The sequence below is a fragment of the Marmota monax genome, unplaced genomic scaffold (assembly GCF_021218885.2).
Source record: "Marmota monax isolate L192 unplaced genomic scaffold, Marmota_monax_Labrador192_F-V1.1 WCK01_AAM20220418_F8-fsc00005, whole genome shotgun sequence".
Lineage (NCBI taxonomy): Eukaryota > Metazoa > Chordata > Mammalia > Rodentia > Sciuridae > Marmota > Marmota monax.
The window spans coordinates 6,744,742-6,959,496 of record NW_026692254.1 but is presented as its reverse complement, the minus strand read 5'-3'; the positions used below and the strand labels follow the sequence as shown (position 1 = coordinate 6,959,496).

The 214,755-nt window shown below is 38.3% G+C and overlaps 2 protein-coding genes across 2 annotated transcripts; one reads left to right on the top strand and one right to left on the bottom strand.

Moving 5' to 3' along the window:
* Positions 1–49,933: 49,933 nt before the first annotated feature.
* Kiz (kizuna centrosomal protein) lies at positions 49,934–176,841 on the bottom strand. The gene is made up of 13 exons (XM_046435098.2): positions 176,652–176,841; positions 171,384–171,446; positions 168,497–168,659; positions 159,703–159,795; positions 145,251–145,896; positions 144,447–144,747; positions 96,213–96,297; positions 86,654–86,819; positions 85,614–85,679; positions 70,488–70,592; positions 68,245–68,341; positions 51,184–51,227; positions 49,934–50,096 (listed from the first exon to the last, which is right to left on the bottom strand). Exons 1-13 carry the CDS (start codon positions 176,738–176,740, stop codon positions 49,993–49,995), a joined length of 2,022 nt encoding a protein of 673 aa, XP_046291054.1. The 5' UTR covers positions 176,741–176,841; the 3' UTR covers positions 49,934–49,992.
* A 9,161-nt stretch (positions 176,842–186,002) lies between these two features.
* LOC124089214 (uncharacterized) lies at positions 186,003–195,655 on the top strand. The gene is made up of 5 exons (XM_046439218.1): positions 186,003–186,083; positions 192,194–192,220; positions 192,566–192,674; positions 193,826–193,885; positions 195,167–195,655. The coding sequence occupies exons 1-5, from the start codon at positions 186,003–186,005 to the stop codon at positions 195,646–195,648; spliced, it is 759 nt and encodes a 252-aa protein (XP_046295174.1). The 3' UTR covers positions 195,649–195,655.
* Positions 195,656–214,755: the final 19,100 nt, after the last annotated feature.

The following is a 214,755-nucleotide window of genomic DNA, read 5'->3' as shown; positions in this document are numbered from 1 at the left end:
TAGAAAAAGGGAGGGTAAAAGTTGGAGAGGAGAAGAAACCTAAAAGGTGGCAGGAGTATATGGACCAAGTATTGTGACATCTTCCTCAGCCCGTGTTTCCTGTAAAAGTCTGTCAGATTCAGGCTTGGTATAGGTTTTTTTCTTATTATAGAAATTAAAGAAGGGAGAAAACCTGCTATCAGGTCCCCTCTTGCACTGTAAGAGTTCTTGTTTCTATTCTTCAATAAATCCTACTCTTACACTCAAAAAGGAAGAAATTGAAGAAGAGACTGTCTAATGTTGAGGTCACTGTGGTCTAGAATCACAGGGCTAGCCAACAAACAATTCAAGAAGCAGAAGAGGAGAGAATGTGTGTTGAGAATTAGTAGTAATATTGAACTTCTGCAGCTTAAGAACTCAGAGGTTTTGAAACGTTTTTGCCTAGACTTAAAGGAGGTAGAAGAAGGCTCCAGCTGACATCAGATTTATATTAATGTGAAGAATAATATGAAAAATGTATAATATATATAGAAAACAATGTTCATAAACATCCATAAATTAACATTTAGGCATTATTAACATTATGTAATGCTACTATAATAGAAAGGAATTTTTGAAATTTTCTTGCCTATTGTTGTCCTCTGGATTATCAAATGCCTCTTTTCCCTCCTGATCCTCACAAAATTCATATAACCTGATGTATTTCATGGGTCAACTTGACTAAATCATGGAGTACTCAGATATTGGGTCAAGTATTCTGAGTATTTATGGAAAGGCATTTTAAAAATAAGATTAAAATTTTTAATCAGTAAAGTAGATGATTTCCATAATGTGGATGGACCTCTTGAAATAAGTGAAAGATCCGAATAGACAAAAGTAATAGCTCCCAAGCAAAAAAGATTTGTCCAAACAGTTGCTCCCAGATTTCATCTATCCATTGGCTTTCCTGAGTCTCAAATCTTGTTAGCTAACAATGAAGAACTGGATTTTCCAGTCTTTTATATCATGTGTGCCGAGTCCTTATAATTAATATCTAGGTAACTTTCTCTCTGCCAGACTCTGATAAAATAGTTTTATTCATTTGAAAGTTGTCATGTATGTTTTATTATTTCATGTGAGATAAGCCTCCAGTTAACTTTCTTCCCATTCTAGATCAGATTTTTTTTTAACTGAAAAAAGAGGTTTTCCTTTTCTCTTGAAGTTTTATTTTTAATCCAAATTAAACAAGCTTAGGGCCTAGAAATTAATATAGTTTATTTGTGCAAAGATGCTATCTAAATTAGGAAACAAGATTTATTAAGTTATAATAATCAAGACAGAGTATTGGTGCAGGAATAGACAAAAGAGTCAATGGGAAACAAGCCCCAAAATAGACCCACATGTGTATGTGAGCACTTGAAAAATGACAGATGTAGCACTGGGAAGGGATACTTTTTAATAATTTCTTATCTAAATGGAAAAAATGAAATTGGATGTCCTACCTAAAAGTTTTTTTAAAACAACCTCCAATGGGATTACAGTACTAAATAAAAGGCAAAATTATAAAGCATTTAAAAGACAATAGACTGTCTAGATGGAGGAGGTATAAAAATCACTAACCATTCAGGAAACACTGGTAAAGTGGATATACTATAATAAGAATTCTGTTCCACAAAAGCATGGTAAAGACAATAAAAAGACCAGCCACTGAGTTATAAAAACTGTTTGAATACACTCAACTGACAAAGGACTAATATCCAAAATATTTAAGAACTCTTAGAAATTAATTTGATAGAAAACCCAAATGAAGAATAGGCTAAAAATATCAACAAAAGCTTCACCAAAGAGGAAATAAAAATGGCCAATACATGTGCAAAAATTCTCAAGCAATAAGAATTTCAAAGGAAAGTCACAATGTACACTCCAGTAGATTGGCGAATCTAGAAAGTCCACCTATACCAAATGAAGGCAAAGATATGAAGCAACAGGAATTTTCATTTACTGCTGGCGGGAATGTAAATTGGACTCTGAAAAAGTTAAATGTGATCTGCTAAAGTTAAAGATACACTTACTTTAGTGCCCAGCAATTTACTGCCAAAGAAGCATAAAAAAACTATTCATAGCACTTTTGTTGTGGCTAAGCTAAAACAAAATCACCCCACTATTTAACAGTAGAACAGATAAATGAACCAAAATTCTAAATGAAAATACCACAATGAACTGAAGTACACACAAAATGTGGATTCTAATTCTCCACACAGGTTCAGGCAGACAGGGCAGGCTCTACATGTTGTCTTTTGAATTTTTCTCAGCACATAAACTGCTGCTACTCAGTTATTACTTGATGAACGTTGTTGAGTATCCACCATGGGTGGGCCACTGGAAAGGCAAAAGTAATTTTTTTTTAAATAAGGAGGGGAGGGGGTTCCACCTCCCATAATGCCTTTCCATACCTTCACCACCACGTTCCGGCCCATGCCTGGCATCATTCTTAGCTTTTCCATCTCTCCACCCTACCTCTAAAGAGATTATTGACTAATATTTATAGATTATTTGGCCTTACCTCTTTGTTCTACAATGTATTGATGACTTTTCATTCTTTTGAATAAAGACCTATCAATTTTAAAAGTTGCCCTTTTTGAGTCATACTATGAAAAGCCTAATGTCATTCTCTTACAATGTGTTAGTAAAATTTTCATCTCCTAGAAAATGTTTTAATAAAGAAAAAAGTTCTGTTTCCAATTTACCAGTTTATACCTCTTTGGTATACTGCTGAAGTGACTATAGTCACATAATTTTCTCACTTTCAACTTCTTAGTGATAGTATTTTGTCTTCATGATGAATTGCCGCAGTCCGGCTGGCTGCAAAATAATCAGGGGGGTGACGAAGAACTTGTGTAGATTGATACAGCAGGAGTAGGAGCCGTTTATTGCAGGACAGGAGCAGTATTTATACATTCCACACAGCTTATCTAATTAGCATAAACTAGATACATAAGTCAACCAATAAGAAATCTCCACACTTAATGGCTTGCTTTTGTTACTTCTCAAACCATTCCCTCTGGCATTTTGCCAGGGATCATCCAGACTTGTTTACGAACTCTAACATTTGCCAGGCGGCATCCTGACTTGTTTACAGACTCTAACAATGAATATATTAAAAAAAAACATTTTTCACACTTTGTCTAGAGTGGGGAGCAGAACTCTATTCGTTATGGCTTTGCCTTTTTTTGAAGTTGAGGAATTTGCCAACATAATCTAGATTTAAATATATAATGAGGTTTGTCTGTTAGGGAGTTTCTCTCAGCTTTAGAATTAGAGAAATGCAGGGTCTAGTCCTGGGGTCTTGAATGTGATACTTAATTTTATATGTCAACTTGACTGGGTCGCAGTGCCCAGGTGGTATATATCATTCCATATATTTCTGTGGAAGTGGTTTTTTAAAAAATGAAATTAACATTTAAATAAATTACTCTCCATAATGTGGGAAGGCCTTATCAAGTCACAGGCCTTAGTGGACAAATACTGACAGCAGATTGCCCTTGAACTTGTGACAGCAACTATTCCCTTGGTCCCCAGGGAAGGGAGACATTAGACTTGGGACTTACCAACCCTACACAACCATGTGAGCCAATTTCTTAAAATGAATCTTTCTTACATGACGTTGGTTCTGTTTCTCTTCAGAACCCTAATACATTGGCAAGATGTTTAACCATTCTAATTCTCAGTTTCTTCAACTGTAAAATGAGGATTAGAGACACCATAAAATTTCTGTGACACTTCAGTGATACAGTGCTTGGGGAATAGTCCCAAACATGGTAAGACCAAAGTGTTAGCCATTTTGTGCTTACCTCTTCTGCATTATTTGCCTTGAAGAAATTTCATAATTTAATTAGTATGTTCCACTTTTAAAGATTCTGAACAATTTAATAATCTAGCAGAACCTCATTTTTCCAGCTATCATATGTGGCTGGAAATGTTCTAATGTCAAGCCTGACTTCATACTCTCTCCTGTATTTCCTACTCATTCCCACCTTACTGAATGTGCCCTGCTAGTGTTCCCACCACCTTTTTGCCAATTTTAATACTATTCATTCTCTCTTCCCTTCTCCTAGCATATGAACCAAATTGGTTTCTGCCTACCTTCATCTTGCATATCACTTTAATTCTTCTACACATGATATTATGTCTTATGTTATTTTCTATTTCATTTATATACATTCTCTTCTCTTTACTAAAATATGTTAGGAAAAGGTACAATTTGTTGCATTAACAAATAATGGTTGAAATTTTCTGTGTGATGTCAGGCTCTAAGGTGTCCTCCACATGGTGACTCAGGGATCTTGTTATTTCATCTTTGTTTCTTCCAGCTTAACACATGACCATCACAGTCACTACCCAAAGGGAAACAGGGAATGAGAACTACACTGGTTCTTTTCAAGGGGGGAAGGCTTGGTGGTAGCTCAATCCCTGTCACATGGCCCCAGGCCAACCGCAGAAGAGATGGGGAAATATATTTTTCCTAACTGCTCAAGAGTAGGAAAAGAAAATAGAATTATACTCTCTGTGTCACATTCAATTAGTTGCAAAGCAAATTACTAAATATCAATTTGAGATCCATAGTCTTTGCTGCATATCTTGGGCACCATAAGGAAAAAATAAATTATTGCCCTCATCAGAAGCAAGAACAAGACATAACCACAGAATGAAATACCAATAGTTACATATCAGTTTGACCAACAGTAAAGAAAAAAAAAAAAAGTCTTCTACTACAGTATCTGGTTAAAATTTCAAATGAACCACATAAATAACAGACATTTAGGAAAAGTAGAGACTTTATCATTCAAAGGGATCATAAAATATGATAGGGAGGAGGAAAGATCACCAAGTCTTAGAATAGTATTAAGATTTAGTTGGGCTACAGTTATGGCTCAGTGTTAGAGCACTTGCCTAGCAGATATGAAGCACTGGGTTTGATCCTCAGCACCATATAAAAAAATAAGTTGGGCTGGGGATGTGGCTCAAATGGTAGCACACTCGCCTGGCATGTGTGGGGCACTGGGTTCGATCCTTAGCACCACATAAAAATAAAAGATGTTGTGTGTGTATATATATATATATATATATATTATACATATATATAATACATGTTAGGAAAAGATGTATATATATTTTTAAAAAAAAAAAAAAGATTTAGTCGAGGGCCAGGCACAGTGGCACATGCCTATAAACCCAGTGGCTTGGGAGGCTGAGGCAGTAGGATCAAAAGTTCAAAGCCAGGGGTTGGGGATGTGGCTCAAGCGGTAGCGCGCTCGCCTGGCGTGCGTGCGGCCCAGGTTCGATCCTCAGCACCACATACAAACAAAGATGTTGTGTCCGCCGAAAATTAAAAAATAAATATTAAAAAAATTCTCTCTCTCTCTCTAAAAAAAAAAAAGAGTGTATACCTCAAAACTCTTAAAAAAAAAAAAAAAAAAGTTCAAAGCCAGCCTCAGCAACTTCGCCAGGCTCTGAGCAACTTAGCAAGACCATGTCTCAAAATAAAAAAATAAAATGGGCTGAGGATGTGACTCAGTAGTAAGTGCCCCTGGGTTCAATTTTTGGCACACACAAAAAGATTTAATTGACAGAGTAGAGCAAGGGGGTTGAGGAGGGGGGCGAACAGGGAAAAGGAAGGAACTAGGAAATGAGATTGATCAAATTATGTGCATGAATGAATGTATGCATGAATGTGGCATAAGGAATCCCAGAATTGTATATATAATGCTCCAATGAAAATATCTTGTTGAAGGTGGGCATAGTGGCATATACTTATAATCCCAGCTCCTCAGGAGGATGAAGCAAGAAGATTGCAAGTTTGAGGCCAGCCTGTGAAATTTGTGTGGAAAGAAACTGTGAAGACTTTTGAGTCAGGGATATATCTTTTTATTTATCTTATAGTGGGCTTTTGGTATATTCTCAGTATTTTTACTGAATTGAATTCTTAGAGAAGTGGTACTCAAAGTATGTTCCAGACATTCTTTTGGGGGGCCCATGAGGTCAAAACTATTTTCATACAACTTTTAGGTTGTTACTTTCCCTTTTCACTCATTCTTCGAGAGAGTATGGTAAAATTTTTCAGAGGCTCTGTGACATTTGATATTGCAACAAGTTGAATTGGAAGCAGATGTGACAATCCAGTTGTGTTCTATCAAGCCAGATATGGACTAGCTTTCCAAAAATGTAAAACAACGTCAATCTTTTCGCTAATAATTTTTTTTCAGAAAGTGCAGTTATTTGCATAAAAATATCACTTATAATAATATGTTATGAATCTCTTATTGTTATTTGTCTGTGCTATTATTAAATGGACCAACAAATTAGTGGAGTTTTTTATTTGTGTTTTGTTTTGTGGTGGTAGCACTGGATGTTGAATCCATTCATGCATGCTAAGCACATGCTTTATCACTGAGCTACACCCCCAGCCCTTAAATTAGTATTTTTAAGTTTTCTCAGGTTTGATTTCTATAATGGTAAATATTAATAGTTTTAATCCACTAAATAAAAGCTCCTAGGAATCTTCAATAATTTTTAAGAGTATAAAGGAATTTTAAGACCAAAAAATTCAAGAGCCTATTTTAGAACATTAAGCTAGAAATAGAATCTATAAGTTTCTGTTCCTAGAACCCATCCAAAGCTAATTTTCAAATCTCTAGGATTTGATACATTGAGACCTCAAATGCTCCTTACTACCTGAAACCTTCTACAATAATTATCAGGAAATGTAATTCACAAATACAAATGAACATAGCATTGGTAAGCAAAAAGGCTTTATATTTAGCTCAAAAATGTAGATACAGAAATGCAGATAACTAAAAGACTTTGTTATACGATCCTGGGATCCAACCCAGAGCCTCACACATCCCCAGCCTTTAAAAATGCATTTTTTAAGGCATTAGTAAGTGTAAACTGATAATGTCAGAAATAGTATTTAATTCTAAAGTTTCTCAGTCTGTAGTCACATCTTAAATCTATCAAAAACATAACATTCTTTGCCCCCAAAACATAACAATGAGTATTGTACCCCAAAATGTTTGAGAATGAGATTTTGTGATCAAGTAACTTTAGGAATTCTGCTTTGAATTGAGCTAAGCAGACTGCATTTCTGTGACATCTTAGATCCTTTTTAGTTATTCCATCTCTAAATTTCTTAACCATGAGAATCCTTATTTTTTTTACAAAGTTGTAAGCCTCCTATCCATCAGATACTTTAAGAAGTAGCACTACAGATGTATTAAGAAATGATGCTGCACATGTAGAATGTCTACATGCTGCTACTGACATACTGCTGTATGTACGTACCTAAGTTTCAGAGAACAGGATGTGATGAAAAACACAGAACTAAATCTATATTTGTTATGACATGGACTTAGATCACAAATCCTATGCTCTAAACATAACCTCAAACAATCAAAGCCTCTAGAATATTTTTCACTGGTAAAACAGGTACAAGACATCCTATTCCAGGACTGTGAAAGGATCCCACTACATTTCATAACTTACTATGACATTTGAGGAAATTCTGGCAGATTTCCATTTAAGGCCACAGGTTGTATCGTCTCTTAAAAGAAAAGACAGAAATTTGACAGAAGCCGTATGTTTCAAAGAGTTGAAGAGTAATAATTCCCTCTGGGAGTATAAATGGAAGAAGCTGGATGGAAAAGACCTTGTTTAAAAGATCATAAAGTATAAAGCACTCTGTGAAGTGTTGAAGGTAAGACCTCAACCTTACAAGCTGATAAGCAGGCCCAGACTTTTATTTATAGTGACATGAATGACATTTATCTGCCTTCACTAGAACATCTAATCCACTTGTCAAGGTGTGTCTTAAACGGAGACCTGATTTCTGGTCAGAGTTGGCAGGCTTTGAATACAAATGTGACCGCCCTGGCTGAAATTCCTGATTGGAAAAAAAAAATTATTGAGATATGAAATCACCAGGTAACTAACTATATAACTCCATTTCAATTTGTCTCAGAGAGGACAATCCCTAAAGTGGGTCTTGACTTTATGATAGAAATTATGGTCTGTCAATTAAAGAAGGAGTGGAATGAATTACTGAGGGGTTCATAAGATTCAATATCTCCCTACCAAGTCTCTAAATAGAATCCTAATAGAATTATAGATGCATCATCCTTACCCAAAATTCATAACCCAGTCCAACTTCAGGAACTGAAAAGATGAATCAAGACTATCTACAAGATTGCCTAGCTGTAAAGGAAACTATGGGAACCCAGGGTCCAATACTTTCTTGAGGAACTTAGTCTTGATTGATAAAAGATAAACACATCTAAATTTATTAATTTGAATAGCAGTTCAGGCAGCAGAGGCCATAACTATTTATAAATAAACTGAATTTACTATAAGAATTCAAAGGAAGTAAAAGTTTAGTGTGGGTGGGGAGTCAAGCAAGCATTTGTGAAGGAACCAATGGCTTGAAACAGGACTTAATGTAAGAGAGAGACAAGACCTTCACTAAAATGATGGGTATAGTTGTCCCACTCCTCACCTCCTCTGTCTCTCTCTTTCCCCCCCTCCCTTCTGCTCCCCTTCTGTCTCTACTTCTTGTCTGTTTGCTTTTTTTGGCCACTTAATTTATTCTGCCATCTGTTCTTCATTTCAGGGCTCTGTGTCATCTCTCAGTCCCTTAGCCTCACCCTAGATCTTAGGGTGGAAAGTCTCTTCTGTTTTCTCCTCTTTACCTTGTGTATAGCTGAATCTCTCTTCACAGATTCATTCAACAAACATTTAATAAGCATCATTATGGTCCTTTAAAAAAATAAAACCAACTTTATTGAGATATAATTTGCATAGCTTAAAACCTATCCATTTTAACTGTAGGATTCAATAAGTTTTGACAAATGTATATACTTAAGAATCACCAGTACAATCAAAATATAGCCTAAAAGGGTCCCTTGGGCTCCTTTGTGGAAAAAGCTTTCTCCCTACCCATGTCTTTGAGCGATCATTGATCCTTCAGTTTTTTTTTCAAGAGTTTCATATAAGCAAAATCATACCATTTATAGTCTTTTGTCTGGCTTCTTTTACTTAGAAGAATTTTTTTTAAATGCATCTATGCTGTGTGAATCATTAGTTTTTTTGTTTTGTTTTGTTTTCTTCAGTGCTGGGGATCCAACTCAGGACCTCACCCAGTTTCTACTACTGAGATATATTCTCAACCCAGTTTTTTGTTTTAATTGCTTTATAGCATCTCATATGGATGTACCACAATTTCTTTACCCATTTACCTATTGATGCATATTTGGGCTCTTCCTCGTTTTTTGGAATAAAAGTGCTACAAACATTCACATATATGTCTTTTTGTGGTAACACATCTTCATTCTTTGAAGCAAATACCTAGGAATAAGGGTTGCATGATAGGTGGATATTTAACTTTGCAAGAAATCGCCAAATGGTTTTCCAAAGGGCTTGTATCATTTCACCTAAATATCATGCTCAATGATTATAGAAACATTGATTATAGAAACATGATTAAGAACATTTAATAGCCTCATCAAAAACTGTGGGAACTTTGGTGTGTGTGTGTGTGTGTGTGTGTGTGTGTGTGTTCCTGGTGATCAAACCAAGGTCCTTGAACATGCTAGAAAGTGTTCTACCACTGAGGTACACCTTGGGCCCTGATTTCTATAGCATGGAATTCACACTCCTAAAGTCTATCATCTCAGCTCTCCACCATCTGCCTTTATTTTCTTTTCAGATTGCACCTTACATGGTTTCTTTTATGTACTTACATCATGCATCATTAAATTACTTGCCCATCTACAACTGAGCCATATTTGAGTGGCAGTTCTTCCAGGACTGCAAATGGATTTACATTAACCATGAAGTTATCCATGTGGCTGATGAAACACACTTACCAACCAAGAGGGTCAGGAGTAGGGCTCAACAACCCTAGTTGGTTAGGCACCAATGTGGATGTTTGACATTATTATTATTATTAGAACTGGGGACTGAATCCAGAGGTGCTTTACTTCTAGAGCTGTATCCCCAGACCTTTGAATTTTTTTTTTTTGAGACAAGTTCTCACTAAGTTGCTGAGGCTGGCCTCAAACTTGTGATTCTCCTGCCTCAGCCTCCCAAATCACTGGGATTACAGACATTTGCTACTATGCCTGGCTCATTATTAATCTTGATGTTTAATTTGTCTTTAAGGAAAACCATACCAAACCTGTTTCTAGGATTTTAGAAATCCTGTTTTCAAGGGAGAAAAAACAGGGAGCATTCTCTCTTCACATATTCAGTTAACAAACATTTAATAAGCATCAATTATGAGCAAAGCTTTGCATAAGACACAAATATACAATGTGTCTGTAGGATGAGAGCCACTGAAGCCATCAAAAAGGGGGAACACTAGCGGATGGCTCTTAGAGAACGTGAAGTGACTAAGTGGACTGATGCAATTTTAACTGAAGCACAAATTAGAAAATTGGAATGTGTGGTTCATGACAATTACAAAAAGAAAAAATAAAGAAAAATGTAATCCATCCTGCCTCATTATTCATTCATTGCTTAAGCAAGTAAGTGTAAATCATCCATTTGATGATGCTGAATTTGAATTAAGTCTACAGGCTATTAGAAGCATTATCAGGCAAGATTTGGACCCATAATGTCTCCTGGGCTCAGCTTGTAGTTTCTTCAAGGTAATGCTAATCATAAAGATGAAAACAGAGACGGGAGAAGATGGGGATAGAAAAATTATGCATTTTAAAAGCTACTAGTGGCCAGTTTTTCTTAGTAATGTCAATTTGAAGGGAAAATACTTTACTAATTTAGTGTTTGAAGTGTGTAAACTCCATTTCTAATTTCTTCTATTTTTCAAACCTGATTTGCACTATTCTGCAAATCCCTATTTTTTTCCACCTGAACTATTGTGTTTCTTTGTCCTAACACAGGTTATTTAAATAGGATCATTCAAGAAACTTCAATAAAAACTAAAACACGGGGCTGGGGATGTAGCTCAGTGGTAAAGCACTACCATGCGAGGTGCCCTACGTTCAATTCCCAATACAAAAAAAAAAAAAGCACTGAAACAGAATTGGGCACATTCGTTACACAAAAATGAGTCATTATCTGACTTGTAGGTACACAATTTGGGAGCTACTCACACTCTAGAATTTAGTATAGCATAATAGGAGAATGTCTTAAATTAATTAGTGCTCTCAAAAATGAAACAAAAGAATCAGAGAACTACCTTTTACAGAAAGCACTTCAGCCTATGGTTTAAAAGTAGGGGATTCAATAATACCAAAAGACAAGGAATGTTTTCTATGTGGTTGATCCTATGACCAAAGGTAAACGAAATGATCCCAAATCCAAAGCAAATGCATTTCCCATCTGTCTAGTATAAGGAGAATCAGTAAAGCATGATCTTGACTTTGATGGTCCAATTCACAGAATCAGTCTCATTTCTGAAATCCCATCCATTCCTATCCAGCAGCACTGCCAAGCTGGGGATACAAGGGTGCCCTTCTCCAGTGGCATAAGAACTGAGAGCTCTATCTCATCTCCTTCAGATCCCACTGCCCTTACCTATAAAAGGAGGAGCTATCAGGGTGCAGTGGCAGGCCTGTAATTCCAGCTACTTGGGAGGCTGAAGTAGGAGAATCACAAGTTCAAGGGTAGCCTCAGCAATTTAGTAAGACCCTACTGTCTCAAAATAAAAAATGAAAAGGGCTGAGGATGTAGCTCAGTGGTAGAGAACCTGTGGGTTCAATCTTCTGTATCAGAAATAAAATAAATAAAAAGGAGGAGCTAAACCAGGTCTCTCTGAATATCCTTTGGCTTTAAAGTTTCAGGATTAGATGCTCTCCCCCTTGTCTGAGTGTGATACTTATGGTCTGCATTTAACACATGGATATGAACAGTCCAATTGCCTCTTGTTTTCAGATGTGTGGCTCTCCATTTCCCTTCTTGGAGTCATGCCATCCATTCGACAACACCTTACAAATACTGACTGAGCATCTGCCATGGACCAGACTCAGATGCAGGTGCACAGTATTCTGCACAAATAGTGGTTGTTTGGGGGTGGGAGTGGGGATGAAATAGAGACAGCACAAAGTGACCAAAACAATATGTAATGCTGTGATAGACTGTGATAAGTGCTACGAAGTAAAGCAAAACAGGACATAAGGAAGGGGAATAGCCATGGGGTGGGGACTCTAATTTAAAGTCACAGAAGGCCATTTTTCCACTTAAAAACAATATTGAGGCCAACAGTAAGCTGCACAGTTTGTAAGTGTTAAGATAATGAGGTTTTTTAAAAATTTATTTTGATCTCCTTTTTATTAATTTTTAAATATATGACAGTGGAATGCATTACAATTCATATTACACATATAGAGCACATATCTCTGGTTGTGTACAAAGTATATTCACACCAATTCATGTCTTCATACATGTACTTTGGATAATGATGTCCATCACATTCCACCATCATTTCTAACTCCATGCCCCCTCCCTTCTCCTCCAATCCCTCTGCCCTATCTAGAGTTCGTCTATTCCTCCCATGCTCCCTCTCCCTATCCCACTATGAATCAGCCTCCTTATATCACAGAAAACATTTGGCATTTGGGTTTGGGGATTGGCTAACTTCACTTAGCATTATCATCTCCAACTCCATCCATTTACCTGCAAATGCCATGATTTATTCTCTTTTATTGCTAAATAATATTCCATTGTGTATATATGCCACATTTTTTTTATCCATTCATCTACTGAAGGGCATTTAGGTTGTTTCCACAGCTTAGCTATTATGAGTTGTGCTGATATAAACATTGATGTGGCTGTGTCCTGTAGTATGCTGCTTTTAAGTCCTTTGGGTATAGACCAAGGAGAGGGATATAGGTCAAATGGTGGTTCCATTACTGCTTTCCAGACTGGCTGCACCAACTTACAGTCCCACCAGCAATGTGTAAATGTACCTTTTTCCCCACATCACTTATTGTTGTTTGTATTCTTAATAGCTGCCATTCTAACTGGAGTGAGATTAAATCTTAGAGTAGTTTTGATTTGCATTTCTCTAATTGCTACAGATGTTTAACATTTTTTCATATATTTGTTGATTGATTGTATATCATCTTCTGAGAAGTGTCTAATTCAGATCCTTAGCCTATTTATTGATTGGTTTTTTGGTTTTTAGCTTTTTTGAGTTCTTTATGTACCCTAGAGATTAGTGCTCTATCTGATGTGTGAGGGGTAAAAATTTGCTTCCAAGATGTAGACTCTCTATTCACCTCACAGATTTTTCTATTTTGCTGAGAAGAAACTTTTTAGTTTGAATCCATCCCATTTATTAATTCTTGATTTTAATTCTTGTGCTATAGGAGTTTTATTAAGGAAGTTGGGGCCAAATCCAAATATGATGGAGATTAGGGCCTACTTTTTCCACTTTGAGTTGATTTGAGTGCATGGTGAGAGATAGGGATTTAATTTTATTTTGTTGCATGTGGATTTCCAGTTTTCCCAGCACCATTTGTTGAAGAGGCTATCTTTTCTCCGAAGTATGTTTTTGGTGCCTTTGTCTAATATAAGATAATTGTAATTTTTTGGGTTAGTCTGTGTGTCCTCTATTCTGTACCATTGGTCTACCAGTCTGTTTTGCCAATACCATGATGTTTATTACTATTGCTCAGTACTATAGTTTAAGATCTGGTATAGTGATGCCACCTGCTTCACTCTTCCTGCTAAGGATTGCTTTAGCTATTCTGGGTCTCTTATTTTTCCAGATAAACTTCATGGATGCTTTTTCTATTTTTATGAGGAATGCTATTGGAATTTTGATTGGAATTGCATTAAATCTGTATATTGCTTTTGGTGGCATGGTCATTTTGACAATATTAATTCTGCCTACCTAAGAACAAGGGAAATCTTTCCATCTTTTAAGGTCTTCTTTAATTTCTTTCTTTAGCATTCAGTATTTCTCATTGTAGAGGTCTTTCACCTCTTTTGTTAAGTTGATTCCCAAGTATTTTATTTATTTATTTATTTATTTATTTTTGAGGCTATTGTAAATGGGGTAGTTTTCCTAGTTTCTCTTTCAGAGGATTTGTCACTGATATACAGAAATGCCTTTGATTTATGGGTGTGTATTTTATATCCTGCTACTTTGCTGAATTCATTTATTAGTTCTAGAAGTTTTCTGGTGGAACTTTTTGGGTCTTCTAGGTATAGAATCATATTGTCAGCAAATAGTGCTAATTTGAGTTCTTCTTTTCTTATGCGTGTCCCTTTAATTTCTTTAATCTAATTGCTCTGGCCAGTGTTTCAAGAACTATGTTAAACAGAAGTGGTGAAAGAGAGCATTTCTGTCTTGTTCCAGTTTTTAGAGGGAATGCTTTAAATTTTTCTCCATTTAGAATGATGTTGGCCTGGGGCTTAGTGTAGATAGCCTTTAGGATGTTGAGATATGTTCCTGTTTATTCCTAATTATTCTATTGCTTTAAACATGAAGGGGTACTGTATTTTGTCAAATGCTTTTTCTGTGTCTATTGAGATGATCATATTATTATTGTCTTTAAGTCTATTGATGTGATGAATTACATTTATTGATTTCCATATGATGAAGCAACCTTGCACCCTGGGATGAATCCCACTTGATCATGGTTCACTATCTTTTTGATATGTTTTATATTCAATTTGCCAGAATTTTATTGAGAATTTTTGCATCTATGTTCATTAGAGATATTGGTCTGAAGTTTTCTTTCTTTGGTGTATCTTTGCCTGGTTTTGGAATCAGGTTGATATTGGCCTCATAGAATGAGTTTGGAAGTGTTCCCCCTTTTTCTATTTCCCGAAATAAATTGGAGAGTATTGGTATTAGTTCTTCTTAAAGGTCTTGTAGAACTCGGCTGTGTATCCATCCATTCCTGGGCTTTTCTTGGTTGGTAGGCTTCTGATGGTGTCTTCTATCTCATTGCTTGATATTGGTCTGTTTAAATTGTTTATATCATCCTGATTCAATTTGGGCAAATCATATGACTTAAGAAATTTATTAATGCCTTTGATATTTTCTATTTTATTGGAGTACAAGTTTTCAAAACAATTTCTAATTATCCTTTGTATTTCTATAGTGTCTGTTGTGATATTACCTTTTTAATCATGTGGTTAGTAATTTGAGTTTTCTCTCTCCTTCTCTTCATTAACATGGCTAAGGGTTTGTCAATTTTATTTATTTTTTCAAAGAACCAATTTTTGTTTTGTCAATTTTTTCAATTGTTTCTTTTGTTTCAATTTCATTGATTTCATCTCTGATTTTAATTATTTCCTGTCTTCTGCTGCTTTTGATGTTGATTTGTTGTTCTTTTTCTAGGGCTTTGAGATGTAATGTTAAGTCATTTATTTGTTGACTTTTTCTTCTTTTAAGGAATGAACTCTATGCAATGAACTTTCCTCTTAGTACTGCCTTCATAATGTCCCAGAGATTTTGATACATTGTATCTGTGTTCTCATTTACCTCTAAGAATCTTTTAATCTTCTTCTTGATGTATTTTGCAGCCCACTTTTTATTCAGTAGCATATTATTTAGTCTGCAGGTGTTGGAGTAACTTTTATTTTTTATTTTATCATTGATTTATAATTGATTTTTTATTTTATCATTCCATTATGATCTGGTAGAATGCAGGGTAGAATCTCTACTTTTTTGTATTTGCTAAGAGTTGCTTTGTGACATAATATATGGTCTATTTTAGAGAAGGATCCATGTGCTGCTGAGAAGAAAGTGTATTTGCTTGTTGTCAATTTGCTTGTTGAGGATGAAATATTCTATATATGTCAGTTAAATCTAAGTTATTGATTGTATTATTGAGTTCTATAGTTTCTTTGTTCAGCTTTTGTTTGGATGATCTATTCAATGGTGAAAGAGGTATGTTAAAGTCACCCAGAATTACTGTATTGTTGTCTATTTGACTTTGAACTTGAGAAGAGTTTGCTTGATGAATGTAGATACTCCATTGTTTGGGGCATGTAAATTTATTATTGTTATGTCTTGTTGATGAATGGTTCCCTTAAGCAGTATGAAATGTCCTTCTTTATCCCTTTTGATTAACTTTGGCTTGAAGTCAACTTTATTTGATATGAGAATGGAAACCCTGCTTGCTTCTACAGTCCATGTGAGTGATATGGTTTTTCCCAACCTTTCACCTTCTGTCTATGGATGTCTTTTCTTATGAGATAAGTCTCTTGGAGGCAGTATATTGTTGGGTCTTTTTTTTTTTTTTTTTGTAATCCAATTTGCCAGTCTATGTCTTTTGATTGGTGAGTTTAAGCTATTAATATTCATTATTTAGACATGATTTGTATTCCCAGTCACATTTGTTTATTTTTATTATTTAACTTGACTTGGTTTCTCCTTTGATTAGTCTTTTCTTTAGTGTAATACCTCCTTTTGCTGATTTTCCTTGTTGTTTGTCAATCCCTCTTGATGGAATATTTTGCTGAGAATGTTCTGTAGTATAGGCTTTTGAGTTGTAAATTCTTTAACTTTTATTTATCGTGGAAGATTTTTATTTCATCATCAAATCTAAAGCTTAATTTTTCTGGATACAAGATTCTTGGTTGGCATCCATTTTCTTTCAGAGCTTGATATATGTTCCAGGGTCTTTTAGCTTTCAGGGTTTGGGTTGAAAAATCTGCACATAATCTAATTGGTTTCCCCCTATATGTAATCTGATTCCTTTCTCTCATGACTTTTAATATTCTCTCCTTATTCTGTATGTTAGGCATCATCATTACAATGTTGCCACAGTCTGGCTGGGCACAAATCACGAGCCACTCAAGCAGGAACAAACTTTATTTCTGAACTCCACCAGCACACTCCACACACGATCCCCGGGAACTCTCCTGACTGCCACACGGCTCCTCCAGGAACCACCCACCGGAAAATCTCTCCTCCGGCACTTCCCCAACCAATGCGAACTCTTCAGGAATCCCCATGAGAGCTCAACCAGAACTCAAAGGGAACTCCATGAGAACTCAAAAGTCATCATCTTAATGGCTCGCTGGCGTCACCTCTCAACCATTACTTCGGGCAAAAATGCCATGTGCATTCCGACTTGGCTGTGGCCCTCAACATAATGTGGTGTGGATTTATTGTAATTTTGTACACTTGGCATCCTGTAAGCCTCTTGAATTTGGTTTTCTAATTCATTCTTCATGTTTGGAAATTTTTCTGATATTATTTCATTGAATAGATTGCTCATTCATTTGGTTTAGAACTCTATTCCTTCCTCTCTCCCAATAACTCTTAAATTTGGTCTTTTTATGTTATTCCATATTTTTTGAATGTTTTGCTCATGGTTTCTTACCATTTTCACTGTGTTGTCTACATTCTTTTCAAGATTATATCTATTGGTGATGCTTTCAATTGAACTTTTAATTTTGTTTATTGGATTTTTTTCATTTTAAGGATTTCTGTTTTTTTTTAAGAACCTCTATCTCCCTATTGAAGTAATCTTTTGCTACTTGTATTTGTTTATGTAGCTCTTTGTCAAATGATCTTTTGCTGCCTATATTTGCTCTCTTATATCATCCTTTAATCCTCAGAACATTTTCATCATGAACATCCTGAACTCCTTCTCTGTAATTCCTCCTGCTGTGCTGGCCATGTATTTTAATACTGTGGTATCTTGATATGTTTGGGGGCACTTTTTTTCCTTGTCTTTTCATATTGCTTTTGTGTCTTCCCTTCTAGCTCTGTGCATCCAAGTCATTACCATTTTTACCCTGTAGGCTTATTGTGCCCCTGTAGAGATCCAGTACCACTTCTTTGAGATGAAGAACAATGTTACCAGATCCCAATTAAACAGTATACACCCTAAAAACAAATGTTTGCTATTAAGACTTTTACATTTTGGTCACAATGTAAAGAAATGGTGCATTTAATTGTTATCTACAAAATATTTAGTAGGTTTGTAAAAGGGACAAAGAAACCAGGGGTGAGATGTAGGATGATATGCTGAGGAGGTAGGAGGTGAGGATATAGAGTTGTTATATCTTAGGAAGTGTGAAAAAGAAATCTAAAGAGGAAGATTAGTAACAGGAGAAGAGAGAGGAAGTAATTTGGATAGACAAGTAAGTGGAGAGACAGTATGAGTACATAAAACAAACACAGATTTAAAAGAAAAATAAAAAATGTTAAGATAGTAAAAACTGGTGGGATAAAATTTTTTAAAAAAAGAATATACTACACAACTGTAATATACTCTTCAGTCATCCCAGTCCTCAAAATCCTAATTCATGCAAAATACTTGGTTTCACATATCTTGGGGATGTGAGGGTGGGAGAATAGAGAGGCAGAGGGGAAAAATTTTTTGAAGGAAGAAACAGTATTGTTTTGGTTAGAAATCCGTATCTTTCCTGCTTCCCTTCTCATCCAATAATTGGGGTCATCTATTGTTAGCTGGTATATCTGCCCTCAGGATGGTGAAGGTAACTAGGGTGTCACTGTGCCAGGGTAGCAGCCGCTGGGGAGAGGGGATAGTTAGAAACTGGGTACCTGGCCAGCCGGAGTTCCAAACTGGATGTTGCCCCCCACTGAAGATGGTGATGAAGGTGACCCAAGATGCAGGATGGATGCACCTGCTTTCAGTGGTGGGGTGTCCAGTCAGGTGGGGAGAGCCGAGTAATGTTATTGGATGATGAGTTCAGAAACGAGCTCTGTGGTGTGTAGTGTATGACTGTTGGCTGACTTCAGAGCCTGTGTGAAGTTCTCAGGTGCAGGCAGGCCACTGCATGCAGTATCTCCACTGCTGCTGAGTCCCAAGATGGTGGATACTGGGGGAGCCCCAATTTAGTAGATAGAGGTCCACAAGGGAGTGGCAGCTGGAATTCCTACTTGTGGGAAGCTACTAGGTGTCCTGTGTGAGAGCGGCATCCATGATTTCTGCTCTGGTGTTTGATTGAAAGTTTTGTGAGGGTGCTAATGCCAATGGGGTCATCTGTTGTTAGCTGGTGTCATTGCCCTGGTCATCCTGCATGGACGAGTAGTTGGAAGACCTACTCTGATGTTGAGACCTGGAGCCCTGGACAGGCAGGGGACTGTGATTCCTGCATGCAGGAGCAGGAATATTGCTCACAGAGAGGCAGTATTCTCACTACTTGAGTCCCAGGTCACAGAGGGACACAGAACGCTGCCTTCCGCTGGCCCGCCATCTTGGATCCTCTCCAATTGTTACATCTTTATGAAGTGACTATCTCTAGAAATGTTTTTATCATAAAAATTTATTTTGTGTAATGTTAAAATAATTAAATTATCTTTTAAAAAAATACTTTCTAGATGTATCATTTTCCATCCTTTCCTTTAACCAATTTCATATTCAGATGCTTATAATTCTTTCAAGTAGAAAAAAATGCATTATGAGCATTCCTTTTCCTCCTCCTCCTCTTTATCCTCCTTCTTCTTTTTTCCATACTAAATATTGAACCCAGGGTCACTCTACCACTAAGCCACATCCCCAGCCCTTTTTATATTTTATTTAGAGACAGAGTCTCATTAAGTTGCTTAGGGCCTTGCTAAATTTTTAAGACTGGCTTTGAACTCTTGATTCTCCTGCCTCAACCTCTTGAGCCACTGAGATTATAGGCATGTGCCACTGTGTCTGGCTGGAGGGTTTGATGTACATCAACAAAAACCTAGAAGTGAAAAATTTCTAATAGAATAGAGGAAATTACAAAACAGAATAGGTAACACCTAGACTGTATGTTATGTATTAAACAAGGGAAAGAGCTCCATGGGCATCTTGGTGCTCCTCAGAAAATTGAGAGAGAGACTGAGACTTTCAAGGGTTGAAGGAAAGTGGAGTTTAGGTGAAATTTGAATGAAGCAGTATTTTGTTAAACCCAAAGCCAAGCAAGTTTGCATATGAAGGAGGAAATATTAGGTCTTGACTGAGAAGAGGACCAGGGTCCTGTGTCCTTGGAAACTGGAAGTTAAAGTTGAAGGGTCAAGTAATACCAGGTGGAAATAGAGGCTGCTTCCCTGGGCCAAAGTGTCCCTCAAAGCTCAGACCCTCCATGCAAGAGGCAGATGCTGCCTTCACACTGATAGGGTTTCAAATGGCAAAAGTTTTAGTGTCTATAATTTGGAGAGTAGGGTTTCTCAGCATCTTGTCCTTTTTCGTTGATGGGCAAAGCAGTTTTATAGGGTCACCCCAGAGTTCTTTAGCAACCATTTGTTGGAATAGCCACAAGGAGGGGAGACCAAGTCTGGTCTAAACCCTCAATGGGGGCTGAAATGGGCTGTGCATGGGGAGACCCCCTTCCCTTGCATTCTAAAGCAGAATATACACTCCCATCCTAAAAGTTAAATCATCAAGCTTCCAAAATTGTCCGTTCCAGACATCCTTAGAGTATTTACCAAACTGACATATTGAACCTGGCACTACAAATTACAAAAGGCAATAATCTGCCAGCCTTATTTTTCTGACCTCAATGAAAATGACTTATTCCCTAATGGTAAACCTGACTAGATGTTCAACCTAAGTAAGGCAAATTAAGTAAAAATGATGCCAGGCTTTTCTCTATTATATTTGACAATAACTCTAATGGATGGTGAGTTATGGGGAAATGGGTAATTTTCATAAAACATGGAAGTAAAAATTAGTGCAGCCTTTTGAAGGTCAACTTGGCAGTTTCTATCAAACTGTACCAGCATTCTCATCTCAGTATCTAGAGAAATGTCCTTGTGTACAAGGAAGCAGGTATGGACATTTTCAAGGTAGAACCCTTTGTAATAGAAAGGAGAATGGTTAAGTCAAGCTGATATATTTGTATAAAGAAATACTCCTTAGCAACTTTATTTTTATTTTTGTTTTATTTATTAGTTTATTGATACTGGGGATTGAACCCAGCAGTGCTCTACCACTGAGCTATATACTCAGCCCTTTTTATTTTTTTATTATGAGACAGGGTCTAGGTTGCTGAGGCTGGTTTTAAACTTGTGGTCCTCCTGCTTCAGTCTTCTGAGGCACTAGGATTACAGGTGTGTGCCATTGCACCTGACTTGTAGAAATTTTAAAAGACCAAGGTAAAAATATAAGTAGTTATATTTTGTAATTTGTAGCACTTTCATAATCAAAATCATAAAAATTTGGATTTCTAAATGTATGTTTGTAAATACATAGTAAAACACCCCTAAGGATACTTAACTGTTTATTACTTCAGTATTATAGATGGAGAACTCATTCATGAATTACCTGGACATTAAAAACAAAATTTTGTAGAGAAATTAGAAGTGCATGAAGCCAAACATTTATAATACTTTCTTGGAAGGGTAAGACATTGATGTTCATCCCCTTGCAGTTTCTTATTCACATTAAGTACATTTTAAAAATAGGTATTATTGGGGGGGGAGACAATGTTGAAATAACAATAGAATTCAGAAGAGATACTTTCTCCCACCACACACACACACACACACACACACACACACACACACAATGTGCTCATGAAAGGATGCATGAAATTACACAGTGAGAATTCCTGAGCATCTTCAGGAATCTTCTTCCCATGGGGTCTAAACCTCCTAAGGGAGGACTGAATATAGCAGTGGGGTGAAGAAAGACTGAGAAACTTCTGGAATCTTTCTTTTTCAGAGACCCAAATTTGAAATAGAAGCCTATTATGACTAGGTAGTAGGGGTTATCTCTGTGGGCACAGTTATCTTGCTCTAGAGAGAAAACAGATTCCATAGACAAGCTTTGGGTGACTACTCTGCAATGCTCTTTGGCAACCCCACCACCAGTATCTTTGCTGAATGGAGTTGCATTCCCACCAACTGCCAGACACTACAATTTCCCTTCCTTCTCCCTCTGCCTCTACTCCTGCTGATCAGCAAACTGGAATGGGTCATTTGCAAGCAAAAGACTACCTGCCCCTGCCCAAGGATGTCTCTCTCCTTCCCTCCCATAGTGCTGATACTCTAAAACCCTAGTCTTGAGCAAGGACCACTCAGTTGGTCCTAACCACTAGCACTAATTTGGGGTTCAAGCCTTCCTATTCTCATTCCCATCTCTGATTTTCTCATCCTCTGGATTCTGTTGGTCCCGGTTGCATGTTAATTGACCAAGGATCCTGTATCCTGGCAGAGCTCAGAGGTCAGGTATGAAAACTGAGTGTGGTGTGTCTCTTGGAACTATAAACAAAACACAAAGTTGAACATTAACTTTTATTCGTTAGGACCTGGCTCCTAATCAGGCCAAAGACTGTGGGTGGGACCATGAAAAAGAAATTCTAAGAGATTAGAAAAGAGTTGGCAATCAAGACTAGAGAGCTTTAAGACAAGAAGGGCACAAATAATGCCCTAGGGAAAGACAAAGAAATTGCTTTGCCATCCAAATAAAATTCTTTGTACATTTACTCTATTTGGAAGTGAGGCAGTACTGACAGGACCTATGGGCACCAACAAGGATTCGTGTGTCCCACATTAGGAAATAAGAAAATTAACGATTTTAGAAGCTTGTTTTTTATTTATTTATTTTAGTTTTCAGCGGACACAACAACATCTTTGTATGTGGTGCTGAGGATCGAACCCGGGCCGCACGCATGCCAGGCGAGCGCGTTACCACTTGAGCCACATCCCCAACCCTTGTTTTATTTTTAAATATTTTTAAACTCTCAGAAAAAATTGCAAGAATAGTGCAAAGAGCCCCTGTATGATCTTTATTGAGAAGATTTCAGGAATTGTAAACATTTTGCCCTGTTTTTTTTTAAATCATTATTTTCTCTCTCTCTCTCTCTCTCTCTCTCTCTCTCTCTCTCTCTCTCTCTCTCTCATACACACACACACACACACACACACACAATTTTTAACCATTTGGGTAAAGTTATAAATACAATGCTCCTTTACCCATGAGTGCATTTTTTAAGAACAAAGGAACTCACTCTCACAACTTCTGTTCAATTATCAAGATTCAGAAAATTATCAGCACAATGTCATTACTAAACATTTCAGATTCAAATGTTGTCAGGTGTCCTAATAGCATATACTATAGCATTTTTTTTCCAGTCCAGGATCCACAAGGATCACATATTTGCACTGAGTTGCCATTACTCTAAGTTAGTCTCTATCAGTTAGCACTGTTTGTTTTGATTTTTTAAATCTTTCTTGACCTTACCATTTTTTGTTTTGTTTTTGGAACTAGGGATTGGACCCAGGGCCTCTTAACCATTGAGCCACATCCATAGCCTTTTTAAATATTTTCTTTTGAGATAGGATCTCACTGAGTTGCTTAAGGCATTGCTAAGTTGCTGGGGCTGGCTTTAAACTCACAATCCTCCTGCCTCAGCTTTCCAAATTGCTGGGATTATAGGTATGTGCCACTGCAATGGACTACCTTACCATTTTTAAAAAAGCACATGGCCACATGCCAGTTCTCTTATAAAGTGTCCCTCAGTATGGGTTTGTCTAATATTTATTCCTGATTCATTTTAGACCACACATTTTGGAAGCAATATCACAGATGCAATGCTCTTCTCTTCTTAGTATGTTCCATCAGTGACATCTATTGTAATGCCATACATTGCAAAATGGCTGCTTATTAAAAGAGAAGACTTTTAAGAAGCGTGATTACTAGAGACTGGAAGAGGTTCAGCAGGTGGAGATTGAAGGTGGAAGAAGAGTGGAGGGATATGAACCATGCATAATGTATACATGTGTGAAAATATCACAGTGAATCCTATTAATATTGTACAATCAATGTGTGTTAATTAAAAAATAAAGAAAATTTAAAAATGAAATAGATACATCCAGCAGATATAAAACCAGTAAAGACAGAGTTGAACTTATAACACCTGACTATAATTGGCATCTATAGATTAATTTATCTGAAAGAACAGAAAACGCATTCTTTTCAGGCTCACATGGAGCATTCACCAACATAGACCATACTGTGAACCCTAAACACATCTTAACCATTTTCAAAGAATTCAAATTATACTATGTCTGCTCTTGGGTTACAAATTTAACTACAAATCAATAACACAAAGAGAAATTGGAATATGCCAACCTTTTGGGGTGAAATAATCATAATAGCATGACTTTTAAAAACACTTTGGGTTTTTTCAAGATGGCAGAATAGAGGAGGTTGCATTCCTGGCTGTTCTGAGGCATGAAACCAAGAAAACAGACAGGCAGCTTCTCTGTGAGGTGGGTGAACAACAACAAAAAAAGTGTGGGGGGACTTTACTGAAATTTAAAACTGGACATTCAAAGCAGATCAGGGACTCAGAAGGTTGAATATAATAAAATAAGGAAAAAATCCCCAGTGGCACAGCCACTACCATGGTTAGGCCAGAAGCACCAGCCAGAGCAGTCCTTCCATGAGCATAGAAGAAGGATAAGGGAATTAAATTAACCCACAGTTTTGGGAGGTCTGAGTTGTGTCTGGATACAGAACATTTAGAGATCAAGGACATTGCCCAACACACCTGCACAATATCCCTGTGTGGGGAACGAAGCTGCCATCTCCCCGGGTGGTGTGCTGTGCGGAGGAGGACAAAGGAAGAAACCATTTTGCAGACTTGGTGTGGGGCCGGCAGCTGAGGAAGCCAATTCCTGGCAAACCCAGTGTTGACCTAACATACAGGCCCAGTGACACACACTGCACGACATACAGTGTGCTTGAGTGACCAAGAGAAAATCAAATGTGGAGAGAGATTTACACAGGGGACAACTGGTCATGGGAAACCTATCTGGCTCTACCCCATCCCCTCCAATCTGACTCATTGCAGGACTGGCTGGGAGAGATGCATCTAGCTGGGAATTAGGAAGAATGGGGGCAGGAGAGATTGAAGACTGAACCCAAGACTTATGAAACATGGGGTACACCGATGATGTAGGAGACTAAGAATTGGCTCCCCCACCATATGAGTGGAACCCAGGAGAGATACCTGGGGTACAGTCTTCCAGCATGGACCAGCAAGTACTGGGTGCTGGAGGTGTACTGATTTAAAATCTCCAGACCAATTGGCTTTCAGGGAAGAGTGTGGAGCCCATCTGAGCCTAAACCCTGCCTTCAGGAACTCCACCTATGGGACTACATCTCTCACTCCAGCATCACTCTCCAGATGACCCCACCTAAAACTGCTGAGAATATTTTGAACTGCAATGGAAGAATTTATTAACTTTTCATCAAGATTTTTTTGTTTTATTCTTTTTCTTTGTTTAATTGTGACTTTGATGGTACATGGATATTTATACATTTTTATATATTTTTTCTCATTTCTAGTATTTTTGAAGCCAGTTGTTTTTCATGGATTAGTTTTTTTTTTTTTTTTGTGAACTAGGATATTTGATTAGTATGTTTTAGTTTTGTTATGTATTTTATTTTTATTTTAAAATTTTAAAAAATTTTAAATTTATATATATATATATTTTTCCTTCTATTTCCTGTTTTTTCAAAATATACAATCTATTATTCTCTCTTTCTTTAATATTTTACTTCTGTCTTCTATCTTCCTTGCTCATAAATATCACATCCTATATCACTTCTTTTCTCTCCCTGTCCACCATTTGAAAATATAAATCCTTTTCAAACTTGCTCATTTTATTGTAGGAAATAACTGATCATATCATTTCTGTTTATTGTGATAATTAACATTGTAAATATCATAGTAAGAGCTATTTAGATTAATGTTGTATATTGTTTGCATTGGTTGTTTTTATTATTTATCTCCCCCTAAACAGTGAGATACTGGAAATCTTCAGGGACACTATAAATCCCCAAAGTAGAAACTCTGCCTCAGATTCATATTGTTAGATGGGTAGAAACACAAACAACATGAAAAAGCAAGGAAAAAAAATTGCCCCAAACAAACCAAGATACTCCAATAAAAGGATCCGTTGACACCACGGTGGAAGAAATGTCAGAGAAGGAGTTCAGAATGTACACAGTTAAACTGATCTGCAAAGTAAAAGATGTATAAGGAATGAAATCAGAGAGAACATACAGAAAGTGAAAGATCACTTCAATAAAGAGACAGAGATTCTGCATCAGAGCTGAAATCAATGAAATTGAAACAAAAGAAACAATTAAAAAATTGACAAAATGAAAAGTTGGTTCTTTGAAAAAATAAATAAAATTGATAAACCCTTCGGTGCACTAATGAAAAGAAAGAGAGAGAAAAATCAAATTACTAAAATTTGTGTTGAAAAAGGAAATATCACGATGGACACTATTGAAATACAGAAGATAATTAGAAACTGTTTTGAAAATTTATACTTAAACAAAATGGAAAATCTTGACAACATTGACAAATTTCTAGAGATGTATGATCCACCCAAACTGAATCAGATGAACATACACAATTTAAATAGATCAATTTCAACCAATGAAATAGAAGATGCCAATAGATGCCTACCAAAAAAAAAAAAAAAAAAGCCCACAACCAGACGGATTTGCAACTGAGTTCTACAAGACCTTCAAAGAAGAATTAACACCAATATTATTCAAATTATTCCATGAAATAGAAAAGGAGGGAATCCTTCCAAACTCATTCTATTGATAGACCCAACCTGATCTTTTATTAAAATTGGGAGCCATCTTGCCACAAAGCCATGAAAAGATAATTTCGGCTTTACTATAAATTACTGCAAATTCTGAACCTGCTTGGAATGTCTGCCCGTGCCTTGAACTCACCCATGCCTGGCTCTCTGACCAGATAGCAGCCCTCTCTGAAACTTTAGTGACACCTCATAAATATTGGCCTTCACTGGCCAGACAATGACCCTCTCTGAGGCTCTAATGGTCCTCATAAATTCTGATGTTGGGGCCAGCAAAAAAAAAAAATGTAAACTACCATTAGTGTGATGCTTGTCAGAGTTCTGTTATCTGTAACCCCCCTTTTGTGTAACTTTCTGGGCTATAAAGCTGGGCTGTAGGAAAGGTGGGGTGGCTGTCTTGTTCCCGCCGTTTTGGGAGGGAGAGGCAGCCTGGCCGGTCGAAATAATAAGCTTGCTTTAATTTGATTTTAGTTGGAGTCAGTGGTCTTTTCTTGAGTCCTGGTCTAACATTTTGGAGGCCCCAGCGAGATGACCCTGCCAGACCAGATCACAAGACCAGACTGCTGGAAATTCTGAAGCCGGCCTTCGCTCCAGGGCTCCGGGCTGGAGAGCCACTCTAGGGGGTGTGCAACTTGAGACGTTCCAAGGCCTCGAAGTGAGCCTTCGGTCCCGGAGCACTGCAGTGAACTGCCGCACTAAAACTATCAGCAAGCACCTGGTGGAGGAGGCCTCCATAGTAAGTGGCGCCTTTATAACATCTGGTATCCGGTTAAGGGAGATCTCTTCTGATGACAGAGAGGTGGCCTGGCGAGGCTCACATATACTCCTGTCCGGGACAGTAACGAGAAATCGTTCTGTCCTCTGTTCTGTTCTGTAGGGAATTCCTCTGGAAGGGTAGAGAGGTGCTGACGGGCACACACGCACTCCTACCCCAGAGCTTTAGCAAGACGTTGCATTGCTCCTCTGTTTTTCTGTTTCAGCGCTGGTGTTTTGTTCTGTGTTCTATATGTTTTTTGTTTGTTTGTTTTTGTGCATTTTTTGTGTGATTTCTGTGGTAAAAACTTAAGGATATTAGACGTGAAAATGGGTAATAAAGCAAGTAAACCTGACACCCCTTTGAACTGTGTTTTAAGGAACTGCGATGAACTTTACCCTCCTTTGTTAAGCAGGATGAGAGAAGCCCCTAGATGGCTGCCTGGAGCACACCCACTGCAGAGGGCAATGCCTGCTGGGGATCAAAGAACTGAGCATCTCCCAGGTTAACAAGTGAAACTCCTTTAAAACCCCTTGTCCCTCCAGATCAAGAGAGTCATAACCTTTGGGCAGAGTCCCCTGTGTTTCTCCTTTGTTAGCAAAGCAATAAACCTCCCTTTTCTTTTTCTCAAAACCCTGTCCTCATTATTAAATTGGCATTAATTGGCTTAAAGGTCAGGAACCGAACTTTAAGTTACAAATTTTGATACCCCGCCCCAGAACTTTTTGAGAGATGACTACTGAAATGTTAGGAGATGGAGGGTGCTTGGGGTGGAACCAAACCAGAGGAGCTAATCCTGTAAGTAAAAGGAGGGACTGAGGGACTCCCAGCAGCTGCCGAAGCCCTGTTGCTTCAGGGAATTCCCTCCTTCCTTCCCTGCACTGTAAGGATTATTCCACCTCTGTCTTCTTAAAAAAGAGAAAAAGAAAAAGGGGACACTAAATGCAGTAAAGTCACCATGGAGACCCTTGATTTTACATTTCAGGTTGCCCATCTGTGAAAACATCTAGTCCCCTTGTGGGGACATCTATGGTGCCACTGGTGTAGGAGATTTTTCTCTTATCTGCTCTGTTTTAAAGGCTTCTGTCTGTCAGCCATAGTCTGGAGCTCCTTTCTGTCTGTCTTGTGTCTTTCTTTCTGGCCCTTTAAGACATGTGCAATAGTGTGTTGATATTATAAATTGTTTCTTGGGAATGATCTTAGCTGAATGTGTGTCTAAATGATGATGTTTTATTGTAACAATCTGGTATCTGAATGGGTTTTTGAAGCATTGCACAATCTTGCAGTTAAAAGTTGGGTTTAGGTAATTGTTTAGTTTATGATTTCAGATAATTCATGCCAGAGAACTTAAATACTTAGGATGGAAAACTAAAGAACTCTACTTCCAAGTTGGCAAGTAACTTCCCAATCATTCAGTCTTTTTTTTCACCAATTTTGAATTGGGTAGCCTGGGAAAATGTCACTGTGTGTACCAGTGCATTAATTTGGACAAGGATAGTACATCATAGTATGGTATCTGTTGACAAAACAAGATGTAAAGATATAAAATTTTGTGAATTGTATCTTAAACTTGTATCATAATTTTCAACATCTGAACCTGAAAATTATGACTTATGGTTAAAATGCCTTAGGCCTGAGGTGTCTGCTCAGAATAGCAGTTTTTCCCTGCTCCTTCCAGACCTCAGCCAGGACTTAAGTTGAAATGCAAATGAAAGAAGCCTGAAAGCTCAGTAGGAGACTGATCTGAGGCTAAGGGAAAAAAAAAAAAGGTAAATTGTATGGTATTTACTAATTACTGGCCAGTCATTTTTTTCTAGGACTCTTTATTTTTTTCCTTAGATTCTGTGTTTTTTTTGAGCTCATGATTTTGATCCTACAGACCTAGGTTAATGTTTTTCTGATCAGTTCTATCTTTGACCAACTGTGGAGTTTTTGGAACATTGCAATGGAGATTTCACCTGAGAAAAGCTACAAGGCCTTTACTATTGTTACGTGTGCACACTTTTGTTATGTGTTGTATGTCTATATATACATATGTCCGTATATCATATATATGATATACAAATTAACATATATAAGGAGCGCTCATAAAAACAAATTTTAAAAAGTGGATCCAAAGATCTTTAATTCATGTGATTTAAATGGTTCAATTTAAATTGGATAAACAGATAAAAATAAATGTCTTTAAATTTAAGCTTACAACTTTTTCTAGGTGTTCAAAAATCTAATAAAATATTAATGTCTATAAAATGTCTAATATGCCTTGGTTCTAGGACTTTTCCTTCAACAAAAAAAAATGGTTTACACTGTTCAATACATTTGTCTAATATTTTGATAAACAAGTAAAGTAAATTTGATATGGGATTACTCATTCATGAGTACTTTTGTTAGATATCTGATTGATTTACTAAGGTCTGTATAAGTTTGTACTAAAGTCTGTATAAGATTGTAAAAATCAGTCATGTGTTAAAGAGACAAAAATTTCTTAAAACATAAGTTTACCCATAACATTGTGTTTATTAAGTTTTATTTTTTTCTAGAGCAAGCAACCATAAAAATTAAACAACTGGTTAAATAAGAACTGTTATTTTAGAGCACTGTACTGCCATTTCTTTAAAAGCTAAACTTGGTTAATGTAGAAACATCAATGTAATTGTGATGCTATTAATGTGCTCATATCTTCCAGGTATACAAGTCCGTAAGGTAGAAACTTTAAAAGAGCATTATATCAAGCTGGTGTTCTGAAGTTGTATGGTAAAAAATATATTAGGGATTTATTTACCTGTTATCAATAAGATATGTAAAGTTTTATGTTACTTTTTACATTGGGGAACAATTCAAATGTATTTTTAAGTTAATGAGAGCCTAATCTATGTAAAGGTTAAAAACTTTCAGCCTTTCTTTAATTCATGTTTTAAATGTGATATCATATGGTGTTAGCTAATGTTCATGTGACCTCAATTTATGTAAACTTTGTAAAATGATATTTAAAAAACAAAGATCAGCTTTAGAACTAAAACACTTAAGATTTATAAAGAGCCCTACCTTACCTGAGATAAGGCTCTGTGTCCCATCTTACTACATGTGAGAATGACTACAAAAGCAGTAGGCCAGATTTTAGTTCATTTAAAGTTATGTTCAAAAGTTGTTGTTTTTTTTTTTCTGTCAAGATTACTAGGATCTCAAACAGGGGATATAATGTATAACTCAGCCAAAAAATTCAGGGTAGCTGTTACATGAACTAAGTATTTTTACTCTTGTTAATTTTATTTTGTAATTTCCTTATAAGTGATCTAAAGATTCCCTGTTAGTGTTTTACAGAAGTGTTGCTTTAAGAACACAACATGGGTTAATTTAAGATAATAAGTCATCACCTACAAGACAGATAGAATAATACAGATCCCAATTAATAAAAAGATAAATAATTATAAAGTTATAGACATTAAAGCCCAGTACTCTTAATATAAGGCTGTTAAAATTTATTTGCTGGATGTTTAAGATTAGGATTTAAAATTAAAATTAAATGAAAAGGGCCAAGAAAACCAATATTTGGCTCTTGCCCTCTGAGTCAGTCTGAATCCAGGGAACAGGGGACTTCTCTAAAGAGCTTTGCAACTCTGGGCCACATAACCTCCCGATCAGGGAGATTAATGAGACCACTGGAGAACAGAAAGCCAATCAGTGCATTTGCTATGAAGAGGAGAGTCATCAGAGAAGGGAGACATCCCTGATGCTTCCGAGGGAAGCCACATGGTCAAGCAAGACCTGGACCCATCCTAGCGCAAATGGCACTAGTAGAACTGAGAAGCTGCTCTCAAGTTTCCCCAGGAATGACTCCCATAAAAGCTCAGCTGACTGTTAACAATAGATAGAAACAAAAGTCAGTTTGACTGCTTCATCTTAAACACTTAGCAAAGACAGTTAAAACCAAAATACAGCCATTCCTGGGCATTTTAAATAATAATAATAATAATAATAATAATAATAATAATAATATTTTAAGGTATACACTTTATGTTAGCCTCCCAAAATAAGTAAGACTGGAGGCTACAAAGAAGGATTCTCAGACAGAAATGCCTGATAACTATAAAAAGAGACTATCAAGAGGAGCTGCCAGAGGCAGAAGTTTTTAGTTTAAGGCCTACAGATATTCCTAACCTACACAGGTAGGCTTGGTGTTTGCTAGTATGATTATCCAGCCCTGAGTAACAGAATTAAAGGTTTCTCTATTAGACACAGAGGTCATACTAGTAAAAGGATTTTGCAAGATCAGATGACATTAAATTATTAAACTGTTTCTTATGGGGAGGGACAACTGTAACACTAAAAGTTAAATGTTAAGTTTACATTCCTGATAACTGGGGATGTTAAAGCCTGGTGAGGGAACTTCTATACAGTGACATGTTCCAGCTGCTGCAACATTTATTCAGTACTCATGGTTTTTGTTTCTCTCATAGAAGCACCCATCCCCAGATGACTTTACAACCTGTTCTTCCCCAACCAGACTTCAAACCGAACTGACTTTAAAAGGCAACTCATGTCCCTCAACTGACTTCTGAAAGGCAACTCATGTCCCTCACACCGTGCCCCCTCACGTCATCCTCTCTCAGCTCAGAAGAAGCCAAAATGAGTGACGCCTCTCTTCTTACAACAATGGAGCCAAAAATAAATAGACTATCAATATAAGTAATTAATTAAGTCAGGTAAAATCAGGGAGACCGGTTTTGGGTGAGTTCTAAAAATTTGGAGACTGTTACCTGAGGGATTAAAATTCTCTCAGTGCTCTTCCCCTACCCTATCAAAGATTTGAAAGGGACACATAAGAAAAGGGGGGAATGATAGACCCAACCTGATCTTTTATTAAAATTGGGAGGCATCTTGCCACAAAGCCATGAAAAGATAATTTCGGCTTTACTATAAATTACTGCAAATTCTGAACCTGCTTGGAATGCCTGCCCGTGCCTTGAACTCACCCATGCCTGGCTCTCTGACCAGATAGCAGCCCTCTCTGAAACTTTAGTGACACCTCATAAATATTGGCCTTCCCTGGCCAGACAACGACCCTCTCTGAGGCTCTAATGGTCCTCATAAATTCTGTTGTTGGGGCCAGCAAAAAAAAAAAAAATGTAAACTACCATTAGTGTGATGCTTGTCAGAGTTCTGTTATCTGTAACCCCCCTTTTGTGTAACTTTCTGGGCTATAAAGCTGGGCTGTAGGAAAGGTGGGGTGGCTGTCTTGTTCCCGCTGTTTTGGGAGGGAGAGGCAGCCTGGCCGGTCGAAATAATAAGCTTGCTTTAATTTGATTTTAGTTGGAGTCAGTGGTCTTTTCTTGAGTCTTAGCCTAACACTATGAAGCTAGAATCACCCTGATACCCAAACCAATCAAACACACCTCAAGGAAAGAAAACTTCAGACCAATATCCCTGATGAACATAAATGCAAAAATTTTTAAGAAAATTCTGGCAAATTGCATACAAAAACATATTAAAAAGATAGTGCACCATGATAAAGTGGGGTTCATCCCAGGTAGGCAAGGTTATTTCAATATATAGAAATCAATAAATGTAAATCATCACATCATTAGACTTAATATAAGCAGATAGATCTCAATATAAGCAGAAAAAGCATTTGACAAAATACAGCACCCCTTCATGCTCAAAACTCTAGAAAAACTAGGAATAGTAGAAACATAGCTCAACATTATAAAAGCTATGCATGCTAAGCTCAAGGCCAACATCATTCTTAACAAAGGAAAATCGAAATTATTCCCTCCAAAAACTGGAACAAGACAGGGATGCCTTTTATCATCACTTCTATTCAACATAGTCCTTGAAACTCTAGCCAGAGCAATTAGACAGAAGAAAGAAATTAAAGGGATACAAATAGGAAAAGAAGAACTCAAACTATCACTATTTGCTAATGACATGATTCTATATTTAGAAGATCAAAAAAACTCCACCAGAAAATTCCTAGATCTAATAAATGAATTCAGTAAAGTAGCAGGATATAAAATCAACACCATTAAATCAAATGCACTCATAGATATCAGTGATGAAACCACTAAAAAAGAAATTAGAAAACTACCCCATTCCCAATAGCCTCAACAACAACAACAAAAATACTTGAGAATTAATCTAACAAAAGAGGTTAAAGACTTATACAATGAAAAATACAGAACACTAAAGAAAGATGTTGAAGAAGACCTTAGAAGATGGAAAGATCTCCATGCTCTTGGATAGGCAGAATTAATACAGTCAAAATGGCCATACTATCAAAATATTATACAGATTTAATGCAATTCCTGTTAAAATCCCAATGATGTTCTTCATAGAAATAGAAAAATCTATTGTGAAATTCATATGGAAAAATAAAAGACCTAGAATAGACAAAGCAATCCTTAGCAAGAAAAGTGAAGCAGGAGACATCACACAATACCAGACCTTAAACTATGCTACAGAGCAACAGTAACAAAAACAGTATGGTACTGGCACCAAAACAGACACATAGAACAATGATACAGAATAGAGGACACAGAGACTAATCCACATAAATACAATTATCTCATACTAGACAAAGTCACCAAAAACATACATTGGAGAGAAAAAAATACCCTCTTCAAGACATGGTGCTGGGAAAACTGGAAATCCATATGTAGCAAAATGAAATTAAACCTCAATATCTCACCCTGCACAATAATCAACTCAAAGTGGATCAAGGACTTAGGCACTAGAACAGAGATTCTGTGCCTAATAGAAGAAAAAGTAGGTCCAAATCTTCACCATGTTGGTTTAGAAACTGATTTCCTTAACAAGATTCCTAAAGCTCAAGAAACAAAACCAAGAATCAATAAATGGGGTGGAACTAGACTAAAAAGCTTCTTCACAGCAAACGAAATAATTAATAATGTGAAGAGAGAGCCTAAAAAATGGGAGAAAATCTTAACCACATGCACCTCAGATGGAGCACTAGCTCCAGGATATATAAAGAACTCAAAAATCTTAACAGCAAAAACCAAATAACCCAATCAATAAGTGGGCTAACTGAACAGACACTTCACAGAAGAAACAATACAATTGATCAACAAATATATGAAAAAATGTTCAACATCTCTAGCAATTAGAGAAATGTAAATCAGAACTACACTGATACTTTATCTCACTCCAGTCAGAATGGCAATTATCAAGAATCCAAACAACAATAAATGTTGGCGAGGATGTGGTGAAAAGGCACACTCATACATTGCTGGTGGGACTGCAAATTGATGTAACCACTATGGAAAGCAGATGGAGATTCCTCAGAAAACTTGGACTAGAACCACCATTTGACCCAGTTATCACACTCCTCAGTTTATACCCAAAGGACTTAAAATCAGCATACTATAGTGATGCAGCCACATCAATGTTTATAGCAGCTCAATTCACAATAGCTAAACTATGGAACCAACCTAAGTGTCCTTCAACAGATGAATGGATAAAGAAATTTATATATATACACACACACACATACACACACATACAATGGACTATTAGTCAGCTTTAAAGAAGAATGAAATTATGGCATTTGCTGGTAAATCAGTGGAACTGGAGAATATTATGCTAAATGAATTAAGCCAGTCCCAAAGAACCAAAGGCCAAATGTTTTCTCTGATATGTGGATGTTAATTCACAATAAGGGGGTGTGGCTAGGGAAGAATAGAGGTACTTTGGATTACACAGATGGGAGCAGGGAGGAGAGGGGGTATGGGTATAGGAATGATAGTAAAATGAATCATACATTATGACCCTATGATTATGACCTTATGTGCATATATGAGTACATGACCTGTGTAACTCTACATCATGTACATCAGAAGAATGAGAAGTTATACTCCACTTGTGTATGTTGTGTTGAAATGCATTCTACTGTCATGTATAACTAATTAGAACAGATTTTTTAAAAGAATGCTTATTACTTATATATACATGCAAAACTGCTTATCAATACAATAATGTGATACTTTGCATTTGTTTTAAAATAATATAGGTGGTTTATGGAGTAATGAAAGGAAATATAAGTGAAGAAAGATTTTGTGTATATTTGAAATTCTCCATAATAAAAATTAAAAAGAAGTAAAAATTAGTATCCAAAAATTAAAAAATTAAATAAGAGGCTTTTTGTATACACTATATGTTTATATGTCATATTAAATTAAGGAGAAAATAAAACATGATTTGCTACATTTAGTTTTTGTGCAAAATGAGCAATTGCAGCCACACTTAAGATATTTGCATAACTTTTGATAGGCTGATCTGAACCTACCACCATGTAGCATACTTGTCATGAGAAAGTGCATTCTGAGGGTGAAACAACCAATTTATAAATTAGTTTTGGAAGACAGAATATTTGTAAGATTGGATCAAAAGCAGTTGAAATAGTTGATAAAGTTTAAATTTTCCTCCACTCTTGAAATTTCTTTGCCTTTATTCATCTAAGATTACCTTTCCCTGTAAATCAATGTAAACTTCAAGTCTTTTTTGGAGGGTACCAGAGATAAAACCCAGGGGTGCTTAAGTATTGAGCCCATATCCCCAGCCCTTTTCATATTTTATTTAGAGACAGGGTCTCCCTAAGTTGCTTAGTGGCTGAGGATGGCTTTGAACTCGTGATCCTCCTGCCTCAGCCTCCTGAGCCACTGGGATTACAGGCATGCACCACTGCACCCTGCACAAACCTCAAGACTTACAAAAGCTCAAGTCTTGCAATTGGTGGCCGGTGTAGTTTTAGCACATGACTCTTTGCTTGTATTCCTTTTATGTTAGTCAGTTTTTCATCACTCTGACCAAAATATCTGACAGGAACAACTGAGAGGAGGAAAGATTTATTTAACTCATGGTTTCAGAGAACTCAGTTCATGATTGGTTGGCTCTAAGGCAGAAATACTGTGGTGGAAGAGCATGGAAGAGGAAAGTGGCTCCGTTCATGTTGCCCGAAAGGAGGGAAAGAGAGAGAAAGGGGGGAGGAGAAAGAGGAAAAAAATAGGTCACCCCCAGTGACCTACTTCCTCCAACTGGGTCCCACCTCCCTGTGATCTCCTCAGCCATCAATGGATTAATCACTAATGAGGTTACAGGCCTCAGGATCCAATTATTTTGCCTCTGAACATTGCTGTCTTGCCTAACACATGAGTTTGGGGGAACATTTCAGATCCAAACCATAATGCCTTTCCACATTATCCCAGGAGTCAGGTCAAAAGATAACTGTTACAGGAGTCCCAGAGAAAAGCATTTCCTCCCATGTCACATGTGTTTTGGGGGCATAGTTTTCCCACAGTGTGAGGATGTACATGGAAAACAAGGTGAGAGAGTAATTAGTTGATGGCTCAGAGATCTAAAGGCAGAAGTTCTCTGGGTTCAGTCTCCTATCCCGCAGCAACAGCACCTTCTGGGAACTGGTGAGAAAGGCATATTCTCAGGCTCCATCCCAGACTTCTGGATTTGAATCCCTGGGGGTGAGCTCTAGGAATCAAGATTTTATATGCTCCCCCACCCTTGGATTCTGATGCCACTCAAGTTTGGGTGCCACTGCTCTAAGGAGAAGGCTCAGGGGTCAGAACTGTGCACTTAACAAGCTAGCTGGTTTCCCAGCAGCCTCCAGGCAGGGAACAGAAGAGGAAAGCATACTCTGGACGTGGAGTAGTGATACTCAAACACACTGAGGGATTAAATTAAGCCAGAACCTGCAAGAAAAGTTACCAAGTAGAGCGTTCAAGAAAATCTACAGTGCGTGTCAGAGCTGAGTATATGGTGTATTTGCCATCTCCAGAGGTTCTGATTCTGTTCTAGTCTTAGTTTCGATTTCAGAATAGTGTTCTTCGGGGGTTGCTTTTTCTTCTTATTCAGTCTCTTCTAACAGGTGAGGATGAATTCAAGGCAAATAGTCATGAGAATCCCTGAAGGATTTTTTTTTCCAGTACTAGGGATTGAATTCAGTGACTTTCTCTTTCTTTCTTTTTTTTAAATAATATCTTTATTTTATTTATTTATTTTTATGTGGTGCTGAGAATCAAACTCAGTGCCTCATATGTGTGAGGCAAGCACTCTACCACTGAGCTACAACCCCAGTCCTGAATCCAGTGACTTTCGACCACTGAGCCATATCCCTAGCCCTTTCTATTTTTTATTTTGAGACAGGGTCTTATTAAGTTGCTGAGGCTGGCCTCAATAATGCAATCCTGCTGTCTCAGCCTTCAAGTCTCTGTGATTTAAGGCATGTGTCACTATGCCTGGCTGTACAGGACATTCTTAACAGAGAGGTCAAGGCCAGGGCTTACGGCTGGTGGGTAAGTGGGAGCAAAGGTCAGAGGAACTTCCCTCTGACCTTCTTATCTGCTTTGCCTCTTAAGGGCCAGGGATCAATTCCTTATTCCCACCCTGCATGGGAATATGGTTACCTCAGAGTTTCCTTTTATAGCTGCTGGGATGGAAGAAGGTGGCTGTGATCCTAAACCACAGCTATTATAATATTTGGCATCTACTTTAAAATCTATGAATAAAATTGTTTGCTGCCCCAGAAAAGAGGCTGGTCATTTTTAGCAAATGAATGCAGTTAGAATGGAAGGGTCAGGAGAGGTCACAGACAAGCCTTGTGGAGGAGCTATTCCAAAAGGCACCTGGTGTGCTATTCTGGACAGTTCAAAGATCATTTCCCATTTTCTGAAAAGGAAGAACTGGAGTGACTTCAACCTTGTGCTCCTTCAGGAAATTATAAAGGTCAGAATTGTGATGAATGCCGTTTGGACCAGGGCAGCTCAGGCAACATAAATATCCAACACTTTTTATTTAATGATGAACTCAGGCCAAGATTAGCCGTGAGGGAAAACCTACTGAGTCTCTTTTCTGCTCACTCCAGAGCAGGTTTTGAGAGTTTTGCTGGGCTGAGAGGCTCTTCAAGGATCTCAAGTTTGCCCAGCAGGAACAATATTGACCTTCTATTTTTAATCAGTGGTTCTTCCCTAGAGGCTTCACAGAAGATAGAGACTGCAATCTGTTCTTTTGCCCCCCCTCCCTTTCTCTCTCTCTCTCTCTCTCTCTCTCTCTCTCTTCTCAGTTCTGGCAGAGAGGTTTCCTTATAGGAACATTTACATCTGACTCCCAAGATCCCAGTTATAACCTGTAGGGTCGCTACAGATTCTGCTTTCTTAGCTTCCTAAGGAAGAGGGTAGATGAGGGGAGCTGTCCACATATGGGTCGTGGTCCCTTTCCCTCCAAGCAAAGTAGTCACAATAAAGGGCTCACACCAAAAGGGCCTGAGACCAAAAGTGAACCTTTGAACATCCTTGAAAACAATGTATATTAGAATAAAATTATGACTCTTTCACTTTCTCTCAACACCACACTGCAAAGACTGCTGTGCCTTCTTCTTTGTTCTCTCCCTCCAGGGCTCACATTTTTTTTTCTTTCCTTTTGGCACTGGGGATGGAACCCAGGGATGCTTTACCACTGAGCTACATCCCAGCGATTTTATTTTATATTGTGAGATCAATAATTGGTGATATGATCTTAAATAAAATATTAGTATTATAATCGGGTAGGGGGATATTCCTTTTCTTTGGAGATGCTGGCTGCAACATGTAGGCTACCAGGAAAAAAGCAGACACCATAGAAGAAAGGAGATTGAAGGTGTCAGAGGACTCAGCATATCAACTCAGGAGTCCAATCAATCACATGGAAAATACAGTGGTGTGAGTGTAGTGGAGGCCTAAACCAGTAACTTTTTATTTGTTCCTGGTCTGCATTCTGGACAGACATTCATCTCTTCTTTATGTGACATCTCCTGTGATGCTCAAAATGTTAGTGGCTGAATGGGATAACTTGCTGTCAGCTGGATTCCTTGGTTTCCTTCAGGTGCCCTCCTCATGTGGTTAGCTTGAGCTTTCTCACAACATGGTGGTCTCAGAGATCAGACTTCTTACATGACAGCTGGTTCCCCACATTGTGCAAAAGAAGAAGCTGCCAGACACTCATGAGGCTCCAGCCTAAAAGGGGCACAATTTCAATTCTGCTGCAGGTCACAGGGCCAGGTCAGCTTCATAGGACTTTAATGCCAGGTAGAGAGGCTCATGGTAGACCAGTAAAGGGATTGTGTACCACATATAGGAAAGACAAGCTGTGGTCAGTGCAAATTTCCTGTAGGTCAGCAACCACAGGAACAGGATACCCAAAGGGTGAGTGTGTTTCAAAATTCTTCATCTCCTTGATCATACCAGGGCATTTCATTTGAAAACAGTGGTCAAAGTGTTCCATGAAAAAGGGGGAAAACAAGAGTTTCCTTATTGCAGGAACTTTCCAGGAACTTAAGATAATGTGCTTGGGGATACAAGAAAATCATTTCCCTTCCAAGGCATGCCCCCCGTGACCCACCTCCTTCAGCCTCGTCCTAGCTAACCTATAGTTACCACCCAGTAAGTCCATTTAAACTAGGATGAACTGAGAAGATTACAACTCTCATAATCCAATAATTTTACCTCTGACTATTCCTGTGTCAACACAGGAACTTTGGGGGGACACAGTATATCTAAACCAAAGCCATTCATGGAATCCCTCATTATAGGTGCATTCATTCTGGAGGACCTGCTATGCCCTAGGCACTATGCCAGGTCAAATATATAGAAAGATGAATTTGGCATGGTGTCTGCCATCAAGGACTTTTCTATATCAAATGAAAAATAAAAAAGATCATCTCAATGTGAATTGTTTAGAGTGAGGTTTTAGCTGCTATGATAAACAGGCCCCAAAACATAGTGGCTTAGGGAATAGAACTGTTTCACAACATTAATAGCCCCAGATTTAGCAGATGACTCTGTTCCAGGTGTTCAGAAACCCAGATCCTTTCTATCTGGTTCCTCCACCATCCCTCAGAGTACCATCCTGGTCTGTGTGGTCATGCTGGATTCCAGGCATTGGAAAACAAAGAGTTCTAGAAGTCCTAGGGAAGATATCTCTTTCAGGAGTGACATGGGAATTTCTTACATGTCACTGGTGAACACCTAGTACTTGGCCACACCTAGCCATAAAGTAAGTTGGAAAACAATTGCCAACTTGGCAACCATGTTCCTAGGAAGAAGAGGAAAGTCAATTTTGAAGAGAAACCGGAAGTCTTTGCTTTCCAGTACTATATGGTAAATATAGAAGAATATACAAAGAGAAACTGAATCATGCAATGGTTAAACATTTAAGTTCAGAAGCTAGCAAGCCTATACTTGAATCCCAGTATTTATATAGTACATACATACAGCAAGTCCAGTAAATCTTATCTGACAATAGTATTATTTGTCACTCCATCAAAATGCACTTAATGAATTGGATAGACTGCTGTGAGGTAGGTCCTATTAGGCTTGGATATGAAGATAACCTTTTGAGCTGAGTCTCAAAAGCCCAATAGAAGATCATCAAAGTGACCTCTGGGGGTTTAATCATTGCTGGCATGGGTGAAGCAAGTGCATAATCATGATATCACTTTTCCCTGTGAGCAATTAGAGTTTTCTCATACCATGGGAGCTTGTACTGGGCTCCCAAGATTCATATTCTGGTCCTTTGTGACACTGAACCTCAGAAGAGCCCCTTGGGAGGATGTGGGAAAAGAAAGATCATCAAGTGTCATGGTGGCATTTAGGACAGGCAGCAAAGCAGCCAGGACTGTAATCCAATGAGAAACTAGTCCTTCATGTCTGGAGGATAAGAATATAAACTGGAGTGTTTAGGTCCTGATGTTCCAAATAATTGCCTTAAAAAAAAAGTAGTCAACCATAGTAAGATGGACTATCTGGGTGGTTACTAGAGGCAGGTGGTACAAGGCTGGAGGAGGCGGATCGCTGGAGGGATGACCTGGAAGGGTTCATCCATCTTTCTTGCAGTCTCTCTTTCTCTCTGCTTCCTGGCCACCATGAACAAAGCAGAATGCCTCTACCACACACTTTCATTGTGATGTTCTACCTCACCTTGGGCCCTAAGCAGTGGAGTCAGTTTACCATAGACTAAACCTCTGAAACCATAAAGCCAAAATAAATGTTTTTCTCCTCCAAGTTGTTCTTGTTGGGTATTTTGGTCACAGCTACAAAATACTGACTAACATAGGCTACTTCTTATTATCACAGCAAAAATGCCCAGGAGAACTTTGTACATTGAGACTGGATGAGGCATAACTGGAAAAGCAGAAAGACTTGTCTAAGCAAGGATCCAGTCCCCATGCAGAACTGACAGTATTCTTGTGGGAATGCAGGGAGCGACGCCGTCTGATTTCATTCGATTTCACAGTGGCTGTAAGTGTGCTTGCGAGGGCTAGGAAAAGCCAGCCAGCCAGCAGGACCCTACAAATGCCATTTAGTAAACTACCATGGTGATTAAACCACAGGATGTCACAGAAAGCCTCCCTAGCTCTTTTCTCGAGCACATTCCCTGGGTTGAGTAGCACCCAGCTTTAAATTTGGGAAGGCAAGAGATGGTGTGGTACTGTCCAATGGTGTCATCTGTTGTCATCTTTGAGCTGCCAATGTGACAGCTGGGGAAGAGTAGGATCAAGTTGACTGGCAGAATGTTTTACATCTAATGAGTTTGTGCACAATAATAGTATAATAAATAAGGCTCTAGAGGAACTCAGTTATCACTTGCATTCCAAAAGTGAGATATGGCCTTAACAGAAGCTCACAGAGCCATCTGTCATCAAATATTAGTCTTTGTGTCAATGGCTGGACTGGATTGAGGAAATGGAAAACATCAGTGGAGAAAGGCAAATGATGACACTGTGTTGTTCAAAAAGATTTAAGGGGAACTACCTAAAGGAGCCAGAGATTTCCAGATGATTTTGAAATAAGTATCTGCAACTACTCCTAAAAGCAGTTAGACTTGAAATCTTAGCTGTTGAATGCTAATGAGTCTTTCCATTGGACAAGTTCAGTTCTTGTCACTCAAGGCAAGTTCTTGAGTCCTATCATCTTTATCTGCTTGGATTTGGGGCTGAAATTATTTTGACCATCTTTAATGTATTTTTGCCAGTTTGATCCATTGAAATGTGATGGTCACCGAAGCACTGTGCTGAGGACACAGTCATCAGTGACAGGAATATCGAAAGTGGATGAAAGCTTTAGAATCAGATAAAAGCTGTTAGGATTTGTAGTTGTTTGATTTTCTCTCTTTTTTTTTTTGAGCGGGAGGCAGAGGGAAAGAAAGAAGTTGTTCACAAACTGTCACAAATATGAAAAATGGGGCCTTAATAAAATCTCATCAATCAATAATACAGCTAAATGCTAAGCATATCAAACCACATGGTAACCAGGAAAGTCAGGGAGGACACAGAAGCATGTTGATCATTTTTAAAAAATGTGAAATTAGCGGGGCATGGTGTGCACACCTGTAATCCCAGCATCTTCAAGGCAGGAGGACTGCAAATTCAAGGACAGCCTCTGCAACTTAGCAAGTCTCTCTCTCTCTCTCTCTCTCTCTCTCTCTCTCTCTCTCTCTCTCTCTCTCTCTCTCTCCCTCCCCAAACAAACAAAACACTGAATAAGAAAGGTTGAGACTATAGCTCAGTAATAGAGTATTCCTGGGTTTAATCTCTAGAACTGTATCCATCCATCAATCAGAATTTTTAAAATGTGAAATTAGAAAAGCAATTCATTGAAATGAAAGAATTCAAGGACAGCCAAGTCCCATTGGCAGCAAATGCAGGAAATTTTATGGGATTTATCTGTGTAAAATTTTCAGTCAAGACTTGCCTTGTTAGGGTTCATGTATGGATGAAGTGTGGGAAATCACATAGGTGGATTTCTAGGAAAGGGATTTAGCATGTTTGGTTTTTTGTGGCTCCCAGAATTTGCCTCTGGAATTTGTTTTCTCTGTTTAGAACAATTATTTTCAATTATATTTACGGGCCAGGACTGGTGGATATTTACAGAGGTTATGGTAGAACACTTAACATCCATTCCAACCTTATATGGTATGTCTTGCTATTTTGCAGAGCCTGAAAGCTAAAGACTATTTCCTCCTCCTACCCCTCCCACCTCCTCCTCCTCCTCCCCATCTTCCCTCTCCTCCCCTCCCCCTCCTCCCCTCCCCCCTCCTCCTCCTCCCCCTCTCCTTCCTCCTCCTCCTCCCCCTTTCCCTACTCCTCCTTCTCCCCTCCTCCTCCTCCTCCTTCCCCTCTCCCTTCCCCTCTCCCTCCTCCCCCTCCCCCTCCCCCTTCCCATCTCCCTCCTCCTCCCCCTCCCCCTTCCCTCTCCCTCCTCCTCCTCCCCTTCCCCTCTCCCTCCTCCCCCTCCCCCTCCCCCTTCCCTCTCCCTCCTCCCCCTCCCCCTCCCCCTCCCTCCTCCTCCTCCTCCCCCTCCCCCTTCCCTCTCCCTCCTCCTCCTCCTCCCCCTCCCCCTTCCCCTCTCCCTCCTCCTCCTCCCCCTCCCCCTCCCACCTTCTCCTCCTCTTCTACCTAAAGATGAAATCTAATTCCCCTACCCTTTCTGGACTGAATGACTTACTTGATGAACAGGATGCAGTGGAAATGATGTTCTTGGATTTTTGAGGGTAGGTCACAAGAAGCATTGCAGTTTCTTCCTGGGTCTCTTGGAATGCTCCCCCTCCTCCCCCTCCTTCTTTTTCTTCTTCTTCTTCTTCTCCTTTTTGTACTGGGGATTGAACCCAAGGTACTTAACCACTGAGCCATATCCCCAGCTATTTTTTTGTATTTTATTTAGAGACAGGGTCTTGCTGAATTGCTTAGGGTCTTGCTAAGTTGCTGAGGCTGGCTTTGAACTTGCAATCCTCCTGACTCAGCCTCAGCTGGGATTACTGGCATATGCCACCATGCCTGGCTAAATAATGAATTTTCCAGACTCTTGCAGCTAGAGTTCTGTTGTGATTTAGATAGGTCCCACTAATTAGATGTACTTGCAGGTGATTTGGAGAATGGGAAGCAGGCAGGGCTGTGCTACTGCTTCTTGGGTTGCAAGCCTGCTTGTGGAGGTGTCAGTGGAGGTTCCAGAGTGTTGAGGCATAGCACAGGACATCCATTTTGCTATTGTAGGTGGTAGAAAGGGAGCTTGATTCAGAAGCTGGCAGCTGTAATGGGGATTTACATCATGGTGGTTTCCTGATTGTGGCAGTTTTCTGATCACTGTGGCATCCTTATTGTGGCAAAGGGGATGTTTTTGAAACTGGAAGCTGTAAAGTAGTTTTCCAGTTTGGCAAGTGGCTTCCTCTGAACAAAAGGCAATCATCAGATCCTTTGATGGTATAATTTATATGGTGTGTGACTATGTCTGTTTTTTCAGTCTTCTTTTTTAAAAAAAATTTTTTTTAGTTGTAGATGGATGCGATACCTTTATTTAATTAATTTATTTTTATGTGGTGCTGAGGATTGAACCCAGTATTTCACACATGCGAGGCAAGTGCTCTAGCACTGAGCCACAATTCCAGCCCCTTTTTCAGTCTTCTTTATACTTCTTTAAGCCATTCAATGGTCTGTTGTATCAGAGAGTTTCCAAAGGTGGACCTCATCAACTGTTTCCTTTCTTATACACAAAGGCAACTCTACCTAGTTAAAGGTGAAATCTAATTCCCCTACCCTTTCTGGACTGAGTGACTTACTTGATGAACAGGATGCCGTGGAAATGATGTTCCTGGATTTTTGAGGGTAGGTCACAAGAAGCATTGCAGTTTCTTCCTGGGTCTCTTGGAATGCTCACTTTTAAAGGACTGAGCTTCCATGTAGGGAATCCAAGTTGGCTTGAGTCTTAAGATTGCCATGCTTTGAAGAAGCCCAACAAGATAACCACATGGGGAGCCAACTATGGTCAGGAGATAACTTGCTGAACAAGAATGAGAGCAAGAGGAGTGTGTGTATATTTCTGTGATGGTCTGAGGTGCTCTTCTTCAATGAAGCTCATATTCATGCCACATGAATCCATTTTGTGTACTGGATGGGAAAATGAAGTGTCACATTACAAATACTTGCCTTTTGTTTGTTCTTCCAAAGAGCCCATGCTAACTACTTTTCATTGTAGTGGTAAAAACATGAATGAGTGTACACATTTATCAAAACTCTACTTAATATTGGAGCATTTTATTTGATATAAATAATACCTCAATAAAGTTGATTTAAATGAAGTTGTCAGCTCTCTAGAGATCAAGCCATTGCCCAGGTTTTAAAGGTAGGTGAGTGAGTGACCTCTATAGATGTGTCTGATACCTGGCTTCATGGAGCCCAGACAATGTACATTATGAGAGATCATTAGGGGAAAAAAATCTTTCAATCTGTCTATTATAATATAATCATATACTGTAATCTTTAAAAAATTTTTCTTTAGTTGTTGATGGACCTTTATTTAATTAATTTATTTATATGCAGTGCTGAGAATTGAACACAGTGCATCACACATGCTAGGCAAGGGCTCTACCACTGAGCCATAACTCAGCCATATATACTGTAATATTTGTGTGGTATTCAACGAATTCTTTGGGAATGGAGTCAATGTATACATTTTCCCCTTCAAAGACAGAGGGGAAAAAAAACCTTTCATAATAGAAACTCAGCAATGTCGCAAGCATTTGAAACTGATGGCAATTCCTGTTTGTCCTATTTAATTAAAGACAAGCAGGTCTTCCTGGTAACAAATGTTGGGTTGGGGTTTTGCCTGTTCCAGTCTTGGTCATCTGACTTATCTGATTGCTTTTCTTCCTCTAAAGTTGACACCTCTTCTACTTCATATGCCCCAAAGGTCCCAAGCTCCTATTTTATTGCATTTGGGAAAGATATGAAATTAACTATTTGTAGTTGTTGTTTGTTTATATTTCAGCTTGAGTTTCAGTCCAGAGGTCTGTAGCTACTGTTGAATTTATCAGCCCAACCCCCATTTTTTACTTCAACCTCTTTTATTTGCCTCCCCACATCATGAAGGTGGAAATATGAAAAATGACCTTTCCTAGATCCCCTTGCAGCTATGAGGCATGCAGATAACCTAGAACCTTACAATCAGATGTACCCCTACAAACTCTGATGCAGAAGTGAACCATGTGATAACCGTGCAGCTTGGTGTGAAAGTGTGGCCTTCTGGAGAACATGGCAGCAGAGGCAACAGAGTGGTGAAATCACAGTTGGCAGGCAATGGAAGGGGAAATATTTTCACTACAACAGTAACTTGGACATTTTTCCTGGTTTCATTGTAGTGGCTGTATGTACACACAAGTCCTAAAGATTTGGAAGCTAGGGGCTGGGGATATAGCTCAGTTGGTAGAGTGCTTGACTTGAATAAAAAAAAAAAGATTTGGAAGCTATCAACGGTTCCTCAGTAAATCCCTTTCTGCCTAATCTCAGTGAGAGTGGACACCATCATCTTCAACTAAGAACTCTGACCATTGGGAGAGATTACTGCAATCAGGCAATCATATTTTAAATGTCACTCATTGAGAATCAAAAGTGAGACTTTTTATTCAGTGAAATGAATTTCATTTCAGGAATTAGTAACAAAGGAGTAGAAGAGGTAGAGGAGGCAATCTAAGGATTTTCTACAATAGCAACAGTTGTATTCCTGAGACCAATTCTGCTAGATCTGACTTGATTCTTTTAGGTGAGAAGTAGAGTTTCCTGTGTGGACTAATGAATCATCCTGTGAAGGATAATTTTTAAAATAACATTAAAACAAACACACATTGACATAGTCTCTCTCTCTCTCTTTTTTTTTTTGGCAAAACCAGATTCCTATTTGCCTGAGTAAAATTATGATAATTTGTTCCCAATTCATTTATTCTAATTCATTTGCTACAATATTTGGATCCAAAATAATCTCTTATTTAAATGTATTTTAAGTCCTACATTTGTATGTGTGTATACATGTACACAAACACACATATATCCACACACATAATACATATACACAATGTAATATTAAAATTCTTCAGCTAATTTAGAAAGGAAGGAAATTCTGATATGCTACAACATGAATAAACTGGAACACACACTATACAAAGTGAAATAAGCCAGACACAAAAGGACAAAGATTGTATGATTCCACTTCTGTGAGATACCTAGAGTAGGCAAATTCATGAAGACAGAGTTATCCAGTCACAATGGTGCATGCCTATCATCCCAGCTATTCAAGAGGCTGAGGAATGAGAATCGTTGAGGATAGCCTGAGCAGACATTGTCTCAAAATAAAAAACGGCTGGGGAGGTAGCTCAGTGTAGAGCACCCCTGGGTTCCATCCCCAGTACTGTTTAAAAAAACCCAGAAGTTAGAACATAGTTGCCAGGGACAGAGGAAGAGAGGAATGGAAGTTTGGGGAAGTATGGAAGTCGATGTTCAACGGTCCAGTTTGTTTTACAAGATGAAAACTTGTGGAGGTGGGTGGTGGTGATGGTGGCACAATGATGTGAGTGTGCTAATGCCATTAAACTGCACATTCACTTATGGGTAGTTGGTAAATTTTATGAGTATTTTACCAAAATTTTCAAAAAACAATTAAAAAATCTTTCTTGTGCACCTATAGAAAATAAAATATAGGCCAACTAAATAAGTTCATGCTTTCTCTAAAACTCCTCCACATATAGAACCTGCTTCTCATAAATAACTTTTGGATTCCAAGTGGCCAATGTCACTATTTGCCACATGGTATTTTCCATGGCACCCTTAAGTGCATTTGGTGATGTAGCATGGTCCTCCATTGCCTCTGAGACTTACACCTGAGCAGCTGACACCCAAACTGCAATGATAACCATGTTATGACTGCTGTCTGACCAATAGGACACACCTTTATTTCAGGACTGTTAAAATGTAAAGGAAAAAGTGTGACAGAAGCAAAGAAACATGGTAATGCTTTTCTTGACTTTTATTAGTGGTGGGCTGGATGACCCTACAGGAGAATGCCAAAATGCAAATGTGCTCTCAAAATGGAAATCTCCTATTTAAAATCCTTTAATGGCTTCCAGAATAAAGTCCAAATTCCTTATCATCAAAAAACACTTCATAACCTGTTTCTTTTAAAAATTGTGAATTATTTTCAACATAGAAAAATGCAGACAACATGAAAAACATGTAGACACCCGTCAGATTTGACAAATATTTGATAAATCTTAATAATTTGCCATATTTGCCTAGAATATATATTTTCATATTGAAAGCATAAATAATATTTATAAATTCAGGGTAAATGATAAGACCAACATATTAAAATCATTCAAAAAATATTTTAAAATATACATTTTCCAATGGATGGTAGAAAATTCTAGAAAGACAAAACCAAAATTACACTGTAATATATACTAAAGATTTTGGCTCCATCTTGCATTTTTATAGTAAACAATCTTTAAAAAATTGTTAGAAAATGAGTGGCTATCAATGATGAGTGAAGAATATGGCCTTATCTTTTTATACTCACATGAAGTTGAGGGAATATTTTGACCAGAATTTACAATATATATATGGTGTATATATATATATATATATATATATATATATATGGAATGTGTGTGTGTGTGTGTGTGTATATATATATATATTTTTTTTTTAAAGAAAAAAGCTGCTATTAATGCACTGAAATTCTTTTTATCCCACCCACCTTCCTGCCCCCTCTTTGCACTTATTCATTTATTTTTGTGATGCTAGGGATCAAATCCAGGGCCTAGTACCTGCTAAGCAAGCACTATATTACTAAATTATACTCCAGACTTTTATTTTATCCATCCTTTTTTTTTTCTTCTCAGAGCCAATCACTTTCTTGAAGATCTCACAAATCTCTTATGCATGTTTTTACCTTTACTACATATGAACCTTTTTATATATGGTTTAAATATGAGTTATTCCCAAAAGCTCATGTGTGAGACAATGCAAGAATGTTCTGAGGTGAAATAGATTGTGAGAGTTATAACTTTATCAGTGCATTAATCCACTGATATGAATTAACTGGGTACTTAACTGTAGGCAAATAGGGTATGGCTAGAGGAGGTAGGTGGCTGAGGGTGTGCCTCCTAAGTAGTTTAGACTATAATTGTGTACTAATACATCTGGTCTAAGTAAATTTTTGTATATAATGTAGAGACTGAACTTCTATTTTTGCATGTGGCTGTCTAGTTGTTCCCTCATCTTTTGTTGAAAAGACTATTCTTTCCCCGTGAATCAATATTCCATTAATCTATGTGTCTATCCAGGACCAAAATGTCTTAATTACTGTAGGTTTTTGGTAGGAGTTAAAATCAGGAAGTGCAGGAGTTTCAACTTTCTCTTTTTCAAGATTGTTTTTTGCTATTCTAGGTCCCTTGAATTTCATCTTGTCAATTTCTACAGAGAAAGTAACTTGAATTTTTATTTCAGAGACACAGACAAGATTTATTTAGGAAAGCACAGAGATATATTCAAGGAAAAATGTGGGCTATCTTGAGAGTAAAAAGTTTTGGGGAAAAACAAGGAACAGACATTCAATGGAGAATATGGGCCATCTATAGAAGGAGAAACAGTGGTCAACTTGAATTTAATGGACACTGCACTCATCACTTTGTTTCTTGGTGACACTTATAATAAATATGCTAGTTCATATTTCTATCAGGATATTTCACTTGAATAGCAAATGTGTTCCCATGTTTTCCTCTTGAACAAATTTAAAAGGACATATTTATTTTGGATACCACATATAAACACAGGGTTGGATATCACATATAAACAAAGGGTTTCAGTTTATTTAAAGTCTTTATTTCCAACAGATGTTACAGCTTACTAGTCGTAAAAATCATCAAAATCATCAGCGGATGTGTTATAGTTTCTAGGACGCAAAGCAGCTTCAATTTCTGAGTTACTGTCATCAGACTCTCCCCAGAAGGCTGGAAAAGAAAAGCAGACAGCTATTTAACATTTTCTGCATATGAGTTTGTAGAACAGCACTCTACTGTCAAAAAAAGTTTATGAAACAGCACAGCGGGACTGGTTAATTAGAGCCCTGGCCTGCAAGAGATCTAACAGGGATACCACATAATGTACCTTACCAGACACACACAGAATGAATGTAGGTACTGTAAAAATCAAAATATTTCAGTGTATTCTATGCATTGTTATGGAAATTCCTTTGCAGACTATTTCTTTTCTCTTGTGCCTGATTTTTTACTATAGGATAGGGATTTAAAATCAGGCTTTACAAGGAAACAGGGCTGCTGGGGTTTTCCATCAGGCCTGATACTAACTAGCTTCCTCTGTTCTTTCTAAGAGCAGAGAGAAGGGGGAGGCATGGTAGAGGAATAAGCAGTGATGCTAAGCCTAAGACAGGACGTGGAAACACATCATTTATTTTGAGAGGTGATCTTATGAGCCATGTGGAGGGGAATGGGAGAGTGCCACAGGGAAAAGATGAAGCAGTAAAACATATATTAACAAGTGGGTGCTGGCAGGGCACAAAAGGGACTAAATTCTGCTCTGAAAGACTGTGTAGAACTAGAACTCACTTTACATTGTCCCAGTGAAGACTAAAGAAGTAGGGATATTGATCCATCAACTCCCGTTTCCTGGTTGAGAGTTCTCAACTCAGGGCATCAACTCTCTGCACTTGGGCTGCCCTGTGAAGGCTAGACATTCTGCATCTTGTGGCCAGAGAAAGCCTTTAGACAGAGATTCATGGCTGCTTGATATAGAAGGCAGCAGGCATGTCCATGAACTGGAGCTGAAATAACCTCTGGACCAACTGTTAGGATGTGGTAAGGTCACCAACAGTGAGTACTACTACTCTGACAATCTGCATGACTACTGATAACTTCTCACGTCTTGAGAAGTCCTCAGATCCCACCCTATAGGCACTGCAAGGATGCAGGCACACTTCACAATCCTCACATAAGGATGTAGAAGACTAATACATGTCATAAACAACGTTTTGATTAAAATTAAAAATAAAAAAAATTTTTGTCCAGTTATTTCTCTTACCATTTGACTTTATATTGGTCATAATTTTCTTTTTGTTTTCATGCCTGTGAAATAAAGAAAGAGTCTGAAAACAAATGACATAAAAGTTTTACAGAGTACATTAGGGAAGAAGCACTATTATTCATTAAAAGGCCAGAAACTTCATATACTTCTCAGATTTTTTAAAACACAAAGAAAATGTCAAGACTTATTGTGGCCAGAACTATTTGCTGATGCTTTGGTGGTATACTGCTACTCCAACAGCATCACCAGTGACCTTTGCATGTTCCTCTCAGCAGGCTCTGCCCAGGTCCCCTCTGCCCTGATGTGCCATGTGTACATTGAGCACAGTGGGTTCTTGCTGGAGGGTGATCACCTGGGAGGGTAGGCAGAGGATGATTTCTATCCAACAGTCCTCTTAAAACACTAATGTATAAAGTTTTATTGCTTTTAGGTAAACACAAAGGGAACTACCTGAAGTAAGGAATTCAAGATGTTACAATGCAAACAGATGTTAGTGAGGAAGTTAAAATATGTATCTCTCTACTGCCAGTGACAGCAATGCTAACTAAACTAACTAAAGGAGGTCACCAACAAACATGTGGTAGAAAAATGCAAGCATGATAGACACATGTTTAGGTTTCTATGTATCAAATACATAAAAATGCTAGAATTGGTGGCATCTAGTTAGCACCCAATGACTTGTCTGCTGAAAACGAGGAACCTGGCTCTGTGGGATGGGATTTCTTACTGTGCCTTTTTTTTTTAAATTTTTTTATTGTTGGTTGTTCAAAACATTACATAGTTCTTGATATTTCACACTTTGATTCAAGTGGGTTATGAACTCCCATTTTTACCCTGTATACAAATTGCAGAATCACATCAGTTACACATCCATTGATTTACATATTGCCATACTAGTGTCTGTTGTATTCTGCTGCCTTTCCTATCCTCTACTATCCCCCCTCCCCTCCCCTCCCCTCCCCTCTTCTCTCTCTACCCCATCTACTGTAATTCATTTCTACCCCTTGTATTATTTTCCCCTTTCCCCTCACTTCCTCTTGTATGAAATTTTGTATAACCCTGAGGGTCTCCTTCCATTTCCATGCAATTTCCCTTCTCTCTCCCTTTCCCTCCCACCTCTCATCCCAGTTTAATGTTAATCTTCTTCTCATGCTCTTTGTCCCTACTCTGTTCTTAGTTACTCTCCTTATATCAAAGAAGACATTTGGCATTTGTTTTTTAGGGATTGGCTAGCTTCACTTAGCATAATCTGCTCTAATGCCATCCATTTCCCTGCAAATTCTATGATTTTGTCATTTTTTAATGCAGAGTAATACTCCATTGTGTATAAATGCCACATTTTTTTATCCATTCGTCTATTGAAGGGCATCTATCTTACTGTGCCTTTTTAGGAGCTTTTGCAATTTCAATGAATTCTGAAGTCCACACTTGGAGCAATGTTTAATTTTTATTATACTTAAATCCTTGAAGGCCTGTGTAGAATGGACAAGTGGTCAAAGGAGATATTAGGAAAGAGTGAGTTACTGTCTCTATTTGGGGCCACCATCGCTCTTCTCATGGCTGGGACACTGTTCCTCTTGATGCAGGAAACCTTAAAAATTCATAGTTTCCTTCCCCTTGGGCCAAGCCTGGTTAACTTATGGTTTAAAAATCTGCCTTTTGTCATAGCTGCCATAATTTACTTATTTTTTTCTTTCAGTAAAATAAACTCCAATGAGGTAAAATTTTATAGGCTCAGTAACTATCAATACTCCCTTGAAATTTTGTGCCTGTTATTTGTTATAATCAAATAGTACCTGTGTTGTTTCTCCACGAAAGCAGAAAACCCCTATCACTCTCAGAAAGGACCTAGCAGCTAACCAGTAGTCAAGCTACTATTAAAGTGGGCAACCATGAAGGGAGCTTAAAAGAATTTGTATTATAAAAAGTGCATACACGTGTGTGTGTGTGTGTGTGTGTGTGCGCGCGCGCGCGCGCGCACATGCAGACAATAAATGTGACTGTGGGTTGGGTCACTATTTATCCATCTCCCATTACCTGAAGACATTGGGCTAGGTGCTTAAGGGGAGGGGTGGATTACAAAAATACCTGTAGGCATTCAAATATGCAAAATTTCCAGGCATGGTTCAAATAATAAGCCTCAGGGGGAGAAGGCAAGTTTGCTGCTGCCTGGGAGAACTGGGAACTCAGTGTTGAGGGATGGGTAAGGGACTGCAGGATCCCCAAGGAGGCAAGGTGCCTCTGGACTCAGACTCAAAAGATGGTGAAGATATATCTCAAGACAAGAGAGGAGGAGGCAGTAGGGAGCCTTGATACAGGATCAAGGGCACAGAGGCAGGCAAGCTCAGGCCAGGTTCCTAGAATCTGGGCCACTTTTCTGAGCTCCAGAAATGTGTCCAGTGTCCAGCTGGTAGTACCATTTGGCCTCTTCCAAAGCACCTTGTGGTCAATACTCCCATCTATGAACAAACTCACCATCCTTCCAGTGTGATCCCCCTCCCTTGTCAAACCAGGTTTTCCTCTCATCTCAGTAAATGATCCATAACCTTCCATTTCCTCCCAAGTACACCCAATCAGCCTATATGTCCTGCCAAGTTGACCTCCCAATACTTTTCAGGTCTTCATCATTTCCCTGCATACTGCCCCCACACTGATAAATGAATTGATATCTCCTTTCTGGATCTCTGCAAAAGCCTCTTCACTCTGGCTACATTTACCTTGTCCTACTGTCTGTCATTCATTTTCTACTCAATAGCAAAAGTGAGTTCTTTGAAACACAAACCTGGCACTTCATTTCCTTGCATAAAACTCTTTAATGCCTTCACAGTGCTTTGGGCACAAAGACCTAAATGCTGAACAGTGCCTCCAAGACTGATCTCCCAAATGAGATTGGGTTCTCCCACTATAGTCTTTCCTATTCCTCACCCTACCCCATCAAACCACCAAGTCCTCATCAAAGTTGCTGTTTTCCACCCATTTGTGTCACTAATTGTTTAGCCATTTTACACCCATTTGTGTCACTAATTGATTTCCCTGCTAGACTAGAAGCTCCATGATGGAAGCAACCATACCTGCTTAGCTTACCTGGGTAACCTGGTGCTTAGCACTTAGTAGGTGCTCAGGGTGGAATGAATAAATGAACCTCACTCAGCACCAGACTCTGATTAAAGGCACATTATCAATGTACAATGATATAATATTTGATTTGCATGTTTTTAATTAATATGTAGCTTTAGAAACACTTGTTCACCTTTTTTTTTTTGGCTTTTATAAGCTGGCAAGTGGCAGGAGGTGGGAGTGGTGGGAAAGGGACCCAGAGAAGCCAAAAAAGAAAAGAAAAAGAAAAAGCCTTGCACAATGCTGCATAATGGCCAAGTGGAAATCATCTATGCAAGTTACTGTTCATAATCACACAACTCATCAAAAGCAAGTGAGCTAGCAATGCTGAGTGCTACCATGGAAGGTGACCCACAGAGCATGTCAGGGACTCTCTCATTCTGCACAGGGCATTCTAGGCTTACCATGTCTTTGTGAGGCCACTTGAACTTATATTTTCCGTTTGTCCTGTAGTTATACAATGTGACTTTGAGAACATTTAAGCCACAGGAATCCGGTGAACATCTCAGTAAAATATGAATTAATTATGCAATAGTTCTTAATTGTCTGATTTATTAGATTTTTTTCAAGAGAAATATATTTCAGAACTACATGCACCACAGTTCACCCACTGAGAAAGGTGGAGGACGCTTTTAAGTGTTTTCTACTCCACTCTAACCTAAGCAGCAATTATTTTTTCCTTTGGGAATCCACCTCAAAGAGTCAATATGACACTGCAATTCAAGGTTGATTTTTATTAAGTACAATTCTTAGGGTCAACATTTCTTTCTCTGGGTCATACCTAACATGTAAAGCTATGGCAAGGCTGAAAAGAACAGAGGGAAAATTTCCCTTAGAGTGCTGGATAGAGCCAACTTGTTAGCTGCCATAGTCAATGAGAGAAAAACAACCAAATTTACTTCTGAAAGCAAAAGAAATGAATGAGTTAAAAGTTACAGACTAGGGGTTGGATTGTGGCTCAGCGGTAGAGCGTTCGCCTAGCATGTGCAAGGCCCTAGGTTTGATCCTCAGCACCACATATAAATAAATAAAATAAAGGCATTGTGTCCAACTACACCTAAAAAAAATTTAAAAAAAAGTTATAGACTAGGGGATATGGTCACCACACTCCATCATATATGCTTGGAATCTGATTGCCTAATATCTGCAAGTGTGAAAGTGACATGTCTGTCTTATATGGCAGAGGTTGGCAAAGGTTTTCTATAAATAATCAGATAGTAAGGAGTCAAGATGGTGGATCAGAGGCACCCAGCATTCTCCCGCTTTTCCATGAGATAGAGCCAAAACAATAGTCAAGTTCAGAAATCTGAACACATTAGGTGGGTGCTATGCCACTGAGTTACACTCTCAGCCTAGCTGAGAGGAACTGTATCTAACTCCAGCCATGACCCAGCCCTGCCCAACCTAAAGGATAGAGGGGACAAAAGTTCCAGGTCAATGATATGTCCACAAGTGGGTATAGATGGTGGGTAAGGGGTCCGATGTTCTACTCCTAGATAGTCACTCCCATAGAAATAGCAAAGAGAAATAATTATTGTGAACATTATACTTATGAGGGTTCTTAGCACTGGTTGCTCCTATACCATGTCAGATCTCACATCGGCAATAAGACTGAATGTGAGTGCCAAAGAGAGGGAGCTCTGATCCTGGCATTTGCCTTGCCACATGAACCACCAAGAACTGTACTAGTAGCTAAACAGAGGATAAAAAGCTTCAGGCCCTTCACTGTGACTGGAGCAGCTATTATCAGAATGAGTAATAGAGTCAGTATCAGCAGTACCCACTGAAACCCCTACTATGTAATAGGGGCTTTCACTCCTATTGTACAAGTAACCACAAAGGGTATACCTCATATATACTATGGTCTACTCCACACTATACTAAATTATCAGAGGGATCTTACTCTTGCATGATCTATAGATAAAGTGGGACACTTGGGCTCTGATACAGTACACATTGTATCAAAAATCACTAATGACAGCTAAAGAAGCCACAGGGAGATTACACTGTGAAGCTTAACTGAAAATAAATTCTACAGAATAAACTGAGATCCCAACATACATGGCCAAGAGGTTGCTTATTAAGAAGGTCCTCAAGGGGCTGGGATTGTGGCTCGGCAGTAGAGCGCTCACCTAGCATGTTTGAGGCCCTGGGTTCGATCCTCAGTACCACATTAAAAAATAAATAAATAAAATAAAGATATTGTGTCCAACTAAAAAACAATTAAAAAAAGAAATAACTTAAAAAAAGAAGGTCCTCACATTCCAAAGACATCAAAATTGATGAAATGTTGCATAAAAAATTTAAAAGAATGTCTTTTGAAAGCTCAGTGAATTCCAAGAGAATACAGATAAATCAATGAATGAGTTACAGAAAGATAATGAGGGATATGAATGATAAATTTAATATAAAGATTTTGATAAAGAGTCAAACAGAAATCTTGGAAATCAAAAGCTCAAAAGTCAGATAAAAACTCAGTTGAAAGTTCACAAGCAGAATAGATCAGGCAGAACAAAGAACATCAGAGCTTCAAGACAAGTCTGATGAAATATCATTTTCAGGAAAGTATGAACACCACATACAGGATTACCGGGACAACATTAAAAGATCAAATGTATATATAATTGGAATACTTAAGAGAGAAGAGCTATTAGACTAAAGGCATAGAAAACTAATTCATTGAATAAATAGCAAAAACTTTCCCAAATTTTGGGAAAGACATGGACAGTAAAGTATAGGATACATTTAAAACCTCAAACAGCCATGACCAAAGAACCGCTCTACAACATATTACATTTAAATGGCTCAAACTACAGAACAAAGAAATAATATTAAAGTCTGCAATTCTCCAATTTAAAGATGTAGAATGGGTGACTAGATTAGAATCCAAGACTCAAGCTAGGTGCAATGGCACAAGCCTGTAATCTCAGAGGCTTGGGAGGGTAAGGCAGGACTGCAAGTTCAAGGCTAGCCTCAGCAATTTAGCAAGGCCCCAAGCAACTTAGCAAGATCCTCTCTCAAAATATAGAATAAAAAGGGCTGGGGATGTGGCTATGTGGTTAAGTTCCCCACAGTTCAATCCCCGGTACAAAACAAACAAACAAACAAACAGAAAACCCCAAGACCCAACAATATGCTGCCTACAAGAAACTCACCTCACCTGCAAAGACAAACAGACTGAAAGTAAAAGGATGAAAAATGATACTCTAAGCAAATGGAATCTGAAAGCAAGTAGCTATGCCTGCATTTGACAAAACAGACTTTAAAGCAAAATCAGAAGAGACAAAGGTCGCTATATATTGATCAAGGAATAATTTATCAAAAAGATAAAATAAAAAGAGTAGGGGGTATAGCTCAGTGGTGGAGCTGGGTTCAATCCCCAGTAATACAAAACAAAAAGAAAAAAAATCAAACTATAGATTGAATAAACTTAACAGACATCTGTAGGATATTCTACTCAATCGCTGTAGATATTCATTAGCATGTGGAACATAACCAAAACAGATCATATATTAGGCCAAAAAGCAAACCTGAAGAAATTTTTAAAAATTGAAACAATTTCTTGCATCATATCTGATTACAATGGAGTGAAACTACAAATAAATAGCAAGAGAAACTGCAGAAATTATACAAATTCATAAAGATGAAACAACACACTACTGAATGAACAGTGGGTCATTTTCAGAGGTGAGATTTAAAACTTCCTTGAATCAAACAAAAATGGAAATACAATATACCAGAACCTATGAGACATGAAAGCAGTACTAAGAAGGAAATTTATAGTGGTAAGCGCCTACCTAAAGGGAAATGGGGACAAGGAGATAAATATCTCAAATAAATAATGTCGTTAGGTGTTTGAAATTAGGAAAACAATAAAAAACTCAAATCCCAAATTAATAAAAGGAAAGAAATAATAAGAATAATACAAAGCATTGATGGAACAGAGTTGGTTCTTTGAAAAGATAAACAAAGCTAACAAACCTTTAGCTAAACTACCTAAAAGTGATGTCAAGAACCAAATAAAATTATAAATGAAAAGGAAGACATTACAACAAATAGTACTAAAATTCAAAGGGTCATTGGGGAATACCTTGAAAAATTATATGGCAAAAAATTGTAAAACCTAGAAGAAACAAACTTCTTGATGCAAATAACCTATCAAGATTGAACCAAAGAGAATATAAATAACCTAAACAGATCAATAGGTCAACAAGTAATGTAACTGAAACAGTAATAAAAAGACTTCCCCCAAAAGAAAAGCCCAGGACTAGCTAGATTCACTGCTGAATTTTACCAGATTTAAGCACTAACACAAATTCACCTCAAACTATTCCATAAAATATAAAGGAAAGGAACTTTTCAAATTCATTCTATGAAGCCTTGCTACCAAAATCTGATAAGGACACAACAAAAAAGAGAGCTATAGACCAATATCCCTGATGAATACAGATTAATAAGAATTCTCACTAAAACACTTGCAATTTCAATTCAATGGCACATTAAAAAGATAATTCATCATGATCAAATTTATTTCATTCCAATGATGTAAGGATGGTAAAACATATGCAAATAAAAAATTAATATACCACACAAATAGATTCAAGGATAAAAATCACATAATCATCTCAATGGATACAGAAAGTCTTTGATAAGATTTAACATCCCTTCATGACAAAAACTCGGAATAAATTAGGAATAGAAGGATCTTATCTCAATATAATTAATGCTATATATGACAAACCTATTGCCAACATCTTACTAAATGGGGAAAAAGACCAGGGTACCCACTCTCAACAACTCTTATTCAATATGGTACTAGAAATTTTAGCCAGAGCAATCAGGCAAGAGAAAGAAATAAAAGGTATACAAATAGGAAAATCAAATTATCCCTGTTTGCTGATGATAAGATATTCACACAACGAAAGCCGAAACTATAGACACCTCTCACCCTATATAAAACTTTACTCAAAGTGAACCAAAGATATAAATGCTTGGAGAAATGCTTCAACATACTGGCACAGGTAACAATTTCTTGTATATGTCTCCAATAGCTCAAGAAAAAATAAGAAAAATGAATTAACAAGTGGAATTACATCAAATTAAACTAAGGAAACAAGAGGATGAAGAAGATAATTATTGAATGGGAGAAAATCTTAATCAGCAATTCATCTGATAAAGGATTAATATCCAGAACAAAAAATTTAAAAATAAAGAGCCAAGTAATCCAATTTTAAAAATGGGCATACCACCTAAATAGAGACTTCTCAAAATAAGAACAATTGGCCAATAAATTTATGAAAAAAAGCTCAAATTTAGCCATCAGAGAAATACAAATTAAAACTACACTGAGGCCAGGCCTGGTGGCATGCCCCTGTAACACCTGTAACATCAGTAATTCTGGAGGCTGAAGTGGGGAGATATGAGTTGCCAACCTGAGCTACACAGTGAGACCCAATCTCAAAACAGCAGCAAAAAATAAAACAAGAAAACTACACTGAGATTATACCTCATCCCAGTTAGATGGCTATTATATATATATATAAATATAAAATGCTGGCAAGGATGTAAAAAGAAAGAAATGCTTATACACCGTTGGTGGGGATGTAAGCTAGTACAGCCACTATGGAAAATAGAATGGAGGTTCCTCAAAAAACTAAAACTAGAATTACCATGATTCAGCTATACTACTCCTTGGTTTACATTATAAGAAAATGGAGTTAGTATATAAAAGAGACACCTGCATACCCTTGTTTATTGTGGCACTATTCATAATAGTCAAGATATAGATGAATGGATTAAAAAAATACAGCACATATATACACACATGCACACACATATAGGAATATTACTAAGCCATAAAAAGAATGAAAGCCTATCATTTGCAGGAAAATGGATGGAACTGGAGTACATCATATCAAGTGCAATAGTCAGACACAGGAAGAAAAGTATCCATATTTTCTATCATATGCATTAACAACAACAAAAAAGTAGAAGTAGAAGAGGGACTATTACGGTTTGGGAAGGGGGCAGAGAAAAGGGAAGGGAGAAGGGGGCAAGAAAAGGTAAAAAGGAGGGTGGTTGTGATCAGTGCATGACATATGCATGTGTGGAAATGTCACAGTGAAACTCACTGATTTGTACAGTTGTTAATTAAAGAAAGAAAAAAAGAAAGAAAGAAAAGGAAGGAAAGAAAGGAAGAAAAACCAGAAAGTAAACAGTTCAGGTTTTGTGGGCCATATGGCCTGCCAATTCTGTGGTTGTAGCAAGAAATCAGCCATGGACAACAGGTAAACTAATGGATGTGGCTGTTTTCCAATGAAACTTCATTTTATAGATACTGGAATTTGAATTTCATATACTTTCAGGTATCATGAAACATTCTTTTCCTCCAACTACTTCAACATATAAAAATCAATTTTACCTTGTAGGCTATACAGAACCAAGTCTGGTCTTGGCTCAAGGACTGTTATTTGCTGAACCTGTTACGAGCACTGCCAATGTGTAACACACGTGCAGCAAAACAGACAGCCTGCCTTTCCCCTTCATGGCCTCTCAAGGGTAACTCTTGGAACCCAAAACAGACAACTTGAATTTTTTTTCCTTAAAAGTTTACAATTAGACTGGAGGACCTATTTCAAAACAAACCACAGACAATTGATTGAGTAAACTACAACATAACTGCTGGTTCTGCTTGTCTCATTATATTGGACAATTATCTCTGCAGAATTTCTCAGTGGCTTTGATAATTTTTCCCCCAGCTGTACCATGAACTACCACATACCCATCAGGGGGATGTTCAATGATTAACATCTTGCATACTTTCCTGTTTATCCATCAAACCATCCCATTTTCAGATGCATTTTGGTAACTTTTTGAGTTCTCCTGCTATGAATAAATCAGGCTAGAATGATGTAATTCAAAGCCACTCTCTTGGTTCTCACTCTTGTTAAACTTAAGAATTTAAGATCGGCCATAATATTATAATAGCTTTCTTTAAAAGCAGCCCTGGCACAGATGAACATTCCTACCTAAGTAATCATAGTGGCAGAGCATATTAATGAAATTATGTGCATCAGTTGTTCACTTTCTATGAGCAAAAGGCTCATAGAAAAAGTCTACACAGTCAACATAAACACAAAATTAGATAGTAAAGATTATTGCAAGTACTAGGTTTTCCTTTGTGAAGCTGGCAAATGGAAAAAAAATGAGATGAAAAAAACCTAACACTAAGAAATCAATTCTTAAATTAAAACAGAGCATTTATGTACTGCAAATCCAGATCCTTCACTGTATGGGCATATTGAGCCCAAAGGGGTTGAGGGATGTGTCCCAGGACACATGAAACATCCTAATAGAACAGAAATGGAACAAAATGGACTTATGGTATACTGACTCTTATAAAATGTATGTATAAGTTGCAAGCACCTGTTTTCACCAGCCTTGTGAGAAGCAATACAATACCAGGGTGAAGGAAAACCTTGTGTCAGTTCCACAGGGACCCTGCCCCAATGTGGGACTGGTTGTGTTGAGTTGCTTTCAGGAACTAGGATGTATCTACTCTGTATCAAGACAGTCTTGGCTTCCAATATCCAACTCTGGTCACTTTGTGGTTATGGGCAAGTTCCCTACCTCTCTGAGCATCAGTCTTCTGGTCTGCAAAATGAGAATAGTAATTTCTTTCTTAATGTGTTCTGAGAAGTTAAAAGATCATGTCAAATGAAAGCATGAGCAGCAGACTTCAGTAAACAGGTGCTGCACTGTCAAGAGCATTTTTGTGAATAAAGGAATACTTGTCTGGTTATGTGCAGGTGTGGGCTCAATCTGGTGGTGATGAGTCCTCAGGTACAAGGTCAATGAAAATCAAGGTTTGGGACAGGCTGAGAGGAGACAAGCCTGTGTTTCCTTGAGCGGCCTGACAGGTGGGAACACTGAGGATGACCTGTCAGAACCCCAGAGGAAGTACCTTAGCTAGGCCTTAAAATGAGTGGGTGGGCAGAGTATCTAGTCTGAGTTCATGAACTCTTTTTTTTTTCTTTGAGCAAATGCAAACAAAAATCAAAAAACCAAAAACCAAAACAACAACAACAAAATAGGACATTATGAGTCAGGCTCTAGGATGAAGCAGCAGTGAACAAAACACCACAGCACCAAGCTACATGTCATATCCTGAAACAACATGCTGTTCCATGACCATGTCTTTTATACCTGTTCTCTTGCTGGAATGCTCTTCACCTGGTTTCCTTCAACCTTCTTAAAGTTTCCTGAGCAAAGGATCTGGCTGTACAGGATGCCCCTCCTGTGGCCCCTGGGGCTGTTCCTATCATAATCTAACACAGGCATCTTCTGCTCCCTACCCCCTGTGTAAGCTTTCCTTTGGGGTGGCAGGAATGTACTTGGCTGTGTTTCAGGGTTTGACATGTATCCTTTGCTCAGGAAACTTTAAGACTAAATACTCTGCCTACCCACTCATTTTAAGGCCTAGCTAAGGCACTTTTCTTCCTCTGAGGTTCTGACAGGTCATCCTCATTCCCACCTCAGACCCCTCAAGGAAACATAGGCTTGTATCCTCTCAGCCTGTCCCAAACCTTGATTTTCAATGGCCTGTTGTTTCAGGGTATGATATGTAGCCTGGTGCTTGATCTCTGCTCTCAAGGAGCTCATGCTCCACTGGGGAAGACAGATACCAAAATACTAACTGTGATATAGGCAAACTGTGAGAATTGCTGAGAATTGATGGCAGTGGAACTGCAGGATGACATTCCAGGTTTCTGACATGTGCCAAAAGTCTGTACACCTATGCCAAGGTCAGGGCAAGAGCCAGATAACCTTTCCATCAGCAGACAGGACAGCAGTCAGGAAGGGACCCAATAAGATTCTCTATTAAAAAAAAAAAAAAAGATTCTCTATAAGTACACTCCTCCAGGTTCTGCTTCCTGAAACTGTGAAAATGTAATGCAGAGCAGAGAGAGCCAAGTCAAAACTGACCATGATATTTCTCTTTGAACATGTGTACACACACACACACACACACACGTACACATATTCTACACGTGCAGATAATTATAGCATACATGACTCCATATATCTCTATATGTGATGCCATATGGAGATGAGGGCACTTGTATTATTGACTCTTGTAAGAAATAACACTTCAGTAAATGGTGAAACTCTATATTGATGCTCACTCACTCAGGAACTTCAACTATTATTCAGTGCTTGAGATTCAGAAACCTGCCACCCCAAAGGAAAGCTTACACAGGGGGTAGGGAGTAGAAGATGCCTGTGTTAGATTATGATAGGAACAGCCCCAGGGGCCACAGGAGGGGCATCCTGTACACCCAGATCTTTTGCTCAGGAAACTTTAAGAAGGTTGAACGAAACCAGGTGAAGAGCATTCCAGCAAGAGAACAGGTATAACATACATGGACATGGAACAGCATGTTGTTTCAGGGTATGACACACAGCCTGGTGCTGTGAAGCATATTCTGGGAGCAGGGGACATAGGAGATAGGCTGGCAAGGGCACACTGTGTATATAGCTCCTCTGTGCTAGAGGGGGTGCAGGTGACAAGGGCCTTCTGAAAGATAGGCAGCAACAGAGGTGAAGATATTGGGTTGGGGACTCAGATTCTTGTTCCTGGCTCTCAGGGGAGGAGAAATTTGGAGAACAGCATATCTTGGGGATGTCCTGTCAATAACACATTGACTCTCAACTGCATGGACCGTATCTCTTTTTTTTTTTTGGTATCAGAAAAATATATCCAAAGTCTATTAACAAACATATCCAAATTACTGTCACTTTGAGGACATGTCAGTTGAATTTGGAGATGAAATTGAGGGGTTCTGCTAAGAGCACAGTCTGTAGTTTGGTGCTGGGGACAAGGAATGGCTCCAAGTAGTGTCCTTCTAGTTCTAGGGACTTGGTATAATGATGATTGAAAATAATTAACTAAAGTTGTGGTCTCTAGGTTTTGAATTCTAAAAATTTTATGATTTTGACTGCTAGCTGAAATCAATATTAAATTCCTTTAATACAATCTTTAGTTGGAATTTTCCTAAAGCAGACATAGGTTTCTAAAAAGACAGAAGAAAATAATCCAGAAAGAAAAAAGTCCAATGACAAAGCCAATAAATCTATAAATACTAATTTTAAGTTTTAAAGATCCATTCAAATTGGAGGCTGTTTTGATTTGACAAAGTCTGAGTGCCCCCTGATGGTTAATTGAGGATCCTACAACAGATACCATTTTTCAGCTGCCTGGGGACAACTTGTTAACTTCTTCCCTTCAAATAATGAGTATACTGTTCATATTACAGAATTGCTCTGTGTATTAAAAAAAAATCAAAGTATATGGATGGGCTTATGATAAGAAATGTGAAATATTTTGGAAGCTGCTAATTCAGTAGAATTTAAAGAGAGTACAGATTTGCTAAGCCAGAGATGGAGATGGGCACTTTTATAAGATAAACTAAAGAACTTCCAGGAAAAACTCATTTTTATTTCACTGGACAATTTGGTTCTTTGTAATCTTTATAATATCCCAGGGAAAACAGCACAGTGACCAGGCAAAAGGAATCCAGGGCCCCCATCAGAGCATCAGCAGCAGGCTGGCGCCCCCCACTGGTCGTTCCTATTGCTGCATGGCTGGCACGGAATGCCACCCACAGCGGCCCTATCAGTGTGCATTGGCTGGGTGACTTCTGGTACCTCTCCTCCAGGAAATTATGTTGCAAGCACACACCCCTTGGTTCTTTTGGCAAAACCTGGCATCTCCAACCAACCAGTAAGCTGAAGTTACAAGGCAGGAACCAGTAAGCTGAAGTTACAAGGCAGGCGTTTAAGATATACTCTCCATTGAATAAATGGATCAGGGAGAGTGAAAACGGCTTCCTGGGGAAGGTAAAGCGAGACAATGTTTGCAGAAGAGAGGAAGCTCTGGCATGCACCCCTGAACAAAAGGGAACAAGTGGTCTTTACTTGGACAACAGCTTCCTATTAGGACTCACTCCTTCGTACATTATGCCTTTCATCCCCACTCAACCACAAAATGATTTTGCTAAAGCAAATACAATGGTAGAAAAAGATTTACACTGAAAGAATCTTTAATAATAAACTGTTGCCGATCTGCCTACTTGCCCGTGATTTATAATACAATAAACATCGGATTCTATTACGGCTCATGCACTGAAGCCGTTGCTCTGAAAAACGGAATATGAAAGCACCCAGACCCCACCACCATCACAATGAAATGAGCATGTATAAATGTGCTAAGAGTATCTCTTTGCATCTTTTATAGCTTGTGTGTATTAATCTGTAACGCTTATTAAGAAAGTCATTGCTATGCAAAGCAGCACCCAATCCCTTTCTCTGGCTTTTCAACAGAGTGCACTGTTTAGCCAATAGGACGGACCCTCTGGCCTTCATTCTGCATTCATCACAGGCAACATTTGCACAATGTATCTCTCAAAGGCGGCTGAAAAGAAGGCCTTAATACTCATGTAAACAACTGCAAACCAATTACTTAATGAATCAGGCCCACACATAATGAGGTGCAGACAAAGAGCTATAAATGCATTTTTGCGCCCAAGCCGCTGCTTTAAAGTAAAATCCCTCAGCTGTAGTTTGGGCTTAACTAGCACATCATAATTATTGTCTCTAGGACATCAGAGGAAGCCATTTTTTTTTTTTTTTTTAGGTCCAGCGGGGTCTTCTTTTTTTTTTTTTTTTGAGGTCGCTCATCAGCTCACTGACAAAATAGAGCAAAGAAGAATTTTTAAAAGTGCTACAGCAGCGCTGCACTGTTATGTTTATTCTCAAGTACTGGGTTTCGAGACCACTTGTAAAAGCAATAAAGCACAAGGAGTGACTGCAGTAAGTGGGATCCTTAAATGTAAGCCTCTAAGAAATTTCAGTGAAGCCAGGCACAAACAGCAAAACCAGAGCTCTCCAAAGCTCAGGGTGGGGTATTAACAATACCAAACCCGGCACAAGAACCAAACTGTGACAAACAGCACACCAAACCCAGGCACTCGATGGCCAGGTCTTTTCATCACTGGATTCTTATCAAGTGTCTAAAACCAAGGGTTCCTTGAAGATCTTTTTGAGTTTTTTTTTTTTTCCCTTAAAGGTCATAAGATTACTTGTAATTCATTTTCATAAAGAAGCAATAGTAATAAGAAAAGGTCCCTGACTTAATTTGAGGAACAAAAAAGTTCAATTTTAGTTGGTGAAATATAGACATGATGTGAAATTTTCAAGCTGATAAAATGTTCTGCAAAACCCAATTGCTTTTGAATGTATTAAAAACTACCCAAAGATCATATATAAAGTAAGTTTAAAAAGAATTGTTTTCGTGTCTTCAAAATGTAATGGAGAAAATATATATATATGTACCAAACCTATCTGAGGAAAAATGTCTCTGAAAATCACCAATATAGACTTAAATAAAGGAATAGCAATCTCATGTTCTTGGTAATTTCAGTGTCATTAAGATATTAAGTTTCCCTAAATGATATGCAAATTCTATGTGGTCAAAAAATATCATTTAAAAAGGTGGATCTCTTTGCATTGCTTCTATATTCATGTTAAAAATAATGATACCTAGTTAAAAAATTGTGAGGAAAAATACAAAGTAATATTAATAAAAATTATATATATATACGTATATCTAAAAAATGTAATGAAGAAAAATACTTCTAATAATCTTAAAACTATGGGGGTGTATTATTAAGCCAAACTGTAACATTAAACCCTGAAAACTATCTGTAAATTTATTGTCCTTTAACAACTTGAATTTATGATATAATCATAATAATATAATACTTTAAGACTACCTGACCCAGTTATCTCCCATTTTCTTTAACAATATGGATAAAAACTTGAATATAAAGACAATAATTTCTGATAATTAAATGAGCAATCTGGATGCTTGTCAAGTTTAAAAGGCAAGACTTTTAGAAAACCTGCCTCATTTTATTATATTCCAAGTCCTAAAATATTATAATGTTTTTTACAAAATATAAATGAAAGCAAGATTCTTTTCATTTTCATTTTCAGTTCATTTTAATAGGACATTTCTGGAGCAGATCATTTTATATTATGGGACATAACATTAGAAATGTTCCTGTTTTAGAACTTCACCAGGGTCAAGTAGTAAATTCAAATGTAACACAATCATCTAAAGGACATCTTTTTAATGAGCGATGCTATTACAAAAGAAACTTGCTATGCTGTTTTAAATGATATTTAGCCCAAAGCAAAAGGGTAGGCATTTCAACAGATAGTTGCTTACATTCCCATCTATAAATTCTTTTTAAGACTTGGAAGCCACTGAATGATTAGTATTTTATCCTGATGACAAATTCAGCATACGACTCACTTATTGTAGTTCAAAAATTTACACAAGAAGTTTCACTGTTTAACAAATGTGAGAAAAAAAAATTGTGTTCTTTAAGTAAAATAAGAAAGTGCCAGAAAAGGAAAGAGTACTGTAGCCTAAATACTTGACATAAAAGAAGAATACAAAACCTAATATCCAACATTTGCTAGGTTATGTATCAGTGGTCTCAGAAAGAAGAAAAATGCCACTTTATTTCTTTTAAGGCCTGATGTTTTCTCTCTGCCCTTTTTCTGACAAACTCCATTGTGTGGTCTCTAAGCAGTCCTACTGAGAGCAGCTGTAGACGCTAATTTGTGGTTCACTGAGGTGTCAATTGAGTCTTAAACCAAGGAAACAACAGCTGCAAAACAATACTTGGCTCTGGTGCAAATATTTTCAAAGGTAGACTAAAGTTTCAACTGTTATTTTAGATAAACAAAAACCCAAACCATCACCCTCCATCAAGTCACACAACAAAATAATATGTGGCCAGAGTTTAATTCATTGTATGGTGACATTTCTCATCTTGTTGCTGCTATTCAAAGAGGCTTTCACGACTTTACCTTGACAAAGGACTTCCTTCGCTAGATGAAAAACTAGCTTCCGAAGGGATTTTGTGAGTTGTCTTTGTCTTGAGTGTACTGCTGCCAATATTCAAACCTGTGGTAAGCACAAAACATGGAGAGCGAGCCTTAGCTTCTGTGCAGCAACGGAACAAATGAATGATGAGCGGCCTCCCACTAACTTTGGTAAAACAAACACCAACAGAGAAAGATGTTGTTCAAGCCAAAGAAGTCATGGGAGCTTCTGAGGCAGACTGAAATGTTGCTAACATACTGAAAAGAAATGAGGGGGTTTCCTTGTGACACTCAAACAGAAGCCACAAAATGTAAAAATGTAAAAAATTAAACCACCCAAAGAACCCTATTTTAAATGACAAAGATACATGTTGATATAAGCACATAAGTCTCGACTATGGGATGGAGTATTGGATAATTCAAATTGTTGTGACAAACAGGCAGCGACAACTCACCAAAGTATCAGGTGCTGGAAGCTGGGGCTCAGAAATAATCGACACTCCTGGTGATAGTTACCTATCCCATCCACTTTTAAGCCCCTCTGCCAAATCCTCTATTTTTCACCCCACAGAGGAGAATAAATCTGCACTGAAAAACCATCAATGCCACTCTTCCCAGTCTGAAAAGGTGGAGGAAGAAGATACACAATCCACCTCTTTGCCTAGGGCTGAAGAAACTGAACTGTATCCACTGCTCCCAGCTTCTCTGATCACTGCTTCCTGGGTGCTTTCAGCCTTGGATATTTCTGCTACATCTGGTTCTTAGTTGGTAGTCACCTAAGATCTCAGATAGTGCATGGGCATCTTAGCAAAGGATTTACTGAGTTTCTAATCTGTAACCTGTTTGCCTTCTTGTAACCTCAGCAGCAAAGCATTTCTCTGAACCATGTGTTCACACTAAGGCTCAACAGAGTCTCCAACATGATTAGCAGGAGAAGGACTTTTAGAAATGAAAACTGAGGCTCCAGGTTTAAGTGGCTTTCCGTAGTGACAGGTACAGGGACAGAGACCTAAAATATCTGATTCAGAAAGTAACTGAAAAATGAACTGCTTCTTCACAGTTAGATTTGGAGGTAAGATCTATGTTCAAAGCACATTTACACCACTACCTATAATGGTGCTGTGAAGTTTCCCTTTACCCTTCCAACTGGCCTTCTGCTTCCCATTGGAACTCAAAAAGGTCCCAGGATCAGAGGGAGAGAAGGGGTAAAAAGATAGTTCCTGACCACATGTAGAAATGAAAACCAGAGGCCCTATCTAAGTATAACGAAGGCCAACGCCACCAGAAGCACTTGTGCCTGCCCACCCACCTTCCTTCCTTTCTCTCTTCTTCCATACACACTGGAAATTGATCCCATTGTCATTTTACGACCTAGCTCCAACCATTTCTATTTTTTATTTTGGGACAGGGTCTTACTCAGTTGCTGAGAGTCTAAGTTGTAGAGGTTGACCTCAAAATTGAAATCTTCCTGCCTCAACCTCCCAAAATGCTGGGATTAATAGACATCTGGCTGCATTTGTGTGATTCTACCTGGAATGTTTGGAGTCTTACAAAGTATACAATATAATTTGGGCTACGAAGTGAGGGACTTGAATCTCAAGATGTTTGATTATACAATTTATAAAGTATCATTTTACTTATAAATACATTAATAATAGTACCATACTCTTTTTATACATATCCAAGGGACTACAGCTTATGCCAAATTTACTCATTTTTTGCACCTGTACAGTTAGGTACCAAAAGATGCTTACCAAAAATATTTGTGGAGTCACCTTCCCGATTATGTGTTTCTGCTAAGCAGCTGTCATGCTTGGAGCAAGATTTTTAGTCTTTTTGTTAAAAGAACTCAAAAACCTCAAATATTCTAGTAAGGGCAGCCCAGAACAACTCTGCCCATTTGATGATTAAAGAACTAGGAGATGTAGAAAAGAGAAGGAATTTGGGGCATCTCCTCTGGTGTTTAGTGACAAGCTACATGGCAGGCAGAATCCAAGGTCTGTAGGGGAAACTTCCATGCTGGGTCAGTGCACATCCAGAAGGAAGGACTTCCAAATGACTACTTCCCTAAGATGAAAAAGTGCTTATTCATTTTGATCCAGTGACAAACTGTTACAAAGCAAGTTCCAGAAACCTTCAAAGAATGACCACCTTTCCCTCAACCCAGTACTGGTTGCTGCCTAGGCCTCTGGATACTGGCTTTGAATGCTAAATTTGCCCTTATTTACCTGAAAATTGTGATGTAGAAGCATGTGCCTTTGGAAATCTGTCTTCAATTTGGTTTGTATTATCCTGAAGGGTAGACTTCTTCAGCAACTTGTAGGCTTTTGTTTCTATAATTTAAAAAAAGCACACAAATACTAAATTTTCTACTCTCCAGAGAGGTTTCTTTTTTTAAAAAATATTTTTAAGTAGTTAATAGACCTTTATTTTATTCATTTTTTTATATGTGGTGCTGAGAACCGAACCCAGTGCCTCACACATACTAGGCAAATGCTCTACCACTGAGCCACAACCCCAGCCCCCCCGAGAGGTTTCTTAAATGTTTCCTATAATGTTAATATTTCAAATGTGTAAAAATGACTTTTTTTTGAACTGTCATCTTTTTAGAAACTCTAACAACAACAAAAAATACCATTTAGTTGAATCCAGGTTTTAAGACTCAAAGATGAGTTTTAAGAGAACATATGAGGCAGCAAATGCCCGTTATTAGGGGAGCAGGTCTGTGGATAGGCTCAACATCATAGTACAATAGATATCTTGCATCCAGACCTTGCAGAAGCATCCCCCAGGAATGAACTTGAAGAAACAGTACTGACTTCCTAGGTGATCAGGTCACTAGGAATGCTCCCTGCTCCAAGTCTCAGGTTCTTACACTGGAGCTGGGAAGTTCTGGGAGAGGGCTGGGTGAGTGGTGAGAGGGGAGGAAGGACAGTGACAGAAGGGTAAGTTCAGAGTCCCACAATTGAGGATTTAACCCCATGGGGTCGAAGAGGGAAGGTATCTGAAGAGAGTAAAGCCAGATGCCCAGAGGGTCAGCAGCAGCCTAGACCTGGCTCAGGTTCAGGATGCCCTTGGCCATGCAGGGTTTCTAATGGCATTTGCTACAAGTTACATTGAAGGTTTTTGGGAAAAACAGTAATCAAAATTATGAAAAGGACCTGAGTGTTATAACCTTTCCCATTACCTTACGTCTTGAGGACATCTGGATGAAATGGAAACTGAAGAATCAAGAGTTTTAGCACAGATAAAACAAACAGCATCCTTGTCCACATCTTCAATAGGGCAACTGCTGACAGTGTCAGGAATCAGTTGTATTCCTGCTTTTGCTGGCTCAATTTAAGAACTTAAGTGCTACTTCTTTATTACTAAATAAAAACTATTACACTGAAGAATAAAGTATGCTTTACTGAGAATCAAATTAAAAAACGAGTCTTTAAAATTAGCACCATACTTGGGAATACTAAATGTTGTATAATTAAAATACTTATGGATCTGATACTCTTAACTCTGAAGAAAAGAAATCCTAAGGCAACACTTTTTTAGCTTACTGGATTGTGAAATAAATTTGATGTGATGGAACTAATATTTTGAAAACTTTAAAATAAGGAAATAATGAGATCTAGGGGAAAATATAGTGAGTGTGGCCTAGGGTAGAAAGTATTTACTGGTGGAAGTATGGCTCCAATAGGATGGCTCTGCAACACTATTCAATTGATCCTAACATCCATACTATTGCCAATGTGTTGTTAAGTGATTTGGGGAGGAAAAATTAGAATGTCTGAACTTAAAGGTAAAGAATATACATACATATATATATATTTTTCAGCTCTTAGGAAACCAGTCCAGATCTTAATAACCACAAGCTATTACAACATTCAATTAAATTTATTTAATTAAAAAAAGAGAGGGGCTGGGGTTGTGGCTCAGTGGTAGAGTGCTCGCCTAGCATGCACGAGGCACTGGGTTCAATCCTCAGCACCACATAAATGTAAAATAAAGATATGGTGTCCACCTTAAAAAAAAAAACTAAAAAATAAATATAAAAAAAATAAAAAAGAGAGACAGCAAAGATTGAAACTAAAAAAAAAAGAGGGGCTGGGGTTGTGGCTCAGTGGTAGAACACTTGTCTAGCCTGTGCAAGACCCTGGGTTTGATCCTCAGCACCACATAAAAATAAATAAATAAAATAAAGATATTGTGTCCAACTACAACTAAAAAATAAAAAAGAATAAAAAGGGAAGTAGCTGTTTCAAAAAAAAAAAAAAAAAGATCCTGGTTACTGGCCCCCAGAAGTAGACCAGGGTTTGCAATTCCTATCTACTGTTTCAAGGTAAAAATCATTTGACTCCAGGGAGACTCTGTCCTGCTTTTCAGAAACTGGTAAAAACTGTGTCACCGACTTTCGGAAGAGGATTTCTGGGAGAAATGTCAGGCTTATGAAATAATTTCAGATTTGGGGGAATTAAGCATTTTGCCCAAACATAAGATAATGCTAATGTCGAGAAGAGAGAAAATTATCAGTGTAAAGTGAATTGACTTTAAACAACACTCTGAAAATGATGGGCCCTTTTCATTTTCCCCACACTTTCTATCTGGTCTCTTTCCTTTCCTATTTGAAGGACTCAGGCCCAGTGATCAGGCTTTTCCCTCAAGGCTGCCCAAGTCTGCTTTCTGCTGACCTATAGACTTGGAGGCTCCTATCGCATCCCACCAGGACTACCCTTTCCTAACCAGGATTCTCCAGAATTGCATCTATAAGCCTTCTGTAGCCCTTCTCCAATCATAGAGTCATTGATAGTTGCCTGGAGAAAATCAATTTTTATCTAGGATGTAGTGGCCCTGACCTGAGTAAAAGGTTGATAAAATCAGGCTGAGGACTGCTGGACATGTCGCTTACTACCTGCTCAGTGCATGCTTTTTTTGATGATTTAAGGACAAAGTGAAGTTTACAAGGAACAAAAATGAAGTGCAAACACTTGGAGGAATTAACAGGAATTGAGGCAGGACCAGAGACACAAACCAGCACAGGAACAGGACATTCTGATTGAAGAGTCAGATGTATCAGAACTGAAATAGTTTTCCCTATGGATAACTATTTCATTTTAGTCATATTACTGCACAAAACAACATATGAAGGATTAGGAGATGATCCAAAGAAGAAAAACAAAATTAATAGGGTTTGATTTTAAAAAATCATAAGTTAAAGGATACGCAGTCTGCATAGAAACAAAGTAGGGTAAGGGAGGGAGCTCAAAGACAGATATTGTAAATGGAGTAGACAGGAAGGGTATTATGATTGCAGATACCTTTTAGGGCCAAGAAAGTACACAAAGAAGTCACTCTGTCCAGGTAGACACAATGAAAAAGGAAAGCCCTATAGCAGGCTGGGGGGCATACCCTGTCCACAGGGACAGCTGTTCCCTGGCTATAGCCTAGCCTATTGCTGCCAGGTGGGAAAGTGGGCCTAGTCTTGCCGGACTTGTGCCTTTTATTTTTTCTTTACATGAAACACTGCACAAGCTAAATGAAACACATTTGCAACCTAGAAACTAGATGTTAGTAAATAATTTTTATGTTTACTAAAAGTGGCACAAGAACACTTAGGGAAACTGCAGCCAAAGGATACCAAGCTAGATGCTGAAAAATGCTTTTTGTTGAAAGGGTTGAAACCCTGGAACATTATCAAGGGAGGCTGCATCAGTTGTATGAAGATTTTAAAGTAGCTATCTGTATTAAATGGACCAGGTTACAGACTCTTTGGATTGAAGAGAATACTTTTTGCTAGGGGTTTTCAAGCAATTCAGACATTCTCCGAAAACAGCCAGGATGTCAACTTCATGATGTAAAAGACACATGAGCCACAAGTAAACCTGAGTCTGAAAATTTGAGAACAGAGTGATCATTAAAGGCTTCACTTCCTAGCCTGTGACTTAGAATTCCAGAGAAATATTTCCTCCCAACAATAATATTAAACTCTCAAAAACTATTGAGTAGTGAAAATAATGAGATAAAACAGACATTTCTAAAGGATTCAATTATTTTCAGTTGGAATGTTCTCATATACACAGAAACAAATACACATACTTGCTCAAGCTTGAAGTTCTGAATCTCAGTCAAGCATCTATTATATACTTGAATCTGTGTCAAGATTGAGTTTAGAAAGTGGAAAATATAGCAGTTTCAATCATAAAACATGGCAATGGGTCCCATCCTTTGTAGTATCCAACTCCAGGAGATTAAAATCTATCCTTGTCTATTCCAGACTGATGACACAATAAGATAAACATATTGTCCCTACTTTGTTACATAAGCTGACTGAACCCAATCTTCCACCTTCCTGCACAGTGCTGAAGGATCACTAAGACTATTTTTTCCCTTTTTGATATATATTTTGTGTCTAGAAAATAGAAACAGCTAGAGAAAGAAAGTGAAAACCTGATGAATAGAGAGAGGTAGGAGAGAGATGATGTTGAAGAAAGGAGAAAGAAAAAGCCTAAGTTATCTTTTATTCTCTTTTATATGCAAATGTACACCTGCTAAAATACTTCTAAATCTACAAATAAAAAGAAGAAGAAAATATCTGATGAACAAGTGCTTTTTGCAATCTATTACAAGAGCCAGATAAAGGCGTGGCTCATCAGCCTCTAAGGGTGTCTGGAGGCAGGGAATTTGCCCATAGCTTCTGCAGAAATCCTTAATGAAAAAGAGTTGGACCTAGACAGGAAATAACAAAGGGAGATGCAAACAGTACTATCACTACAGCTAGAAAAAAAACAACCTTGAACCCACAAAGAACTGGGCATCTTTGAGTAAGGATAAGCACTATTCCTAGATGAAGTGGTTAGAAATTTTAAAACTAAACTTGAAAAATATCTTTTGTCCATAGGGTTATTACTTGCTTTTGTAAAATAAAGTAAAATGTCTAAGATATATTTCTTAAGTTAATTTAAAAGACAAATATCATCACTGAATATCCAGAAATTATCTTATAATCTGCTCAAACAAAAATGATAAAATATTAGGTGGTATGTGCCTTTTCAGTTCTTAAAATCCAGAAACCTATATTTAGGACTTTAAATAAAACTGTTAGTCTATGTGAGTTGAGAATAATAATTTTTGATCCAAAACAAAAATTACTTTTCACAGACTTTCTATGATAAACTCAATTCCTCCAGTAGACCTGGGCCTGTAAACTTACTGCAGAGGTTTCTCTTTGTGGTTTCACCAAGAGAGTTGGTGCAGGAGATGAACAACTCTTAATTTGTAGGAGCTGCATGGGGATGACCCACAAGACAGAGATTACATTACTGTCTTAATTTCTATGAAGCAACTCAACACTGAAACTTGAAAATAAATGCCAGGTTTGTAACTGGTATTTAATGAACATTCCCAAGATTATCTGAGACAGTTTTGGGGATATTCACTAAGCCCTCTCTATACTTGGGTTCTGCAACCAGATTGAAACCTAGATTGGAAATACTTGGGAGAAAAAAATGTATCTGTACTGAATATGTACAGATTTTTTAAAAATTATTATTTCCTAAACAAGACAGTATAACAACTATTTACATAGCATTTACACTGTATTACATATCCTAAGGCATCTAGAAGTGCCTTAAAGTATATGATGTTTGTGAGTTATATGCAAATACCAAGCTATTTTATATATGGGAGTTGCAGTCTTTGCAGATTTTGGTATTCAAGAAAATTCTGCAACTGATTCCCCATGCATACCAAAGGATATACTTCCAACACTGTTCATGGGAGGCGATTTTTCAACTCTCAAATTCATGGAACCCTTAAGCCAGTACAATCTTGATCAGAAGCTAATTTTCTTTTCTTTTCTTTTTTTTTTCTGGTGCTAAGATTGAACCCAGGGCCTCATGCATGAAAAGCATGTGCTATACCATTGAGCTATGCTCCCAATCCTAATGTTTTTTTTTTTTTTTTAAAAAAACCCATCTTAATCAATTTGTACTTAATAATTCAAGAGAGGAATCAGAAATAATGGCAATCAGTATTATCTTTATCATCTAAAGAAAGACTAGAAATAATCTGTATGAGATAAATTATATGTTAGAAATGTCAAATATGGACCCCCCACTCCCACCACTGACTACAGCAGGTTGAATGGTATCTCCCCTACTCAGCCACCTCCACCCAAATTCATGTCCATCCAGAAACTCAGAATGTAATCTTATTAGGAAATAGGGTCTTGCAGATATACTAGCTAGAAGGTCAAGATGAAATCCTCATGCACTTACAGTGGGCCTTAAGTCCAATGGCTGATGTCCCTTTAATAAGAGGAAATGACCCAGAGACAGAAAAGAAGATAATGTGAAGATGGAGGCAAACATTGAAGTTGTGCCACCATAAGCCATCAGAGGCTGAAAAAGACAAGGAAGAATTTCCCCCCAGAGTCTCTGGAGGGAGTACAACTGTGCTGACACCTTGATTTCAGACTTCTGTATCCATAACTGTGAGGGAATAAATTTCTGTTATTTCAAGTTTATGGTAGTTTGTTTTTGAGACTTGCCTAGGCTAGTCTCAAACTTCTGGAACTCAAGTGATCTTCCTGCCTCAGCCTCCTGAGTAGTTGAAACTACTAAGTTTGTGCCACTATGTCTCACTATGTTTGTGGTACTTTGTTACAGCTGCTCTAGGAAAATAATATACCTTCTGGGCCCCGATTTTATCAAAATACCTAAATCATGACTTCTTTTCTCTTTTAGTTTGTCTCCTGTGCAAAGATTGAACCCAGGGCCTCTTGCATGAAAAGCATGTGCTATACCATTGAGCTATGTTCCCAATCCTAAATAACTTTTTAGGTGGTACTTCAAAACATGATCTACAAAGGCACTATGATGGCTTTGAGACATCTGCTCTATTCCCAAACTTGGGTATTCACCTGGATGTGTTAGAAAATGCTTATGCCTAGGTTCCACCCACCAAGGGTTCTAATGTAATTGGCCAAGGGTATGTCATGGGGATCCCACATGGGATTCTATCGTGCAACCACTGTGGAGCATCTCTCCACAGAAGCAGTTAATTTCCTTGAATGCAGAAGCACTCATCAACAGCACTCATCAGAAAGGTGTCTTTTATTCTTTAATGACCACATTAACTAAACACCACCACCCAACAATGAAATAAGGAATGCTGGCTATTGGAAGCAGCAGATAGGAGGCCCCATGGGAGAAGCCCCAGCAGACTGACTTCTGCCTAAGAGACAGGGCCATGTAGACTGCAATGGACAATCCCACAGCATATTATGGCTTCCCTGGTTTTATATAAATAGGGGATTCCCTGTCCCAAGCACAGCAGGGACTGATTCTAATTAGTAAAGCATCTGGGACAAGACAGGGGAGGCACATTCTAAGCAAAGCCTTGGTACTGGAGATGATATGCCACTATATTTTGGAGGTCCAAAGTTGTCAGTGCAGTCTTTTCTTCCAGGATAAATCTAATCACTGATGACAACCTGGCCATTGTATGTTTCTAACTCTTTTCAAATTTAGTGTAAAACTCAAATAACAATGTTTGGGGAGGTAGTCCCCCAAAACTCCAAGTGGCATCCTGCAAGTCTATGCTGACCCCCTGGAAAGATGCTAAATGGATGTGTTAGTATGACCTGAAATATTTCAGCTTTCCAAAGAATATCAGTGAGGAATGGCACAGTGAGGCAACCACTTTCAACACAGCTTGACCAAGAGAATTGGTGTCAAAAGAATAAGAGGCTGAATGGACATTCATAGAGGCTTAATCCTCTTGAGATAAAAGCAGAGAGCCCTTTTCACATGGAGCTTAAGGAGATGAGTTTTGCCAGGATGGGCACGTGGGTGGGAAAAGCACTGGTGGAGTAAATGACTGAAAGAGACAGTATTCTGGTCTGAATCAATAATTTAAAGAAACTACTTAATATCCCCATTTTTATTCATTTGTTTGACAAATTAAGTGTCCACTATGTGGCAAACACTGTGTTAGGTGCTGGATTTTCATGACATTTAACATAAGGTAAAATGAAAACTCAATGCTAAAAGTTAAATTTAGTGTAAATACAAACAAAATTTCCAACAGAAGAATTTGACCTTGGAGGGTTATAAGTAGTTCAAAGGGAAATATTCTCTTATAATATTGATAATCCTCACTGTCCTCCTGGCCTGAGTATTTCTGGGAAACACTGTTCAGAATTTCCTTTTACCTGCACGTGATCTCAGAGGCCTAGCTCTGTTGACTAGCCCCACTTTCCTCTCAGTATAACCTGTACTTGGAAATTGTTGGGAGTTGCTCACTTCTCCAGGCATAGCCCAAGAGAAAGAAAATGTGTGGCTTTGTATATCATGGCTTTCAAAAGCATTCTTGTGGAGCTCATCTTTGTTATGATATACACTGATATTTGACTGAACCAGACACTCTGTTGCAATTGCCTTTTTAGTAAAACAAAAGAGACAGGGTGACAGAATAAAAGGAATTCAGGACTCAAATCCTAAAGTCAGTTTTATTCCTGATACAACACACTAATTACATAGCCCTGAGCAAGACATACCCTTTCTAAGTTTCTGTTTGACCACTGTAAGATGAGTTACTAATATTTACCTTACAGGATTATTATGAAGATTAGAAATGATGGAGGCTTACTGAAGACAGGGGCCCAGTCTGTGCTATTGTTGGTATCCCAGAATTCAGCACAAGAAAAGATGTAATACACATGTAAATGATACTATTTATTATATATGGAAAACTACATACAGATATCAAAATTAATCTTTAATTTCCACCTGGATACTTTAGTGAGAACAACAGACAAATAAAAGTGTAGACTGTGTTAACAACAGAGGATTGTTAAGACTATGGGAATGTTTACTCTGGTTGTGTGTGTAGATTTGTGTACATGAGGGCTTCTACATAAATCTTAGGACAGAAAACTCACATAATGGTGATTAACAAAGCAAATGCCTTTGGAATGACAGCAAACTCCTTAAGGATGAGCCCTCTGCCAAGAAAACTCAAGATCAGGAAATAAGAACGGAAAATAAAATATGAGAATGTTGGCATATTGATTCCTGTAGTATAGAATAAGAATTATGGTCTCAGTATTAGAATGATGCCAAAGTTCCCAGAAACAGGAATTTGTTCCCTTAAGAGAGCCACGATTCCTGCCACAGTTCAAACACCCAGCACAGAATCTTACACCTGGAAGACAGCTTAGTGTTGCTGAAATGAAGAGCTTGAAAGTTCTTTTGTTACTGAACTATACTCTATAATTATGTTCTATAAATGTCTGCTTTGTATTTGGCAGTCTCTCAAATATTTAAAGATAGCATTATGCCCAGGATGTTTCATCATTGTGAAAATGGTGTAACTTCAGAGTTTCACACTCCAACACCTCTTGTACTTGCCCTGGATCTCACCTCACCCTCTTTCCTTACTATGTGTCTTCTGTAATGGCTGCAAAGCTAACAGACTCAGAGAGAAGGACCCACACTAAAGAAAAGCACTCTGGACTACTGAAAGTTACCAGCACCAGGTGTGATGTTTAATGCCTGTAATCTCAGTTATTTGGAGGCTGAGACAGGAGGATAGCAAGTTCAAGGCCAGCCATGGGAACTTAGTAAGACCCTGTCTCAAAATAAAAAAATAAAAAGGACTGGGATGTAGCTTAGTGGTAGACTGCCTCTAAGTTCAATGCCTAATTTAAAAAAAAAAGTAACTACTGTAATCTGGTCAATTTGAAGAACTGCTTTAACATGTAGCTTTTAACTAAAACATCTGGTTGTAGTTATATTAGAGTAACCTAAAGTCTCATTCGAAAGCAATACTGTCCACCAGGGAGGTTCACACAAAACAGAACTACAAGAAAACAAAGATAACTTTACTGTAATGAGAAAACTGCCCCTAATAGATTGGTTGTTTTAAAAAACATTCCATGCATGTTTGTGTACTTCCCACTCCATGTTCCATGAAACATTAATTCTATTGGCTGTTAATAGGAAGGATTCCATTTTCAAATAGATGATAACTTATTTGAAACTCTACATTCATACTTTTTAAATAATTTCTCCACTGAAGGTTTTCTGCACATCTTCAATATGCTCCTGTGTATTCTGTATACTGCAGAGGGAGACAGATCACACAGGGTTTGGCCATAAAAAATGACACATTGTTGAAGTATTTTCTGGGTGAAGCACTGCATAGAACACATTTTGAAAAATGCTACATTGTCTATAAACACTTATAAGGCTGCACAATGCCTTCAACTGTGAGCACATGAGGGTTACTAGGGGCAGGCAGGCACTCATGGGCAGAGATCCAGCTTTGACCAATGAGACCCCAGGAAGCTACTCAATCAGCTTTCTGAGATTCTTCTCTAAGTTTTCCTTATTAGAAGTCCCAAAGTAACATGAAACTCTCTTCAAGATTCCTTTTTGATAAGGTAAACATCCTTCTGGATTCAAATCATCAAGTATATACTCAAGTGGAAATTTTGCAGGAACTAACTTGGTGGTACTAAATTACAGTAGGTCCATGCTTGGGCTGGTCTTAGTCCTAAGAGGCTATCACAAATCAGGGAAAGTAAGCAGGTGACAAATGACAGACTGGAGGTATCCAGACACCATCTGGGGGCTTGTCATCAAATTTCTCTTTCTGTGACACGGCATCCCATTTCCTCTGTTTCCTTTTTTCTTTAGAGTTTGCTTTGTGTGGTTCCTTTGACTAGATGTCATTGGTTTAGAATTTTGGTTTAGAACCAGCACAGAAGACCAACAACCCTACTATTATTTACAAGATTATTATTATACATCAGACATAATATGTACCAAGTATCTAGTTTTTATGTGGCAGATGAACATGACTGCATTTAAACTTGGAAGACAATCCTGTCAAGTCCTCTTTCTCTGTACAAAGGCTCAGTAGGTAGAGAAACAGAGCAGGGAGTGAAAAGACATTGATGGCCGATGCCAAAGCCTAGGCTCAACTGCTATACTGCCTTAACTTCTAGGGGAGAGTCTGATATTCCTTTTCTTTGGAATATTTTAGAAAGAATTCAGACCATACAAACACAACCAGTAAGCACCTATACAAACCCATACTCCAACAGAACTAATATAAAGGGGTGAGTGGAATCTGTCTTAAATCAAACAATACACTTGCTTTATTCTACTAAAACACAAATCTCTAAATAATTATGCCAAAACCACAAAAATTTAATGATGGTCAGAAACTTAAGAGACCAAGGTGGCTACAATGACAGCAACAGTATTAAGCAGAACCAAGATGCAAAAGGCCCTTCAATAAAAACTTTGTGGGAGATTCAAGGGTTGGGGCAAAGACAGAAGAATGAAAGTGTGGTGGCAAAGACAGAGAACAGCAATGCTCTAACAAGTAAGTGGCTTTCCAAAAGTTTTTCATGTCCAGCAGATTGTTGGAATTGTAGTTTCTTTTATAAAGTCTTAATTGCAAATAGCCTTGATTACTTTTAGACACACCATACTTCTTTCTGCATGAAAAGAAGATTTAAAACCTTGAGAAAGTAAGTGACACAGACATAATGAAGAATAAAATTATGTCATTTGCTGGTAAATGGATGAAACATTGAGCTAAGTGAAATAAGCCTGATTTAGAAAGTCAAGGATTGAATGTTTTCTCTTATGTGACACTTAAGGACGGGGGAGATGGGGGAGAGAATGAATTCTAAATCTACCAAACAATGCTGTGTCCATGTACGAATACACCACAATGAATACTGCTTATATAATTATAAGGCACTAATTAAAATAATAATTATAGAAGGACGCTCAGTAGAGCAGAGTAATAGGGTTAGGGAAGGGAAGAGGGAGGGAAAGGGTAGATACTGGGGAATGAGATTGATCAAATTATGTTATGTGCATGTATGATATGACATAATGAACCCCACTATTATGCATAATTATAATGTACCAATAAATTTTTTAAAAAAGAAAATCTATGAGGTAATAACATTTGCATTAATTTGGGGGCATTACTTATAGCAAGGGAGATGGGAAAAATCACAGAAAAGAGAATTAAGAATGGGCAGTGAGGTCATTTTCTGGTTTCTCCTCAATAATCCTTATAATTTTAACTCAAACAAATCCAGAGACCATTCATTACATAATTCTACATTCAAAAGTAAATACAAGTAAAAGGCATCCAAATGATTTCCTAGTTATTTTCAGTTTAGGATCTTCTAAATTTTTCCTATTAATAAAAATAATCAAGTGGGGACCATAACAATTTTCTCAAAACAATAAACATCACTGAAAAAAAAATTTAAAAGGAAAGAAAACCCCTGTATTTTGGAGTGAAATACTATCTGACATACAAAATAAATAATAATTGTTCTATTATAAGCTCCTTTTTTAAAAACCAGAGTTCATCACAGAAGCATGAGTTTAAAAAATTAATCATCATGCCATGAATTGTACTGCCATAAAAACAAACCATTCTTTTCTGCTTATAAACAAGAACAAAACTACCACATATGCAGATGCATGCCTTAATACCTCGGTGCAATGGTGTATTTACTTGTATAAATATTTAAAGTCAGACCTTCGAATTTATAATGAAGTAGTACACCACTTTACAAAATAAGGTGCTAGTAAATTTAGATGTATAATAAATAGAACTCTGTTTAGAATACTAATTGCTGCTGTTGATATTCTAAACCTAAAAACAGTAATTATATCATTCAGATTCCCTCTAAACACACCTAATACTTGTGCGGAAATCTTAATAGGTCTTGATGAAGGTTGACTGGTGAAATTTTTGAATTACCAGGTAGGATGTGTAATGAGGCACTAGAAAATTTCCTGTCTGGAACTTTTTTTCCCTGTTCTTTTTTTTTTTAATTTTTTTTATTGGTTGTTCAAAACATTATAAAGCTCTTGACATATCATATTTCATACATTAGATTCAAGTTGGTTATGAACTCCCAATTTTACCCCAAATACAGATTGCAGAATCACATCGGTTACACATCCACATTTTTACATAATGCCCTATTAGTAACTGTTGTATTCTGCTACCTTTCCTATCCTCTACCATCCCCCCTCCCTCCCCTCCCATCTTCTCTCTCTACCCCATCCACTGTAATTCATATCTCTCCTTGTTTATTTTCCCATTCCCCTCACAACCTCTTATATGTAATTTTGTATAACAATGAGGGTCTCTCTCCATTACCATGCAATTTCCCTTTTCTCTCCCTTTCCATCCCACCTCATGTATCTGTTTAATGTTAATCTTTTCTTCCTGCTCTTCCTCCCTGCTCTGTTCTTAGTTGCTCTCATTATATCAAAGAAGACATTTGGTATTTGTTTTTTAGGGATTGGCTAGCTTCACTAAGCATAATCTGCTCTAGTGCCATCCATTTCCCTGCAAATTCTATGATTTTGTCATTTTTTAGTGCTGTGTAATACTCCATGGTGTATAAATGCCACATTTTTTTTATCCATTCATCTATTGAAGGGCATCTGGGTTGGTTCCACAGTCTAGCAATTGTGAATTGTGCTGCTATGAACATCGATGTAGCAGTATCCCTGTAGTACGCTCTTTTAAAGGTCTTCAGGGAAAAGTCCAAGAAGGGCAATAGCTGGGTCAAATGGTGGTTCCATTCCCAGCTTTCCCAGGAGTCTCCATACTGTTTTCCAGATTGGCCGCACCAGTTTGCAGTCCCACCAGCAATGTACAAGAGTACCCTTTTCCCCACATCCTCTCCAGCACTTGTTGTTGTTTGACTTCATAATGGCTGCCAACTACTAGAACTAATAAATGAATTCAGCAAAGTGGCAGGATATAAAATCAACACGCATAAATCAAAGGCATTTCTGTATATCAGCGACAAAACTTCTGAAACGGAAATGAGGAAAAACACTCCATTCACAATATCCTCAAAAAAAATAAAATACTTGGGAATCAACCTAACAAAAGAGGTGAAAGATTTATATAATGAAAACTACAAAACCCTAAAAAGAGAAGTAGAAGAAGATCTTAGAAGATGGAAAAATATACCCTGTTCATGGATAGGCAGAACTAACATCATCAAAATGGCGATATTACCAAAAGTTCTCTATAGGTTTAATGCAATGCCAATCAAAATCCCAACGGCATTTCTTGTAGAAATGGATAAAGCAATCATGAAATTCATATGGAAAAATAAAAGACCCAGAATAGCAAAAGCAATTCTAAGCAGGAAGTGCGAATCAGGCGGTATAGCGATACCAGACTTAAAACTATATTACAGAGCAATAGTAACAAAAACAGCATGGTACTGGTACCAAAACAGGAGGGTGGACCAATGGTACAGAATAGAAGACACAGAGACTAATCCACAAAGCTACAACTATCTTGTATTTGATAAAGGAGCTAAAAGCATGCAATGGAGGGAGGATAGCATCTTCAACAAATGGTGCTGGGAAAACTGGAAATCCATATGCAACAAAATGAAACTGAATCCCCTCCTCTCGCCATGCACAAAAGTTAACTCAAAGTGGATCAAGGAGCTAGATATCAAATCAGAGACTCTGCGTCTGATAGAAGAAAAAGTTGGCTCCGATCTACATATTGTAGGGTCGGGCTCCAAATTCCTTAATAGGACACCCATAGCACAAAAGTTGATAACAAAAATCAACAAATGGGACTTACTTAAACTGAAAAGTTTTCTCTCAGCAAGAGAAACAATAAAAGAGGTAAATAGGGAGCCTACATCATGGGAACAAATTTTTACTCCTCACACTTCAGATAGAGCCCTAATATCCAGAGTATACAAGGAACTCAAAAAATTAAACAATAAGAAAACAAATAACCCAATCAACAAATGGGCCAAAGACCTGAACAGACACTTCTCAGAGGAGGACATACAATCAATCAACAAGTACATGAAAAAATGCTCACCATCTCTAGCAGTCAGAGAAATGCAAATCAAAACCACCCTAAGATACCCTGTTCTTATTTTATGGATACACCTGTAATTATTACGGGAAAGAAAAGAGTAAAATCAGAAACATCTGTACTTCATCATGCAATGACTGGGTGTTCCTCTGGGGACTGACCATTCTCATACAGATGCAGGTGCTAAAAGGCTGCATGATGGAGGATGCTCACATGTGTAAATGTATAACAACATCATGATGAAGAGTTCAATGGTCATGGTCTTCTGCCACCTTAGTCTAGGATAATGTAAGTTTGTATGTTATGATCTTATAATTAATGCTCCAGCATACAGTAGTTGAATATACTTGCTCCTAGCAGGGTTCACAAACCACTAATTATAATGTTCTGGTTATGTAAAAAGACTACAGACTGTGTTTGAAACTGTCAGGCAACCATAATTTTACCTGTGATTGGGACCTTTGCAGCCAGGCTTTCCTCCTTACTTTCGTCTTTGCTGCCACTTGAAGCTTCTAAAAGTTGAATACATGATCATAAAAATGTATTTAAAAGTGATGGAACAGAGTTTTGTTTCCTCTATCCCTCCCTCCCTCCCTCCCTCCCTCCCTCCCTATTTTTGTTGTGCTAGGGATGGAACAGAGAGCTTTGCACATGCTAGGCAAGTGCTTTACTACTAAGTTATCCTCCTAGCTCCACTTTGGGCTTTTAACTGCCATTCATTTTATTTTCACTGTCTCTTCATTCCTATTTTTTGGTTAGTTTATTTCTTGTCTGAAATAGCACTGCTTCTAAGAGGAAACTTATACTAAGGTGTCTCTATGTTGATGTCATGAAAAATAATTTAGCCTGACATCTATCAAATTTGGAAGGGACTTAAAACAAATGAGCCTCAAATCCTCTGCATGTAAATTGACTTCTGGATATTTTTTAAGCAACTCATAGCTGTCTTGGAAATACCATTAAAGTGGTTTACTGGCAGGTCTTACTAGTAATGCTAAAATAACCACAGTTTCTTAGGTACTAACAATTGATTATTAAAACTTGGAGCATAAATTCACTGATTCCTAATTATCTGTGTAGACTCTGGTAAGGTTCTATTACAAATTTAAAAGCATGTTTAAAATTAAGTGGCATCAAAAACTTCATAGTACTTCACAGAATCATTTTAATGAAATCATCTTTATCTTTATGGGATCAAAATTATCCACTGCCAATTGATTAGATTTGCTAAGATTTCATAACTTATAAATTCTTACTCCATTAGAAATTCTGCAGAGCTACAGACCTACAATTAAGTTTTCCAATCCTGTTGGACTAAATGAGAATGTATATATCTATTGCAAGGTGAAATAAAACAAAGAACATTTTGCATCTTAAAATCAGAGACAGCTTCTAGTCAGTGGTATTTTATAAGTATACCTTAAGAAAGACGATGTTGTATTCACTCTGAATGCCTTTTTGCTGTAGATAGACTAACAATAATTACCTTGTTCCCTTGTACAAACACTGTTGAGCCATAGTGCCGGTTTTGCTTCCTTTATTCCACTATTGTCATTCAGAATAGATGGCAAGCTGCAAGATGATTCATTACTATGAATAGCTGACCTATCACCACACTCTTCTGTAATGGCTTTTTTCAATAATGCTGTTGCCTACAGTGTTTCAAAGAAAGCACAAAGAAATCAAAACAAATTGTAACCACATTCTCCTTGGTCTCAAAGACCCAGCCTTCAAATTTAATTTTGGGTTAAGCCTTACTTAGGATTTAATTTGCTTCCTAACATTAACTGAAATTAAAATGTCCTCAAGATAAAATAACATCTGGTTATTTTTCCAGCATAACTTAATTCTTCACAACCATTTACACTTATAATAATATATTTTCTGAGGAATGAATCTTATGTAGAGCAGAAATGTTCTTCTATTTGTGAATTATGTGTATAAAATGTGATCACTTCTGTTAATCTGGGCTGTTTTGTCCTTCCTTCAATATATATAAAAGTCAGAGTGCCTGACCTCCTTTCTGAAGAAAAGATTTACACTTTCATTGCACAAATCCTATTTTCCAGGCATGTAACACAGAGGTGGTCTGGATTGAGAAAGACATCTGGAAAAACACATGACCACGAAGTATCCCCAACCTCCTAGAGGTGACTCCTGAACTCCCTCCAAATGAGAAGATGGCGGAAAAACTTTGTGGCCAAGGAAGATACACTGAGCAAAAAGATAACTGACCTGATTCTAAATTCTAATCTTCAATGAAGGTTAAAGAAAATCTGCACTTTGCCTTTAAGTCTGCTGGTGAGATGGGAAAACTTACCTGCCATACTGCCTATCTTTCTTCAAAGTGCACTAGACTGTCTTTCTTAAGTAGGGGGACACAGATTTTATCATAGCCAACTTGAGAGATGAAAAAGTGGCAATAAATAGGACCAAGGTTCCCATATCTTTTAATTTTTCAGTCAGCACTTTTCCCCAAAGACATAAAAATATGCTGGTAAGAGAGTTAAATGTTTAGTACACAACCATTGATCACATCATTCCACATCCTATTAAAAAATGACAATTTGCTAAGGTAGTTGAAGAAAAAACTTAGGTGGTAGTGGTGACCTTTCACTACTATCTGATAATGACAGAAAGACAGGGCAGTGTCCAACTCAACATGTGAGGAATGGACATAAGACTTTATATTATGAATAAAATAACTGGCCAAAACCTCACAGGTCATCTTTAGTCCATGACTGTATAAGTAGTGCAATTTTTCAGCAAACAATGAGGAAAAGAATAATCTATGCTTGTAATTAACACCGAAGAAGACAGAGATGCTCTGACAGGGAGAATCAATGAAGCAGAGCATGGGAGACCTAGCCTTGCTCATTTAGCTCTGAAGATATTTCAAACCACTGTCTTTAGTCCCGACCTCCCTGCAAGGCTATTGCCTTCTGCCCTCCTAGAACTGACTGGTTTCTTGGACTCAGGGAAGGAACAGCTGATTTGGTAGATTAGGGATAAGGGATTCTAGTCATTGGTCAAAGGACTTGGGGTCAAGTTAGCCTTGTAGGCAGGACCTTGCTGCAGTCTAGTTCTAGCGACCAGAGGCTTTTGCTCTATTTGTGTAAACTAGTTCCTGGATTTTATTCTAATTGAGATAAATCTCTGTTGGAGTGGTCTGCTCAGTATTCTCATTTCTGAAGACTGGGAGACTGGGCCCTTAAAGCTCAGGCCAAAGCTGGTTCCCATCACTAGCTGTCATACTGCCTCTATCCTAGCAGCATATGTGGAACTCTTCAACTTACCTGCTTCCAAAATCTTCCCAGAAAGAAAAAGGGAAAGAGTAGATATTGCCTGTTTGAACTGCCATCACTCAACTATGAATGTTCCCTCTGGACTGTCCTGAGGGTCTCCATCCTGATCTAGTTGGTGCCTAGTAATCCTAAGCATATGAAAAGCATTTAAAAATATGAACAAAGACAACTGGGCTAAATCCTGTAGCAAAAGCTATAATTTTCATTTGCTGAGGTTTAAAAAAGTTGATTTTCAGAGGCTTCAAATCTGTACTTCTAAATTATATTACTTTATGTAATAGCTATAATTAATAATTTATTGACATGACTTCTTAATAATCATTTTTTTTTAAACAAATTAGAGTATTGAACCCAGAGGCACTTTACCACAGAGCTACATGGCCCCTGCCCCACTGAGCCACCCCACCTGCCCTGTTTTTTAGAGATAGGACCTCACTAAATTAGGATCTCACCAGGCTTGGCCTTTTGAACTTGTGATCCTCTTGTCTCAGTTTCTTGAGTAGCTGGGATTATAGGTGTGTGCTACCATGCCTGGCAATAATCACTGTCTTAGCACACATTTTAAGAATAAAATTGTTAAAGGTCTTTTGAAGTTTTTTAAACTTTTTTCCTGTAGAATTTGTAATGTAAAGATTTATAGTTCTTTTTTTCTCTCCCCAGTAGTAGAGATTGAACCCAGGGACTTCACCACTGAACTATATCTCCAATCCCTTTTTGTTTGTTTGTTTGTTTTGTTTTGACTTTTTTGGTACTGGGGAATTAAACCCAGGGGTGCTTAACCACTGAACCACATCCCCAGCCCTTTTTATTTTTTGAGACAGGGAAGTTGCCTAGGGCCTTGCTAATTTGCTGAGGCTGGCTTCAAACTCATGATCCTCCTGACTCAGCCTCCTGAGTTGCTGGGATTACAGGCATAGTCCATCATGTCTGGCTTTCCTTTTTGTTTTTTCTTTTGATGGGATCTCATTAAATCTCTGAGGCTGGCCTCAAATTTACAATTCTACTGTCTCAGCCTTCCAAGTAGCTGAGATTATAGGCATTCACCACTGTGCCTGGCCCAGATTCAGACATTTTTAAGTAATTTAAAATAAAACAATTTTATCATTGCTCTCCTCCCCTAAATCCTAAAACTGTTTTGGATTATAAATGACTCAGATTATTTCTCTTTAGTCCCCATGCAAGGTATCAGGATCAAAAGGAGTCATGTCAAATTAACAAAATGGAACCAGAAGGCCATGTAAGAAAAGTCCTTTATATATATGCTCATGACAGAATCTATGCAAGGAATTCCTCAAAACTACAGTATTCCACTCCACACAAGCCAGCTGCAATATTCCTGTATGCTGTTTAAACAAGGACATTTGCCTAACAATGGCTGTCTCCATTGAGGCATGAACACTAACTTCTGCAACAAGCTCCTATAATCAAGGTCTTTGTTTTAAGATAGTTATGTGGACTTCTCCATTTCTAGCACTTCTCTTTTAAAGCTGCCCCTTTGTCTAACCACTTTGGATGCACCTATGGTCCACCACGGCATGTGCATCCAGGATTACATATATCTATAATCACAAATAAACTCTGTTTCAGAGAGCTGATATCTGTTAAGCATTTTAGACTGACACTCCTAATGCTACAAACTGATCTCTCTGTTTCATGTGTCTGTTTCATATAGACCCTTCTCTTGTTTGAGATGGTTTGAACTGGGCTTCAAAAGAATATAGAATAAAATGCTGTAATATCTTTCTAATATGTCCCCATATGTTTGATAAGAATAACAATACTACCACTAGTTCTGTGCTGAGATCTCTTCTCTATGGTAAGATCTCTACTCGATGTAGTGGTGGGCATACCACTCCAAATTTAACACATTAAACCCATATTTTGAATTCTATGAATATTTCAATAAAATTAACACTTAAAATATGTTGAAAATCATAATCTAAAGTTTACATATCCTTATATATCCTACAAAATTTTCATATATATATATGAAATATACATATATTTTCAAATGCTTGAAAAACCATCTATTTATTACTTTTCTCAAAAGAATACAACTCTAAAAGCATAACATTATTTCAAAATTACCACAAGTGGTATATTGATTGCCCAACTTAAGTTTTTACAGGTTTTGCTCATCTGGGATGATAGGATTTAATGGGTTAATTGATTTTATATATTTTATCCCATTTATGTTCACCACTCAATATTCATTTCCAGAATTTTTTTGACAGAAACATTTATAAAAGAAAGCACTCATCTCGGGCTGAGGTTGTAGCTTTGTGATAGAGCACTTGCCTAGCACATGTGAGGCACTGGGTTCAATCTTCAGCATCACATAAAAATAAATAACTAAGATAAAGGTATTGTGTCCATCTACAACTAAAAAAAATTTAAAAAGCACTCATCTTTTAGAATACTTCTGTAGGCAATTTCTCAAAAATGAGTAATTTATATCCATAAAGATTTTGGCGGATGATAAAATTGCAACATAAGAATGAATGATTTGACTCTACTAGACCATGGAACCAAAAGAGAGAGCTGTGGATCTGCCTAATTGGTCATCTGTAAAGGAATCCACAAGTTCCTAACAAGCAGGAAATAATGATAAGGGGATACACAAACAAAAGACAGTCTTAGGCAAGGAGAGGTTATAAGTATTCTAGTCAAAGACAACTTCTTCAGAGTCAGGGAAAACATCTGTAAAAAATTCTCAACACACAATGCTTGCAGATGTCCCCAAAATAGGTACTTGTGGGGAAGCCCCAATTTGAAAGAGCTTATCTAAGAGTGAGGAAAGAAACTCATGCCTGCAAAGGGACAAAGACCCAGAGAAGGGTTAGCAAGCTGTTTTACACATCTCACACTGGGACTGAATGAGTTTTGCAAATTAGAGTTCCCTCTGAAAAAAAATACTGCCAGATAATCTACCATGGTCCTTCTGATAGGGCTTATGAATGGCCTATGCATAGCTTTTAACTTGTCTGCTACTAATAAAGGCTGTCTTTGAATTACATACTTTTGGAGCCCAGGAAGGGAAACTGAAGAGTATCTCACTGTTCTCAGTAGTCTGAAGCCTAGGTCAATACCAACAAATAAATCCCTCACCTTTCTGCCTTTCCAGGAGCAGGAGACAAGACTTGGAAATCAAGCACCAGGGCATCTATGAGTGACTGATGCTGATACCTCTGTATTTCAGATCTTACAGCAGTTAAGTCACTCTATGAACTATACTTAGTAGTTTATTTCTAGAATTATAGACCCAATTCTATTAGAACTTTCCTCAAAGTTCAGTTTAAATATGGATCTTATAATGTTTAGAACCACAAGGGTCATCTAGGCTGACTTAAGTTATACCAAGAAACAATTTACCAATTTATATATTCAAATGCATACATAGCTATTAATGGAAAGGACATTGTGTTCTGATACCATTAAGAAAAAGGAAAGACTGCTAAAAATATTTAAACAAAATGTACAAATTTATATTTAAAAAGTTCTCATAAATCAGTAAGAACAAGTATTACTTATCTAATGTACAAATGAGCCAAGAACATGAACTGGCAAATTATAAAAGTACAAATGGCTAACAATTGGGTAGGAAAAAGTTTGACCTCAATAAAAAGGTCAAATGAACAACAACAAAAAAAGGGATATCATTTTTACTTCTCAAATTGGTTCCAAAAAATTGATAATATTTGTTTTATAAAGAAATCAGAGAAATGATATTTTCATTTATTATGGCTAATTCCTATGACCCTTCCAGAATGAGATCTAGCAATGAATAGCAAAAGCCTGAAAGATGTACATATTTTTTGACCTAATAATCTATACCTAGGAATTCATTTTAGGGAGATATCATAGATACTTGAAGAAACCAAATTGTACAGATGTTCTCTGAAGCTTTCTTACGGGATGAAATATTAGAATAAATTTATTTGTTCAACAACAGGTAACTAGTTAAAGAGAGAATGACAAGGAACCTGTGTAAACTCATTTGAAGTGAGGTAGAAGAACATGTATGAAAGAAAATTCTTTTGAGGCAAGTGGAGAAAAAAACGAGGTTATGTGTATAAAAAATGGAACGCCTGTTTGTCAATAATATTAAATGTTAACCTCAATGCCAACAGTTATATATGAATTATATTTGTTTATCTTGGTATTTCAGTTTTCTTGTTTCCTCCTTGTTTTTTAAAGAAAAGACATGATAGCTCTAAAGGAATCTGATTTCTGTAAGGGTGGTACAAATACAAACTGAATATGAAAGGAGCTGATAAAATTAAATTCCCTTCTACATATAAACCAGTTCTACTAACACAGTTGCAAAAAAGCAAGGGAATTAAAAACCATGGCTATAGATGGTAGATGACATTTTCCCCTATTACACAGATTTAACTGACTTTTCCTCAAGAAACTTCTTTCTGGACACCAAAAATAATTTTTTAGTGTTTAAAAGGAAAACAGCACCATCACTTAAATTATACTTAAGTGAAAGGAGAGGAGATATTTTGTGCATTTAACAATTAAAAGAAAGAGGAAATATTCATATGAGTCTGCAAATGAGTATTTAGGAAATAAGAACAAGAAAACAGTCCATCATTTAGGGACTGAATCTTACTGGTGAATAAAATTAGTATGTGTATGATGGGGGACATGACTTGACTTATTCTGGAAATAAGTATCACTTAGGAAAAAAAGGACTTTTAAGTCAATTTGTATTTTTTTATTTTTTTTTTTTGAGAAGGGTACCAGGAATTGAACTCAGGGGCACTGGACCACTGAGCCACATCCCAATCCTCTTTTGTATTTTATTTAGAGACAGAGTCTCATTGAGTTGCTTAGGGCCTTGCTGTTGCTGAGGCTGACTTTGAACTCGTGATCCTCCTGTCTTAGCTGCTGCGAGTGCCACTGCGCCAACCCAATTTGTATTTTAATGAAGCACCCAACTCACATTTTTTTTCCAGATAAAGTAATTACAAATATTTCTGAATTAAAAGCATGCAGCTCAATTATGTAATTGCTCAATGGTTATATGGGCACTGCTGGATCTTATCTGGTCTCAAGAGGATATAATCTGAGTTTCTGTGGCTTTCATGATGTATTTACTCAAGAGAAGGGATTGACTGGAGCTGACAGCACAGGGACCCACAGGTAAACATGATTTTCATGTGGCTGTTTAATTAGCCATTTACCCAAGAGATCAAAGTAAATATTTTAATCTTTACCAGACTCTGAACCAAGTAATTTCTAATAAAGCTTTCTTAAATTTTGAAAATGACTTACTTTTAAGATTTTATCCAAAGAGAGATATTTAGCCCATAGTATTTACTAAATTTGTATATTACTTCAATACACAAAAAAATTAAAAGATACTGTATTTGGCTAATCATAAAAGGATGGTGTGGTCTGGGGACAAAGCTCAGTGGTAGAACTCTTGCTTATTAGCATGTGTGAGAGCCTGAGTTTGATTCCCTGCAAAACACACACACACATACACACACACACACACTACGTGTAAAACCTAAACAGTTTCAGAGCCCACAAAAACATTTTGGAAATTTCTAAAGTTCACAAGGCTTGCCTTGCCTCAATCATTTTGGTAACATTGCTTCTTTGGGGGTGTGCATTTCTTCAGCCACACCTAAAGATTTAAATGTTTGAAAAACTGCCTTTTCCATTTTTAAAAATGGGTTGTGTCATTAATTTATTGGTACATTTTATGATTATCACTAAGATGAGACCATGATGGGTTAAAAAGGAATAAACATCTACTGGGGGAGGCAGAATATTATTTGACTCATTAGTTATTAGTTGGGCAGTGCTCTTCCCCACTAAAAATGAAGGTATTATTTTAAAAATTATGAATAGGTTGGTTGCTTGTAACTTGGAGCATGTTTTCTAATGTAAATAATACCTTTTAAAAAAAGATTAGATAATAAAGGGAAGTCAACCAATAATTATTTCATTCTTAATGTGGCTGAGATATGATATACTTGGAGTGAACAAAAATAGAAAACAATGTTGTTACAAAAGAGTGTCAAAGAAAATGAAAAAATAGAAACAAAATTCTTTTCTTTTAAAATATTTATTCTTTAGTCATTGGTAGACACAATATCTTTGTTTTATTTTTATGTGGTGCTGAGGATCGAACCCAGTGCCTCACACAGGCTAGGCGAGTGCTCTACCTCTGAGCCACAACCCCAGCCCCTAGAAACAAAATTCTTAAGATCTATGTTAATCAGCTGTGTACAGTAGAGCCAAGTCTGTAATCCTAGCAACTCAAGAGGCTGAGGCAGGAGGATTGCAAATTTGAGGTCAGCCTCAGTAACTTAGTAAGACCCTGTCTCAAAACAAAAATTTAAAAAGCTGGGGATGTGGCTTAGTGGTAGAGCACCTCTGAGTTCAATCCTCATTATGCCAACCTCTCCCCACCAAAAAAAAAAAAAAAAAAAAAGACCCCACAAATGTCTTGCTTTTCTTAAAGCATACTGAAAAATTCATACAAATGGTATCTATCTCTAACAAAACAAAATGATACATTGTTTATTGAGTCACACACAATGTAGTAAATGAAAATTCACAGGAAGGATATGCACAAGATGACCTCTGAAGATGGGCTTGTAATCTATAAAGAACACACAGGAGGCTCTGTCTCTATCTGTAATCATTTATATCTTTCCCACTAAGTAAAAGGTACGGGGAAGGATTAGCAGAGGAGGGGGTGAGAAGAGAAAAGGAACAGGAGAAAATGACAAAAGATACGTGAATGTGGGAGGGCAGAAGAAGTGGGGGAAGGACTGGTGGATTTTGGGCATGGGATTGGTGGGTGCATCCTATTTTGTATAATACGTGTTTGGAATGCTTAAAAAAAAGTCCTTCTACTTTCTTTTAATTTGGGGGGGGGCAAGGAAAGGAGGGGCTTGAGGACTACTAAAGGTGCTCTGAAAGGCTTAAGGGGCTTTAGAAGGCATAGCCACATGGGTATGTGACATTAGAGATAGAGGTCCCTCTGGGAGGGAAACATGTAGAATCCTTGAACTATGTGGATGACAAAAACAAAACAAAACAAAACCCCCAACCAACCAACTTAGAAGTCTGAGAATCTTGTGTTATATAAATGGAAAAAAAAAAAAAAAACTACTTTGAAACAAGACAATCAACTTAGGAGAAGAAAGGTGTTTCTCTGAATATGACTTTTTCAGGGAATGATAAATAATAGAAACACTAAATCTGGGCTTCTTGGTCCTTTCATTGTGCTCCTCAGGAATTTGCTCACTGTTTTCATTTTCTATTCAGCATATTCAAACTCTCCCTCTGCACCAGCTCCTAAGTCAGGTTTTTCCTTTCTCTTGCCCAAACCATGGCAGAGCTCCCTCTTTTACTGCCTCAATCCTAAAACAAATAGATAAAATTCCCTAAGAAATCATTTCATAGCACTGTCCAAACACCTCCAGTAGCTCTCTAAAACCTACTAACTGAACAAAGCCTCTCTAGCTTGGGACTAGAGTAGTGCACAATATGGCCAGGGATTGAAATCAGAGGCACTTGGCCACTGAGCCACATCCCTAGCCCTATTTTGTATTTTATTTAGAGACAGGGTCTCACTGAGTTGTTTAGTGCCTCACTTTTGCTGAATCTGGCTTTGAACTTGCAATTCTCCTCCCAAGCCACTGGGATTATAGGCATGTGCCACCATGCCTGGCTGGTCCACAATTTTGATTAAGAAAACAGGTTACTTACCTCTTCTTTCAGAGGATTATGTTCTTTCAAGGTGGTAATACACTGACCCAAATGCGCCCCCAGTAAGTCTGGGACTTGTTTAGATCTGTAAAACAGAAACAGAAGACACACCACAGATTTACAGCATAATATTCCCACATTTTTAAAGGCAAGTTAGTAGGAGAAAGTTTATCCAGAAAAGTCTGGAACCAAACATATTCTGAACTAAAGAAACTTTGAGCTTTAAGTCCAAATATTTTTTTTTAATTTTAAAGTTTTTGGTTATGATTTCATTGCTAAATGATCGTTCTCAACTTTGGCTGCACAGAGAACCACCTGGGAAGTTTTGTAAAATCTGGTACCTAATATCTTACAGAGTATAATGGAATTGGGCTATGGTATGGCCTAACTGTTGGTTTTTTTAAACTCATGGAGTGATTCCAAAGTGTAGCCATGAACTCTGGAAGTCCCTCCAATTAAAGGTAAGTAGGAAGACTTTTTTTTTTTTAAGTATTTCAATCATTCCTGTAACTAGTGTAGGAAGTACTGTGTGAATGGTTAATTTCCTAAATGTTCTTAAGAGAAACAGATCACATTTGTTTCACTTTTACCATGTTCTGCTTATAATTTAAGAAAAAATTAAGATACTATTATCAGAAAGTTAAAAAGTAAGTCTGACAGGAGTGAGATGAAATCTTAGAGTAGTTTTGATTTGCATTTCTCTAATGCTAGAGATGTTGAACACTTTTTCATATATTTGTTGATCAATTGTATTTCTTCTTCTGTGAAGTGCCTGTTCAGTTCCTTAGCCTCGCAATCATCAAGAATACAGGCAACACAGGCTGGGGCTGTAGCTCAGTGGTAGAGTGCCTGCCTCATACATGTGAGGCACTGGGTTCAATCTTCAGCACCACATAAAAATAAATAAAGATATTGTGTCCACCTACAACTAAAAGAAAATATTTAAAAAAAGAATCTAGGCAACAATAAATGTTGGCGAGGATGTGGTGAAAAAGACACACTCATACATTGCTGGTGGGACTGCAAATTGGTGCAACCACTTTGGAAAGCAGTATGGAGATTCCTCAGAATACTGGTAATGGAACCATCATTTGACCCAGCTATCCCACTCCTTGGTCTATACCCAAAGGACTTAAAATCAGCATACTATAGTGACACAGCCACATCAATGTTTATAGCAGCTCAATTCACAATAGCTAAACTATGCAACCAACCTAGGTGTCCCTTAATGGTTGAAAGGATAGAGAAAATTTGGTATATATACTCAATGGAATATTACTCAGCTTTAAAGAAGAGTAAATTTATGTTATCTGACAGTAAATGGTTGGAGTTGGAGAATGTCATGCTAAGTCAAATAAGCCAATCCCACAAAACCAAAGGCTGAATGTTTTCTCTAATATGCAAACACCAAGTCACAATAAGGCCCTGGGGGTGGGAGGTGGGCACCAGGGAAGAATAATGTTACCATAGATTAGGTAGAGGGAAGTGATGGGAGGGAAAGGGAGGGGATGTGAGGATAGGAAAGATAGTAGAATGGAACAGACATTATTATTATATCTATATATGTAACTGTATGACCAATATGATTCTGCAACATGTACACTCAGAAAAATGAGAAATTATATTTCATCTATGTATCAAAGTGCATAAATGCATTCTATGTCACTTATAGCTAATTAAAACAAATAAAAAATTTTTAAAAAGTAAGTCTGTACTGCTGTGTAGACAGTGATATTATTAAACTAAAAGCAACCAAAAGAAATGTCTCATTATATGGTTGCAGAAAATGTACAAGATGAACCTGGAGCATCCTGCTGTACCAGAAAATAAGGAAGCTCTTAAAGATTACTGAGTCATGTCAAAAGGACTTAGGGGCTATCATCTTGAAGGGGCTCCCATTGGTCAAAGATGGGACAATCTGAGCCACAAAAAGAATAACAAATGTAATGGACTGAAACAGCATAAAAATCTGTGAGTTCATTTAAAAAATAATAATAAAAATAAATAAAACTTTAAAAATAATAAAAGCTTGGGAGTCAGTCCTAAAAAGGGAAAAAACCTCATCCAATATAATGATATACATGAATCCTGAGGACACTACGTTTTCTGAAATAAACCAGACACAAAAAAGACAAACACTGTATGATTCCACATATATGAGATGACTAAGAAAATTATATAACAATACACTTTTATACTGGTGGCGTCAATCTGCCAATGCAGTCTCAGCATCACTAACAATGGGATGATAAGATGTCATATGCTGCCTGAGGAGATGGAATGAGAAGTATCAGTACCACCTATAACATCCTTTTGCTTAGTCTGAAACACAATCACATATCTAGATCTCTAACAGTTTAGAGGTAATAGAGGGAGAGAGGAACTGGTTAAAGAATACCATAAAAATATAACCAGCCAAATCCAGCATGTGAATTCTCCAGGACAAATGACCCCACTCCTTTAACAAACTGATGGTATAAAAAAGCAGAAGGAGAGACTGTTACAAAATTTTTAAAAAGAGATTTTAAGAGTCCTACCAACCAATTGTAACAGGGGAACCTTATTTGAACCCTGATTCAAACAAAACAAATGTTAAAAAAACATGAATTAGGCATTAAGTAAACTAACTGAAATCTAATTACGTAATTACATGCAAGTATTTGTAAGTGAAATGATATGTTGTTTGTTTTAAACTACTCAAGAGAAGTATGCAGGTAAAGGAGAGATATAAAACAAGACTGGCAAAATGTGGACAGTTGATGGGGCTAAGTGACAGGTATGTGGAGCTTCAAATGTTTAAAAATTTTCAAATACAAAGTTTTAAAAAAGGGTACTGATATTTGACACTTACTCTGAAATACACAGGTATAAGAGACTGATAAATGAACAGAACAATGGATAGAAAGATAAATATGAGGGTGCATTAAAACATTAATGGCAGAATCTGAGTGGTAGATGTTCACTTTTCAGTATGATTGCAATTTTTTATAGTAAAATGTTTAGAAGATGTGTGGACAAGGAGATGTTTTAAGCTGCTTCCTTGTCATTTGGTATCACTGCCTTCTGCTCTTCATGGGTACAGTGTCCTCATTGAATCCTTTGTCCTTTAATGGGGACAGTTATGGGCTTCCTGTACCCATTAGGGCCATGCTGGGGCTCTGCCTCCATCAAGATTAAAGTCCCAGTCTCATACTTGCCCTGAAAACCAAGGGTCAGAGCCCCTTTCTCTTCTTATTTTACTATTATAATTAATATCAGTTTTCTTGTAATAGAAATAAAGTTTGTACTTGGAGCTCAAAAAAAAAAATGTTTGGAAGGAGCTAGAGATGTCACTCAATAGTACAGCATTTATGTAGCATGTGTAAGGCCTTGGGTTTGATCCTAAGCACCAATAAAAATAAATTTTAAAAAATAACCAATTAAATTAGGAAAAAGTAAAGATAGGTCAATTCAAAATTTTATTGAATATATTATATTAAAACATTTGCCTAACCCGACTTTAGTTTTTACTAAGGCTTGAATAAAGTGGGATAAATCAACGGGATCCTGTAACTTATGGAAAAGCTTCCAAGGATGATTCTAAGGCTTCTGACTCATTTAATAGAAAGCCCCCTTCAGCAACTTGCCTTTCCTGGTTCCTACTATACCTCAATGATGTTAAAAAAAAATTAACATTCAATTCCTTTGTTCTGACTCCATGTCATAGGTGAAGAAACCTTTACATTTATATTTAGTTTTTCACTAGATTTTCCTATTGAGAAAATGCACTGACTAGCCTCTAGCAAATTCTAGTCTATTCAGCAATTATATTTCCCATAAGTCAATTGTGTTTTTGAAAGCAAGTTTAATTAGGATGAATTAAATAATGAGAGAGAGTCTTTCTGGTGATGCATACATGTGGTTTTCTGCAGAAACAAAGCCAAGCTGAGGTTATACTTACTATCACTCCAGCCAACTGCAACTGCCCTTTGGATCGCAGTGTGCAAGAACTAGCTAAGGTTTCCATTTATTGTATTTATTTCCCACAAAAAGGCTAAACCAATTAACTTATTTGCTCATGGTCAAATAGCAAATGAGCTGTTAAAGGATGTACAACATCTAGGATTTGTGACTTCTGCGCAGCTGAGCCAATCCTTAAAGCCCCAAACCAAGCTTTCCTGCAGATTTACTTTAATACATATTAGGCAAGAAGTGTAAGAATCATGGCTATCCTTGAATGGAGTCTTGCTTATGTCTCTACATAAACACACCAAATCAGGAACTGATATGTGGGTATGATGAATTTAAAGAGTTTTTTTTCTCTTGAATTTACAATTGGAAAATGTGTAACACTGATGCCTCACTGAAAAGCAAAACAAAACGACAACAACAACAACAACAAAAATCCCAAAAATGCCCAAAAAATGCAACATAAAAAAAGCTTGAGCTGAGGCTGTGGCTCAGCGGTAACACACTTGCCTGGCATTGTGAGGCACTGGGTTCGATTCTCAGCCCCGGATAAAAATAAATAAAATAAAGATCAATCAACAACCAAAAAAAATTTTTTTTAAATTTGATGTTAGATACTTATGTACTCCTTTAATTCAAAACATAATAAAAGTACTGTACTATAAGTCATGTTTAATTAGTTTCACCTTCTTTTTTTTTTTTAAGCTTTATTTATTTATTTATTTTTATGTGGTGCTGAGAATCGAACCCAGGGCCTTTCACATGCTAGGCAAGCGCTCTACCACTGAGCACAACCCCAGCCCCAGTTTCATATTCTTAAAGAGGCTTCTAATCAGAAAACTACAAGTTAAATATATCAGTATTTTCTAACTACAATTGTTTTATAACAGATTGATAATTTGACCAAAGTTTTTAATGAAAAGTAGTAAATATTTTGAATTTTATTCTGAATATAGACAGAATAAAATAAAGTTTTTTTAACATAACGTAGTCTGAACAGTATAAAGCTGACTCAATGTAAGCCTGAGTTTAAGAGCATAATATATCTGGAATATATCTAGCTACTAATAGACAATTAATTACTCCTGGAAAAAAATGAACAATTGGTGGGCAGTCTTGTGTTTTTCATATATGATAAAACTACCTAATGTTAAAATAAGTTTTCCTGAAAGTAATAATGAGTAAAATTTTTAATCAATTACCCAAATGACATGAATCATATTTTAATAATTCATAATTGTCTAAATTAATATTTGGTCCTTCACCTTATAGTAATAAGGCTTTAACATAAAGGTCTTTGAATATTTAATCCTTGATATAACATAAATCAATAATGATGACAGCAGTGGTTTTGAACTTTTTTCTGCTTCATTCTGTGAGCATGAATTCAGAAATCTTTACATATCTTCTAGAGTATGTTCCACTTTACAGAAAAGATTTAAAAAGATGCGGCTGCTGTTGTTTGATCAGGGACAAGGCAGGGCCACTGCTACATTGAACATTACTCTGACAGGCTTTAAGGATTTTATAACCTGCTAGAGCCTTTCCATCTTGCCTGGATTTGAATTATACGACATCAGAGACAATTAATAAACAAAAGTATGATGTATGACTGGTGATGTAGCTCAGCACTAGAGCACCTGCCTAGCAATGCTGGAGGTCCTGGGTTCAATCTCCAGTATGGGGGAAAATAAAAAATAGATCATTCTTTCCAAATCAGTGTTTCTAGAATAGTTGATTTAATTGGCTGGTTGATTACTTGGGTTCAGGAGATCACCAAGCAGAGAGAAATATTTCATTTAGGGGAGTTCCCAGAAAGAACTCCTGGGTGTTAACAGATTCAGCCAGTAGCTGGTGCAAGGAGAATGGGGGGAGGGAAAAAGAGGTCACTTGCTGATTAAAACCCATTAGAAAGAATCTACATTTCAAAAACTGACTGATTATCTTTCATAGGTCAAATACACTTGGAACTTATTCCAAGGCCAGAGAGTAAACCAGTGACAATCAGTGTGCATAAAAAAAAAAAAAAAGCATCTATAGTGACAACATATGTGGCAATTCTAATCATAACAGAACATAATGCTTACAGCAGACACCATTTCTGACTTCTTTATCTGGCTTTAAAAAATTACTGTGGTAAAAAAAAAGCATCCTTGAAGTCTCTAGATATTAATTTTAAAATTTGTGTTGGTCATAAAGAAGGATTGCTTCTTATGGAAAGCTGATTTATACAGAACTGTAGATCAATAGTCCTATAAAATGCAACCTTTCATAATGGAAATCAAGGCTGTGTTATGAATGTTGAGAAACTTTAACAATCGTTAGTCTAGTAGATGTAGAGATCATATCTTATCACCCACAATCTCAGTTTGGCAGCCTGAGTTGAGAGTCACAAGATGAATCATTTAGGATAAAAAGTCAGTTTGCCCAGAGAATTATAAATGCAAATAGACTTTCTATGTCACATACCACACTATTTGGTATGCCAAATAGTACATAAACAGATATAAAAGGCAGCCAGAAAGAAGCAGGAGATCAGTTAAAGAGCCTTGCAATGCATCATTACCAAACAACTTGTGGAGCTCCTCCCATTCGAGCTTCTTCCACCACTTTGTGGAAGAGCATTTTAAGACTGCAGGTTTTATTCTGTATGATAAAAATGGGAAAGAAGTTTTAAAAACTACTGACTTAAAGGGTCATTTCTAGCATCCTCCTTAGTTCAGATATCACTAGGGCAGATGCAGAAGCTAATGTAAAATGCAACTGCCTAATCTCATTAAGTTTGTGTCTGTGTCCCTTCAGAGACTAGTATCCTGACTTCTATCCACCCTATGATGTAATCCAAGATATATTCATTGTATGCTGAATTCTACTCTAAAAAAAAATGCAGTTGTCCTCCTCCCTGTTTGTATCATGAACATAAAATAGCCAAAGTTTCACATGAAAAGTGGAGAAGATTAGGCTGGGGATGTGGCTCAAGCGGTTGTGCGCTTGCCTGGCATGCATGGGGCGCTGGGTTCGATCCTCAGCACCACATAAAAATAAAATAAAGATGTTGTGTCTACCGAAAACTAAAAAATAAATATTAAAAAATTCTCTCTCTTAAAAAAAAAAGAAAAAAAGAAAAGTGGAGAAGATGGTATTAGATGTGAGCTGAGCCAAAAGTCACTGCTCTCTTAGCCAAACACATAGGACGGGTTTTCACGAATAAGCATTTATTGACTACTCCTGGGTAATAACTTGTTCTCTGCTAGTAAGCAGTGTACATATATTTGAATAAGAGAAAATATAGTCAGTCCTCCCACCAAAAGTAAGAGTTAGTTAGCTGGGCAATCTCATTGATAAATGTTATCAATATCACTATTATTGAGCGACATCCCCATATTTTGAGCAGGGTTACACCAGGATGGCCTTGAACCAGTGATCCTCCTGCCTCAGCCTCCCAAGTAGCTAAGATTACATCCTGTGCCTGGACACATTTGTGATACTATGAATGAAATGGCTCAGATGCCACAAAGCCATGAATAGAAACTCAAGACTATCTAAACAGTGGGTGGATGGTGTGGAATAGATTTCTGACTAATATAGAAAGGAGGTCTAAGAATCTTGGCCAATATGTGCCTGCTACCCTAGAAACCACTATTCCTCTCTCTAATTCCAGCTTTATGGCCATTTAAGGTACACCTTTAGGATGGTGGTTCTCAAATTGGAACAAGCAGAGTCCCCTCAAGGGTTCATTACAGCCCTGATACTGGCTGATTCGTAGTGGGGTAGGAAGAGGGAGCATGGGAGGAATAGACAAACTCTAGATAGTGCAGAGGGGTTGGAGGGGAAGGGAGGAGGCATGGGGTAATTATTGATGGTGGAATATGATGATCACTATTATCCAAAGTACAGGTATGAAGACATGAATTGGTGTGAATATACTATGTATACAACCAGAAATATGAAAAACTGTGCTCTATATATGTAATATGAATTGTAATGCATTCCACTGTCATGTATTTAAAAAAAAAAAGTCCAGAAACTGGGCTCCACCCTCAGAATTCCTGATTCAGTAGTTTGGGATGGGGTCTGAGAACTCAACATTTCCAACTAGCTCTCAGATCTTGTTGATGCTGCTGGCCCAGAGATCACATTTGAAGAACTAGATAGGCTGACCTTGCCAAGGACTTCCCTCTAGCTATGCTGGATATATCTTGCATTGTTAATCAGGACATGAATACAATAAAAGCTATGCCTCCCTGCCTCTCCCATCAAAGCATGTACTTTTCTGTATCCCTTAGTTTAGGTACAAACCTAATCAAACACTGCTATTAGCAGGCACTGAATGGATAAGTCCAGTTAACAATTAGAACCAAATACATTTACAATAGATGGGGAAGTTCATAAAAATATTGTATTGATGACGACAAGTATGTATCCCTCTGTGGGCAGTATGGATTAGTATTTTGCCACTTTGTGATCCTTTAGATTTGAAGCACTGGGAACAAGAATAGCTATTCTACCACAGCAGCAATTTCATGTCAGTAATACCTGACTTGCTTTTCACTGCTGTGGCCCTAAGCTGAGAATCTGGAAAGCTAGTGAAGGACAGCTTCTCTGAAAGCTTCAAGGTCTTCTTTCAGAATGTCACTGTGATTACAGGGCCTATAAAATAAAACAGGTGCTACTAGGAGATGTTTATTTAAGCATAGACCGCCAGTTTCTAGAATCTATGGTGGTTTGCTGTGGTTTATTGAAATATATCTGTAATATAATCTAGACATAAAAATGCAACAACTATACTGTCTCTTGACAAAGATGTAAAACAGGGCAGCTTGAAAAACTTGTTTGTATGTTTGTGGCAGTTTTAAATCCATCTGAGGCTGAAAAACTTGTTTGTGTGTTTGTGGCAATTTTAAATTCATCTGAGGAAGTAACTTTTAACCCTTTGATGACTTTAATGATGTTCAAATACACAGCTGGGCAATCTCATTCCACATTCCACGACTGATAGAAATGTTAGATAATCTTAACAGTAGAAAAGGCTAATTTTATATTGTCAATCATAATAACAAAGTTAGATCTCCACAATTCATATAAAATTTACTTAAATTGTCACCACTAAGAAATTGAAAATTTGGCTGAAATATAGGTTACATACTCTATTTCTAAATGGAGAAAAATGACACTCATTTTTCTATTCACTGCAGTAAAATTTTCTATATTCTTTTCTTTTTGGTACCGAGGACTGAACCCACTTAACCATTGAGCCATATCCCAGCCCTTTTTATATTTTATTTAGAGGCAGGGCCTCACTAAATTGCTGAGGCTGGCTTTGAACTTGAAAGCCTCCTGCCTCAGCCTCCCAAGTAGTTAGGATTATAACTACTGCACCTGGCAAATTTTCCATATACTCAAGAAGAAAAGTAAGGTTTGGAAAGAGGAAAGGTATTCACTGATAAGTAGTAGAATCTTATAGGTCTACCACTATATCATAGTAGTCTCCAAACAGATTGGATTGTGACTACCTTTTAAAATATGTCTATATGGGGTGGGGAGAGCATGATTCTAAAACACTATAGGAGAAGATATCAACAACAACACAGTGAGCCAGGCATGATGGCACATGCCTGTAATATCAGTGGCTCAGGAGTCTGAGGCAGGAGGATTGCAAGTTTGAGGCTAGCCTCAGCAACTTAGTGATCCTGTCTCAAAAAAATAAATAAATAAATAAAAAGGGCTGGGAATGTGGCTCAATGGTTAAGTGCCCCCTGGGTTCAATCCCTGATACCAAAACACATGTGCATGTGTGTGTGCGCATGCACGTGCGCGCGCACACACACACACACACACACAAATCCAATACAATGTTTTTACTTTGGGGGAGCTGATCACATTCACAGTTGAAAATTTTTTTCCATATTTCCTGCTGGTACATTATAATAATTTTTTGCAGTACTAGGGATTGAACCAGGGATGCTCTACCACTGTGCTTCCCCAGCCTCCTTTTATCTTTTATTATGAGACAGTGTCTTGCTAAATTGCTCAGGTTGGCCATGAACTTGTGATCCTCCTGCATGGCCTCTAGAATAGCTGGGGTTTCAGGTATGGGTCACCATACCTGGCTTAGTGCATTATAATTAGCATAATAGTGACAGTGATGAACCCAATAATTCTATCCTAAGATTGAGAACCATCTCGTCACAAAGTTATGAAAAGTTCATTTCTGTTTTACTAAGATATTTATTTGGCCTGACCATATTCTGAGGGCTAATCTTGGTTAATTCCAAACTCACCCATGCTGGGCTCTACTTAACCAGATAATAACCCTTCCTAAAACTTTAGTAGACCCTCATAGACTCTGGCTTTCCTTGACAAGATAACAACCCTCCCTAAAACCTCAGAAGCACCTCATAAATTCTGATGTTGGAATCTCAATTTACTCCCTACCTTGAAATGTAAAGCCATGTAGATTATTAACCTGTTATCTTCCTTTGTTTTATGCTTGCCAGAATCCTGTTAGCTGTAAGTTCCCAAGACACCCCCCTTTGTAACTTTTTGTGCTATAAAACCTTTTTCCTGGGCTGGGGGGCTGTTCTCTAGCCCGGCTTTGGGTGAGACAGTCGCTGGCCAGCTCTCTCTGTGTACACAATATAAGCTTGCTTTAATTTAATTTAAAATTGGAGTTGGTGGTCTTTCTTTGCGTCGTGGTTCAACAATAGCTGTGGTTACATATCTGTACACGTACGTGATACATAACAATTTACAGTTGGGAATATTCAACATGTGTCACAAAAAGAAGATGAAGATTATTTACAAAGGAATCTGTTAATTTACAAAATATTACTCATTGATAATTAGTATTACAGTTGGATAAGTTACTGAATCTAATTAATGGTCATGTCCGACACCACAAAAAATATGGAGGAGATGTGGTCCATCTGCTGGAGGTAAGGTACAACTCAGACTCTGATGGGTCCTCTGCCCATGAGCTTTGCTACCCTTAAACTTTCTGAATCCAGACCTACCTGACTTATATACATATGAAAAACCTCTTGCTACTTAGGCAAAATATAGATCTTGATTCTTCCTGGAAAACTTAAAATTCCCAGAACAACACATGCCCTTAATTCCCAAGAGGTAAACCAACTTCAGAGTAGTTTAAGGATAACATAATCTTTGGTAAGAGACCATCACACTAGCAGGAATTATAAAGTAACAGAGAGATCCTTGGAGTCCCAAGGATCTGATTAAAGAAGAGGAACGTTAGCCAGTCAGATTTTAGAGTGTAGGATAGAGGTGGTAATGTTTGAAGCCAAGACACAGGCAAAGGTAACAGAAGTGGCAGGGTAAAAGGGGTATGAAGACCAGCCAGAGAGAAAAATTTGGATGGGTGGGGGTTGCTGTTGGTGGTAACAGGATAGTAACAGAAATAAATTTAATATGAAACTTTTAACAGAATACAGCAATAAACTCATGGATTTCTGATCCATCTCTGGTTTCTTTTCTTTTTTTTTTTTTTAATTTTTTATTGTGGGTTGTTCAAAACATTACAAATTTCTTGACATATCATATTCCACACTTTGATTCTAGTGGGTTATGAACTCCCACCTTCACCCCATACACAGATTGCAGATTCACATCAGTTACACATCCATTGATTTACAAATTGCCATACTAGTGTCTGTTGTGCTCCGCTGCCTTTCCCATCATCCACCCTCCCCCCTCCCCACCTCTCCCCTCCCCTCCCCTCCTCTCTCTCTACCCCCTCCACTGTATAACCCTGAGGGTCTCCTTCCATTACCGTGCAATTTACCTTCTCTCTCCCTTTCCCTCCCACCTCTCATCCCTGTTAAATGTTAATCTTCTTCTCCTGTTCTTCGTCCCTACTCTGTTCTTAGTTACTTTCCTTATATCAAAGAAGACATTTGGCATTTGTTTTTTAGGGATTGGCTAGCTTCACTTAGCATAATCTGCTCTAATGCCATCCATTTCCCTGTAAATTCTATGATTTTGTCATTTTTTAATGCAGAGTAATACTCCATTGTGTATAAATGCCACATTTTTTTTATCCATTCGTCTATTGAAGGGCATCTAGGTTGGTTCCACAGTCTTGCTATTGTGAACTGTGCTGCTATGAACATCGATGTAGCAGTGTCCCTGTAGCATGCTCTTTTTAGGTCTTTAGGGAATAGACCAAGAAGGGGAATAGCTGGGTCAAATGGTGGCTCCATTCCCAGCTTTCCAAGAAATCTCCATACTGCTTTCCAAATTGGCTGCACCAATCTGCAGTCCCACCAGCAATGTACAAGTGTACCCTTTTCCCCACATCCTCGCCAGCACTTGTTGTTGTTTGACTTCCTAATGGCTGCCAATCTTACTGGAGTGAGATGGTATCTTAGGGTGGTTTTGATTTGCATTTCTCTGACAGCTAGAGATGTTGAGCATTTTTTCATGTACTTGTTGATTGACTGTATGTCCTCCTCTGTGAAGTGTCTGTTCAGGTCCTTGGCCCATTTGTTGATTGGGTTGTTTGTTCTCTTATTGTCTAATTTTTTGAGTTCTTTGTATACTCTGGATATTAGGGCTCTATCTGAAGTGTGAGGAGTAAAGATTTGTTCCCAGGATGTAGGCTCCCTATTTACCTCTCTTATTGTTTCTTTTGCTGAGAAAAAACTTCTTAGTTTGAGTAAGTCCCATTTGTTGATTCTAGTTATTAACTTTTGTGCTATGGGTGTCCTATTGAGGAATTTGGAGCCCGACCCCACCGACTGTAGATCGTAGCCAACTTTTTCTTCTATCAGACGGCGCGTCTCTGATTTGATATCAAGTTCCTTGATCCATTTTGAATTCACTTTTGTGCATGGCGAGAGAAAGAGATTCAGTTTCATTTTGTTGCATATGGATTTCCAGTTTTCCCAGCACCATTTGTTGAAGATGCTATCCTTCCTCCATTGCATGCTTTTAGCCCCTTTATCAAATATAAGATAGTTGTAGTTTTGTGGATTGGTTTCTGTGTCCTCTATTCTGTACCATTGGTCCACACGCCTGTTTTGGTACCAGTACCATGCTGTTTTTGTTACTATTGCTCTGTAGTATAGTTTGAAGTCTGGTATCGCTATACCGCCTGATTCACACTTCTTGCTTAGCATTGTTTTTGCTATTCTGGGTCTTTTATTTTTCCATATGAATTTCATGATTGCTTTCTCTATTTCTACAAGAAATGCCATTGGGATTTTGATTGGCATTGCATTAAACCTATAGAGAACTTTTGGTAATATCGCCATTTTGATGATGTTAGTTCTGCCTATCCATGAACAGGGTATATTTTTCCATCTTCTAAGATCTTCTTCTATTTCTCTCTTTAGGGTTCTGTAGTTTCCATTGTATAAGTCTTTCACCTCTTTTGTTAGGTTGATTCCCAAGTATTTTATTTTTTTTGAAGATATTTTGAATGGAGTGGTTGTCCTCATTTCCATTTCAGAGGATTTGTCGCTGATATACAGGAATGCCTTTGATTTATGCGTGTTGATTTTAAATCCTGCCACTTTGCTGAATTCATTTATTAGCTCTAATAGTTTCTTTGTAGAGCCTTTTGGGTCTGCTAGATATAGAATCATATCATCTGCAAATAGTGATAATTTAATTTCTTCTTTTCCTATTTTTATGCCTTTAATTTCTTTCGTCTGTCTAATTGCTCTGGCCAGTGTTTCGAGAACTATGTTGAAGAGAAGTGGAGAGAGAGGGCATCCCTGTCTTGTTCCAGATTTTAGAGGGAATGCCTTCAGTTTTTCTCCATTCAGAATGATGCTAGCCTGAGGCTTAGCATAGATTGCTTTTACAATATTGAGGTATGTTCCTGTTATCCCTAGTTTTTCTAGAGTTTTGAACATAAAGGGATGCTGTACTTTGTCGAATGCTTTTTCCGCATCTATCGAGATGATCATATGGTTCTTATTTTTAAGTCTATTGATGTGGTGAATAACATTTATTGATTTCCGTATATTGAACCAGCCTTGCATCCCAGGGATGAATCCTACTTGATCATGGTGTACAATTTTTTTTATATGTTTTTGTATCCGATTCGCCAGAATTTTATTGAGGATTTTTGCATCTAGGTTCATTAGAGATATTGGTCTGTAGTTTTCTTTCTTTGAAGTGTCTTTGTCTGGTTTAGGTATCAGGGTGATGTTGGCCTCATAGAATGAATTTGGAAGTTCTCCCTCCTTTTCTATTTCCTGAAGTAGCTTGAAAAGTATTGGTATTAGTTCTTCTTTAAAGGTTTTGTAAAATTCTGCTGTATACCCATCGGGACCTGGGCTTTTCTTAGTTGGTAGTCTTTTGATGGTTTCTTCTATCTCCTCAATTGATATTGGTCTGTTTACGTTTTCTATATCCTCCTGACTCAATCTGGGCAGATCATATGACTTAAGAAATTTATCTATGCCTTCACTATCTTCTAATTTATTGGAGTATAAGGATTCAAAATAGTTTTTGATTATCTTCTGTATTTCTGAAGTGTCTGTTGTGATATTGCCTTTTTCATCCCGTATGCTAGTAATTTGAGTTCTCTCTCTTCTTCTCTTCACTAGCATCGCTAAGGGTCTGTCGATTTTGTTTATTTTTTCAAAGAACCAACTTTTAGTTTTGTCAATTTTTTCAATTGTTTCTTTTGTTTCGATTTCATTAATTTCAGCTCTGATTTTAATTATTTCTTGCCTTCTACTTCTTTTGCTGTTGTTTTGCTCTTCTTTTTCAAGGATTTTGAGATGAAGTATGAGATCATTTATTTGTTGGTTTTTTCTTTTTTTAAGGAATGAACTCCAAGCAATGAATTTTCCTCTTAGAACTGCTTTCAATGTGTCCCATAGATTCCGATATGTTGTGTCTGTGTTTTCATTTATCTCTAAGAATTTTTTAATTTCCTCCTTGATGTCTTCTATAACCCATTGATCATTCAGTAACCTATTGTTCATTCTCCAATTGATGTATGCTTTTTCCTTCCTTCTTTTATCGTTGATTTTCAGTTTCATTCCATTATGATCAGATAAGATGCATGGTAATATCTCTACTCCTTTATATTGTCTAAGAGTTGCCCTGTGACATAATATATGATCTATTTTTGAGAAGGATCCATGTGCTGCTGAGAAAAAAGTGTAACTGCTTGATGTTGGGTGGTATACTCTATATATGTCAATTAGGTCTAGGTTATTAATAGTGTTATTGAGTTCTATAGTTTCCTTATTCAACTTTTGTTTGGAAGATCTGTCCAGTGGCGAGAGAGGTGTGTTGAAGTCTCCCATGATTATGGTGTGGTGGTCTATTAGACTCTTGAACTTGAGAAGAGTTTGTTTGACGAACATAGCTGCACCATTGTTTGGGGCATAAATATTTATGATTGTTATGTCTTGTTGGTGTATGGTTCCCTTAAGCAGTATGTAGTGTCCCTCTTTATCTCTTTTGATTAACTTTGGCTTGAAATCTATTTTATTTGATATGAGTATGGACACGCCTGCTTGTTTCCGAAGTCCATATGAGTGATATGATTTTTCCCAACCTTTCACCTTCAGCCTATGTATGTCTTTTCCTATCAAATGCGTCTCCTGTAGGCAGCATATTGTTGGGTCTTGTTTTGTGATCCATTCTACTAGCCTGTGTCTCTTAATTGGTGAGTTTAAGCCATTAACATTTAGGGTTATTATTGAGATATGGGTTGTTCTTCCAGCCATATTTGTTTATTTCTGTTACTAAACCTTGTTTGTTTTCCTCTTTGATTGTTCCCCCCCCCCTTTACTGTCCTACCTCCCACTGTTGGTTTTCATTGTTATTTTCCATTTCCTCTTCCTGTAATACTTTGGCTAGGATGTTTTGAAGAGATGGTTTTCTAGCTGCGAATTCTTTAAACTTTTGTTTATCGTGGAAGGTTTTAATTTCATTCTCCATCCTGAAGCTTAATTTCGCTGGATACACAATTCTTGGTTGGAACCCATTATCTTTCAGTGTTTGAAATATGTTATTCCAGGATCTTCTAGCTTTCAGAGTCTGTGTTGAAAGATCAGCTGTTATCCTGATTGGCTTGCCCCTAAATGTAATCTGCTTCCTTTCTCTTGTAGCTTTTAAAATTCTCTCCTTATTCTGTATGTTGGGCATCTTCATTATAATGTGTCTAGGTGTGGATCTCTTATGATTTTGCACATTCGGCGTCCTGTAGGCTTCTAGGATTTGGGATTCTGTCTCATTCTTCAAGTCTGGGAAGTTTTCTTGTATTATTTCATTGAATAGACTGCTCATTCCTTTGGTTTGGAGCTCTGTACCTTCCTGTATCCCAATGACTCTTAAGTTTGGTCTCTTAATGTTATCCCATATTTCTTGGATGTTCTGCTCATGGTTTCTTAACAGTCTTGCTGAGCTGTCTATGTTCTTTTCCAGTTGAAATACTTTGTCTTCATTGTCTGATGTTCTATCTTCTAAGTGTTCTACTCTGTTGGTAGTATTCTCCATTGAGTTTTTAAGTTGGTTTATTGCTTCCTGCATTTCTAGGATTTCTGATTGCTTGTTTTTTATAACCTCTATGTCCCTGTATAGTTGATCCTTTGCTTCCTGGATTTGTTTGCGTAATTCGTTGTCGAAGTGATCTTTCATTGTCTGATTTTGCTGTTTAATGTCTTCCTTGATACTCCAGATCATCTGAAGCATGTATATCCTGAATTCTTTATCTGACATTCCATCTGCTGCAGCTGTTACCTCTTCTAAAGTTGCGTTGACCTGCATTGCTTGTGGTCCTTTCTTTCCTTGTCTTTTCATACTGCTTGCGTATCTTTCCTGCAGGTGCGGGCGGCGGCTCTGCTCTCTCCTTATTCCAATTGGGGTGTCGTGGCTACCACGCCGGCAGGTCACTGGGCCTGTTCTGGGAGCTGGTGGCGGCTCTGTTCTGCCCCTACTCCAATTGGGGTGACGTGTCTGTCGTACCAGCAGGCCACTGGGCCTGTCCTGCTGGTCGGTCGCAGATCTGCCCACCTTTCGGGCACGAGTGGAGGCTCTGCTTTGCCCCTACTCCAATTGGGGTGTCGTGACTACCCCGCCTGCAGGATGCTGGGTCTGTTCCTGGCAAGGGAGGCGACTCTGCTCTGTCACTACTCCAATTAGGGTGGTGTTTGTACCCCGCCGGCAGGCTCCTGGGCCTGATCCGCCGGTCTGTTGTAGGTCTGCCTACCTTGAAGGCGCGGGCGGCGGATCTGCCCTGCCCCTCCTACCACGCCTGCGGACCCCTGGGCCTGATCTGCAGGTTGATCACTGGTCTGCTCACCCTGCGGGCACGGGTGGCGGTTCCGCTCCACCCCCACTCCAATTGGGGTCACGTGACCACCACACCGGCAGGGCCTGATCCGGGCGTGGGATAAGGATCTGCTCTGCCCCTACTCGAGTTGGGGTGACGTGTGTACCACACTGGCAGGCCACTGGGCCTGACCCGCCAGGCTGTCACAGGTCTGTTTACCTTGCAAGCGCGAAGGGCGGCTCTGCCCTGCCCCTCCTACCACGCCCATGTACTACTGGGTCGTGGGTCTGCCCACCTGGCGGGTGTGGGTGGCGGCTCCGCTCCGCCCCCTCTCCAATTGGGGTCACGCGGTCACCACGCTGGCGAGCCGCTGGGCCTGCTCCGGGGGCTGGCGGCGGCCCGGCTCCTTCCCTCTGGCTCGAGGACAAATTGAGGAGACTCGGGTGACTGAGCCTCACCCCCCTTACCAGGAGACCAACTGCTTATGTCACCGCTGGTATTGATGAAGATCTCTCCTCCACCGCTTTCTGCTGACATCAGATCTCTGCCATGTTGGTATCCTATGCGAATGGCAGCATTTCGTTCCCCTTGCCAGGCAACCCAAGCAATGGGTGAGTCCTGACCTGCCCTCAGCAGGACCCGGACCGAGACACAGTTTCCGCGGGCTCCTAGCCCCGGTCCAGGGAAGTTCCGGGAGCCGGAACTCGGCCGCTCCGTGCTCGGTGTAAGCTCCTATAAGTGTAGGCTCCAAGAAGCAGCCCCCGCGGGCTCAGTTCCGGGAGCCGGAATTCGGCCGCTTAGTGTTTGGTGTATGCTCTGATAGTAGCAGGGTCCAAGAAGCAGCCTCCGCGGGCTCCGCAGCCCTGAGCCAGGGCGGTTCCGGGACGGTTCCGGGAGCCGGAACTCGGCCGCTCTGTGCTCGGTGTAAGCTCCTATAAGTGTAAGCTCCAAGAAGCAGTCCCCGCGGGCTCAGTTCCGGGAGCTGGAATTCGGCTTCTTGGTGTTTCGTGTTTGCTCTGATATTAGCAGGGTCCAAGAAGCAGCCTCCGCAGGCTCCACAGCCCGGAGCCAGGGCGGTTCCGGGACGGTTCCGGGAGCCGGGACTCGGCCGCCCCGCGCTCCGTGTTCACTCCGATAAGATCAGATTTTAAGAAGCCCCCAGGCGCTGAACCCTAGCAATCTGTCTGCAAGCCACAGGCGAATTGCAGCCTGAAATTACCTGTTCTATGGCTGAATGAGCTGCGGTCAGTCAAAAACAGGTGTGGTGACGTCAGTTTACCAACATGGTGGCTGCTGGCCTCCTCTGTGGTCTGACCGGTGTGGAGAACCGAGATGGACCGCTTCCTTCCCCGTCTCGAACCCAGAATTCAGCCCTGAGTCATCTCTGGTTTCTTGATAGCAGTGTTTTTGAGAGGGTTTAGCCTAGCAGTCTTACCCGGACAGAGTTGGTGAGGAGATTAAACAAAGTCCCTTTGAAATTAAAAGGTCCCAAGTGTTTCTGCTCCTGAACTCCCTCATGCTGAGAGTGAAAACAAAACAAATAAAAACTACAAACAAACAAACAATATCTGGGGCAGGCATATAAGGAAGCTAAAACTAACATGTTCACTAACAAAGCCTAGCTAAATATCCATATGCATATATCTCCTGGCTTTTGTTTCTATAAATTAAAACTGCTTCTGTAGGACAGGCTGAAAAACAATCTAACTGCTTCTCCCTGGTTTGATAAAATTGCATTAAATTCAATTTTCCTTTCCACATTGTTTGCCTATTTCTTAATGTGGGTGGGTGCTGAACCCTATCACCAACCAGGATCCAGGCAGGTTCTCTGGTTTGGCAGCCAGTAACAAAGAGGCTGATCTTATGCAAAGGAAAGCAGATAAGTGTGAGAAGGAGGCAGGTGTTCACTGCTTATTGGGAAGGTAATGGAGAAGGCTGGAGTTGGAGCTCTGCTGTCTGCTGTTGGGCTGGGGCTGGGGCTGGGGCTGAGTCTTCAGAGGGTTGGGCAAATGCCTCCATCAAAGGGTCAATCACCCTTAGCTCCTACTATGTGTCCCAGTAAGGCTAGATCTTTCTAGTTCTTAAAAGAAGCTAGAAATTAACAACTGCAAATTTTATTTTTATGTGAAATCTAATTTTTTAACCATGGCAACAAATTCAAAAGAAGGATAAACTCTGCACTGGATAAATGGAAGGCATCTGCAGCCCATGGCAGACCCGTGGACCACTGGCTATGATCGCCTGCTTAGACAGTCTTTAGTCTCACTTCTACAACAAGACTGGAAACCTGGAGCAAGGCCCACAGCTTAATATCTTTGCACATCCTCTAAAATGTGAATGTAATGGTGAACTTGGCAGGCTTGTGATAATGCTGGTGGAAATGTAAGTATTGCATTCCTCCATGGGAGAGAATTTTATCTGACATTCTTAGTAATGGTGTTAAGAAAATGCAGTCTGATTTTTAGTTGTTTAGTTACTGTTTAAAATTCTCCACAGAAAATGCATCCCCTTATTGTAGACATCTGAATCTCCCCAATTCCATCTTACCACCACCACAGCATGTCAACGCTCAGAAACACCTGACTGCCTCTCCAGGGCAAATGTCAGATAACCTTTGTTCCAACCTAATCACTTCAGTGTCAGGCTTACTTGGACTGGCTCATGCCCCTCTAGAAGTTCCCTGACTACCTCATGCATAGGGATCTTCTTATCCTTGAATTCCTTTAGCACAATGTAGACAACTTCTTATATTGCACAGTTCTCTGGTTATATCATGTCTGCCTAATCTCTTCAACAAGACCAAAAACTTGTTGAGAACAGTAACTGAACTTCTGAATTTTTAAGTTTCTCACAGAACTCAGCACAAGGCTGAACACACAACTTAATGACACTATGCATTGAAAGAGAGATCAAATTTAAACACAGATAAAAGAAATTAAATGACACATCTATTTTTACAGTATGTATTTTTTATGGTTATTTTATCAGTCTAGTGCTTCCTATGGTCTTGGCACAAGGTGATCAATAAAATGGCCACAAGAATTGTCTGTACAAAACTTATGAGCTACTCTAGATTAATGTAGAATTTTCTCTAGCTAAAAAATGATTAGTCTGTGCTGAGAAATTCTAACAGAGTTCTCCCCAAGGGGGTCCAAGGAGGTCCCGGAGAGAAATATCACAATTCAGGACAATGTGGTCCTTGACAGAAAAGGTACATGACAGAAAAGAATTTCAGCATGCTTCAAATACTGAGACATAGAGATTTGTTTAGGAAAACAAGAAGTACACATTCAGGGAAACTGTGGACAGTGAGGTGCACCTTGAAGGTCTTAGGTCCTTTTTTTAAAGGAAACTTGGTGAAAGCTGGGCAGGGGAAATTTTCATAAGTGGTTACATTTTCAGTAATTTTAAGATGTCACCATCTTAAAGGTCTCAGATTTCCCAGAAATTTGGAAGCAGACAGGCCTGGCAGAAAACTGGCTTTGGGACTGAATTTAATATAAAGCTTTCAGATTAAGGTTATAATCTCCCTGTCCTTCCTATTTTTTTCCCCTCCTTTCTACCTATATTTTTCTACCATACCTTTACACCAGACTTTAATTATAAAATATTCAGTAGTTCTTTTGCTGAAAATAACTCTACTAAAGAATTCCAAAATTGTATGGAGCAAAATATTAAAGATTATGTGCTATAAAAACACTATAACTACTGTGGAACTCAAGACCTCAATTTGTTTCATCTCCTATGTGCATTCCTACAAAATAATCCCAGCTGGAAGGGAACTGACCTCAGGCACCTTGTCCAATATTTTATGAGAATATATGAAATGGCCTGACACCAACATGCCAGCCCTATCATCATCCTCTTGTTCCCTGTAAAGTCTAGCAGGTGAACACAACTGCTGAATGGCAAGCAATCCCTAGAAACACCAATTACACTTTAAAGAGGGATATTTTCTTTTATTCAGCAGCAGTTAAAGCATAATAAATTTTTTAAAATTTTGGGGCCAAATTTAAAATAATTGCTTTCTTGCCACATTTCATCTTTTAGTCATACATAATTTAGGAGATAATTTAAAAGAAAACAACTCCACTGCAAGCCATTGTGAACACTCAAATTAAGAAATAGTTTAAAAAAAAATAACAGAAGATAGAAAAGGTACGGTGCTTTTTCTTTTGATACTGCCAGTTGAGAATTACTTCATGGCAAAAATAATCTGATAAGAGCTACAGAAACTAAACTTGTCCTTAATCCTACCAGATAATTTTTGCATATTCCTAGAATGCTACCTTTTAGGGAATTAAACTCCATGCTTCAACTGCAGCACAATAAGCTTGACTTGCAGGTATTATTTTCTCTAGGGTCAGCAGTCTCAAAACAGTGTGGTAACCAGTGATAATAAATAGTGACAAGTTCAACTGCATAATTTATATGTTATGTAAAATATTTTTACTAGGTTTTTAATGAGACTAAAGAATCATAAAGTGGGTGAATTTTCAGTAAGAGGCATTGTTGGTCCTGCCCAGAACAAAGTTTTAAGGAAAGAAACTATTTCAAAATGAAGCGTGCACACACAAAAGGCAATTTTTAGAGAAGTGGCCCATAAGTGAAGAACACTTAATTTAGGAACTATGCATATCCACAGAGGTGGGAAAGGGGCAAATTCCAGTATCTGCTAAGAACTGGGAAATTCACCTGCTGCTCTTACAGGTTTGGTCCTATCTTCCTGGTCTGGCTCCCAGGAGCTCTAGCTTCCCTTCTTTCAATCCCAACTTTACTGCTTTCTCACATTAAACTTCTTTGGTCTGTGGCTCCAAGCTTTTTTTTTTTTCCCTAACAAAGAAACAAATTAAAATAAACTTGCTGGTCAAGCTCATATACTAAAAACTTTTTTTCAGGTGCAAATCAAAAGTAAGTTCTCTGGATTTTCCCCCCTTTGTTCTCTTTTGGCATATGTGCACAAAAAAGTAAACACAAAAAGTAGACACATAAAAGTAAAATATACAAGTTTCCTTACTTCCTAATTACTTACAATTTTAAATCATAATACTTTCTTTTTGCCTCTGTGAGGCCCAGCCACTGTCTCAACATTTTTGAAAGTTATAAAACAAAAAACAATCTAATTGTGGTTGTTTCCTTGGAACACCAAAGACCCTGCTTTCGCCCACCTCCCCGTTCCTGCGCCACCCCCCACCCCCGCCCCCTGCAGCCCCAATGCCTGGCCACAGTGCCTTTCTTCACAGGTCTGAAAACACAAAGATGCTGCTGTCATTTCCTGGGGAGCCCTCAAATACCCTTCAGCCATGTATTCAATTTTCTTTAAGATTTCTTAAAAGGGTAATATTTACTTATAGACAATTGCATCTACCTACCTTCCTTCTGTCTGGCATGTCTGTTACATAGAAAGTGTGTAGACTGCAGGGTCCTTTTAAATTATATTTTCCATCCTGACCACTCTTAACAAACAATATAATTATTTTTGCTCTATGCACAACATCATTATAATGGCTAGCACAAAGTTTGGCATAGACATCATAAATATCTGGTGAGTAAATGAACAAATATTTCATGATGGAAAAATGGTCTTGGGAGTGGCATTCAAATGTTCCAAATTTTCTATTTCCATCCCAACCAAGCCAAATTTCTCTCCCCATTTCCCTCCTGTACCTTTTTTTTCCCCCTTTCCTTTCTTTTCTCCTTCCTCTCTCCCTTCCTTTCTTTCTTTCTTTTTTTTTTTTTTTGAAATAGGAATTAAACCCAGAGAAGCTTTACAGTTGAGCTACATCACCTTTTTATTTTTTATTTTGAGACAGGGTCTCACTAAGTTGTTGAACTTGCCATCTTCCTGCCTGAGCCTCTTGAGTAGCTGGGATTGCAGGCATCTACCACCATGCCTGGTTCAATTTTCATTTGTTTAATACAGCTGAATCATAACTCTTTCTTTTTTTTAGACTGAACTCATGACCTTTTAGCGTCCATCCATTGCTTTGCCCTCTATCCCTTGCCATTCCACTATCTTACGCTATATAAAACACTTCAGACCAGTGCTGAGCATCTGAAACTCAACTTTACACTAGTGAAAAGAATTTCATTTATTGCCATAGGGCATTCATACTAAGATATAATCTGGAATAGAAATTACTTTTAAGTCTATCATTTTATTATGTTATGGCTGTTTATTTTATATTTAATTTTGAAAGAAATCTGTTGGTTATAATTAACTTTGTAAAATCCTCCTAAGACCCACAAAGATTTTTAGATTTAAACAGATGTAGCAAGATGTATCCATGTACCAAACACATAAGGACAACAACTACTATAAGATATAACTAATTAACCAAATCAGACTTGTCAGTCAAAACCTGAGACACTAATGCAATTTGTGTGTGGCAGACTGAAACCATTTAGTACCTTCACCAGTAAGAGAAACCCTCTAGTGACCTCTCACCCTCAGGTATACAAATACAACTAAGACCACAGAGAGGTCTGCAGAAGTGCTACCTCCATAAGGATGCAAATTAAGATTTAAACAGTGTAACAATCGGCTGGAGCTAATCCTTTTACAGAGGTGTAAATGGCTATTGAGAACAAATTCCGGGCTGCTAGCTTTTGTTCAGCAGCATTACAGACAAATTTCACTCAAGAGCAATGCCCAGACTCCAACTCTAAGGTCTACTGATAAAACAGTATAATAAAGCCAGTGCAACATGTTTGTTTTGATATCAAATTTCCTGGTCATAAATCCAAGCATGTGAATATAAACCATATTAAGAATTAGTGCCCTGGGAAAATAAACTGGAGGCAACTATCTCAAGCCTGATACCCTATGGCTGGAACAGCTGTATGTGAGGCCACAGTGAAGTTTGTATATGGGGTTTTGTTTGCCACACAAAACGGGTATAGAAAGGACAAACACATACATAGTTAAACAGTATTTTTCTTTTAACAGCCTATCTTACAAAACCTATGTTTTGGTGGCTACTTCGGTCCCCATTGTGCAGCCCCCTGGGTGGTCCCTTCTAGGGGGCCACTTGAAGGGAGCACAATGCCCAAAAGGGGGGAAGGAGGGGACAGTGACACAAAGGCCAACAGAGCAGGGCGGTCTGTGGCAGGCTGTGGACCAGGGGTCAGCAAACAACGCTGCTTCTCTTTACCCAGGAAACAAGGGCTCCTTCTCTTTACCTGGAAACAGTGTGATTAAGCTGACAGCTTGAATTATGGGCTACATTTTGTAGGGTACTGTCCGTCTGTGTTGAAGTCCTCTTCATTGTAGCAGTGACTGCACAAGTAAAATCCTTGCCTTTCCCTTGCCATGGCCTCCAAACAGAGCTCATCATTCTGTTCCATTTTCATTCTCAGAACTAGCCTCCCCCGCTGCCTGAACAACTTTTTTTTTAAGTTCCTTAATGAGGAGCTGGAAGGCCTGGGAGAATTTACAATGGATGCTTCCCTCCACCCATAAAGGGGTAACCAGCCTGAACTCCTTATGCGTTTCTAGTAGCCAAGAATCATTAGTGATGGCTGCAGACACCCTGTAAGAAATGGATACATGTTCTCAGTCCATTCTCTGATAACTCTACCATCCTATACTTAACAAATGCATTGATAAAAATCCTCCTTGTTGAGAAGGTAAAGGTTGGAAAGATTTACTCTTGCTTTCTTGGGTTTCTTTTAAGTCAGTATCTACAGGTTGATAGAGGGAATCAAGGTATTGGCTGAGAAGTGAAGCCAAGGACAGAGAGAAACAAGGACAGTTCTATGATTTGCCAGCCAGCCACCAGTAACAAATGCCAACTGTTCTGATGAACCACAACTCCCCCATTTGAACCCATACACATTGAGTGGGGCACGAAGCATAGGGTCCAGGCATGGACCAATGGTATACTCCTTTTGCTACAGTGATTGTATAGGAGCTGGGCACATGTCATGGTCACAGTCAATGAGAGATTTTGATTCAGAATGACAGGACAAAGATCTCTGGCTACTGTGTCTGAGAACTGAGACAGTCTAGAGAAAGAAGAGCCAAGAAACAGAAGTCAGAGCCCACTGGCAACAGTTGAGCTTTGGGCAAGGCCACCATGCAGACTTTTGACCCCTGGGCTTCATTGACATGTGCTAGTAGAGTCTCTTTTTACTTAAACCTGTTGAAATTGGGTCCTCTATGATTTATAACAGAGTCGTAATAGGTATAAACAGAAAATGAATTTTTCAAAGAGGATGAAAAGGATAAAAATGTCCAATAATGTACTGCTTCTGTATCAGTTTTATTTTTATTGTAAGCATACAAAAGATTTGAATATAAAATATACTTTGTATGGCATGAAAAATGTTTGGTACAGATGTTTTTAAAAATGGGGGTTAAAAGCATCCCCTTTATAGGAAGATTCTGAAGGCCATTAACGAAAGCTGTGACACCACCTACACAACCAGGTATTCTCCTCTGCAGGGAAAGTAACTCTGTGCCTGGTTCAGGAGTAGATCATGATTAGTCTAAGCCAGGGATGACATATGCCGTCTCAATCTGTTTTGTACAGCCCTCGAGGTAAGATTTAAAGGGAAAAGGAGGAGGAGGAGGAGGAGGAGGAGGAGGAGGAGGAGGAGAAGGAGGAGGAGGAGGAGGAGAGCCTAAATTATTTATTATCCAGCCTTTTATAAAAATATTTTTTTAGCTATAGATGGACACAATACCTTTATTTTATTTTTACATGGTGCTGAGGATCGAACCCAGTGCCTTCCACATGTGAGGCAAGCACTCTACCACTGAGCTACAACCCTAGCCCTTATTATTCAGCCTTTTATAAAAAAGGCTTTTCTAGGCCAATTATAATACATATTGCTAGTGATTATCTTTGGAATGGGCCTGTGGTTAAATTTTAGTCAACATGAACTGAAGGAAAGTCTATGGAAGACTTTCTTTTTTGTTCTCTCTCAAGAAGAGAGTCTTTTTCTATCTTTGGAAGTTGTGGTATCCAGACGAAATTTGTGGCATATATGTCAGGATACTACAACAAAATACAATAGATCAAGGGACTTAAACAATAAAATCTATTTCTAATACCTCTGGAGGTTGGAAAGTCTAAAATCAAGGGTCAACTAATTTGGTTCCTGGGAGGGCCCACTTTTTCACTTGCAAATGACTACATCCTTGCTGTGTCCTCCCATGGTGAAGAAAGGGAGACTCTCTTAAATCTCTTCTTTCATAAAAACACTTATACCCAACATGAGGACCCACCATTTTGACCTCATCTAACCTTAATTACCTCTCAAAGGCCCCATCTCCAAATACCATCATACTGGGAGTTGTATAATAGTCCATAATAGTACTGCTGCCACCATTTTGCTCATGGACTTATGACAAGGTCAATCAAAAAGACTAAGAAGAAAAATGAAAAGGACCTGAGTCTTTAATGACAAAAGTGAGGAAGTATTAACCAACTAAAAGGCCTCCTCTATCTTTGGACTTACAGAAATAAAACATAACAAATGTGCTTAGTATTTAAGGCAGTGTTCCTGTTACTTGCAGCCACATCCTGAGACATCAAGATAATTAATAACTGAATGTTCAATAAGGCCAGAAAGCTGAGTTTGGAAAACACTCTTAATGGAGGCTTTTCAGTCATTCAAATTTATGTTTCACTGAAAAGAATTTAGGAGTTACCTTAAAATGACAAACGTGCAACCTATTTCAAAAATGAGTTAGCATTTTTGAAGAAAATGAGCTTAATCACAAAACCACAGGCCCATTCCAAAGATAATCACTAGCAATATGTATTATAATTGGCCTAGAAAATCCTTTTCTATAAAAGGCTGAATAATAAGGACTGGGGTTGTAGCTCAGTGGTAGAGTGCTTGCCTCACATGTGGAAGGCACTGGGTTCGATCCTCAGCACAGTAGAATTCTTGCCCTTGGTGTGGCTTGACCAGTATGAATCTGGACTATGTGACTGCTAATATGATGCGACTGGAGAAATGAGGAAAAGACTGTGCAGATCCTGAACGCATCCCTTGGCCTGCATTGGTACTATATGTTGATTTGTGAGCTACCACTTTGGCTGGAGCAGCCAACAGTTTCCTAAACAAAGGCCACATTGGCTTGTCTTCAGGCCTTTACTCATACTGCAGACCTCCCACATAATCTGGAAGGGCTAATTTCCTTCACCAGCCAAACCAACCATCATCATCATGGCTGTTCTACTTAGCTACTGCTATGTAACAAAATAACACAAATTTAGCATTATAAGCAATTCAACAAGTTGTTTTTTTTTTTCCTTTTTTTAATGCTTATGGCTTCTGTGGGTCAGGAATTTGGATGAGGTCAGGGCATAGTATAGGTGGGTTTTTTTGTTCCACAATGTCTGAAGTGACCCCTTGAAAATTTTGGTGTGACTTGATATGCAGGGTCAGGAATTATTTGGAAGTTCCTGCTTTCATATCGGAAGCCTGAGCTGGGATGACTTTAGGCTTAGTTGGGATAAATGACTGAAGCTACTATTCATGGTCTTTCTCTGAGACCTATTTGTGATTAAGCTTATTTTCCTGGAAATCTATCCATGTTTTGCTCTCTTCTACATTATTTGCATTTGAACAACCAGGATCTGATTTCCAGATCTAAGTTCTGAAACCATGGGTAAACCTGTTCCACTTAGAATAAACTACTGTTAGATCTCAGCTGGGCATGCTGATGCATGCCTGTAATCCCAGCAGGTTGGGAGGCTAGGCAGGAGGACCTTAAATTCAAAGCCAGTCTCAGCACTTAGTGAGTCCCTAAGCAACTTAGTAAGACCCAGTCTTAAAATAAAAAATTAAAAGGGCTGGAGATGTAGCTCAGTGATTATGCATCCCTGGGTTCAATCCCTGGTACCCAAAATTAATTAATTAATTAAAAAATAAAAATAGAACTACAATATGATTTTGCAATCCCACGTCTGGTTATTTATCCAGAAGAGAAAATCAGGATCTAAAAAAAAAAAAATAGTATTCCAATGCTCACTGCAGCACTATTCAAAAGAGTCAAGATGTAGAAACAACCTAAACGCCCATCAACTGATAAATGATTAAAGAAAATGTAGTACCTACTTTGGAGTATTACTGATCTATAACATGGATGAACCCTGATTGGGTTAACTAATCTAGATATAGAAGTTTCTACTGATCTATCTTCCAATAGAAACTTGGTATTTCCTCCACCATGTCCAAACCAATGACAGGCCCATCAAAGGTATTTTCATTTCTTTTACTGTGTTTCACTTTTAGTATTTTATTTAGATGTCTTTTCTTTTTGATACTGTGAATTGAACCCAGGGCTTTACACATGCTAAGCATGCCCCTGAGCTATAGTCCTAACCTATTTTCTTTCTGCTTACACATCACTCATCTGTTTTTCATGCTGTACATTTTTTTCTATTCTACCTCTACCACAGTTACTTTAAATTCCCAGTCTGATTCCCCAAATCTGCCATATCTTCTTCTAGTATACTTTTTAATTTTCTGTTGAAAAGCAGACATGATGTAGTAAGTAAATAGGTCTTTAGGGTAAACAGGTTAATAGGCCTTCAGGAGGAGGTTTTATGTTCATCTGGCTAGCAGTAAGACTGTGTTTACGTTTGCTATAGTTGTAAATGTAATAATCAGAAGCTAAAATTTCCTTGGGTGCCCTTGTTTCTTGTTTTTGTCTCCCTGTTGTCTTCTAGTTTCCCTAGAGACTTTCCTCTTCTTTTAATTAAAAAAAAAATTAAAGGCACAAAAATTTATTTAGGAAAGCCTAGAATACCCATTTTCAAGGTAGAATACAGGCCATCTCAAGGGAGAAACAACCAAGACTTTTTCTTTAAAAAGTTATGGACAGATAGTTCTTTTAGCTGTATTCCTGTTATTATACAGGAACCTTACTGACATGGTGATAGTGTGTGTCTGTGAGCACAGGCATGAGTGTGCATGGGGAGAGGGGAAGATGGAGGGAGAAAGGGAGGGGGGAGGGAGAGAGGAGTATTATATAGTTTTAGGATTAGAGACCTATGCTGAGCATCTCAGTACTTATAATCCCTTTTGCTCCAAGTCACCTCTGGTGAGATGGCTGGCAAAGTACTCCTTCCCAGGAAACCTAGTTCTAAACTTTTGAATATTTAAACCAAAGTAAGGATAAGGAAAGTCTTACATTTTTTTTAGATGAAAATAGGTCAGCTAATAGGAAAGAAGAGGCCACACTGGGAAAATGAAGTTCCAGGCAGAACACAAAGGGAATACCCTAATGGCCATACCTAACAGCACTGGGTTGTTTTTCCAAAAGTATAACACATAATCACCTTACTTCGGGAACAAAGACCAGAATCTTTATGGTGGCAAAGGTCACCTGTAATGAGAAGGCAGAGTGTATATTTTATATATATATATATATATATATATATATATATATATATAAATACACACACACACGTGTATATATATAAATAAATTATATATAACAAATTATATACATATATAAACAAAAGTGTGTTGAAGAAACCAGCCATCTAAGAACATCTGAAGATATCATCATATTTAAAGAAATACTGAATTTTTAAATATGCTTCCAGTTCCTTATAAATTTAAATTTTAAGAGAACATCATTCTAATCTATTATTCTAGATGATATGATTTCTAGCAGCAAATCTTTCTCTAATGAAATAACTTCTTACCTATATTTAACTTTGAAAAGGGGTTAAATTAAAATCAGTAGAATGGGATTCAATCTATGTGATCACATTTTTACGACCTTGAGAAACCAAGGCTTTCATTTCACTCCAGGCAGAGAAAGAACAAAGCAACTTTGTACTTTGTTCAATCTTGAAGAAAGGCACATAGCACTTCATCAGCTTATTTGCAGCTAGAAGGCACAAAAATCAATATGGTGGAGCAAAAAGTCAAATTGTCACTGCTTAGTTTTTTTTCCTTATTAAAGAATCTAATTTGTTTATTAAGCTTCCATATTTAACCTTACAAAATACCTTTGATGATAAACCAGCTATGAGCGTTACTGGGAAACAGTAATACTAGGAGTAAAGAGTTACTGGTAACAGTTAAGAATGCCAACTTTTAAAAAAAATTTTTTTTAATGTTGATGGACCTTTATTTTATTCATTTATTTAAATGTGGTGCTGAGAATTGAACCCAGTGCTTCACACATATGAGGCAAGAACTCTACCACTGAGCCACAACCCCAGCCCCTAAGAATGCCAACTTTGAGAGCTGGACTTGAAGCTCAGTGATAGAGCACTTGCCTAGTATGTGTGAGGCACTGGGTTTTATCATCAGCACCACATAAAAATAAATAAATAAAAGTACTGTGTCCATCTACAACTAAAAAACATATTGAAAAAAAAAAAAAAAAAAGAATGCTAACTCTGAACCCAGATGGGCAAGTTCAAAGTGTACTGAGCCACTCTGTGACTCTGGGTATGTTACCCAACTCTCTGTGCTTCAGTTTTCTCATCTGTAAAATAGTGATGATGACAGGATTAAACTAATTATTATATTTATAAAACAAACAAAATAAACAACTCTTACAAGAGTGCCTGGCAGAGTTGGTACTTTTGAAGGGTATCGCACCATTATGATTAGGATTTGGGTGATAAAACATAAAAGAGTAAGAGCATGAATGTGGACATTACACTGTCAGTTTGGATCCTGGAAGCACCGCTGAACAGTTTTTTAAAGGTTATTTAATCTTTCTAAACTCCACTCAAAACACTACTTGGCATCTGCAACAACTTCTTGATTCTCCTTGAACTCCCCTATAGTTCTGAATTGGTCTGAATTGGTTCTTTTTGATCTTCCTGACCTTGAATGTGGAGTTAGGCCTTGGGTCTGTTTCTTATTTATGTTCACTCCCTAGCAATCTTCTCAGGGCACATGGCTTTAAAATACATTTATCCTCATATGATTTACAAATTTATTTCTCTAGTCCTAACATCTCTCTAAATTCCAGATTCATAAAATTCATCTGTCTACTCAGCATTTCCACTTCAATGTCAAAAAGGTATCTCAAGTTAACATATTCCAAACTTCCATCTTAGTTTTCTTTTCCCTCAAACCTGTGTCTCCTATATGCTTCTTATCTCAATAAATAACTCAATAGCTACTCCCTTTGTAACTCTGCCCCCAAACTGGGGTCATCCTTCTGCTCCCTTTTGCTCACAATTCACATCCAATTTGTAACTAATTGTGTTGGTATTTAAAAAATATGCCCAGGATCTATTTACTTCTTATAACTTCACTGCTACCATCCTAGTCCAAAACAACAGCACCTCTCCCCTGAATCACTTAAAAAATAAATTTATATATATATATATATATTTTAGTTGTAGGTGGACACAATACCTGTATTTTATTTTTATGTGGTGCTGAAGATCGAATTCAGTGCTTCATGCATGCTAGGTGAGCTAAAACCTCAGCCCCTAAAAAACAAATTTTAAAAAATAAAACAAAACCAAAAATTTTAGTAGCTTAAAACAGTAACCAATTTATTAATAGTTCATGGTTTTGTAGATTAAGAAATCAGACAGGGGGCTGGGGATGTGGCTCAAGTGGTAGTGTGCTCGCCTGGCACGTGTGTGGCCCGGGTTCGATCCTCAGCACCACATACAATAAAGATGCTGTGTCTGCCGAAAACTAAAAAAAATAAATAAATATTAAAAAAAAAAAAAAGAAATCAGACAGGGCTTGGCTGAGCAATACTCCTGTTTCACATGCTATCAGGAAAGTTCATTTGGTGATACTGAAGATGGACTTGTCTGGAAACTCACCTGTGCATCTGAAACCTTGGTGGGGATGGTGGAAGGAGAAGATTCTACTGGGACTACAGACCAGAGTAAATATGCCTAAATAGGCATAACTTCTTTAGCAATAGCCATGGCATTACCAGACTTCTTATATGATAGCTCTTGGTTCTGAGAATGAGTGTTCCAGTAAACAGGGGTAGAAACTACATGACTTTTTATAATTCAACTTCAGAAATCATAGCATCAACTTCTACCCATGCTCTACTTATTTAAAGCCTACCCATATTCAAAGGAAGGTTAAGAGGAATGCTAAAGAATTTTCTGTCATATTTTAAATTATCACAACTCATAGATTACACAAGAGCTTTCTTTGGGCCTAATGGTATTCAGGAAATTTTGGTTGAATCAAAATGGAATTAAAGGATGGATTTTTTCAATTATCGTACTATATTTAGAAGGGAGACTATCTTAATTCTTTAATATGGGGCCTTAGAAAGAAGAATTATATACTTTCAAATCATAAAAAAAGGTAAACATCAAAAGTTAATACATAATGTCTAGTAGACTGGACATAGTCAAGAAAAAAGCATCAGTAGTCAGGTGTGGTGACATGTGCCTACAGTCCCAGCTACTTGGGAGGATCAGGCAGAAGGATCCCTTTATCCTCCCTGAGCCCAGGAGTTCAAGGTCAGCCTCAGCAATGTAGCAAGACCCCCTCTCTTTAAAAAAGAAAGAATTGGTGGGCTTGAAGTTCACGTTAAAACAAACCTCCAAAATTAAAGTATAAAGAAAAAAGAAGAAATAGAAAAATGAAATAGAATATCCAAGAACTGTCGGAGAACTACTAAGGATGTAACATACATGTAATGGGAATACCAGAAGAACAACAAATAGAGAAAGGAAGAGAAGAAATATCTGCAGTAATGATGGCTGAGAGTTTTCCATAATTAATGACAGACCAAACCATAATCTGGAAATCTCAAAGAACACCAAGGAAAAAATACCAAAAAATTTATATCTATGAATATCATTAAAATCCTTAATGTGTACATGCCTGACAATAAGGCATCAAAATACATAGGCAAAAACTGGTAGGTAGAGAGAGATAAATCCTTATAGTTGGAGACTTGCACATACCTCTATCAGTAACTGACAGATCCAGCAGGCATTTAGTAATGAAATAGACAAATTGAATAGCACCATCAATCAATTAGATCTAAGTGACGTTTATAGAATACATCATCCAACAATAGCAAAATATAGATTCTTCTCAAACTCACATGCAGCATATGCCAAGAAAGACCACATTCTGGGCAACAAAACATACCTTGACACATTTAAATACAATAATAAAATCATTATTGTGATTAGGAAGTATGCTTTCAGAGCAAACAAAATATAAAATGCCACAGAGTGGTTGGCTGAAACAACCAAATTTATTTCCTATAGTTCTGGAGGTTGGAAAGTTCAAAATCAAGGTATCAGACAACTCAGTTCCTGGTAAGGCTTACAGGTGTCCACCTTTTTATTTCTTCACATGGTAGAGGACAATGAGTTCTGGTGCTTCTTCCATTGATAAAGGCAAGAGTCCTACAGGATTAGGGCATCATCCTTGTGACGTTATATAACTTTTATTATGTCCTCATAGGACCTGTTTCCAATTATAGCCACACTGGAGGTTAGGTTTACAACACAGAAATTTAGTGAAGATACAACTATCTAGACCATTACATCAAGGTAACTAAAGACAAAAGACACAAATATCAGAAAATGTGAAAATCAGAAAGATACCATCATTAGTTATCCCATAGATAGTAAAAGAATTATAAAGGAACAGTTATGAACATTATATACCTAGAAATTTGATAACTTTAATGAAATGTACCATCCTTGAAGGGCATAATCTACCAAAATTTATAGAAAGAGAACAAGATAATCTGAATATCTGTATGTATTAAATAAACTGAATCAATATTTAACCTTCCAAAACCCAGATCAAATAGGTTCACTAGTGAATAATTCCTCCTCTTCCTCCTCCTCCTCCTCGTCTTCTTCTTCTTTTTCTTCTTCTTCTTCTTTTTTTTTTTTTTGGTGCTAAGGATTTAACACAGAAGTGCTCTAATAGTGAGGAGCTACATCCCAAGTCCTTGGAGACAGGGTCTCCCCTATGTTACTTAGGCCTTGGTAAGTTGCTGAGGCTGGCTTTGAAATCGTGATCCTCCAGCCTCATTCATTAGTAAATTATATCAAATATTTAAGGAATAATATATGCCAATTGTCTACAATCTCTACTGTGCAAAACATACTCTTATAATAGATGGAAAAGTCAAGACAGAGACCAGGAGACATATATTTCTGATAAAGAATTTGTAAGCAAAATACCAAAAAAAAGCTATTAAAACTCAACAATAGGAAAATACACAACTGAATTAAAAATGTGCAAGAGATTCAAATGGATTTCTCTTCAAAGAAGATAAAGAGATAGCAAATATCATATGAAAAGAATGGCAACATATACCATTAGGGAATTGTAAATTAAAACAGCAGCGAGATATTACACACTCATAAGAATGGCTAAAATTTGGTCTTGCTTGCTCTGTCTTCATTGTCCGGCAGCCGCATCTAGAGGTTGGAACTGGGCTGCTTGCTGAGCCCTGTCCTCCGACGGCTGGACCGCGGCCTCCAGCGCCTCGGTCGCGGCCTCCAGCGCCTCGGTCGCCTATTCGCCGCTGCACCTTCGGGCAGAGCCTGCTCTGGGGGTCGTTCTACATCCCCCTGCAAGGGGACCCGTGCTCCGGAGGGGGGAACGGAAAGCCGCGGCTGCAGCCGCTTTGGCCCCAGGGACCGGGCCGAGGAGTGGCGGAGGCCGCGGCAGCGCCGCTATGGTCGCGGACGAGCGCGTCGCCCGTGAGCACAGCCCAGAGGCGGCGGCGACAGCGGCAGGGTTTCATTTCTAGAAATCTGGACTGGAAACAGAAGCAGCCGTTTATATAATCCCAAGAACTTGCTTATGCCAGGAAGCTGTAAGGGTAACATGAATATCATTGAGGAGATCCAACATGGCGGCGGGCGCGGAGAGATCAAGTCTCTGACCTCTTCAGCTGCGCGGGCATAGGGAGCCGTAAATTGTCTAAATGCTGTTTGCTCAGGATCACGAGGCAATGCTGAGCTGACGTGGATCTGGGGCGAACAGTCTGGGCCCCTCAGAACACACACACCGAGCCCGGATCGGCTGCATTCAAGCTCTGGTTTGCCTGCTTCTCATGACTCAGCACTAACGATCCCGCTGAAATAACTGGTCGGCCCTTATGAGCTTACAGAGGTAAAAGCCAACAGAGCCTTCATAGGCAGTGGCCACAGGATTGAAACGGGGCTTGGGAGAGACAGTCAGGACCCACCCGTTGCATTGGTCACCCGGCAAAGGGAACAAACGGTCACCATTTGCATGGGATACCACCTTGGCAGAGAACTGATGTCATGGGCGGAGGAGATAACTTCATTGAAACCAGCGCGACAGGTGTGTAATCCCCTAGCCATCTCTCTCCACACAGCGAGGAAACCTTAAGAGCCCCTCCCAGCTCTCCTGTGAGCACGATAGCCAGACCAAGGGAATCAGGAGTGGCGCTGGACTCGCGGTGCGGAACTCCAGGCTACCGCTCCAACCAGTGCTGACAACTGAGGTCTCTTGCACCAGCTACCGGGGGCATGGCTACCGGAGGGCAAGCAAATTCGCTGGGGGTTCTCAGCCCCAAGCTCTACAAACTTAGGGTCTGAGGGAGGCAAACAGGGAGAGTGTGCCCAGGCATTCATGAAAGCAGGGCTCCCAGGAGCATCAGACCTGGCGTGTAGCCAGTATTGTGGTAAGCGTCACAGGTGAGCGGGGCCTGGCTTGAGGAAACACAAGAGAAGGCCCTAGACACTCAGGATTGGAGACCCGCCCAGTCTGGGAGGAAGAGCTGCTGCACAGTGATTGGTTCCCACCTATTGAGAGGAGAAGCTTGGCCCAGTGGGCACAGCTCCACCTACTGGAAGAGAAGTTAATCGAACTCTATGACTGCATTTATTATTATTATTATATTTTTTCTTTTTCTTTTTCTTTCATTTTCATTTTTTTTGTTGTTCTTTAACTTTTTTTAATGTTTTTAATTTTTTTTAATTTTTTTATTTTATTATTATTATTTTTTAAAAAATTTTTAATTTTCATTTTTTTATTATCATTATTATATTTGTAAAAAAAATTTTTGTTTTCTTTGTTTATTTCCTATTTTTTTTGTTTCTTTTGTCTCTTCAATTCTTTTCAATTTTCTTATTCCCCCTTCCTTGAATTCTACCTGCCTACTCTCATTCTGTTTAGTGACTTCTTCCCTTCCCGTCTAATATCTTTCCTCCCAAGCATCAAATAAATTTATAAGAGTAAGCAGTAACTCAGCAGTCAAACAGAACAAGAAGTAACATGAGCAGCATAAAAAAGCAAGGAAGAAAAGGAGTACAAACAATGAAGGACAGCCTAAATATTCAGGAGGACCTAGAGTCAACAGAAAAATGGTCATATAAAAAACTCAAGGAATACCTTAGACAGATGGAATGGAACCTTAAAGAGGATACGAGACAGCAAATCCAAACAGTGAAAGAACACATTGAAAATGAATTACATGAACAGATAAAAGAAGAAGTTAAGCATCTTTATCAGAAGATAGAGATTATAAAAAAAAATCAAACAATAATTCTAGAAATGAAGGAAACGATAAACCAAATTAAAAACTCAATTGAGAGTATCACTAACAGAGTGGAGCAAGTAGAAGCCAGAACATCAGATAATGAAGACAAAATATATCATCTTGAAAAAAGCCTAGCCAACTCAGAAAGGCTGGTTAAAAACCACGAGAAAAACATCCAAGAGATATGGGATAACATAAAAAAACCAAACCTACGAGTCATCGGGATAGAGGAAGGTACAGAGATTCAAACCAAGGGAATGAGTAACCTGCTGAATGAAATAATTACAGAAAACTTTCCAGAAATAAAAAAGGAAACGGATATACAAATTGTAGATGCATACAGGACACCGAGCACACAAAATCACAGTAGACCAACGCCAAGACACATTGTTATGAAGATATCCAATATACAGAACAAAGGGAAAATATTAAAAGCTACGAGAAAAAGGAGGCAGATTACATTCAGGCGTAAACCAATAAGGTTAACAACACATTTTTCATCACAGACACTGAAAGCGAGAAGATCCTGGAACAACGTATTTCAAACACTGAAAGACAATGGATGCCAACCAAGAATTCTGTATCCAGCAAAATTAAGCTTCAGGTATGACAACGAAATAAAAATCTTTCATGATAAACAAAAGCTAAAAGAATTTGCAGCCAGAAAACCAGCATTGCAAAGCATCTTGAGCAAAACACTACACGAGGAAGAAATGAAAAACAATAACCAAAACCATCAGTAGGAAGTGCCTCTGTAAAGACAGAGGGTGGGGGAAAAGCTAATCAGGGAGAAACAAACTAAATTAAAAAAAAGATAAATAATCAAACATGGCTGGAAGTACAAACCATATATCAATAGTAACTCTAAACTTTAATGGCTTAAACTCTCCAATAAAGCGACATAGGCTGGTAACATGGATTAAAAAAACAAATCCAACAATATGCTGCCTCCAGGAGACACATCTGATTGGAAAAGACATACACGGGCTGAAGGTGAAAGGTTGGGAAAAAATATACCACGCACATGGTCCTCGTAAGCAAGCAGGGGTGGCCATCCTCATATCGAATAAAATCCACTTCAAGACTAAGTTAACCAAAAGGGATAAGGAAGGACATTATATACTGTCAAAAGGAACCATTCACCAACAAGACATAACAATTATCAATATTTATGCACCAAATAATGGTGCTGCGACGCTCATAAAACAAATTCTCCTCAAGTTCAAGAATCAAATAGACCACAACACAATAATTATGGGTGACTTCAACACACCTCTCTCACCATTGGACAGATCCTCCAAACAAAAGTTGAATAAAGAAACTATAGAACTCAATATCACAATCAATAACCTAGACTTAACTGACATATATAGAATATATCAACGATCATCAAGTGGATATACTTTTTTCTCAGCAGCACATGGATCCTTCTCAAAAATAGACCATATATTATGCCATAGGGCAACCCTCAGTAAATATAAAGGGGTGGAGATAATACCATGCATTTTATCTGATCATAATGGAATGAAACTGGAAATCAATGATAAAAGAAGGAAGGAAAAATCCTACATCACATGGAAAATGAACAATATGTTACTGAATGATCAATGGGTTACAGAAGACATAAAGGAGGAAATCAAAAAATTCTTAGAGATAAATGAAAATACAGACACAACATATCGAAATCTATGGGACACAATGAAAGCAGTTTTAAGAGGGAAATTCATCACCTGGAGGTCATTCCTCAAAAAAAGGAAAAACCAACAAATAAATGAGCTCACACTTCATCTCAAAGCCCTAGAAAAGGAAGAGCAAAACAACAGCAAATGTAGCAGAAGGCAAGAAATAATTAAAATCAGAGCGGAAATCAACGAAATTGAAACAAAAGAAACTATTGAAAAAATTAACAAAACTAAAAGTTGGTTCTTCGAAAAAATAAATAAGATCGACAGACCCTTAGCCATGCTAACGAAGAGAAGAAGAGAGAGAACTCAAATTACTAACATACGGGATGAAAAAGGCAATATCACAACAGATGCTACAGAAATACAGAAGACAATTAGAAATTATTTTGAAAACCTATATTCCAATAAAATAGAAGATAGTGAAGACATCAATAAATTTCTTAAGTCATATGATTTGCCCAGACTGAGTCAGGAGGATACTCACAACTTAAACAGACCAATATCAATGGATGAAATAGAAGAAGCAATCAAAAGACTACCAACCAAGAAAAGCCCAGGACTGGATGGGTATACAGCGGAGTTTTACAAAACCTTTAAAGAAGAGTTAATACCAATACTTTTCAAGTTATTTCAGGAAATAGAAAAAGAGGGAGCTCTGCCAAATTCATTCTATGAGGCCAACATCACCCTGATTCCGAAACCAGACAAAGACACTTCAAAGAAAGAAAACTACAGACCAATATCTCTGATGAACCTAGATGCAAAAATCCTCAATAAAATTCTGGTGAATCGGATATAAAGGAACATCAAAAAAATTGTGCACCATGATCAAGTAGGATTCATCCCTGGGATGCAAGGCTGGTTCAATATACGGAAATCAATAAATGTTATTCACCACATCAATATACTTAAAAATAAGAACCATATGATCATCTCGATAGATGCGGAAAAAGCATTCGACAAAGTACAGCACCGCTTTATGTTCAAAACATTAGAAAAACTAGGGATAACAGGAACTTACCTCGACATTGTAAAAGCTGTCTATGCTAAGCCTCAGGCTAGCATCATTCTGAATGGAGAAAAATTGAAGGCATTCCCTCTAAAATCTGGAACAAGACAGGGATGCCCTCTATCACCACTTCTATTCAATATAGTTCTCGAAACACTGGCCAGAGCAATTAGACAGACGAAAGAAATTAAAGGCATAAAAATAGGAAAAGAAGAACTTAAATTATCACTATTTGCGGGTGACATGATTCTATACCTAGAAGACCCAAAAGGGTCTACAAAAAAACTACTAGAACTAATAAATGAATTCAGCAAAGTGGCAGGATATAAAATCAACACGCATAAATCAAAGGCATTTCTGTATATCAGTGACAAAACTTCTGAAACGGAAATGAGGAAAAACACTCCATTCACAGTATCCTCAAAAAAAATAAAATACTTGGGAATCAACCTAACAAAAGAGGTGAAAGATTTATACCATGAAAACTACAGAACCCTAAAAAGAGAAGTAGAAGAAGATCTTAGAAGATGGAAAAATATACCCTGTTCATGGATAGGCAGAACTAACATCATCAAAATGGCGATATTACCAAAAGTTCTCTATAGGTTTAATGCAATGCCAATCAAACTCCCAATGGCATTTCTTGTAGAAATAGATAAAGCAATCATGAAATTCATATGGAAAAATAAAAGACCCAGAATAGCAAAAGCAACTCTAAGCAGGAAGTGTGAATCAGGCGGTATAGCGATACCAGATTTCAAACTATATTACAGAGCAGTAGTAACAAAAACAGCATGGTACTGGTACCAAAACAGGCGGGTGGACCAATGGTACAGAATAGAGGACACAGAGACTAATCCACAAAGCTACAACTATCTTATATTTGATAAAGGAGCTAAAAGCATGCAATGGAGGAAGGATAGCATCTTCAACAAATGTTGTTGGGTGTTAGAGTCTGTAAACAAGTTAAAATAACACCTGGCATTTTGCCAGGGGAATGTTAGAGTTCGTAAACAAGTCTGGATGGTGCCTGGCAAAATGCCAGAGGGATGGTTTGAGAAATAACAAAAGCGAGCCATTAAGTGTGGAGATTCCTGATTGGTTGACTGCTGTATGTAGTTTATGCTAATTAGATAAGCTGTGTGGAATGTATAAATATCGCTCCGGTCCTGCAATAAACGGCTCCCACTCCTGCTGTATTGATCTACACAAGTCGTTCGTCACCCCCCCACCCCCCCACCCCGGTTATTTTGCTGCAGCTGGACTGCGGCAGTTGGGAAAACTGGAAATCCATATGCAACAAAATGAAACTGAATCCCCTCCTCTCGCCATGCACAAAAGTTAACTCAAAGTGGATCAAGGAGCTAGATATCAAATCAGAGACTCTGCATCTGATAGAAGAAAAAGTTGGCTCCGATCTACATATTGTGGGGTCAGGCTCCAAATTCCTTAATAGGACACCCATAGCACAAGAGTTAATAACAAGAATCAACAAATGGGACTTACTTAAACTGAAAAGTTTTTTCTCAGCAAGAGAAACAATAAGAGAAGTAAATAGGGAGCCTACATCAGGGGAACAAATTTTTACTCCTCACACTTCAGATAGAGCCCTAATATCCAAAGTATACAAAGAACTAAAAAAAATTAGACAATAAGATAACAAATAACCCAATCAACAAATGGGCCAAGGACCTGAACAGACACTTCTCAGAGGAGGACATACAATCAATCAACAAGTACATGAAAAAATGCTCACCATCTCTAGCAGTCAGAGAAATGCAAATCAAAACCACCCTAAGATACCATCTCACTCCAGTAAGATTGGCAGCCATTATGAAGTCAAACAACAACAAGTATTGGCGAGGATGTGGGGAAAAGGGTACTCTTGTACACTGCTGGTGGGACTGCAAATTGGTGCGGCCAATTTGGAAAGCAGTATGGAGATTCCTGGGAAAGCTGGGAATGGAACCACCATTTGACCCAGCTATTGACCTTCTCGGACTATTCCCTGAAGACCTTAAAAGAGCATACTACAGGGATACTGCTACATCGATGTTCATAGCAGCACAATTCACAATTGCTAGACTGTGGAACCAACCCAGATGCCCTTCAATAGATGAATGGATAAAAAAAATGTGGCATTTATACACCATGGAGTATTATGCAGCACTAAAAAATGACAAAATCAAGGAATTTGCACGGAAATGGATGGCACTAGAGCAGATTATGCTTATTGAAGCTAGCCAATCCCTAAAAATCAAATACCAAATGTCTTCTTTGATATAATGAGAGCAACTAAGAACAGAGCAGGGAGGAAGAGCAGGAAGAAAAGATTAACATTAAACAGATACATGAGGTGGGAGGGAAAGGGAGAGAAAAGGGAAATTGCATGGTAATGGAGGGAGACCCTCATTGTTATACAAAATTACATATAAGAGGTTGTGAGGGGAATGGGAAAATAAACAAGGAGAGAAATGAATTACAGAAGATGGGGTAGAGAGAGAAGATGGGAGGGGAGGGGAGGGGGGATAGTAGAGGATAGGAAAGGTAGCAGAATACAACAGTTACTAATAGGGCATTATGTAAAAATGTGGATGTGTAACCGATGTGATTCTGCAATCTGTATTTGGGGTAAAGTTGGGAGTTCATAACCAACTTGAATCTAATGTATGAAATATGATATGTCAAGAGCTTTGTAATGTTTTGAACAACCAATAAAAATAAATAAATTAAAAAAAAAGAATTTACCAAAAAAAAAAAAAAAGAATGGCTAAAATTTAAAAAAATAACTGAGAATACCAAATGTTCACAAGTATATTGACTAACAACTTTCATCCACTACTATTGATAATGCAATGGTACAGCTAAACATAAGCTTGTCATATGATTCAGCAATTGCATTCTTGATAAGTTGAAAATGTATGTCCACGCACCTGTACATGGATGTTTATTGCTGCTTTTTTCATAAATGACAAAACTTGGAAGTTACTAGATGTCCTTCAATAGTAAATTGATAAATAAACCATATTATATCCAGATAATAAAATATTTTTCAGTGCTAAAAAAAAATGAACTAGCAAGCCACGAAAAGATATGAAGGAACCTAAAATAAATACTGCTTAGTGAAAAAGTTAATCTGAAAGGCTTGATTCCACCTATATGACATTCTGGGAAAGCCAAAGCTACAGAGACAGTAAAAAGTCCAACCCTTGCCAGGCATTCAAGTTGAGGAAAGAGAAGAGGGATGAACAGATGGAGCATGAGGGATTTTTAGGCAGTAAAACTATTCTGTATTTTGTATACTGCTATAAAGGCAGATACATGTTATTGTGCATTTATAAAAAAAACAAAAAAAAAAGCAAAATAAAAATCCTCAAAATTTCATTCCTGTAATTATGGCATTTTATATAACAAAGGTTTTTACAAATATAACAAAGGTTTTTACAGATATGATAAAGGTCTAGAGAAGAGCCAGAGAAATATGTTAGCACGAGAAATGGCTTGTTGGTTAATGTAGACGTGCACAACCACTTTTCCAAGTCCTTATCATTCTACCATGTTCTATCCTTGATTACCTGAAAGTGGCCATGCATGGAAACACATTTCCTCAGATGATGAGAGTACAGAGTGAGGAAAAGCTCAGGTTCCCTTGGCTGCTGGGCTGCTTGTTGCTTGGCTCCCTATTCCCATTCATTCCTGGAACACATGTGACTGAACCTGCTTCTGGTTGTTATGAGTAGATACTTTTAACCCATACAGTGCTTCCAAAGATAAAATCCTTGCTTCCAAATTCTTCAGTTGGATTGTATTAATTGTCTATTACTACATAACAAAGTATCACAAATTTGGCACTTAGCACAAACATTATCTCATACCTGTTATGGGACAGGAATTTGGATATGAGTTAATGGGGTCCTTCACTCAGGGTCTCATCAGGCTGAAATTAAGGTATCAGCTGGGGCTGCAATCTCAGGTAAGGCTCAGGGTACAATTCTAAGCTCAATGGTTTTCAGCAGAATTCATTTTCTTGTAGCTGCAGGACTGAGGTCCTCAGCCTTTCTTAAGGCTGTAAAAACCATTCCATGCAATGTAGTTTTTCAACAAGATGGTATTTGGCTTCTTTCAGAATATCTCAGCTGTTATGAATCTGATTTCAGTAAGGGCCCATTTTCTTTTAAAGCCTTGTCTGATTAGGTCGGACCCACCCATTTTGATTAGTTCAAGGTCAACTGATTTGGGACTTTTATAATATCTGTAAAATCCTTTGTTTGTTACATAAAATGCCATAATCACAGGAGTGAAATCCACCTAATTCCCTGACATTCAAGGTGAGAAGATTATATAGAACATACACAACAGGGGGTAGGTCTCTTGAAGCCATCTCAGAATTCTGCCTACCACATGGAGAATTAATCCTGATGAAACTAATACTGTCAGACTAATCTTTATCTGATACTCACTATCTGACTTTCTCTTAAAATATCCTTCAACTGTTCTACAAAACACAAAAAAAAGAAGTCTAAATTCATTAATCTGATATTCAAGCCCTTTCTCAATTTTTCCTTAGGTGACACTAAAGCTCAGCTCCCACAGGTCCCCCATCAATAAGCCCTCAGTCACGGTCCCTTTGCTCTGGACATCCCATGCCCCTATGTCCTCTGTGTCTGCATTCCTTCATGTATTTTTCCTCCAAACCTAAGTTGCTCTTTCACTCCTTATTTAAAACTGACCCAGCCTTCTAGATATTGCATTGGTCCTCCCATAAAACCTTTTCTGATTCTTTGGACTCACACTGACCTTTTCTTCATTTGCATTTGTCCTGAATCACTATGGTAGATTGCCAAAAATGAACATAACTTCCCATCCCCGAGTGTGTACCCTTTTTCAATGCAATTTTACTGCTCAGCCCAAAAGATGAAGTGGATTTCTCTAGTCCTGACTCTGAGCTGGGCCCTGTGATATTGGCAAATATGATACAAGAAGACACTATAAGGCACTTATGTGCTTGGGCTTGTTCTCTTGCTGTCTTGGGAACCTTGCTACTAACACTAGGTGAGAGGCCAGACTAGCCTCCCAGATGACGAAAGGCATGAAGAAAGTCATCCTTGTGGTCTCAACTGACACTCTGCCAACCATCTGCCACATGAAAAATAACAAATGTTATTTTACTACAAGTTATACAGCTTTGTACCAACTTTTGTAGCAAATTATTTACTAAGAATAGAAATTCAAGGTCATCCTTTTAGTAACATTTATTTTACTTGGTTTCATTCTAGTATGCTTTCTTGTGACAGAGTTGATTATAGCTTGTGATAGAGAAATTGTACATGAACTACAGTCTGGTTTTCAATATCTAGAAGCATCTTTTGGAGGGTGTCATGAAACTTCAAAAAAAAAAAAAAACCCCAAAACTTGACTTTTAAGGTTTAAATGATCCAAATGTCCACTGAAAGATGAATGGACAATGAAGTATGGTATGGATATACCATACAAGAGAATACTGTTAAATCATAAAAAAGGAATTAGGGTCTGATATATGTTACAACGTGGATAAATCTTGAAGACATTATGCTGAAATTAGCTAGACATAAAAAGGATAAATATTATATGATTCCACTTATAATTAGTACTTAGAATAGGAAAATTCATAGAGCAGTAGATTAGCACTTGCCAGGAACTAGAGTATAACTAACACTACCAAATTATGTATTTAAAGATGACAAGTTTTGTTTTTTTGTGGTACTGGGTATCAAACCCAGTACCTTGGGTATGCTAGGCAAGAACCTTACCACATCCCTAACCCTAAAGATGGCAAGCTTTATGTTACATATACTTTACTATAACATTTTTAATTAATGTGATATATTCAATTGCCTTAAACTGTACACTCAAAATGTGTGACTTGAATAGCATGTGAACTGTACCTCAATAACACTGTTTTATAAAAATTAAAAATACAAGCAAAACACCCAAAACAACACTTGGTTTCAATTTTCTTTTTAGATATGAACTATTCAACAATATTACACATCCCTTTTTACCTTTGCTGCTAGAAAACTCAAGACCAAGTTCAAGCACAGCAACTTGGATGGTACATAGATGTGCTAAACCATAATAGCTATCATCGTTGTTCTTATCACTGTCAACATATCAGAGGTTCCAAATTCCTGTTTATATCCTCTTTTTTTGGGGGGGGGCGGTACCAGGGATTGAACTCAGGGGCACTCAAGTAGTGAGCCACATCTCCAGGCCTGTTTTGTATTTTCTTTAGAGACAGGGTCTCACTGAGTTGCTTAGCACCTCACTGTTGCTGAGGCTGGCTTTGAATTTGCAATCCTGCTGTCTCAGCTTCCTGAGACGCTAGGATTCAGGCATGAACTGCCATGCCCAGCCTACATCCTCTTGGTGTGTTTTTCTTTGTACCATTTCTTCATTTTTGTTAACTAAAATTCATTCACAAGATTTTTATACAGGTCCCTGACAGACTCTAAAGTAAACTGAGATCCTAAATTTCTGAGGTTATAGTATTAACACCGTAAATTCGATGCTATAATCCCAGACTAATAACTCTCAGAGCAAGGAAAATAAGAGATCATGCTAAAAAATAAATTAAGAGAATATGTGCCGGGGTTGTGGCTCAGTGGTAGAGTGCTTGCCTAGCATGTGTGAGGCACTGGGTTCAATCCCTGGCACCACATAAAAATAAACAAATAAAGGTATTGTGTCCATCTACAACTAATATACACACAACACACACGTATATATACATATATATATTTTTTTTTTTTTAAGAGAAAGAATATATGTCTTTAAAAGCAGTGGGGAGCAAGTGAGCCAGCATTATTTAAAATCACTTTCAACTATTTCTGGGGAATGCTTTACCACAAAAAATCAATAGTCTCAAATTTGGTAAGAGTGACACACCAATTATTGACTGACCTTTTCATTCTGCAGGGCATCTTATTTACATAAGTATTCAAAAATTCACCAAATGCCAATTTTTCTAATAAATATTTGAAAACTACATCCAAAAATTCAAAGAAGCTTGGATTTAAGGTCATAGAAAAAGGTCATTCATGCAGGAGAATGGGAGATAGAATATTCTTGACATTTAGAGAAATATTAAACAGTAATTCCACATATTTACACAACTATTTTTTTAATTTCAGAAAACCACCAATTCGGGCTGGGGATGTGGCTCAAGCAGTAGCGCGCTTGCCTGGCATGCATGCGGCCCGGGTTCGATCCTCAGCACCACATACAAACAAAGATTTTGTGTCCGCCGAAAACTGAAAAATAAATATTGAAATTCTCTCTCTCTCTCTCTCTAAAAAAAAAAAAAAAAAAACCACCAATTCTTGGGTAAATATGGTAGTCCCTTAGTTAGCCTACCAATGTACTAACTTATCCAATAATAAGCCTACAAACACAAAATGCAAAACTTTTCCAAAAATAAGCCTACAAACACAAAATGCAAAACAGATCATTTCTACCTCTAGGAACAAAGTTTCTGGTGTAAAAATTTGTGATGTAATACCTCTTTGATGATATATATTATTGCTAGAAAAAAATTCATTTGGCTTGGTTCTCCAATGGATCAAATTTCCCAATGGCAGAAACCATAGTAACATGTATTTTGTACTTACACATGCTCTTAATAAATATATCCTGAACATCTGAGTCAGACTATCAATTAAACTTTTTGTTGTAAGTGTATACTGAATAATAAGAGGCAATTTTTTAAAAAGTGGTACTGGAAATTAAACCCAGGGGTGTTCTACCACTGAGTTACATCCCCAGCCCTTTTATTTATTTATATTTTTATTTATTTCTCAGACAGGTAGGATCTCACTAAGTTGCCTAGACTGGTCTCAAATGTGGATCCTCCTGCCTCAGTCTTCTGAGTAGCTGGGATTATAGGCATGTGCTCCTGTATCCAGCAAGAGGCAACGTATTAAAAAATATAAGGGTGCTCTGAAACAGAACATATGCCCTCATATAGAAGAATTCTTACTTAGTTTTCCACTATTGTCAGGAGGTTGAGGTGAAAGGTGACCAGCATCATAGTGTAACTGAAAGTTCTGAGGGTGGCATGGGGGGATTGGAAGGCAAGCTGTATAGAGTGTTCTGCCCCATTTGTAATACGTAACACTACTATGTGATACATGTAGAAGGTGAGATTTATCTTAGGTTGTTTACTTAGGTTCCTTCTCCACCTAAAAGAGATTTGATTCTATTGATGCTAATTTTTTTTTAAATCACAGAATCAGTTTTCAACACAGTAGATAGAAAACTTGGATGAAATAAATCAACAGTATAAAGTATACATTAGTCTTTATGAGTTCAATATTGTTAAGTGCACAAAATATATAACATTGTGTTCCTGTCTTACATTAGAGACTCCAATAGCTAGATATTTATATTCCTTAGAATGACATGACAAAACCTTACTAGCTTATTTAATCATATGATAAAAAATGACAAGTATATGAGGATAAAGTTATTAATTTAGTCTCTAAATCTTTAAAACTTTTAGTTTCTAAAGCTGAATACCTAGTAAGTTTACCCATTTGTCACTTTTTATCTTAACAAAACTTCAAAATGGATTTATTTTTAAAAGGCCTGAAGATAGAAAGTGGGTAAAATAACTTATGCACTAACCAGGGATTGTTTGGATATAATTATAAATTGCCAATCACCACAATTAAATAATACTTAGATTAAAAGTTATTTTGTTAAAAAAAGGAAAGAAGAAAGAAAATCAGATATTATCTAACAAACTAATTATGAAACTTAAGAATGGTCTCTAAAAATATCTATAATTAATACAGAACAGTTTTTTTAAAAAAAGGCTTACTGTCTTGGTGAGTTAGCAGAGAATTCCTCTTCTGAATCAGGAAAGCTTAGGGTTTGCCAAACACGATTATTTTTTTCAGTGGAGAGGGCATCTCTTTCTTGCTCAGGGTGGATTAATTTTAAGGTCTCTGTTCCATTTTCTCCCTCTATCTTGTCACTTGGATTTGGTTGTGGTTCTGGACTCTTTAAAATCAGATCATCTTCACTTATAGAGACTGTGAGGTCATTGCTACTGCATAAACTTTCCTTCTCCTGTTCTTCCTGCATTTTTTGTAACTCTGGGTCCCCATGGGCAAGATGATCTGTAAAAGGGGATATGAACAGATTATTGATTAAGAACTTCCTGGAGAATCAAGGTAACACAGAAAAGAATTATTCATCAGTTAAAAATATGCAGAAAAACCCACAACTAATGATAGTATTTAAAAACCCAAAAATATTTTTATCTTATTTTTTATTTAAAAATTTGTTATTTTTGTGCTGGGTTTGAGCAAATCCAGGGCCTCATGTATGCTAAACATGTGCTCTACCAATGAGCTACACCCTCCACCCTCAAAAAATATTTTAAAATATTTTTTAAAAATCACAGTGAGTTTAAAATATCAGTGAACTAACTGTAAAAAACCATTTACATGTACACATTTATGAATTCATTAAAACGGAATTCATTCACATAATAATCACTATTTGGGTTTCTGGCAAAGAAAAAAAATAGAGTATATTTTATCCTTATGTAAGATCACTAATACCCAGAAAAATGAAACACTAACAAAAATCTGCAAACTCAGACAGCCTCTCACCCCACCTGAGAAACCTTCCCAAGCAGAATGCTTCTCTTGAGACCACTTATTTTCAGATGCACAGTGTTCTGAAACTGATATCGCAGAGACAGGCGAGCTGGCTCTTTCTTCCTCAACTTCAATATGTTCTCGTGTCAGTATTTCTCCCTCTGATCCCTCTGATCTGCTGGAACTGTCACACTTTAAATCAGTGGTCCTGTTCTCTGGACTTAATCTTTTCTGTAACGAGGAATGAAGTTCAGCAGACTTTTTGCCTTCTGATAAATTACTCTTGCTATGATGTATGTTGCTTCCTATCTCCAAGCAATGAGTTTGTTCCTCCTCAGACAATACACTGGCTGTGACTGGCGTTTTCTCACCAATCTGAAGAGATGTCTTTCCATCTATTCTGTCAGACTTATTTAAGCACTCTGTGTCACTATTAGTTTGTACTACACAGCTGTCTGTCACATTGCTTCTCTGGGCTGTCTGTTGGTGTGAATGTGGGTCAGGAATTGAAAAGTTCTTTGTGGGTTGGGGAGATTTCTGCTCTATACTGAAAGCTCCAAGGCTTGAGACTGCTGACATTTGGCGGCCCATAAACATTGTTGCTGGTTGATACAATCCTTTTGACACAGTTGTCCCCAAGTTAATTCTTGCTTGCACTGCAACCTGCAATGAGATGTGAGTTAAACATTATGTGTAACAATCAGGTTTTTTTTTTTCAATCAGATTGTTTTTAAAAATGAAAGAAACATGACCATGGAAATCAGCACTTACCATAATTTATAAAACGTGTTCCTCTCCATGTAATGATGAACAAAAACAGTACAGTCCATGCTATTTAATTTTAATAATAATGTGATCCACAAAGCAACTAATGCCAAGAAACTATGAATGCTTTTTGAAAAAAAAAGAAATGTATGTACTTAATATAATTAAACTGCATGCTTAAAATTAAATTAAAATGGTAAATTTTATGATATGTATAGATATTACAATTAAAAAAACAAAAAAAGCTATGAGTTTTAAAAGCACTCCATGGAGAAGCTCAGATTCAATCAAAGTAACTTGACCAAAGGAAAAAAAACGGTAAGGGAATGGGTATACAAAAAACTATTGGAGGTTTCAAAGTTCTATTTCTAGTATTATAAGTAATATAAAAATTTCTTAGGCTGGGGATGTGGCTCAAGTGGTAGCGAGCTCGCCTGCACGGGGCGCTGGGTTCAATCCTCAGCACCACATAAAAATAAAATAAAGATGTTGTGTCCACCAAAAACTGAAAAATAAATATTAAAAAATTCTCTCTCTCTCTCTCTCTAAAAGAAATTTCTAATAATAACCTTAAAGATAGAATTAAAATATATTGTATCATGTACAAAATATTCATAATTTATAGTCCAACTGTAAACAATATCTATTTTTCCTGACCATCTTCAAGTAATTTTACAGAAATTTCAAGCAATTTCCACTTATTGGTATGTGTATAGGAAGAATGAGCATAATCTCTTACAGAGATATATATAGAGAGAGCAAGGAGACACTGAAGCAACTAGTTTGTTGGCTTCATCAAGGATGCACAGAGGAAAGAGGAACTAGAGGTAACAAGAATGAAGACTTCAGAAAGTTAAGTGCTTTTCTTCAAAAGGAACCAAAACACTTCCACACATATAAGAACATTTATTTCACAGAGGCAAATAGAGTATATAGGGAGATGTATTTGCACTCCTTTGCAGATGAAAACACCAAGGGTCAACTATTAAGAGAGAAAATGTCGTACACACAGCTGAAACAATCCAGATCTTGCTTCTCTTCAAATACACTGTCTTTTCTATGCAAAAGTAAAAGAAATAACTTTGATGTGAACCAACCAATGACAGTGATATCAGAGAAAGTGGTAGAATCAGGACCTCTAAAATTTCTCTGCTCCACAAAAGAGATGATAAAACTGGGAAAAATTTTTCAGAATGACGTTTCAGAACTCTGGAAAATAACCAGGCTTGCAGCAACCTGGGGGTGCATTTAAGAAAAACAGCTGTATCTTGATAAGAACAGAGAGCTTTATGGTATGTTAACTTATCTTATTCCCATTCCTTCCCTAGAAGTCTGCAGTAAACTTCAAAACTTGTACTCACAATGAAAACCAGCAGCAACGTTAGAGAAGATTATGCTAAGTGAAGTTAGCCAATCCCCAAAAAACAAATGCCAAATGTTTTCTCTGATATAAGGGGGGTGACTCAAAGTGGGGTAGGGAGGGAGAGCATGGGAGGAAGATTATTTCTAGATAGCAAAGAGGGGTGGGAGGGAAAGGGACGGGGGGAAGGGATTAGCAAGGATGGTGGAATGTGAAGGTCAACATTATACAAAATACATGTATGAAGATTTGAATTTGGTATCAACATACCTTATATACAAACAGAGATATGAAAAATTGTGGTATATATGTGTATTAAGAATTATAATGCCAAAAAAAGAGTTCATGTATAATGGCATAATTTGGTGTGAACATACTTTATATACAGAGTTACGAAAAATTGTGCTGTATATGGGTGGTAATGAGTATAATGCATTCCACTATTGTCATGTATTTAAAAAAAATTTAAAGGAAAAGCCAGTGAAAGAGCTGCCATGTGGGGGATCTGAAAAGATCCAACCTATTTCTGGGAATCTAGATGGCTACCTACATGCTCAGGAAACATTTCAAGAAGTTCCTAAACTTTCACCTCTGGCTTGCCTTGAAGCACTGTACAAGCAGGAAGTAAAGACTAAGGTAGGGCTGCAAACTACCTGGATGAGTGTAAAAAATATGCCCCAACACACATCAGAGCCTGTTGGCAAAGACTATGAGAATTCTAGTTCCAAGTATTAAAGAAAGTTCTGTCTAGTCATTACCTGCCGTCACTAAGTAAACTAAACAGAAACGTCAGTGAACAGACATGAAAAATAATACAGATTTTACATATTAGTTCAGAAAGTTACTTAAACAAAAAACACAAAAACAATTCTGGGAAGGGGGAAATTGTCACATTTTATTATTTAAAATGTTTGTTTCAATAAAAAAGCAGGAAAAATGAAAAGAAACAAGAAACTACGGGTCTTACATGGAGAAAAAAAAAAAGCAGTCATTAGAAACCATTCCTCAGGAAGCCTAAGTATGGTATTAAACTTACTAAAGGCATTAAAAGTTATATTAGATATGTTCAAGGAACTAAAGGAAATAAGGTCTAAATAACTAACATAAAGTATGAAAATAATGTACAAATAGAGATTATCAATTAAAGAAATATCAATAGGTCCTGAGGGTAGCACAGTGTTAAGGGTGCTTGCCTAGTATACACAAGACCTAGGTTCCATCTCCAGCACCACACACAAATACACAAAAAAATTAATACAAGAAACCTAAGTTATAAAAAATAGAAATGAATATAAATGTGGAATTTATGCAGTTAAAAAGTACAATTGCCAGAATGAAAAATTAACTACAGGGCCTCAGCAGCAGATTTGATTAGACAGAAGAAAGAATCAGCAATATTGAGTTTCTCTGGTCTGAGGAAAAGAAAGAGAAATGAATAGAAAACAAAGAAAAATGAATAGAGCCTCAAGAGACCTGTGAGACACATAAACATACAATTAAAAGTCTCAGAAAGAAAAGGAAAGAAAGAGTTCTGAAAAAATAATGAAAGAAAACTTTCTAAATTAGATTAAAAATAAGCTACACATGAAAGAAGCTAAATAGAGTCAAAGTGTGAGAAACCCATAAAGATTCACATCTAGACACATCATAATCGAATGACTAAAAGACAAAGAATCTTTTGGTGTATATATAATGCTGATGATGCAACCCAGAGCCTTGTATATGCTAGAAAAGTACTCTATTACTGAGCTATACCCAACCCTCAAAGAGAGAATCTTGGAAGCAAATATAGAGAAGTGATGCTGTCACATCCAAGGATTCCTCAATAAGGACAAAAGCTGATTTCTCATTAGAAACTATGGAGGGCCGGGTGCAGTGGTGCATGCCTGTAAACCCAGAAGCTTGGGAGGCTGAGACAGGGGGATTGTGAGTTCAAAGCCAGCCTCAGCAACGGTGAGGAGCTAAACAACTCAGTGAGACCTAGTCTCTAAATAAAATACAAAATAGGGCTGGGGGATGTGGCTCAGTGGTTGAATGCCCCTGAGTTCAATCCCCAGTAACACCCACCCCCCAAAAAGAAACCATGGAGGTCAGCTGCCACATTCAAAGTACTGAAAGTAAAAGACTGTCAATCAAGAATTCTATACCGGCCAACACTTTCCTTCAAAACTGAAGGAGAAATTAAGGTAGTCCTAGATAAATAAAGACAGACTCTGTTACTACCATACCGCCAAGGAAATACTATAAAAAATACTTCAGGCTGAAATAAAAGAACACTCAAGAGTAACTCAAATCTACATTAAGAAATAAAGAATACTAGTAAAGGAACTGGTAAATACAAAAGGTGATGAGATATATATATATATATATATATATATATATATATATTATTTTGTTGTTGTTTTACAACTTTTTTCTCCTATATAAAGACATCTTTGTAAAACAATAATTATAAATCTGTATTAATATCCAACATATAAGGGGCTGGGTTGTAACTCTATGGTAATGCACTTGCCTAGCACGGGTGGGGCACTGGGTTCAATTCTCAGCACCACATATAAATAAATAAATAATAAACGTCAATCAACAACTAAAAACAATTTTTTAAAAACATGTAACATGTAAGATACAAAGCTATAGCTTGTATTATAATAATATGACAAAGAAGTAAAGAGAGAATGGAGTTATATAGATGCAAAGTTTTTACATGCTCCTGAAATTAAGTTGGTATTAATACAAACTAGATTATTATAAATGTTGTCTTAGTCCATTTTCTACTGCAATAACAAAATACCTAAGGCTATCTACTTCATAAAGAAAAGAGTTTTGTTTATATCAAAGTTCTGGAAACTCAAGAGAATGGTGTTACCATATGGTTGGCTCTTGTGAAGACTGGCTACATTACATGGTAAATGGCATCACTGTGAAAGCATGTGTAAGGGGCAGAAATCACATGGTGAGTCAGGAAATATTCACAAGTTATGCTTGCTTTTATAAATAACTATTCTTACAGGAATTAACCAGGGTTCAACAACAATGACAATCTTTTTCAGGGGCAGCACCCTCTAACTTTCCACTAACCTAGCTTTCCACTAGGTCCCACCTCTTAAAGGTTTCATCACTTAAATATCACAATGCTAAAGACCAATCTTCCAGCAAATTAACTTTTGGGGAACACACTTAAATATATCCAAACTATAAAAGATGCTAACTGAAATAACAGGGCACTAATAGGAAAATAAATGACAAGAAAATTATAATGGTGCATTAGAATATTCTGTTTAACCCAAAAGGAAGTAGTGTTGGAGAAATAAAGGAAAAAAAATAGGTAAATACCAGTAATTCTATTAAATGTAAATGTATTAAACACTTCAATTGAGGCCAGAGACTAAAAGGATGTACTTTAAAAGAACATGACTGTTCTTTTAAACAATGCATATATACTTTTCAGAAATAAAAAAAGATTACAAGGAAAATCTTGAATAGATGTATGCTAACATATTAGACCACCTTGACAAATTAGATAAAAATCTTACAAAGTTACTATCAAAACTGACTCAAGAAATAGAAAATCTGAATAGACCCATAAGAAGTTAAGCAACTTAATTACTGATCAAAAACTTTCCACAAAGAAAGTCCAGGACTAAAGGGGTTCACTGATGAATTCTACCCATATTTAAAGAATTAAAATAAATCCTTCACAAACTCTTCCAAAAATAGAAAAAAACATTTCTTGCCCAGTTTATCATGCTGGTTTTTGACACCCAACTCAAAGATGTCACAAGAAAACTGCAGGGCCCTATTTCTTATGCATACAGATTAAAAGTTCTTAATGAAATAAAGCAAACTAAATCAAGCAACATATAAATAGGATTGCACATTATTACTAAATAGGAGTTTTACCCAGGAATGCAATCTTTATTCAACATACAAAAATCAATAAACTCCACAATGCATACATACTTCAAAAACAACATGCTGTACATGGCAAACACAATTTTACCTGTCAATGTAAAAAATAAAATAATAAAATAAATCTAGTGGCAAAATAGGAAAAATACTCTCAGATTTTAAAAAATCAATTAAAGAAATATATCCTATTAATTGGATAAAGAGAATAAATACGATTATCTCTATACACACAGAAAAAGCATTTAACACAATCTAACACAAATTCATGATGAATATTCCTCAACAAACTAGAAATAGAAGGGAATTCTCCCAACCTGACAAAATGCATCTATGAAAAAAACCACAGTCACAGTAAAAGATGGAAAGCATTCCCCTCAAGATCAGAATTGACACAAGAATACTCCTTTTATCACTTTCACTTAATGATGTGCTACAGGTCCCAGCAAGGGCAGGAAGGCAAGGGGGAAAAAATAAACAGAAGAAGAAGGGGGAAAAAAGAAGTAGAAGAAGGAGGAGGAGAAGAAGGAGGAGGAGGAGAAGAAGGAGGAGGAAGAGGAAGAGGAGGAGAAGGAGGAAGAGGAGGAACAGAAGGAAGAAGAGAAGGAGGAGGAGAAGGAGAGTGAGAGGGAGAGGAGGAGAAGGAGGAACAGGAGGAGGAGGAAGAAGAGGAGGAGGAGAAGGAGGAGGAGAGAAGGAGGAAGAGTAGAAGAGAAGGAGGAAGAGGAGGAGGAGGATAAGGAGGAAGAGGAGGAGGAGGAAGAAGAGAAGGAGGAAGAGGAAGAGGAGAAGGAGGAAGAGGAGAAGGAAGAGGAAGAGGAGAAGGAGGAAGAGGAGGAGGAGAGGGAGGAAGAAGAGGAGGAGGAAGAGGAGGAGGAAGAGGAGGAGGAGAAGGAGGAGGAATAAGAGGAGGAGGAGAAAGAGGAGGAGGAGGAGGAAGAGGAGGAGGAGGAGGAAGAGGAGGAGGAAGAGGAGGAGGAAGAGGAGGAGGAGGAAGAGGAGGAGGAGGAGGAAGAGGAGAAGGAGGAGGAGGAGGAAGAGGAGGAGGAGGAGGAAGAGGAGGAATAAGAGGAGGAATAGGAGGAGGAGGAGGAGGAGGAGGAGGGAGAGGAGGAAGAGGAGGAATAAGGAGGAGAAGGAGGAATATACTTGGTTCTGTTTAATATGTGCAAAGTACCGGAACATGAGGATGTACCATCCCCTCCCTCAGCTCAGCCAATTCTATGTCTGGTCTTTCAGATTGTTTACATGTTTTTTTGTTTTATTCCTGGGGGACTCGGGATTGAACTCAGGTGCACTAGACCACTGAGCCACATCCCCAGCCCTTTTTATTTTTTATTTAGAGACAGGGTCTCGCTGAGTTGCTTAGGGTTGTTATTAAGTTGCTGAGGCTGGCTTTGAATTCTCAATCATCTTGCCTCAGCCTCCCGAGCCACTGGGATTACAGGCGTGCACAGCTATTTCCATTTTTTTGAGACTATGGATGATGCTATAACAGACAAAGGATATTTTATCATTTTGAACTAAAGTTCTTAATCCTAAGGAATAGATGATCAAAAGCAGAACTACTAGGAAAAAATATGTGTATATTAATTATGATGGTCATTGTTAGATTACTCTCCCAAAATTTCTAGGCAGTAACACTTATTTTTAGATTTCATATATTTTAGAAAATATCTCTTTCTAAAAATATAGTGAAAAAATATAAGCAAATGATATTTGGAAAGTTTTCTGAAGAATAAGAAATCAATATTTGTTCTCCTGTGGAACTTCTCTAATCCCCCGCACTATCAAAAGAAACAGTGTTTTCCACAAAATGCATTTTCCTCTTGCTAAATTGACTTACGTTTCTTTTCACTTTCTCATTCACTTCCTCTCATTTTCTGTCACTCCATATCATGTACTTATATCTGCGAATACAATTTTCTCACTTGTGAAAGCCTCTTTCATTTAACAAACATGTTGCATGTATTTTAACATTAAAGAGAGAAAAAAAAGATAGTTGCCTAGCCAAATGTTCCTTCAAAAGCTGTTTTAAAAATATCTGTTTCTCTTTCTTTTAATATTTATTTTTTAGTTGGACACAATATCATCTTTTATTCATTTATTTTTTATTTGGTGCTGGGGATTGAACCCGGGATCTTGAACGTAGTGGGTGAGCACTCTACTGCTGAGCCACAACCCCATCCCTCTTTCATTTTTGACTATGACAGAAAACAAATTCTTTCAAGAAGTGCCCTCTTCCACTATTTTCCAGAGTAAATGACTTCATCCAGTAGGTCAATTGGGGGGGGGGGGGCAAGAAGCATTTATTTATTTATTTATTTATTTTTTGCAGTGCTAGGGCTTAAACCCAGGGCCATGTATATGCCAGGCAAGCACTCTGCCACCACATGACATCCCCAGAGCCAACAAATTTATTAATTAAGGCCACAGACCCCCCCCAAATTTTTTTTCTAAAAGACCAAAAAAAATAGAAAACAAATTTAAACAAACAACAACAAAAGCTTCCAGACCAGTCTGCTGGAATCTGATTCCTAACTCTACCTCTTACTAATTGTGTGACTCGAAGACAAGTTGATTAATTTATTTGAGTACCTATTTCCTAATCTGTAAAATGAGTATTAAAATAGTATATATTTTGTAAGGTTGTTATAATGGATGTGTATATATATACATGTTTCCTAGAACAGTACATAAAACAAAGAAAGACTAATATAAATATTAGCTGTTGATTTGAGCCATACTCCCCATCAGCTACTTCAAAGGTATCCCCAAAAGGAATCAAAGAAAGAAGGGTCCAAACTTCATCTATCGTTCAGCTCCACATGAAATAGGGCACAAACCTCATTCAAAGAGAACAGTTCTCAGTTCTTTATCCTTTCATGATGGTAGGCCATGCTGGTGCAGGCGGAAAGGGCCCAGGCCCTGCCCTGCAACAGCTCATATCTAGAGAATTGTGAGAAGAACACTTTCTACCCTCTCCTAGAAAAAAGGTCTGTGCATCTAGTTTTAAGGCATCTAGTTTTGAGGAACTATGTGTGTAATTCAGTATAATTTTTCATTGTTTTATGAACCAAAACATATAAATAAAATGCTATTAATGTAGAAGACATACACTGACTACAAAAAGAAAACCTTTCTACTTGTTATGGCTCAGAGTCAAATACAGCCATAACTTTGAGGGTCAAGGGTTGAAGGTAGCAGCTTAGAACTCCATTTGGGAGCTTTTGTATTATTTAAAATTGAGCAGTGATTCAAGGAGGCTGTTTCTGAGAGCAGCACTGTGGGTTGGTAAGGTAAGAAATTGGCCTTGCATAGATAACTCTAATAATTCTAATAATTCCTCCACTCACTGTTCTTTCCCACAGTAGGTATGAGAAAGACTGGCCCATATCCCTGGTCCCTCATCATCCTAATACATACACAGTGTCCTTCAAACACCTGTGTCTCTTGTCCTGAGTGCTTTTGTCAGCAGCCATGCAGCAGCTGGTAGTGCAGCCAGATGCATCACTCAGTGGCTGGAGTTAGAAGGGAAATACCTTTCTTGCCTTCCTCATGGATAGGATACTTCTGGAGCACATGCTATACAGTATTCCAGGGTTCCCTGTGGATCTGAGTGTCACAGGCTCACAATGGTGATCTACTCAATTACACAGTCCCATTGGCTTCTTTCTCTTCCCTGTGTCAACATTCCTCCCTCCTTCATTGTATGTACTTCCTGGGACTACCTACTAAATAAACTGTTTGCACTCAATCTTGGGATATGCTTCCAGGGAATTCCAACCTCAGTCATTTGCTTTTCAATGGGGATACTGCAGGATAGTTTTAGGACACTTTATATAAAGGTGTCTGTTCCTTTACCCATAGGCAACGGGCCTTGCCCTACAGTGGCTGCCCTGGTCTTATATATACTGCTCAGATTCTGAGAGAAGCAGTCTTGACCCATTAGGAATGAAAGAATGCTTCTTGCCATCTAACACTGGGGTGTCACCTTCTGTCTGATGCCTCTCCTACAGTAGGGCTATTCCTGGTTACAGCTCAGTCACCTCTGCTGACAAGTTAAAATTCATGGCTAAAGCTACTTCATGGCTCATCCCTGCACAGAAGGCATATATCTGTTTTTGATGACTATTCAGGCTTTCTCTCTTCAAGTTCTTCTTCAGTTGAGCTGAAAGTATTTCTTCTGCTTGGGCAAGGTTGGATGCTCCTTTCTGGGCAGTTTAGAAATGGGCACTCTGCTTGCCATGGTTGACCTGATTCAACTGGAATCTTACAGCACCAAGGGAGACCATTTCATTTCCTCCTGTGGTTAGGTTAAATAGTAGTACCTAGAGCTGGGGCTGTAGCTCAGTGGCAGAGTGTTTGCCTAGCATATGTGAGGCACTGGGTTTGATCCTCAGCACCACATAAAAATAAAAATTAAAAAAAGGCAATCTGTCCATCTACAACTACAATTTTTAAAAAAATGTAGTCCCTAAAGTTGTTTTTATCACAATGGGAATTTCTCCTGACTTTGAAAAGCACTGCCTTCATACTACCTTGAAGACATTGTGGCAAGGTGGCTAATAGCACAAGTGTTCTGGATTTGAATTTTGGCTCTGTTTAGCTATGTTCTGGATTTGAATTTTCTGGATTTGAATTTTAGCTATGTAGCCTTGGGCAAGTTAACTAACCTTTCTGAGCCTTATAAAATAGGAATAATAATAGCATCTATTTTCAGGATTATTTAAAGGGTTAGAATTGGGGCTGGGTTTGTGGCTTAGTGGTAGAGCACTTGCCTCACACACATGAGGCACTAGGTTCAATCCTCAGCATCAGATAAAAATAAATAAATAAAATAAAGATGTGAAAGGGTTAGAATTGATGCACATAAAATGTGAATGTAGCACTTAACACACAGAAAAAGTCACTACCCATTGTAAAAGTAACAACTTACATAGCCATTCTCCCCATGATCCTTGCAGGTAGGGTTATAACAATGGAGGGGACACTCCCCAAGCAGACTTTAGTCCTGTGATGAGATTCCCTGATCTTGCACTGTTCTCCAGCCCTGGCAGAGTATTATCAGTTCATTTCTGTTTCTAATAGAATATATGTCACAGGACAATAGAAAATTTATACTCTCACTCAAAAATGCCATGACTACATATGTTTTGATGTTTATATATATATATATATATATATATATATATTCTCTAATCACAGCTCATACCAAAACACTCAGCAATCAGAAGAACATGTCGAAGAACATGCCTAGAGATAAACAAAATGAGAGTTTACCCCAAAATAAAAGATAACAATATGTAATAGAGAGGAGGATTATTAAATTATAGTAAAATTTGTGAGAATTCAAATGAGGCCTTGACTTTGTCTTTTCACTATCTGAAGTTTCTAACTAAATTAAGAGTGGACAAAGAGGAATGAAGGGAAGGGAGGAGGGATGGGAATAGGAAAAAGACAGTGGGATGAATTGGACATAACTTTCCTAGGTTCATATAGGAATACATGACCAGTGTAACTTCACATCATGTACAACCACAAAAATGGGAAGTTATGTCTGTATGATATGTCAAAATATATTCTACTGTCATGTAGAAGTAAAAAAAAGCAAATAAACAATTTTTATAAAAGAATGCAAATAAACTTGGGGGATGATGGCCAGTTATTCATCCTCTTAAGAGAATACGTGACTCTAAAGATGCATGAAAACAATGGATGTCTTACAACAAAACTGAGCTAGAGTTTTACATTTAAAAAATTGACAACCATTACTTGATGATTTTTTCTTGGCATGCAAGTCATTGCTTTTTGCTAAATTTTTAAAACTATCTTTTTATAATTCAGAATCATCACTAATTTGATACAGCATCCCCTCTTATTAGTGCTTTCCCCTGCAACAACCACCCCAAATCCAGGCCCTTGGTTAATTCCTCATGTTCACACTGTCCCTGATTTCCTCAGCTCCATACACTCATTCCCCACGTTCATACTGCTTTGTACTGCTAGCCTCATCTTCCTGCAGCTTCAGTCCTATAATGGAACCACTGTACTCACAAGTCTTTCCATCATCTGCCCCAACACACACTCTTACAATGATAATTCTAGGAGTAAATCTCAATTCCTGAGCCTGGGGCATTAGTTCCAGGTACCAAGTCTCAAGATTTATCTGTCCATTATCTCTACAAGCTCTTTAGATTTCAGGCAGACTGGACAACTACCCTCTGGTATTTCCTATTTCTACTCCTTTATTTAAAACATCTCCTACTCCTAGAGTATCTACACACCTCCACTGATCATTATTCTACTCATCCTTCCATGCTTGTTCAAGCACCAACCCCTCCACCAAGGCTTGGGTTACTCACTGCAAAAGAAGCAGTCCCACCTTTCTTCATGTTGCTCATGCCTGTTCCCTGTAATTGTCACTTATCACACACTATCCTGTGCCTTAGAAAGAGTACTGCTTCGTGAGAAAGCACCTTGAGAGCAAGAGTTGTGACATTTATAGAGGGACCTACTGTGGCTTTTCAAACAGAACAGTTGCTCAACAACTATATACTGAATTCAGTCAGTGAGACTGTATGTGTACTAGGTAAGTCCTTGGAGACCAGAGACACTGGGCTCAGAGGCTAATTCATATGACTACTAAAAGAAAAAGAACTTGGATTTCCAATAAAAATACAACATTACTCATAAAGAATTTGGGAATTAGTGTATAATAAGGATTAACTGTCATGATTTTTTTGCAATGTATTTACCTTTTAACTGACTGAACATCAATAGAAAATTGAAAAAGGCAAGATATAAGTTTCTCAAAATGTTACCTAATTGATTCTTACAGTCAAATAGTCAAAGATTTAATAATCAAAGATGACAATTTTCAATCAAAAGGGAAAAACTTCATTTAGTTATTAAACATTTTACAGTGTTGTCAGCACTGTGTCTCTTGTTTCTGTTTAAATATAACTTAAAAGAAGATTCCATAACTTTGTGCAAGGTAGTGCAAATAGAAAAAAAAGTAGTGCAAATAGAAAAAAAGTCTCCCACATTACTTAAGTACCATTGACACTGCCATACTAAGAATGTGTCTATCAGAAATGGCATAGAAAGAACATGCTAGTTTGTAGATTAAAAACATGTCAATTATTTCATGACTGAATGTCAAACAGGAAAACTGGCTGAATGGTTTAGAAGTCTATTACATCATACCACATTTGGCCTACATCTAATGGCATATAAATCATTTATCATTAAAGGCCTTTTTATATAGGTCAAGGTTGCTGGAGCTTGGTGTTTTGTATCTTACAGTTTAAAGAATGCTCTAAATTCTAGGTTTTTTAACTTTTTAATCTATGGGGAAGAAAAACTAAAACTTCCTCTAAACTCAGATTAATGCCTGCTAATGCACGGAAGAAAGAAAAACTAAAACCTTCCTCCTACTATAAAAACAAAATAGTGTGGCCTCTGTTTCTTTTCTGATAAGAGTCTTAAATACCAAACAGTTAACTGCATAATAACATTTACTGGCAGCCAGGCAGCCTGCTTAGCAGATATATAAAGCAGGTAAAAGGAGAAAAAGTTAATTTCTTGGCTGAATGATTCCATCGGTAGCTATAGGGCAAACCTGAAAGTCTTTTAGTAAAGTAGCAGTTGATTCTTCTATCAATCTGTAGCACACATACTCTTCCAAGGAAAGCATTAAATATGAAAATCATATCCCGTTATCATCTGTTTCCAGCTTTCAGCCCAGTAAGCTTTTCTTAATGAATGCTGCAGCCTAAGGAACAAGCATGCTGTTGGCTTTTCTGAATAATGGAGTGATGTTACCATTTTTGCTTATTACAATATCGACTGGCTGAGGGGGTTTCACATATAGTCACAAGTGACTACTCTTGCCAGCATGCTCCAAGTTATTACAAGATGTTTTTAGACATTTCATCTAAAAGAGCTTTACTGCTTTTAGTGAAGAAAACATCTATGGTCTTGAACAGAATCATTTATATGGAGATAGGCAGGAGGATTAGAAGCCTGCATTATGGCAGATACATAGCAGAATTTATTTAAGTATTCCTTGCTGGTCTTTTTGTCTATTGCTTAGATATGCGATCTCTTCTTTCCACTTTCTCTGTGAGAAGGTTAAAATGTACAAAATTATATATAAAGGAAAGAATCAAAATACCACATTTTCATTGAAAACATTTCTCAAACTAAGAAAAAGTAGTTACAAAGCATTATTTAGAAAAACACAATTTTACCTACTAACCCTGAGGTTTTCTTGGGAATCTAAATCTTAACCCCAAAGTGATTGCTTTCAGCCAATTTAATTAAGTTAGACATTAAAGCAATAGGAAATAGGTAAAAATCTTTAAATAATCACTTAAAGTTTAACCAAAAAGATGTTTGTTAATAGAAATTTTATCATTTTAATTTGTTACCTTCTGTCTCTCTTCATTTTTCAGTTCACCCTTTATTCCCAGTCTATCTTTTGAGAGTAGCTGCATCTTCTTAAGTTGAGACTCATATTCAATCTAAATATAAACAAATTTGATTTTGTGCTGGATATTATTAACTAGAACTTATTCATATCTTGCAGTCTTAATAACATAAAAGGAATAGTAAATTAGAAAGTAAAAGCTGATGTTATCAAGAAATTCAACTTATCTTAGAAAAACAGACAATTTCAAAAGTAACATATACCAAAAAGTTGAATTCAATAAAACGTTACATATATTTTGAAATAAAACAAGGATTGATGGAGTTTCACTTATTAAAATCTATTTAGGGAATAAAACTTTGATATGTTTAACAGCTTGATACTTTCATTATATTATCATGTAAATCTAGTTACTTGGTTATGAAAGTAAAACATTTGACATCAAAGATTTTCTTTGAAAAGTTATATCTTAAAGGGGAAAAAATCACTCCAACTGATTTTTATCTACATGACATCTACATTATATCATGGTCCTAACAGTCACAGCCATTATGTATATTATTTGCTAGACATCAACTTAAAGTAGAAATATACTGCAGTCAGTCATCAGTATCTTAAAAATCAAGTTTGCTCTGGTACTAATAACTACATTAAGAATGTCTGTATCATTACCACACTGTAATAGATTGAAATGATTAAATCATCAAATGACTTTTCTTAAATGCAAGGCATAGAAAAAGCACCTTGATTCAGTACACTAGTAATTAAAGCCTTAAAAAAGTCACTTCTTGTGTTCCATCACAGATAAGTATCAGAACATTTTCTAAATAAAACAGCTGCTCATTGCAATAAAAACATACATAAAAATAAAGTTAAAAAAGAAACACACCATGAGATAATCAAATTAGAAAGCTATTTCATCAGTTCTCAGTCTGAATGGTAAACAGGCCTAAGCTTTGTTTTGACAAACAAAAAATGCATAGGCAATAATGGCCAAAACTGATTTCTTTCCCTCAAAATATTTTAAAAGGTATTATATGCTGCCCCCTTTTTAATAATAGGAATTTTTTTTCTGTAGCAAAATGTTATTAACATGATGAAGGGCAGTAATAATCTAAATAGATAAAATAGATACCTAATTAAAGTTTTATAAGGCCAGTACAAGTGACAAAATAATAAACCAATAAAAGATAAGCAAATAAGGCAATTATGAAAATACAATTTACATATCTGTGTTTTACATCTACTTCTTTAAATTTATAGATGTTTAGTTTTTAACTTTAAGTGCCTTAAACAGGCATACTTTACAGATTCCAAAGGAAAGTATCTTTAAAAAAGGAGGTTAACTAGATTACAATATAAACATCTAATTAGAGATTTTTTAAAAAATTATTTTTTCTTGTGGCTACAAACATTTCCTTTTGCTCTTTGAGATCAGTGGGCTTTGTACCTGATATTTTCATTATGGGATTATTTAAGTCATACCTTCCAAAGATACAGCATTTTCTTATGGAAACATGAGTTTTATTCAATTCTTTTGTTGAAGCAAAATAAAAGTGATAACTACATAAAAGCTTCATAAAGAATAGTTAAAAAAAATACAGGGTATGGTGGCACGTGCCTGAAATCCCAGCTATCCTAGAAGCTGAGGCAGGATGATCACAAGTTCAAGGCCAGCCTGGGCAACTTAGTGAGATCATCTCAAAATAAAAAATAAAAAGAGCTGAGGATGTAGCTCAGTGGGAGAGCATTCCTGGGTTCAACTCCCAGTACCAAGGAAAATAAAAAGAGTAAGAAAATTATCTTAAAGAGTCCAATTTAGATTTTTCTTAATATATCTGAAAATTTTACTGAACTATAGGTCACTCTTTCTAAAGTACTAATGCACAGAAAAACTGTACAATGTATTTCGAAACCAGAGTTGTACTACTGACAAACTGATAAAACTATAACTCTGCAACCACTACCTAAAAGTACTTTGTTCTCTTTTGCCTTTTATTTATTTTTTGCCTTTTGTTTTTATACACTTATTTTTACTTGGTTATTAACAATAAAATCCACCTTCTGAAAAGCTGGAGAGGGGGGTTTTTCAACTAGGCTCTGCTGGACCATAAGGTTCCCTAGTCCCACTTCGTTCTAATTGCATTATAAACAAAGGATTCTACTACTTTAAAGATTTTTTTTTAAGTTTAGAAAATACTAGGTAGATTAATCTTTCTAAGACTTTCCCAGTTAAAAATATCTCATGTGACATCAGAGTACATATGACCTGATTTGCACCTCTATCTCTAATTGTCAGTCTTTCAACATTCCATTCCTAATTTCTTCTCCAATCAGGCCCTCTGTGTTTCTTCTATTTTCACAATACATCAGGGTTTGGAATGTATTCCTGTCCCCTTCCTGCCACATGACCTAAACTTTTCATGGTCAAATTTGTTGCTTCATGGGCTAAACAACCCATGCTCCAGTAGCACTGTCTGATTCCTGAAAGGATAATCCCCTCATATTTGCCCTCAACCTGGGAAATGAAAGCTATTTTAATAAACCTAAGAGCATTGAATTAGCCCACCTGGTAACTCACTCTTCTCATTACTGTACTGCTTCATGATATTGGCTTGATGCTGCCACCTAAACATTAAAAGGATCTTCCCATTTAGTACCTCACTGCACAATTTATTTTAGCTTAATTACAAAAATCTGTTAACAATAAGCTGGGAACATGGGAAGAGGAGATGAATGTTCTTGCAGATGTTTCAAATCACTGGGATATATATGTCTCTGTGACCATCCCATTTTCCTTTTTGCTTCCTTCTTCTTTCTATATTCTTACTTTCCCTCCTCTATTTTCTTTTGTCACACTGTTGTTTGCCTGATGATGCCACCACTATCTTTTTTTCCCAAGCTTCCTTGTTTCACTTGGTCCTTGGGATTGTACAGTAATTCTCAATTATAGAAAAGTGAATAGTTGAATTGAATAGATATTTAAGATCAGCTGGCCCTGCCTCCTCATATTACAGTTGAAAAAATGGGTTTTATTAAGTAAGTTGAATTGATTCTTGGGTGAATACAAAATATGAGACTATAATTCACAGTTTTTTTCTTCCCTGCTTCCTTCTAGATGGTGAACTTTTACCAAAAGATTTGGGGGGACATTTATTTATTCAATTAATATATATTAACAGGGATGACATACTAGTTGATAAAGTATAGGATTTGCTACAGATCTTGTCCTTCAGGAGTCTGAATGTCGTGACCTGCCCACAATGTCTGCCATAATGTTTAGTAGAAATCTGAATGAGCACTCAAGAGAACTGTTCTCAAATTTTATCCCCTATCAGCACAGATAACCTAATGACAGAATTTTCAAGGAGAATCACAGCTTTTAATAGTGACATATTTTCATGATGTCTCTGCTATTAAGCAAAAATGCTTCCTGGGAAGGTATAACATTTGGTATAATCAATTCCACATTAATTCTTTCATAGCTGTTCATGGTCCATAAGAGAAAAAGACAAAAAATATGGTGGAATTAACTTTCAGTCAAGGGGGGAATCTCAATGCTTACTGAGTGCTTACTGCATGCCATATTCTGGGTCAGACATTTGAGAGCATTGAAATAACAAGACAAGGATCTTATTGCAAAATGGGAAAGCAGACATGTAAACAATTATAATACCATGAAGGAAGTGCTTACTAATTATGACACAGACTTAAGGCAGGTCAGGGCATAAAGGCCTTCTAGTTGAAAAACGGTTATAAGATAATGTGAAAATTTCAAAGAAATCTAAATTGTTCAGCAGGTTTAAAGTACTGAGGATGCATGTGAGTAAGTATGAGTGTGTACATATGTGCATGTTAGAGAGAGTGTGAGAGAAAGCAAGTACACATGTGTACAGGAGATAAAAGATGTAGAGAAACAGTGGGAAGATATGGAGGTGAACAAGCTAGAGGACCCCGGGGAGAAAGAGGTGGGGTATTGAGTGTAGGGAGAGGCAAGGAGACAGATATAGGGAAGAGATGAAAGGGAGAGACAGAAATGGGAATAAGGAGATGGGGACATGTCAGGGAGAAAGGAGGCAGAAAATTGTACACATCTGTATACTTGTGTAAGAGAGAGAAACAAGGAGAGGCAGAAGGAGAGCACACATACATGTGTGTTTATATGCAAGACTAAGGCTAGATGGGCTGTATGCAGGCAGAGATCAGCATCTAGGGTTTGTCCTAAAAATACCGAAACAGCACTTCAGGCAGGGGAGAAATGTAACAAGATGATAACTCTCACCCAGTAAGGGGACCCTTCTTGAATGCCCTGATGTGTCAGCTCCATGCATGGCACTGCTGTTGTGAGGGAAGTTAAGCAGATGTTTGCAATGCTCTACACCTGTCCCTGGGACCTTTCTGGGTGCTCCCAACTTCCAGTATTTGGGTCTCTGTGCCTCCTCAGAACCTGGGGAGGCTGCTCTGCTCACAGGAGCATATGGTTGGCTCCCTACTCCCTGTACCTCCACCTATCAATTCTCAATCCATGCTGCTCAGGAGCTACTGTATACATATCCCAAATGCTTCCAACCACTTGCCAATTTCCCTGTATGCTTAAGCTTTAGTGCCTACTGTGAAAGTTGGCTCAGTAACATACCCTGTCAACTCCCCTGCCTCACTTCTCTCATTTGCCTACTGATGTTTCTTCATCTTACAAATAAACCACTTATAGTCATTATCTCTGGGTTTGCTTAGGGAGAACCCAATCTGAGACAAGGACAAAGGGCACCTGGGAAAAACTGCTCTAAGTTAGAACCAACTGAGGTCCCCTCTATAAAAGCATTCTGGGGAGCAGAATGAGGAAGTGAAAGACATAATCTTCTAGCACTATTAATACTAAAATTTACATTCTCGCTTTTTTTTTCTGGGGGAGGGGGGGGTGCGTTTACCAGGGATGGAACTTGACAACTGAGCCACATCCCCAGCCTTATTTTGTATTTTATTTAGAGACAGGGTCTCACTGAGTTGCTTAGCACCTCGCTTTTGCTGAGGCTGGTTTTGAACTTGCAATCCTCCTGCCTCAGTCTCCCAAGTTGCCTGGATTACAGGTGTGTGCCACTGTGCCTGGCAAAATTTACATTCTTGCATTGAGTTTATTCAGCCTCTTCACCTGTCTGACAAGTGGCAACACAGCCACACAATATTCTCAAAACAATTTTAAAAAGATCAATATCTTTAGCAAGCCCTAAAAATTATTATAGGCCCCCAGAAAACATTATGATTCATAAAACCAATTGAAACTCTTTTTCAGCTTTTATCCCATTTTAAAATATTTAACATTACATAGGTACTAAGGAGGACCCATCCCATTTCTATAAAGAAGGAGAAATCTTAGTAAAATTTGGGCAAAATACCCACCTCTCCCACACTGTTTTACTTTGTTTCACTTTCTGAAATTCTACCAATTTGGAATTCATTTGCATTAAGTGTACACTTCTCAGGGGGAAATATCCCTGGCACTTTGGGGTGTGTGGGCAAAGCACTATGGACACCATTCTCCTACGATTTATCTGGGGTTGGCCTACAAAGAAGATAAAGATCTGATACCTGAATGCAGAAGCATTAACAGGAGACAAGTGGTTCCATCATATCTAAGGTCACTACCAGCACTGGCATAGAAAAAAAGCAGCAGAAAGAAATGAGAAGACACAAAGGACCAACATCCCCTACTTGAACTTATGCTTAGTGGCCAGTCTACTGAACTACTGGTATCACTGGCTGGGTTGCTGACACCACTGCCTAGTTTTATGGACACACAATAAGCACTTGACTTTAGACTCAGGGTGATGGTTAAAGAACAGTTTTTCATAGAACTCTTGTCTTTCACACATGATCTGCTACATGATCTGCTCTTTTAAGCCATTAGCAGAATTATTTTAAAAAGGCATTTGTTATCCAAAATTCAAAAAGCAACATTTATGCAACTTTTGAACCATGTTTATGAATAAAGCTTTTCATATTTCTATGAATACAATTTGTCATTCTTTTCTTTAAAATGGTGCCCTATACCGATATCCTTTAGTAGCTCATCATATATTCTTTTTTACCTATCCTATTATTCACAACTAATATTCTCAATATGAAAATATTTACAAATGATGATTCTTTGAAATTTCTTGATCCACATTTGATTATAATGAGAAATCAATATTTAAATAAGCCACAATATGAAAGTAAGAGGACATTTGCTATTATGTCCTTTATTCAGTTGGGAAGGTAAAAATTCCCTGTTTTGTCTACCACTTTTCTCTGGTAGACACTTTTCTCACTTTTCTCTGTGAAATCTCCAAAAAGTGTTTTTTGGAATTTAAGCATTCTACTTGAATACTAGTAAGAGACAAAACTGAAGTGCTGTAGCTAAAACTTGCTATGGATTGAGCACAGTTAACCCCCAGAGCTTGGTTGCTAAACACCCTTCCCTGCTTAGAGCAACCATAGCTCTCTAGGTAAAAGGCAATATCTATTTCTAAGACAGGGAAAATATTAGGCAACCTGAAATATCTTGTTATATTTAAAGCAAAGAAGGCTTAGAATTTAAGGGGTTTCGTCAAAAGGACACAGGAGCCAATCTAAAGAGACTCCCATTGGCTGGAAGTGTAGCTCAGTGGTAGGACGTGAAGTTGGCATACACAAAACGCTGGTTCTATAACCAGCACCCTAAAAACAGACTCCCACTGGCCAAGTTTGGGACAACAGGAGCAACAAAAAATAATTATAGTAATTGATAACATACTGATTAAGGAATTCATAAGTCCACTGTGATATTAAAAAAAAAAGAAAGAGAATACATAGAGGGAGGGAAGAAAATGCTCTTTGTTATAGAAAAGTAAGCCACCAGAAGATTAAAAACAGAAAAATCATCATTTCACAATCTCCACTGTAATAATTGATTCAGGCAAGATTTATTAACAGATCCCAATATCACTAGGTAAAATTCTAGTGATGAACACGATAGTCCAGTGATGCCAAAACATCACTCCACAGATAATTTACTACTTACAAAGCTGAACAATAGAGATCACATTTAGAGATCACTATCTTACCCAGAAGATCAAAGTCAGCATCACTCAGGTGGGACTATCTTATATCATGGGCCTCCTTATGGGATGTTGTGGTAAGTATAATATTGCTTGTAACTACTTAAATTAATTAAAATTAACAGAATTAAAAATATAGTCCTCAGTGTCATGATCCACATTTTAATGGCGCAGAAGCCGCATATGGCTAGTGGCCATCGAATTAGCATTAGCATAGATATAGAACATTTCTATCTGCAGAAATTTTAGTTGGGTAGTGCTGGTCTCAACCACATTTCCAATTTACAGTAAAAATGGGGAAATTCACAATGGTCAGTAGCTGACCTACCTTCAAAATACCCAATGTCATGGAAAAAGAAAAAATGTTAAGTGGCAGGCCATAGGAGATAAAATCAGATTTAAAAAATTAAAAAAATAACTAACAATACAACAAATAATAGTGGGCTTATAGTCTGGAAATATAAGGTACTTTTTGGGAGAACTGGAGAAATTTGAATATGAACTATATATATTAAATCATATTATGGAATTCTTATTAGTTTTCTTATATAACAATGCATTATGATTATGTAGGAGCCCACCCTTATTTTCAGGAGATCCATACTCCAGTGCTCAGGAGAAAAGTGTCATGATATATGCAACAGACTTGCAATGGCTCAGAGAAAAAAAATACAAATGGCATGCAAAAAGCAATATAGCCAATATTTAAATTGTTGCATCTAAGTAGATAATACATAAGTGCTCATTAAAAGAACTTTTATGATTTTTCTGTATATTTGAAATTTCTGCAATAAAATTAAGCTAGTGAAAATCTGCTAGAGCAAAAAGAAAGGGAAATACATAAGCCAATTTTTCCTGTAACTAGTGTTTATTTGGTTAATTTGGGTAACATGCCTAATCAGGGAAAATAGTAAGGAAGAATGCCTCTTTCCTGGCTTGCCACACTTAGCATAATTTGTGGAGCAGCAGGAAGCCAAATACTGGAGAAGAATAAGGAGCCCGAATCAGAGATGGTCTCATAAATCAGTTGCTCAGGGTCACATAGCCCAGGAGCATGAAAGAATCCTCAGGGCCATTTCCACCCCTCAGGGCTTCCCAAGTGCACATTTGACCTGAAAGAGCTCAGACCACATAAAAAGGATTTTTTTTTAAGAAGGAAGAAATTTCTAAAGGAAACCCTAATGCTGCTCACATTCAATAATTCCTTCAATAAATACCACGTTAGACCCTATACCTTGTACTGACTAGAGACCTTGCCTATGTTGTAAATATTCCATTAATTCTTCAACTATAGTAGGAATATTAGAAAATATAACTTAAAGGTTTAAGATCAATATTGGTCATGTGGTAATTTACAGAAAAAGCTGATACTTAGTCTTCAACACAAACAGCTGAACATTATAGTGACTGCCACTAACCTGAAAAAGATTTTAGCTGAGTGCAGTGATGTAAGCCTGTATTCCCAGTGGCTTGGGAGGCTGAAACAGGAGGATCACAAGTTCAAAGCCAGTCTCAGCAACTTAGTAAGTTAGCAAAACTCTGTCTTAAAATAACAAAATAAAATAATAAAAGGGTTGGGGACATGGCACAGTATACTACACTACATTACAAAATATACACTATACTACAAAAGATCAGGGTTAAGTGCCCCTGGGTTCAATCTCCAGTACAAAAAAAAAAAAAAAAGATTTTACAAAACAGTACAAAACAAGACATCACCTTCAGTTCTTGAAGCTTCTCTATATTTGTGGTAAAGTGTCCAACATGAGCTTTAGCACACTCAAATCGTTTTAAATATTCTTGGTTTCGAGTACGAGCCTTCTTTTCAGATTCACATATTTCCTTCAGGTATTTCTTCAGTTTTACATATTTCAGCTTAACTCTGAAAAAAGATGTAAAAACAACAGAGTTAGACTTTGACTCAACCTAAGCAGAAGAGTATTCTTTAATAAAACTGTTAATGAAAAAATCAAATCTAAGATATTTTACCCAAACAATAAAATCCAAAGGACAGAATGTATATATTTTTTAGAGAAAATTAATATGATGCCACTAAGATACTGTGTTGGTTACATCATGGCAAAAACTCTCCTGAGAAATGTATATAAGAACACATGATAATAGTGTTTATTATAAAGATTTATATGGATTTATTTCTCAAAATTAAATGTGATTTTAACAGTGGTATCTACATGACCATTTTAAGATACACAACCTGACATCTTTATAAAACAATGTTAAAACTATTTGCTCACATGGAAACAGAATCAAATGATAAACCATAATCCAAAAAAATGCAGAAATTTTTAAATACCAGAAAAGCTTCATTTAGATAACATAAAAAATATTTTTAGACATTACAACAATATTATTAAAGTATTCTCTAATAATATATGGACTATGTGAAAAAAAAAAACCCACAGATTACTCTCCATGGTACCGAAACTGCTAATTCTGATTCTTAATGCTTCACAAATATTTAAATTATAAAAGAGCACAGGTTGTGCAGCATTTATGCTGTTGCCTCAAAAAACTATTCAATACTTTTTCATCAAGCAAAAATAGTTTAAAAAGTCACAAACATATTCATTCTTAAAACACCAATTTGCAAAGATGGGGGAAGGTTTCCAAAATTAATTAATCATAGACCTTAAACCTAAACCAACAATTTTCAAGAAATTATTGTGCTAATAATGCTATGCTCTGGCTATGGTTGGCTGTCTCCATTTTTCTTACTGCATAAAAAGTTTATTTTTATTGCTGCTATATTTTTGACAGTAATAGAGGTAGAACCTAACATACTGTCTTTCATACTCGAGCATATTAGTAAGCTGGTGGTGGTATCCAGTGTCTACCTGGAGTAAGTACAATAGTAACCATGTCTTCTGCCACCCAATACCCTTCAAAGCTGATTAAATTAGTAAGTCATCCATCCATCCATGTAATCATTCATAGATACAGCTACAGTCAACAAGAAAACAAATAAAAACAGTGTGATAAATGCTATGAGGCAAACTAAAGAAATTTTTCTAGACCAAGCAATCTGACCTAGTTGAAAGAGGCAGGGAGGCCTTCCCAGTGTAAATAAGTTTTTAGCTAAGACCTGAAAGATGAACAAAAGTAAACCCAAACTGAGGAAAAGCAAGAATGAAGAGATGTAGAGGAAAACATTCCAGGCAGAGGCAACAGCATGTTGAAAAGCACAAAAGCAATAAATAGGAAAAATAATGAGGATATTAACAAAAATACAATAAAAATAAAATTATTGACTCTACCTCTGGGTCAGTGTTTTAAGGCTCTTTACATATTAACTCATTGAGTGCTCATAAGTATCACTATTCCCATTTGACAGATGTAGTCACAGAATATTGAAATAATCTCTCAAGGTCACTTGACTAAGAAGTGGAGAGTCTCAAACTGAACTAAAGCACTTGCCAATAGAGCCTGCTGCTTACACTATACTACAAAAAAATCTTATAGTGCTTAAGATATTGAAGTTTCAGTTAGTGCAGAATTTGGGGGAAGGGGGAAGAGAGATGATGAAAATGAAATATGGAGGGACAACAGAGAATCCCTCAGCTGCAGCAACCTAATAGCATCAGCCTCAGCTAGCCACATACTTCTCTCACACTCACTTTTCTATACTACCATACCAAGAAGCTGCCCAAGAACAGACTGTGTTCTGTCTTCTGTCTGCCCCTGTAACCATCAGTGAGAAAAATGGCACTGCACAGATCTCTTCAGACTGGGGCCCACTCTTGATGTCATGACATTCTCAATACTATTTCTTCCAGAGACAAGACAAGCCTATGGTCTCTTTTCCAGAGAGAATGGTCATCTCTTTCAGTCAAGGATGTCTACCTTGACTGGAAACCTTAGAAATACTAAATTTTAAAATAAAAAAATAATTTTGAAGATAAGAAAATAAATGGACTTAATGGTGATTTGGTTTTAAAGAATTCTTAGACTTTTTTTTAGATGAGATCTTTTCATTTTTCACTCAGTGTGGCATGGATAAATCACAAGTTTAATGCTATTATAGTCAGAAATTCTTCATATGAATTATATAGGAGATAATGCTATCCATTTGGCTTAAGGATGAAGTTTAATAAAATTAAACATTAAAAATCTATTCTTAACATATATTACATGTATATGCATATATATACACACATACATATATATTTCCTACTGCTTATAATACTTTTAATAGTAATTCTCATATATCCATAAACAAACGAGATACTAGGTAATCCTGCCTATTGCAGTTTTCTTCAAATTTGGCTATTATAGTTATATGCCTTAACCATTATAGAAGCTCAATATGTTTAAATTGTGATCAAAAAGATAAGACTATATACTGTATCTCACATTAAAATATTTATGCAAAACAGTCTTGAAATAACACAAATACCAAATGATTAAAATAATCTTTATTGATAGTGATTACATTAAATTGCAGCATTCACTTCAAATCATTATAAATACAGAATTCATGACATTAGGGTTTAAATTTTGATTTAAAATTTAAACATCATATTTACATATGATGTCATGGCATCATATGTAAATTGGCTCGAAAAATGTCACCACTATCATCTCTTACCTGCATATATCAGACTGATTATATTCACAAAGTTTCTTTTCCAGGTCCAACCTCTTCTTTTCACTATTATATAAAAAGAAAACATTGCATAAATCATTACATTGATAATAAACTGATAAATTTAGACCATGATCATCTTCAAAATCACATCACTTTGAAAGTCTACTTCTCTTGGTATTTCTAATAAGAAAATGCCAAATGTGTTTGAAATACAAAGACACAAAAATATTTACCACTCACCAGGGAAGTCTAAAAAACAAAAGACACAAATATGAAGCAAAAAGATTTTCAAAATCGGGGGAAAGCATATCCTGAAAAAAGGCTGGGAAGCAAGTTCATTAATTTGGCAAGCATTTCTTGCATGCCTGTGCTAAGTCAGGTACTATTCTAAGTCTGAAGACTAACATGGCAAGCCAAAGGCCCTGTCCTAAGGCAGGTGACATATCAGGGGAAGGACAGATAACAAAGAAGATTAATCAGTAAAATATGGCCAGTTTTCTCTGAGTCAGCAGCATTTGAACATAGGCCTGGACAACCATTCTTCTCCAAATCCACTTTGGACTGAAGATTGGCAGCTTCCTCTGCTCCCAACCAGCAAAGCTGGGGCATAGCCAAATGGCTGAATTCAGAAGAGGATTCTGAAAAGCAAATCTGGCTTCACATTTGATGAAGAGCAAGCTGCTTAACACTTATCACTTCAAATTTCAGGAAATATCTTTTTATAACTTTGTAATGTCACCATTACTTGTCAGCTATGTTTTTGGGTGGCGGATACTGGGGATTGAACTCAGGGGCATTCAACCACTGAGCATCCCCAGCCCTATTTTGCATTTTATTTAGAGACAAAGTCTTACAGATGTTGCTTAGTGCCTTGCTTTTGCTGAGGCTGGCTTTGAACTTGCAATCCTCTTGCCTCAGCCTCCTGAGCTGCTGGGATTACAGGCATACACCACCATGCCCAGCTGTCAGCTCCTATTAATAGACTTAATCTGTGATGGTCAGGTGAGTGCTGGCAGTGAACTAGAGGAGGAAGCCTGGGGAAGAAGCTGGAGAAAGTGGGTAGCAAAGGTGGCAACAGTAGCCCAAACCATGAGGCTGGTGGTTTTTGGCAGGTTCAACATTAACTAAAGGCTATTAAGACAAATTCAACATTAGAAATTTTTATTAATCACTTTTCCCCCTTCAAAGATTTCATAAATCAGTTGAATACTTTGATCATGAGGAATGAACTGTCATGTATAACTAAAAGGAATGAATAATTGGGTAGTATGGGCAATTTGTCATTAAATTAGTAGGCCAGAATGACTTTTAAGTGCATCTATGACCCCGTGCCTCCAATGCAATGCTTTATTTCTGTGGTATTCTTGACAAAAATGAATGACTGTGGTATGCTCATGAGGCCATCAGATGGATCCAGCTTGAGAGTCACTCTCTAGAGCAAATATTGAACTCTTTGAAATTATCAAAAACATGAAAAAGGGAAAAACTGAGGAATCATTTCAGATTGGAAAAGGCTAAAGAGACATGGTAAACAAAATGTAATCCAGGTTTCTGGATGAGACCCTTGGCCAGAAAAGAAAAACATACATTGTTAGGACTACTGGTAAAATCTGCTGGTAATCTGTAGACTGGTAGATCAAGGATGAATCCTGACTGGGAAGGTTGTATGGTGATTATATACGAAAGTGTCATTGTTTTATGGAAATACACACTAGAGATTTTAGGAGTAATGGGGCATCCTATCTGTCAAATGGTTTCAAAAAGACTAATGATTTTAGATAGGTAGATAGAGAAAATGAAAATGTAAAAAAGCAGTAGTTGAAGAATCTGGGTAAGGGGAATATTGGAAGTCTTTGTCCCACATTTCCAACTTTTCTGTAATCTTGAATTTACTTTAAATAATTTAAAAAATTAATCCATGGTATCTAGTCAAAAAGGATCACAATTTCTGGAAATCCATCACCTCCCAAGCAACAAGTTCTTTTTAATAATGAAAGCAAAACTTCTTTTTTCCTATCCTTTATTCAAGTAGATGCAGATACCTACTGGTCACACTCTCTATCAGAACATTTCACATACTAAAAAACACCTCTTGGTCCTCTATTTTAGGCAAAAATGCTGCTAATCTTATCACTGGCCTATTTTCTAAACCCCTCATCCATACTGCAGCACCTCTGAATGCTAAGTCATTCGCATCTGTTTTAGATGTAAGACTTAAAGTAGATTGTTATCCCAGTAAAAAGACAAGGAAAGGCCTATTGTTGGATTACCTTATAATTCCTACATATTAAGTTTCTACTACAGAATCCTGTCCTGGGATACTTAAATAGTCCACATTTTTAGTCCATTATACCCCTTCCTCATCTGGATCTTGTGAAGTTTTACACAGCTGGATAGTCCTTATATGTCTGAGTTTCATCCTTTTGCTTCAACAGCACAACTCTCCATTGTCTTCAACTTTATTCAACTAAGATCTGTATCAATTTCTATTTTGATATGTCACTTGAATAAATATTGGCAGTGAAAAAACTGGAACTAATTAATGGGCCTTTTAAAAAGATGTTTTTATATACAATAATTCTAAGAGTCGAATCTACGTATGTTTCTACCATGTTTATGGGCAGGGCAGTATACATACTATAACAAGTCACTCCATTAGACTCTTCTAGATTCAATTATTGACTTTTACCACAATGAAAAGAAAATAGTGTATAAACACAGGAAAACATTCAGATAATAAAATTCTATCTATGGGAGAATACAGATAAGATGACTTGGGCTTGAAACATGGCAGTTACAAGGGAAAAGCATGATTATTAGATCAGGTAACATTTCAATGACCTCCTCTAAAGGGGCTGAGAAAGAATAAAAGGTGGGTATTTTTGTTGTTGTTCATTTGTTTTTTTGTCTTATTTTTTAATCTTCCACTCTCCAGAAGTTTCTGAATTTAAGCATCTGTGACTACTTCCCAGCTTACAACCTTTGAAATTACTAGAATTTTAAGAAACAATGAACCCTGTGGTCAATGGGATTGGTTTTTAGGAAAAAGTACACCCAAACATTCAAATAGGACATGGACAATGATATTCTTTATGTATTGTTTTGCAAAATTATAGCTTACAATTGAAAAAAAACTTTCAAACCCATTATAGTAGAAAAAAAATATGTGGCTCTATTAGTCAAGTCCCCTTATTTCTAGAAAAGAATCAAGGTTCGGAAAGGCTAAATGACCTGCTCAAGATCTCAAAACTGGTCATGGATTAGAACTCGGATTTCCACATTTTTACTGTAGCCTTCTATGTATTTAAAGTTATTTGCTTCTATTTTGTGTATACTGTGTATTAATTAGAATTAGTAATGGATTCTTCAAATGAAAAATGAATACACACAGCAATAGATATGTACTAAATTATAAGTAAAACATGAATTCCAAAAGCAGAAGTGTGAATAGGCCATAAAATTTGACTTGAATTTCTCAATTTCAACAGTCTCACCTTGCTTAATAATTAAAGGAATAAGTGTTAAACATAAAGTGAGCAATCATTTCACAGTTATTGTACCATAAAGACTATAAACAGCCATGTGTTCCTAGTATAGGAAGCAAAAATAACTCACAGTTAACTTAGTTCAGAAAGAAAACCATTTAAATCAGTAACATTTTAAGATCAAATATTTGGCTAAGACACACAAATAACTAAAAACCTGGGATAGCTAAGCCACCCTTCAAATAGAATAGACACGAAGTCAAAAAAACACTTTACATGTACTGAAACACGTTAACTTGTTTTTTAATTATCAGGTATATGCAGACACTTAAGATCATCTTGGAAATATCATAGGATCCATTCTACCTGGTTGGCTGGAAAATGGTCATTATTTAGTAACAATATGTGGCTGCTCAATTCTATTTAAGATATTCATAACTCCTAGACATAGCTGGTTGACTTCGGGATTTCTTTCATAAATTCAACAAATATTTATCAAGGGCCTCCTTCGCCACAGGTCCTCTACTGTGAGCTGAAAATTCAGCTAGATACGGTTCCTGTGCCCCTAGAATTCTTAGTCTAGGCAACAAGAACTTAAGCCTCCATGAAGAGTGCTATAGGAATGCTGAGAGTGCAATAAATGTGTTGGGGCAGGGAAGGTTCTATAGGGAACAATTTTTTTTTTTGATTTGCAGATGAAGAAGATCCTGGAGTAGGTGAATGACAGTATGTTAGGAAGAAATTGGATGTTCAAAAGAAGATAAAAATATAATGAGGACAATTAAGGAGGCCTGTTGTAGAGGCTCTGTAAAATAACTGACAAAAATTAAATCCAGCATAAGATGAATGCAATTCATTTTCAAAATCACTTCTGCCTTTACCTTACATGTAATTACTGTACTGTTATCATTTTAGAATTGTGACATACGCAGCTCTCCCGTTTACTAGAATGGTTTTGTAACTTTTAATACTCATTAAACGTTTTGTTTATCAAGAGATCCAAAAATCTATTTCCTTTCTTGTCAACTAATGAGATTTCTAACTCCAATTAATTTAGTAGCTAAATAAGATTTCCAACAACTTATCTTTCATTTGGTTATTAATAGTCAATTGCTTCATAATTTTCCCTCTTTATGCACTCTTAGATGTAACTGTTTTGGATGGTTCTCATCTTTCATGTCTTAATCAAAGGCAATACGAATCCTCTGGAAGCTGAACTTCTCCTGCTAGAAATTTCGTCTTTTTCCTGGATATCTAGCTAGGCCCAGCTTCCCCCCCAAAAAAGTCTCCAGCATTTGAATAGGGCATATGTTTGACGAACACTCTCTCTCTCTCTCCAGCCTGCGTTCCTGGACCTGTCATCATTGATGCAGTGCAGCTGTCAAGGTCGGATGACAATTTGAAGAGAGAGTGAGGAGGGGGGCATGTAGCAGGGGGCTAGAGAAATTCATAAGACTTGATGGAGAGTGACAGGCAGGAGAACTCCCACTCTCACTTATGGGCAAATCCAGAGTCGCAGCCGCATCCTCAAGGGGGTCCCCGGCTTTAGTTTCTGTAGGGGGAGGGGTGTCTCACCTTTCTCAGCGCGCACCACTTACACTAGAGGTATTTCTAGCAAACTTTGAACTCCAGGCTCCACTCGGAGCCTCTGGGGCGTCGCAGGCGGACTCCGGGCCCAGGTGAACCGCAAGCAGGGGAAAATGGTAAGGAACAGAGGGCAGGGCATCCAGAAGACCCTCAGAGGCGCGGGCCCACTGCCCGCCCTCTCCCATGGTCGCCCTACCTGTCCCGTAGCCCATGCTGAAGATGGCCCACCCTCTCGTAGTAGTCGGGGCTCGCCAGGGGTGCTGACGAGGCGGGGGCCGGGTGCATGTTGCCGCCACTTCACCCGCCCTCTTCGCCTCGCCGCTGGGCAGCGGATGGGTCTCGGTTGCCCGAGGAGACCGCCCCACCATGCACTGCGGGTAAACACGCGGCCAGGCCTCCTGCCGCGGGCGGGGCGACGTGGGGCGGGCCAGATGCCGAGCGGCGAGGGGCGGGGCTGGGCGCCGAAGAGGGCGAAGGCAGGACGTCACGGAAAGGCGGGGCAGAGGTCTTCCGAGAGCTGGACTAGTGCCGGGCAGTGGTGAATGTAGATCCACGGCCTCTGAGCCCACTGGCGGAGACTACAGGCAGATGGTTGGGTAAGCGGCCTTGAGTCCTGGGTGTGCTTCCCTCTTCTCCCCCGTGTTTCCCTTGCCTCATCCTTCGGGATTTGCACAAATTGCGTTACAAAATGCCTTCTCTCGCTTCCTTCCACTTGCCCTCCCTCCTTTTTTCTCAGGATTTGCTGAGAGCCAGGCACTGTGGTAAGCTTGTTTCCCCACCAGCACCTAAAAGCAAAACAAATACCACACAAAAAACAACCCCAAATACTGCTGTGTTCACCCCCTTACTTGAAAACTCCACGCTGCCTCTAAGGATATGTTTAGTGCTGCAGGTGCTCATGGGTGGAGAGGGAAAGGTTGTTAACTAGTTGCTTGGGAAACAGACATTTATTTGTGCAGATCTCTCTGATGGACAATATTCCGGACATCCTGTAGAATCCTCCAGCAGAAGCTGTGGACTCAGACGGCCTTGGCTCAGATCTCTTCTTCCACTACCAGGCTGTGGCCACCTGCAAATTACCTTCTTCACTGAAGCCCAGGTTTCCTTATACGTAAAATGATGAGGCTGTTACAGCAGGATTAATTTAATATTAGATTAGTTAATATGTGTTATTGATTTGTTTTTGTTTTTGTTTGGCTGCGGGGGAGGGGTCGTGCCGGGGATTGAAACTCAGGGGCACTCCACCACTGAGTAACATCCCCACCCCTATTTTGTATTTTATTTAGAGACAGGGTCTCACTGAGTTAAATAGCATCTCGATTTTGCTGAGGCTGGCTTTGAACTCGTGATCCTCCTGCCTCAGCCTCCGGAGCTACTGGAATTACCGGAGTGATGGCACATGCCTGGCAGTGTGTTATTGTTTATAAGAGGGCCCAGCACATAGGAAGCATCAGCTTTTACAACACCATCATCAGCATGACAAAAAGCTTCCTGAAGAAAGGCAACCATATTCTAAAACCCACAGGGCAGAAAAAAAAAAAGAAACTTTAATCCCTTATTGTTCACTTCTTTTGGTAATTCAGTTATTAATTTCACTTATGTGCAACTTGTGACTTACACTAGTAAATTGATCATTAGAACAGGAGACACTCAACAGTCAACAATATAAAATCATAATATTACTTAGCCTTTCTTTCACACTCCAGTGGTCGAAGGACAAGAATAAGGATGAAGGTCCTCCTACCATCTGCCTAAATATGAACAGTTACAAATCAAGATAATAAACTAAGTAAAAAAGGATCTCTTCTCATACATTGACCCATATGCTCTCACAGAAACCTGGAAATCCAGGGTGGAATTTCATTCTGACTCCTTCCCTAGTCTACTCCCTAATTTCTCACCCCAGGCTCAGTCTTGCACCATGAAGGACCTCACACAGGGGCAAAGATATGTGGTCCTTTCCTGCTCCCCACACCCACAAATCCCAGCTGTTTACATGCCTACCTTCTCTTGGCCTAAGGGTGAACTTCAGGTTGAACTTCAGTGAACCAGGAAAGAGGGTTTTTGTTTGTTTATTTTTTTCTTTTTGTAGTTGTAGATGGACAGCATGCTTTTGTTTTTTATTTTTATGTGGTGCTAAGGATTGAACCCAGTGCCTCACGTGTGCTAGGCAAGCACTCTGCCATTCAGCTACAGCCCCAGCCCAGGAAAGAGGTTTTTGAAGGCCTTGGAAAGTAGCTTCTTTAAGCAGGAATCAGGGAGTGGATACCTGTAATGTGTCCTACAAGGGAATATGTGTGTGTAAGCTTCTGATGGCATGTCCTCTGACCCTGGAGCCTCCTTGCCTTGTTCAAATAAGTAGCCAGAGGAGAGTCAGAACAGGCTTATAATATACAGAAGCTAAGGGCACCGTCCTCTTGCCCAGGTCTAAGGGTAGTAGTGATGTAACTTTATTTAGTTGCTATATGAAATCATTGTATCAAATTGATTCTGTGGTAGTATACAACTGTTGATTTTATTGATTTTAGTGTGACCAAAATTTTACTAATAACCCTCACCAAAAAAATATGCATTACATTTTTAGGATATTTTATTTAGGTCCACCCCCACTCAGGTTAGCTTTCATCTCAGGGGGAGATGAAATTCCCAAACAATATAGCTATTTTATAATTATTTCCAGTAAATAGCATAGAGGAAGCAGATGGTACAGATTTAGTATCATTTATTAGGATGATATTAGCCATTTATTAGGCCATTTTAGGAGAGTCTAAAATTAAGTATAATTCAATAATAGATAATTCAAAATAATGACAATTTGCATTCTATGGTTAATTCATTAATACCATGAAAATCTAGATGGAGGACACCCTCTACTAACAATACATAGTGAATGAAATATTTCTAATGTGTTTATGTTAAAAATGTGCATTCTAAATGGTGACAGACTTTAATAATTCAGGGTTCTTCACTTTGAATATTTAATTTGCTGGGGAAATCTCTTTTAGTATTTTTCTTCAGTTTTTTTTTTTTTTTAATATTTTCAAAGCTGATTACTGTAAGCAGCTCTGCTTTTAGCCTACCTGGACTGTGAGCCATAATCTGCTAGATTGTCAAGGCTTCCTATAAGACTCATGATGTCTTAGCTAGAGACGAGGAGGAGGAGGAGTCTATCCTCACCCCCTTATATTAAAAAGGAGAAAAAAGTTCTGGAAGAGTAAGGGAGTTGGACAGGGTCATATAGCTGGTGATCTGTGTAAAAATTCTAGTTCAAAATATGTGTCCCTGATAGCCTTATTAAGCAAACAGCAAGGGAAACCCTTGTTTCAGCTCAGTAATCATGTGATCTTATGGTAAACCACATGAAATTGTCATTTTTGAAACTCAAAAACAATTAAATTAATGAATGAAAAAGTTGGCTTTAGAGATATATTAAAATTAGAATTTTACATTTTAAAATGCATTTACCATGTACTTTTCTCCCTCCCCCCCCCCACTAAATCCTGTATATCTGAGTCAACAAATTGGATATTGTATTAATTTGCTAGGGCTGCCGTATCAGAGCACCACAGACTAGGTGGCTTAAACAAGACGATTTATTGTGTCACAGTTCTGGGAGCTAAAGAGCAAGGTTAGGATATCTTCAGGGTTGGTTCTTTCTGAGGGCTGTGAAGAAGAATCTGCTCCATACCTCTCTCCTATCTGCTGGTAGTTTTCAGGTAATCCTTGGTGTTCCCTTGGCTTATAAGCACATCCCCTGCCTTGATGTTCACATAATGTTCTTCCTCTGTGTAAGGGCACCAATCATGTTAGATTAAGGGCCCATCTTCCTCCATTATGATCTCATTTTAACTAATTACATCTACAATAACCCTATTTCCAAATAAGGTCCTATTCTGAGATATTGAGAGTTAGGACTTCAACATGTGTATTTTAGAGGGGATGTGATTGAAGTCATAAGAGACGGGAAAAATATTTTATCTTTTAATCACTATTGTATCCTATGCTTTGGAAATAGAGATATGATATCATATATATCTGTGTATGTAACTCTTTCTGCCATTGAGGACTTATACTGATGCAAGCATTTATTGCTTCATTTAAACCTATGACATTCCTTTAAAGGATCATAATATTAAACAACTGCCCTAAGATCACATTACGAGTGTGTTGTCAAGCTAATGCTAGTGATAGGATTTGGACACAGACTTATTCCAGAGTCCATATCTCTTATCCTTCTTTTATTTAAATGTATTTTTTAGTTGTTGATAGACCTTTATTTTTACTTATTTATATGCGGTGCTGAGGATTGAACCCAGTGCTTCACACATGCTATGCAAGTGCTTTACCACCAAGCTACAACCCCAGCCTTCTCTCTCTCTTTTTTTTTTTTTTTTTTTTAAGTTTTCGGCGGACACAACATCTTTGTTTGTATGTGGTGCTGAGGATCGAATCCGGGCCGTACGCATGCCAGGTGAGTGCGCTACCGCTTGAGCCACATCCCTAGCCCCAACCCCAGCCTTCTCTTATCCTTCTTTTTATGATCTTGAAACTCATTAATTGACATTTTTAACTTCTTTTTTTAATATTTATTTTTTAGTTTTAGGTGGACACAATATCTTTATTTTATTTTTATGTTGTGCTGAGAATAGAACCCCGTGCCTCATGCATGCTAGGCAAGCATGCTACCACTTGAGCCACATCCCCAGCCCTTTAATTTCTTTATATGATATATTAATCTGTTATCTATTGCTAATAACAAAGAACCACAGATTGGGTAAGTTTTAGAGGAAAGAGTTTTCTTTTGGCCTATGGTTGAGGAGGCTCAAAGTTTAGATATCTCCTGTGGTTTGGCCGCTGCTGTTGGCCTTCTTGCTGGCAGGGTCCCAAAGTAGCACACAGCATCAGTTGGCAAGAGACAAAGAGCACATATGTGAAAGTGTTTCTGTTGTGGTCTCTTTCTTTTTATAAAGCCACCAGGATTCAACCACAGGGGTACCACCTTAATGACTTTATCTAATACTGAGCACCTCCCAAAGGTCTCATATCTAAACATCTTAGTCAGATTGTTTCCACCCTCCTAATGCTGCACAGTGGGGATGAACTTTCAATACATAAAAACTTGGAGGACAAATTCAAATCATATCCAAATAATTTCATATTATATGTAAAACATATACTATGTGATCCTTAAGGTTTTTACATATAGGTGATTTATTGTTTGGAGAATAATATACATTAACATAGAATGCATTTTTCTACATACTATGATACAACATTATGTGTTCAATATTCTGTTTCATTTTTATCCTTGAAGCTCAGAAAAACTATATTTTTCATTATCACTAGCAGTTACGTGGGTCTACATGATCAAGTTCGGCCAATGAAATATGAGCAGAAATGATGTAGACACTTTCAGGCCTAGTCCCCAAATATCCCACACAATCTTTTCCCCCCAGTTTTCATTAGTTGTCTGGTTAGATGCAGTGGATCCAATGGAGAACTCCTAGGCACTGGAAGAAGAGTGGATGACTAGGGGCTGGGGATGTGGCTCAAGCGGTAGCGTGCTTGCCTGGCATGCGTGCGGCCCGGGTTCGATCCTCCGCACCACATACAAAACAAAGATGTTGTATCCGCCGATAACTAAAAAATAAATATTAAAAAAAAAAAAGAGTGGATGACTGCAAAGAGGATGTAAGTGTGACTAGAGCAAGAAATAAACCTCTGTTGTGTTGAACGACTGGTATTTTGGAGTTTTGTTTCACCAGCTTGCATTGCTTATCCTGACTCATACACAAGCATTCCATGGAGAGTATGAAAACACATCAAATTATCTTTTCACAGAATTCTCAAATGAGGATTTATGTGACTATACAGATAATAAGAGAAACCAGAAACCTAGAATGAGAGGATTAAGCAAGATATGATGAAGAACCATCTAGTATAGCTCTATCTAATGGGACTTTCTAGAATGATGGAAATGTTCCATTCTGCCTTATGAATATGGTAGCCACTAGCCACATGTGGCTATTGTGCAACTGAATGTGGCTAATACAACTGAAAAACTGAATTTTTCATTTAACTTAATGTTAATAATTAACATTTAAATTTAAAGGACCACATGTAGCTAGTAACTACTGTGTTGGACAATGTAGATCTAAAGTGGAAAGATGGAGAAACATAGTAGAGAAAGAGAGAGGACTTTCATTGGGAAGTGGAAACACAGGAATTAGAATGGGTGATGCTGTCCTTGATGGGAGGTGATTCGGTCAGTTTTATGCATCAACCTATATAGGCCATGGTGCACCATGTTTTATTGAATACCAGTCTAGATGTTTCTGTAAAGTATTTTTGAGATGGGTTTAACATCTAAATCAGTAGACTTTAAAGCAAATTATAGTCTGAAATTAGTCCATTTTCCATTGCTATAACAAAATACCTGGAATTGGATACTTTGTAAATATAAGGTTATTTAGCTTACAGTTTTTGGAGCCTGGAAGTTCAAGATCAGGTGGTCCCACTGTTTGGGCCTCTGATGAGAGCCTAAGAGAGGATGGCGATGGCATCAGAATGTTGGAGCACATATGAGAGCAATTACATGGTCTGATAGGAACCCAGAGAGTGAATCAGGGGTCAGGCTCATTCTTTTATAATAACTCACTCTTGTAGGAACTAACTGGGGTCCCATGAAAACTATATTGAGCTCTTCTGAGGGGAGCACCAGCAATGACCTAATTACCTTGCACTAAGCCCCACCTCTTAAAGGTTCCAATACTTTTACACCACCAAATTGATGACCAAGCTTCCTATACATGAACCATTGAGGGACACACTCAGATCATATCCAAATATTATTTGATATGATATCAAATCATATTAAAAGCACCTTCTCTTATGTAGGTGGGCCTTCATTCAGTCAATTGAGGATTTAGGAGAAAAGACTCATATCCCCCATCCCCATGATCTCATGAGCCTGTCCCCAAAATCTGTGTGTGTGTGTGTGTGCGCACACACACACACATATTTCCTTTTGGTTCTTTTTCTCTGATAAACCCTGACTTATACAGGAAGGCATGATTACTGAGAGCATTTGATTTAATGACATTTGTAATAGCTAATTTAAGAGAATAAGAAGTAAGTTCACATTCCAATAAATAAAATGAAAACTCATGCATGAGTCCCTGACTCCTTTCCCCAACACTAATAATAATAATAAAATAAAAACAATAGATTTCCTCATTTTATTTCAAATCATATAAACTAGCAGCTAATAAATGGGTTTCTAAAAATATATGAACTATATGAAAGCCAAATAACAAATCAAATGCAGAATAATAGAGTAGTAGTAGAAAAATGTTATAGTTTAATGCTTGTTCTAACTATAAATACTGGTTAAATGAAATAGGCTCATTCTGTCTTACAACATTTGTATACCTATGATTCTACTGAAGTCCTTGAATTTGTGCTTCATGAGGTTTCCAGGATTATCCCTTTGTAGACAAAAAGGAATCAGCCTTTTCGACTAGACTTAAAGCTCCAAATCCTCATACCCTTTTCTCCCTGCAGGAGTGGACCTTGATGTGCCAAACAGGGACAGCTCTGCAACCCTGCATCCCTGGGTGCATGAGTGGCAGACTATAGGTGCTGATCTCACATATCAGCAATCTTTTCAATGCCAAGATTCTCCTCAGAAATCATTTGATAGATTTCATAATTGCCACTTGGATGAACTTCTCATCAGGGTTCAACAAGTACTTCTAACTATAAAGGTTTGAAACAAAGGGATGCTCTAGACCTTCTCTTATGATTCACTCACAAGCAAGTTAAAACCAAGGAATTTTGCATAATAAATGCCATTTCATTCGTTAGCAATATGTTTATGTTTATAAGGTGTCAAGGCACTGGGTGTAGAATGTTCTACTTCTCATTGTCTACAATTATCCATGGGTCTTTGTAGAAATGTTGGCTTCATTCATTCATGGGCATCTCAGTGGTGAAGCTACACAGAACACCCTCCCCACTCAAAGGAATGCTTAACCATTATGTCCTTGAGAAGTGCTTGAATTCAGAGGTTGAGAATTTTGACTGAGGTGCCTCAGTGATGTGGTATACTACTACCTCCTCTTACAAGCTGTGTGACCCTAGTTATACCTCAAATTCTTCACCTGTAGATCAGTAATAGTACTCTTCCACTCAAGGTTATTGAGAGGTTTAAAGAGTGAACTGTGTGATGCTGTTGGAATCACACTGGGTAGAATTTGCCTTCAAGCAGCACAAGCAAGTATTGCTTTGTCAAGAGGCAAGAAGAATATCCCTTTGGGATTTTGGTAGGGTACATGTTCAGAGGCCTTGACCTGCTTTTCCATATAGTCTGTATCATTTCATGGTTTAGCTTCTCTCTGTGGTGGCAGCTTCCAAAAACTCACATATATGTTTCCATTATTATTTTTGAAGCCAAACGTACAAAATTCAGTTGTGAGTAGGAAAACACCATGAAAAATGTCCCTTTTTTTAATCCTTATTATCGGCCCTTCAGTATTTTTCCCATTGTGTGTGTGTGTACTGGGCCTTAAGCATGCTAAGCAAGCACTGAGCTACATTTCAAGCCCCTCTTTTCTGCTTTCTTATTTTCCTTTTCCCGCCCCCCTGGTGACAGGGATTGGACCAGGAGCACTTAACCACTGAGCCATATCCCCAGCCCTTTTTGTTTTGAGACAGGGTCTTGCTAAGTTGCTTATGGCCTCACTAAGTTGCTGAGGCTGGTTTGAACTTGTTATCCTCCTGCCTCAGCCTCCCAAGTCACTGGGATTGCCTGGCTTACTACTTCTTTTATGTGGCCTTCCTAAGTTACTCTAAGCACATGGCTGTATTATGTCTGTGTGCATATACATGTGTGTATGTTTGTATACACATTTCAATATCTAGTTATTATATAATTTTAAAATGTAAATGAATTGTGTTGTTGCTTAATGATAAAGTGATTGCCCAGTATGCACAAGATTCTGGGGTCTACCCCACCACCACCAGCAACACACACATATATTTTTTATATAATATATTGCCAATGAGATGCCCAGCATTGATGAGTGGGTAGATTTAAAAGCCTACTACTTAATCAAGATGCTGCTGTTCCATTCTACATGGTCCCTTAGAGGTCCTCAGTTGAAATTAGCCACAGCTGCCCACAGTAGTAACCTGCTCATTTAGATGCCTGATATCTGGCTTTCTTCCCATCTCATGCCCTCTCTCTCTTAATCACTTCCTGGGATCGCCTCCTAAATGAACTAATTGTATTCAAAAATCTTGTGTTAGATCTGCTTTTGAGATTTGAAACCAAGACAGCTCATTTGACAAATGATCAAACTAGTGCATATTAACAAAGGTAAACTAAAAAGAAATCAGGTCTTCTGACTATAGACTATATTCTTTAGTCTTACCAGATGAGTAATAATACACTTGAAACAATGGCAGCATAATGCCCACTGGTCTATAATTGGCACTCCTATAAACAGGAGCAGATATCAGGGGCCTGAATGAGCAGATTACCACTATGGGCAGCTATGGTTCAGTTCAACTGGGGACCTCTGAGGAACCATATAGAATGGAAAAGAATCCTATTGATTACGAGAAAGTAGGCTTTTTAATCAACCCACTCCCATCACCCGTCAATGCTGGGTTCCTCCTGAGGTGTTAACTCCAACTACAGTTGTTTGAGGCCCTCCCAAATTCACATGTTAAAATCTAGCACTCAGTGTGTTGGCATTGAAAGATGTGGCATTTGGGAAGTAACTAGGTGTGATAGTAGAGCTTTTGTGAATGGAGTTAGTGCCTTACAAAAGAGACCTGAGGTAGACCATTTGTCCCTTTTGCCCTTCTGCCACATGAAGACCCAGCAAGAAGGCACCATCTGTAAAGTGGGGAGCCCTCACCAGCTACTGAATCTGCTGACACCTTGATTTATACTTCCAAGTCTCTAGAACTCTGAGTGATATTTCTGTTGTTGCCATAGTACCCATTCTGAGATATTTTGTTATAGCAGACTGAGTGGACTAAGGCTACTTCCTAGTATTTCCAATTTTCCATGTATTCTGTCAAGCAGTCCTAGCCCCAAAGAATATTCTCAAGCAAAGAATGCAGGATGCCCTTGACTGCACAGAAACGATGAATGAAACCTCCAGGAAGGGTCAAGGGAAAATGGACTCTGACAGAATCTGCTGTTTAAAAACACAATATACATTAGCTATGGATATAGCCTTTATCTCCTTAGTGGAACACTTTATGATGGATCAATAAGTATGGACTTTTTGAGCACTGGGGCTTAAAGGTACTAGTAGTTAGCACTTGGGGACACAAAAAAGGGTTTTGCAGAGAGCGTAAAATATGAGTCAAAAGACACTGATGTGTACTGAGTGAGCGCTGTGATTCAGTTCCAGATTCAGCTCCCAGATGGGCCTTTAACATTCAGGATCCCATCAATCCTAATGATAGCACAAAGTAAGCGCTTTTACCCTCAGACTTGGAGAGTTTATTCTCTTGTACAAGGTCCCATAGAAGACAGAGAAATCAAAGTTAACCCATGATCATCCACACAACAACTGTTCATTGTTTGAAAAGATCTAATAGGTCAGTCTAGAACAAGATACTCACTATAAAGATGGTGAAACTGAGGCAGAATACAGTAGACACAGTCACCTCCTGTTTTATCTATTGCTGTATGATAAGCAATATTTTAGATTACTTTTTATGGTTTTGTGGGTTTACTGGGTTCTGCTGTTTCTTGCTTGGGGCCTTTATCAAGTTCTCCAGGGAAACAGAATACACACACACACACAAATACATATGCATACATACACAAACATAATCCTGATTTCCTGAGTTTCAAATTTCATCCATGGATTTAACCAATTGGGGATTAAAAATAGAGGGGAAAATGTGACCTTGTTGCTGACATATAGTATATAGTTAGGTCTACAAAGGTTGCAACTCTACAGGACATATACAGATTTTTTTTCTTGTCATTATTCCCTAGACAACATAGTATAAAAACTATTTGTAGATCTTTTCCATTTTTTAGGTATTCTAAGTCATCTAGAAATGATTTAAAGAATATGGGAGGGGAGCTGGACAAGCAGAGCCCTCAGTTCCATCTCTAGTGCAAAATAGAAAAGTTTATGGGAGGATGTGCATTATTTATATGTAAGTATTATGCCATCGTATAAAAGGGATTTGAGTGTGTGCAAATTTTGGTATCCTTGGAAGATCTGGGAACCAATCCCTACCAAGGAATGATTGTGTGTGTGTGTATGTGTGTGTGTGTGTTTACATGGGTGCATGTGTAGAGTAATTGACTCACATGATTGTAGGGTTTGACAAATCTGAAATCTGTATGGCAGGCTGAAAACTCAGGCAGGAGTCCATGCTGCAGTTGAGGCAGAATTTCTTCTCCAGGAAACCCATTTTCTCCTCTTAAGGCTTTCAACTAATTCCATATTGCCCACCCACATTTATCAAGGATAGCGTCCTTTATTTTAAAGTCAACTGATTTTAAATCCCAGCAACTCAGGAGGCTGAGGCAGGAGGATCACAAGTTCAGAGTTAGCCTAGGCAACTTAGTGAGACCCTGTCTCAAAATAAAAAGAGTGGAGATGGTGGGGGCTGGGGTTGTAGCTCAGTGGTGGAGTGCTACCTTGTAGGTATAAGGCACTGGGTTCACTCCTCAGCACCACATAAAAATAAATAAATAAAGTTATAGTGTCCATCTACAACTAAAAGAATATTTTTTAAAAAAAAGATGGAGATGTAGCTTAGTGGTAGAGCACCCCTGCATTCAATCCCCAGGGTGGTAAAAAATCAATTGATTTTAGATGTTAACTACATCTATAAAATACCTTCACAGCAACACCTAGATTTGTATTTGATTAAATGCCTGGGGGCTATGGCTTAATCAAATTGACACACAAAACCAAATATTGCTGTGGCTCTTATGTGGTTAGTCAGATGTAGGCTGAATTGCAGTATTCCAAAGGCTCAAGTGGGCTGAACAGTGCAAGATGACTCACTCCAAAAGCTGCTGACTGCTGCTGGCTGTTTTCTGGGAGCTCACTGGGGCTATGCACTGCATGCCTGCCTATAGGATCCCCCTCCATTGGCTAGGTTCTGAAAGGGTGTTTCCATAGGGTATGTCTAAAGAGCCAGCATTCAAGAAACAGGAAATGGAGGCTACAAAGCCAGTAAATGCCTACACCTAGAACTTATACCACACATTTCCACTGTGTTCTATTGGTGGAAGCAATCACTCCACCCACTCTTCATTATGGTTTGGGTGTGGATGTCCCCAAAAGCTCACATGTGAGACAATGCAAGAAGATTCAAAGGAAAAATGATTGGGTTGTGAGAGTCTTAACCTAATTAGTGTAATTAATTAATTCAATTAATTTAGAATTAATCCCCTGATAAGGATTAACTGAATGTAACTGAAATGGTAGGGTGTGGCTGGAGGAGGCGGGAATTAGGACATAGCTTTGGGATATATATTGGTATCTGGCAAGTAGAGACTCCTCACTCTGCTTTCTGATCATCACGTGAGCTGCTTCCCTCTGTCACACTCTTCCACCACGACTTTCTGCCCCACTTCAAGCCCTGAGGAACAGAGCCGGTCTTCTGTGGCCTGAGACCTCTGAAACCATGAGCCCTCAAATACACTTTCCCTCTACAGTTGTTCTGGGTGGGTCCTTTAGTCACAGCATCTACTTCTCAAGGAGAATGGCAAGGCTACATTGCAGACCATATGGGCTGGGAGATAAAGATATGGCTATCTTGGGAAAATACAATGGCTCTTGCAATTTCCATGCACATTGGTTTTCTATCCAGTACCTGCAGCTCTTTGCTTAAGGGCTTTCTTTAGCCAGAGTTGGCTCTGCCTCCTGTGGTGCCAGTGTGAGGCAGAATAAATTAACACCTACCTGCAGTATTGTTCAACCAATGACTGATAAGAGATGGATACTACTATTTCTTATCCCTCAAGCCAGGTGTCTACACTGCCTCCCAGAGTTCCTCTAGTAGAATTAAGTTCCAGTGCAGAAAATGGTAACTTGTGTATTGCTGTTTCCCTTCCTAGTTTTTTTCCTCTACTTCCCCTACTTCCTGAGATGGAGTCTAAAAACATCTACTTACGTTCAAATCTTAGGCTCAGGGCTGTCTTCTGAGAGAACCCAGTTCAAGTTGGTGAGTGACCTCTCCAAGGTCATAAACCTGAGACTTGGGACTAAGATGAGATGACCTCCCAGTCAAAAGTATTTTTCCCTGAGACTGGGAGTGTAGCTCAGTTGCCTAGAATGAATGACCTAGGTTTTGTTCCCAGCATCAGAAAGAAAAGAAAGAAAGAAGGAAGGGAGGGAGGGAGGGAGGGAAGAATGAAGAAAGGAAGGAAGGAAGGAAAAGAAAACTTACTTTTTACATTTGTTATATTCTGAAAGAGGTCCAGAAAAAACAAAGTGTTCAGCTCAATTGATGGGGAAGGGTTTACAAAAGAAAACTATTCCAAAGTTCATATGTTAGCTATTTTAAGCAGTGTTGTTTGGAAGGAGCACTGGATTAGGAGTAAAGAAATTTAAGTTCTTGCTCTGGCTGTGAGTTGTAAACAAGTGCCATAAATTCCCTGAGACTTAGGAGGAGAAATTAAATTCTCATCCCCCATTCATATCTCTACCAATCCAGCAAGAGTGAAATGGAACGATATATGTAAAAGGCAAATTAATGGAAAGAATTGATTTTTCTCATTTCAGTGACTCTAGTCAACAAAAACTTTATTTTTGAAAAAAAATTTTTGAAAGTTTCTTATCCAGTCATGACCCTTATTCTACATTTCCGAATCAGACAATTAAAATTCTGCAAATCATGCTGTCTGGATAATTCAGATTGTGTTCAAAGTCCCAAGTTTTAAGACAAAGTGTTCAAATACTTTTTTTTTAAGTAGGCAGATGCGAATGGCCCACTTTAACTAGAAAGAGATCCTAAGATGGAAAGTGATCTCTCAGTCCCTGATAACAAATATTTCTGTCACTCTACAACATACGTAGGCATGAATTGCCTAGATAAAGGTGGACAAGATATTTTTTTCATTGGCTTATGAAAAAATATCACACCATATTATGGCTTCCTCCCCCGCACCCTCCACTAGCTTTGTAGGATTTATGAATTTTACCTAGCTCTGTGTGTCCGTATTTGTATGTGTGTGTCAGTGTGTGTGTTGAGTTTTGATACCTATCTCTTTGTGTGTTAGTGAACAGGGTAGAAAAATGCAGACAACAGACTAATAGGAGAGAAAACATCTCATGAATACACTGGGATACATTTAATATTATTGATGATATTCTATGATAAAACATAACCATGGGGTCAGGATTTATGTATTTATTTGTTTACTAAATTGATCACAGTTTCTGGTAGGAAAATTAAATGCAATTTAATGGCTAAGGATTTTGAACCTGATTTGGGTTGATATCTGTTTTTATTTTATATTTTAAAAAGGGAAAACAATTTGATTGGATCTAGGATTTGTTCAGAAACTTTGCTTACTAACTTAGCTAAATTTGTGGCCCTTTCCTAGGGAAATTGGCCTTCTGGTACATCCAGTTTAGTCTTATGCTAAGGTGGGAAGAGACTCAACATGGAGATTACATTTCTTCTAGAGATCAACTTCAAATTAAATATTTAAAAAAATATGTTGGTTAACAGATTCATAGCTACACTACCCCTTCAAGAGAGGTGGGGAATGCTTTCCTTTTTGCTTATTGTTCTGCTGGTATGTTATTGTCTGAATACTGAGAGCTAATAACCCTTCTTTTTACCATGAAGACAGCTTTTTATGAGCACTTACTTTTTGTATTTTGTGGAATAAAAACATAACTTAATTTTAATTAGTATATTCACTGAAAAAGGTCAATCTAATGGAAACAGGGAAAGGGAGGGAAATCATAGAAAATAAAGCCAGCTTCTAAAGACTTTAGAGGAAAACTCATCAATTATAAAATAAAAAACCCAAACTAAGCATTTAATTGAAAAAAGTTCTTTATTTTCCTTTGTTCGCATTTGTAGTATTCGAAAGACAGCCCCATTTGAATTAGGGAAAAGTTATCCTTCGAAATGACTTCAGTGATTTGGCTCCATCTGTATTTCAAACGCATTAACTTCACACCATCCACAATGGGTAATAAAGATGCGCAGATTCGGGTCAAATTCATCCTTCTGAAAAACTGCAAATTAAGATGTTGATTATACACCACCGGCTGTCTTAATCATCGTGATCAAAATCCAAATATTAAGGAAAGGGGCCCTGGAGGGATGCGTTTGGGCTTTTGTCAAACCCTCCACCAAACTCTGAAGCCCAGCCAGTGCTTCTCCAAATCTTTTTCCGGGTAAGAGCCCCCATCAGCCTGCCTGGGCCTCAAAGTGATTCTCAAGAGTGGTTAGCGAGTCCCCCATCCCCCAAACCCAGACACACCCCGAGTCCCATGAACAATTCTGGGCTGTCAAAACACACGGCTGCGTGTTCAATCCCAATAACTAGCGGATGATTAATGAGCGGCTTGATAATTTAATATCGCATGTGATTAAATTATAAGGTGTGGGGGAGGGGAGCTCTGCACTATCTCGACCGCCCGGGCGGAAGCCGACCAGCCAGCGGGTCTGGGCTGCGCAGAGAGACGCGCTCTTCCTTTGCACAGTGCCTGGCTAGGCTAGGCAACCGCGAGTCTGCGCCTTCCCAAGGTCAGTGGGTCTGGGGAGGAGAGGGTGCATGGAGTGGGAGATGGGGGAAGCCGGAATGGCCAAGGGGAGGGGTAAGACACCGGACAGCTTGGGTTTGAGCCATAGAGCAGGGTGAGCCGCTGACTCTTCCCAAAGCGAAGGGAGACGAAGGGGCTGGAAAATGGCCCCAGACAGGGTGAGAGCCGATTTTTAAATTCCACTTCGCTCCACCACATAGGCTTGAAGAATTTCAGGGACTCCGAGATCCCCGGGAAGAGGGGGCGTGTGGCTTGGCCCAACTGGGTCTTTTCCGGGTCTCCACCTCCCTGCGCACCTTCAACTAAGAGAGGGTTCTCTTGCAAACAGGGCCCAGGTGGTGGTCAGATTGGGTCACTCGAAGCCGCGTATATTCCGCAGTCCACGGACCCCCAACCCTATCTAGTGGCACGCGGGGTTCACTCCATCCTGGGTTCCGGTACGTTGTGGGGGAAAACTGGGGCGTATTAAGCAGCACAAGAGCCCGAAGCTACGCAGAAGAGGAAAGATTACACTAGATGCAGGTTTCGTAGTTTCTAGCTCAACTCATTGGGGCAGAGGCGTATAACTGATGTACTGGAGGGACTCCTGGTCGTCGCTCTTTCCTCCCGAACGGGGAGTAGAGAACGAGTAGAGACTCGGGCGTGGCCACTCCTTCCCCTGGGAAAAAGTGTGAATGCAGAACCGCTCCAGGTAAAAGTACCTCGTTCGTAGTTTCACCTCGAACGAGGTAGGTGGCTGTGTACAGCGCCGGCTGGCTGTTCGCTGGGCACCGCAGCCTCAGAGCGGCACCTGAGAGGCCACTGCGGAACCCAGGAAAGATTTTAGGGCTTAACCTCCAGTCGGAGAAGGTAGGCCCCCCAGCAGGAGGGTCCCCGGAAGACCCTAGCAAACTGGACCCCCGGGGATTTCTCCAGACTCAGAGCTAGAGAGTGAAAATTAAAGATCCATCACCAGGGCCCCAGAGTAACCAGAGTCCAGGCCGTCCCCTGGTTGGATTTTCAGACGGGATATGGTATCCAGAAGGAGATGCCCGTGGACTGAAATCAGGGCCAGAGGCCCGAGAAAATGTCAGGAACAGCGCTCCTGAAGTCCTGGGCCTTTAGCTCCAGCTGCGATAGCCAAATCTTCTTCTGAGAAAGGGATGGCAACTTCCTAGGACCAGCTCCTTGGATATGCAGGAATGACCATTTCTTTGTCAGTTTCTTCAAATATTTGAAAATAGCACCAAGGAAGGAGGAAAATCATGAACAACCGAATGGGCTTGTAAATAGAGGTCATAGTATGGAGAAACACACACACACACACACACACACACACCTACCTCCCAAAACACCCGAAAAGAACTGGATAAACTTGCCGACCTAGAGCAGAAACAAACCACACATTGATTTTAAGAGGCTCAGTTGAAATGCTCCAAATTAGCAAATCCAGGCTGTAGGCTGTGACTATAATTTCAGGATATTTGGTACACACAAAACTCTGGGGAAGGGGTAAAATCTGAAAGGGGACCAGAGGGGAAGATGCCCCGGAAGTCGTGCTGCGTTCCTGGACCGGGTGATTTTAAACTTGGATGTGCCTTTCTTTTAGGCCACCACTCCTACCGCATTGCCTGGGCCAACAGAATCCAAAGAGACCACTCCCCTCAAGGTACGTTAGTAATAATAAAAGAGGGTTTACCCGTAAGGCTTTTGCAAGCAATGGCCTCTGTAGCCAAAAATAATTTTAAGGAGAGGCGCCTGGGGGTATTTCCTGTGTGCCCGCTGCTGGCGTTCGACCTAGGGTACTCACACTCCCCAAGGTCGACAGCAGGTTCCAGGGTGCCACTTTTGTCCCTGTTATTAAAGTAATTCCTTCAATTTACTCCTTGTCCGTGCTTCCAGACACAAGCTGATCTCCACATCTGGTTACCAAAAACATTGCGGGACCCGTGTCGGGCAACTTTAAAATTCCAGGGCCAATCTTTTTCTCCCAAAGATCCCACACACCTTAGAATAAATAACGTGTCTCTGGCAGACACAGTACCTTTCCCAGAAATTAAATTTGGGTTCTAGAAATCCGACCAAGAAGGTCGTAGACGTTAAGTATGCACTTGCAAGAATTCCGAGTTCTCAATAAACATGTGGGTGGAGGGTAGGGGAGATGTGGGGCACCAAAATAGGGTTTTTATTTCCCAGATTACCGATAATCTGCTGATTAATCAAGACTAGGACACTAACGATTCCCAAAGTTGATAAAGGAGGAAGAGTGAGTTTTATTTTGTCATTCACATTAGCATTCACTTCTAATGATTTCGGACACCTGTAAAATGATATCGAAATCAGTGGTGCATTGGATGGCATTGTTCGACGTTGCCAGGACGAGAGAGGTGCGCGAGTTGGCGCGCATTGATTTCACCCTTCACTCTCCGCCCTGCTGCCGAACACCATTTAGGCCAAGATCGGGTATAATGGGAAACACCATCAGCAGACAATTACCCTTTCAGAGGATTCACTTCTCCTCACAGACACTGTTATTTGAGAAATAGGATCATTTGATTTCATATTGCACTAAATAACACCCAGCCGGTTCAAATTGCCAGCTTCTTAAAAACCGCCCATTGGAATAAATTGCAGCGGCCTCTTTTGCTTTTCAGGGCAATACGATGGGCACCGGGAAGAACTTGTAAAAATAACTACAAAGTCACTACAGAGTCCTTGCTATTGATGAGAATAGCTCTGCCACCCCTCAGGCAAAGGCATCCAGCTACCCTGCCACCGCCCCCTCCACCCGTCAACTTTGGATGGTTCAACCACTTGGCTTTGGCATTAAAACGTACAATTCCAGCCACCCGGAGGAAGCGCTTCGAGCCACAAGTCGCAGAGCAAAGAAAGATGAGCAAGAGACACAAATTTCTCTCTCTTTTTTTTTTCTTTTTTAAATTGCCTGCAGGATTCGCATATTCGGAGACCGCTGCGGATTTGGGGAGCTGCGGCCCCGGCGTGCGCCGAGTTCAAGGGTCTCCGGTTCTTAGCGCAGAGTGTCCGGCGGCCACAGAACCGAGCGGGTCCAGTCGACGCGCCCTGCTTACTGGTGCGCCCTCAAAGTCTGCCAAGGCGTGGCGCCCATTTTTGCTCTCACAACTGGCGCCAAGCCGAGAGCCGGGGCTCCAAGGGTCGGACCAAGGGGGCAGAAGGAGGAGGGAGCAGCATTCCGGTATTAGCGCCAAGTCGAGAAAGAAAGAAAAGAAGGAGAGCAGCGAGCTGCAGTTTGCTGCACACCCGCCACCAGAGACATTTCAGACAGAATTAAGCCTTTTGAAGTCGACCACTTACTGTGGTTTAATTGACACTGTTCAACTGAGTGACAATTGTTCAGTTGGATGGGGGCGATACACTCCCCGCTTATTTTTTAATTCGCAAAATAAGATTTGAAGCCTTGGTTCTTGGTTCTTTTGTGACAAGGGGCGGGGTGTATTTACGACCGCCAAATCTGTCGTTGAAGTACCCCCGCCCTATTCCCCTCCCTCCCGTTTCCGTTAAGTCTTTATTATATTTGTGTTAATGCACTTCAGGAAGGCCTTGTAAGAAACTCCCTCTCCTAAGCAAATTGAAGGCCAGATGCTGGAGCCTCACCGGTGTACCCCTATTTGGGGGCAAGAGCTGGAAGCACCCTTTTACCGGGTCTAGAGAACAGGAGCTTGTTAGTCTAGGCGTTTGGGGACAAGGTGGGAGACTTTCCCCTTCTTTGGCACTGGGAGGAGCCAGGGAGCAGGGAGTTTTGTGAGCCCAGAGGGAAGGTCCGTGAGCGACCAAGTTGCCCTTTCTTGGATAGGCACAGGCTTTGGCTCTGGGGCAAGGTCGAAGGTTGCTGGGCAGACGTAGGCGCTGTCCAACAGGGGAGGGGGGATGAGGAGCAGAAGGTTTCAGCATGCCTTCATTCACCACTAGTCCTTGTCTTGCGGACCCTAGCTGCTACTCTCTGTAGCGTTTCTCCAGGACACCCTTCTACCCCGCAGATAAGAGCCTATCCACAAGGCCCAAGTGTACCCAAGCCAAAATCGGGGCCACGGGCTTTGGCGCTTCACTCTAGATCTGGGGAGAACTCCACGAAGCCCAATTTCCCACCCCACCAAATCTGCTCCTGCTGTCCAAATCCAAGGCAGCCTGTGACTGACTGTCCAACAGAGCCCAGGGAGAGCCCCGGAGTCTGCTCCATTCCCTCGGTAACCTAAGGCTGTGGTGCCCTCACCTAACGCCACACTCCGCCCACCTGCGTGCCTCCAGCGGCGCCCGCACGCAGTGAGGGCGCTCCCTTTTAACTCTCCATCTCCTCCTGGTGGAGGGTGCAACAGAAGAACCCTTTCTTGCCGAGTACTAAACCCAAACAGGCGGCTTTTCCAAGATGCCAGGAACAGAATGGTTACATTCGAAGTTCCAGAAAACTGCTCCGCTCCAAAGTTCACTGCCCTTGCGAACCAAACCGCAGAGCTACTGATTGAATGGCCGCGCCGCCAACGTAGCGACTCTGACTTGGGTCCGGAGCCCGCGGGTTGGCGGAGGCTGCTATGCCAGCGGGCTGCTCTCCTGAGGACACCAGAGGAGACTCCAGGGACTGCGTGGGTGGGCCTTTCCCTCCGCGCGCGCCTCCTTCGCGGCCGGAACCCCAGCAACGCGTTAAATTAGGGTCGAACTCCAGCACTGGGTGGGGGAATCTTGTGTCCGCCCCGTGCAGGCCTGGGAGTCCTAAGTTAGGGCAGTGAGAGCCAGTTGGTGCGGCTCCTGTCTGCTCCGGCCACCAGCGTCGGCGGTGGCTGGCAGGTCAGCCCTTTTGCCCACTGTTTTGCCCCCACCCTCGATCACGTTGCCGAGCGGGTCCCCACGCTACCCTCCTTCGCCCGCGCTCCCTCCAAGTCGCCGAGTTTACCAGCGCGTTTTGTTCCCGTTTCGGATTCCTGGCCGAGGGGCAGTAACCGCTCTCTTCTCGGACGGACGCTAATCAAGTAATTTCCCCATCCCAGCCCCATCAAATTGCTCTTTAGCTGTTGAACCGCGGAGTTTTGCTCGCCTTTTCACATGCTAATAACGCCCATTCAGCGGCTCTCGGTGGGGCTGTTTGTCGCGGGATAAATCTCCTTGTTTGCCCGCTGCATGATTAATTGATATTGTTGTCTGGCTTTTGTGGGGACCGCGAGGAGCTGAAAGGCGGCGCGTCGTGACTGCGCTGGGGGCCGCTGGCGACCTCCTCGGGCTGCTGAGGTCCCGGCGAGGTCGGGCCGGGACTGATGACATTATGCGCCCGATTTGGTTTCCCTTATTAGAAAGATGATGAAAGACTTGGAAACCCCAGTCTTAGAACTCACCACCCGGGCGTAGAAACCGCATAGCGTTAAGCCACAAATTCAGACAAAGCTCGGGCGTTTGCTCAATTTAGGGAAACGAGTGGGTGTCACTTCTCCACGCAGGAGACAATTAAATCTTATTTCGGCCCACCCGGGTTTTCAGTAGAATTGAACATGAAGCTGCAGAGTAGTTTGTTTTTTCAAACAAAGAACAGCAACAACATTTTTTGTTGGTTCCAGGTTGTAAAGGCTGGTTAAAACCCTTAAAAGGAAAGTAAATGGAAGTCAGTGTTCCGATAGAGACCTTGTAGGCAATGGTAGAGGAAAGCCATGCAAAGGTGCTTCCAGGTTGGACCCCGAGCTTTTCGGTTTGCCAAAACGCGCAGTATTAATTGGTGTCGCCAGCCACCGTGAAGCCCCGCGCTAACGCAAACTGGCGCTATCACTAAGACGCGAGTCCGCCTGTAAGCCCATGTTTATTTGACTTCACCGGTCCCTTTTCTTTGCTGCATTTTCCCGCAGTCCTCAGGTGTTCAGTCAAACCAACAAATTCCTCCTTCCCCTGCACCCCTCCCGCCTTCTCCCCGGTACCCTGGGGTTTTATCCTCCACGGTCGTCCCAGAAAACTAGGAGATTCAATTAAACAATTCCAGTTACGCGGTGCTCCTACTGCCTGCTTATTGCAAATATTTCCTTTTTTCGAGTTCTTAAAAAAAAAAAAAAGCAAAGAGAAGAAAAGAAACTGTCGCCTTCGCTTTCACTGAGCGCGGGGTAATTGATAGGCGCCATCAGAGGTCAGAATTTGCATAAGAATTAAGAGCAGTAAATTAATTTAATATTCCGTGCACATCTCCAATTATTCCTGGAGACCTTTGTCTCCACGGCTGCCAGAGAGGGGATTCAGCTGCTCTTCAACCAAACAACATCTGTGCGGTTAATAATTTGATAAACAGCTCATACAAATAGTTTCTGAATTATCTGGCAGCCCAATGACTATTCAGTTTGGAAACGTTTTGGCAGGGTCTCCCGGAGTCCTCTGAGGGCCGTAGGCACCCGCCCTAACAAATGTCTTCTTATCTTTTAAACATCAACAGACGACAATGTGTAAAATAAGCCATTATCATTAAGTAATAACCCTAACCCTTAAATAAAAAATCCACTGGGGTCATCAAGGTGGTGCAGGTCCTCTGTTAGAGACTCTGAGATGCATAAACAGGCTGGGCAGTGGAGCTGAATGAAGAACAACCTGCTAGGAAGGAAAGACCTGGGTGTTGTGGGGAGGGCTGTTTTATGATTTTTTTTTTTTTAACTCTTGAAATTGAGTGACTGGACTTGTGCTTGGAAAAATCTGCAAGGAAGGGCTCTGGGGGAGCTACTGGAAGGGAGCCAAGGTAGTGGGCTAGAGGGAGACCAATTTTTCACTGTATTGATTCTTGTACCTTTCACTTTTCTCCCTATATGCAGGTATTTTTTATTCCAAAAATAAATATGTAAAAATAAGTTGAATCACCATAAAACAGGGGTAAGTTATTTTGGGTGGGAGTAGTCCTTAATTGGCTTGTCCTCTTTGACAGGGCTACCTTCCTTCCTACCTTCACCCCAAGATGATCCACCCTCATCCTAAAAGCAGCTTCCCACAAAGCATAAATATGTGGGAAGACATATGGAGAGGGCACACATTTTCCTACACTTCAGCCAAAATATTGTGTTGTCCCAAATAGGGAAGGAGCACTTGTAGAATGATGCTGTCCTGTGTCCAAACAGGCCCAAATTTAGATACTTCCCCCTTGCTATTCTTCTTTATTTGAAGATTTTGTGACTTCGATTATGGTCTTGTATATTTCTGACACCCGTAGCAGAGCCTGTTCCTAATAGGAAGTCTAGAAAGGAACCATTTGATTTTGAATGAGATTCAGACTGCTCAAATTCTTGCATTCTGCACATTGCAGCTCTGTGGACTACAAATCTGCGTTTACCCTGGAATTGTTCTGCAGCGACTTCAATATAACAGAATGTTGGAAGAGGGTCTTTATCTCTCTGTCTATGCATTCCCACATGTTTGATGTACACACCTCATGCATTCAATATTCTACTTTCTATTTCCTATACTGCTGACAATCTAAGTACTTGAAGCCACTGAAAACTACCCAGAAGTTCTGAGTAGGGTCGAAGCAGTAATATGATAGAGTTTTGTCCTTGTACTCTAATGAGCCCTGGTAGCATCAAACTTTAAAGATAGGCAAACCCTTCAGTCTATAGGTCTAAATATACAACTTTACAATGAATACAAGCTTGCCTGGACTCAATTGAAGAATTACTTTTCCAGAAAACAACTCATTGTGTGATACAAATAGGACAATAGCATTTCTACTAGGCATATTCATTTCTATATTTAACATTTTCTTCTTGCATTTCATTAGATTTTTCCCCGTAGAACTATAGACACCGCCAGGCCTTGTAGGCTTTTATATGCATACAAATCATCTCTGTTATTTATGATGGGGGGGTCCGTCTGCATCCTTTTATTAATTTCTGACTTTCATTCAGACTTCTCTAGTCAGCAGAGTGATTTGAAAACATTTCTTTTCTTAAATGGAACATTATCAATTCTTTTGGGAGCCATTCTAATTTTTAACACCAACATATTCAGTTTCTTAATCTGCAGCTCTGGTGTTACTCATTTTTATGCACACAACCTACCCCCTTTGGCGGTAGTTCGTTTACGCTCCATATTTATCTTCTTTACATTTGTTTGACTATTTTTCAAAGCAGTATATGGGCAGAAAATGGCTATTAAACAAGAAGGCAGGGAACTCTGATTATATTTTTGACTGTGTAAGTAAAATCACTGAACATGAAAATTTTGAGATTTTTTTTTTTCTACTAATGAGCCCTCTCCAGAAAAGCCGTCTGGATACCATTAAAGTTGATGAGTTTAGAAGGATTATCCTGATAAATGCTTGGCTTTTTGGTGATTAGACACATATTTTCAAAACAGTCTACTGAGCTAAGGTCTACATTTGGAAGGAATCTTCTGGTTATACTCATTTATTGACTATACTCATTTACTGAATATAACCAGAAATTGTTGGATTAAAAAATCCAGAGTACTGTCTTTGCATATAGGGTTCAATAGAGGAAACTCCTACTCATGTTCACATGCAATAAAAACATTGGGAATATAATAATAGGTGGTATTCAATAATGATACAAGCCATGGTGATTTCCAACATATCTATAAAAGATGCATAACCTTTTATCTTGGGGAAAGTTAAAGAAGGGCCATAGGACCTTTAGAATAATGATCTAAAGACTCAGTGTAATCTCTATTAGGGTAAAATTTCTCTCCCCTTCCCCTCCCTGGTGCTGGGGATTAAAGCCAGGGCCCTGGGTCGTGTGCATAAATGCTCTACCATAAGCTACACCCCTGGCCCCCCTCAATTTTTTTTTAATTTGAGAGATATGAACAATGCAGAGCTATTAAACAAATTCTTCCAATTCATTTACTCCCACTGTCTTTAAAAAATACAGTATATATATATATATATATGTGTGTGTGTGTGTGTGTGTGTGTATATATATCCAGTTTAAATCCAACTCTATAAAATATTGAATTAGAAAAATAGGTTAGCAAGTAAAAGTTATGAATAGGGTTCACTTAGATAAACCTGTTTGCTCTCATTTTCCTTTGTTTTAATATTTAAATGAACTGTGCTTAGTCTTCTAGCATTCCCCACCCCAGATACTGGGTTCAAAAAGGAGCAGCTGTGTTGGTTTGTAGAAGATAATTGGAAACTACAGAAACAAGACCAGTTTCTTCAGATATGACTGTAAGATGTCTCTTTACAACATGGATGTCAGTGAGCCTCCTGGTTCTTTCCTCTCCCACTCTTAGCCAGGATTACAATCAGTCAGGCTGAACTTCATATAACTTCAGGGGAACCCTACACACTATTGTCACTATAGATTGTATGTTTTGTAAGACACTCTTCTGAACAAAGCAGTACAGATGTCATTTTAAAATCTGTACGAAGGGAAAACATGGACCAGCAAAGAAACTGGCTAGCTCTATTTAAAAAAAAAAAAAAAGGGACACAGGTAATAGTGCAGTGTCCCGCCTTCCTCCACCAATGCATCTCCCCCCGCCCCCTTGTACCAGGGATTGAACTCAGGGGCACATCCTCAGACCTTTTTTTGTGTGTTTTTATTTAGAGATAGGGTCTCTTTGAGTTGCTAAGTGCCTTGCTAAATTACTCAGACTGGCTTTGAATTCCCAATCCTTCTGCCTCAGCCTCCAGAGCCTCTGGGATTACAGGCATGGCCACCATGCCCAGCACCAATGCATCTTAATTAAGCTTCTCCAGGGACCCTCTCCACAATTGTTCTTGTTAACAAAATATCAGCAAAGATCTCTGAAAAAAAGGGCTGGATGTGGTTGGACATCCTGTTTCCTGTTGCTCGGCTCTGTCTTGCAAAAACTAAATTTAACCACTGATTTGATGGTTGTTACTCTGCTTTTGTGGTATAACCTGTAAAACCCCTGACTGTTCTAAGAAATGGGGCAAAAAGCACTTTCTGAGAACTCAAAAGGAAAAAAAAAACTACTTTTATGTAGACTTCTGCAAAAATGTGAAACATCAAGTCTTCTCCCTGCCCTTACTGGGTATAAAGTTCAAAGAATTTCTAGATTCTTGGTCCAGAGGAGAATTTCAGGCATTAGTGCTCTCTGGACCAGCCACCTGCAGCCAATAAACCTTCTTCCTGAAAATTCTGTCCTACTTCAATAGGGACAGTGTGCCTCCTATGCTATTTGCTTTGGCCAGAAAGTTTAATCCAATAGACTCAACAACATGCATTTGAGACCTACTGTCTGATTGGAATCAAAGTGAAAATAGAAGGTCAAAAACGGTGGTGGGCAGAAAAACTGCAGGCATTTGGGTAGTCACCTAATGTCCCAGTGTCGCACACTTCTGTCTACCACTTCTTACCAATTTTTTTCTTGTTGTACCTATGGCTCCTCGGCTGAACAACATTTCCCAGCCTCCTTGGCAGTTATATGTGGCTCACGTGCTTAAGTTCTTACCAATGGCATGCAAGCAGAAGTGATGTGACTACTTACTATCTTATAGTTGTAACTTTCTTTTCTTTCTAGTTTTCTGGGGATGGTGCTAACCCAAGTCATGTATTGAGGATGGCAAAACTTCCCAGAATGGCCTGGGCTGCCAAGACGACTTCCTAGAGCAGAGCCTGCCCTCCCACTCTGGACTGTAATATGGAGACAAGTAAATTTCTATTTTGGTTGAAAATCTCATATTTTGGTTCATTTTATTACAGCACCCACTCAAAGTAATCTACCTCCTGGCTTAATTTTTTTCGTAAATGTAAAATAAAAACATCTTAGTTTGGGTTTCTCCAAAAGCAAATAGTGTTTTGGAAGGTGATCTCAAAAAATACCAGTAGGGTTGAGAGAAAAAGAAGGGAAGGCAGCCATTAAAGTGGATCATACAGCAAATTACCACTCTGGGCAATTGGAATTTGATTCTATGCAGGAACTCTGAGAAACAATATAAAACAGTTGCCTTATGGTGAATCCATTTGAGCTGGGATATTTATACATGACTCCCCTCAGTCATTAACTGAAGGCTATTCTTTGCAAGTATGTCTTCCCCAGCACTTCCCCAGCCTGTTGCATAGACAGAATGAACTTCAGGGGTCAACAAATCAAAACACCAAAAAACAAAGCAAAATATAAAACCTCCCAAGCCATGAAATGCAGGTGCTCATGGTTGGACATTGACTGATATATCCTGATGTATAAGGGACAGGACATTGACAGCACCTACTACAGAGGGCACCAGATGGATAGTCTTGAAGATCTCTTTCCTGCATTAAAGTTATTTGGGCTCAATTTATCAATCTATATTCTTCTACTTGCTCATCTGAAATACCTGTTCTAGCCAGATTGGTTTACTCAATTTCAAGCTCCCCAAATACCATATGAATTAATTTTTATTTTATTTATGCCATTTTTTAATGTGGAAAGCAGCTTATCACTCTTATATTTCCTTTAATCTTTCCTCTATCATGTATCTGTTGCTGCTTAGTCAACCACTCCATAATTTAGTGGTCACAATTCTGAGGGTCAAGAATTCATACAGGACTTTCTGGGCAAAATGAGTCAGCTGGGTTCATTCATGTGGAAATTCTAAGATAGTCTCTCATTTCCCAGGGCCTATATTCATGTGGCCTTTAATCATTCCACAGCCTAGCTTAGACTTCTCTAAGCATGACAACTGGGCTTTAAGAAGGAAGCAGTGGAATTTGCTAGTCCTTTTAAGACCTGTGTAACCAAAAAATCCCAGAATGTCACTGTGGTCTCATTTTATTGGTCAAAGCAAGTCATAAGTTTGGGCCACATTCAAGGAGGAGGGGAAATAGTTCTCCTTCTCTTAGTAGAAAAAGTTTCATGGGATGGAAGGAACTGACAGAGGCCATATTTCGATACTGTCACATTTATTTACCCCTCTTTCTTCTCATTCAATTCCCCAAGACAAATTTTTATCCTACTTTAGATAGAAATTTTTCTTGTATTTCTTTCTTTCTTTTTTTTAAAACTAGGGGTTGAACCCAGGGGCACTTAACCACTGAGCCCACATTCCCAGCCCTTTTTTATATTTTATTTTGAGACAGGGTGTCACCAAGTTGCTCAGGCCTTGCTAAGTTGATGAGGCTGGTTTTGAACTTGTGATTCTTCCGCCTCAGCCTCCCAAGCAGCTGGGATTATAGGTATGCACCATCATGCCCAGCTAGGAAACCTTTTTTTTAATAAGCTAGTCCAAAGGGATCTTCTATTTCTTCTCCTGCTCAAAATCCTGGGCCATCTTTTATTATACATACTTTCTATTTTTTCCTTAATCATTTAGTGTTGTGTGACACTCTATTGATGCCTCTTCTTAGCTCCTTAAGGACAGAAAATTCAGGTTAGAGATTAAAGAAACCTTGAAATGGTTTGGAGCACATGATAGCCCTTTTTTTGGGGGGGGGGTGCTGGCGATTGAACCCAGGACCTTGTGCAACTGAGCTATATCCCCAGCCCACATGGTAGACTCTTAAGGCATATATATGCCAAGACATTGGCCATAGTAAGAGCTGAGGGAGAAAGTAACCAGCAAGCATATGCCCCTGTGTTAATACCTAGATTAGTAGATCTCATTTCTAGTATGTTTATCTAGAATCCTCAATTGCATATTCTGAAAACCAAATATTTCTGAAATCTTCCCAGCCTAAGTGAGACTCAGGTGACAGACATATCTACCTGCAGGAATGTCCACATTTGTGAATGGAATGAATTGCCAGGAAGGCTCAAATTCCATCCCTCCTCCCATGATGTACTATTGCCTACTTTTAAAATGTGACTACTACCTGTTGGCAGTGAAATTGGAAAAGAAAGGGTATGAATTTGGATCTGCATCTTAGTGCAAATTAACTGATGAGAACAGTGTTTCTTTTTCTCTCACAGAAGAAGCTGGAGCAGCATAGATGCACTGGAAGATTAGAGATCCATAATACTGAAGAAAGTGAACTGAGGAGGGATCTCTGTGGATGAGTCATCTGTCTTCACTTCAGCTAGACCAGTGATACAGGAGGTGATGCCAAATTATGCATTATACTGGGCATTAGAAAGTGTCTATCATTCTCAGGGACAGCAGAGAAAAATGGAACCATGAGTCAAGGGAAGATTCCAGAACCTATGCATGGGTTTGCAGTCAGTGGATGGATATCTCTCAAGTCTTTGGAATCCTGTCTCCTGTGTTGTGATTTGACTCTTAATCATTAATTTTCTAAAGGCCAAGTAAGCTTGTAGGATGATGGGCCATTATGAACCCCCGAAAATGCATTTTGTTAAGTGTTTTTGTTTGTTTTGTTTTAGTAGAACCCTAAAGGAAGATTGGTGGACAACCAGGATGAATAGAAGAGAAAAAGACTGACAAGACTTCCTCAATTGCTCCTACTGATTAGTGGGGACCATTTCTATAACTCCTTGAACCTATTCTCCCTGCAACTCTGATCCCGATTTTTTATTAAATGGCTAAATTGCCCTTTTAGATCAAAACTTTCTTCACTATATCAATCAAAGAAGGCTGACTTCAGCCTATGCCATTGTTAAGGATATTGAATGTATCAAAGATGATGGTTTTGTCCTATTCATTATCCCAACTAGTAACTCTTTGTGCATCAGTGGCTGGCATTCAGAAATGCTTTTTTCTGGGTCCTTTCTTACTTTTTTTTTTTTTTTTTTTTGGCAGTAATGAGAATTGAACCCAGGGCCTCATGCATGCTTGGTAGGCACTCTACCATTGAGCTATATCCCTAGTCTCCTAGGTTCTTGGAAATTTGTAATTGATGTTCTGTTCTAGAGGAGGCAGAATAGAACATGGGCTGTGCCATGGGTCACACCTGTGTTTAGATTCTGCTTGTGTCACTAGCCATGTGACCTTGAGAACACTGGAAAAGCTCTATTAGATTTGTGAAAACTTTTTCTCATTTGTAAAATGAGAATAGCAATATCTAAGTCACACGGATATTGTGAGAAATCCATAAATAAATGTATGCTAAGTTTCTAGAAAGGTCTCTAGCACAAAGTTGTATTTAATAAGTAAATGTATGTAAAATTTCTAGAAAATTCCCTGAAACAAAATTGTACTTAATAAATGACTTTTAAATCAAGGTACTTTTTTTAAGTTATTATTTTACCATATCATTGTACTTGCAGACTGTTGTACGCATTTCCATTACTCATCAGAAAATATAAGTAGGTACCTGAGACTTCTAAAAATTAGAAGAAGGCCAGAGAATCTGGGATTACTGGCCATTCTGTTAATTGAGAAAAATATTTTGGTACCAGTTTGGGGATCCATAAAGAAAATGAGGTGTTAAATATATAACAGAGTTGAGTTCTCTTTTATGATTGAAATAACAGATGAGCTGGTTGTAAAAACTAGCAAAAGCTTCTGGATGGAAGTTTCTGCCTAGAACATTCAATCCTAAATGGCCTGTGGATCAGACATTGCTACTGTGACATCGTTACACTCTAAGTTTGTAAAGATTTAAAAGACATTCCTTTTTGATGACTCCTAGGTATTGAGAGTCATCCTTTTTTTTTTATTCTGAGTCCCAATCACATTGAGACTTACTCCTCAGATGGGAACCTCTGTAAACAGACCCTCTTGTTCCATCTTTATCCCTTGACCAAACTTCTCCACCGGCAATTGTGTCTCCAAAAATAAACCCAGAGTAATCCTTCCAATCATCTTCCTCTCTTCCAAAGGCTATTTGTTGGTTGATGATACTACATAATCTGCAGTGCCCTTAAACACTTGGTGGAGCAAACATCTCTCCATTGACTCCAATTTAGCTGAAGCACCTGATAAGGGGGTCTTTATTTATTCTTTTTAGTCAGTCATTTGTCAGAAAGCCAGGACTGAGGAATTTCAGAAAGAATAACTCAGTGACTTTGCAAAATGCCTGTGTAAAAATTGAAAGAAAAAACATGCCTGGAGAAAATTAAAGATAATTACCACACAAATCTGGGAAAATTCTGAAAATAAATATACTACAGGTGTCATCTTTCCGATGGCAACCAGAAGTAAAAGTGAAATGGCCCCTCTTTTAAGATACAGTTAAGAAGGGACACAAATGTTTGGGGCAATCATTAAATCTACTCCACCAATATTCATGAAAACAAGTGAAAGTTGTCAATTCGCAGCACTGTTACAGTCATGTCAGTACTGCTCAGTGGAGGGATATGTAAATCAGGTTTGGTTAATCAGTGCACTCAGTTCCAAACAATGGCTTTATCTTTCCTCTTTTGGGGGTGGAGGGTTTGCACAATCTCTTTACTGAGTTTTTAATCGAGTTGCTATTCTACTCTTCCTTTTATGGAGCCATAGAAGTGTCTGTAATGAAAGATTAAAATGGTCCTGTGCAGTGGTTTGCAGTGGCCTGCCCAAATAAAATATGACGGCTCTTGCATAGGGCCTATATGTAAGCAGAGGGGCTTGGGAACAAGCTGTATCACACTCTGCTGTGCATAATGATTGCAAATTGTGTGGGTTATTCTGGATGCAATAAAAGATGCAAGTGGTTGTGTGTGTGTGTGTGTGTGAGAGAGAGAGAGAGAGAGAGAGAGAGAGAGAGAGAAAGGATTTCTTTCCCCCAAATGATTATGAACCTCATGCATAGTAAGTAATGGAGCAATGATGCTCAGATTTCCTGTAACAGAGGTAACTAATACACACACACACACACACACACATTTACACACACTGACAGGCTAATGGCTACTTTCCCAAAGAGTGGTTAGAAAGAAGTAGTAAATGGGACTGTGTTGATGCCAGGAGAAGACCTGGGCAAAGATCAAGATACCCAGCAACATATCGGATAACACATAATTGGCGGGTCACAGCCAAATGAGTGTAGTCACGCATCTCCGGGCAGGCCTTTGCCGGCGATAAAGACACTTGTAAACAATTCAGTCCCAGAACATGGCAATAATATGTTGATCCGGCGTGTAATGAGGTGTTCCTGGAATCAATAAGCAGTCATGGAGAGCAGGGAGCAAGGGCAGCGGCTGTCTTTTTGATGACCTTTCCTCACCACTGAGGACCTCATCTCCCCTGAAGAGGACTTTTCTCATTTTGCAGCAAGCTCGGAGCGTCAGAACTTCCATTCGCAGCCAGCAAATGAACAGCCAGGCCCTGCATGCTAATGAAGTCCAGGCTATTTTGCACCTTTTCATCCGCACATTATGCTCTTGACTCTGGAGAAGGTGGGAATTAGGCCGGACCCCGGTGTCAGACTGCCTGATGGCTCGGCTCCGGAAAACTGGTAATTGAAGCTGATGACTGATGCGAGGGAGGCCTGAATTTGGAAATAAACAGTTTCAAGCACTGCATGTCATTTCTAGAGAGACTGCTGAGAGAATGGAAATGAGCTCCGTTTCTTGAATCTAATGCAGTTTCTCAGCAGGAAAAACACCGTCTTTTAGACAACAATGCCAGTCATTAAGATTTAAATGTTCTGGCGATAATAGACGAACTGGCCTTCATGTTCACAAACAGCACTTATGTAAATGTCTTTCAACACCCAGATCTACACTTAATCCACGCCCAAGAAGAGAACTGTGTGGGAAAGCAGAACGGAATGCAATTCAGAGTCTATAAATATCGTTCATAAGGAGAGAGAGGAAAACAGTAAAATTGTTTGCTAACGTGTCATATTGCATTGCCTGTCAGTGCCCATGAAAGCAGCAACTCTCTGTTGAAACAATGGAAGGACATTCAGAAGTCTGCAGAGAAGCATCCAGAAGCCCCACTTTTGCAGATCATTTTTGCATTGCTGAATTTCATTCCAAATGACTAACATACCACCCTTCTTACATGGAAATGACAAGAATACTCTGCACCTATATGCAGAATCTATATCTGGACAGTAAATCTCCATGTTTAATGTAGCAAAAGCTCAAATCTGGACTTCCTATAATCAATTATTTAGTTTTCTCTTAATAACATTACTAGATTGTCACAAGACCCCAGACCAAACCCAGCAAGCTGTTTTAGTCCAGTCTCCCCTGTTAGCTGAGATGAGTTGGACATTGCTATATGCAAAAAGAAGGGCTCATAACCGAAACACTGGCTTTTGTGCTTTAAGAGGCCTTAAAAATCATTTTTTTACTATACATCCCTCCAGCCCAGTTCTTTCCATGCAGGTGAAACACCTTCAGGGAGAAAATTACGAGCCTGATGAAGAGAGAGCGAGACCACTGTTATTTATCATGGCAGGCTGGGAGTGATTCATGAATAACCATCCGTTTGCTCTTTCCTCGCTTCCCTTCCCTACCAGAAGTGAGGTTTAGATATTTCAGGCCTTTTTCAATTTAATGGTGACATCCAGGATTCTCACAGGCAGTGTCTGGTTTGTTAGAAGCATCAAGGATATGAGCACAACTTGAGAGACACCGAAGGAGGCTTGGGTGTTATTGTCACTTTGGTTTAAAGGTAGCAAACCTATCTTGCAAAGGATCAACACTGAATTATTTCAACATTTCAAAACTATAGATAAGTAATGCATTTCTAATAGCATACTTGTGGATACTAGATAGATCAATGAATATTCAGCAATTCTTTGCATGAAATATATGAAACTCAATGAGAAATAGGTTAAATCTCAAGTGCATACAGGCATGCATACACACACACACACACACACACACACAAACACACAGTAGAGAAGCACACCTGCCCTTCACTGTGACAATGTTGCTCCATTCTGACTTTATTCTTGTGTCTCATGGGATCTCCCATGACATAATGGCTAAAAAAGAGGGAGAAAATTGGGTTCACTAAAATCTGATAATGATAACTACAGGCTCTCTCTGTGCATGGGGACACATACACTAGGAATTCAATATTCATATAATGATTCCTTCCATGTTCAGAGCAGCATTGATTTTTCTCAAAAAAGCTTTTATTTGTATTTTGTCACTGCACTTCTATTGTAAGCCTATGGCACAAGGATCAATTTTATTAACATGTAAGAAAAGGGAGACAGAGAGGAATGATGTGATTTAAAAAAAATCACCAGTGGTGATCCTGGTGAAACCAGGATCAGAACTTTTTGTTTTCAACATTTGTCATATTTTTTTTTCTATAAGTCCACACTCATTGGTGCAGATACTATCAGTAAAGACAGTTATGCAGTGTTAGCTACTTCTCCTTTCATCTTTCACAAGCACTACCTCTTCTATTGCTGTTGGGAAGTTGAAATTATTCTTACTTGGAGTTAAAACTTGCAACTCCAATTGTCTTGAAAAAGAATAGTCAGAGCAAGAATTTTACAGTTTTTATTGGCCACTGATAGAGACTTGAATTAGTAATATCATCCCTTTTGAATGGTAACTATTTCTTGGGTAAGATAAAGTAACTCAATATAGTTTAAGGGTCAAGGACATGGGCTTAGCTTTGGTTCAAATCCTGGCTCTAACACTGCATCAGTTGTAAAAGAAAAGCAGAATAGGTTTGTTCATATAACCAGAATTCCAGAAGTGGGTACTCTAGGATGGAAGAGAATAGGACATTGATGCTATCAATGTCCCTGGTTCCTTTGGATTCTCTACTTCACCTCTTTTATAATCTTAGTTCCATTTCAAGATTGCCTCATGGTCCTACCATGGCTGCTGCAGCTTTAGTCATTTCATTTGAAGGAGGGAGGAAGACAGAAGGATAGAAAGGTGGAAGAGCCAGACCAGTCATCATTCCCTTAAAGGAGGTTCATGGGGAATAGCTCCACCTTTCCCCTTGTTAAGAACTTAGTCATATAGCTATTTCTACCTAGAAGGAAGCTGAGAACTGTGAATTTGAGGGTGGACATGTTGCTGCTCCTACCACAATTGAGTTTTTTTTTTTCTTAACTCAACAAGAAGAGAACAGATATTGTGGAATTTGCAGGAAGAATTTGCTGCCACGAACAGTAAATGTGTGAATTTAAGTTCATCATTTAACTTTCAAGTCTCAATTTATTCATTTGTCACATGGGAAAAATAATGGCTCTTTCCCCACTACTATACCAGGGATGAATTGTGCTATAGTTTGGATCAGAAATGTGCCCCAAGACCATGTGTTAAAGACCTGGTCTTCAGCCCCTGGTGCTGTTGAGAAGTGGTGAAAGCTTCAAGAAATGGGGTCTAGGGAAAGGTCTTAGGTCAGGGGAGGTATGCCCTTGAAGGGGACTATGAGGTGCCAGTCTCTTTCTCTCTCTTTTTTTTTTTTTGCTACCTGGTCACCATAAGGTGAGCGGTTGGCTCTACCACATGCTCCCTGCCATATTGTGCTGCCTCACCACAGGCCCAAAAGCAATGAAGCCAACTGATTATGCACTGAAACCTCTGAAACTAAGAGCCAAAATAAGCCTTTTCTCCTTATAAGCTCATTATCTCAGATGTTTCTTAAAGTAATGGAAAACTGACTAGCACAGGTTGTGAAGAAAAAAAGGTGGTCCCATGAAGTGCCAATTGCAGTTAGTTTCTGGCAAGTAAATGTTAAGATGTGGCAATCCAAGAAATGAGGTATGAAAATATGCTCAGCCTTACTAGATATTAGGAAAATGTGAACTAAAACACAGTCAGGACACCATTTTTCTCTTTGTTCCAATTGACAAAGATTAAAGAGAAGTATATGTATGAGGTTGGCAAGGTCATGGGGAAATGAATACTCACATAAGCTACTAGCAAGATGTAACTGGGATGATATTTTTGGAGGGCAATTTGGCAGCAATCCTCCCTGGGATCCACTCTATGTAAATATTTACACAAATTTATAACAAGTCCTGTCTGACAATAGCTATCCAAGCACCATATGTAATAAGAGTGAGGGTAGAGTAACTGAACACATCCAAAAGGCGAATGTTTCATTAAACAGTGGCACTTCTGTGCTGTGGCTTTCTAGGCAGCAGGTTGGAAGAGGGAAGATTTATTGGCATGAAGTGACAAGAAAAGGAAGGGAAGTAATGCCAAAACCCTTATGTGAAAACAAGTTGCAGATTGACATGTAGAATATTATGTCTGTCTGTCTACTGTCTCTCTCTACTATGTGTGTGTATATAAACATACATATATAATGTATATGTGTATAATGTATATGTATATTGGTTCACAAATACAGGAAGATAGATGGAAATACTTGTGATTGTATAGCTAATGTTCTGGAAAGACATGTACCAAACAAATCATGTTCACTTCTGGGAGTTGGCAAAGGGGAATGTCAAAGGAACTTCATCTTTGCTTTTGTCTATCTTGATTTACTTAAATGATTTTTTTACTTGCTCTTTTTTTATTTTATTGGTTGTTCAAAACATTACAAAGCTCTTGATATATCATATTTCATACATTTGATTCAAGTGGGTTATGAACTCCCATTTTTACCCCGTATACAGATTGCAGAATCACATCGGTTACACATCCATTAACAAAAACAGCATGGTACTGGTACCAAAACAGGCAGGTGGACCAATGGTACAGAATAGAGGAAAAAACCAATCCACAAAATTACAACTATCTTACATTCGATAAAGGGGCTAAAAGCATGCAATGGAGGAAGGATAGCATCTTCAACAAATGGTGCTGGAAAAACTGGAAATCCATATGCAACAAAATGAAACTGAATCCCTTTCTCTCGCCATGCACAAAAGTTAACTCAAAATGGATCAAGGAGCTTGATATCAAATCAGAGACACGGCGTCTGATAGAAGAAAAAGTTGGCTCCGATCTACATATTGTGGGGTTGGGCTCCAAATTCCTTAATAGGACACCCATAGCACAAGAGTTAAAAACAAGAATCAACAAATGGGACTTACTCAAACTAAAAAGTTTTTTCTCAGCAAGAGAAACAGTAAGAGAGGTAAATAAGGAGCCTACATCCTGGGAACAAATCTTTACTCCTCACACTTCAGATAGAGCCCTAATATCCAGAGTATACAAAGAACTCAAAAAATTAAGCAATAAGAAAACAAATAACCCAATCAACAAATGGGCCAAGGACCTGAACAGACACTTCTCAGAGGAGGATATACAATCATGAAAAAATGCTCACCATCTCTAGCAGTCAGAGAAATGCAAATCAAAACCACCCTAAGATACTATCTCACTCCAGTAAGATTGGCAGCCATTATGAAGTCAAACAACAACAAGTGCTGGCGAGGATGTGGGGAAAAGGGTATACTTGTACATTGCTGGTAGGACTGCAAATTGGTGCAGCCAATTTGGAAAGCAGTATGGAGATTCCTGGGAAAGCTGAGAATGGAACCACCATTTGACCCAGCTATTGCCCTTCTTGGGTTATTCCCTGAAGACCTTAAAAGAGTGTACTATAGGGATACTGCTATGTCGATGTTCATAGCAGCACAATTCACAATAGCTAGACTGTGGAACCAACTTAGATGCCATTCAATAGATGAATGGATTAAAAAATGTGGCATTTATACACAATGGAATATCACTCAGCACTAAAAAATGACAAAATCATGGAATTTGCAGGGAAATGGATGGCATTAGAGCAGATTATGCTAAGTGAAGCTAGCCAATCCCTAAAAAACAAATGCCAAATGTCTTCTTTGATATAAGGAGAGCAACTAAAAACAGAGCAGGGAGGAAGAGCATGAGAAAAAGATTAACATTAAACAGGGACGAGAGGTGGGAGGGAAAGGGAGAGAGAAGGGAAATTGCATGGAAATGGAAGGAGACCCTCATTGTTATACAAAATTACAATAGTCACTAGTATGGCAATATGTTAAATGATTTTTTTGAATGTACATTTTTCTTTAGGAAGTTCTCTATAGATCTCTTGTATTTCTGAATGTGTTGTGAGCAGAGGAATTGACAGTTTTTGTTCCAGACTATCTTTTCTTTTATTTAAAAATATTTTAATTTTATTTTATTAAAACAATTTAAACTAATGCATAAAATATAAAAATTACATATTAATGTGATGTTTTGATATATGTGTACATTATGTGATGTTTAAATAGGGTTAACTATATCTGTCTTCATTTATCATTTCTTTATGGTAGAAACATTCAAAATCCTTTCTTTTAGCTCTTTGAAGTATGTATTTACACATTCATTATCTATAGTCCTCCTACTGTATAATAGCACACTAGAATTTCTTATTCCTATCTAACTATAACTTAGGACTCATTGATCAGTCTCTCCCAATTCTTTCTCTCTATTCTCCACAGTCTCTCCACCATTCTACTCTCAAATTGAATAAAATCAATTATCTTCTCAAGGATGTTAGTATAGTGAACAGATTTGGAAGATAGAGAGGGCATCTCTGAACCTCTGAAGAGTAGCAGATTGGTTTCCTGTCCAGTATAATACAGATAATGTCTCCTTTCAGGACAATGTGTGAGTAGAATTGCTTTAAAAGACTGTGGTTTCCCTAAGCTAGAAGTTCTCAGATCTGATGCAAACCTACTATGTGTATATCACCTATTGGGCCACCCTTCATGTGACCCTTGTGATACTTTGGAGTCAAAGGGAATTGATGCAAACACAAAACTCATGATTCCTGTGAGTGATGAAATTCTTTATCTAGAATCAGGAATCTTGTGTCTTCCACCAGCATCCATGAGACTGTGGCAGGCTAAA

What these genes read in the sequence shown, in the direction of transcription:
- Kiz (XM_046435098.2), bottom strand. Translation starts at nt 176,740, where the DNA reads ATGCACCCGGCCCCCGCCTCGTCAGCACCCCTGGCGAGCCCCGACTAC. An exon ending in ATAATCCTCTGAAAGAAGAG is followed by an intron (nt 86,820 to 96,212) that starts GTAAGTAACCTG and finishes GAAACACTGTAG; the next exon opens with GCAACAGCATTATTGAAAAA. An exon ending in TGTTTGTACAAGGGAACAAG is followed by an intron (nt 85,680 to 86,653) that starts GTAATTATTGTT and finishes TTCAACTTTTAG; the next exon opens with AAGCTTCAAGTGGCAGCAAA.
- LOC124089214 (XM_046439218.1), top strand. Translation starts at nt 186,003, where the DNA reads ATGGGCAGCTATGGTTCAGTTCAACTGGGGACCTCTGAGGAACCATAT. An exon ending in CGAGTCTGCGCCTTCCCAAG is followed by an intron (nt 192,221 to 192,565) that starts GTCAGTGGGTCT and finishes TCTTGCAAACAG; the next exon opens with GGCCCAGGTGGTGGTCAGAT. An exon ending in TCACTCCATCCTGGGTTCCG is followed by an intron (nt 192,675 to 193,825) that starts GTACGTTGTGGG and finishes CCTTTCTTTTAG; the next exon opens with GCCACCACTCCTACCGCATT.